Below are 288358 nucleotides of genomic sequence, written 5' to 3' on the forward strand. Positions count from 1 at the left end.
TGTCCAGGAGAGAACCCAAGACCAGGAATAGAAGACACAAAGCAACAAAAGCAAAGGAGAAAGCATGACATTTGGAGCCGGCCAGACAGTGTGGTCTATGCCAAAGCATAGCGTCCTGAGCGAAGGGAGAATCCTGGGGAAATAGGCAAGAACCACACCTCAGTGCAAGGCTCCATTTGTGGACAGTGCAGAGAGTTGTGACAATGAAACATGACAAATGAGAGCAGGCCACCTTGAGATTTGTTCTGAAAGACAGGGCTTTAGCATTAGTCTAGAGGGGACAACGAATGAGTCGGGGCCAGTTGAAAGGTGGTTTTCACATCCACCAAGACCACAGACTGAAGACAAGAACTCAGTCAGTGCTGGGAGTTGGCTTGGGATGCAGGAGACAGTGTCAGGGGTGTGTGTGTGTGTGTGTGTGTGTGTGTGTGTGTGTATGTCTACTAAGCATTTCTTGGGCACCCTTCCTAAGCTGAGAGCCAGGCCTTGCATATTTGGTGCTGCCAGGACTTTGGTTTGGAAGACAGGACTACGAAGAAGGAGATAGCTCACGAATCTGTCCTAGGGTGGTGATGGGTCACTGACAGCAGCAGTCCAGGCAGCTGGTTCCACCCCGGATCTGGCATGGATCTGGAGCAACAGCATGGTCTCCACTGGCCAGCCTGACTGCACAATATAGGCCATGTTTCTCAAACTCAGAGTTGATGATTCAATAGTCCCACTATCTCTGTGTCTCTGTCTCTGTATGCCTGTCTGTCTGTTTCTGTCTCTCTGTCTCTCTCTGTCTCTCTGTCTCTCTATCTCTCTGTCTCTGTCTCTCTGTCTCTGTCTCTGTCTCTGTCTCTCTCTCTCTCTCTCTCTCTCTCTCTCTCTCTCTGTGTGTGTGTGTGTGTATCTCTGTTGGTCTGTCTGTCTTTCTCTCTCCTAGAATACACTTTATTGTTTGCCACTCAGAAGAACCTAATCTGATATCCATGGACATGGCAGAATAATGATCAGCTATGGGTAAGGAGGACATTTGGAAGCAGCTCAGACACTATGTCCTGTGTGCTGAGTGAGTAATGGTGATGTCATCTAAGTTTGGAATGACTGGGACAGGACAGCTAGGAAGCCAGTGGAAGTAATAAAGAGTTCAGCTCTCTCCATGCTGAATTTGAGTGTCCTTTGGGACATACAGTCTAAGACAGTGAGAAATATGAATCTCAGTATCAGTAAAAAAGGATAAAAACCAATTTAGGGGTTGTCAGGATATATTTCCTTATTAAATTATTATTAATTCAGATCTAGCATTGTGCCAGACAGTCAGGGAACGTCTATGAAAAAGACAAGAGTCTGTTCTCATAATCCATTTAAGCTAATGGAATAAATCAGAAATAAGTAAACAAGTAATATAAAACTTGATTTGAGGAGTGATAAACAGCATAAGGAAAACGGGTCAGAATAAAGAGATGAAGGATAATACTTAAGGTTAGAATAGCAGTTTTCGACAGTATCCAGTCTCTTTCTGGAAGGGCATTTGGGTGAAATAGGAGAACAAAGCCTGTACAAGATTAGGGGCAAAGAAAGGCAGGCTAATCAAAGAGAAAAAGACATACAAGGAAAATAAATTTGGGACCTTGAGGGTCAGAGTAAAATGAACAGGAGGAGGAGGAGGAAGAAGAGGAGGAGAGGAGGAGGAGGAGGAAGAAGAGGAGGAGGAAGAAGAGGAGGAGATGATCCCAGAGAAGGGCCTGAGCAGAGGTTCCACAATGAGGACTTAAAATTTTTTTTAATTTTTTTTTATTTTTTACATATGCATTTATATTATTACACATATATACAATAAACTACCTATAGAAAGAACCACGAAACAATCAGGAATTATATAAATGTTACATTCTTAGTGTTTTGACTATTTATATTCGGCAGCCTTGAAGAAAACAGCTTTCCTATCTTGGTGAGTCTAAAATTCTGAATGTAAATCAATATCTATCATATCTCATCTTTATCAACTTAAAACATCTATCTAGAACTAAAAACATCTTAACCCCTAAACAACTAAGCTTAATTGTAAAAATAAACTATCTGGTCTTCAGCCCCATCAGAGACGTAAGAAGGAATAAAATTAATTACCTGAGTAGTCAGGAAGTGCAGGTTAACAGCTTCCCAAATGAGAAGATGACTGAGACTGTTTACTGCCTGAATAGTCACCCAAAACTCTCTATAATTTTGGAGCATCATCTTCAGCCTTCTGGCCCAGTATACCTGACAGACATATTTGTGAGTCAGGAACTATTGAGGATTTGCTTACCCTGTCTTGGCAGAGTTCGGCTGTCGGCAGTGCCTGCATCCAAGCTTGCCCTTTTTTAGGCAGAATTCTGTCTGTGGTAGAAATCAGGACATTGTGCCCAGTGTCTTGTTTGCCACATTTGAAGCTATCTCCATAAGGAGATTCTTTGATGCTCATCATCCTCCTTGAGGTGGCTGGGTGTTGCTAGGAGTTAACTTGTCTCATTGTCAATGAATCGTTAAAATAATAAAAAAAATTTAAATGCTATATTCTGTATGTCTCTAAGATTTTTGAAGACCTTATATAACTATCCTACCTTATCTTTCTATAGAATCATATCTACCTGCTGCACCTAAGATGTATTGTAATAGCAATAGACTAGCAATTGACATGACCATGATTTGAGCAACTATTAACTTGTGTAACTTACTTATCCTAAACAGCATGTAATAGCACTTTCAACATATTGGAAGTAAACCTTGCATTATAATTGAGTTACATGGGTATAATATCACATATTAGAGGAGGAAGAGGTATGTGAAAAATAATCTTAAATTTGAATTCTATACCACTGTATCTCAAATTAAACGTATTTTGCATTTACATACAAAATTCTATATCAGTGAATTAAAAATAACCTACTTTTTATAGATATATATCTTCCCCATATATTTCTATATTCCCCCTTCTTTAGTTTTAACCCCTATCTCCAAACCTATGAATGGAAGATAAAGGAAAAGAGAGACATACCTGAGCCAACCTGTTTTCTCTCTAAATAAGACCAATAATAACTTATAATCAACTCCCATTGAAAATAACCCTCTATAGCCCAAGAAAGCAACCAAAACCCCACCCGACCCCCTTAAAAGAAATGGGGTATTATTATCTTAAGGTTTCTTCTGGCTGATTTGGGACAAATAATACCTTTGTAGGGTTCCAAGTGAAATAGGGAGAAATGGTTAAACTAGCTAGAAATAGCATTTGTGGTAAAGTTTCTAAATGTTGAGAAATTACAGGCTTAATTAGAGTCTTGTGTAGGACAGTCTGAAATGCTGGACCAATTGGGATCAGAAGCTTTCTTCAAAGGTGTCCCAGGAGCTGTCCTGTTCTGATGAGGAACAGCAACTGAAGCACTTGGTGCTGGAACATGAAGGATGCAGGGTGTCAGTGTCCAGCATGCTGAGAGGAACAAATCCTGTCAGGTCTGATCCAATGTCAGTGTCCGGTTCTTTTGTTCTGAAAACATATAATTTCTCACAAGTATTATACAGTGCTAAAATTATAAATGGAGGATTTTTTTTTCTTAAGTCTCAGCTTAAGTTTGATGAGAGCCACTACAAGACTTTGGGCAAGTGTAAGAAATTAGTTGACATATTTTCAGGGATTTCAGGAGGTATCTTGAGGATGCAAAGAAAAAAAAAATTAAGAAGCGAGGGAAGTCTTAAGTTTTTGGGGTAGAAGGAGTCTGGCATGGATGTGGGCTGAGAGAAGAAGCCAGTGGATGGAGGATGTAAAGAGTAAGGGTCGCCGGGCGTGGTGGCGCACGCCTTTAATCCCAGCACTCGGGAGGCAGAGGCAGGCGGACCGCTGTGAGTTCGAGGCCAGCCTGGTCTACAAAGTGAGTCCAGGATGGCCAAGGCTACACAGAGAAACCCTGTCTCGAAAAACCTACCAAAAAAAAAAAAAAAAAGTAAGGGTTGGGGCTGGGGCTGGGATCTGAATCAGTGGGTAAAGATGCTTGCTACCAAGACTGACAACTTGAGTTTACTCCCCAGGACCCACATGGAGGACAGATAGAGGTGACTCCTGAAAGGTATCACCTAATTGCCACACTCAAGAAGTAGCACATGTTCCCCCCCCCCCCCGGGATCCCTTTATACACTAAGAAGTCAATCCATAAATAACTGTTAAGTTAATAAAACATGTTAATGGCTGAAAGGAGAGAACGAGGTTGAATGGATGAAGGAGACAGCTTTTCTTCTTGTTTGGGAAGGAGACAGGTTGGAGAGAGAGGCAAATAGTGTACACTTGAGGCAGGCAGGGAGCATTTATGAGTGACTTTTGTGTTTTCCCTGAAGTGGGAGTTGCGATTCAGTGGGGGTGGGAGTCTGTGGCAAATAGAAAATGACAAAGAGACCATCCAGGGTGCTGTCCCACTGTGCTCACAAAGACCTAACATTTGGTGATGTCTGTAGGTCCCAGTGAATCTCTCAACTCAGGTCCAACAGTCTCTCCCTCCTCTGTGCTCCCCCCTCCACATCCCTTCTTAAATCTCACCTGCAGCCATGGGAAGCTCTCTGTCCAGAGTGAATTATAGATGGAATCCTTATCTTTCCTCTCTGGCAGAAGTTTTCCCCAGGAGGTCTGTGCTGAAGCCCACCACAAGTAAAACATAGAACATGGGAGAAAGCAGAAAAACCATGGCAAGACTTGTAAAGGGGAGTGCTTTGCAAAGCATTGTAAATTTTTTTAAAAAATGATAAGCTGAGTGAATGGGTATAGATTATGTGCTCCACATTTTAGGATTTAAACTTCTGTGAGGCAACAGTAGGAAGCAGTTTAGAGAAATGGTTAGGGTCACCGGCCTTGGAAGCCGAGGGCTAGCTGCTAGATGTCTCAGGCAGCTGTCCTAATATGTAAAGTGGACATTGCAGTTGGCCTACCTTACCCATCCTGAGGTTGAGGTGGCTAATGGTTGAATGTACACGAAGCCCATATGGTGCTCTGATTGAGAGCAGTTGATGGCTGTTAGCCATTGGTGCTAGATGGAGACACAGGCACATTGTAAAATCCCCATAGGAAATGCTTAAGAGGAGACTGAAATGCTTCTGTAGGCATACTGTTGAGACCACCACATGGGGTCATAGCGCTTCCGCTAATCTTCTATTTCTTTTCTTTCTTGTGGGGGAAACTTCTTGGCTGTCTTGGAGCCTACAGTGGTACACTTGGGACAAAGTGTGAGTTTGCCAAATAGGGGAATTTCTTGGCTACCATCCCTTGCTGCTGTCTTCCTTGAGATGCTTATCCTGCCCCCAAAAGGACCCTATGACCTGCACACCAGGCAGCACGCCCCATGTCAGCTCGTTAAGTCACCCGAGTCCCCAGTCTTCAGATGAGACTAAGCAGAAACACTAACATATCGTTCTTCCTTCCAGGCGGTGTTGGCCTTAGTGGAGAGGCAGCAGGCTCTGAGCTGTGAGCAAGCACACTCCGAGAGAGGGGAGATAGGGGAGAGAGGGAAATGTGGAGCTTATACTGCACAGGTCCATGGGGACAGTCACAGGGGCCCATCTAAAGTGTTATAGTCCCTTCAGAGAGTTAGCCAATGTATCAGGTCCCCTTCTCAGTTGCTGTGATAGAGCCACGATCAAAATCAGCTTGGGAGTTTATTTCATCTTGTAGACTGGAGTCCATTCTCTTGAGAAGCCAAGGAAGGAGCTCAAATAGAAGACTGGAGGGAAGAGCTGGAGCAGAGGCTGTGGAGGAACACTACTTATGGGCTCACGTTCAGCTACCTTTCTTATAGCTCCCAAGACCACCTGGACAGGAGTGTGCACTGCCCACATTGGGATGGACCTTCCCTTATCAATCAGCAATCCAAAAATATAAATAAATAAATAAATAAAGCCTGACAGACAGTCCACAGGCATTCCCTCAGTTGAAGATACCTCCCGCGTGTGACTCAAGTTTGTGTCAAGCTGACAAAAAATAAATAAATAAATAAATAAACAAACAAGCAAACAAACAAACACACCAAAACCAATGAGCCAAGAAACAAAAGAGCAAGCAGTGTAAGCAAGAAAGAATTGAATCGATTTAAATTCTAAAACTACAAATGAAACGTTTTGCCACATCTCTTGTGCAACACCAGGCTCTGTTGTCTCTGCTGGGGAAAGAGCTCTTTACTTCTGGGTAAAGAACCCAAAACTCTGAGGCTGCTCTGGACTGCCATGTGGCTGCACGTCATGCGTCCCTGAGAGGTGTGTGCAGTTTGCATTAGAACAAAACAAAAAACTTCACAGTAGAGCTATCCACCAAATTTCTCTCAGCACTTTACCATGTTTCCTGGTGTTTCCCTCCGGAAGTAATGGGGCAACCCATCTCTCTCTCTCTTTCTCTCGCTCTCTCTTGTTTTGATGGTGAAGAGGCTGATTCTTTTTTTTTTCCCATACATATATTGTAATTTATTGTAGAAAAAGAGGGAGTGGGGAAAACAAATATGGAGCCAACAGCAGCTACTTGGTAAATGACAACATGTTGTCTTAGAGGAGGCTGATTCTTGTTCAAGTACTTAAAGGAGTTGGAAGGGTTATCTTGGAAGGAGAAATTTCAACACTATCACCAGGTCATTTCATAACCAAGAGAGAAACCAGTGAAAAATTCATGGCCTCTGTGTAAAGTATTGATTCTCAACCTTCCTAAAGCTGTGACCCTTTAATACAGTTCCTCATGTTGTGGTGACCACTGAATCATAAAATTATTTTTGTTGCTACTTCATAACAGCAATTTTGCTACTGTTATGAATTGTAATGCAAGTATTTGATATGTAGGATATCTAATATTTGACTGCCGTGAGAGGGTTGTTCCAACCCAAAGGTGTTAAGTCACAGGTTAAGAACTGCTGGTCTAGAGCCAGGTGTGGAGGCACATGCCCTTAATCCCAGCACTCGGGGAGGCAGAGGCAGGCAGATCACAGTGATTCGTGGCCAGCCCGGTCTACAAAGTGAGTCCAAGACAGCCAAGGTTACACAGAGAAACCCCTGTCTCAGAAAAACAAAACAAAACAAACCACCATACAAACAAAAAGAACCGATGCTCTAAAGAGACAGATAGTCCTGCACAATGCACAGCTTTCACCTGGCTCTTGAGTGTGGGTAGGGGGAAACAAGAAGTATAAAGATGATTTGGGAATAACTGAAGAAAGCTTAAGTAGATTGTACCTTTGGCCTCATTTCTCTGAGTTTGAGCTATTGAACAGGAGCAGTAGCGTTACGTGGAAACTTGGTGGGAGGACAGATTGGCAGACCCTAAACCAGTAATTGACACGCTGACCAAATACTGCACAGACAAAATTTACACGATAGGTTATATTTTGGGAGTTTTTTTTCCTAATCACCTGCTCTAGTTGCCAGATAAATGAGACAGAGACTCATAAGATTTATAAATAAGCTTTAGGCACTATAACTGGCCAGATAGATTTCCGTTTATACTCATCATCTATGTTACTCTTCCTCTTTCCCAGCCACACGCCCTGAGTTACTTGCTATACTGGTCCCGCCTGGGCTGTTCCTGCTCTGTCGGGTCAGTTCTTAATCACCACATCCTTCCTCTACATCTTCTTCCTTCTTCTTTTTCTCATGGTCCCTACTTGAGATCCCAAGACTGGGAATAGATCTGCCTACCTCACCTCTGCCCAGCTATCGGCAGTTCAGCTTTTTTTTTTTTTTAATTAACCAATCAGAGATAATTGGGGAGCAAAGTTTACACATCATTGATCAAGTTACATGACAGTGCCCTTGTCTGGACTGCAGCCAGATCTTGGAGCCCAGAATTCAACATCTGAACACACAGAGCACAAGACCAACCCCCAGCACAAAATTATCACATTAATGTTGTACTTATTGTATTCCAGAATGGTATAGCTGGAGGGGTGTGTGTGTGTGCGTGTGTGTGTGTGTGTGTGTGTGTGTGTACACACATGTGTACATGTGCTTTCTAAGAGGAAGAGTTCAGAAGCAAATCTCCAACTCATAGTGAAGGTCAGTTTTCTAAGGGAATGAGACCCCAGACTCTTGAGTGACACTATGAATTCTCTGGATGGAGCCAATAGCAACTTCCGGGTGAGACAGGCCAGGCAGGAAGACACGTGCTGCACTAGGAGGGCAGGTGTGGTGGAGTTAGACTAACCGTCACAGGCAGAGGGTCCTAAGACACATTGGAATTAATTCCCACTGCAGACCAGCCAGCAAGGTTAGAGGACAGTTTAAAATTCCTTCCTTCCACTGTTACAACTTTTAAAAACCCAAAAACCAAAACTCTTCAAACCTTTTATTACAGCTTCACCCCCACCCGTACTTGTGTGTGCTGGTGACAAGACAGAATGTCCAATGCCCGTTGTGTCCTGGATGTAGGCAGGGAGTGAGACCTGCCTCTTGGTGGAGGCTATTGCCGAGGTAGCAGAATTACTCCAAGGAGTGGCAGTCCCTGGGCTCCAGGGTGCACTGTGTAGGAGTTGCCTTGAGAGCTGGCCAACAGTCATGTGTCATGGAAAGTGTCATTGTCTCCTCATTCGATTTGAGAGCTGTGTTCAGGGTAGCTAACCTTTGCTGGGACCTTCCCTATAACTGTCAAATCACATAACAGGAAGTGGTGAGGATGAACCTTCCAGAACCTCAGATGTCTGTGGCCCTAGAGGATGTTGAGTCATGGCAGGGCATTTATTTCAAATAAAACCCAGCATGAAGCAAAGGCTGAAGGAAGGTTCTCCACCCAAATTCCACTCAGGTTTGGAACCGAGCTGAACAATTTTCATTTTGAAACATGAAAAGGTGGAAGAATTTGGCCTCTTTTTGCTAACAGTAGATGACTAAGATAAGAATCTCTTTCCAAAGGTAGAAGGACCGTGTTTGCTCCTCTGGAATCCTCGTCGCCAGCTCCAGTTGTTTTTGCAGGACAATTGCTACCCATGAGGCCTAAAAACCAAGAGAGCCAGACATTCCCGAGTGACTCAGACAATTCCGTCTTCTAAATGAAACGTCCTGGCACCTCCGCGGTTCCTATGTTTGTTCCAGTTTTTTCATCCCACCCCGTGATGCCGAGTGGCACGAAGGAACAAGAACCTTTCTTGCTGCCCGGCTGGCCACCTGCCTACCACAAGATTTCAGATGCAAGGGGCAGAGTGTGTGCGGTTAAACACAAATGTCATTCCAGGATTTCATTCTCTTCCACAAAGGGGAGGCGGAAATGGTTGTGTGGTATATTTGTATAATGGGGCATCTTAGAGAACCAGAGAACAACCAAAGGAAAGTTCCTAACGGCGATTACCAATCGTCAGTCGATGAACTTCTCATTTCTGTCTGATTAAGGGAGTCAATGACAATCCCACGTAAAAAGGTTAAAATATGTCTTGCCGTGTCTTCTCCAAGTAATTACTAAGGGAGAGACAAATGACGTTACTGATTGTTGCGTCACATGACTTTCGACTACAGAGTTGAACTTGGGCCTCTTCTGAAAGGACAGGTCATGATGTTTCTAGAAATCCCCAGACAGTAGTAGAACGGATCCTTCCTGTTTTCTTAGGTGGATGCAGACACATTCACAGCTGGGAGCTGGGATGCCTGTGCGCGGGCAGTGTAGCCTAACGGTGCTTTCTCTCTTTCTTAGTCTGGCGAGAGAGTGGTTCCTTAGCATGCCTGCTCCACTCAGGCCAGGCTTACTGGACTGTGATGCTCTGTCTTAATTACCCCCTCGCCAAACACAGTCCTCCGAATTATTCCATAAAACGCACTTGATAAATGGTTTTATCAAGGCCATTGTGTCTTGAAGAACTTAAATTAGTCCCAGATGACTTTCTTTTCCGTTAAAATAGATTTAAGTAAAATGTAAGCATAAAGCTGTTCCCATTTTAACGGCTGAAGCACATTCTGGCATTAAGTGCACCACCTTCTTCAGACATTTTATGGCTTTTGTGTTTGTTGGAAACGAAGGAGATCTCAGGTGGCTGCGTCTACTTCTTATATTTATGGCTTTTGTATTTGTTGGACGCAAACAAGTTCTCAGTTTTCTATCTGTAAAACAAAGCAAGAACAGCTGCTCCACGAGGCTCTTGCGTGATTAAAGGAGATACCAGGCACAGAGCACTGGGCACACAGGGGTGAGGGAGGAGGTGGGGAGAGTGGGGGTGTGTGGAGAGGAGCTGCAGGGGGGCGGGCTTCTGAACCATGCAGTTTAATCCCTTCGTCTCTGTGCAGATGCACATGGTAATGTAGAGCTGACTTAACTGCGTCTGTTTCTGTCTGTTTCGAAGTCACAGGCATTGTAAAACAATAGACTTTAACAGCAATTCAGAGGTCAGTGTGTGTGTGTGTGTGTGTGTGTGTGTGTGTGTGTGTGTGTGTGTGTATGTTACCTCGGGGGGTATAGCTCAGTGGTAAAGCACTTGTCTAATGTGCAAGACTTGATCTTGGCACTACAAAATAAAGTTTTAAAAAACCCTAAAATTTAAGATTCTTCTTTGTTTTCTCTGAGGTGCCTCTGCTTTCCCATTCTTACTCCATATTACTTCCTTATTGCTCAGTTGTGCAGTTTTGCAGAACTCTGCACTGTCCTCTTAGGACACTGTGGTCCCTTATGTTGTGTGCCCCCTCCTTGGTACCTGCCTTTCTGCTTCCTTTTCTAATGTTCCCCCTCTTCCTTTAAGGCTCTTTCCAAATGTCTTTTTTATCTGTAAAGTCACTTTCAATTCCCTTAATACAAAAATAATTTGTATCTCTTAGCTCATGGTCGTTTTCATGACATCTGAAAAACATAATTTTACATTTAAAATAGGGCTAATGAAGAAAAGCTGCAAAGGTTGCATGGGTGACTCACACACCCACACCTTAGGCCAGTTTCTTCCAACGTTCACACCTTAGCATGGTGTGTTTGCCAAAACTAAGGATTATTAATTCGGTATAAATGCTGAGCACGCAGGAAACATCACGGAAGAGAAGGAGAAAGGGATGTACGAGCTGGGTGGAGGAGCAGAGGGAGGTAGAATGCTGGTTTTAGAACAAGACATCCTTGGTCTCCAAACATTTAGGTTTCCTGACAGAAGAACCACATGAGAGCTGGCTGTCCAGATCCCGCTGAGAGCCGCGAGCATTCCCCCCTGGATCTCTCCCTTCTCTGAGTATCTACGGGCATTTATGGTTACTGAGAGAAGAAAAGGACATTTTCTTCAGTGGCATAGCCACTACCAGGGACCACACTTCAGCAAATGATCTTCAGGATATAATAAGAAACCCAAATAAAATACAAAGGGGTCACCAGAATGGAGGAAGGAGGAAGAGGAGGGGAGGAGGAGGAAGAGGGGGGAGGAGGAGGAGGAAGAGGAGGGGAAGGAAGAGGGGGAGGAGAGAGAAGAAAAAGAAGAGGAGGAGGAGGGAGAGGAGGAAAAGGAGGGAGAGGGAGGAGGAGGGGGAGGAGGAGGGAGAAGAAAAAGAAGAGGAGAAGGAAAAAGAAGTTGAAATGTGAAGCTATTTTCAAAAATTAAAAAATAAAGGGCTGTCTGGGAAGAGGGTTCTGCAGGAGTGGATGGGGGCGAGACAGGGCTGCGGGGACCAATGTGATCAAAACATGTTTACACACACATCAAAGTGTCCCAGTGAAAAATCATCATTCTGTATAATATATGAATGAAAAATAATTACCTCATTTTTTAAAAACTGCACACTTTTTGTTTATATTGTAACTGTCTATGGACTGTAAACTCCTTGAAGTCAGGCCTTATGGTCTCAAATTTATCCTCTCTGTAATATGTCCAAGCTTTTTTTTTTTTCTTCATGTACTTATTAAAGAAGGACAGATATGTAGAAAAATACGGCTATAAGTAAAGCCAGTGGATTGGGACAGAAGGAAAACTACCACCCAGTTCTTCAAATAGAATGCTTCCTGCACTCCAGCAGCCCCCCCCCACGAGCCCCTCCCTGTAACCGCTGCTCTTCATCTTGACTTCTTGTCCTGTCCTCACTTTCATTTTAATAACAGGACTCGGTTGTTGCGGCAATGGTTATAACGCAAACCACGTTTACACTGTAATTATATCCAGACAAAGTGGCATGAGTCTATTAAAAAAAAAAAAAAGTTACTGATTAAGGCAAGTGCGCGGCAGGAGATGTTCGGACAACCAGCCAATGCCCATTGTCCTCGTAGCTTATACAGCTTCTGCGTTGACGGTTAGCTTGTGGGTGGGTATGCCCGCTTTGGACTGAGGGCATCTCCGCGGCTGACAGCAGCAGGCCGGCGTAGGGAGCAGGACACAAACCATTTCTCGCTTCTGTTCCCTTAGAAACACGTGGAACAAACTAAAGTGTGGCAAATGGAAATACACAAAACCGCTGAGGAAATGAGTGTTATTTTTGAGTTTCCAAGAAGGGTATCGCAAATAACTGGGAGTAGAGTGGAAAGAATTCAAAAGCTGGGTGACCTTTACCAGGACAGCATAGCAGGGGTCAACAAGTGTCTAGAGGATGTTCTCACTTGAGGATGGGATGTGGAGAGCCCAGCCTGGAGAAGCTGACCTCACCGGACATGATGAGGATGGCGTTGGCTTTCCTCCAACCTTGTGTGGGTTAGATGGCAAAAAGAAAAGCATCCTTCATAAAAGGGAACAGTGAGAATCCTGTGGACGAAAAACCAGTGAGTGGCTTTGGAGATGGGGAGACCGGTAGGTTCGTTGGTGGTGGGTGTCAAAATTCTGGCTCTTCCCTCTCAGAGACTATGACTTTCCATCTAGGTGGAGGCTACACTGCCATGAAAGGGTGCTGTTTCAAAGAGACAGGGCAACTGTAGTCACTTCCTCTGGGGTGGGGAAAAGAGAGGCACCATGGCTGTCTCCTTTAGGACCTTATGTCATTGTTACACTCCTAGGTCTCAGGTGGCTCAGGAGTTGACAACTGCGTTGACTAGAACCTGCGACCTACTTTTATAAGTCTAGACAGAGAGTGTGGGCAATAGGTCAGCCTAGCCTTCCTCATAGATGACTATTGAGGCCGTTGGTTCAGTTGAAGACACAGTTCGTGACATAATGTCTCTCATAAAGAGAAAGTCAACCCCATGGCAAACAGAGAGCCATGCCAAGTCAGGCTCTTCCTGATGAGGAGGAAGTGGTCATAAACACCACTCTCAGACAGGCAGCGCCTGCAGCAGTGTCTCAAAACCAACACAGTGAGCAGGACCGTGTGGCTTTTACTACACATGGTTGTCACCAACAGCGTGCCTGAGACCTTCCTGAGGCCACAGGGGGAATTGATCCTCTAGTCACAGCCTTTTTGTCACCACCATTTTCTATCCAGTCAGTTTGCAGGAGACAGGAGCCCAGGCAGTGGCTCAGAGAGACATCTCAAGCAGCTCGTGACCTGGCATCTAGCAGAAACTCTATGCCACTGTTTCATGACATACACGCAACAAGGGCTTCAAAGAGGGCAGCAACTGCACTGAACGGGGCTAAGCTTTGCTCACTTAGGCTTAGCCTCTTGTGACCACAATTTTCAGTTCTTTTAGCAAAAGACACACACACATACACACACACACACACACACACACACACACACCTGTGTGGCTTGTAACTAGGAGACTACTGAATGTTTCTTGTTAATGTTCCATTTCTTTTCGTGTAGAGTTGCCCACTTAAGATTACATTTGGGCACTCTCGCCTGACCCCTCTCCCCGAGGCAAGGCGCTCCCTCCCATCCAGGCTACCTGAAAGCACCTGGCCTGTTCTGCTTCCCTTCCATAAGCGATATGGAAAAGCAGAGGGTTTTTTTTTTTTTTTTTTCAGGTTTCAGTAACTCCAGCACCAAACGGGTGAAAGTTTATTGGGTGGACATGCTCCGCGATCGATTGGTCAAACAGGCCAATGAGGAGAGAGTGAAGCTAAAAGGGCCGCCCTCCCAGTGTTGAGTATTACTATTAGAGCAAACTGAAGAATCATATCTTGGACTCTAGAGAAATGGCTCCGTGGTTAAGAGCACACACTGTTCTTGCAGAGGACCAGAGCCCAGTACTCAGCATTCAGATATATATTCTTTTTTAAAGATTTAAAGATTTTTTTTTTTTTTATGTATACAGCGCTCTGCCTGCATGTATGCCTGTCCACCAGAAGAGGGCACTAGATCTCATTATAGATGGCTATGAGTGTGGTAGCACTCGCCTTTATTCCCAGCACTCGGGAGGCAGAGGCAGGTGGATCGCTATGAGTTCGAGGCCGGCCTGGTCTACAAAGTGAGTCCAGGACAGCCAAGGCTACACAGAAAGACCCTGTCTCAAAAAAAAAAAAAAAAAAAAAAAAAAAAAAAAAAAAAAAAAAAAAGCAAACTGAAAACATCAGAACAGCGGATGCCTCCAAATAGAAATAACGTTTAAGTACTTGACAGCCCATCTGTTAGGATGACTCTAAACGCTTTAAAGCAACATTTCATAAAAAGTCATGTTTTTTTTTTTTTTTTTTTTTTTGCTAGGAAAAAAAAAAAAACCAAAAGCTTATAAAACATCCATAGGTGAGCAATATTTGCACAGGGAAAGAAAAAAGGCTGGAAAGGAAGACATCAGAGTGAAGAGATGGCAGTCTGGAGAGAGAAGGCTTTGGATGACGGCACACTGTTCCTCGCTTTGAAACTATTTTCTTTGAGGTGCTTCAGCCCAAACCCCGGCCTTTGCACCCCAAGGTAAGAACTACTGCTGAGACACCTCCCGGGCCCTGATAGTTGACTTTTAAAAAGCCTCCTGTTCTAATTTTACAACTATGACATAAACAAAGAGGGCATTTGAGCTTTCGTATTTAACTACTCAGCAGAAGCAAACAGGGGTTGTGTGGGTGGACCTGCCTGCGTGCCCCCATGTGGGCCTCGGGAGCCCAGGGCTCTAGCCGTGGAAGGCATCAAAACTCTGCCTGGTCTGTCTCTAGCAGAGATGACATCACCCTTAAGAAGTCCAGAAAGTACAGATGAGCCGGAAGTCAGAAGGAATCCCTCGAAAAGTAGGGCATGGTGAGATCCCAGGGTGTCCTAGAAAAGATGCCCCTCAGCCTCTGCACCTCTCCCAGCCCCCCCCCCACGCCACCCCTCCCCCGCCCCCTTTCCCAGGGATGCGCGAGCACAGCAAGTCCTTCCCTGAGCTGTACTGGTTCATTCCTTACTGGCTACAGTTCATCTACTAGCTGTGCTTTTAAAGATGGGTATCACCACCGTGGGGAGACAGTTGTTTGGCTGAGGCCTGCTCGCGTACCGGAGCCAAAATGGGTAAATCAGATCCTGGGTCCCTTGTAAGTCACTCGGAGGGGGTGGTGGGGGACACGCTTCTAAGGTATAGGGTTTTATAGCAGCGAGGTTTAACAAGATCTGTACCCATAGGTACTTGTCATTCGCGATTTTATTTTTATTAAAATCACTTTAACGATTTCATCTGGTTAGAACACAGCAATCCGTAGCTTTAGGGAGCAGAGGGAAGTTTTCTCGGCCTGCAGGCATGGGTCTCAGGCTCACCTTCCCGACCACCCTTGAGGCGAGGGATGAGGGTCCATGAAGAACGCAGGGACGAGAGAATGGGCTCGCTAGGGATTATGAAGCTAGGCTGTGAGTGGCCTCCTCTTGCATAAAGTTCAGGGATGGGATCTGCATAAAGGGCTTCCGAATGTCAGTGAAGAGACCCGTGTTCATATTTGGAGTGGCTTGGTGAACATCTACGGACTCTGGGTGAGGCTAGACCTTGTTTGCCGTTGAGAACACAGGAAGAAGCGCTTCAGCATGTGAAATGGGAAGTCACTGGGCTGCCTGGGAAGGCCGTGGAGGCAGCAGATGCGCGTGAGGGATTGCGCTCCCGCAGCAGCTCATGCTAACCCTATCTCAGCCTCCAGGCTCTCAGTCTTGAGATGTCTCAGGGTCAGTTTCAGCTGCTCAGGTGCCTCTCAGTCTCCAGGTGCCCATCCGTGTTGTCTGATTGGTCAGTTGGATGGTACTGTTAACTGGAGAAGCCGTTCTAACTTCCCCGGAGAGGTCAGGGTGTAGGAAAGGATATGGCCATCCCCAGGGTGTGGCCTGGGGATGAGTTTGGGTCCACGAAGGCAGAACAGACATCCCTCAAGAAGATGGCCCTCTGCCGCTGCTGCCCTGCTCGTTTATTTCAACCACATCAAGGCTTTCCCCACAATCTTCTTTTTCTATTTTCTTACCTTTTTCCTTTCTCTTATAAAGCAAAGGTTCCGCTAGGGTTAGCAGCACAGTAAGTACTGTGGCGTGTCAGATTGCCTTGGCAGAGAAAAGTTCTTTTATCTGCTTTTCCATCACTGTTGAGTCTCCGGCTTTTAAATCTTTTGAACTCATGCGCATTGTTCCAAACAAGCTGCCGCCATTCCACGGGTCCTGCTCGCTCTTGATTGTATCTCTTTGGCTCACAGGCGCTGTCCTTGTTCTCTCTCTCCCGGGCTACTGGTGCGAGGTGCGGAAAAAAGGGGGCTCGGGAGCCACAGTCGAGCACAACTGTTCTCAAGAACTCACCAGTTCCAAGACAGCCCAGCTCCAGAGGCTGAGCTAAGCAGGGAACCGTTTGAGAGCATCGTCGTCAGCTTGGGAGGCAGCCACTTTTTTTTTTTTTTGACAAAACTCCTGTGTGATTCTGCACTAGCCAAGGCAGAACCCCTGGCTTATGGCTTCAGTTACCTAATATCAGGCCCAGCATTTGGCTTAGGCAACAACATAGTGCCTCTCTCCTGGGACGGATTTGCTGATAAGAACTTCCCAGGTTCTGAGAAACACTTGGCCCAGTGTTCCAAAATGCTGGCTTCGCTGCCCTGGGTCACCTTACTATTGACTCAGGGTTGAAGGGATCTTCAGGCCCCTGATCTTCTGAGCCACCAGCAGGAAAAAAGGAACTGAAGCCTCAGGAAAGGATTTTGGCATAGGTCCATGAATGAGAGGAGCAAGGGATTCGAACCAGGAAACAACTGTACAACTCTTGATTCCAAGCTCAGCCAGCAGTGAGAGGGGCTGGAAAGCCCCCTCCCAGGAGTACAGAACCCAGCCTTAGCTAAGGCTTCTACAACAGTCTGACAGACAGGGAAAACCATAATAATCACCATTTCTGAACTCTAGTATCCGCGGCCAGCACTTGCAGAGCAACGGCTCACACGTGGGCAGAGTTAGTCTACACACCCTCCATCTTTTGGGAGCAAGAAAATACATCGAGCTTACAGAGGGGGGAACTCAGAGTTTAGGTAGGTCATTGAGGGAATCCAAGCCAGTTGGTGGCACAGACAGAACTTGCACTTTTAATTTTATTTTTATTTCCTTATGGTTTTTATTCAGTTATATTTCTGCTGGGCTGGCAATTGAACCAGGGGCATCAAGCATCCTTGACAAGCACTTCAGCCTTTACGCGCCTTTATTTTTAGAATTTACTTAACTGATTTTATTGTGTGTACAGAGCTCAGACTCTAGAATGTGGCCTTCTTTTATGTCTTCTTTTACAAGACCTTGGGGAATCTGTGAGATCCAGAAAGTAGTAGAATAGAAGTTGAAGAATTTGGGTGGTGGCAGTGACAGCAGCTAGGAGGAATGAGTGACAATAATGATTAAATGCAAAGAGCAATTAGTTCTAAACCCACATCTACCATACATGGGCCTGTTCATGGACTGAGATCTTTACAGGCCTATGACATTCTAATGTCACTCTGAGGGTTACGCAGGGGCATAATAAAACAAAGTGCTGGACTGAGGGCATGGCTATTAAAATCACATTTTAATAAACAACTATTCCTAATTCTCCAGAATGTTTAGAAGGAAGCCAGTGTTAACTGTCAGGACAACCTCTCACTTTAGCAGGGTCTGGGAAGTGTCTGCTGGTTGGGTTTGAGGAGACTGCTGATGATGACTGGAGGTCATTGTCATCCTTGTAACATGGACTTGAGAGTCCAGTCCGGTCAAGGGAGAGTACGGGGAATGACAAAGCACCCTCCTGGGGAATGATGGAAGAGCCCTACGCATGAAAATGATCACACCTTGGGGATCTTGGAGGATCTGTAAACACTACCCATTACTCACCAGTTGTAAGGTCTCCCAGCATTAATCCACCTTGGCAGAGGGAAGGACATTACCAAATGACTACATTGCTTGCTGGCTTCTCCCAGTCTCCTGGCTGGAAGAGCAAACAAGTGAGCATCCATTCTGGAAGACAGACTTGCTTCCCTTCCCGTAGGGTCTGTCTCACGGAGGTCCTGCAGGCAAATCAACTAGGATTTGAAATTTTATTTTTTTTACTTTTTCTGTTGATCCATTCCAACAAATCCTGGAGCATCTGAGTGCTGTCTTGGAAGCAGTTTTCTTAAGGTTTAACTGTATCCATGCTGGGCCTCGGACCATCAGAGTCATTTTTCTCACTCTAGAATCATCTTAAAAGGTGACGGGAATGCCGAGACTTGTCTCTGGTAGGTTTGCCCAGAAGAGTAAGAAGTTGCTGGACTCTTGAAAGTTTTTAGCATTTGTAGATTCAGTTCTTTATCCTCAGTACAGTAGGGTCGCTGGAGAAAAGTACAGTAGTGAACAGGAAAACAAACATTTCTTCCCCTATTGATGGGATAAGACCTTAGCTACCGATAACAGGAAAATACAGAATAAAAGGTAAAGAGGGCAGATGTCCAGAAGACTTCATTGGCCAGGACAAAAAAAATTTTTTTTTTAACGGCTGTCTCTTCTTCAGGTGGTTCTTGATGGAATTGGTGGGAAACAGAATACTCTGACGAAGGAATAAGCCAAGGAGATGTTCCCTAGCACTTGTTAGCACAGAGGGCATGTGCTTTGGAGAGGAGATGCTAAGTGCACAGCCCACACAGAGCATACGGAGAGAGCTTCCAGGTGCCACAGGCAGGTGATGGACCGGAGCAGAATGTTTCCAAGGAGACGGTGGTACCCTGACCAGTAGGTGTGGAGACCTGAGGCTGTTGCCAGCCTGGAGAAGAGGCATATTTACTGCTCATATTCCACAGTGCTCAATGTTTTGCGTGGCCATTGGTTGGCAAACTTGCTAAGGAATTATATTCCCCAGAACCCGCAAGGCAAGTGTCACCAGCAGCAGTAGGGATCCTGGTCACTGAAGGCTCTGGAGTTTCCGTCTAGTCTGAAGTCCCAGGACATCTATGTATCTATGTATGTATTCATGCATCCCTTTATCTACGATGTATGTATCCATCCAACCACCTATCTACCTATCCATGTATGTATGTATGTATGTATGTATGTATGTATGTATATGTGTATGTGTGTATCTATTTTTTATTTAAGAATACTGAGCCTCTGCTGGTAAGAGAGCGACAGACCAGACCAAGCAGGGTCCATCAGCTGAACATAAGCTCTAAGGCCATGTCTCTGGTTCCTCAGAGACCTAGAGTATAACAGAGGTCAAAGGAAACAGTGGGAGCAGGCAGTGTTAGACTACAGGTTCAGTAAAGAATTTTCTCAAACGATACATCTCATTCTTAGAACTTCTGACATGTGGGAATAAAGTGTCTTGGGGATGGTGTCTTTTTCCAATTTATATAAAAGTCATCCTATAGGGGGGGGAAGGGAGTTTCCCTCAGGAAGAATAGCAGTATACCATACTCAAAAGCCCCTCTGTGTGATCAGTCATACTGAGGTAGTAGAAGCAATTGAGGATCTGCAGACCCATCTGCTAAGGGCTTAGCCTCATCAATAACAGTGGTTCGGATCAAGACAGTGGGCATTAATGGATTCACCCAGAAGATAAGAAGAGCCCTGGAAACAAATCTCGCTGTTTTGCTTTGTTTCAGGACACAAGACCTTTATGTTGGGACATTCCCAAGGGTTTTCTTTCACAGCCCTATCTTGCCCTCGTCCCTCCCACAGGAGCATGATACTATTTGCTGTGGTTGTTAGAAGGAACTTGAAAAGGGGACTGAGGACGTGGGAAATAATCAGTGCTCAGATCAAAAGTAACTCTTGTGCTCGAGATGTCTGGGGTATTTAAAAAGCAACAAAGTGAGTTACATGCATATTTGACTTTTTGCTGGGCTACTCTACTGGCTTTTTAAATAAAAATCCCCCAGTGTCTACTCCATCTGGGGAAAAAGAGGCCCAGAAAAAAAAGTCGATACCAGAGCCAATGAAACCATACTACCAAGGAAAAAAACAATCCAGCCCTTTTTCTTGTGGGTATAGTTTGTTCTGCCAAAGGAAGGGCATTTAAAAGAACAAACATCCTAATGTTGGTGTTAGGGCGAGGACATTCCATTGATTAGCTTTTTAAAAAAAAAAAAAAAAAGTAGCTTCCTATCTGCTAAGTCTAGTTCTTAAAACAGAAGGGCCTGTGGGAAACACCTGAATCACTCATTGTTTTTAGCGAAACCAACTGGTGTTCTAGTCGATAAATATGTGACTGGTTCAGCCTTGGAGTAGTGGGAAAGGCTTATCAAGATCATTAATTACATCCTCCTCCCCTTCGCTAACCGCGTTTGGGAGAGGGGGTAGTAATGCTGGGAACTGAGAACAGGTAGGGGTGCTCCTCCTCCTCCTCCCTCACCTTGATTCTGGGGCCGACTGCACTGGATTTCATGCACTTTCTGTGAAACATTCTGCCATCAGAGAACACAGTGACTGTGCCTAAGGAGATCATTTCATAACGGTGTCTTTACGGTGATGTGACGCGCAGGTGGGAAAAGACATTCAATCAGTTTTTACAGTTTGAGAGACTCAAATCCCTTACGTGATTCTCATTCTTTCGTTTCGGCCTCCGGGCAGCATCTGTCTAGGTCTGATCTTTAGGAAAGTGAAAAACAAAACCAAGCATCGAAGTTAGTTGGGGGAGTTTAATAAAAAACCAAACCAAAACAACAACAACAAAAACCCAACAGGCCCTTGGACCCCTACCCAGACCAGTGTCCTTATCATTTTGGCATCTGGGAAACTGATGGTGACAGGACTCCTGACCCCTTCATCTCCCCAGGGTGGCTCTGCAACACACGAAGACATTTCTCCTCTGACATCCTGTGTTCTTCTAGGATGTGTGTGGGGAGTGGGGGCTGGGAAGATAGTGCAGAAGCCTTGAACAGAGAGCCTAGTGTCTCTGGAAGGCTTTTCCTGTTGCTATTTTGTTGTTTTATTTTTATTTTATCTTATTTTATTTTATTTTGGTACTGGGGCTTGTACCTAGGGCATTGCACACTTGAGGCCACTCTCTACCATAGAGCTGTGTTTCCAACCATGAAAAAACAAATGTTTTGCTTTGCTTTTTCTCCTCTGTTGAACAAGCCAGTATTTGGAGAAAAAAAATCTCAGTGTGTTTATAAAGGGCACCCAACTGGTTGTGTGGGCCGGTAGGCTTGGAGCTGAAAGTGCTGGCAACTGCACATGTGCAAAACCACGGATTCCATAAATACCCAGGGTGCTTTTTAGTAAGCAAGAGCACACACCCTGTTTGTTAGCTTTCTCTCACTGGGACAAATACCTGAGATGAATCCATTTGAGAGGGGGAGGGTTTATTTTGGCGGATGATTTTAGAAGTTTTGATCCCTTGGTCCCTTGGCTACATTGTTGAGAGGCACGGCAGCAAAGCACAGATTTGGGGGAGCATGGAGGCTGCTAACTCAGGCAGGAAGGTTAAAAAAAAAAGACAATATTTCCTCCAAGGGCATGCTTTCCATGTTATTCCTTCCTTCCAGTAGGTCTACACCCTAAACTTTGATTAGCATCCTAGGCTAGGAGCCAAGCTATAGACAGATGGCCCATGGGGGACATTTAAGTGTTAAACTGTAGCACCCTTTCATGGAACCATCATGGTGTTAACTTTAATAAATTGGGATCCATGTCTATGTCTGAAGATAAACTTGATTCCTGTCAAATGAGATTTGAAAAAAAAAAAAATTCTGTGAACTATCTAACTTAAGCCAAGGCTCAGATCTCCAAATGTCCATAAATAGGACCTTTAAATGACACAAGTAAATGCTTGTCCCCAGCCTTTAATGCTTGCCTATAAACAGGCTTTTCAAATGTTAATCTGTCAAATCGAATAGGCACTGTGCAGTTTCTCATAATCTTACTGCAGCTATTTATGCTTTATATTTCTCGGCTTGCACTCCATACTCCATGAAAGCAAATGCCATCAGCATGCTCTTTACAGTCTCACTGGTTATGTCCACCTGATAGTGTGAATCAATCATCGTTCGTGACCCTTTCACGAAGTTGAACTTAAAAGGGTAATCGATATCGGCAGCACCAGACCGATGGGGGATTCTGAAGACGAAGGATTTGTGTTCTCTGTACCTGCTAACTGTAGGTCTGTCAGTGACCTCTGAATGGAGGCTTTCGGGGAAGAGTCTTTTGGGGGATCCCTCCTGGTTTATTCCTGTGGTGAGACTGCCAGCAGCTGCTTTCCCAGGCTTTGCGGTCTCTCCCGCCTTGCCTAGCCCATCCACGACTTCCTGTTCCTTTTCGGTAATGTTCTTCAGATCCGCTTCTTCCTGTTGCCGCCTCAACATTCTGGTTCCGGCTTTAATTACCTCACATGCACCTGTGCTCTCCGAAGATCTCCTTCCCTGTCTACAGCTTTTCCTCTCGCTGTTATTTTTTTTTATTCTCTTCACACAGATTTCTCTTCCTGAAGCATCATTTCCTTCACAGACCCCTTGCAGCAGCTCCCAGTTGCGTCTAATCCAGGCCCCGGGTCTTCTGCTCCAAAGCTCCTTTCACTGCCCAGACAATCTCCTTTACAGCTGGACCCCGCTCCCGCCAAGTAAACGTCCTGACAGTGTCTATACAATGCTACAATATCTGGCTAATCCACTCAACTCTGTCAAATCTTCAGTTAATCATCTGGATGTTTTGTCTACAAGATGCCAAACATCTGGATTGACTGAAGAAATTCCCCACATCGATGGAGGTTGGCTTAAAAAAAAAAACCATGGGATTGACCAGATGTTTTGGCATTACAAAGACACATCATCATCCCTAACATCCTTCTTAATAGCTCGTCTGCACAACCTTCTCCCCACCTGGAAGATGACCTGTCTCCTCAATGTCATGTTTTCTTTCCTTTCAAATTATGGTCACAGTTCCCCCTGACATGAAGTGGTTTTGGTTAATCTCACTAACCTCATCTCTTGGTCTCTTCTGGCATTCACTTCATTTTTACATATGTAATTATTTTCAACTGAAGTCCTGTGATTTTGCTGGGCTATAAACTCTTCAGGTTAGTAGAATGTCTACCAGAAAGCCACCTTGGTTCGTGCCTTGAGAGGCTCAGTAAAAAAGTGGCCAGCAGTGGCAGAAGCTCTGGGGTGAGCCTGCTACTCTGGCTCCTCTGCTCACTGGGTGACAGTGATGATAAATTACCGAACTTCACTAAGGCCCAAATCCTTTCCTGTTTTGGAAAATAGAGGTAAGGATAGCACTTCCTATGGCTGTTTATAAAAGTCAAACGAGTTAACCAACAGTGATTTGAAGGGGGTCTGGCACAACGTGAGCACACGGTCTTCACCACTAACACGCCTCATCACAGGTCTTCACCACTAACACGCCTCATCACAGGTCTTCACCACTAACACGCCTCATCACAGGTCTTCACCATGAAAGCAGTTTTCCGGCCCCTGTTTCCTAGGCTGTGACGGGGCCTTGCTGGGAGGACTAGCTGGATCTTCTTGTTTCCATATGAGAGATGGGAAACCGGTATCTAGAGATTATTTTTACATTGTTGCAGTGGTCCCTGAGCTGAAGTTGTACCCTTTGGAATGTTTATCATAAATACAACTTCATTTCATGAAGATATTAAGCCAATAGCATGTAATAAACTCACACTGAACTTCAAAAGTTCTTCCTGGGATGTAGTGCTTTACCTGTTGATTTAACAAATATTTATTATGTATCTACTTTATTCTGAACACTCAGATATTAATTTTAAAAAGTTTACAAAAGTACTCTTTCCAATGGACTGAGTGCAAAGAATACCTCTTTTTTTTAATGTATTTGCCTGCATGCATGCATTTATGCTATGTGCTTGCCAGAAGAGGGTGTTGGATCTCCTAGAACTGGAGTTCCAGGCAGGTACGAGGCGCATGTGGGTCCTGAGACTGAACAGAGTCCTCAGGAAGAGCAGCAAAGGCTCTTGTAGGCTGTGCCATCATTCTAGCTTCAGTAAATTCCCTCGTCTGCAAGTAACACAGCATGTTCTGACCTCATGAGCCTGGGCAAGGTGCAGAGTGGTTAATGGTGTCGGCGATGACAAAGGGGACAGGCAGACTGAGAGTGGACATGTGGAACAGGGAGGGTTGCGTCTCTAGAGTGGTCACTGTGGAATTCTCTGAAGCATCATCTAAACACAGACCTGAAGGAGCCAAGGGATGCACAGTCAGGCTGCTGTGGGAAACAGTTTGAGGTAGCGGGAGCAGTGACTCCAACGCTCCTAAGATGGGATACGCATAGTTTACTTGGTGAGCAGCCAGGAAGGAGGGTGAGGGGGGAAGATGGTGAGAGAGGAGGCCAGCAAGGCTGAAGAGCAGGGTGGTGATTACCCAAAGCCTCACACCCCACTGGGCTTGAGCTTTTACTCTGAATCACATAATACATCACAGAATATATATTCTGAATCACAGAATATAACAATGTGACTCACACTTCAGAGACTTCACTGACTGTCATGATAATACTTAAGAGGGAAATGGGTGAAAAAAGTAGGGACACTAGACATGGCTCCCTTTCAGTAGCCCATGTGAAAACTGATGGCCTCTTTCATGTGGGTGGTAGCAGTGGGAAATAGTGACATTCTGGGTCTACTTTGAAGGTAGAACCAACAGAATATTGTAACAGCTTGACTGTGTGAGGTAAAGACAGGTACCCAGGTCATGTGGCCTGAGCAACTGGAAGGTTGGCATTGCCAATGCAGAGATGGGAAAGCTGTCATGAAGTAGGGCTGGCAGAGGCAAGGCTAGGAATGGTAGCTATGTTCATCTATGGGTGTGTCAGGTGTGACAGACATGAAATGTCCTATGTGATGGATTTAGATATTACAGGTCATGTATCCTTTTGTAAATTAAAGAACCACGTGTGGACTTCTTTGGCTGATTGGGAAATACTACCTACAACACAGTATTATAATAAGATTTTAGAATAGAGGAAAAATGGCCCATGCCTCTTACCCAAAATTGAAAATTAAATACTTCATAGGTATCACATGAAAAAGAGAAGGAAGCCCGCAGATTGTAAGTTCACTGTGACTGTTAGGAACTAACTATAAATCGTGCATTTTAGGCAGGCTGATATATTTTCTATGTGTGGGACCTTTCATTTCTAGTGTATTATTTACTAAAGTATTTGGAACCCAGATTAAGCACAGAAAATAGATGTAAAGGTCACTCAAGTGTTTCCTAATTTCAAAAGTATCTTGATTACTTAAAAAAATGCTAGTCATTTATCCATAATGATCACATTTGACATCATGAGGATGAGAAAATAATAATTTTCTAAGTGACAATATCTTTTTCTTAACTGGTGCTGTGATGAACGTCTCCTCCAGAGGATATTTTAGCTGGTCAAGTAACATGCATTAATACTATGATTTAATTGTCAGGGAGTAGTTTCCAGCAGATGTGGGAGAGGCCAGACTTCTTTCTGCCTGCATTTCACTTAGAATCCAGTTTTTTCTTTTCAGGTGGGACTCCCCATCCTCTACATCAATACTGTTCCTGTAAGTTAAAATGATGAATTTGTACCTTATCATTTAAAGGGGTAAATCAAAGACACATCCTGGTGTGTTTTACATCTTCTTTCCCTCTACAAGATTTGGTCCCCCCCCCCCCCCCCTTTGAGCTGAGCAGAAGATTAACTGGAATTAAGAAGAAGAAGAGAACCAAAAGTAAGGCTTTGGAAAACTTCATCAACAGAGAGTTTAAAGATAGGAATCAATCATGACACCGTTATCACATAGAAGAGAAGTGTCTGGAGACCATGGCAGAGTGTGCTCCGCAGTGCTGGTGTGATGGTCCCTGTCCAACTCCATTAGCTGGAAATGAAATCGAATGGCAGAAGGAAGTAACACTCCAGGGCTGTGTCAGCGCTTGGAATTGGCAATGGTGGCAGATGTCAAATGCTGCAAATCCTCTCTGAGCTCACATACCACCATGACACCTCTCCACAGAGAGATGTGGCCTGTGGGCTTGGTGAGGGGTGGTGGTAATGGTTCTGTTAATGAACTCTCTACATACCCAGCACTCCTAGTGCCAACCTAGAAGGTCTGATGTCTTACCTTTTTTTTTTTTTTTTTTTTTTGTTAGGATTCAAGTTTCACCTAGCAAGGATTTCTCTATAGTCTCGTTCCTGATTCGCATCTCTCCATTAAAAGCTAAGGAAGTGAAGATGAGACATGTACTGTGCTTCCCAGTAAACAGAAATGGGGCCGCCTGACAAACTGCCAGGCTGCTGGCTGTCATGCGACGGTGAGAGCAGACTTGCTCTTGTTTGTGAACGGGAGTGAAGAATGCAACCCCTCTTCCCTTCTCCACACCAACACTGTATATACAAATTGTTCACACTTGATAGGACCCTCAGTGGTAACTCACTTCACACCTCCCCTCTCTCATTATCAGTAAGATAAAACAGCATGTTTCAGCCATATTCTGCTTCTATCTAACCTTTTCCTTATAGGACAGAGTGACACAACATGACAGGGCCATGTACCTCACACATCTGATCTTATCAAGAACCTGGCAGGGGTAGTTGCAGAAGGATGCCTACCATCGGTTGGTCGCTGAATGTGCTCTAAAAACAGCAGCAAACCACTCATCTCCTCACACGTTTGAATGACCTGTTGTTTTTATGATGTCCCCACTTTTACATGTAGCAGACGTGAGGCTTCAGAGGAGACTGAGAGCTGAGGGCATGGGGCAATGGGCAATTTTATAAAATTAAAAATCACAGACAGATGTGCATCAACTTCAGTTACCCTTTGAGAAAGGAAGAGTCAAGGGCTGGTTTTAGTTCTTAACAAGAGCTCCGTCATGTTTGCTTTGTCTCAGGATAGTATCCCTGACCAAGACACGTACACAAAAAACAAACTCAAATATAAAAATGAAGTGAAATTAAAAATTTATTTTGCAGGCCGGGCGTGGTGGCAGATGCCTGTAATCCCTGCACTCGGGAGGCAGAGGCTGGTGGATCGCTGTGAGTTCGAGGCCAGCCTGGTCTACAAAGTGAGTCTAGGACAGCCAAAGCTACACAGAGAGACCCTGTCTCAAAAAACCAAAAAAAAAAAAAAAAAAAAAAAAAAAAAAAAAAAAATTTTGTAGTTAATTTACTTGGCCTAAACTTTTTCCAGTGAACACCAACATATTTAATAGTACCAAACTTAGTTTCTTATTCTTTTTAGAAATTGCTTATTAGTTAAATTTGTAATGGTGAAATCCCATTAATATTCTAATTACCACTGCATTCCAGAACCTTCTGCTTCTTGCAGTTAAAATAAGATGAACACTTAGCTAAACTAAGATCATAATTTTGTCATCCAACTAAATTTCTTTCATGGTATCAGAGGGTATCATGCCAACTTGTAAAGGAGGGAAGCAACCAACAGGCCTACCCAGCTCTGATACCTACAGCAGAATACTGTAACCCTTTGGGTGCTGTAGTGGAACACATACCTTTGTGGTAGCCAACCGCTCTCTAATTGGAATTAAGACCCACTCAACAGGAGGGAAGCCATGCCTGGTCCTGGAAACCTAGGCAACTACCCATGGCTAGTGAAGTCATGGGTCTTGGAGGAGAACCTACAACCACCAAGTTCCTCAACCTGCACAACCCCTAACTGCATTCTAAAGACTTGACCTCAGGGGCTGGAGAGATGGCTCAGTGGTTTAGAGCACCGCCTGCTCTTCCAGAGGTCCTGAGTTCAATTCCCAGCAACCACATGGTGGCTCACAACCATCTATAATGTGACCTGATGCCCTCTTCTGCAGATAAAGCACTCATATACAATAGATAATAAATAAATAAATCTTAAAAAAAAAAAAAGAAGACTTGACCTCAGCCCTCACTTCATGCAGGGGCAACTGACAGATCGTTATAGAGAGCCACGCCTAATCAAAACGCAGAATTGTGGGCCCAGTCCCAATGGACACATCTACAAAACAACTCCTACTCCTAAGGTTTGATGGATATCGCTGAAGAGGGGGCAGGAAGGTTTTAAGAGCTAGCGGAGCACGAGTTTGATATAAGGTGTGTCTCTTAGTAACGCCAGGAGCTACACTGATACAGTCATGCCAATGTGACTGCTTAAATAGGAGCTGAACAAGGACAACAAAAACAGACATGCTAATGTGGATGAGGGTGATGGTGGTGGTCAGCCCGAGGCGTCAGCCCTCCACAAAGAACTAAGAAATGCTGAGAGTGGGAGAAACTGTATTTTCCAGGGAAGAGCCCACCAACTGGTCATCCAAATGGCCAGCTCCCAAAACACATATACAAGTATTATTATACAAACCTAGCAGGATATGTTTAGAAATATATATATGTGTGCGTGTATTGTGTACATATATTATGTATTATATTGTACATTATGTATACATAGATGTATATATGTATATTATATATATTATATATTATATGTGTGTAGGTATGTAAATATATACATATGTGTGTATATACATATATTTACACATATATATGTAATAACTATTAATGAAGAAAGAGGCCCCATGAATTTGAAAAAGAGCAAGGAGGGGAGTATAGGAGGGCTTGGAGGGAAGAAAAGAGGAGGAAATGATATAATTAAATTATAATTTCAAAAATAAATGAAGAACAACTGTCTTTTAAAAACTGCAACTATCCTTGGCCTGGTCGCTGGGGCAGGGGAGCACCGGGGAGTTCTTCTGGGCCAGTACTGAGTAGGTAAAGTAGGACACTAAAGAAGAATGGCAGACCCGGCGTTTCAACACACACGGGCTCGGACACAACACATTTCATGTCTGCAAAGAAGCAAGAGTGAAGCCGTGAACTCGGCCCAGCTGACAGCGGGAGAATAAAGGAAATGGTGGGCGCATGGAGGGTGGGGTTCAATCGGCCACAAAGATGGAATTCATGCCCTTTGCAGGAAAACGGGCGTAGTAGCGGAGCGTATTAAATAAAGTAGGTCAGACCTGAGAAGAGAAACACTTTCTACTTTGTGGACCACGGATCTTATATAAACACATAGAACTGTACATGTATGTAAGATACAAAAGCACGGACAAAGCTGCTAGTGACGGAATGGGTGGGGAGGGGAGGGAGGGGTGGATACGGGCAAGGATTATGATATATCTGTATAAAAAGCTCTTTATGAACCTATCACCATGTACAATGACTACATGCCAATAAGAAATAACTTCAGGGCCCGGTGTGGTGGCGCACACCTTTAATCCCAGCACTCGGGAGGCAGAGGCAGGCGGATCTCTGTGAGTTCGAGACCAGACTGGTCTGCAGAGTGAGTCCAGGACAGCCAGGGCTTGTTAAACGGGGTCTTGAAACAAACAAACAAACAAACAAACAAACAAACAAACAAACACCCAAAACCCCAATCTCCTAAGCCTCCTCCCCCACCACACCCCCAAATAAAGAGAGAGAGAGAGAAAAAAAGGAAGTAACTACAGTGACATGTTTGCATAATCAACTCCTGCCTCAAGTGTCCACAGCTCCGAGTTGTCTGGCACCTTCCAGAGCACTCTATCAAACCCTTCTTTTCTCTGAAGTATTCCCCTTCCTCATTCAAAAAGAGAAGTCTGTGAACACCGGGAGTCGTGTCTTCTCACCTCAGGTTCCTTCATGATCACGAAGGACAAGGACTGCAGTGTGTTTGGTGTACAGCAGCCCGTTTAAGGCCTAGCCTCACGCACAGTCATCTATGAGCTGAAACTCCAGGGAACCCTGGGTACCCTTCCCATCCTCAGAGCTTTACATACTATGGCTTTACATAGTTTTACATATGTGCACAACTGTAACAACACAAATGGTTGTTACATGCTTTAGGTTTATGTATCTAGCTTTGCTTGTTCCTTTTAAGATTATGGTAATACAGTGCTGCTTACTTATCTTTTTCGATGCTGAAGACCCAGTTCAGGGCCTGGTACATGCGGCAAACACCTATCTTCAGACACATACCCAGAGTATGTGGTCTTTCCCTCTATAAACTAGCCCACCATGCACTAGGAAACAACATATTTATAGTCTGCTTTCTGATACTTCAATGTATGTTAGCACCTCCTCATTCTGAAGTGGCTGACTCTTCTGCGGTCATGGGACATGACAACATTAAGTTCTGTAGACACGGACAGTCTGGAGGAGGCGTGGTGGTGGTGGCGGCGGCAGCGGCGGCGGCGACTGGCAGCAAGGCAGGGCTAGCATTTCTCCACCCTTACATCTGCTGCCAGTGCTGCACCTGGGGTCGCATTTGAAGAATGGTGCTTTAGGAAGAGGAAATAGATTCCATTACTTCTCCTGAAAAGATGTGGCTGGTGAGGTTTTATTAGGTGACTGAAGTTAGTTGGCTGTACAATTCCAGCACACGGAGTTTAGAATTAAATATGGGTGACAGAAATACCCAGTGTGAGTGAGTGCGTCAATGGTGAAATTCTTGATGAGGTGTACTGGTGGTGTGGGTCCTGGGCACCTACCTATTCCTGGTGTTGCCCTGCTGACAAGGGCAGTGGCAGGTGGCCCTGCAGCAGGCTGTGGTGGTTGGTGAGCATGGCAGCAGACTGCTCTGTCTGGACGAATTCCTAACATCCAGGCAGTAGGCTGGACAGACTGAATATTAATTTGCCTGTGGGTTCCTCATGAATTCAAGCAAGAGTCCCACTGGTCTGGCTATATTTATATGCAAAAAAATCAGTGTTAATGTTTTTATTTTGAATTTTGATTTTATATTAAAGTGTCAGGGATTTTATATTAAAGTGCTCTTTCTGTGAGCACTTCTTATAAAATAATCTTGAAAAGACACCTTTATATATTTCAGGGTGAAAGGGGCACAAACAGGCTTATACAATCTGCAAATGGTTAACATTTAAACTGATTTTATTACAGATTTAGCAATATAAAAGGTCAATTAAGAAAAAAATGTGTCAGTAACCAAAAGCATTTGCTTACATCATTCGAAATTTACAAAATGAAATACTTTCAGAAAATAGGTTTAGATACACTTTTCACATCCTTCTGTGATGCTATGAAACACGTCTGTCACAAGGACATTCACTGCAGGCAAGCTTCCAGCTCTGGCTTCACCACTCTCCTCTCACCTTCTTTCTTTTTTCTCCCTCAACAGCTTTTTGCTTTCCTCCCTTCTTCTTTTGTTCACCGGATTCCGAGGATCATAGATTTCAAATGTGTCTGAGTCTTGCATGCTTGCATCTTTCACTTTTCTGGTTTTGTCTTCAAATTGGAGAACATGTGACATCCTAAAGAGGAGAAGAGATGGCTCAGTGAATTCAGGCTCAGAACCCAAAGTAGAAATTTTGTACCCCACTTTGCCTGGTCCGTGGAACCAGGCAGCCCAACTTTGTGTGTGTGTGTGTGTGTGTGTGTGTGTGTGTGTAGTGGAGGCTGAGGTGGAGTGCGGGGTGGGGTGGTGGTTTGCTGTTTAGGGGTACTCATCCCACCTGGAAAGCAGTTCTACAGAAAACCAAGCTGAGGAGTTTTGCTCTGTGGCTGACTGCTTGCATGCATGTGCAAAGCCTTGCCCCAGAATGGCAAACCAGAAGCAAAGCAAAACTGGGTGGAGAATGCCTGGAGTCCACTCCACTTCTCTGCATGTCTAGGAGTCTTTGCTCCCACGTTCACTGCAAGCTCTTCCACTCACAGGAGGCTTTGATGGCTGTCCTGGAATCTCCTGAAGCCATATCTGGACCTTTGTCCTTTCTCTGAAGAGTACACTCACAGAGAGCCAGCTGTGGGGAAAGATGCCAGCCACTAACCAGACCTATCTGATATCTGCGATTTGAGTGTTTCGAAGGGTCAAAAGCTAGGGTTAAAATAAAATAAAACAAAACAACACAAAAACCCAACCTTTAAACGTTAGAGCTGGTGTGTAACACAGTGGTACAGCATCTGCCTTGCACATATAAGGCCCTGGGTTCAATCCCCAGCACCACTAGCAAATTAACAAAAACCAGATAAGCAGTGACAAACAGAACAAAATGTGTGCATCCACACCAGAAAAGTTTAAAGAGTAACTGACAGTGATGTTCCAATGGTGTTGTGGCTGTCTTTTCTGGGAGGGGTTAAGTTTTTCTATGCAAAAGGGAATGAAATTTCTGGCCTAACTCCATGAACTAATTTTCTCCTCTTACTGTTGACTACAGCAAATCTCATGACCCTGCCTCCTACTTTAACAAATGCTCACTGGTCTTAAGGTATCAGCATGTGCTTGATTCCTAAGTGGTCATAAGCTGGCTATCGTCAGCAGCAGGGAGCTATGCCAGTGATTAGCGGTGCCCCACCTCGAGGTACCAGGGAGAAGCAGGGAGGACAAAAGACATCAGGGCAATTGGATGAATCAGCAAAGGGAAAAATTCAGTTTTTATATGAATAAACAAAAGTGATAAGAATTTTCTACTAGTTAGCTAATAAAAAAGTCCAATTAGTGTATCAGTTCATCTCAAATACGCATTTCCTTTATCACACCAGACAGAAGTGAGACCCTGCACACACTCCTTGCAGCTTTCAGATGACGCTGACTTCCTTGACTATGTGTAAGCAGAGATTTGGGCAGTCGGCACTATCAGGAGGCCTCATTCTTCTCCCTGCAGCACATAGATGATGAGTGACATTTATTTGTATGGAAAACTCCCATAGGTATGTTCAGATTTTGAAGATCTTGAAGAGATTTTTGGAGCAAAAGCAAATATTACAGCTACTGACATGTTGGGGACTCAGTAGCATATGGACTATCACCAGTTCCTTCTGTTCTGCTTAGAAGGTCATGGAGATGCAGTGAGTATCAGTGACATACAGATGACCTACAGTGTACCTAATGAGGTAAACTACAGCCACAGCACTATGCACTGTTATTAATAATGTGTTGCTTTTTCTTAAGTTCAATAACTAATCTCAACACAGGAATATGCCATGTCATGCAAGAACTGCTTACTCCGAACAGTTCCATTGCTTCAGTGAACACTGTCAATTAGAAACTGCGTCCTACACAACCACTGCACACATATGTGGATTCCTCTAGAGTCTAATTTTCTTTGGTCAGTCTTAAATTTCTTATGGTGTTTATTTGGGCATTAGCTTTTGAGAATACCCAGGTCATTGAAAAAGGCTGATTTTTCCATAGCCATAGAGATAAGAAACCAGTAGAACTATCTGGAAACACAAACTGGATTTAATCAATTAATGATGACTTACCTAGGTCTAAACAGTCAGTGACAGTTCATGTCACTTCTGAAAGCCCACTGCCAGCAACAACCTCATGCTTCTGAGAGATGGCCAATCAGTGGCAGACTCCCACTGCAGTACACTGAAAGCCAGTAAACTCCAACAGCCTCTAAGTCTGTAGCTGGTGTCAATCCCCCACCCCCAAGCAATTCTTCTTTCGGACACTACACAGCATCTGCGATTTGCTTCATTTGGTGTGCTGGACAGTCTATGTCAACAAGACACAGGTGAGAGCTCTATGAAGGGAGGGAATCTCAATTGAGAAAACACCTCCATAAGATCAGGCTGTAGGGCATTTTCTTGGTTGGTAGTTGATGGGGTAGAACCGGCCCATTGTGCCTCCCTAGGCTGGTGGTCCCAAGGTCTGCGAGAGAGCAGGCTGAGCAAGCCATGAGGAACAGGCCAGTAAGCAGCACGGCCTCTGCATCAGCTCCTGCCTCTGGGCTCCTGCCCTGTTTGAGTTCCTGTCCTGCCTTCATTTGATGACAAACAGTGACGCAGAAATGTAAGCCAAATAAACCCTTTCTCCCATAACTTGCTTTTTGGTCACAGTGTTTTGTCACAGCAATAGAAATCCTAACTACAACATTTGGAGACAGTGAAGAAAGTACAGCTCTTTATCACTTATTGTAGGGTGTGAAGAGCCTCCACTTCTACACTCCTGCAGTCTCACCTGTGCACTCTACAAGGTACTCCGAGTGTGTTACATGAAAGGGAGCAAGTGCATTAGAGTGGCAAGGCTGTCCTGCTGAAGGCCCTTTACACACCACAGGAGCTCAGCCCCACACTGTGAGCCCTTAACAGCCTCCCAAAGCTTACACCTAAGCTGGAATCAAATGCTTCTCAAAATAATTTCATTTAATACTTCTAGACCAACGCTTGCTTAGCCCACTACCTAGTTATATATATATTATTAAACTTTCCAAAAATTCATTATTCTATTCCATATTCTGCCATACTCTGCCTCCAATACATATATATATTTTTTTAAATAACACCTATTTCTGGTAGAAATGATTCAAGTTTCAAAAGGACTTTTCTAGACTTTGTCAATTAAAAACATAAAAGGTACCTTCCTCCTTTCAATGCCATGAGATAATCCTGCAACTACTGGACTTGGTTGGCTCTGTACAACAAATGAAATGTAGGCAGGTGAGCCACAGAACCAAGTCTACAGGAAGAGACCTTCTCTCACAAATCTGAAAAACACAGAAAGCCATAAATTTAAAAGGTGCTGTCTGCTTCGACTGTTTCATATGCACTGCACTACGCAGGTCCAACCATTTGATTAATAGCAATCTTAACCCCAGAGGAAAGAAGGGGCTCTCAGCTTACAAACAACTCCAGTTTTAATACCATAATTCTTAGGCTCTTCAACAATAATACTGAATCTTTAATAGGAAAAAAATGGTTCACCCACTTATCTTTCAACAGGCTTTGGTCACTTCATTTTTAAAAGGAAAACAAAATAGTTATTATGATTTTTGGTATAATAAACCGATGACCTCCGTGCCTCCGTAAATCATGGCTGTAGGAACTGAAAGCATGCCCACATGTCAGTGTCCTGTGAGGGCACACATGCAGACTGAGAACTTAGTTCACCCAGAAGGCGCTGGCACTTCAGTTTAGTACATCCCAATAAGTCAGCCTGTCCACTTGGTGACTGCTATAAAACCAATTAGAGCAGTGACTTCTTGTGGAATTAATTACACACTAATTATTTACATCTGAGCATTTCAGAACGTGTTTACTTGAAGGCAAAGACAGAAACTTAGTTTTGACTAACAGAGTCTTCAGCACACACTCAGGTCCCGAATAAAAGCATTGGTGGTATTCACGTAACTGGTGACGTAGTGCTAAACAGGGAATTTTACTTTGATGTGGGACTGTGCAAAAGCATAACAAAAGTAAACATGTGGTTCTTTGCTGATCTAACAGTCAGGATTGAAGTTCTCACCTAACTGGGAAGATGGATTATGGGATGGCGGTGACATCTGTGCAAAAACCAGAGGATACAATTCTCAGCTCAATACAGAATTCTACCATTAGCAATTCATTTCTGATTAAAATGCAGTGAAATGATTTATCCCGAGGGAATTCCTTCTCATTTCCAAGTCACCCTGATTTAAGAACTCTTCCCTCTTGAAATAAATCTGTTTCTTTTGCTTTCTGAGGTGGATTTGCTGTGTACGCCAGGCTGGTCTGGTACCTTTCTGAGCTCTAGATTGCAGGTATGTATGTGTCACCATGCCCCCCTCACAAAACACTTATTTAACCATTCTGCTATTCTACTTTGTTGTTTTAATTACTTAACTATTCTTCCTCCTTAAATTGCTCTGGATTCTGAAGCAGTGTTTCTTATTCATTTCTCTTATCATATGTCTCTACCCAGGAAGCGCTTACTATCGGACTAGACTAAAATAGTTCAGGCAGAAGAAGCATGTGACGGTCCAGTGTGTTGCTTCCTATCTCACCAACCTTACTTAGCTCCCCTCAACACCTCTCACTATTTTCTAACTGTCTCTTTACTGAATTCTGAGGAGACCCAGGTTTCGAGATAGTGTGTGCCTGGTTCACAGCTGTATGTCCAGTGCTGAGCATGGCCATTTTTTTTTTTTTAAACGAGAATGAAACCTTTAGACCCTTGGATCTGGACAAGCCCGGCCCTGGAAGGTTTGTTATGCAACCACTTGACCTAGTGTGGGCAGGGGCTGTGTTTTCTTTTAAGCATAAGCTCCCTGAAACACAGACCAGGCTGCAGAATTCCAGGTCTACTCTGCATGCCTTTCACAGCTCGGCACACGCTAACAGTTGCTCAGACATGGCATTCTATCAGTGATGCAGGCTTTACTCCTTGACAGACTTCAGCGGGCGGTGCCTCCCGCTCTTCATATCCCCCTCAGCTCCTAATGCAGAGCTCAAGGAGAGGAATTTTTTTTTTTTTTTGAAACAGCATTTCCTAAGTAGATTTAGAACTCTTACATCAGACACAGGCTGCATGAGAAAATCAGCTGGATATTTGAAAAAAGCATCCCTACCAGGCTCAGACCTTCAAAGGTGCCTAGGGTGAGGTGGGCGTCCCAGAAATAGTCATTAAAATTTCTCACTGGTTATTTTCAAATGTAAAGAGCATAGAGCCAAAAATTAAGAAACTTTATATTTTTACACTGACTGATTTCATTTATTTACCTTTGCATTTCCCTTTCAGAGACGGAGCAGTGGGTTCTTTAGGAAAAAAAAACCTTTTTGATTATTTTATTTTCATGTATGAGTGTTTTGCCTGCATGTATATCTGTGAACCATGTGTGTGCCTGGTGCCCATGGAGGTCAGGAGAGGGTGTCAGATCTCTGGGAACTGGAGGTATGGCTGGTTGTGATCCATTATGTGGGAGCTGGGAACCCAACCCGGGTCCTCTGCAAGAGCACCAGGTGTTCTGACCTGCTAAGCCACGTCTCCAGCTCCAAGGCCGGGTTCATAATGACAAGTCACTCACACTTGAGGAGGCTTAAGTGGCCCTGAATCTGTGCCTCACATTGAGTAAGGCAAGGGTTAGTCCAGCCCTTATGAAGGGTTTGAAAACAAGGTAAGGAGGTAGACCCAGTTATTCGCTCAACAAACATCTGGGGCTTTTTACGGGTGAGGCTAATGCTAGCTACCGATGACAAAAAAGTCAAACATGACCCAGGCTCTGCTTTCCTGAAGCAAATTGCTTATTTGGGAGAGCACAGAGACACCACAATGTGGCAAACATGTGTTTTGGAATGTTAACAGAGTGAGACAACACTCAGAACATCCACTGACAGAGCTCTCACAAAGTTTTCCCTTGCTGCCTGGCAGAATCTGCACTACGGACAGGCAGGAAAGAGACCATCAGGCTCTCTTTTCTTTGCAGAGCTAAAGGCTGAAGCCAGGCCTTGTGCATGCTGGGTAAGCACTCTTCCACTGAGCTATGGTCCTGGCCAATCAGTCTCCTCTCACAGGCAACTTCTGAGAAGGTAGAGGAAGCTCTCACAGAAGTAACAGGCTTTTATCTGCCGTGATGGATCATTAACCTTGGGAACCAGTCACACTTAAATGCTATGATAGGCCTAGTAAGAAAAAAATCAGAATGGGGTGTGCTTAGTCTGGAGCATAAGATATGACAATGTAGCCGTGAAGTGGGGGATCATGCCGGAACTCCAGATTGGCCTTTGAAACAGTTCCCAAAGTCCCACATAATGTGGACACATCTTTGGGGAAAAGATTGCTTAAAATCAGCATCAACTTTGACGGAGAATCCTGCTCATGTCTTAAACCCTATTTTCTGGAGTCTCAGGCCCAGCTTCTTTTTGTTTTACTTAAGATGAGGATGCCAGCTATGACCCCACTCAGCTGCAGGTCCATGAGGGAGGAAGCAGGGCCCTGGACCACCCCTGTGAGGATGGGGTCTGATCATGGCAGGAGTCAGACTACTAAGGTCTGCACTGTGGTCCACGATTCATTCCTATTCGCTATCTCCCTCCCTCCCTCCCTCCCTCTCTTCCTCCCTCCCTCCTTCCATATGTTATTTTTTCAGCAAATCTAGCTGTGCAAGCCCTTCTGTTTAAACCCTTTGGTCTATTGTCTACAGAAGGAAACCCAAACTTCTTATGTCCTTCTGTAACTTGGCGTCCTCGCTATGCTCTGCGTGAACCCCATCTTTCATTCCAGATAGGCCATATTCTTAGTAGCTTCCTGAAGAATCCCCACTCTCTCCAACCTCCTTGCTGTCTCTGTATTTCCAAGACTTCTCTCTCTCTCTCTCTCTCTCTCTCTCTCTCTCTCTCTCTCTCTCTCTCTCTCTCTCTCTCTCTCTCTCTCTCTCCCATTGGCTGTGCCACCACCCTGGCTCCTGCTTGGTCTGGCCCACTTTCTCCAGCAGCAGTGAGGTTCTCTCCTGGCCCCCGATACAGTACTGTCCACAGCTCTGGCCTGCTTCAGGGTGGTGCAGCCCTGCCTCTCTGGGTCACAGTGTTCTGAAGAACAGAGGCTCTGTTTCACTGGCCTCTGTACCTCATCGTGCAGCAATGCTTGGCCAGAGGAACGCCGTTGATAAGTGCTCACAAACAAGCCAATATTTCTGAGATTCCCATCACTGCTAAAAAAACCTTTGGCTAGAATATTGGTTTTCTTTACTTTTCTTCTTGATAGTTTTCATATACTATTCCAAATTATTTAACAATTACACACTGTATAAACTTGTTAGTTTTCAGGCACATAATGCCTTTCAAACTTTTTAACAAAGAAAAGGGGTGGTTAGTATTTAAAAAAGGGGAGGCAAGGTCTTTCTACCGAGAGCAATTTGTGCTATAGTAATCTAGTGCTGACCTGTCTCAAATGGCCGAGTTGAACAGCTTAAAGATTAACATCTGCTCCTGTTTGCTTAGCTCTGAACGGTGGGAAAATGCACTCACTATCCTCAGACAGCCTTCTGCTTCCTGGTTTGAATGACCTTGTCTCTTTGAGAACATACACATAATTTGTTATAACATAATTTGTTTGCATATTATGATGACTTTGCAGTTCCCTATTAGAATTCTTAAGAAACCAACTAAACAACAGCTCCTGGTTATTATTTAAGTTTGTCATTCTTTGGGTTACAGAACACAAACCTAAATGATTTGGGGAATGGTTTGAAAGGCAGAAGCAGCTTTTGTTTGTAAATACAAATTTCAGCAAGACGAAACAGTTTCCAAGTATTGCCTCCATCCGAGTCTTTGAAGGACCCGCACTGCTGTGTGTTAGAAACAGGCTGCAACACACTTATGTCCACGTCATTTGTCTGGAATGTTCTACCCCCTCCTTTCTGGTCCTTTCAAAGCCCAGTTTAATTTAATTTCTTTCTGAGCCCTTTTCTCGTTGCCTTGGCCCTCAGAACCTGCTCCTGCATCTGCATCTCTTCAGCACTTTCCAGGGAACCTGGGGATGACTTCAGACCCGAGTTTGGCTCACTGTGCTGTGGGGAAGTCACCCTGCTTCTCTGGCCTGCTTTCTTACCTGTGACAAGATGTTAAGGCAGCCTCCTCTCTTCCCATAGCACAGGAGAGCCTTGGACAGCATGCCCTCAGAGGGCATGCCAATGGCAAAGCCCAAACATCACCTTACCCATGTGATTCACGTATGACTTTTTCAGGTTGGACCATAACTAAATTCCACGGACATGGTGACTTACAAAGATTTGTTTTCTCACAACTGGAAGACAGAAGCCAACATTCACCTGACTAGGGCTCTCTCCTTGGGCTACAAAATGGCTCCCTCTCCCTGTGCCGTCATATCGTGTGTGTGAATGGACAGAGAACTTTGTTTACTCTTATAGGAACGGTAATCTCATCACGGGGGGGTCTCACCCTTATGATCTCATCGATCCCTAACTCCAAGTGATCTACTCCCAAATACTACCATATAGGGTATTAGGGCTCCAGCATAGGAATCTGTGTGTGAGAGACCAACTGTGTTACCTACAAACTATATGTATACAAAAATATTTGTCATTTTCTTAATTAGGAATTCTATAATACTGACATTCCTTGTTTTTATGCACATTATCATTTAATACAATTTACTTCTACTCACCCTTAGACACTTACATATATATTTCTAAATATGGTCTGCTTATATGGATCATCAACTAGTCAAGGACATTACTTATTGAGAAAATTAAAGTAGACTAATTCTGAGAGGCAAAAAGAAGGGTACGCTAATACCCTTTTAAGAAGACACGCTAGGAGTTTGTAGCCACAGTGGGCAGGCCAGTGGGCAGAGTAAAACTAGTTACCCATAAGCCTGAAATAGACGTTTTACTTGGACCAGCCTTACCACCATCTAATCTAGCTTCCAGTGCCCAGAAATGTCTGTTAAAGCCACCCAGCCCATGTTGCTATAGCAGATTGACTACATTAACACACCCAACATCTACCTGATGTCTTTTTTCCTTGTGAGGACTTCATCTGGGACATCTCATTATATGTCACAATCATGTCTCCTTAGGCTATATCTTGGCAGCAGCAACTGGCTGTGTGTGTGTGTTTAAGAGAGGGAGGGAGGGAGAGAGAGAGAGAGAGGGAGGGAGAGAGAGAGAGAGAGAGAGAGAGGCCAGAGGAGGATGTTGGATTGCCTTTTTGTACAGTGTATATGGAGTCTTGAGTACATATGAGTGTGAGTGTATATGCAAAGTCCAGAGGAGGACATTGCGTGTCTTCCATCACTTGAGTCTTATTCCCTTGATGTCTCTCACTGCATCTGGAGCTAGGCTAGTGGTGAGCCAGCTGCCGTGGTCCTCCTGTCTTCCCTTCCCTTCCCCCAGTACTGGGGATAACAGGTATGCTTGAGGCCATGTCTGGCTTGTGTGTGTGTGTGTGTGTGTGTGTGTGTGTGTGTGTGTGTGTGTGTGTGTTTTCTAGAGATTTCAACTCAGGTCCTCAACTTGTGCAGTCAGGGATTTACCCAGTGAACCATCTCCCTAGCTCAGAGTGTCCAAATATCCTTATTTTTGATCCCCCTGTGAATTTTGAGGAGTGCTGCTGGTCAAGTCTTTGCTGTGTGCCACACCACTACAATCTGATGCTTTTCTTAGGCTAAGACCTGGCTTAAAGGTTCTAAGCAGGTGACATTTCCATCACTTGGCAGCTACATACTAACAAATGACACAATGAGCACTACGGTGAGGCTGTACTTTTTAGGTTTCTCCTATGTATGGTGACTATTCCCCCCACCCTGAGTGTCCTGCTTTCTGTGTCACGTGGAGAGCCACACTGCAGGTGTGGAGTTCTGTTCTCTTCTTCTTTCTTTCTTTTTGCCCAGTGGGGCTAGAACCCATGCTTCAGCATACACTGGACAGTCCTTCACCACCACATCCTTAGCACTCCTTTTCCCCTTTTATCAGAATCTATGCTGGCAAGTTTTGTTTGGATTTTTCTTTCTCTCTTTCTACTGGTATTTATATTAGATTATATTAAGTTTATAGGATAATCCTGAGATAATTTGCCTTCTGATCCAGAGACAGACAGCTCTTGCCTATCTCCATAATAGTTTGCTGTTTGTCTTTTGCATAAAGATTCAGAGAATTATTGAGTCTGTTGCCACATAGTTGACATAGTTGAATCGGGTTTGTTTTAAGTGGCTATGTCAGCAGCTCACTGCCTTCTGTGTGTCTTGCTGTGCCTCATCACACACTCTCAGAACCCTGGGACAGTGCTGGACATTTCAGACACGGAGGCAAGCTGCATTTCTCTCTTCCATCTCACAAGTAAGCAGTGGAGCAGAAGCTATTGGCAGGGCGCAGAGTAAGTCTCCACTCCGGAGTCAGGTACCCAGCTCCCAGACCTAAGACCCTGGGAGCCTAATGCTGTTGGAGAAAATGTTCTGCTAATAAAAAGTGAAATAATAAAAGTGGTGTTATTAGGAGGCGTGGCCTTGTTGGAGTAGCTTGTCTTTGTTGGAGGAAGCACTTCACTAGTGGGTGGGCTTTTTGAATCTCAAACCAGGCCTAGTGGTACACAGTTGCTTCCTTCTGCAGATCCTAAATGTAGAACTCTCAGTTCCTTCTCCAGCTAGGTCTGTCTGTATGCTGCCAATTTTCCTGTTATGACAACAATGGACTGAGCCTCTCAGCTGTGAGCTAGCTCCAATTAAATGTTTTCCTTAAGAGCTGCCATGATCTGGGGGCTGGAGAGATGGCTCAGAGGTTAAGCGCACTGTCTGTTCTTCCAAAGGTCCTGAGCTCAATTCCCAGCAACCACATGGTAGCTCACAACCATCTATAATGAGATCTGGTGCCCTCTTCTGGTGTACAGGCAGAAAACAGTATAAATAATAAATGAATCTTAAAAAAAAAAAAAAAAAAAAAAAAAAAAAAGAGTTGCCATGATCATGGAGTTCTTCACAGCCATAAAACCCTATCTAAGACACATGTACTTCGCCTGCTGTTTAAAATACAAATGGCTGGCGCACGCCTTTAATCCCAGCACTCGGGAGGCAGAGGCAGGCGGATTGCTGTGAGTTCAAGGCCAGCTTGGTCTACAAAGCGAGTCTAGGACAGCCAAGGCTATGCAGGGAAACCCTGTCTTGAAAAACAAACAAACAAACACACAAACAAACAAACAAACAAATACAAATGGCTATTTGATTAAATTTCTGACATTTCTTATACCTCTTAATATATGTTTAAACATATTCTAAACATGACTTGGTCTTTTATTTCTGTTTTTAACTATCAGAGTTATTTTTAGGTTATAAAAGTAAGGATTTTAGATTTTTCTTCATTACTGACTACAAGCAACTTATTGAGGAATTAAGAGGTTATGATTTAAGTACCAGTATGTGTAGAGAAAAAAAAGATGTGTAAATCGCTTTCCAAGATGCAGTTGAGCTCACAGTAACACCTGTGAGAAGACAGGGGCAGATGGAGAAACTCAAATGAGTCCTGAGATGAAGGCAGGGCCACAACACTGCTTGTCTAGTGGAGCAGGCAGCACAGGACAGATGCTCCAGAAAGAGGCAGTGGGCTCAGCAAGGAGAATCACTATGTAAGAAGGCGTAAATGGGGAACAGAAACAGTGACCTAAGGAATATAGAGAGAAATGAAAACAGAAACAAAACAATGTTTAAGTTGACAACAGGAGACAAGTAGGAACAGAACTTTAAAATAGTAACGGAAATAAGTCTAGGAAAAGTGGAGATTTGGGGAGCCAGGCAAGGAGGAAAATAGGCACAGACTTTTGGAAAAAGAAAACAAAGATGGAAATCAGTGCACTGTCACTGTTCACCACTAACATGGAATATTTGCCTTTGTTCTGAGTTTTAAAGGAACACTGCCCTTCTGGGGTTTTGAAAAGCCAAGTTTAAGTAACATCTTTCATTTTCCTTAGTTAAAAAATATTAGCAAATATTGGGTACTGCTAGACTCAATGTGGAGGATATAATTTCCAAATCTCTCTGGCAGCAGGAGAATGTTCTTTCTCGGCCTTCTTGCCTATCTAACAGCTTACCACTGAAGTAAGCCAGGTGGAAGGATTTAAGAAGCTTTCCAGAACACATCTGTAGTGTGTGTCCTTACACCTGCTGGGAGCTCCAATCCACAGTTCAGCAGGAACACAACTCCGAGGCCAGCAGACTAAGAGCCCCACAGAGGGACGACGTAGCTCCCAACCAGAAGGCCTGCAAAGCAGCGAGGGCACAGGGCTGGCTGCTCATCTCACTCAAATTGTGCCCCACGAACACAGCTACCCTTGGGAGAGAAATGTATTTCGGAACAGACGGTATGCAAGAACAGAGTTAATGTTGAAAAGCTTTCTTTACTCAAAGAAAGAAACAGCAGCAGGGATGACTTTAGTGACTGGCTAGAGAGCTTAGAATTAAAATAATCACTATTCCAGGGTCAGCAACTCTGACGAGGACCTATTTATAATGAACCACACTGGCCCTTTGCAGGATTATTTATAGTTCTGTATAAAGTGAACACACTAGCCAGAGACCCTGGTCTATAATCATATTCCTTCTTGCTGCATTTGATCACCAGCTTAGAACCTGGCTCAGAGAGGGGAGGAACAAAACGTTTATGTTCCCTTAGGCTCACAGTTCTACGCTGTCCAAAGTTGAGCTACTTCTGCTGTGTCTTTAACCAGGTGCCCTCATGGAGAGAGCCACTATCTCACCAGTGCGGCCTTACCATCCACAAATAAGCACACCCCAAACACCCAAATGTAAGTCACTAGTCAGGACTACGATAGAAACGAGGCCAAAGCTAGCCACTGTGAGTGGTCACAGGTCAACGAAAGGTCTAGAAGCCATCAACCTTAACAGAAATGGCTCCAATCACGGTTCTGACAGACCCACTGACACCCATGGTTAATTCTTAAAAACAACGAACACTATCAAAGGTGAGAGCAACACATTTCCTGAGCACCAGCTACTCCTGACGTCTAGCCAGTCCCTATTTCTAAATAGACGTTACCTTGATTCACAAACCACGCCCCTCTCCCCAGAAATGTGCCAGTATTACATTGAATTACTTAATTTGTACTTGGAGAAACAACAATAGTAAGATTATATAATTTCTCCAAGATCACAGAGCTAGGAAATTTCCAAGCTGAGATTCAAGCTTAGGTCTAGCCTTAAACTCCCATGCTTATAACTGCTTACTGTTTATATTTCTATGAAAATTATAGGCAAACGCACAGGAAGTTCTAAGTCGAGCTATACAAGCTTTTAAATCCCTCTCTGAATTTTAATTCTTCAAATAATACAAATAATGTTAGGGATGTGAAATCTAAAAAGATGCTCGGCATTTTTTTAATTTAATTTTATTTTTTTTAATTTCAAGAGCTCCTAAGTCCTGGAGTTACATTTGGGGGCTTACTGCTACAGTTGAAAACAACAACACGACTATATTAGAAAATATGAAAAATATGTAGGCTAATTCAGAAAATTTGTTGCTTGGGTGGAAAAACCTCAGATGGCATTTGAGATAGAATGCCACAAAACACCAGTGCATTAGGTTTCATTATCTAAGGGCTGGGAGTGTGGCTAATTTGGTAAAATGCTTGCGTGGCAGGCAGAAGGCTCTGGGTTTGATCCCCTGCATTATATAAAACTGGACACGACAGAACACACCTATAATCCTAGGACTTGGGATTAGGCCAAAGCAGGGTAATCAGAAGTTCAAAGTCACTGAGTACTTGGAAAGTCTGAGGCCAGCCTTGGCCACAGGAAACCCTGTCACAAAACCCACCCACCCAACTAGTTTCATCAGAGTAATTACTTTGTGTAGCTTGCTACAATATCTTAACCATATTGATCTTTTGCCACCTGAAATCCTTCCAATTCTTCCCATAGAGTATACTAACAATATCTATCATGTAGGGTTAAATGGGTTTAATGATATATGAATATTCAGTATGAATTAGCATCTACATTTTTATTTTTCTAGTTAAGGTCTTTTTGTAGTTCAGGCTGGTCACAAGCTAACTACGCAGCCAAGGCTAGCCTTGAACTCCTGATCTACCAGCATCCGCCTCCTGACTGTTGAAATTACGGCATGTTAATCATGCTCAGTTAAAGCATTTCTTTTCTTTTTCTTTTGAGACAGGGCAGGGTCACACTCTAGCCCTGGTTAACCTAGAACTTGTTATACAGACCAGGCTGGCCTCAAACTCATGGAGACCCATCTGCCCCTGCCTCCGGCGTGCTGGGATAAAAGGTTTGTGCTATTCCCCTACCCTGTTTCCCCGCTCCCCTTTTATTTTTAGACAAGGCCTCACACATTGTAGTTCAGACTAGTCTCGAACTCATGGCAAGCTTCTTCAGCTTCCTCTCGGGTGCTAGAATTTTACAGATATATACCATGCATGCCAGGCACAATTTAAGTTTCTCGCTTGGAGGCACGAGGTTCAAGAGTTCAAAGTGCACCTCAGCTGCACAGGAAGGTTTGAAGCCAATCTGAATCACACGAGTGTTTGTCTCAAAGAAACCAACTAGTCAGACATGCGCCAATCAACCAAAATCCAAAGCAAAAGAGCTCAAGCTCAGCAGTTTATCAGTTTCAATAACTCATCTGAACTCAGGGAAAAAAAAAAAAACATTATTGTTACATTTAACTTAGTGGTTACCTGCAGTAGCAACAGAGAGGGAAGGGGTTATTTCTAATTCAAATGTCAAGTAGGGGAGAGATGAAGGGTCTTCAGGAGAGGGCTCTGTGGCGTGCATTTAGACTTGGCCCCCCTTACGGTGTTCTGCAGTCACAGCAGGTAAAGCAGGAGGAGCTGAGACATCTGCTCAGGGTACTAGCGAGATGGAAACACACCTGACCAAATGTCTCATTGAGCACATGTATATACATGGCAATTAAAACACTGCGCTCCACTCTTTCTTATTCTATATGCTAGTTATTTCCACATGTGATCTTTTCCATTTCTTTGAAAAGTTTGTCTAAAGACTAATTATTTCCTTCTTGGCACTAGGGCTGCAATTCAGGTAGAGGCCACCTGTTAAATAATGGGACTTTAAAAAAATTTTTTATTTTATTTTTTATTGTTTCCATGGTCTATTGTCTAAGTTTCTTCCAGGTGTGGATAACTTAGAGAAAATAAGAATGTAGCACATTCTCCACACAGGCTTTGAAAGTAAAAATAGAAAGGTGGGACACAAAGGTCCACCTTGCCCTCCCACATACTAGCCAACAATACGCTGCTAATAGCAATTAAAAATGGGGTACTGGCAGAAGAACAGACAAAAAAAATTAATGTAAAATAATGAAATGAACTTAAAAATACACACAAGGCATCACTCTGATAATATCAGAGGCAGAAATAGGACTCTTCACTCGGTAGTGCACGATTTAGAAACATTAGCCTAATGTACCAAATCAGTCCCAGGTGGGCTTTTGATGAAAATAATAGCACAAACACCAGTGAAATATATAAGCATATTTATATAATCTTGGAATTATGAAGACTTCAAGAATAACATCAGGCAGAAAACATGTAGGGAAATATTCCAGTGTTTAGGATTCAACAATTATCACTCAGCATTTAAAGACTAAGAAAATCTCTACTGTATAGAAACGCACAGTCAACAGACACTAACAACGAAATGACAGACACTGGAATTAATTGACAAAGATTAAAAAAAAAAAAATGCTTCAGGAAGTAAGGGAAAATAATCTTGGAACAGGCAGAAGAATAGAAGGAAGGTTTTAGAACTGGAAAACACAAAATTTAAGGCTGAAAACCTATTCGATGGGCCCAGTGTCAGGATGGCTGTGACCCAGAGAAAGGCCAGTGTGTCTGAAGATAGAGGCTCAGACAGTGTCTACTCTGAACAGCAAGAAAAGTGAAAAGAAACTTAACAGGGCCTAAGGACCTGTAGGAAAACACTAAAGTCCAAAATTCAACACCGGAAAGCCAACATGGCAAGGATACCAATTCTCCTAAGATTGATTAATAAACAATGGAATTCAAATAAAACCATAGCAGATTCATTTCACACTTAAGAGAAACTGATTCTAACACTTACACGGAAAGGCAACACAACTAGAATAGCCAAAGCAACTTGGAGAACATAAGAGTTTCAAGATCCCTATTAGCTGATCACTACTTGGTTTTAAAAGCTGCTCTGGGAAAGTCAGTGTGGCACTAAAGGAAGCCATGGGGACAGAACATGGAGCCTGAGAAAACAGTGAACCAAGCACTGACAGTGTCCAAGGCACTCAGGAGAGAAAAGCAGCTTTTGAAATGATTACATTGCAACATCCAGATACCCAATAGAAGAACATACAATTTAGCATAGCAGGGCGCTGCAATCCCAACACTAAGGATGCAGAGGCAAGTGGATCTCAGTGAGTTCGAACCCAGCATGGTCTACAAAGCAAGGCCAGGACAGCCAAGGTTGCACAGAGAAACCCTGTCTGGAAAAACCAACCAACCAACTAACCAAACAACCAAACAACCAACAAACTTAGCCTGAACCTCATACTTCAGATAGTCTCTTATAAAAAAGTGAGTAATAGACCTAAATGTAAAAGAATGAAACAGTTAATGAAAACTTAGAAAATTCTGTGAAAGAGGTCTTAAATATGACCACTCAAAGCACAATCCATAAAAGAAAAAGCAGTCAGACACTATAAGAACAGTTAAGCACTGTTAATGAAAAGTAAAAAACAAATAAAAAGTAAAAATTAAAAAAAAATTAAAAGCACGAGAGAAAAGTAGCAAATCTAATTTAGATCGTATAGGAAACTCTGAAATCTCAGCGGCCAGAAACAACCTAAAAGAAATGGCCAAAGTCAGAAGGCAAGCTCCCTTTCTGAGCAGCGAGTGAAATAGCGGAGAGGTATCAAGCAGGAGTCCGCACATCTTCGCACACATGGTTGTGCTTGCTGTACCTCAACTCTCAGGACCAAGGGGAACAATATGGCACAGATTCAAACATTCTCATCTTAGGAAAGATCCGTCAAATCAGCACAGCTATCTGAAAGGCTACCATAGGCCAGCTATCAGATAAATGACAAATTATGCTTTATTAAGTACTATGTAAGACCACACACCAGCTTGACTTAATTTGCCTTATTTGTATATCCCATAGAGTTACTGAGCTAAAACCCAGCTAAGAGAACATGAAGCTCTCAGAATCAATAGATGAAAGTCTACTGAGAGGCTAGGCACAAATAAGTAATATAAGAAATGGAAAATTTTTTAAGCATTACACAGAATTTTCAACATCCAACAGACTTAACTCAGAAAGTACCATGTTGGAACTACTTGAAATCAAAATGTTACCTGGAAAACAAAGCTTCCAGGACCAACACATTTTGTCATAACCTCTGATAAAAAGGGACGAAGATGACCACATAATTACAGCCTGAGTCCAGTAGTGCTTCAAGTATGGTATGGAAATCCTGTGTCTACAAGGCCAAGTCATCTGTGTGAACAAAGACATTTGCTGTTCTTATTCTCATTCATTCATGAGTATACAGTGACATCTTAAAATTACATTTATTTATTTGTCTGTATATGTGTCTGTGTCCATGTGTGTGCTACTTGCCCCTTGCCTGTGAAGGTCAGAGGACATCTTGTAGGAGTTGGTTTTCTTGCCATGGGGTCCCAGTGACCACTTTCAGGTTGTCAGGCTTGGTGGCATACACCTTTGTTTACTTGCTGAGCTTTCTCAAAGGGAAAAATGATGTGAAGATAACAACATTATGGAGTACACATGAGAATCTACCTGCTCCCAACATGCTAGACTTTGAAGATTTTAAAAGTGTAAAGCAATACCATTCTTCACAAAAATTTCTGTTTTATAGTTATAATTAGATCTACAACAATGACCAGGACAGCAAAATAACCCCAAGGGTACAAGAGTGGCACTCATATTTTGGCAGTCACCAATAGCTCCCTAGCTGGACTTAAGGTCTCCTCAACAGGAGGGGAATCATTCTTAGTACTGAAAACTTAGCCAACTAGCCATGGCAAATGGATGGATCTTAAAGGAGACTCTTCAACACTTTACTAAACTACCACGATTCCTAACTGCATTCTATATACTTATCCTTACACAGATAGATAAGAATAGCTCTCACTCCTACCTACAAGATGTGCAGAGAAAAGATAGAGACTGAGGGAATGGAGAACCAATGCCTGGCTCAACCTGAGACGCTCCCCATGGGAGAGAGCCAACCCCTGACACTATTAATGATACTCTGCTATGCTTACAGACAGGAGCCTAACTTAACCCTTCTGTGAGAGGCCCCACCCAGCCGCTGATTGACTCAGATGCTGAGACTCACAGCCAAGCATTTGGCAGAGCTTGGGGAGTCCTGGGGAAGTGTGGGAGTGAAGTATAAAAGGACCCAGAAAGGATAAGAACACTGCAAGAAGACCAACCGAGTCAACTAGCATAGACCTACAGGGCATGTAAATAGATTACATTACATATTATATAATACAACACATTACTATATTATAATTATTAACAACTAATAATTAATGAATAATTAATATATCATATAAATATACACATATATCAATCTATGTATGTGTTATATATACATATATGTGTGCTATAAAACACACACACACACACACACACACACACACACGAGTTCTAGGACAGCCTGGTCTACAGGGGTTCCAGGACAGCCAGGGCTACACAAAGAAACTCTGTCTTGAAAAACCAAAACCAAAAAAAAAAAAAAGCAAACCAAAACCAAAAATGCCCTCACAACTGGGAAAAATGCAGAGAACATCTGATCATGGGGTGCACAGCCACAGTGGATACATTTACAACATAACTCCTGAACATAAGGCTCAGGGAACATTGTGAAAGAGGTGCTAGAAAGTAAGAATCAGAGGACCAGAAAATCTGCAATGATAATGTATCTTCTAGAAATGACAGAGAAGCTTCAGCCATGATTCCTGAGCAATATGGCTACCCCACAAGACATGAAAGTGACACCAACAGACATGCTAATGAGGAAGGAGGAAATCTCATGGGGTGGTGACACCTCTAGACAAAAACAAAACAAAACAAAACAAAACAAAAGAACAGCAACCCTACAGGCAACTAAGGAATACCAAGAAAAGGAAAATTAGTCTTTCCCAAAGATGAGCCTTTAAATAGTTAACCAATACCAAGTGGTCAGCCATGCAATTATATAGAAACAACAACTCAGTGGGTTGTATTTGTGATAATAATAATGAAAGGAAAAGAGGCATGAATTTGAGGGAAGTGAGAGTGAGGGGACATGAGAGGGAGGAAAGCAAAGGGTGGGGATGATGTAATTACATGTAACAAAAACTTACTTATGTTAACATACTAGTTTTAAATTATCAAGGACATTTAAGCCTTCTTAGGTCTAACCTCTAAAAAGGCAAACTCTGGTAGTAACATGCAAACAAAGTTCTAAGGCTTGTCAATAAGTTTTAAAAAGCTCAAGGGTCAAAAATTAGAGACCTGCTGGCAAGCCAATACTAAAGGGTGATGAGAGTCTCTCACAGGGCTAACTTGGCTTCTCATCTCTCTCAGCTTGTGTTGTGGGTACCAAATGTCCTGCTTGTATGAGGTGAAGGCTGTTAGTAAAACATTTCCTTACTGCCACTAACCCCTTTGTTCACTACATGACAGAACTATCCACAATTAACTATGTAATGAATATAACATGCTTAAAGCTTTATCAGAATATAAAATAGAATATAAAACATGCTTAAAGCTTTATCAGAATAAGCAACAAGATTAAGTTAAGTTCAGAAATGGTATTTTATCATGCAAGCTGACCAAGTGGGTCTAAAAGTCAATAAAATATATTTTTTAACATTTGGCTATTAAAAATCCACTGTTCGTGACACTCAGACAACTGGTATTTCTTACTTCTGTACTGCTAACTCCAGAGGAAGGCTTTAAAACTTCTTCAAGTCAAATCAGGCTCACAAAACTCCGATCTCTAGCAGAAACAAACTACAACTGATGGATAAAGCTGATTTTTTAATGCAAGCCAAGGTGTAGCAATAAAGTAGAGATGGAAGAAATCCAAACCGTCACATCCTAACGTACAGGTTTATCCTAGAAGGACAGTTTTTCAGAATCAAGAATAAGATTGCGCAGGGATGAGGCTCCTGAGAAGAGGAGCTATGTTGAAACTTGCACAGTTTTATTAAAAACAGAAGCAAACCAGACCATATGTGCATTTTCATTTTTTTTTTTACACAAAAGCCAAACATTTCTTTTAAAATGTTATTCTCTTTCACTGAAGCCAGAAAAGAACCTTAATTAATTCTCGAGACGTAAACTGCCCTAAAGCCAAATCTGAACTGATGTTTGCCCGTGAGTATGCACTGGAAAGGCATTTTGGGATGGACATTTGAAACTATTTAGCAGAGGTCTAACACGTATCCTCACTGACTAAGCAATTCCAGCTCAGAAATTGAGAAGACGGGCAATAAATAGATACACAGCCATTTCTTACTGTTTATACCAAAATCTGAAAACTGGAAATAGCCTAAGTATGCAATAATACGGTCACATAAGTACATTTGTAACCACACAATGGAACATCACAACAGTATGAAATGTTAAAATTATATAAAAATATGACGAGCACAAGTAGTCACTATATATTTCTCAAGGAAAGAAATAAGAAAATTGATATACAATTTTATTTCTGTCTAAAACATGTGTGTACAAACATGTCTGGAAGGATACACACACACACATACACACACACACACACACACACACACACACACATATTCCATAGACCATACATATAAATTAGTTTGTTTAGTATTTATCTTTGAGTTTGCAACTGTAGATAATTTTTATTTTCTTTCCTGAAGGGTATACTACTTGCTTTTCTACGGTAAATATTCTTATTTCTGTAATAATCGTTAAAGTATTGACTTGAGGTAATCATGCAATGCTAGGCTATTTGAATTTTTATAACACGGAATGCTGTATATACTGAAGAGGAAAGTGGTACAGGAGAGAGATGAAGAGACAAACAGAAAGCAGTGGGCCACCATATTAGCTACTGCTTGATCATGTATCTTTGTTGTATGGTATTAAGATAATCTCCAGTTTAACAGCCTGGGAAGACATTTTCCAAAGAACCTGCAGGTACACAGTGAATCTCTTCAGGGCTTCAGCCAGCTCTCGCAGATTTAATACTATGTAGAAAAAGCAGGTGGCTTAAAAAAAAATCTGTCTCCACTGCCTTTGTAGCTACAGTTACCTTCTCTCTAACCTTGTTTGGAGCTAATCAAGCTTTATCCAGCCAAACTCAAACTGGCACACTGACTTCACGCACATGGTCTCTGAGTCCTCTGACTGATGCCTCCTGCCATGTGTCTAAACTGTTTTATGAAATCCACGCTTGAAGAAGGGTCCAACAGCGGTATGAGTCTGATGTGTGGGACTAAGACATGTAGTGCCAGAGAGACTGCTCCACCTGCTTAATTTGAACCTGGTACCATTACTGCCACCCAAAACTGGCACTGATGTCTGAACAAAGGAAAAAAATTCTAATAATTGCAAGTGAGAAATTTCTATCATGCACTTGAGCTTCTACCAATAACACACTTTAAGTGCTTTGCTAGACAGTGAAATCTGGTAATAATTATCAAACAGCATACACACTGTTTACAATAGAATCAATCATATTTCTTTTTTTCTTTTCCCCTCCTGCTTTTTCTTTTTTCTTTTCTGTCTTTTTTTTTTTCATGAAAAATAGAACAGTGCTGAAGGATACACAGATGCCTGCTGTATACCATGCCAACACAGCAGCTCAGCCAAAAATGTGAGCAGAATGGTTTGCCAAGTAAAAGAAAACACAACAAATTGGTAATGGTTTCTATCTTGACAGAAACTGAAAATGATCCCTCAATGTGTGGCCACTCATGTGGACACATAAAAATGTCTTAGAAGCAATCATTTTCCTCAGATAACAGACCCTGACAGTGCCATACAGCATACTGGCTGACTTTCACATCTCCAAAAACTGGCAACCATGACCTACAAAACCGTCTGGGAACCATGTAATTTATGCATAACACACAGGCACATGCCATGCACTCCCAAGGCTTGTTATAACTCATTTTGAATATGAGACTCCTTTCCTGCGTAGAATACACTTTTATGAGGGAGACTCTAAGTCATCAGAGACCCAGCGAAGCTGGCTTGGTTGGTCCATGTGCACAGCAAAGAAGTTCTTATAAAGCTACAAAGCTCCATGGTCTGCATGCACTGCAAAGGCCATGCATAAGGACAGCATGCACCCCAGAGGGTCCTGCATAATGATTTATCACTAAGGATACCCTTGCTAGGATGCTACATTAACAAACACAGAGACTTTTTGGAGGTACATAATACAGATTTGATTTCCTGCTTAGAAGGTTACTGGAAGGAATAACGAATCCCCAAGTCCTGCTGATAGCTGCTTTAACTTGTTTCCCTTCCTTAACATTTTTTCTTCTTTCCTTTACCACATTTTTTTTTCTTCAGATGGAGAATCAGCCAATATCACAGACCACTGTTCCCCCCAACCCCCATTTAAGGAAATTTTCTTATTTAACTTTCTAATGAGGAGATTAGATGGAACATTGATTATATGGTCAAATCCTTTACAAAATAAGAATGACCCTTTTGAAAACACTTAATTGGTATCTGAAGATAAAGAGGAATTTGGGATTAGAAAACAGTGAGCCAAGGGGCTAGGAAGGACCTTAGGAAGTTAACTGATCTTGCCAAGCTGAAAGTAAATCTGAATCCTGTGGGTTATGAGTTTCGAATGAAACTTCTGGGGTTTAAATTTGATGGTGACTTTCCTGTTCAATAAAAAGTGCTTAGATGGTTTATAACAGAGGTTAGGAAAACTTAATGGGCATTGAGCTGCTCTTACAAAACACCCATCTTGATGAGTTAAGTGTAAATGAATCAGAAACACATGGCTCGTATTTCCTCAAAAATGCATAGATTCAAAAATAAGGGAAAGAGGACTTGGCAAAATGTGTATGTGTGTGTGTGTGTGTGTATGTGCGTATGTATGTATATGTGTGTGTGTGTGCGCGCGCGCATGTCTGCGCATGCATGTGCATGTGTGGGCTAGCTGGCCCCCAAATAAATATTTGAAAGATATTTTCAGACACTGAAAGAATTCAAAATAAAACTAACCTTGTCGGGTTACATAAGTACAGAATGTTCTTCTATGCAATATGCACTTGTCTCTATGGGTCATGAACACTATGGAGCCTCTGTCTTTGGCACAGAACTATAGGAGTAGCCAGCCTTGCTGCCTTCAAGCAACAACACTATGTAAGCAGTAAAAAGTAGTTACAAGAGATCAAGGATTTTATACAGCCTGGCATTATAACCCAGGTCCCCCGGAAACTATAAATAATGGAGAAGTATGCAGATATTTCTCAGGGTCCAGGTAGGTACACTTTATTCCAGTCAAGTCATCGTCATGTGGCCTTCTTGGCTAAACTTACACACAGTTGCAGAGTCTTCCTGGTTTAAGTGTTTTCTTAATAAGTGTTTTTATGCCGTTTTGAGTGTGTGTCCAGCTCTCTCCTCCACCCACTAGATTTGCGAGCGCTCGACAAATCCTGCTGACTGCTTTTCTGGAGGACGGAGTGCTGGACAGTTTTGAAATAGGGGAGATGCTGTTGGCAGGGAGCATGGAGCCATGATTCTAGGTGGGGGAATGGCCCTTGTGACAGGTCAGAGGCTCCAGAGGGTGAGTCATGTGTGTGGGGGTGCTATACTGGCCGGTCTGTTTCAATCAGCCTGAGCCAGAGTACTGTGGGAGGTGGAGGCATTAGGTGTGGGGAGGCCTAATGAACTGCATGTGAAGTCAACTTGAGGACAGGGGTGTGATAAGGGAAAACATGGCTTGACCGTTGTTTCTGCTTGTACCTTCTTCCTCCGAATAAGATCAAGTTCTAAGCAGAGGAGACATACATACATACATACATACATACACACATACATACATACATACATACACACATTCCTTAAAAGCTGAAAAGCATCTGCAGATAACATAAAATTATTCATGCATGTATTCCTAGGATCCTGTAGATAAACCTGAGCAGGAAGCTGGTAGGGAATAAATTACTAAAATATATTACTAAAATGAGTGACTTCTAAAATCTTTACAGGAGAGTGTAAAATTATATTGATTTATATCTTTTAAGGTTGTTTCCTGGCTGCTTAACACAAATTGTACCTTTTTTATTATTTTAGAAATGACTTAGGGCATCAAATCTTTCTTATACTTTTTTTTCTCCTAGCTCACAAAATACTGGCATTAACGGAATGCTTGGTGAGTCCACTTATTTCACTTTATAACTGCAGTGGAGTGAAAGGGAGAGGAGGCCGGCAGTGCTGAGGTAAAGTCTGACGGGATGCTGCAGTGGGAATGTCTGCACAGTGCCTGCACTCTGAGACCCTGTGCATCTTCAATACAAAGGAATCACGCTGCTCACTTACCATCCTTCATCGTCTTCCACATCCACCTCAGGGACACTGCTCTCCGGCGTCTCAGTGATGGCTTGTGTGAGCTTAGACTTAAACTGGCTCAGCAGCGCCAGGGTCTGGAATGACAGTGAGACGCTAGGCTGTAGCAAAGGTCATCCCAAGAGACTCTGAATTCGGTAGAGAAGGAAATACCCTACTTGGAGGTAGGACACAGGCAAACATTGGTTGCCCCTTCCATTCTGTCTATTTTAAATTAATAAGACTGCTCTTCAGGCTACAGCAGCGACTTCAGCAAACCCTGACACTGCCCTGTTTGGATCTGCACTGGCATCTTTCTTTAGAGACGTTTCAGTATTTCCCATCCCAAGACTTAAGTGTGCTCACCAGCAGCATATGTGGCAACAAATCAAACACCAAGACTAAATGCTGTTCATTAATAAACTTCTAAGATGGGAAACGCGCACAGCAGGAAGGCAGCATGGGCGAACTCATCAACTGGTAGACTGTGAGTGACGTGAAATAGCATTTAAAGAGAACTCTTCAGTCTGAGAAACTGAAGTAAGCATTCCCTCTGATTCAACAACTCGGAACTGGGAACACACTTAAAAAACATAGTCCGAGGCCAGAAAATGGCTCTGCAGTGATAACACCCACACGGAAGATGAATGCTAGCATGTTAAATGCCTATCAAAAGGAGCTCAATAATTTTGGTAAAAAGCAATAAATGTTATTGTACGGCTGTCAGACATAGGAGTGAGTACTGCATTCTACTGAAAAATACTGAGAGAATGAGGCTCCGTGGATCTCCATGGCCAGGTTTTGAGGAAAAGAGAAGTACTCTGGATTCTTAGTTGTCTCTTAGCCTCTGTGGGCAAGAAGCAACAAGCAGTTAGAACTTTGGAATCCACAGCCTCTCCTGCTTACAGTTAACAGTCCATTGTGGAATCTGAGCAGAAAACACTGCAAGTACTGCTGCTCCATGTTGCAGTGTAGGAGGCACTACGCCCGGGCATTTCTGAGAACGCGGGACTTTACGCATGCAGCTCTTGTGCGTGACATGAGCTGACCAACTGAAGTGTCAGAGTTTCAAGGTTTTTCACATAAATGCCTCGGAAGAACTTTAGCATTGGGATCTCTGTGAGTAGCCAAGGTCACTGCATTGTCTTTTTCACTTTACGAGAGTGCGTCCCTGGACTCATAGTCGGCTCTACCTAGCAACGCTGGGAGAGAATAAAAAAAAGGCACCGAACTGCACAGGCTCCGGGGCTGACGTTACCTGATCTTCTCGGGAAGTTCCCTTCTTTGGCTGTTGCTTCCTCAAGGCTTCATACTTTTGCTTTTCTCGTCTGTACTCAGCAACAGCTCCGTCTGGGGCAGCTTCCTCCTCTGGGGAACAGGAGCATACACTTAGGGTGGCAACAAAAAGGCGCTGTGGGTTTTCATGTTCACACTCAGGTCACCAAAGAGGGAGCTCAAATTAGGGACCCCCCCCCAATTAATTAAAACAAAAGCAAAACGACAACAAACAAACCAAAAAAAAAAAAAAAAAAAAAAAAAAAAAAAAGAAACCAAAACCAAAACCCAAAAACAAAATAACACAGAGATCCACTAAAATCTACTATTTTCTCAGTTACAAAGTGATAGGCACTAAATTTGTCAGGCTTTGCAATTTTTTCTTTACTATACCATTTTATTTTTCTTTTATGTATCCTCTTAGGCCAATTGTAAAATAATTGATCTCACTTAAAAATTTAGATTTTTCTAAAATTTAGCAGTACTATTTATTTTATATTATTTGTGGCTTTATAATATATACTTTCAAATATTGATTGAAGTTTCAATTATTCACCTCCTTTGTCCTGACCCAAGTTAAAATAACAAAAGCAAACTTTAGCTTGATGGTAAACAAAAAATAAATGTACCTGCCAAATTAAGTCAAGACAGCAGAGGCAGAAAAAAATAGGTTTTACTAAGTCAGAATGTAGACAACGAATCTACAGAGCAGTGCAATGAACAGACAAAACAAGCAAACAACATAGTGATGACATCAGAAACATACATGCTTAGTAACCACTTGGAGGGGTCTGCTATATCTGCCACATAGAAATGATTCTTTTGAGACTTCTAACATCTTTGACCATCAGTCTTCTTATTATCCCCTAACAGTTGCGCTTGAACTACCCTGGGATCTAGCTCTTGGCTATGCCTTTAAGACCCTATACAGGCAGTCAAGCACCCTCACCGCCCCTTCCCTGGAAGCAGTGGTGCTGGAGCTCAAACACGGAGTCTCACGGCTGTTGAGCACATGCGCTACCAGTACCTATGCACATCCCATCCCTACAGCACTCCTAGTCTTCCTCCTCCTTGTTCTGCCCATCTCAAAGTGTCTTCCTTTCTTCTCGGAACTCACCCTGCTCTCTCAACATGACCTTTTTATGTTTTGTTTTGTGTTTGTTTCTTTGTTTATTTTTCCTGAGACAAGGTTTTTCTCTGTGTAGTCTTGGCAGTCCTGGACTCGCTTTGTAGACCAGGCTGGCCTCAAACTCGCAGCAACCGCCTGCCTTTGCCACCCGAGTGCTGGGATTAAAGGTGTGTGCCACCGTGCCTGGCTTCAACTCTACCTTTTGCTGTTTCCTCTTTAAGGAATACTAGAAACATTCTGTGTCCCCATTCCTTGCCTGATTCTGCTCACTGTGGGTTTCAGCCTGGCTGGCACTTGGTCCAGCGGTCTTTCTGCTTACAGTCATTGAGTCTGGTCTGGATACTCTCTGAGCTCCTAGACTGCCCCTTAGCAGTTACCACACTTTATGGTAATTTATTGTTTACTCTTCCTTTCCTACCAGGGGACATTACAATCCTCGGGAAAAGTCATAGTTCCAGCACTTAGAGCAGAGCTTGGCAGGTGATCCATGTTGATAAATAAGAAGAGGTGAAAGAAGGGGTAACGAAACTGGAGAAGGGGAAAATTAAAAGGTAGTAGGTGAGTGTGGCCCCAGATTTACACCGCTGTAGCAGAACCATCCTGGCATCTGGATCCTCGGCTTCATCACGTTAGGGAATCAGCTATATTCATTTTCTGCTGTTTTCTTATGGCAGAATTTTGTAAAATTCTAATGCTAACAAATATCCTCAGAAACAGCTAATGTTAAATAAAAAAGACAAATCCTTATATTTTCAGCTTCAAGTCACTGAAAGCCTTTATTTGTGGTGAGAACTTTAAAATAAATGGCAACACTGATAGATGTGCTGAACGACCATTGCCACAGCTAAGGCAACTTCCTATTCAGCCACGGTTGTTCTAATGACTTTCACATGCCATCCTTTTTGTATGATCTCCTTTAGCAAGGATTGATTTCTTGATATACAAAATTAAATGAAGAAGACAATGTAGCTCAGGTTGCCCTGAAATTTCAAGATCCTCCTGCTTCAGCCTCTGTTGGGACTAGAATTATAGAGGCTGGCTACCACATTCAGCTTCAGGAAATATGACTTTTAATTGTGCAGCAAAAAAGCCTTATGAATAAAAATTTAGAAAGGCAGCAGTAGATAACTTTAGGTATATAAAAAAGCATGGAAATTCTACAGCTGTGTTGTCTATAGTAAAAGCCTTCAAATAATTCAGAGAATAGTGCTAACCTCATTTTGGAATCTGGTAATGACAAAAAATTTTAAACAATCTATATTGAGGGATATTTTATATGCAGTGAGATTCATTTGGTGTATACCATAACTACACTGGTAGTTTTTGTAATATGCAATCAAGATGCATAATAACTCCATGGCCTTAAAAAGCCATCTAAACCTCTCTGACAGTAGCCCATTTCCCTTCTTCAGACACCAGTCATTTATCTACCACTATAGTTTTATATTCTAAAAGCTCACACAAGTGAAATCTTTCATGTCTGGCTTCTTTCACTTATCAAATACATCCATATTGTTGGGTAATTCTTTACACAAGTGGATGGCACTCATAGTATAACTATTTACTCTAATTTGTTAACTTTTACACTTGTTGAGTGCCACCTACATGGCTTCTATGATGCCTCTCCCTCCATCAGGACGCCAGTGATGCAGGAGACAGAGCTGCTGGCTTCCCTGCTGTGTCTGGGACTGTAGTTAACATTCTAGTGAACTGAATGCTTTCTTCTTAGGGTTCCGACTGAGACTTTGCTGCTGCCAACTGATAGACTTTACTGGTCATTCATATAGAGGCTTCTGAACTCCTTGTTCAAATCTTTTGTTCATATTTTTGTCTTAATAATGTATTAAAAGTGTAAAAGTATATTCCAGGTACAAGCCCTTTGTCAAGCATTTCTACTGCAAATGGCTTTTCTTAGTTTATAGTTTACATTTTAATTTTTTTGAATATGCCTTCCACAGAGGAGAAATTAATTTTAGTGGGTGGTGTTTTATTGGTTCTTAAAAATAATACATGAACTCTCTCTCTCTCTCTCTCCTGTGATCTATGAATTGTTCACTCACTCCAAGATCACAGAAGTTCTTTTCCCTAATCTTTTTTCTTTAAAGTATACATATTTAAAAGCTCTTTTTCATACTTCAAAGTAAGAAAGTTTTACTGTCATGATTGATTTTGATAAACATTCAAGGTATTATCACTCTTGCTGGGAGGGAGGTGACCTGTACCTACTCTGTACTTTCATTGTGAAAATAACTTATCATAAAGGTTACTTTGAGCAGACTCTAAAGCTACCTAGAGTCTGACTGTGCTAAGGATTCCTTAGGAGGTGTGTTTTTAGATGTGGAAATATTTTACTTTCACTCTTTCTCTGCATTTTCCACATTTTACATTACATAGAAAAGTTAAGATAACTTTCACAAATCACTTTATTCTCTCCATATTAACTAAGTTTATATTTATATATTTTATAGTCATGATAATGAAAATACAGGCATGTAATACAGATACAACTGCACACAATGCCCAATACTATCCCTATATTGTAATACTCAGTCATCCTTCCTAGAAGTATGTTCAGACCCAGTTTCCCAAGAACGTTGGATGGTGTGACTGACAGTCTTAACGGCAAGCATATACAAAGTGACAGGGTCACTCGTGAATTTTAGAATCTCTTTCATAGATTTATTCTCCTTGGTAATAGTAAGTCAAATTAAAATGACAGAGAATTACATCTCTAATCAGTAGGTTGCAGAATCAATTTTATTTTGAAAAATGTTAAGGAAATAGTTGAATAAAACTGTGGGAATTTTCACCACAGCCTAAATGACTCCAGATTGAACAATAACCAGCACGCTCCCCATTCTCTCTCTGGAGCAGTCTTGAGTACTTCTTGCACATATCCCACAGGTAGCCACAGTCAATTTCAGGAAACCTCCATTCAGCAAACACACTGCAACTAAGCAGAATGTTAGCCACCAACCTAGCCCTCAATACAAACCCAAGTGGCGTCCCACACAGTCTTAGACTGTAATGACTACAGCGTCCGGCTCCCACAGATGGGAACTGTAGACACTAGACTTTCAAGCCTCTAGTCACCAGTCAAAACACTTGGTGTTAATATAACTGACTGGATTTTGTAATGAAAACGAGGAATGTGAAAGTTGGGCATCTTAGGGTTAAATACTTAGTAAGTCACAGGCTGTAACCTAACACAGCTGGAAATGCTCCACTCACCCACCCCCAGTCCTCTAGAATGTTCTACAAGGACCCACAGATCCTTTGGTAGCACAGAAGCTACAGTTTTCAGCTGCACCTCCCTTTGGGTTTGACTACTTGACTGCATTCTGGAGCTTCTTGGTGCCTGACTGTGGTTATTGGTCATTTACTTCAATTTAATTTGTGTTTTAAATGATATGCTCAATAGAGGTAGGAAAGTGCCCCAGCGCTTACTATTTACAGGTGGACTAGTGAGAACTGAGAGACAATGAATCACCCAAATCTGAGGTTAGGGCAAAGCAGCTGGCTGGGCCATGCAGAAGCTCTAAGGGTGGTCTCACTAACTTGCTCATTTCCAGAACAGACAATCTTAGCAGGGAAACATGTTGCACTTTGCCTTAGTCTGATTTCTATCTTGTGATGGTTTTCTCACAGTTATAAAGTAAGAACAGATGTGCTTTACAGCACCTGGAAGGGCAACTGATGACTGCTGTGTCTGTCTGCCTGCATGTAGGGTTAGGGTTCCTGTTGTTTGGTTTGGTTCTGTTCTGTTCTGAGACAGGGCTTCTTTGTGTATCCCTGGCTGTCCTGGAATTCCGTCTATACACCAGGCTGGCCTCAGACTTAGAGATCTGCCTGCCTCTGCTGAGATTAAGGGTGTGTGCCACCACTGACTGGCAGTGCTTTGCTTTTTTATAAAATTTATTTTTACTTTTATTTTATGTGTATGGGCATCTTGCCTGCATAAGTATTTGTGTATCAATGCATGCCCCACATCCATGGAGGCCTGAGGAGGGTAGCAGATCCCCTGGAACTAGAATTCCAGATAGTTCTGAGCTACCATATGAGTGTGCTCGGAATAGAGCACAGGGCCTTTGGAAGAGCAGCCAGTGCTCTTGACCACAGAACAATCTCTGCAGACCTGCATTAGTTGTTTTGATATACCTCCAAGTAATAAAACACAATGTACCATTGAATATTCTTTAGAAAGATATGTTGAAGGATAAAAGAGACAGATTATATCTTACAGAAATGATATTTCCTTCTAAAAATTTAAAACATTTCAACTAAAGTTTGTTAACAAAATCATTTTAGTCACAGCTGAAAAATTACCTATATATCCCAGTAAAATACTATTTAAGCTCTTTATTTTATTTATTTATTTATTTTTAATTTTATTTTATTAATTTACTCATATTACATCTCAATTGTTATCCCATCCCTTGTATCCTCCCATTCCTCCCTCCCTCCCATTTTCCCCTTACTCCCCTCCCCTATGACTGTGACTGAGGGGGACTTCCTCCCCCTGTATATGCTCATAGGGTATCAAGTCTCTTCTTGGTAGCCTGCTATCCTTTCTCTGAGTGCCACCAGGCCTCCCTATCCAGGGGACGAGTAAACTCTTTAATTCTTATAAAATTAATTTTCTGTCCAAATCAATATTCACAAGTATTTCACAGTAAATTCTCTCTCTCTCTCTCTCTCTCTCTCTCTCTCTCTCTCTCTCTCTCTCTCTCAACCACAAGAAAGGATGACAATATTTGGTTGACTGTGTTCATAGAAAAGACCCATTACATAATTTATTTTACCTGTCTGCCAATGGAAAGAGAGGTTTAAAATGAAAGTCAGCTTTGGATTAAGAGTTGATATAATGGGGCAGGAGAGATGGTTCAGCATTTGAGAGCATCTTTGCTCTTCTAGAGGACCTAGGTTAGGGTCCTACACCCACACAGTTGCTTAAAAGCACCTGTGACTCCAGGTACAGATGACACAATACTCTCTTTTGGTCTCCATAGACATTAGGCATGCACATGGCACACATATATACTTGCAGGCAAGCACACATATACACAAAATAAAAATAGAAGAATTAAGCTGGTCACTGATTTTTATGCGGGAAGCATACTAGGTAAGATATCAAGACCTAATCAAATTCATGGCATATAATTTTCTTTTCTACAAATTAGTAGTTATAAACTGTTAAAGTCACAAGGGTCTAGTTAGGCATATTAACCCTCAAGATACACTCTCTGGCCATTCCAGTTCTTTGCTTAGTGAGGTGAGGTCCCTCCCCCCATGTAATTAATTACTTAACCTTAATATCACTTGGCTTAAGGATGTCTCTTCTTTCTGCTTTCATTTCTAGTTGTAAACACTAGGCAAAGGGCTCGAGATAGCTGCAGGGTCTGCCAAGGCATCACTAGGCAGGTCTATGGCACCAGGAACTAAGCCTAATCAGGTTGCATCTCAACTGAATGGAAAATATAGCTCAAACACCTTTACAAGGTATATTCAGCTAAAGGCAGAGGAATCTTCTATACAAACCCAACTATGTTAAAAAAAAAAAAAGGTTGTTAACTTGTCCATTTCCCAGGGTACGTGTGTGTTATATCCATATGAATACTCACATAGTTATGGAACATTTATTTTCCATGTTTTCAGTTTTCACCAGGAGACTGATTGGTTTCCTTAGTTTTTGATTTCAACTCATCGATTCTCTCTTTAGTTGAATCTAATCCATTTTCAAACTCCTACTCATCACTGAACTTAACAGATTATTATTATTTTTTTAATTTATAGAATTAAAGTTGAATTTGAATTTTATTTTTAAATTCATCTGCTTTTTTTGTAACCATATTCATTCCTCATGCTTCTTATCTTACAGTCTCTGCAGCTATTCGATGTCCTTGCATCTTTTAGACTCTTCTTGGGATCCTTCCGGTATGCTTCTGCTTTGTCTATAGAGACCATTGCTCACGTTCCCAATTTATTTCAGTCACATATGTATTTTCATCAGATTCCGCAGGAAATTTTTGGCACACAGATCATGTAAAGGTTCCCCTGCATTGTACCAGCCCAGAGCTGTCTTTCTTCAATTCTGACTTAGCATTCCTGCTCCACATAGGTGGTCAGACTTTATAATCATGCCTACTGGACACTTAGAGTCTTGCCTTTTTTAAAATAAGAAACTTTCTTTCTTTTTCCTTTCCTTCCTTTTATAGTTCTGAAAAAATGCCAAGGTTTTCTATTTTTGTGACCTCCATGGCAAGTTGAACAGTTTCTCTGTCTCTATCTAACCCAAGGATGCATATTCTGTTCAACCATGAGATTAAAACCGTAACTTCTAGCCATTAGAATTGACTATTAGACACACACATGGGTCCAATACCCTTGTGAGTGACCCAGCTTGTTCACTGAATATTCTGGCTACACTCCCCATTGTTTCTGCTGTCTAGTACTCAGTAAGCTGAGAACTGTCTGAATTTAAGTTATTAGCTTATAGATGAAGCTGTAAGTGAGTAAAGTTTCTTAGCTGGTGTTCCATGGCAGGCAGCAGTTACAATGTATAACACAACTACAGTAAGGGTACAAATACCTTTGTTCCTGCTTGTTATAAAATGGCCCTAACCCTTCCTCTACAAACTAGTGAGCAAATTTAATCTCTGTTTCAATGAACTGATAATGTCAACCCATAAACTTAAGTCTAGAGGTGAAAGAGTTTATGTTTTCTATGGTCTGGGACCACAACTCAAGGAACTAGCAGCTCTGTCCAAGAAGTAACAAACTTACTTATTAAAGCAAGCAAGCAAGCAAGCAAGCAAGCAAACTAGCTAGCTGTATTTAATAGCTTCTATATGCCAGGAGCCTACTTATACAATGATTTTAAGAGGCTCTGGATCTATCACATTAAAGAACATTTGTGAAATTTCCATAAGAAATAAAACTTTTTATATAAATGAAGGTAATGTGGTAGTAATAGTAAACATATTTGAATAACCAAAGGGACAGACTGCTGCCAATGTGCAGTTGCGTTAATAATATAGTCTGGAAATGACAAAACATTTTTTTCACCAAAATTTTAATTTACCAGAACTTAAATCCAGGAGAAGTGCCACACTTGAAAGTAAGTTCCACTGTAGTAAATATTTAAAGTAAATACTCACTAATGTTAAATACTAGAAAGTGAATTATGGTTTTAATACTTATATCCCAAAAACTCTATATGAAAAGTATGCTATGAATCCTTTTTTGATTGGTAAATTAAGGCACCAAAATAGTAAATCATGTATCTCATAAATACTAAACTGGAGGTTGGAGGTGGGAGTTGGGTGCAAACCCATGTACTCTAGTTGTAAAATAATAAATAAGCTTTTAGTTAGCTGAGTTTTGTGTGTGTGAATGAGAGAGAGAGAGAGACAGAGAGAGAGAGAGAGACAGAGAGACAGAGACACACACACAGAGACACACACACACACACAGAGAGAGAGAGAGAGAGAGAGAGAGAGAGAGAGAGAGAGAGAGAGAGAGAGAGAGAGAAGGCATCAGGTAGTAAAATTCTAGTAAATAAAATAGAAGTCCCATTCTCCTCTCTAGTTTCAAATACATTTCTCAATGGACAATGAGAGAGTATAATTGCAGTGTGCCACACAGTAGGTTTATTCAAGTGAGTTCTACTCCCAAACATTTTTTATGGCCTTTCTTACACCACCCCCTCACCCCACCCCCCCAACCACAGCTGCCCTCCATTCAAACCTTCAACACAGACCACACCTCCAAAGGGCACTGCAATGGTAACTGCCTTTGTCTGAGCACCTTTCAGTTGTAAATTCACAGCCTGTTCCTGTCCTTGCATAGGCCTTGTATTGTATTGTAGCAACAGGGACACATGATCATTTTAAGGTACTAAACTACAACAATGTTTACACTTATCTTTATTTTTACTGGGTGGAATGAGTCTTTGAGGGTTGTTCAAGGTCCTAGGGCCCCAGACTATAGACTTTTTCATAGGTAGTTGAATGATTAAATTGAGTTCAAAGGATAAATGGACTTTTTGACCCTTGTTAAATTGATGGAGTCAACTTGAAGCAGCTATCGCTGATGAAGGCCCATGGACACCAAGTCTTCTGGGTAGAAGCTCTGCAGGAGTTGCAAGCATTCACCCTCTTCACCTTCTCCCTTAAGAAACTACTGGGGAAAAGGACATATTTCTCCCATCCAGCCATATGCCCTTTCTTTCTTCCTTTTGAAAATCTTATTATGGCAATAATTATAATAGAAAGTGCCTGAGACAACAAATACGTAATTTACTATAATGTTTCATAATCATGACACATACTATTTATCACAGGACCACAATTTAAATCCTTTCTTCATCTCAAAGATTCATGTTAGTATTATAAGAATAAAAATAATTTAATAAGAAGTAGTGTCTTCTATATATATTCCAACATTCACAAAAACTAGACAGAGAAACCTAAAAGGTTTACTTTACTATGAGTAAAACTTTATTTTGGCAATTTCCGTAACCTGGGATTTTTTCTTCTTCATCTTTAAAGCATCATCCAATGTTTTTTCCTGCTACAATGAAATAATACTGGCTCCATCTGGTGGTCAATAAACCTCTGTAGTTTCATGACATTCAGTCAAAGTGGTTAAAGAATTTAGGAGTTGCTAGAAATATATCTGAACACACAGTGCTGAGATTAGCCAAGTTTAATCCTGTCAAATGTAGAAGGGAGGGCTGTTTTTTTTCCTCTATACGTAGCCTCACTGCTTCATATTATTGAAGGGTTCGCAGTAATTCTGAAATAATACAGAATGTTTTCCTTTGAGCTTTTCTTTCAGCTAATTTGAGAAATGTGCAGGTAACAAGTTTCTGAGGACAATACAGTTAAGATTTATCCAGATTCTCAGACTGGATTCCAGTTGGACTATAAAGTATAAAAATACTCACTGGCCGCCAGCTGTATTTTCCATTAGGCATTTGCAGAACAGTAGCCTGTGCAAGCTCAGATCTAGGAGTTCTGTACATTTGCATTATAGTCAAAGCCTCATCTTGATTTTTAAATTATGTGTCAGAGGACTGAGTCCAGAATCACAACATGAAACGTGAGCGTTAACAGTTCTTAGGCAGCTGCTAATTTTACAGATGGAGAAAATGAGGTTCAAAGAAGCTAAGTGTGCTAAACTGCGAATTCCAGAAATCAAGTTACTTAATTTTTTATTATATTTATTTATGTGTGCATGTGCCATGGTGCATATATAGAGGTTAGAGGACAACTTATAGGAGTTGGTTCTATTCTGCACACAAAAGTCACGGTCTGTGGTTTGGTAGCAAACACTCTGCCCACAAACCATCTTTCTATCCTACTGTAAATTTGAGACAGGGTCTGACTGAACCTACTGCTCCCTGATCAGCCTGTCTCTGCTCCTCAATGTACAACCATGCCTGGCTTTTGTGGTGGTGCTGGGGAGTTCAACTCAAGTCTTCTTGCTTTCACAGCAAGAATTTTTACCACTCAGTCATCTTCTCACCCCTGGAATGAAGTTTTCTAAAAAGCCAATGCCTCCATTTTTACACACTACCATGTTCATTTCCTCTTTGCAGTGAACATTTCCTATAGATATTTTCTTCTTTTGGCCTGATTTTCCGAGACAGGGTTTCTCTGTGTAGCCTTGGCTGTCCTGGACTCACTTTATAGACCAGGCTGGTCTCAAACTCACAGAGATCTGCCTGCCTCTGTCTCCTGAGTGCTGGGATTAGAGATTTTTGCTACCACTTCCAGCATTCACTGCAGACATTTTCAACAACACAAGTATGATCATTTATAAAATGGAGTGTATCATTAGCATTTACAAATTGTTTAGGCTTGGAGTGGAGAAATGGCTCAGTAGTTAAAAGTGCTTTCTGCTCCTCCAGAAGACCCAAGTTCAGGACCCATGCTGGGTGGCATAAAACCACCTATAACTTTAGCTTCATGGGATCAGAAGCTTACTTCTGGTGTGTGTGTGTGTGTGTGTGTGTGTGTGTGTGTGTGTTCGTTCCCTAGTACTGAAGAGAACTTAGGTCAGTACAGATGGGTTTTATCCATTACTGAATAGCGGAGTTAGCTGAGCTGATAAGTAGCCCTTTCCCACATTTCTCCTTTCTTAATGATTCCACAAAGGAGCTATCTTATAAAATGATTATGAAGGGTTACTGGCAATTACTGGGGGGTGTCTATCAATAGCTTTTCAGGGTTAGGGTATCCAGCTGTGTACTGAGGAGCTATGGTTTGTTGCTCATGTTCAATCCACATCTTCCATCACAGAGGCCGGCTGATGCTCCTACAGCTTCCTCTACAGATTACTCTGTACTTCTCTAGATGGCGTGACCCACAATCTTTATAGTTTGATAGACATTTTCACAGCATCCCCATGTTACCCTACTATTCTGAATGGGGAAATTACAAATTACGCATGTAGCATTGTAGCAATAAGGAAAAACAAAAACAAAAACAAAAAACAAAAAACAAACCCCCTCCAAAGACCCCACTTAAGTTCAAGATGAAAAGTTTTCTGAAGCCAACAAGGTAGACTAAAAAGAACGGCTAATTAAAATTGCCTAAAGCTATGATCTTATACCAGCAAATTGAACACTGCAGAATATAACATTCTCCAAATAGTTGCAAGAGTTTACATTAATCCTTAAAATACTTCCAAGCAGGGTGTGTCATGGCAGTCCTTATTTCTTCTGTGTGCCTGCAGAAACTGAAGCAGTGAGTGAGCTCTAAAGTACAAACCTAGCATGCACGCCAGCGCCACTTTCAGGACCTGAGGATGGAGGCCCATTGTGCCTCTCACTTCACCTCACTCGGGGCAACAGAAGGGGTATTCTCATCCCCATTTTACGCTTGAGGAAGCAGAGGTTCAGAGAGGTTAAGTCTCTTTCCTCAGGTTATAGGGCTAATAGATGCAAGGGCAAGAGGTTGAAGCCAGGGCTTTCAGACTTCAAAGCTCCTTTCTCTATCCTGTCACAAAGCAAAATAGTTAGGGTGGGTGGGGGAGGTGAGCCTGTGCATGGGAGGAAGGGAACAATGCTAGTTCCTGCCATTAAAACTTTGCTCACTGGACAAGGAATAAGACGTACATTACCAACTGAGGTGGCACAAATGACACATGCAATTTTGAGAAAGCATTTGGGAAATTCAAGTAGTTGGGTGAGAGTGAAAGCCAGATAGAGGCAGCAACAAGGACCTTTGTAGGGGAAATAAGATTTAGCCACAGCAGATACAAGAGACATCAGAATCATAGTTCGAGGCTAACGCACTGCAGGATGTGCATGAAGAAAAATGGATTAATAACATGAGGAATAGGGAAAATGAGACAAAAATGTGATCATGAAAATGCTAAATTGAAGGACTGAAACTTGGTAAGAGGTAGGTGGTCACACTTACCATCTTTGGGCTAACATTTCACAAAACTCTTCTCAAGTGTGTCTGAGTCTTAGGAAACTTCAGAATGTGTTAAAGGAATTTTGTTTTTTAATTCTACTACTAGTTGATGGGACTAAATTTCCAAGTTTCTGGTCCACAATTCTTTTAATCAATAGTTTAGTCCTAAGAGAGTGTAGAAAAAAGGAGTGGGGGCAGGAGAGGACTGGGGAGAAGGAGGGACAGGGAAAGTGGGGGAAGGGCGGGGGCAGAAAGGCAGGCTGGCTCAAATAAAAGTGCTTTCAAACTTTGGAATTTTCTTCTATTTTATATAAAGCTTCCCCCCCCCCCCCCAGCCTTTTCTGAATACTACAATCTAAGTAGGAAAACACATCTGACTTAAAACAGCATGGTGAGTTGCTTGTGGCTCTGCTTTGCTGTCTCAGAACAGGTCAGCCGCTTTGGCCATGTTTTCTACCTTTGAAATCAGTTTTTATGCACTGGTGTTCCTTGGTCTCCAGGGCTAGCAACAGCTCTAACAAACTGAATTGTGAGATGGAGTGAAGGTAGGAAACCGTCACCAAACGCTTGCTCTGTAAGTGACTGTGTCTGAATGGTCTTTCTGGACCCTGGGTTTGAGGGTGGGTGGAGCAGGGGGTCTTTGCTCAGCTTTAGTCTGATGCCTACCATTGCAAGCAAGTTCTCAGTTTGCTGAGAACAGTGTCCAGCAATAGGTCCTTTTTGTTTGTGGCTCATTTTATTTTTAAAGGAAACAGTGCTTTGCAGCTTTACAGCGGAAAGAGCACTGGAGCAGAGCTCTGATTCCTAAGATGCACAGAGTAAGTTAGGGCAGGCACTAAGCATCTTTAATGATTTGGACTCTTCATTGGAAAGTGGGAGCTCCTTGGTTAAATTGCTTCTCAGGATGGGTAAGAATTCACTGTAATGAAGCCTGTGGCAGGACTCTGCACAGTACTCATGTTATATAAATAGGAGGTATTATTATATGGCAGTGAGTAATAGGCACTGTATTTTACAACTATAAACGATTTTATAGTTATAACTCCTTTCAAATAATTAAATGTCACTTAAAGAAGCAAAGAGTAGATATAATTTTTCATTTCAGTAACATACATGTTTGAATATTTCTGTATATTCAGTTCTCTTGTCAAGGCACTAATAAAAGTCTGAGAGGGAGAACTGTTAAATTCTTTAGTGAAATGAGCAAAACTTAGTTTATATTGTCTATACACTTGGATGCTCAGGTGTAGAAGCTTACCATGGGTTAACCTGTACTGCTGAGCCTGCTTAAAAGGCAACAGTATTTGCTGGCATGCTGTATGGTGGACATGCTTCGCCATTCCCATTTTCTGTTTACAGGTGACACTTTCACAGACAGCCCTGAATGAAAGCTTCAGGCACAACACATTGAGACAAAACTGGGAAGTGGCTGCATTGGAAAGACTACGGTGTTCTACTTGGAAATCCATCCATTCAGTAAAAGCTGAAAACTGGGGAAGTGTATAATGCCTGAGTGACCATCATTCTGGGGGCACCATAAGTGAGAATCTTAAGGGAGAGACACTGTTTCTTTTTCACTAGTTTATGTTGAGAATCCAAACAGTGCTCATCTCTCTTACACTTGGTACAGTGCATCGGAGTAAATGGATGTTTAAAAAAGGAAAATGACTATTCAGTGGAAATGTATTGTAGGAAGGGCATTGCAAGAGACTGGAGAACCAGGTGTGGTAGTGAATGTTTATAGTCCCAGCTCTTTTGGAAACAGCAACAGGACAGCCTGAGTCCAGCAGTGTAAGGCCAGCCTGAGCGCAAGTGTGGACTTTGTCCAGGGCCACTAAAAAGGGAGGAGGGGAAGGAAAGAGGGGAGAGATGGTATAAGCTCCTGCTTTCCTGGTCCTGAATCTTTAAGAGCTGTGGGAGAGGAGCAGGCAAAATTAAGGACACGCTAAAAATATTAAAAACAATCCTGCCGGGAGTGGTGGTGCACGCTTTTAATCACAGCACTCAGGAGGCAGAGGCAGGTGGATTGCTGTGAGTTCGGGGTCAGCCTGGTCTACAAAGCAAGTCCAGGACAAGCAAAGCAACACAGAGAAACCCTGTTACTACTAATAATAAAAAAATAAACAAGTGCGTGCACAGCCCCCCTCACACTATACACCACTACCAGCACCACCACCACCACCACCAGCAGCAGCAGCAGCAGCAGCAAAACTTGCTGAAGTTTAAATGGAAGTACCCTGAATGGACGAATAAAACTGCTCCTAGACAAGATAAGCTACTAAGTGAAAATCCAACTACCAGATAGGCTACCTCCCTGTAAGTGGTTTGTTAGGGAGGTCTCTGAGTGCCCCCAAACAACACAGGCAATATAGGCATTTGACATGGCTGTTGGTTGCCTACCAAAATTAGATGGTAAGACCCTACTGCTGAAGACATCATATGCTTTGGTCACAGGACATGAAATCCAGCTGGGCTAAGATTTATTGGTTAGTTTTCAAAGTGTCAGAAGACACTATGAATGTTTTTAAGGTAGAATCGTCATCCAGGGTCTTACTCTGCTGAAGTGTCCACTGGCACCGTAGTGCCAGGTCACAGATGAGCATAAGCAACCATTCTGATCAGATTGAGGCCCACTTCACAGGAGGGCCACATCTTGTACTGTAAATTTGGTCAAAAGCCTGGGGTTGGGGAGTCCTTAGGCCCTAGTGTTGCTGCTGTTTTGCTCAGTGGGCAAGATGTGACCACCAAATTGACACCTAAGTAATCCCATTTATGCCTACAGATTAGTGCTGCTATCAGTCTGGGCAGCTCCTTTCATAGCGGCCAGCAGGAACTGCAGAGATGAATAACTGATAAAAGTGCTACGAAAAATGATTGTTGAATGTTCAGCCATAAACAGGACTTCCAGTGCTCTGGGAATTTCACAGCAGATGGGACGGAAAGAATGTAAGAGTTGAGGAAAGAGTACTGCCTTTGAAATGTGACATCTCTGTTTTGGTCCTGATGTCACACACTTGAGATTATAGGCACAAGCTATGCGCAAGACTGGGCCTGTCAACATCTTGTCATAAGGAAGGGGTAAGAAGGCCTAGAGGCATCCCTTTCTCAGTTCTTAGAGGTCCATAGTAAAAAATAGGGGGCTGGAGAAATGGCTCAGTGGTTAAGAGTGCTGCCTGCTCTTCCAGAGGTCCTGAGTTCAATTCCCAGCAACCACATGGTGGCTCACAACCATCTATAATGTGATCTGATGCCCTCTTCTGGCCTATAGGTGTACCTGTAGGCAGAGCACTGTATACATAATAATGAATAAATAAATCCCCTCCCTGCACATGTACTAAACGGTCAAGGGGGTGAGGGTATTTTCTTTAGTAGTGCAGTCACTGCTAATGAGCCCATGTTCCTGCCAATAATTCCTCACCTAGGACCTGTAATCATGATGAAACTTCCTGGATATTCAAAATACATACACACACATACATACATACATACATACATACATACATACATACATGAGAACAGAAGAGAGACTAGGTGGGAAGAGAAAGTGATCAGTGGGAACAGAGGGGAGCAGGAGAAGGTATGATAAAACACATTGGGCATACGCATCAAATGTCACAGTGAAAGCTACTATATACAGTCAGCATATACTAAATAAAAAGAAACCATAGAAATACATTGTTCTTCAAGGTGTCTTGTTAAGTTAAATTAAAGTCTCTAAATGTGATATTACAAAACATACTTTCTATGTAAAAAAAATTCAAAATGGTTTCTGTTTTCAAAAAGCACTAATTAATACTTTGGGTTTGTCTGGTAAGTTCCATAAACAGAACTGCCACAAAACAATCTTACACTCTTTCTTGGTGAAGTGAAATATTTCTCACTCTCTTATTTTGGATTAGAACATAATTAGAGCCACATTCTCACTGATTAGTAATTAAAAAAAACCCCAAATGTTGGCTTAGTCACTAAATAAAAGGGGTAAAATAAGTGGATGGGATTGAATATTTGGGGTTAGTAGCTTCCCAAGGTTGCAGGTTTGCCGTGCAAATGTTTTATTTCTTATTTTCAGATGAGAAACACACTACTAATTAATATTTTCTTTAAGGCATGTAGTAAATACACTGTTAAGTTACACAGATTAGTAACAGTGTGAATGACAGAGAAAATAAGTAAGGCAACCTTGAGAAATATTTCTGAGTAGCCAAGTTTATTCTAGTCTTTCCCAATACTCACTCAGCGTCCTTATGAAATACATGCCACAGACTAGCAAAATCTTTGGCAAAAGTAGAGTAAATTTTGAAATGATTTTCCCTCCAGCCACACCCAAATGAGTGAAAATAAACACAGTTATTCTTCTGTAGATGCCTCACATGGCAACTTAGTACACATGGAGTAACTTTGTGGATGTCTCTGTGCGTTCAGAGGCAGGCACAGTGTGAGGCACTCTGTCTACGCTGTTTTCCCATAGCTGACCCATGTCTCCTGAAGGCTCCAGTGATGCTGAACCATGATGTACAGAAATACACAGGAGTGGAAAAAAGGAAAGCAGTGCTGCTGGTTCTTGGCGTGGGCCATCTGAAAGGAGTCCACGCTGTAAGGAAAATGTACAGCAATACAGTGCCTAGAACGTACTGTCGACCAGCAACCCAGCTACAGAGCATATGGTGGAGCAGACTTCTATCAGTCTTTCCTAGGTACCCAAGAGCATGTAGGTGTCCTGTTACTGCTCCTTATACTATCCTAGCGAAGGACTACTAGAGATGATTGAAGAATCCATACCCTGTCTACCCTGTGTTCCAGACACACATTTTATGAAAACGTGTGTCTCATGCTTTCTCTCATCTGCATGTGTGTAAGTAAGGGTCTTCTAGTACAGAAGATGACCCACTGAGAAAGGAAAAGGAAAATGTTAAAATGCTACTTACTTTTTAGTGTATCTTATAACTTTTTTCACTGTCACCTTAAAGAGCTTTACAGTATCAGTAGCAGTTGGTTCTAGTTGAGTTACTCTATCTAGAAGCTGCACTAGATCTATGTAATTGTCTCCTTTTCCTCTTTCATGAGCTATTCCATGTTGATTTAACAGACACTTTGTCTCCTTCCCCTGTTAAACTATAACAGTTATTCATATGATGGATAAAATAATTTTCAGAGTGACTAAACAATTAAAAATAATCATAAAGTAATTAGAAGAAAATATTAATAAACATTCAAATGACTTTGCTTAGATATTCTGGTCATTGGGGACATATTTCTTGTAAAAATGATTAATATTGAATGATATTATAAGAGTGAAATCAAGATACTAAAAACGTAAACTGGAAAACAAAAGCTAGCAATCTACAGATTCAGTGCAATCCCCATAAAAATTTCAATACAATTTACAGACCTTAAAAGAGCAATCCTCACCTTCATATGAAAAAAACAAAAACAAAAACAAACTCAGGATAGCTAAAATAATCCTGTACAATAAAAGGAACTTCTGGAAGTATCACCATCCCAGATTTGAAGCTATACTACAGAGCAATAGTACTAAAAACCACATAGTATGGGCATTAAAACAGATAGGTTGGTCAATGGAATTGACTTGAAGACCCAGAAATAAACCCACACATCTACAGACACCTGATTTTTGACAAAGAAGCCAAAAACTATACAATGGGGGGAAAGGTATCTTCAACAAATGGTGCTGGTCTAACTGGATGCCTGCATGTAAAAGAATGCAAATAGATCCATATTTATCACCCTGCACAAAACTCAATTCCAAGTGGATCAAAGACTTCAACATAAAATTGAATAGACTAAACCTAATAAAAGAGAAAGTGGGGAAGAGGCTTGAGTTCATTGGTATAGGAGACAATTTTCTGAACAGAATACCAACAGCTCAGGCACTAAGATCAACAACTAATAAATGGGACCTCATGAAACTGAATGCTTCTGTTGGGCAAAGGACACTGTTAATAGGACAAAACAGTAGCCAACAAAATGGGAAATGATGTTCACCAACCCTACATCTGACAGAGGGTTAATATCCAAAATATATAAACAACTCAAGAAATTAAGTACCACCAAACCAAATAATCCAATTTAAAAAAATGGGGTATAGAGCAAACAAAGAATTGTCAACAGAGGAATCTTGAATGACCAAGAAGCATTTAAGGAAATGTTCAATGTTCTTAGTCATTAGGAAAATGAAAATCAAAACAACTCAGATTCCATTTTATACCTGTCAGAATGGGTAAGATCCAAAACTCAAACGACAGCACATGTGAAGAGGATGCGGAACAAGGGAAACATTCTTTCATTGTGGTGGGATTGCAAACTTGACCAACTACTGTGGAAATCAATCTGGAGGTTTCTCTGAAAATTGGGACTAGATCTACTTCAAGACCCAGCTATACCACTCCTGGGCATATTCCCAAAAGATGTTCCACTATTCACAAGGACACTTGCTCAACAGCCACTTTATTCATAATTGCCAGAAACTGGAAACAACCTAGATGTCCCTCAACTGAAGAATGGATAAGAAACTGTGGTACATTTACACAATGGAATACTATTCAGCTATTAAAAACAAAGACATCAGCTAGGTGTTGGTGGCACATGCCTTTAATCCCAGTACTCAGGAAAGCAGAGGCATGCAGGTCTCTGAGTTTGAGGTCAGCCAGGTCTACAGAGAGAGTTCCAGGACAGCCAAAGCTGTTATATAGAGAAATCCAGTCTCAAAAAACAAAAATAACAAAACCAAAACCAAAACCAAACCAAACCAAAAAAACCGAAGACGTTATACAATTTGCAGGAAAATGGGTGGAAGTAAAAAAGATCATCCTGAGTGAGGTCACTCAGCCCCAGAAAGACACATATGGCATGCGCTCACTCATGAGTGGATGCTAGCCATACAGTACAGGGTAACCACGCTACAATGCACAGACCCAAAGAAGGCAAGGATGTCCAAAGAAAAGATGCTTGAATCTCACTCAGAAGAGGAAATAAAATAGACAATAGACATCTGAAGCAAATGGAGAGAGGGTGGAAGAGGGGGTGGGGGTGGGATAGCTGGGGTGGGATCAGGGGTGGGGAGATCAGGGGTGGGGTTGGGAGGAGAGAGAGATAGATAGATAGATAGAGAGAGAGAGAGAGAGAGAGAGAGAGAGAGAGAGAGAGAGAGAGAGAGAGACAGACAGACACACAGACACACAGACAGACAGACTGACCCTAGCTCTCCCTAGAGGCATAAATACCCTCTCCCCATTAAACCAGCTGTCTCACTGAAGGTCTCCCGAGAAGGCTGTTTTTCCCACACTCAGCGCCCACTGAGATTCTGCATTGTACCCAGCCACCCTCTTCCTCTAGTCCAGCACGGTGCATGGCAAGCCTGGATACCTCCAGAGGACAAGCAGAAATGTGACAGCAGTGGAATACTTTCTAGAAACAAAAGGGAACAAACTACTGGCATGGGAACAAATAGCAGAGGTATGATGTAGATTAGAGGTCAGATACACACCGACTGTGCCATCAGTAGGTAAGCACAACTATAGAGAGGGTTTGAGGGTCTCTGGCTTCAGAGTGACTGCAATGGGATACTGGGAACCTTTGAAGGATAACAGAACTGTTCCATATCTTGATTATGCTGATAGATACATAACTGTATTTTTGTCCAATCTCATTCTGTTGCACACTAAACATTGTTGAACTTTTGCATAAAGTATATATTCATAAAATTGAAATTAAAGATACCGTACCATGCTTTTGCAAATTTCATCATTATGATAAAATAGGAATTATTTAAATGATACTGGCTATAATTCCTATACTTCTGAATTTTTTATTTATTAACATTTAATTTTGCCATACATAATTTTTTTCCTTTAAATTTTAATTTATTATAATTTATTCAGATTACATCCCAATTGTTATCCCCTTGCTTGTATCTTCCCATTCCCACCTTCCCTCCTTCTTCCACCCTATTCCCCTCCCCTAGACCTCTTTGGGATCTGCCCCTGATTTCATCACTTCCCCTTGGTGGGGAGGCCATTGCCATACATAATTATTTTGTCTAATTTCCTTGCCGTCTTAGGTTTTTTGAAATATTTAATACATTGTAGTATTTCAATTTTTGCTTAATTAAGGAATGAATAAATCAATATTTTATGGGGAAGACTCTAGTATAGTAAAAATTTCTACAGTTTTTACTTTCTCAATGAGGCATAAAAGAATCAGTAAAAGCTCTTCATATGCAGCCATTACAAAGCTCCCATACAGCAGTACTAGTAACAAGCTGCAGAGTCATGTGATGCTTAGTGATAGAGACATGCGGACAACTTACCAATATGAACTTCATAAGTGTTCACACCATGTAGCTACCACATAAAACTTCACGTGATCTTAGCCAAAAGGCCAAGAAATGGAGCGCACAGAAGTCTAGGTGGTACATGTGAATCATGGATGTATTTCTCTCTCTCTCTCTCTCTCTCTCTCTCTCTCTCTCTCTCTCTCTCTCTCTGTGTGTGTGTGTGTGTGTGTGTGTGTGTGAGTGTGTTAGAGGTTGACAGTGCTGCCTGCTTGATCACTCTCCACTTTACGTTTTGAGGCAGGGTCTGAACCCGGAGCTCACTGACTGGAAGACTGGCTGGCTAGTGAGCTATAAGGATCTGTCTGTTTTTGTTTCCACGCTGGGATTACAGACATGCTGACATGCTGGCTCTAAAAGGTGCCAGAGAGCAAACATAGGCTCTCATGCTTGTGCAGCAGTTGATTTACTGACTGAACAATCTCCCTGGCCCAAGAAGGCCTCTTGATGCAATCAATAGAGCACTAAGAATGAGATATATGGGTCTGCTGTCAAAATAGCATGGAATACTGCTTTACCAACACCTTACAAGTAGAAGAAATATATTCTAAAGTAACAATGAAGTATAGTCAATATGTAACGCGGTGACATAGTCACCAAGTCTCATGTACACAGTTGCAATACCACAAACCATGAACAGCTTGTTGTGCTGCCGTGTTTCTAAGTGGTTAAGAGTTTCTCAGCCCTCTAATTTTATGGGACCAGTGCTATATGTAGTTGTGATGGGTACTGGTTGTCAACTTGACTACATCTAGAGTGAACTATAATACAGAAATGGAGGGCAACCTGTGAAAAAATTTTTAAAAATTTGGTCTGAAGTGGATGAACCTACTTCTGGTCTGGACCTTTGAGGATAAAAAAATCTTTTTTAAAGATTTTATTTTATTATTTTTATTTTATGTATATGAGTGGTCTCTCTGCATGTACACCTGCATGCCAGAGAGGGCATTAGAGGGTATAGATAGATAGTTGTGAGGCACCATGTGGTTGCTGGGAATTGAACTAAAGACCTCTGGAAGAATAGATAGTGCTCCTAACCACTGATCCATCTCTCCAGCCCGGGGTCTGGTCCTTTGAAGTAGGAAGACACACATCTTTAACCTTGATCTTGAGGTAGAAAGATACACCTTTGATCTGAGCAATACCGTCTGGTGAAGTCTACATAAGGACACAGAAGATGGAAGCTTTTATTCTTTGCCTACTTGTCTTCTCCTTGCTGGCACATCTATTCCTTCACTGGCATTAGAGTCTACTTCTTAGGGATTCAAGCACACACTGAAGACCAGCTGAAACATCCAGCCTTTTAGACTGAGCAAGCACTAAATTCCTGGACTTTTCATTCATAGCCAGCCATTGTTGGTCTGGCTAGACTGCAGCCTGTAAGTAATTCCAGTATATATATATATATGTGTGTGTATGTGTGTGTGTGTGTGTGTGTGTGTGTGTGTGTGTGTATGAAGTTCTGTTACTCTAGAGAACTCTAATATAGCAGTCCTTTGCTGACCAAAGTATTATGTGATATATGACTGTAAATCAGTATGATTATGATTTATTCTCTATTAGCATTATCAAGGGAACTATAATGCAAGCCATAAGTGAGGTTTAAAATACTCTAGCAATTACATTAAAAATAAAATGAAGGTGAAATTAATTGTAATAATTAAAAATTATCTAATATTTAAAATACTTTATCAATTTATAATTAATATAGTTGGTAATGAGATAATTAGTAGGTTTCAATTTAAGACTTTAAAATCTGATTTAGAATACTTTATCAATGTGCAATTAATACAGTTACTAATGAGCTAATTAGCAGGCTTCAGTTATAAGACTTTAATATTCGGTATATATGGCACGTTTACAATACATCTTAGTTTAGAACAGGCACAGTTTGATTCTGATTAGATTCACTTATAAGGCTTCAAAAATTACTGATGCCTAGGTCTTACACCCTGGACTTTGGAAGCTCCAGGAGATTCTAAGGTGCAGAAAAGTCTGAGAACCAGCAGTCCAGAGAGTAGGAGGCATCAGGAAAGGCATCTTAGAGAAATGATCTTAAATAAAGCTTGAATACTGGCACTCATTAGATACAGAGAACTTTCTGAGAAGAGGGAGCCATGAGGCCATGGGTTACTATTGTGTGTTAAAGAATGTAGTCTGGATGGGGCATCCTGGATGAGTGATGAGATCCATGTAGAAGCCAAAGTCTAGATGACGTAAGGCCCATGTTCTATGCAAAGGATTTTATCCACTCGGAAAGGAGACACTGTTAACGGACTTTATGAAAGGGGTTGCCACATGATCATGTTTGTGTTTAAGAAAAGCCACACACAGATAACCAGGCAGGTTGTGTTGGCAGCCTGTTAGCAGGTTGTTAAAATAGCCCAACAGAGGTGGTGGCTGAAATGGTTATGGTGGGACGTAAGGCTCTGTCTGGCTGGGAGCTTACATGGAGGGCATGCAGAAGACCAACACACAGAGCACATAGTCCCAATATAAGCAAGAATTTCGCAGTCTAACTCTAATTCAGAAATCCAGTTCATTCCGAAAACGATGGACTTTGTAAGATATTTAAGTCTCACCATGAAAATCTCCCTGATACCAAATTAAAATTGGTTTTAAAATTATTTTCTGAGCCTATTTCATAAGAACTATTTCATAGCTGGGTGTGGTGGCGCTCACCTATAATCCCAGCCCTGGGGAGGAAGGGGCAGGTGATCTCTGTAAGTTTGAGGCCAGCCTGGTCTATGAGCCCAGGACAGCCAGGGCTCCACAGAGAAACTGTCTTTCTGGATGCTTGCTAGCTTCATATTCATTTCTCTAGCTCAGTGAGAATGATACTTGGCCTTCAATCCTTCTGATCTGAATGGGGCACATGCAGACAAAATCTTGTCTCTTAATATGACGCTCACTAAGAATGAATCACTAAGACATAGGTCACAAGATATTTATTTCATTTGATTTAGAATTGTTTTGCCTGGGTGAGGCTAGCTCCTTCGGCGATGAGAGGCAATGCCTTGTGGATTCTTCTGGGCTGACCACAGTGCTATTACACATTTATTCTAACTCAGTGGCATCTGCATTCTTTTGACTAGACACATATGACAAATACAGTTTTACACGGTTAGTATTTATATAAGTATATAAAGTTAGAATAAATAAGATTAAGTGCTATAAAAGCACAGACATACTATTTTCTATCAACAAAGATGTCAATTTCATATTGTTTACCAATAAAAATTGAAAATTCACAAACACTATTTACCTTTACCACATATGATATGCTCTAGCACTTTCTGGCCTATGCCTTTCCATTAAACAACAACAAAAACAACAACAACAAAAACAACAGAAAAGCTGAGAGAAATTTTCACATTCCACAAGTGAATTACTACCTGTAATTAAACTTTGTTCTACCCTCAAATTTACATTTTGTTAAAAGGTTAAAAGTATTTAAGATAATATATCTGTCTGGAAACTCTAAGTTTCTAGGAGAACTTGGCAGAACTGACGAGGACCATACCGAATGCAGATGATTCGAAGATTAAAGAATTTTTACTAAAGCTTTTCTGATGACATGGAACTAACGTGATCAAATAACACACAGAGTGATTCCGTGTGGTCGTCTGATGTTCAGAATGGAGATTCCTGAATCTGACAATGGTAATGACATTATATGTATCACCAAAGCCAGAGGGACTGTATTGTGCTTTCTGGAAGATGGTTGGTGAGCTGGGATTCAGCTATGGAGCATCTTCTGAAGGAGACATCCAGCTCTGTTAACAGCAGAGTAACTAGTACAGATGATAAGACTGTAGATACACGGCTGTGTTCTGATTCAGCTTTGTATCTTACTGAAATGATGTTTATGTAAAGACCTGGAACAGACGCTTATTAGCCATTTCTGGAAGAGATCTCATTTTTATCCAAATGACTCAACTGCTGTCAGCAGACGCTCATGCTTGTGTACGGGTAAGAAGCACCCTCGGCCCAAGGTACAGAAGAGTTTGACTGGACTCAGCCGAGCAACAAAATGCAGGCCGCCTTAACAGACTAGTAGGAACGCTGTTAGCTGCTCGTCGGTGTTGGTGTGCATGCACCGCCCTCATCCCCTGTGTTACCAACAGCTATTTATCTGATGGAATAGTGTTGACAGAACTTGGACTGGTGCCAAACCTCCTGATGAGAAACAAGGTGGAACAGGCTGGCTGGAGGGAACACTTCCTTTTTAGGAAGCAGCCGTAAGACGATACATGGAAACAAGGGTGGAACAGACTATCACGGGCTGCTGATACAAGAAACGTTTTTAAGTTTTAAAAAACAAAAAGTCTAGGAATTTTGTGTAAATGGCCAATGTGTACAAGAAGCCCCTCAGGTACTCACATGAAAGCCATGTCTTAAGGAAATAAATGGCCGCCTGGCAGTGTGTACCCACAGCTGAGATGGGCTCTAGTTGGTGCAAGGTGCTGCTTGGTCTTTTTGCATCAGGCAGATTAACCAACAGAAGAAAAAGAAATGAAGACAAAAATAGTAAGTCCTGGTCTGCGACAGGCCTGACTACTTAATGTGCCAATCAAAAACCACACTCAGCTTATGCTGCAAATATAAAAAGCAGATGGAAATCAAATTGCTTGCCTAATTGTAGAGAAGAAATAAAATCCAGGACAGTTTTATTAAGCTAACTAAGGGCAAGTAGAAACAGTTTCATCAATAAATCTCCTTCTTTTTCTACCCAGATGTCTTCATTCGGTCTCAGAGCAAAACCCATCACTTTCATCTGCTCCAACCTCTCACTTCATGTTTGTACAAGAGGGTGCCCACTGTGCTTTCTTCGCTGTATAGTGAGTGAGTCTGAGGGGCCATCATTGTTCTCCACAAACCCTGGGAATGAAACATCTGTTTGTTCATAGTGCAACATGGTCAGTGGGTCCCTGACAGACACTGAAAGGAGCCTTAAAAAACCCCAAATGCATGTTGAAGCATCAAAAAGGGAATTACTCTCTCTGTCTCTCTCTGTCTCTCTGTCTCTCTGTCTCTCTCTCTCTCTCTCTCTCCCTCTCTCTCTCTCTCTCTCTCTCTCTCTCTCTCTCTCTCTCTCTCTCACACACACACACACACACACACACATACACACACACAGTGAATGTACTGGAGTTCAGCATGCTTTAATTACTAGGAACAATTTCTTCTCAGTGAGTTTGCAGACATCTGTAGCCTTTCTATAAGCTAAACAAAAAAGGTAACAATCATATTGCTTTTATGTTAATTAGTCAACTTATGATCTTAAAAAATAATGACTTCAATCGGTCTGTTTTGAGTGTTTGAATGTGCCTCTTAGCTGCAGGAGTGCTGAAGGCAGTGACTGCTGGCCGAGGGGAGGGTGATGTGAGTGGAGTAAGGAGGGAGCAGGCCACAAAGGAACATAGTCTCCATTTCATTGCACAGTAAGGATATGCTGCTAGTCAACAACATTAGAAACTAACTTGTTTATCATACAAGAAATTAATTCACAATATAGAGAAAAACTAAAATCTCAAATACACAGTCCATTTCTTTTCAAATTACAGACATAAAACAATTATTTTTCTAGAGGAAAGGACTAGTTTCTTGACTCAAAAGGATTTTATTGTATTTTACAAAATGTTACTGCACTGGATATTGACTTTTAGTTGTATATATTCTTGGGCAACAGAGGTCCCATCAGCTACAGGGTGATACTGAGGAAATTCAATAGACGCCTGTGAGCCACAGCTCCTTTATGTAAACACCAGTTGTTCTAGCCTCCCCGTAGTTCTTTTTGTCACAGATAAATGAAAGAAAGGAACAAAGAAAAATATGTCAAATTTTTCTCAAGTATGGACATATGTTAAACACAGCGGACAGCCTAAGTAATAATTCTTCTACCTTCTCTTTTGCTAGCAAACTCTGGTTTGTTTTAGTCAATGGAATACTTAATATCAAATGACACATTGTAATTGCTTAGTCACTCTAGTTCAACATTCATTTATGCAACTTACTTTCCAAAGTTCTTGAGAGAAGGTAAGGTATTGTTCTTGGTGTTCAGAAAACAACAAAGAAGGAAGACAAAAAATTCTTGAGGGGAAGAAAAAAAATAATGTGATGCACATAACCCGGGAGAGTGAGAGATAATCCAGAGAAGAATGATTAGGGAAGGGCAAGTGAGAGCCGAGAGGGAGGGAATGAGCCTCCCCCAAGGCTCTGATCTGCAAAGAGGCTGCTGCGCCTACAACACAGTGGAGAGGCAAGTGTAAGGAAATGAGGTTAGAAAGGTAAGGCAGCGGCGTGCAGAGGATGTGCAACAGACACAGGGAGGGGCTTTGGATTTTAAGAAATCCACCAATGTTTGTTTGTTTGTTGTTGTTTTTTTTTAAAGCTCTGATAGGATCTGATAGATTTCAAGGGAGATTAAGAAGAGAAAGAACTGCTACAATGACATCTGCAAGTAGGTGATGGGGCAGATGCGAGGCGTAAGCAGAGGAGCTGGCCCAGCATCACAAGCTGTGCAGTTCAGTTGCCAGAGGCTAGGCCAGCAGATAGCATGGGTCAGGTGAGTCGGTAGCAGCAGCAGGAGTTGTTTAGAATTAGGAAACCCTACTCTTCCGCAGTCCAGTGACAGTCCAGATCATAATCATCTTAAACTGTGTTCTGAACAATTATATGCCAAAGACAGCCATGCAGAGCTGCAGCAGGTAGGCAGGAGCAGGAGAGGAGACGGACAACTTAGTCAACACAGGATCAAAGGTTCAGGAGAGCAGAGGGAAAGAGAGTAGAGGTGATAGGTACCAGAGATAAGAGCTGAGGGGGGCCTGTCTGCCTACTCTTGGCTTCGAAATATATCCTTAGGTATGCTCTAGCAACAAACAGCTTGCCACGCCATAAATGCTAATTACCAAGTGCTTTTCTCTATTAAGAATTCTGACAACTTCAATTCCTTTATAATGTTAAATTGAAAACAAAATCCTAAACTTTATAAACTTAAGGGTTTTTTAGTTTTGTTTTGTTTTGACTTAGTAACAGTTCTTTTATTCATTCATTTCACCTTTCCTTTTATCTGTCTTTTTTTTTTTTTTCTTTTAAACAAGTAGCACGATCATACTAAGGGAACATTTCCCCACAGTCATCACCAGTTTATCCTGAAAAGCATACGAGATAGCCTGCTGTAAACATTTAAGAGTTTTAGGCTCTGCTTTTTCCTTTAGAAGAGTGTAGTTCTACACCCCGTGCCAGCAGCCCCCCTTCAGATACCCTTATCTTTTTCTTCTAGAATTACTTCTAGCCCAATGGCTAATTCATCAGTTGATGGAAGATAAAAGATTTACAATTTTATTATGAAACACACATGAGCAGACATGAAATTAAGCCTGAGGTGACCAAAGTCTGGACCAAAACCATATTTATGCTGCTGAAGGCAAGAAAAGTTATTTAGTCTACAGTAATGAGTAAGTAGCAGCAAAACAAATATTTGGTTGGCTGTGGAGAGCCAATGTTTTCATTACACACGGCAAGCATGAAGGTTAAAAACAGGCTGAGCAAGCACATTCTGTGAGCAAACAGCACACGGATCCATCGTGCCTTTGTTGCATACAAAACAGGAGTCCTAATTTATAGATTTATATGCTTTACATGTATTACATATTATTTATTGTTATTACATATATTTAGATGTTGTACAAACATATATACATACATATGTCTTAAATGTTTTCATATCGCTCATTTCTTTAAAAAAGATTTATGGCAAATTCTTTACTTGTATAAAACATATCTTTCCTATCCTTGAAAGTGCTTAATGGTAGCATGTACCAGGCCCTGGTTTGATGCCCACTACCACTCAAAATACCAACAAAAATAATGAAGAAAAAGTGATTTAATCTTAAACAACGTAAACAATCTTAAACAAATCAGTAATGAGTTAACTGTCGACACATGCAAATAAGTGCTTTGATATTTACTTAATGGTTACAATTTTCTGACTGCCAGGCTAAGAATGTAGTAATTAGTGGTGATATATACACTCATAATTTAATAGATTGCAATAATCTTGTTTATCATCTTACAGGCAAGGAAACTAATGCTGAGAAATGACATACTCAAAATAGCTGAGTCACAAATCAGAGTAAGGGACGCCAAATCGAGATGTCTGTGGCAGCAGTACACTGTGAACACACTCCCGATAGTGAAGCAAAGGGCGGGTATGCCTCATCAGCAGTAATTAATGTGCTGCAGGACTTTTTGATTATTTTGAGACAGGGTTTCTCTGTGTAGCCTTGGAGGTCCTGGACTCGCTTTATAGAACAGGCTGGCCTTGAACTCCCAAAGATCCACTTGCCTGTGCCTCCTTGAGTGCTGGGATTACAGGCGTCTACCACCATGCCCAGCTGTGTTGCAGGATATTATTCCTATTGTAAACCCCGAGATTGTGAACTGTAAAAACCTGTTTCTAATTGTGGTGTGGCTCAGCCCTGGCAAACCCCTTTAATCCAAGAGCTTTCTGTAAACAGGATTAAATAAAATTAACTCTAGGTCAAGAGGCAGAGCAAACAACCAGTTTGACAGGATGTCAAATGGGGGGGCGGGAAACAAGAGTGAGAGTAAGTCTGGAGAATGGATAGAGAGACATACAGGAAGTAGAAAGGAGGAACATTGAGTTGAAGGGTTTTAAGACAGCATGGAGAAAGAATAATTTTTCCTTCTGAGAAGGAAGATCAGCTGAGTGCTTTCTCTGCCTCTCTGAGCTAGCAAATTTTCATGCTAGCATTTGGCTCCTGAGTCTTTATTGGTAAAATTGAATGATTGGGATTTTCCTTTTTTTTTTTTTTTTTTGTTGTTGTTGTTTTTTGAGACAGGGTCTTTCTGTGTTAGCCTTGGCTGTCCTGGACTTGCTTTGTAGACTAGGCTGGCCTTGAACTCACAGCCATCCGCCTGCCTCTGCCTCCCGAATGCTGGGATTAAAGGCCACCACGAATTTTCCTTTTTTAATAACAAAATTAATGTAATTTCAAACCTTATTAAAAATAAAATAGAAGAATCCTTTATTTCATTATTTGTGTACACATAACATCATAAAATAAAAAGGAGTGGATGTGTAATTATATTAGTGATACTAAGTAAGAACCAAAGTTCTTTCTCTTATGATAAAAGCTACAGTAACTATGTATTAACTTTTAAATGACACATTTGCCTATATTTTAAAAAGCAGCAAAGAACTGAAGATCCCTCTTGTTGGAGACCACAATGAGAAGGAACAGGAGGCGAGGACACGCCATGCGGGGTTGGCCTGTGTTAGATGACGAGGCCTCTCCTCCCTCTGTCAACTGTGAGGGGCTGGCAGCAAAATCTATAACCGCCCAGTGCCCAGACCTTGATGGCTAAACATTAATTCTTGGTGGTAAGCACAGCTACTTAGAAAACAGGATGATTTCAGGCCTTAGGAAGGCAAAGGACAATCTGCACCTAGAACAGCTTGTTAAAAAATATGCAAGTACTTAAACACGATCAGGAATATGTCAGAACAACACAGGGGTGGGTTGAGCTCCCTGACAAGGGAAAAGCCAACAGCCAGCAAACTAGAGTGCGCAAAATCAGATGCCACGAGTTTATCCTGACCTAGTAAGTAAGCAAGGAAGAAACGAAAGCTGTTGGTACAGTGGGATGAACCAGCAGACAATGGCACTAAAACTAACGGGTGAAAGTCTAATGAGAACTGAGACACATAATCTGAGACACAGTTTGGCATTCTCAGGGTTCAGATCCCAGCCAGGAAAACAAAGACAACTGCAAAACACATCAGAAAACAAAAGTGAAGTAAAAATTTTGACGATGAATGTCACTAATTTCTTCATTCTGTTAAGTCTACCAGTTACACAAGACACAGCCTGGAGAGCTGCACAGGGAACATGTGTGAGAATGCTCTCGGTAAGTGCCTGAAGCAGAGTAAAAATCAGGGCTGTTACCAGAGAAGCCCTGTCTCAAACCCCTCCCCCACACTTCATAAGATAAGGGAAAACTGAAAGAAAAAAGGACGGCTATTATTTTGAATAAAACTTAAAAACCTTATAATATTTTCCATCCAAAGTCACCAATTTTAATACTGTCACATTTTACTATTTTTCTTTTGCATATTACTATCACCTCGATCTATTTCATAATAGTGCCTTTTAATGGAAAAATTGAAAAGCACAAGGCAGCTTCTAAGGTTTGAATTAGTTTCCACTAATTCTCCCCAGCGTGATGTCACTCATCATTAGGTAGAATGAGGTTTACTGTTTCGGTTTCTTTATTCTTTACATTTCCAAAGTTAAACTGCTCTACAAGGTAAAGTCAGGGAGGTGCCGCTGCCTCCCAGTGCTGCTGCTTGCTCTCCAGGTCCTCATTCCTTTACAGATAGCCACTGCATTGTTTTCTTTCTGGCTTCCCTTTCTATGGCACTTTTGTGAGAGTAAGAGGAGGCAGATATGCACAGTAATTGTTTTGTACCTGGCTCGTTTTCACTTATTTTCAAAAAACAAACAAGCAGAGAACTCTTGAAAAGGCATTAAAAAAAAAAAAAAAAAAATCAAACAGTCCAAAAGTGAGGACTGAGAAGGGGCAGTGAGTGCCACTGACTTCATAAACAACCTCTGCACACTGGAGAAATGGATAATGTAGAAGCCAGGACATGTGTGGGGATTTAAACAAGGAGTTAAGAGCACTTCTTTCAGAAGTAAGTGATAGTAGAAGTCAGGATTAAGGAGGAAGCACAGAAAAGACACAAGGTTTGGAAATTATCTATGAGGTAATGGAAGAAATGAACAGGGTGAGAGAGGGAAAACCTTAGTGGATATGTGTTGGATACATGTCAATTGTTAATTCTATGCTAGCAGAGAGCTAAGTGAGGGCAGGATTTTGGTATTGTCACTTCTATGGCTCATCACCTGTTTTCTAGTTGTAAGTACTTGTCCTTCCTTACCTGACTAAGGGCAACTCATAAGAGATGGATCTGGCATTGTCTGGCTGCTGATTGGTTCAGACTGAAATGTGGCTTTTTGTATAATAAAGAATGGAAGGCCCAGAGAACGGGCAGGAAGTATGGGGGTGGGGTTTCCAGGCAAGTGGCTCTGGAGACTCAAAAAGCAGAGAAGAGACCTGAGAGAAAGGATGGGGCTGGAAGCAGACATGGAGATGAGATGGCAAGTAAGTTAGGATAAGTTAGTAGCTAGCTGAAAGACTTCCCCAGCATAAGGCCAACAGCTTTAAACTATACAGAACTCTTAGTTAAACTGTAAGCAGGATTTCCAAAAACCCTGCAATAGATGTGAAGAGACATGGAAGAGAAAGTTCCTGAAGACTGTGAGAAAGGATGTGGTGGCTACCCTTCAATTGGTGTCTTACCTGACGACAAAGGATATGCTGAAGAACTAACTGAGTGGGGAAACCGAAGCCCTGGAGTAGAGGATAGCCTGGTGCGGTGGCGCATGCCTGCAATCCCAAACTCGGGAGGCAGAGGCAGGCAGATCTTTGTGAGTTCCAGGCCAGCCTGGTCTACAAAGTGAGTTCAGGACATCCAACGTTACACAGAGAAACCCTGTCTCAAACAAACAAACAAACAAACAAACAAGCCAGTCAGCAGGCCTTCATGCCTGGAATCCCAGCACTCTGGGAGGCAGAGGCTGGCGGATCTTGTGAGTTCAAGGCCAGCCTCGTCTACAAAGTGAGTCCAGGACAGCCAAGGCGACACAGAGAAATCTTGTCTCGAAAAACCAAACCAAACCAAACCAAACCAACCAACCAACTAAAAACAAAAACAAAACAAAACAAACAAACAAACAAACAAAAAACAAAGGGGAGCATGCTAGACAGCATGGATATAAAACAAAGATGAGGTAACCTGGAAAGAACAGGTACAGCCTTTGTTGGAATTTCTTCAGCTGTGGGAGTTTTACAACAAAATGCACTTAGCCTATGTGAGCGTTGGTGTTGTCAATGACAAATGAGCCTTTTGATCTTCCTTATTTTGGTAAACACCAGCCAGATTTACAAAACAAGGAAATCATTCTTGAAACTGTTGCCATCCTTATATTAATGGACTAAAAAAACAAAACCAAAAACAAACCAAAATAAAAAAACCTTTCCCAGAAAGTCACAAGCAACACATCACCTCGACTGAAAGCTGAGTTTGAAAACTACAGTCCTAGTTCAATGTGACTTAGCAACATTTTATATATATGCATACTCACATGTTATGATAAACTAGAAACAATAATACAAGGAACAATATTTCTAATCTAGAAACAATAATAAAAGGAACAATATTTCTAATCTATGGACCTAAGAGAATGAATTGAAGTTTAATTTAAGAACACTGACATTCCGTAGTTACACACTTCTTTCTTTGGGAATAGTTTCCAGGAATTAATCTTGGTTTTGAGAGAAACATAAAGAGCCCCCAGAGCTCTCGCTATAACATCAGGGCTAAGTCCAGCTCCAAGCCTGAGAAGCCACATGGTATCAGGGAAAGGCTTTTTTTGCAGGTGAGTCTGAAATACTGCTTTTTCCTTTCCCTTTCATGAAATCTGTAGCCTTGTATTTCTCTTACAACACAGACATTTTGAAAATTGACTATTTTTCTGGCAACTAAAAACTAGTAGAATCACTAATACCTGACATTACACTGTGTACTTACTTCTTTACCAACAGTCCACATTCACTCAGTGTCTCATTGGAACGTAATCCCCAAAGACACTTGCACAGTGTGCTTGTTTTATGAATTATCTGGGAAAATGATTAGACTATAGAAAAGTCAAAATAAGGATTAATTAGTGGAGAATCAATTGTAGACTCCAAATGTGTATAACAACTATAGCAAGTCCGATATAAATGATTTTTTTATGATTAGAAATGAGTTTTTATCAATTATTTCTAAGAAATAACTATATTTGGTTTACTAGGTTAGTAAAATGAGATACAGTAGTGTGAAGAGTTTATTAAATTCTATGTAGGTTCAGCCAGGTATGATGGCATACACCTTTAAACCCAGCACTGGAGAGGAAGAAGCAAGCAGATCTTTGAGTTGAAGCCAGATTGGTCTACTGAGTGGATCCCAAGGTAGCCAGAGGTATGTATAGAGCTCTTGTGTTTTAAAAAAAAAAAAAAAAAAAGCCAAACCAAAAAACAACAGCACCAAATTGTTTTAAACAAAACAAACAGGTTCAAACTTTCTAAATAATGTACATTTGTTGAAATTAGGCTGACTGCAAGCCAGTTAATATTTTTGTGGACCTACAGAGTACAGTATGGCCCTATAGGATGCTGCTGAAGATTAATACAAGGCACATGAATGATAAGAACCTTAAGATGTGTACTGGGACTCATAGCAGATGCTTCTAAACCTTGTGTGTAGAGCTAGGCATACAGACTAGTGGGCAATCGCTGATAGCAGCAGCAACCACACACTTTGTGGGATTTTTTTGTTAGTCTAACATTAGTAGGGGAAAGGTTTATAGGATATGAAAGTGTTTGAGGTAAGACAAGAAAAATAAACATTTCATAGGCAAAAATGGTGGGAGATGTTTCAGTGAATAGAACTGCCCAGGAAACCTGACACCAGTAAGAAAGGCTGAGGGTATAATCAAGGAGTCATCAGGAGTTTGGTGAGAACACTGCATTTGTATGGGGAAGAAGGGGAGAAAGGATCTTTGGCCTGCATTATTGTAGATCTTGAAGAATCTGTAAATATTTTGGAAGGGACAGGATGGGACCACATTGAAGGGATTTTGTTAACTTGTCAGTAATCACACAAATTGGTATTCTGGCTGTGTACATACCTCTTCCTGAATGCCTGGTTCCATGCAACTCTTTTTTTTTTCCTTCAAAGATGTACTTATTTTTCTTTATATGGGAGTCTTTGCCTGTATGTATATATGTATGTACGCATGTATGTACGCATGTATGTATGTATGTATGTATGTATGTATGTATGTATGTATTGCACCATGTTACACAGTGCCTAGAGAAGCCAGAAGAGGAAGGGGATTCATGTGCTGGAACTGAAGTTATGGATGCTGCAAGCTTCCACGTGAGTCCTGGAAACTGAATCCATGCCCTGTGTGAGAGCAGCAAGTGCTCTTAACTGCTAGTCTGTTTCTCCAGTGTCCCCTGCAGAGTGTTATGACACACTTAATTCTGGTCACCCTTAGTTTTAAGCAATCATTTGGAAAGAGGTGACGATGTGAAGGTGAGCTCAGAGGTAGGAAGGTTAGGGCTAGGGAAATTATCTGTAAATAAGCAACCTCACTGGAAACTCTGGAATACTCTGAAATACATAATGACAACTTTGTTACAAAGATCCAGTCCTGACCAAAGTCAAAGCTTTAAAAATTAGAGATCCACTGTGTTTAATTCTCAGAGACTATTCTAGATTTCTAACCTTAAAAAATAATTTATTTATCTATTTACATTGGTGTTTCACCTGCATGCATGTCTGTGAGAGGGTGTCCGGTCCTCTGGAACTGGAGTTAAAGACAGTTGTGAGCTGCTACGTGGGTGCTGGGAATTGAACTCAGGACCTCTGAAAGAGCAGCCAGTGCTCTTAACTGCTAAGCCATCTCTCCAGCCCTAGATTTCTAACTTTATTTGTGAGCCCAAATGACAAAATGAAGTAATCAGACCTAGCTTTTAATTTGATACAGCAAGAACACACATGTGCATATACAAATACAGAAATGTAAGCATATTTATCTTTCATGGTTGTAATAATGTTTTAAATTATACAGGAAAATATATGAAAGTAACACAATAAAATAACTTATATTTATGCTCTGCATTTCTCTATGGAAATTAAAATCCTTCAACAGATATCTCACTGTTTTAAGAATTGCTATGAAATAATCGGACATTTAGCCTATGCCATTCATTTTCAATAATCTTGAAGGGCTTTATAAGCCCTGGAAGAATGCCTTCGTTCATGCTCAGGATACAGTTACTGGGAGGTGGTGAGTGGGGTAGGGAAGTGAACAGGATTGTGGCACATACTCAATAGGACATTGCTGTGACATGCAACCATTAAAGAAAAAAGCTGCTGGTGGTGGCGCATGCCTATTATCCCAGCTGGGAGACAGGCAGGTGGATCTCTGTGAGTTCGAGGGCAGCCTGGTCTACAGAGTGAGTTCCAGGACACCCAGGGATACACAAAGAAACCATTTTGAAAAACCACCAACAGAGGAACAATAACAACCACAAAAAAAAAAAAAAACATCATCTACCAAGAGTTCCATTTTTCTTTTGATCCCTTTTTGGAACTGATCATCAGAAGAAGTATGTATTTATAGAGTACAATATAATGTTGGAAATATGTGTACATCGTGGAATGACTAAAGCAGGCTAATTATTATCTTCCTCCTCCACGGCGAGAAGACTTAGTCTACTTTCCTTGAGATTTTCAAATACATTAACTATGTTGCTAATTATGGCCACTGTGCTGTATAATAGCTATTTTCTTCTTCATTTCTTTTAAGCGATTTCATTTATATGTCTATAGGTGTTTGCCTGCATATACATCTGGGCACCACACCTGTGCCTGTGCACATGGAAGCTAAAGGAGGGCACTGAATCCTTACAACTGGAGTTAGTGAGGTGTGAGCCGTGCATGCGGGGCTTCTGGGTAAGCAGCCTATGGGGCTTCTGGGTAAGCAGCCAGTGTTCTGAACCACATCTCTCCAGCCCCTTAGTCTTCCATTTTGATCAACAGCTTCTCAATTCCCGCTCACCACCCCCACCTGGCCCTGGTAACCACCATTTTCCTGTCTAAAGGTTTTCTATAGTGCTTTCTCTTGGGGGTAGTAGTGTATTTTCCATCTGCCATCCCATTTTGTATACCACACAATTACTGATATAATAATATATTTGGGAGACAGGGCCATACTGTGTATCCCTGGCTGGCCTGAAACTTGCTATGTAGACCAAATTGGCCTTAAACTGACAGTGCTCTGTTGCCTAAGTGCGGTGATTGGGTGAGGTAAACCTATTTTGACAACACCTCTTCCTCCTTCCCCCTCTACACTGAGAGTAGGATGCTAAAATAAAAGTTCATTTGCAAAACATTTCAAAGGTTTATAAATACACTTTATCTTATTATTTATCCATGTCTATATGTCTGAATGTGCACATTTGTGTAGGTGCCACAGAGACCAGAAGAGGACATCAGGTCCCTTGAAGTTAGTTACAGGCAGTTGTGAGCCACTGGTTGGGGACTGGGAACTGAACTCTGGTCCTCTGAAAGAGCAGCAAATACTCTTAAAGGCTGAGCCATCTCAAGGCCCTATTTTTTTTTTTTTTAACTTTCAATTATCAGTTAGTCAAGGTTTTCCAGAGAAATAGAATAAAGAATTGTATGCCCATATATGTAGCAAATCTATATGTTTGTTATAAGAAATTGGCTCACATGATTGCAAACTCACACTTGGGTTCCAGACTGAAAGCCAAAGTTTTGAGGCTCAAGAAAAGCCAATGCTTCAGTGTAAATGTGAAGGTAGGTAAAGACCCACAGCCCAGGGCAAGGCAACCACACAGGAAGACCTGCTTACATTCTGGGAGTCAGGCTCATTGAGTTATTGGGAGGACAATCTTCTTCACTCAGGCTAATTCACATGCCACTTTATTGCCAAATGCTGTCACAGACATATCCAGAAATGGTAGGTTCTGTTACTAATTTGCAGATTAGACTGGGTCATGTGACAGTGGGCGAAGCCAACAGAGGGCTGCTCAGAAGAGTGGGAAAGTGAGGCTGAAGTAGAAAAGACGAAGGCATCTCCTGCACAGGGATCTTTAAATCTCTGTGTTCTTGCTTAATCTTGAATGCACCCCATGAGTTCATATGTGCCTCTGTCCTGTTGTGTCTGGAAAACATTGTTTTCCTTAAAATCATCCACCACTTCTGCTCTTACAGTCTTTATGTCCCCTCGTCAACAAAAATCCCTGAGCCATGCTGGGAGGAGTGTGATAAAGCTATCCTATTCAGGCTGTATACTCCAAAGTCCCTTATATTTTGAGCGTACTGCAGTGTGGGTCTCTGTGTTAATTGCCATCTACAGCAAGAAGAGGCTTCCCTGATGAGGGTTGAGCACTACACTGATCTGAAGGTATACTAATATGCCATTAGGAGTCAGTTTATTGCTATGTTCATTTAGCAAGATAATAGTAGTAGGTGTTCCCCTGGGCCTACGGTTTATGTAGCCTTAGGTTCTTGTCAGATATGGCTTCTATCTCCATCAAAAAGTGCTTACACACACACACACACACACACACACACACACACACACACACACAAAGTGCTTCCACTTGTGCCACTACCAGCACAAGTGTACAGTATTTTTGTGTCACAAAAATCTAAATGATTTCCTAGTGTGTGGACATTAGTTCTTAAAATTTCATTATTATTTTTGTCTTTTCTAATATTTCAAGTCAACTGATGTAACTAATAAAACAATTTAGTGATTATCTTATTTTTAAGGAAAAAATACTCAGACTCAAGAGCTGCAATAGTAACATCTGCCAGAAGGTTTTGTGAGGAGACCTGAATAACTATTTAAAATTGTTAGCGTACTGTAGTAATCACGTAGGAAAGCCAGGCTAATACTGTGCTGGCTAAGCTGCCCCAAGTCAGTTCTAATGTAACAGAGGCACACTGAGGAGCTCTGGAAAAATCTCTTCCCAGTGTGACTGAGTGTCACAGGATGCTGAAGGTGCTCAGCATGCACATGGGTTGTTGTGAGAATTTGTCCCTCTTGGCAAAAATCTCACAAAATATCACATAAAAGAAAAACATCTTACTTAAAATAAGATCTTGACAGCAGACTGGAAAAGTTAAAAAGTTTCCAAATGGAAACCCTGTTAATAACCACACTTTTAATCGTATTAGTTCATACTCTGAGAGACTCTAAACACTAAAACAAAACAATCAAGCAACACAATTACGCACACATAACCCCCATCACTTCTTATACTTTCTAAGTGGAAAAATCTAATTATTCCAATGTAGGATCCAAATAGCAAACTGGCTCCAATGTTTCCTTGCTGAATTATCATAAGCCACTTGTGAAAGGAAGAGGAGGCATATTACCAAATCAAGTAAGGTTGATTTAAAAGTGAGCTTTTTTCCTTTGAGTGAGCAGTAGAGATAATTCTCAGGAACGGAGCCCTTGGCTGTTGATGTGTATTTTACACCCTAGAGCAGAGAGTCACAGGGAGTTTTTATCTTTATACATATGGTCTCCATATCCAACATGCTCTATGCTTTATGCTGGCTAAAAGAACTGAGAATAAATATTCCTAAAGCAAGCTGAGAATGAAAGAATTGTTGGTCAGTTTCAATAGAAGATTTTTTAAAAGCATGTTATTGATTATTTTAAAAATCACACTACTAGGGCAAAGATATGTTTCTGTTATGAAGACAAAGTCTCAGGAAAACAAGTATTAATATTATCCATGATTGTGTTGGTCAATAGTATTGTATCGGTGATCTTTTCTCTTTATGCTCTTCCACAATTCCAGTATTTTGTAAAGGATATATATGCACTCTCTCGCTACATCCATCTATATACTGTCTGTCTGTCTGTCTTTCTGTCTGTCTGTCTGTCTATCTATCTATCTATCTATCTATCCAAGACAAGGTCTCACTTTTAATCTTAGAATGGTTTTGAACTTCTGACCTTCTGTCTACATCATCCTGACTATTGGCATTACGGATACAAGTCACTACACTTGCTATGATGTTTTTTAAAAAAAGATTTATTAATTTATTTTATGTATATGAGTGCTCTATCTGCATGTATACCTGCATGCCAGAATAGGGCAACAGATCTTAGTATAGATGGTTGTGAGCCACCATGTGATTGCCAGGAATTGATCTCAGGGGCTCTTGAAGAGCCAACAGTGCTCTTAACCTCTGAGTCATCTCTCCAGCCCTTGCCATGATGTTTAAAATTTTTTGGTTACTTATGCATTTATTTACTCATTTCCTCTCCAGACTTCTTACTAAGAAAAAGTTACTGTCCAACTTTAAGAATCCAAAGGAAAATCATTCATTCTAGGAATATCAAGAAGTCTGCAACCAGTGATTTGCTGTGTGACATGACTGTCCCCAAGAACCATGGACTCCCAAGTTAAAGAGGGTTTCTCACTTGCGTTAACAAAAGAGTCAGCTCATTATATAAGCACTAAGGTATATACATCCTGACATCTGCTAAAGCCCTTTACTGAACATAGTACTTCTTCCCTGTACTAGAAGCAGGCTATATGTTTGAAGTATAGCTTTTAGTAACAGAATTAAAGACGGAAACAAACACAAGGCAATGGGGCCAGAAAGATACACAGAATAGGTCCTGCTTTGACTTTTCTTTTGTTAATTCATTCCTGAAAAAATAACTGAGTTAGACACCACACACTATGTTAGGGAGTTTTATGTCAACTTGACACACCTAGAATCATTTTAGAAGAGGAAACTTCAAGTAAGAAGACAACCCCCATGTGACTGGCCTGTGGGCAAGCCTGTGGGGGCATTTTCTTGACAAATGATTGGTGTGGGAGGGCCCAGCTCGCAGTGGGTGGTGCCACTGACCGGCTGGTGGTTCTGTGTGCTATAAGAAAGCAGGACGAACAAATCATGGGAGCAATGTTCCTCCACGGCCTCTGCTCCAGTTTCCTGCCTTCAGCTCCTGCCCTGCCCTTCTTTGATGATGGACTGAGCTATGGAAGTGTGAGATGAAATAAACTCTTTCCTTCTGAAGTTGCATTTGGCCATGGTGTTTTATCACAGCAACAGAAACCGTAGCTAAGGCATGCATTTTCACCCCTTCAGATATAACTGTCCATGTCTTCATTACTATTTAAACTGATCTGAAAGGGTTTTTGTGAATCAAACACAAATATCCTTCACCATTTATTCAAATAAAGTTAAAATTAAGCTTAAATTAGGAGTAGCCTTCTGGAACTTTTGCCCTCGAAAGGGATGGGAGAAACAACTCAGGAGTAAAGTTAAAAGCTTGGAATAAAGGACCAGTTTGCTCAATGAAAACTTATTTTATGTACTGTTAGGTTAGCAGAGAGCAAACATTCCATGTGAGTTTTTGTTTCCTGTAAAACCCAAGATTAAGCTACTTTAACATTATATATCAGATAGGTGGGAAGTAGTTATATATATATATATTTCATATTTCACAACTCAGTCAAGCCTGGGGCTCCTCATCTGATTAATGCAGTATTATGAGATAGAAGCAACTTGAAATGGCCTGGTGTACTCTGAGAGGTGCACTGCACCTTGAAGGTGTATTTCCTTAAGAGGCTTTGAAATTCTTACTTGATTTATAAGCTCAGATTGCCCCTCTCCTCCCACTTCTGGCAAGAATCACAGAGCAGGTATTGTCTGCTGAGAACTTTAAGGGGGATCTGACACCTTATCTCCTGAAGGCTTATTGAAGAATTTGTCCAAACCTGTGCCTCTGTGTGACTATGTTCAGTTTGTTACTACTTATCAGATGATGAAACTTAAAGAACCCGGAAAGAATTTAGACACAATTTAATGAAAAGGATTATATATTTTAGTAAAAACCCTGAAAGAGACAACACAGGAAACCAACTTTATCACCAATTAATTATAAATCTTACTTTAAATTTATTGCCTCTCACAACAATCCTTTGTACAAGCCAGGGTGGCTTACAGTGGGACTAACAAGGCTCCCCCAGGCTGTAAACAGAGCGTCCTGCAGAACATCTCTTTCGACATTGCTGGTATGTAAACCAAACACTATGTTCCTTGTTTACCTAAATTGGATTTTGCTCTCAGATTCAACTGCAGATTCTGTAATCAACTAAGGGAAGGAACTATTTTGTATCTTGCAAGGTCCAATCTCAAACTAATATGCAAACGTTAACTGGATGACTGTTCTGATGGTTTTTACTCCTTGACATATGATTTACTTTATTTGCTGAAACATTACTTTAGGTCTTGTCTGCCATCTTTCAAAAGTAAATAGGAGGCCAGGGAGATGGCTGCAACCAAGCCCAACAACATGGGTGTAATATCTATGGCACAGATAGAACAATGAGAGAACCAACTGCTGCAAGTTGTTCTCTGACCAACATGCATGATCTGTGGCATGTGTGTACGCATACGGATACATGTACACACACACACATGAATGCAATGAAGATTATAAGTAAATAGAAAATAAGTGACAAAATTGTGTGTTTCTCTTTTAGTGTACTTATTCCTATTAACTGATAATATTGCATGACTCAAGGAATGGCAAAATTTATCTCTATAAGTGAAGAATACCATAAAGCCAGATTTCAAACTAACTTGCCTAGTGTGATAGAACAGATTTAAAATGACTAAGGTCAAGTCACCAACTATGAATGTGAATCTTGCCCATGAAACTGGATACAGATTATAAACCCAGAGGAATATTAATCCCCCAATCAAAGGTTTCCTCAGTTGGCCAAATCCCTGAAGAAAACATCACACCTATCAGAGTACTTGGCTTAATGGAGACACAATTCACAGAAGACACAAACTAGGTATTTTAATGCACAAGTAATAGAATGCAAGGCTTTCTTGCTCTTTTAAGTTTCTTCTTGATTGTGTTTTAACCCAACTATCACATCCTAAATTTACAATGAAGTGTTTGTCATCAGCATGAGATCAGAACGCCAGATGAACTCATAAGAGCAGGAAGTTATGTCATCCGGCACTTAAGATAGTACATAAGCCCGCACATTAAAACAGAGTATCTTTATGAAAATATAACTGACAAACATGAAAAGGAAGTCTGTTTGAAGATATTTATAATGTGCTTACAAATGGCCATATCGACTTTGGACTTTACATAATACTAACAGTATTAAAACTCATATTTTCAATTTGTAGGTTTTTAGGTAGGAAACAAAGTGAAGGCAGGAACAACTGTTTTTCTTCTTGCAAATGTAGCATTATTATTTTTACATAGTAATGTAATTTTACTGAAAGTTTGTCAGTAATAAGAAGCCTGAAGGGTATATAAGGTGTTTTATCCCTACATTTATGATAAGAACACTGAGTAATTAAGGCTTAAATAACTTCCCTGCTAGTAACTAAAATTAAAAGTTTTACTATTTTGTTACTTATTTTGATAACATATTAATATTTCAAAATATTCTTTTTAAAATTAAAATACTGTGGTGTGTGTGTGTGTGTGTGTGTGTGTGGTCATTCAGGCCCCTTTGTGCTGCAGTGTGCATGTCGTCAGTAGGCAGCTCTGTAGAACTGGTTCATAACCTTCATCCACCCTTACAAGGATTCTGGGGATTGGGCTCAGATATTCATGCTGAGCTATCTTGCTAGCCCTCAAATATTCTTACACTATTATAACCAGTGCTACTATATAAAGGATGCACTATTAAAACCAGAATTACTATTAAATTAGAATCACCAAAGTTAATGTAGCTTTGATCTCTCCAGATCAGCAGGTATAGTACATGCAGTAGGTGAAAATTTATATGGAAGACAGATCTATTACATAAAAATTTACCATTCAAAATTATCTGAAGACTATTGTTTACCTGCTTCTAAGGTTACTACTGAGTTAAACTGCTATATATAGCTAACATGTTCAAAAGAACAAGTCATCTTGTTTCCAGAATACTCAGATAACTTAGTCTTGGACTGAAATAAAATGCTTTACAAAAGCCAGATATGCAGCTACACAACCCAATTGCAGCACGTTACTAAATAGGTTCATGAGGATATTCAGCTCAATTGATGTATAACTCTACAAAGCCAACGTCAAGTAACAGTTTCCAACTTCTTTTCATATGTGGACCTTAGTACTCAGGAACACACAGAAGAGCCTCTGGAATTGTTCCCAGAGTTAACCTTGGAATAGCTGTTGACTGGGAAGGCAGGCTGAGTTCTGACATTTACTGAATGATACTCAAGTTCTACATTTTTTCTATAACTTTGTGTTGTAAGATGGCATGTGGGATCATTTATAATCACAGGAAGAAGTTCCATTTTCTTAAACATTGCATAGCAACACTTTTTATTTCAAATATAAAGTGGTGTTTTCTGAAATTCACAAACCTTTTATAATAATCATTTTCTTTTACCATATCACCATACGTGCCAATTTTAAAAGTTCAAAAATAGGTTTAGAGGAAATACAATTGCAAGAAAAAGGTTATTCATAATGTCTATCATAAATAGCTTCTAGGAAAGGCTGCACCAAACTACACACACAGCACACAGTATGATAACAGAATAGGGTTTGTGGCTTGATGCTTTTGCATCACAAGAAGGTGTGTGTGTGTGTGTGTGTGTGTGTGTGTATTCCTATGGGATCAGATGTCTTCTTCTGCTGTGCAGATATACATACATACAAAACACTTACAGGGATAAAATACCTAAGTAAATCTTTAAAAAAGAAAAACATTGCCTACTTAACTATGTAAACACTAACAGCAAAGATATGTCAAAGTGATGCCCCCTGGCCCCGAAGAGCTGTCTCAGCAGTGCCACTGCCTTCCAGAGACGCCATTCGCTTCCCACAGCCACATCAGGTGCCTAACACCCACCTGTAACTTCAACTTCAAGGCACTTCATACCCCCTTTGGCTTCTGTGGGTACCTGTCCACATGGAGTTAGCACGTGTGCATGAGCATACACACACACACACACACACACACACACACACACACCATGCAAGTAACAATAAAATAAATATTTTTATAAAGCAATGGGTTCCTAACAATATCAGGATCAGCATGAAATGGCTCATTTAGTATTTAGCTTGTGGTTGTGAGGAACAAGCGAACAAGGATGAGGTTGAAGGAGAGGCTGCAGGTCTAGGGAGAGGCAAGGGGAAGAAGAGCTCAGGGTTAGGAAGTAGGAAAGTACCCAAGGATGGGCCAAGTTGAAAGGACACAGGAATGGTTCTGAAAGAGTTACCCATGGCTAACGCTGGAAAAATGTGAGGACAAATGATAATTTGTGATTCTGAAATGAAGAGTAACATGGATATACATAAGGAGATCTTTTTCTTCCTCTGTACTTCTGAAAGAAATTTTTCTTTTATTTCAAGTAATAAAAGTAGGAGAAGCAAAGGAAAACAGAATGTCACCATTAGAACATCACAATAAATAACTAGAGGAAAGCCTGTAATATACCAGTAGATGATGAATTAATGCGACAGGTTGAAGAGAAGTAGGATATTTGGATAGTTTAACAGTGTCTATCCTTAAATACTGCTAAACTGTAAAGGAATAAAGACTAACGGCACAGTGTGGCTCGGTAACACCCAAGGCCAGTGATACCCAGTGAGTCAGCAGACAGCACGGCACTGCTAATCGTGCGTGCACAAGGAATGCAATTTCTATGTCGATGTTTTTAAAACATGCTATGAGAAAACAAACCCGAACTGACAGGTCTTTTACAAAACATTCAGCCAGGACTCTTTAAAGCCGTGGTTCTCACCCTTCCTAATGCTGTGACACTTTAATACAGTTCCTCATGTTGTGCTGATAGCCCCAACCATAAAATTATTTCGTTGCTACTTTATAACTGTGATTTTGCTACTTTTATGAATCATAATGTGAAAATCTGATATGCGGCATATCTGATGTGTGAGCCCCAAAGGGGCTGTGGCCCACAGGTTGAGAACTGCTGTTTTAAACTATTAACATGATAAAAGACATGAAAGGACTAGGTAACAGAGTCTAGGACTTTGACTAAGGCAACATGGTGTCTTACACAGAAAAAGGATTCTAGTAGGAAAGGAAGTCAACTTCCAATAAGGGCTGCAGTTAGTTAACAGCATGGCCAAGCACTAATTGCTTGGCTTGGACCACTGTACTTGGATTACTAAAGATCTTAATGCTCTAAGTACATGGAAACTCAGACTTATGACTTGTGATAAGTATAAAAGTTTTTCAAACTTGGGTGTCAAGATGGCTCAGCAAGTAAAGGCGCTTGCTATGCAAGCCTGCTTAACTAAATTGCACCCTTATAATCCATGTATAATGCCAGACACAGTAGTACACGTTTGTGGCCCAGCCCTCCTACAGTGAAGGGAAGCAGAGAGAGGGCAGTCAGCTGGGAGGCCGGGGGCGGGGGGGTGGGCAGCTAACTTAGAACTCACAGAAAACAGCAAGAGAGACCTCGCTTCAAGCACAAGGTGACCTCTGACCTCCAAACACATCCTTGCACACCACACACAGACACAGACACACACACATACATATATGAATAAACAAGCTGAAAAAATGATCAATGTCATTAGTAATCAAGTGAATATGCTGTAAAATTATCTCAAAATAAAATAATTTTAAAAACCAAATCATCTGAAAGCCTAGAAAACAGAATGACATAAGCAAACAACTGACCGCACCTTTGGAAACTAGTTTTATCATTCAGATTTAGGACAAATGCAATTATTTCTACACGATGTACAGAAAATGAAAAGGAAGAAAATTACTAATACAAATATGTTTTTTAATTATTGCATAAAGGACTTCCACATGGTTTGTTTTCTTCTACATATAGGTTAACACAGGGTCTAGAGTCCTCTCTTTTGTAAGGGGTAAGCCCAGGGTTTCTCTCCACAGCTCTATCTCAATCTCAGTGCAGACAGATGCCCACCACACGTGTGGAGCAGGCCGTACAACAGCGCCAGCAGAGCAGGCATCTGCTCACTTCTCTTTCTAGGCCTTGAGCTACAGCAGAGCCCACCCTCTCGCCAACCCCAAACCCTGCTTTAGTGAATATGACATATGGGGGTTCTCATACTCACAAGCTCAAATACGAATAGCATACTTAAGTAAAAGACCTATCTAGTCCAGCAGAAACACTGCCATATGCTTACGACCTATCTAGTCCAGCAGAAACACTGCCATATGCTTAATATTCTTTTACTATAAGAAGCTATCCCTTGGGAAAATTACAAACACAACAATCCTTACTAAACTTACTTCAAATCTAGACTATCATTGCAGCCTTTTCTACTGAGTTATATTTCAACTACATGAGCGAGGCATGAATAAATTCATCTTCTCCTTTACAATTTGGCCATTATGGATGATTTAAAGTTTTAGCAACTTTCAAGCATTCCAGTGACTTGAATTTTTCAAGGACCTGCCTTCATTTTAAGTCAGTGGGAGATAAAGTGCAAATCTCTGAATTATTACTGCTTACAACAATATGTTTCACAATTAATATACTGCTGTTTGATATCAGTGCATATATATTTTTTAAGGCTAGATATGTGATGTATGTTATTTTCTTAAACAGAACTCCAATAACAGCTTCAAAATCTAACAGATGAGAACACTTTACATGAGCATGCAGGTGAAACTGTCTGGACAAAGTAACACGTTACACAAATTTACTACACACTTTAGAGGCAACTCTAAAATAACATTTATGATTATGCTAAAATGGGAACTTAGAGTATAATACATGGTAACAGAAAAAGAAAACAGATTTAAAGGTCCCAAGAAATAATACTGGAAACTGAACATTACATGCTTTACTGTGAAACAGTCACAAAGACTTTAGTGAAGTAGAGCACCTTTTTTTTTTTTTTTTTAGAAGAACAATCTTTTTAAGGTTTTTTATTTATTATTATGTATACAATGCTCTGCCTGCACATACACCTGCAGGCCAGAAGAGGGCATCAGATCATGTTGTAGATGGTTGTGAGCCACCATGTGGTTGCTGGGAATTGAACTCAGAGGAGGCATTGCTCTTAACCACTGAGCCACCTCTCCAGCCCAGTAGAGCAGCTTTTCCTGAAGCTGGTCTTTCTGTTTTTCACAACAGAATATAGAAACTCGTATAGCTGTTTTGATGAGCTCTCTCAATGCATAGACTTCCCATGTCTTATTGTGGAGGAAAGCTAAACATAAATGGGATGAGTGAGATGGCTCAGTCAGTAAAGTGCTTGTGACATACGTAACGAGGACCTGAGTCAGCATCCCCAGAGCCCACACACACTCAGATACGCTTATGCTCGTCTACGTTTCAGTGCTCCTGTGGTGGAATGGGGGAGGGGAATCCCTGGAAGCTCCGAGGCCCACTAGCCCAAGTACAGAGTGCTGAGCAACAAGAGACCATATCTCAAACAAGTTGCATAGCTGAACCGAAAGTCTGAATCCGTCCTTTGATCTCTACACCTCCCTCCATGTGCGCACCTCTGTGTATGTTCAGACATGCACAACTACACACATATGTATACACACAGGTTAAGACAACAAGAGCAACAACAAAAACTAATAGGTATTTAATACTATTCAAACCAACACACAAATGTTTGTATGAGTCGTATGGGTCTAAACACTGAAGTGTGCAGTATAAAAAATCAACAGCTTCTGTGCACTTTTAATCCAGTTACGTATTATAGCAACACTAAATCTTATCCAGTTTTAAGTGCTCAGTGAATTCTCAATAAGCTAACTTAAAAGCAATGAGCATGGTCCTGTTTGCATCAAATTTATTTCTCAAAAGTCTTGAGTGGAAACATTTATTTGTTTACTGCCTAGAGGAAGTTTGTAGGAAAAAAAAAAAAAACCCAAAACTGACAATCCTCAAGAAGGCAGAAGGAGAGAGAAGGAAGAAGAGGAAAACTAGGAGGCATGAAGACAGAAGAAAATAGTGTTATCAGGAGACGCTGGAAGGGGCTGAGGTGATGGCTAAGTTGTGGAAGTGCTTGATGCACAGTCTGAGTACCTGATTTTGGACTCCAAGAACCCAGGGAAAAGGCTGGGCACGTTGGATGCCCTTGTAGCCCAAGCGGCAGAGAGTGGAAGCAGAAGGAGCTCTGGGGCTTACTTAGACAACCAGTGAGATGCAGGCTCAGTAAAGGACACAGCCTCCAGGCAGGAAGTGGACAGCTCCTGATGTCATCAGAGGTTGACCTCCGATTTCCTCTGGCTCTCTCTCTCTTGCAGTGGATGTAAAGATGTTTCTGTTTTGATTCTCAGTGTGGGATGGGGAACAGACTTGTGAGAGAACAGGTGATGTTTATCCACTAGAAGACAAACCACCTTGTGCAGGGGCTTGATTTTTGCCAGCTGAAACACATCTTAGTGCATCTTAGTACAGACTCTGAGAGGATATATATATATCCAAAACAGGAGGCGGGGCTTTTTGGGTCTTGGTATTGTTTGGCTGTCGTGGCTCCACTTTCAGATGCTCCTAGTGAGAACAGCGCCAGAGGTTTCGGGCTCTGGGTTCCGGCTGCTGCTTCAGGTTCTAGCAACAACTTTGATGGAGTTGCTGATCTGCTAAACCCTACCGACTACACCAGGGGAATCGCTCCCAGGAATTGAGTCCAGAAAGGTCTACTTCTCCTGTTCCCATTAACCTCTTTTCTCTCTTATCTAGGGTAAGTGGGTTGGAAGGGAGGAATAAGAATTAAAGAAACCCAAATAGAGTAGATCTGGAAAAAGTCAAAGCCCCCGCCCCCGTCTCTCACACACACACACACACACACACACACACACACACACACACACACACACTAACACACCATTAAATCAAAGATCATATAACCCTGTCAAAGCCCTTACCTTCATTTCCTTTCTCCGCTTTTGCAGCAGTTTCTTTTTTCTGTTTTGCTGCTAAGAGTTCCCGCTTTAATTGCCTTGCTTCTTTTCTGAGCTCTTCACTATAAAGCAAAGTACATATATAAGTTTATAATACACTGGCAGAAAAGGTTGTTTAGCAACTGTTTTTTAGGTGCACTAAATCAGAGAAAAACAGTCATGAAAATAATTAATTTTCTGCTATGTACATGCATTTGTGAATAAGTAAATGATATTACATAAGTTGTCAGTTTTCACAATAACAGTATAAGCACCTATAAGTACTCTCCCACTTGAGTATATTAAATGTAAGGTAAGTGGCAGTTTGAATGAGATGTCCCCTATAGTCTCGGGCATTTGAACAATTGGTCTCAGGTTGGTTGTGCCGTTTCGCTTAGGAGGGATAGACTTGCTGGAGGAAGCATGTTGCTGGGGACAGGCTTTCAGACTTCAAAGGCTTAAGCTCTCTTGAGTTTGCTCTTTTGGCTCTTGTTTGCTGTTCTGAGATGTGAGCTTTCAGCAGGTCCTTCAGCCATGCTGCCTGCTGCCGCACTTCTCCAGAATGACGATGGTGGACTCTCACACCCTGCACCAAAGCAAACCCTTCTAGATGCTGCCTTGGTCATGATGATTTCTCATAACAACAACAACAAAAGTAATTAACAGTTAGGGTTTCTATTGCCGCAATGAAACACCAAGATTAAAAATCAAGTTGGGAGGAGCAGGTTTATTTGGCTTATCCTTGCTATATTGCTTTTCATCATTGAAGGAAGTGAGAAGAGGAAGTCAAACAGGGCAGGAATCTGAAGGCAAGAGCTGATGCAGAAGCCATGGAGGGGGGCTGTTTACTGGCTTGCTTCCCATGGCTTCCTCCCCATGGCTTCCTCAGCTTACTTTCTTATAGAACCCAGGGGCACCAGCCCAGGGATGGCGCCCACAATGGGCTGAGCCCTCCTCCATCAATAATTAAGAAAAGGCCTTCCAGCTGGATTATAAGGAGGCACTTCCTGCACTGAGGTTCCCTCCTTTCGGATAACTCTCGTTTGCATGTCAAGTTGACATAGACCAGCCAGCACATACAATAAGAACTGGCCTGCTGTTTTTCTAATTTACTAGAATTTAATGTTAGTCTCAACAAAGAGGGCTCTTGTGTCAAATCAAAATTTAAAAATATGTTTTTTCTGAGGATGGGGTCTTTGTAGGTATCCCAGGCTGACCTGGAACTGGCTACATAGCTCAGCGTGGCTTTGAACATAAAAGCCCCAACTTCTGCCTCCTGTCAATAGGCCCACCTATACATCTGGCACACAAAAAAGATTTTGAATAAGTACTATTCATCTAATCTGAACATATATAAAACAGTTTGACTTCAAACTTGCTTTATTACAGAAGTTTTGCCAGTAATCACCATTTATTAAGTAATTGGGTTTTTTTTTGTTTTGTTTTGTTTTTTGTTTGTTTTTTGAGACAGGGTCTCTCTGTGTAGCCCTGGCTGTCCTAGACTCGCTTTGTAGATCAAGCTGGCCTTGAACTCACAGCAATCCGCCTGCCTCTGCCTCCCAAGTGCTGGGATTAAAGGTGTGCGCCACCACGTCCGGTCCTTATTAAGTAATTATGACATGATAGTTGCATAGCCTGGGCTACAAAATGAGATACTGTTCTATCTCCTAATTCAACTCCCCCACGGCAGTTTTTTTTTTTTTTTTTTTTTTTTAATACATCTAATGCCACCTTTGGCATGTATTTCCCTCTTCTGTGAAACTTTCCAGGCCAAAGTATTCTGATAGTTAACGTGCTGTAAAAGCAAATGCTAATTCAGAAGTCAGTAGCTAAGTGACTTGTTTTGCAACACAGTTTTAGGGTAGAAGATTCAAATTTACTTCCTGACAACCACTATTAGCTATTCATGTCATGCACCCTAGCTTGGCTATGTTTTATTACTCTCCCAGGGCCCATGGGGAGGATGTTTGTCCTCAGTCATAGTGGAGGGAAGCATAGAACCTTTAAGACGTAGGAAGTCCTCAGGCCAATTTAGAAGGGATTGTGTTACTCCAATTTATCTTTGGCTTCCAGTTTCCAGACATAATCTATCTTTTAAACATGTTTCCAACACTGACATTTGCCATCAGGGAACACAGCTAAGGTGGGGGTCTTGCAAAAGCTGTTAGGCTGTTTTGGCCTTTTAGCATTGAAAACTACAAGCTGCATAAGAATATATACAGACACATATAGATATATTTAATATATAATATTTATTAACACATTATTTTATTATATCAATTATATTAATATTGTACCACCTACATTATATTATATTAATATATATGTATTAATAAATTAAAATTAAAAAAATAAAAATAAATAAATTAAAATTAATGTATATAATTTAAAAATATATAATTAAATATATAAGTAATAATTTATGTTTAAATGACTAATACAAATTCTAGCCAGGCATACTCTATACTTAAAAGACAAGTATTCACTCTATTACAAGAAAGCCGGGCTAGATCAATGATGCTCACAGAAGACTGGAAGCTCAAGTAGATGCCACACCCTGATTTCTAACATTATTCAAGCCAACCTTAAATCTAGATAGGTCTATACTGATCCAACCTGCATCCCACAGCCCCATGTGGCAAGGGCAGCTATAAATGCAGCCCAGCACAATATTGTAAAGCCACTTAAAACATTAGGAGATTTTTTTTTGCAATTTCTTCTTGTAACTTAATTTCTCAGTTCACAGAATATGAACTTTGCAGATGATCATGTGTCACATGAGAAAAGGCCGGACCCCTCTTTGTGTAAAGCTTCCTCCTGGTCCTGATCCCATTGTAGTACTTACTAATAAGTACTAGTGGTTTTTCAGACCAAAGGCCGTATAACATGCAAGCTTCAGTTCTTTTAGCCTTCTCTGCAAACAGATATAAATTGTGTCTACTTGGCCTTCAAGATCATAAATTCTGAAACTACTCTCTCTGACACAAGTTTACTACACCTTAGATGTTTTCAGTCTTTTATTTCTACTGAGCTTGCAGTCACTCTTAAAACCATCAAAGCCGCTTCCTTACCTACACTTCATGATCCACCCATGGTAATCCCAATCCCATCACATTAATTCTGGATACTCTACTGATAGTCATTTTACTACTGTCTTCATCAGGGCTCTTAGTCTTCTTGAAGCCATCTGACCCTGCGGATGTGACACAACTGCTTGGAATAAACTGTGAATATGGTTCCAGTTTCCCCCTCCTTTCAGGGCCTGTTCTAGGAGACAAACCTGCCCAGAGAGGGTAACCTCAGATGTGAGATGAGGAGATGACGCCTGGGGTTTGCCCTGCAGCAAGTGCCCCTCATAACTCCAGGGCGCACTGAGGTTTGGGAGCCAGTGTTTAGCATTCCACTATAGAAATTATCTTTCCACTCTTACAATTTCAAGCACTCTTATTCCCTAATCCTTTCATTCAGGAAACAAACAAACTCAAATTTCTCTACAGTCTGCTGGACCTGAGTGATTGCTATCTTTACAAATGGACTCCATCCTGGAAAGAACAGTTTATATACACAGTCTGCTTCACAATCTCTGGCAATCTACCCCCTTACAGTCTCCTGAACTGTTTCTATACCAACCAAGTTCAATGGCCCATGCTCAGATCGCCTCTTGCCAGATGGTCTCCCTGTCATTCAAAGATGTTAACTACTTCCTTCCTGAAAGTGTATCTGAATCAGTTTTCAGCATTGTGGAGTCAAGATTTTGCCAACTCTCCTTGTCTTAGTTACTCTTTCCCTTAACTTAAAATTGTTGTAGTTTCCCTCCTCTGTGCCCTCTATGCAGGCACCTTAGTCTCATGAAATCAACCATCACTCCCATGTAGGGTATGCTCAAATCTAGTATCTCCAAGTGCTCTGCCTTTTTAACTATTACACATCTCTATATAGAGTATGGAGAATGCTGCATGAAAGAAACTTAAGATAAAATATATTATAAGCAGTTAAAAAACTATAAAAATGAGCTGGGCAGTTGTGGTACATGCCTCTAATCCCAGCCCTTGAAAGGTAGAGGCAGGCAGATCTCTCTGAGTTTGGGGCCAACCTTTTCAACAGAGAGAGTTCCAGGACAGTCAGGGCTACACAAGGAAGCTCTGTCTCAAAATACAAAAACAAATTTATAAAAATTAAAAAGACAACCTTTAATTGTATTCATGATATTTTAATTCCAACATGTAAAAGCTATTAAATTATATTCAAGATATTTTTGCATCTTTCGTACTAAATCTTCCCAATGTGGTATGTATTTTACTCTTAAGGAGTCTTCCAATTCTGCCTAGCCATATTTCAAGGATTCTGATCTAGATGGACAGTAGGCCAGAGGTCTCAGCATAATCACACATTCTTACATACAAACCGGACATCATGTCTTTTTGGGCAAGTCTGTTTTTTCATGTACTTGATGGTGGAACCATTATCTGCCTCAGGAAAAGACTTCAGACTTTTCCAGGACTACTCTCTGCTTTCACTGCCTCAGTCTTAAAGCACATGGCACACACACACAGTACTTTCTCATGGCACTCACCATCAATGCCAACTTCAGGCTCTTATATACTTTGGATAATGCAATTACTTCCTTCTTGAAGAGTGTGGACACAATCCTAGAAGTCTCTAGTTCAGTCAGCACGAAGTAAAACTGACCTGTGTAGTCACTGCACAAGGAACATGAAATAAGGCTCTCCTCCACCCGCTAAGCCCACTTGTCTTTTGTTATGCTAGTTTTCAGTTGGGAAGTAATTCTATCATTTAGACGATGTTTCTAGAAGACTAAGATTTTTGAGGTACAGATTATTTTGCAGGTTGAAGAGCAAATGCTGCATGTCTAGGCCGGATAAATCAGCTCTGAGGATGATTGGAAGAATATAAAGAACGAGGATAAGAAACGTGATATAATGTCAGCAACTGCTGCACTAGAAAAGACCATAGTTAGTAAAGAAAATTAACTCAGGTTAAGCAGTCTGGAGTGCAAAGACAACTCCATCACTTCTCACCCGAGAAGTGACTTCAGAACAGTTTCTTAACTTCTTTGAGACTCAGTTCTCCCACCCCATAGTTAAGAAAGGTTGAAAGATATCGAACACGCAATAGATGTTCAATAAAAGTACTTATTCTGTAGGTCAGATAGTTAAAATAGCATATTTAAAATAAAAACATTTAAACACCTTAGGGCTGCTTATCATGTAGGAATGTTTTGTAATTATTTATTTTAAATGAATGCTACCCCTGGTACATACAGAGATTAGTTTTGTTTATAATTTGAAAGTGCAAAAAGCAAAAAATCTATCCCTAGTCACAGATTTAGATGCTCTGTTGCAGTAATGTAGCAAAAACTGAACAAAAATGACCGAAAACTCATAAAAGATTAACTGAGACAAAGGAGCATAGATCTACACAAATTATTAAAAATTTCGCACTATGCTGAAATTTTCAAGTGATTGAGGATTTTTGGTATTGTAACAATCTTTCTGACTAAGAAAATATCACACTTGCCAATGCTTATGAGATTCATAATTCCTGAAATGAAGCATAACTTTAAAAATTAATTTTTAATGCCAGGTGTGTCAGTCCACACCTATAATCCCAGCACTCGGGAGGCAGAGGCAGGCGGATCTCTGAGTTCAAGGCCAGCCTAGTCTGCAAAGTGAGTCTAGGATAGCCACAGCTACACAGAGAAACCCTGTCTCAGAAAAAAAAAAAGTCTTATTTTAGGGATCCCAATCTGACATTCACCAGAACACAATCTCCTACCCATTGGCACGAAAATATGTTCAAATCTGTTAAAACCAAAAGGAAAATAATAATCTTGGAGTATACATCAAAGCCACGGGCCTGCTTGAGGTTCCAAGAAAGGAACTCCTTAGCCTCCTCAACACCTAGTTTCTGTTTGAATAATAAGAGAAAATACCTTTATAAATGGCTTCTACTGTTACTAAGTCTAAGATAAAAAAATTTTAATGGGTATGTTTCTAATTATATGTTCATCTGAATTTTAATACAGTTTGAATACAAGACTTTTAACGAATAATTCTGTCTGCTCTCTGTATATTAATCTAGTAAATATACATTATCATTCCTTCTTACTAAAGATTAATTCAACAACTTCTATGTTTCCATGCTATATGTAGCGTTGTGGATACAGACACAGAATTCTAGGTGATGGGACCCTAACTTCACTAAATTCTTCAATTCAGCTACTTCACCCTGCAGGCTTCTTAACCTATAATACAGGACTGTGCAGGTCAGAGGCTGAGCATTATGCAGTGTACTTAGAAGCCGTGCTTGGAGCCACACCACCATTCACTGAAGGAACCAGACAGTAAAAACAGAAACCGGCAAATTCTCATCTATGTCCCTTCTCATACAGAGCACCAAGGACATAAGCATTGTCCACAATAACAAAAACAGTACACGATTTTTAAAAAGTAACAAAGAAGCACTTAGAAATCCAGTGAAAGAAAGATTTCTGCAGGTCGGCTAAGTAAGAGATGACTTCGCAGAAGGGCATGTGACCTGGACCCTAATCAATAGTTAGCAATGTGCCATGTGGAGCCAGCTTGAAGAGGCATCCAAAGAGGATGTTTAAATCTAGAAGGAAGTAGAGAGTAAAGGGGCATTGGAAATTCTAAAAGAAGGGAAAAAGTAAAAGAAAGAAAAAGGCGAGTTGACTCAGTAGTTAAGGGTGCTTGCTGTACACAATGCACTGTGAGTTCTGCACCTGAAGCATGTAAAAAAGCTGGATGTGAGCTGGCAAGGTGGCGTACACTTTCAATCCTAGCATTCAGGAGGCAAATGCAAGTGGATCTCTAGGAGCTTGAGTTCTAGGTCAGTCTGCTTTACATAGTGAGTTTCTAGGTTAGCCTAGGGTATTCAAAGAAATGCTGCCTCACAACAGACATAAAATCCTATTCCTCTCTTTCCTAGTTCTGAGAAAGCCACCAGCCCACTGGTGCCAGGCTCACTTTGGCATCACTTCCTGACTTACTACACTCTTCCTTTTTCATCCCAGTGTCTTTCTGTCTGCCTCCTTTGAGCTTATTAACTTCACATAGATGTCAAAAGCCTACTGAATGTGCACTAATTTCCAAACACCCTACTGAATCATGTGCCTACTTCTTTCTCAAGTATTTAAGTCTTCTCATAAGCAAGCTTCAAAACATACTTTCCTACTTTATCTTCCACATAGACTATACAGTTACTCTAAATTTCAGTCAAAACATACTAGTCATCATTATCTTGGCAAAATTTAAGCTTTGGCACACATACCCATTGTTCATGCCATCTCTGTTACTGAAAATAGTCCTTTTTTTACTATTGCTGTTTACTAAAATCTTCATCTTTCCAGGCTTCATGGAAAAAGTGGCACTCAAGCTGTGGCTCTATTCAGAACATACTATTAGAACAAGGTCAATGCAAAAACAGTTAAGGATTAACATGAAAAAGTACACTACCATGTATGAGGAATGAAATTATGTGCATAATCAAAATATGCCACAACCACATCATGACTGTTAAAGTGTAGCAGCAACTTAATGGAGTAAGATTTTTAAAAGAAATTGTAAAACGAAACTGAGTATCATACAAAGAACTACTTTGCCACTGATATTTTTTCTTTTCTTCTAAAACTAATGTGAGGGCTGAGGAGGTAGATCAATTAGTAAAGGGTGTATATGAAAAAGCAACTATGTTGTATGCTAACTTTAAAATATTATTAAAAATAAAGCTTGAAGGAGATACCTTGGGAGGGTAGATAATGCTCCTCTCAGAAGCCATAAGACATTAAACAAAAACTCTTGTGTCAAGTGTGAGATACCTTCCCATGAGTTATTGCTTAGAGATCTTCCAGAGGCCCCCAAAACACTGCAGGCTATAGCCATTGATGGTAGTATCCCACTGCTGACGCACCACATACTTTGGCTGTAGCTCACAGACAGATCAAGCTGGAACTGAGATGGAAGCTTCCTCCCTACTAGATAGCTTTCACAGAGAGAGACTATGCAGGCTGCCAGGGGAAAAATAAAATGAATGGATTTGCCCAGCTATGAATATAAACCTCCCAGGCAAGGTGGGCCCAATGGTATAATAGTGGCGTGACTCTTATGGGGTAATTAACTGCTCTCTGTTTGAATCTGAGGTTTGCTCACAGAAGGGAAGTTGTGCCTGATACGGTAAACCTGGTTAAAAACTCATGGGTAAATTGGAGATCTCCATCGGGTCCCTCTACTGGGATGGGGAACCTGCTGAAGAAAGTGAGAAAGGCTATAGGAGTCAGAGGAATGAAGGACACCATGAGAACATGGCCCCCCAAATCAACCAAGAAGGGCTCACAGGGAGTGAGGAATCAAGCTGCATGGGTTTGCACCAGGTCCTCTATATACAAAATGGCTTTTAGCTTGATGTTTTTGTGAGACCCCCTACCTGTGGGAGTGTGTGTATCTCTGACTCTTTTGCCTGCTCTTGACACTCCTTTCCTCCTTTTTGGTGTATGTGTGTGGGGACGGGGAGTAGAAGAAGTGGATGAGGGGAATGCATTATATGAGAGAAGAATCTAATTGTTTCAATTAAAAAACAAACAAACCTCATGGCTATAACGGCCCTAGGCCCTAGGACAGCAGTTCTCACCCTGGGTTGTCACCTAAGATCACTGGGAAACACAGATATCATAATAGTAGCAACATTATAGTTATGAAGTAGCAACAAAAATAATTTTATGGTTGGGAGTCACTACAACATGAAGGACTGTATTAAAGGGTCGTGGAATTAGGAAGGCTGAGACCACTGCCCTAGGAGGAACCTATTACTGTTCATTTGCTAAATGGTCACATTGTCCAGTTCTCCTTGAAATATTTATATGTATACTCATAGGTGAATGCTACTCTTAGTTTTAATCAGAGAAGCTTCTGTTTGTAGTAGACAGCAATTAAGCCGAGATTCGGAACTGTCAAGGTGCTGAGACCTCCAAGACCCAGGGAGATTGCAGAAGATGAAGTGGAAAGAATGTACAAGCTTGAGAATGGTTAAGAGTGCTTGGAAATGTCTTTTAGATAAGACTTAGTTGTTGCAACCATGTTATTGATATCAGTGATGGTTAACTGCACAGAGCTGGGCCATCAACACTCACCAAGGATGGGGGAGGAACCCACAAAGTCCCAACCTTTCGGCAAAGGTGACAGCCAGCTAAGGGTTATTGATAGGGAGAGGCAGGCATATTCTTCAGTGGTATAGCAACTGGTAAACTGTTCCTGCTCCAGCAAATTACGCATGTAAGTAACCGAAATTAGGTGCCATGGAACAGGAACAGAAAGATATGAAACAGGAGGAAACTATTGAAAAGAAGGGGTTCAGTATGAGACAGGGAGAAGACAAAGGAGGATATAGGATTCAAGTATTTGTGTGAGTATGTATGAAACTGAAAGAATAAACAAGTGTTTCAAAAGCCCAAGGAACTAACGTCAGGGACAGGCAGGTAATTCAGTTGTTACAGTACTTGTCTTACAACCATGATAGCCTGAGTTGATCCTAGGATATGCAAGAGAAACTGTGCGTGGTGGCACGTGTTTGAACCCTGGGGAGGCAGAAACAGGCAGCCCCCTGAAGCGCTCTGGCCTACGTGGGCAAGCTTCAGCTTCAGTGAGAGACCCTGTCTCAAAAAAACCAAGGTAGATGGTTCCTGAGGAAACAGCAAAAGCCACTGACTTCGATTCTTCACACACATGTGCACCCTGCAGCCTAATCCATGTTAGTACTCTAAATCTTAAACAAAACATTTGAACGTGTATAGGCAGGCTTGTTTATCAAAGATCTAGGCTAAACATCACTGTCTGGCCACTAGAAAGCAATTAACCTCTTGCTTTAGTTTTATCATCACAAGAACACTCTGAGTAAGATACACACTAATATTTCTGAGCTATATTATCAAAAATGTAAGTGTACATAAATATTATATGTATATCATTTTATTTAAAGTGTTTTGCCCTTAGGATATTATTAATTAAATTATTTCTTCTCAGTTCTCACATCTAAAATATAGTGAGATGTCAAATAATTTAATAGTCATCTTGGACACAGACCTGAGTTAGAAACAATCTGAGTCAGGGCAGAACTACACACTGACTCAGACACCCTAGTTCTTAGTGCATTTTCCCTCTGAACTGTGAGCTGCCCATACATGGAAAAGTTCTCGTAGACTTGCACAGTTTTAGCTGAAGACAATGAATAAGTAGCTACATAGGCACTTTTAAAATGAGACTATACCATAGCAAGTTTACATTTTTTTATCAGGCTGTTTGCATCATATTATGCAAGCAGTTTTTTAAAATCCTGTCATTTTCTTTAATCATGTAACTTTTGAATTTGAGACTGAGGAGTTTACAATGGTACAATTTTCCCTCAGTTTTAATTCCCCCCTGATACTTCTTTCATTTTCTTTAGGTACCATAAATGTTCCTTGAAGAAAAAAAAATAAATTTATATCTGTTCTTTTCTTGTGGAATGATAAATATCATAATAAAAGTTGCAGATTCAAACACTGACCATCACTACCTTTAGAGAACTGGTACAACAGTATCAAGCCCTGGTTTTTTTTATATTCCTTTAAGAGAATTTTAGTCAACAAAAAGAAATGCATGTGTTACTTAAGATAGTATATACATTTGCTTAAGACTTCATTAGGGAAGCTGATGGCTAAACTAACGTCCACTACAAACTGCTGTTTCTTGGATCATAGACTTAACACTTGAAGTTAGCTTAAGCCTGCTGTTTCCCAACATAGAATTCATAACCCATGGAAATGGCCAACAGCCAAACAGTACAGCTTTATGACTTTCAGTTTGCTGCTTAAACCACAATATAAATTTGTTCATAATGAGACAATAACTTGGCTGTTGATAAAATCATAGAATCACTACAATAAAAGCTCATCATAGGTATTAAGACTATATGTGTAATGGCACAGTTATTACACTTATGGTCGCATCAGCTAGAACAGAGATATAGATTTGTCATAATTCATAAACACCATAATATATGTCAACTTATGCATAAACTTTGAAAGCAAAATCAGGGACATCTCACAGTGACTCCAAACTCAGTGCTAAGTGTTGCTGGTGGCAAGGCATTAGACAACCACAGACCAAGTGAAGCGTCTGCCCCCCATCTTGAGAAGAGTAGACTGAGAGATAAAGATGCAATAGAAATGAGCAAGCCTCACAATTTAACACAAGTAGTTCCTGTGGTGATGATGGCTTTCATTTCTGTACAGACTCTACTATTATTAGTATTCACAGAGTCAAGAGCCAGTTACTGACAAAACGAGATTCCAGCCCAACCAACCAACCAACCAACCAACCAAACACCTCAAATCTTTGTAATTTTTTCATGGACATTCAGATTTAAAAAACCAAAAACAACAACAACAACAACAACAACAAAAAACTATTAAGTTTCTTTTGTTTGATTCAGTACTTGAATGAAGCATCATTTATTATGAAAATAAACTTATCAATTTTAGAAAGCTAATCATCAAAAGACTCCCATATTCTAACTCTTATCATTAAATACTTGGAGCCAAACTGCTTTTTCTTTTATTATAATCCTTTTAAAAATAAGAATATACACGGCAAGAAGAATTGTATATGCACTTACACATTTATGAAGGCATCTCACAAAGCATCGGGCAAAGTTATTCTGAAAAACTCTGTCAAAACCTAAATTCAGTATAAGCGACAGTGTTCTATGTGTTCTCTGTAACCTGCTATAGAGAAGGCTGTCCTTTTCCTAAGTATATTACAGTTCAGAAAAAAAGACAAGAGGGAATCTAAGTGCACTGGCATGTGGTCTCTATACTTCTTGCTATGAAAGATGACATGGGTTTTTAACAGAACCTGCACATTTGATATAAATGCCATCCGTCTTTGAGAGAACTCCTTCAACTCTTAGATTTCTTTCAAAACAAACTGAATAGGAGTCAATGTTGCAGTGAAAATGTAAAATGCCCAGAATAGTATTAGGTGTTGCTATTCTGTCTAAACAGTACATTTTAAGACACAAATATATCATTTAACTTTCTGGAAGTAAATTTGCTGTGGCTAAAAATTATCTTTAGTACTATGTCTCTTTCAGGACCCAGTTTTATAAATACTCACACATTATGAAACATAAATATGATTTCTTTTCCAGTATGACAGTGTATTAATCTGAACTCTCCCAGAAGAACACATCTAAATATACAGCTTAGCGGAGCTGGAAGGGGAGTGGACACTTAAACCAGAGCAAAATCATCTGGTCTCAGCAACCCAGGAACTCAGGATGATGAGCGCTGCCCACACACAGCACTCAGTGAGCAGGTAAGAACAAGCACACCTACGAACAGCCCAGGAGGAAGGCAGAGAGGCGAGCTGGCCTCAGATCAGGAAGGAAAGCTAATTAATTAATATGGGGAGGGCCCTGGAAGGATATTATAATTAAAACCAACAGTGTCTACAGTACTGCTATGCACCATTCAGGACCTCATGCACATCCTCTTGGAAGAAAGGCATCCTCAGTTGGCATTCCACAGACCTCTGAAAAGATGAGGTCTATGGATTAGGCCCTTAATTGTATTTTGACAGCAATTTATTAGTGTCTTACAGTATTTCACAAGTATGTCTTAAATTGAATGAAGCAGAAAAATATTCTAAAGAAACCCATGGATATTGTAATGGAGGAAGACATAATAGTTTTAAAGGATCCTAAAAAAACTTGGTTACTGAGATTTAATAGTACATTGAATACAAAGCAGAAGATGAGCCAATTATGAATACATGGTTGAGACCCAGAAGGAAGATATTTGGAGTACGGCAAACGCAAGTACGAAAAATGAGGGGCTTGTAATTAACACATCTGAGCTGCCACTGAGGGCAGTTATTTCTTCAGAAAATTTTCAGAGTATGTATCAAGCCCTCGAAAACTTTTGCAATTTATTCCAAGTAAGGACAGTTCTAAATGGCTAACACATTTTGCCTACTTATTTTACTACTTTTTTAAGGTTTTAAATTTTAAAACAGATGTTTGAGCTCATATAGTATTGAGTGGGCTTGGTAACCCAATAAATAAGTGATTAATAATTTCAGGGAGAAGATGGAAATTTTCTTATGTTGATCATTAAGATTTCTATAGTTGAAACATGATGATTTTACATGTCATTAGTCGGCTTAAATCCACACAGCAAGCATGTACTGTTTACTTGTTATTATTTTTACTTCAGGTTTTTGTAGGGCTTTCTTCAAAACCTCAACCAATTTATAGTAGATTAGAGTTAATTATTAGTGGAAGGACTGAGTGTGGTGCTGCAAGAACTTTTTAACAAATCATTATTATCTTAGCAGTGACTAAAGGCCCCTCTCTTTTCTCTCCTTTTCTGTTGTGCAGAGATTTTTTTAACTTGAATACTTTTGACACACATTCCCCATAGTCTCATTTCTCTTTTATTTTTCATTTTTTCTTTTCTTTTTTGTTTTTGTTTTTTTGTTTTGTTTTGTTTTGTTTTTTTACTTGTTTTGTTTTTCTGAGACAGTTTCTCTGTGTAGCCTTGGCTGTCCTGGGACTTGCTCTGTAGACCAGGCTGGCCTCCCATCTCAAGACCTGCCTCCCTCTGCCTCCCAAGTTCTGGGATCAGGCACCACCAGCTCCTCGCTTCTTCTTCCTCATCATCTTTTCTTCTCCAATAAACTTCCATTCAAATACTTCCTATGTTTTTTTTTTTTCACAAAATTAAATGTTCACATTACTACTATATTTCCTTGTAAAGAATATGCAGTTTGTATCTGTCATCCTTATTGAAATTTTATTATATAAAATATGGAAATTAAATTTTATACTTAGAAATCCTCTTCTGTGACCCTTTCTGTTTTCCAACAACTTACGATGGCTTTATTGGTCATTACACTTTAATGTTTGCATTAAGGAAGAAGCTGAAGTCGGGAGAGTAATCCTAGCACTCAGGGAGGCAAGGGCAGGTGGATCACTGTGAGTTCAAGGCCAGGCTGATTTACAAAGCAAGTCTAGGACAGCCACGTCTACACAGAGAAACCCTGTCTTGGGAAAAACAAACAAACACAAAACAAGAAAACAAAAAAGAAGCTGATTTATTTAGAAGTCTGATTTAGATTTAATATTTTTAATTCAAGAAATATTGTCAGCAGGCTGTGGTGCTTCATGCTTTTAATCCCAGCACTCAGGAGGCAGAGGCAGGCAGATGGCTGTGGGTTTGAGGACAGCCTGATCTACAAAAGTGAGTCCAGGACAGCCAAGGCTACACAGAGAAACCCTGTCTTGAAAAACCAAGACGAAAATAAATAAATAAATATTGTCAATTTGCACATTTAAAAGATTACAATACTTCCATTTCTGTTTATGATATGTAATTACATAATCCAGACCTCAGGAAAACTTTGGTCTTCTTCTGATTACCTTTGCAGTCCAAGGACAGCCGATTTCTCTTAGTGTGTTTAAATCAACGCCTTCAGGGCTGGAAGAATGGCCCAGTGCTTGTGGTATAAACACAAGAAACTGGGTAATAAAGAACTCATATAAAAAGTCAAGCATACCAGTGTCCATCTGGAATTTCAGCATTACAGTGCAGAGACAGGAAGATTCCTTGGGCTTGCGGGCCAGCCAATCTAGTCAAATGTTAGGCCCAGGCCTAGCATGAGACTCAAGAGACAATGGAGAAGGCTTGATGAAGACGTAAGACATGTCCCTCTAGGTTCCGCACACATGTCCCTCTTTTATATATATATACACACACACACACACACACACACACACACACACACACATACATACATACACACATGTACACACACACACACACACACAAACATACACACATTTTCAAGTAAGCAAACAACTCATTTTAATCAGTGTTTGCAGTAAGGCAGATATGTACAGAGTGTGATAGGGGCGGGCAAGTCCAGGAGGGGAGCTGACTTCCTTAACTAGTATGGGCACAAGCAGGAGACTGGGACGGCTGGCTTTATAATGAAGGGTTTAGAGTGTTGACCTGTGGTTAGACGACTTTGAGTCAAATTTTTGACTTAACAACTTTTGTAACACCAAACATCCCACAATTCCCTGTCTTCCCAAATTCCCTCAGATGTGAAATAGAATAATGTTTACCACTAGGTAAACTGTGCTCGATTTAAATTTCTGCACAGTGAATCTTTCTGTTGTGATTTCTTTGCTTTACTTGAAAGGTAGCTTATGGTTACTGCACCTTGGACGTGGGCTTAAGAAAGGACCCGTGAGAATGAAAAGCACGTAACAGTGTACGTTTGGGAAAGAAGTTTTGAGAAAGGACAATTTGGAAATCCTTTCTAAAAGGACATTCCTCGCCAAACATGGTGGTTCATATCTTTGAGCACAACACTTAGGAAGCTGAGGCAGGAGGATTACCATGAGGTCAAGGCCAGCCTGGACTACAGCATGAGATTGTCTACTGCTGCTAGCAACTACAAACAGTACAGTCACTGTTTCCGAGACAGGCACAACTCCATTTGGAATCTCAAGTGATTCATAGGGATATAGAAATTGCTACTCCGTAGGAATTTTGCACGAGGCCTGTCCATCCTGGAAATATATCCTGTGGGCTTCACCATGGACTCCACCGGGATGCAGCTTCTGTCCTTCAAGTTTATATTCTCTCTCTGTCTCTGTCTCTCTCTCAATTGCTCAGGCCATCCTCCTTTAACATGAACTAGTTGTGACAGAACCTGGGCCTTGACACATACTTAAGGCTCAAGAATAAGCAGGACCCTGTGTAATAACTAGAGATTCTGGCTCAGCCCACTTTTTCACAGTCTAGTTTAAGAATAATTTCTGCTGTAGCTTCCAGCTTTACACATGCCAGAGATGATGATGATGATGCCTCCTCCTCCTCTTCTTTTTCTTCTTTTTCTTTTTGGTGTGCAAAGGATAAAGGACAAAGGGGAGCGAGCATATAATAGAAAATGAAATATTTATTATTAATATTTACATAGCACTGTCAGAGCCCTTTTTAGCAAAGCTGAAATGATTACTTTCTTAACAACAAAAAAGATATATTAAAGCCAATGAATTTATCTTTACATATATGAAAAACTTATGCTTGTTAATATGTTCAGGAATCGCTAAGAACTTTCTTATAGGCCTATCACGGAGCCTTTTTATTTGCAGAATTATAATTGACAAATGGTTTTTTATATGTTTTTATGATGGGCCTCTCACAAGAATGTTTCTCTTGTGTGTGTGTGTGTGTGTGTGTGTGTGTGTGTGTGTGTGTGTGTGTGTATTTTAAAGAGTCTCCTTTCTGGGTTTGGCAGTTCCCCATTAACTAGAAGCTACAGTGGAGACTTGTATGTTCTTGAATGCACACCCCAGATAAAGGTTCCAAAATAAGACAAATGATCATCAGCAATAACTTGCAATTTTTCAAACTGTGAGATGTTCATTAGTGTAAATAATGTTCTTAAATGTTTTCTAAAGCCTTTTACTTGAATACTCAAAAGTTGTGAATTGTCTATACATTAGCATTTACTCTGGAAGAATAAACTTCCAATATATTTCAAGAAAAATTTGAAATAAGTGAACATCTAAGGGGTGGGATGCAATCTGACCAAAGTCCCTGCTTCAGAACTGTCATCAGTCAGTTTTCTGCAGATAATATGGACATAGAGAGAAGTTCATTTCTAGTTGTGCATATTCTAACCTGCCAGTTAGATTACTATGCACTACAAAAGCTAAGATAACATTACTTTACCATGATTTGGTCAGCATAGTTTATGATGCACCCATTCACTGACAGTGAAGTATTTTAGTGTGGTATGTTGCTAATTGTTAAATGAACTGTTCTCTGAAGGATGAAAGGCTGTTTGTGGATAGGACTTGTGAGACCATTTACATGTGTTATAAAACAGCCATATGTGGAGAAAAAGAAAGGAACTGTGGTTGATTAAAGGGAAAGGTGGACTCTAGGGAAATAAACAGATACAGACTGGAATTCCTAGTAAGGAAAAGCCAATATAAAACGAGGGGTACTATTCTTATCTTGAGTACATTAATGAGCTTCACTGACAAACAGTGAAACTCAAGAAATCTGGGAGTGAAATCAAAGTACTCTGGGCAGAAACACAAGAGAGTGGTGGCTGCAAATTTTGTCATAGTGAAAAACAAAACAAAGCAAAAACGGAAAACATATAGAACTTAATAATAAAAAGAAAATGGGACCCAAGAATTTAGAGCTAGAAAAGGATTGTACGGTTATAAAGAAAACACATCTCAAATAGCAAATTCTGTGAGATCTTTTTTTAAAAGAACATGTGATGGCAAGGTATGATATAATCAGAGTGTGAACTCCAAGGAAGAACCGCAGGTACTAGGGTAGGAGATGATGAAGGACCAATGCACTTACATACAGAACTGGAGCAACAACTGCCAACACTTCCCATGTAAACGCTATGCACATCAACAGCATGGACATTAACACAACTATGCTGAACTCAGGAACAGGATGGAAAAACTGAAGGACTGTTTAGTGTGTGTGTGTGTGTGTGTGTGTGTGTATGTGTGTGTGTGTGAGCCTGAAGCTGACAGTGAATACTATGCACAGACAGAATTAAAATATTTTCCATCTCTCTCTACTTTACTTACTCAGGCAGGCTGTCTCATGGAACATGGAGCTTGAGCGCATCACTTCTGCCTAGTCTACCTAGCTAATCTCCCGTCTCTGCCTCCTGGGTGCTGGGATTACAGACGGCTGCCACATCTGCCTACTTGTACATAGGACCTGGGTTTCCTCATCCTTGCATGGCACATGCTTCATACACTGAGCCATCTTTCCAGTCCACTAGGCATCATATTTACAGAAAAAGCTGAAGTCATTTGAAAAAAGGGTCTAACCAGCTATATTTATTACAGAATCTAAATTAAGTCGCTCAGTATGTAGTTGGTGCTCAATAAACACAGGCATAAACCAGGAACAGTATCAGGTACTCATCCTGGAAAATATAGGGGCTTAAGAACATGGAAATTTTGTGAGAGGAAAAAATATCCCAAATGTAGCACATATAATAAAACCACTGAGAACACAACATTAGACAAAACAATGTACACATAAAAAAGATGAGATCATATAATAAAGTCTATGTCCACTGAAAATAGTAACCCTTAGAAATGATTGAAGATTTTCCACTTCCAATAGAGTTCTTTACTGACACTAAAATGCCTTCCACATTATGTAAAGGAATGACTGTGTGGACAAACAATTTTAAACACAGTACACATGGTATGGACTAAGTAAGGAAAAAAGGATGAAGTGGACGTTTTTCTGGACGACCAGCTTGTCTTTCATCAGCATGGACTAAAATCAGACAAAATGGCTTGTAGAGGACCACAAAGCTCTACAGTTTCACAAAGTGACTAACTTGTGTGCCAGCAATTCTCTTGAATTACTAAGACTTCACGTCTTCAGTTTGGTGATGTTGGTCCTGCCCTTCCCTTCAGTAGAGGAGCAAACACTGAGCTGCTCCTTTATCTGAAGGCCAGTTTCACTGTGACAGGCTGAAAGGTACGAGTTTCTTCTGAGCACTCAAGAACATGGTCAAACTCCAGCCATTCTGCTTCAGATCTATCATCACAGGTAGCTGTGGGCAAGCCTTCCTGATAATAACTATGCAATGACAATGAGGAAACAGAGGATGCTGTTTCTTTGTTTTGTTCTTCTAATCCCAGACTCTCTGCCTTGGGTAGGTAGAGGTTTCCCAGTCAGTACCGTCCCTCTGTACTCTTCTTCATCAGATGGTGACAACTGTCTGAGTTGCCAACTTCTAGCTGGAAAGCTTCGTCTCTCTCAGTACAGCTGCCTATCTGAATTACAGGCACAACACAGATCTGTGACTTTGTATGCCTTCAAGTCCCTACAGAAAGTAGAGCCATGATCATTTTTTAAATCACATTTTTGAAATCAAATTTGATCTCATGCCTTTGCTCCAGTACCCCTTAGTTCTCAAAGTCCAAACTCATGAGTACAACCACAAGGCTCCTCACGACTCCACTTTATTCTCTTCTCTATTTCTTGACTCGTCCTTTACATGTAGCCCATGCATTTACTTTTTAATTTTATGTATGTATGTATCTTCTCTTTGTCCATATGTGCCTCATGTGTGTGCAGGGTCCTGGGAGGCCACAAGAAGGTGTTAGATGTGCCAAGTTGTGAGCCACCTGATGTGGCGCTGAGAACTGAACCCAGGTCTTCTGCAAGAGCTCTCTCTCTAGACCCTACTCCATATGTTTAAAAATCACACAACTGCTTGGAAGCTACCACAATCATTGTGCTAACCCCCTCTTCCCTCCCACTTCTCTTTTCCCCATAGCTCATATATGTCACTCTTTAAATCTTGTCTTCCCTGCCACTTTCTCCACAAAAAATGTCTCTTAACTCCAACACAGTGTTCAAATCCCTTCATTAATCCCTACTCTGTCATATTGTAATGTCCAGTCCACTTTTTTGTATGGGTTGCAGTCAAATAAAATTACTATTCCACTTTGCAACTCAAAGGACTAGCAGAAGAACCGACAGCATTCAGTGTGCGATGAATACTCCACACTGATTAAATTATTCAGTATTTTGTGCTAAGTACTAATTATTGCTTTAGATTATCCAGTGTTGTAAATTTCATTACTAAGTAGGTTTTCTAAAAAGTACACATAACACTAAAATAGTTCCCTTACCTTCTAGTAATATGTATCCATGATATATTTCAGATATTGATCCTAATAATCTAAAAGTGTTCAAACATCTGCACACTTTTGTGTACTGGATGTACACTACAATACTGTTTATAATGGGATGACTCCAGTGATTAGGTCATATCATAGGCACAATAAAAGAAAACCGGAGACATAACCATATATTCCAAGTTGTATATGCCTACACACAAAAACAAAAATAAAGACACCAAAATGCAACCAGTAGTTAGCCCTGAAGAATGCAACATCATATGACTTAATGATTTTATAAATTATAATGTGTGATTATAAAGATAAACTCAATTTTGTTTAGAACAGTAGTTTCTGTGGGGAAGTACTTTAGCTCTCACAAAGCATTCCTTTCTATATCCTTCTCTAGGATTAAAACACATGCCAAAACTAAGAAGTTAAATTTAATCAAATAAAATATTCTGGTGTTCAGGATACTTAATGACTAAATATTTGATTTTTACCATGGTTTTTCACTGACTATCACATATTTTTCAAATAAATCATTAAATCAAGAACAGCACAAAGGATGTAAAATGTCTCACTTGCGGAATAAATTTTATCACAGTGTATTCCAGTTTGTACTAAGTAACAAGTCCCTTGTTATACTGCATGTACAGAGGCTTTCTGTGTAGGTCCCTAACATTTTCATTGAGGACCATCACCTTAGAAACTGGCTACATAATTGATAAAACTACCCATCCACATCAGTTTAAAAAAGGAAAGAAAGAAAACAAACGAATGTTCCAGTTTAGTATGTCCCCTTAAAAATATTTTGAGAACTATACTAATACATATTATTGCTTGGCAATAAGTCAGCCTTTATATGAGTCTACTAAGCCACTAAGAGGGTGATTTTGGAGATTTAATACGAACTAGTACAAATCTCTTTAATTTTAAATTCTTTCCTATCCTGAAAGCCATGGCAAGGAGACAGGGGATAGGAGAGGTAGAAAGGGGAAGGGGGAGAAGAGGAGTTTATGTAATTATTTATTTCAACAATAAACAACAAAGCCCCAAACCTAGAAGAAACAAGGAGGAGGTGGAGGGCGAGGAGAGGGGAAAGAAGAGGAGGAACAGCAAGGAGGAGGAGAGGGAGGAGGAGGACAAGGAGGAGGAGGAGGAGAAGGAGGAGAAGGAAGAGGAGGATGAGGAGGAGAAGGAGGAGGAGGAGAAGGAGGAGAAGAAGAAGAAGGAAGAGGAGGATGAGGAGGAGGAGGAGAAGAAGGAGGAGGAGGAGGAGAAGGAGGAGGAGGAGGAAGAAACCAATTAAACCTGCTTTTGTTCTTTTCCGGAGCCACACAGCCACACAATGTAAATAATGTGGTAGAGCTTGTGGGCACAACAGGCTCTAGGCCACCTGCAGAGACCATCATTTTGAGCTGTCAGATTTTATAAAATCTCTCACCTACACTGTGGCTTTATGCTTTGCTCTAAATAGTTTTTCAGATTCTGTTTCCAAAAACCTGATGGTGTTTAGCTAAGACAAGCTGTAAGCTCAGAGTCTCCATGCCTTTACAGAGGAGCTGACTCATGCCCAGGTTGCTACAGGCCCTGGGTCTTTTCCATGATAGACAACATGGCTGTGGCCTTCCCACTCTTCTATTACCTGGCAAACAGGCAGCATCCAAACCTTGCTTGACCTGCTAGGCCAGCTCCCCCCTCCCTTGCACCCCCTAGGAAGAATGAGGACAAGAAGGGCCAGGAAAAGCACTTTGGAAACTACTTGCACCTAATAAAACATATTTTAATTAACTAATGTGAAATCCAAAGTGAATTCCATCAGTCCAAGAGGGAAAGATGCTTTATTTATGTTTATTTATATGAGCTCTTAATTTAGGCTTGATTCATGCTTCCTGACTAAAACTACCACTGTATAAAATACACCATGCACTGGTCTTCAGGAGCTCTTCCTAATCTTCAGCAAACCAGTAAGACTTGGCAAGAGTCAATATTTGCCTTTAATTCTGTGACTAAACAAAACTTTTCTTTTATAGAAAAAGGTCAATAAAGTTATAATCAACAAATAATATAATCAGGATTTCATGTCTCCTTTTTTTGTTACTAGTCCCAAACTTCTCCTGTGTTGAGCATACCAAATAATCTTATGGCATTGGATGGCTGGCCACGTCAAAATCTAAAAAGATGAGGCTGGGGAGATGGCTCACTGGGTAAGAGCACTTGGAGTAAAAGCAAGAGTTCAAATCCCTAGCACCCGCATAAAAGCCAGGCATGACCTTATAGACTCACCACTGGCGAGCAGATACAGGCAGATCCTGGGAGGTCCTTGGCCAGCTAGTCTTAGCTCAAACAGTGAACTTCAGGTTCAGTAGGAGAATAAAAATAGCAAATTAGTAAAGATGATGATGATGATGATGAGATGGACAGCGACTGATGAAAACACATGTGATGTCCTTCATATGCATGTGCACATCCAAGTGTGCATACAAAGCATATATCACAGGATCTGAAGAGATGATATTTTTACAGATGGAAACAGAACAGAAAAGGTGTGGATAATTAGAAAGAATGCTGTACAGAGGATAATGGTGTAAGAAATAGGCAATAAGTAACATAAAAGACAGTATACACAAAGGACAATCATACAGAGGAAGAAATTCGGGAAACTACACCCTTCACGATAGCCACAAGCAATATAAAATATCGAGGGATAACTCTAACCAAGCAATTAAAGGACTTATTTGAAAAAAACTTCAAATCCCTGAAGAAAGAGATTGAAGCTGACACCAGAAGATGGAAGGATCTCCCTTATTCATGGATTGGGAGAATTAACATAGTAAAAAATGGCCATCTTACCAAAAGAAATTTACAGATTCAATGCAATCCCTATCAAAATACTTACACAATTTTTAAAAGACATTGAAAGATCAATTCTCAACTTCATATGGAAAAACAAAAAACCCAGAATAGCTAAAACAATCCTATACAATAAAAGATCCTCCAGAGGAATCTCCATACCTGATCTCAAGCTGTACTATAGAGCAACAGTAATTAAAACAGCATAGTACTGGCACAGCAACAGGCTGGTTGATCAATGGAATAGAGTCAAAGACCCAGAAATGAATCCACACACATATGGTTACTTGATTTTTGACAAAGATGCCAAATCTATTCAATGGAAAAAGGACAGCATCTTCAACAAATGGTGCTGGTCTAACTGGCTGTCTACATGTAAAAAATGCAATTAGATCCATATTTATTACCAAGCACAAAACTCAAGTCTAGATGGATTAAAGACCTCAACAAAAAAACCAGAGACATTAAATCGGTTAGAAGAAAAAGTGGGGAAGAGCCTGGAACATACTGGCACAGGAGACAACTTCTTGAACAGTACACCAACAGCCCAAGCCTTAAGGTCAACAATTAATAAATGGGACCTCATGAGGCTGAGAAGCTTCTGTAAGGCAGGAGATACTGTCAAGAGAACAAAGTGACAGCCTACAGAATGGGAAAAGATCTTCACCAACTCTACAACTGACAAAGGGCTAATATCCAAAATATATAAAGAACTCAAGAAATTAAACACCACCAAACCCAATAGCTTAATTAAGAAATGGGGTTCAGAACTAAACAGAGAATTCTCAACAGAGGAATATCGAATGGCTGAGAAACACCTAAAGAAATGTTCAACATCTTTAGTCATTAAAGAGATGCAAATCAAAATGACTCTGAGATTCTATCTTATACCCATCAGAATGGCTAAAATCAAACATTCACGTGACAACACATGCTGGCAAGGATGTGGGGAGAGAGGAACACTCCTTCATTGCTGGTGGGAGTGCAAACTAGTACAGCCACTTTGGAAAGCTATCTGGTGCTATCTCAGAAACCTGGGAACAGGGCTTCCTCAAGACCACTAAAAACTCAGAGTCTCCAGGGTTCAGAGAAACGTTCCCTCATTGCTGCAATTCAGAACATTTTTTTTTCCGAATACATAGGTTAAAGGGGACAGAATGTTTTGGGTGAGGAGGGCAGCCTTCTAAATTTTCCATAGCTTCAGCACACCACAGCTGCTTTGGGGGTGGTACTTTACTCAGGATCTAGAATTCCTATGTGGAATATTTATTACTAGTTCAAAAAGGCACGATTGAGTAGCAAAACCAATGTAATAAACAGAGATCAACTAGTAGGTTCTGGAGACCTAGTAAGACACTCCCCTCCTCCTCTTCTTTTTTGGAGCCTGCACCACAGCTTTGCTGGGAGGAAGCCCATGTTACAAGGTTCTTAATATCCAAAGCAAGCCCAGCTCTGAGCGAGCTTCAGCACTGGAGGTGGATGCTGCTATGCCATACGGGGAAGCACAGGCCAAACTTCACACCCAAGGTGAAACCTACCAAAAGTGCTAGGTCAGTATGGCTGGGATTCATTTCTCATGTTCCACTGGCTGCAGGGTAATTTCTTATCTTCAGTGCTACCTATCTGTCCTACTGCTTACCAAGGCTTTCTTTGTTAGGACCACTGAGTTTGTGGATAAACTTTGACTCGTTTTCCATGTGGTTCAGATTTTGATTGGCTTTATTCCCTCAGCTGTTACGGGTAAATTAAAGATAAAACACTAACTGCTATTTAAAAGACTTTTAATCTTCTTTCAACAGCCGTATGAAAAATAAACCAATAATATAGGAAGGCAGGTCTCTTACAGTGTAAATTCACATTGCAAAAATGCTTGTGAATAAAAGCTGCAAAATGTGTCCATAACAACTACAGTAACAGTAGCAAAAGCAAACACCATATATGTTTTCTCATTTGTAAGCTCTGTACAAAGATCTCATGCTTTGCAATCACCAAGACAGAAGTTCACACTGTAGTTCAGATCTCACTAGCACAGACTTCCGGAGGGCTACTTCCTAGTATGTGGGAAGGAGGAATGACCACAGTGGAGGGGCTTTCTACATATCTTGACTTTAGTGTTATACATTTTTTTCCATCTAGTCTTTCCTATACCATGCAGTGGGCAAGCAAAGGTGTGGCTCTCTATAGAAGACGTCATCCAAGGGTAGAGTGCAACGTTTTCAATACATATGAAACAATCTCAAATAGAAGCCCTCAAAGAAGCCTCAACATACTTCAAAGGGCTTTTTAAAAAAAAAAATCAATGTAGGTTATTTGACAACAAGTAATGAGATTTGAAATTAAGAACAAAGAAATATTTGAGAAATTCACAAGTAGTGGAAAATAACATTCAGGAAACCAAGATACTTTAGCAGAATGGAATAAAAGCAAACATATTCCACTTTATTGGATAAATTTAAAATTAGGCTTTAGAGAGAGATTCTCAATCTTAAGCTGGTGCCTACATTAACAGACTTCATAATATAACGTTCTACCTGAAGAAACTGGAAAAGTATAATTTTGGTATAATATAAGCCTTAGGTAAACAAGTCATCAAATGATTATTTTCACAGCCTAATGCTCTTTTCTGATTTTTCCCCTGTTAAAGAGCATAGAACACATTAAAAAAATATATATATATCAGTGAGTGACCTTTCTCCTGGCAATGACTATCTGGAATCACTAAATGTTAATGTGATGACTTGAAGATAAAATTACTAAACATGGTCTGTAAATCACAACATTTTCTTATGATCAGGTAAGTTTATCCACACACACTTCGCACAGAGATGGCTTTATCATCTGTTTTATAGATGAGGAACCTGAGGCTCAAATGAAGAAACCTCTTGGACACACACCTGTCTTAAGTTCTGTAACTTTTGAAATCTGTTATGTACATTGTGATCATTTTCACTAAGACTTTCTCATATGCTTTGGTTATAATAAGGTAGTCTAGTCTGAGTTCTAAACATTTTAAATCTGGATCTGTTTTCTTATAGGCACAACATATAACAAACAGATGTGGCTGGAAGACTGTAAAATAAGTATAGCCTTTAAAAAATGAAAATTGCACCCAACATCCCAGCGTTTCTTACTTATTTGTCAGCTGTTAGGAACCAGAGTACTCAGCAAAAAGGCATAGTTTCACAAATAAAGAATTCAATGTTACAAAGTAAAATATCGACCTAAATAAAAATTATAATCCTAAGGCTGAAAGATGGCTCAGCCATTAAAGGCCAGGCTTACAACCAAAACAATAAAAGCTACAATCCTAAATAAAACCATTTTTTTCTCTAACTCAAGACAGTCAGGTTTACTCTCAAAGTAACTTCAAAAGCAAAATAACCACTAACCCAATCATTAACCTTCCCCTAGTTGACAGCATTTCCATGTAAATACTTCCTTAAAGTTCTTCTCTCTCTCTCTCTCTCTCTCTCTCTCTCTCTCTCTCTCTCTCTCTCTCTCTCTCTCTCTCTCTCTCTCTCTCTCTCTCTCACACACACACACACACACACACACACACACAAGACAAAGCTGCCTTGCAGGATAACGTCCTTTTCTCTTTTCTCACCAGAGGCTACATATGGTAATATTGTAATTTCCAACCCTTTCTATAGTAAAACACTCAATTCTTAGAAAGTGGTTGAGAACAGGGCGGTCTGGGTCCACTGCACAAGTGAACCATGTGAATTAAGTCACAGTCTCTTAAAGGTTAGTCTTTAAATATTAACAATGGCCACATTCATCCTGCTGTTAGTATTAAGTATAGTCTCCTTGACAATACTGTCCTACCCTTGATGATGCCTCTACATTGTAAAATATCTATGTTACATCATATTTTAGAACAGACATACTGTTGATACTTAAATAATGTTTGTGAAATAACTGTTTTATTTTTTTTTTAAACTATTTTTAAAACTATTTGCAAATATACTTCTCTTTGATCAACATCTCAGTCTGGAGAAAAAAAAATTGGGAACCAATGCATAGCATAGTGACTAGTTAATAATAATATGTTGTAGGTACTGAAGAGATAGCTCAGTGGGAAAAGTGAGGGCTTGAACCCTAGCATCCATGTAAAACTGGGCCTCAATGCAAACACCTGCAACCCCCAGCATCACTGATAGCAGAGATTGGAGGATTCTTGGAGATGGTTGCCAAACTGATGAGCTCTAGGTGCAAGGAAGAAACCCTTTCTCAAAAATATAGGTGGAGAGTGATAGAGAAAGATACTGATATTAATTTCTGGCATTTATACACATATTGTGTACACACCTGCATCTATATAAAAACATGCACAAAAATGGACAGACACACAACAAATAAACACATATAATAATGTAGTGAAAACTTCAAATTGGTAAACCAACAAATTTTAAAATTCAATACAAGAAGTACATATGTGAAGAATTGATATGTTAATTACTTCCATAACCACCTATATGGTTATATATATAATATATATAAAATCAAAATGTCATACTACTCCCTAAATATATATAGTAAGTCATTAACTGTTAATAACAAATTAAGAAACATATTGATCAATGATAAAAATGCATTGTGAGCCAAAGATTAGGATTTGTACCACTATCTGAGGCACACAGTCCTAATCATTTCATAAAATATATTAGCATAATAGTATATTAAACTAACCAAGGGACTCATTTGGCATTCCCAAACCAATTGAGGAATTCCCAATGCTCTCTTAGTTGCCTTGGTTGGCAACACCCAGTAGTCTCCATGCATTTTGGAAACATTCCAGGACAGGCAGAATGTAGAACCCTGCTGCTGCTACCTCAGAAGTCAATAACCTGGAAAGATCTTATTGACCTGACAATCAAAACATGCATTATTCTAGTTATACATGTCCATTTCAATAGATGACTATTTCAGTTTTGTGATAATATATCATAGCTTTATTTTACTAACATGTTTAAGTATCTTTAAAAAGATGGAGGACATTGTGAGACCTAGGCAACTAATATGAGATCCCTTCCTCTTGGTACTATTCTTATCCACTTTCCTGGACTCTTCCAAATTTTTGAATAATAAAAGATTTTTAAAAGATTGTTTGAACTGGCCATGATGAATGGAATCTAGCAACACCATGGAGAACAGCCATAAGGGCTATGGCAGCCACTGCAGAGGCAGACCGTGGTCATGATGCTGCCAGAAGGTGCAGTCTACACGAGGAACCCAGGCAAAGGTATGGACATCCTCTCTTGAGCTCCTCTTCAGCCTGCCTTTTTGTAAATTCAGTCACAAAAGTCTGATATATTCATTTGTAGTTAACCGAGTGAGTTTCTGCTAATATTAGGAATTTGAATAGACCAGACTGACTTGATATCTAGTACACTATGCATTTGTACACGAAAATTATCCTAAAATTATCAAAGCAAGAAAAGAGGGGCATTACCATATCAGAAGAATTATGGATTTCATATAGCTTGACACTGATTATTCCTTCTCAGGGGCTGGCAAGGTGGCTCAGTGGGACCCACATGGTGGAAGAAGACAAACCAACTCCTCAAGCTGTTCCTAGGACCCACACCTGGGTCACAGCACGGGTACAACTCCTCAAGCTGTTCCTAGGACCCACACCTGGGTCACAGCACGGGTACAACTCCTCAAGCTGTTCCTAGGACCCACACCTGGGTCACAGCACGGGCACAACTCCTCAAGCTGTTCCTAGGACCCACACCTGGGTCACAGCACGGGTACAACTCATTCCCCCACCACAAAATAAATAATAAAAATCAATGAATATTCTTTTATCCTTTAGAAGCAATTAAAATAATGACTTAATGAACTAACTTTTACTGAGATACAAACAATATATGGAAGTAAGAAAAGCCAGCATAATGGCAGGTGGGATCTGCAGTGCCTTGCCCTGGATTTGACCATGACATCCTAATAGAAGACTGGCTGTAAATAGCAGCTTTCGCCAATAAACACCAGTACGAAGAAAAAATATAAATGATGCAGAGGAGGCTTGGACATCCCTAAAACAGGTGTGCTTATAGGTTTGGAGTTTGTCCTCTTTGAACCAAAGATCACAGTGCAAAATCACCAAAACCAGTACACAGAAAGGCCACAAGAAGAGGAAGATGAAGGATGTTCCCACAGGCAGAAGGAAGGCCTGGGATGCAAGAGCCCACTTAAGATACCCCTGGGTTCCTAGCCACTTGAGTAACCTCAGCTGTGCCCCCATGCACTGCAAGAAGACTCAACTATCTCCTTGTATTCTAACCCAGTTCCTTAAACACAGAATTAAAAGCTTTCGTTTACTTCCTGAGCTCAGGGATTTTTTTTTTAATTGAATAGATAACTGAAACATGATCATATACTATGCTTTGGAATCCTTTACATTTTGATAATAGACTATATGCACTGAGACCTTATCAATGAATGACTACATGAAGAAATTATGATTGCAAATCACAAGAAGTTAGACTAAATTATCTGGAATTATGAGGAAAATATAGTGCTCATTTTACAACAGTTTAAAAATACTACTATATATGTAAAATTCCTACTCAAAAAATTGATGGAAAGTTTTACACCACAAAGATTGATGCTGTGGCAGACAAAACACCACAGCTGATCTTAAATGAGATCCTTATGTTGAACTGGCGCCCATCATGAAAGCAGTCAAAACAAAAAAGGTAAAACTGAAAACCTGGTGCGAGGCTAAGGCTCTACCCATATCTGATGACAACCCTGAAACAATGGTGGAGTGCTTTGACACCAAATCTATGAGGGCTCGTGTGCTCAGCCTCAACAGCACCACCCAACAGAACTTTCTTTAGACAAATGATGGCTTCCGGTGGAGTTTTGCTATAATAAATGTTAATGATTTTTGCATTTTTTCCACACTGAATTTTAAAATATATTTAAATGTTAGTACTGTTGTGTTAAATGCTGTATTTCAGTAATAATAATTCATTTAAGTATAACTAAATGAATAACGTGATTCAAATGTAATGACTTGTTAAGAGCATACTAGTGTGCTCAGTGGTATAGCCTCATGCTCTCAGATGACGTTACAGGACTGAAATTTGCCTCTGATTTTTTTTTTCTTATGACTACAACACCTCAACTCAAAAAGGAGTCTAGGAATAGTAACTGCGCTAAGCGTTGGGGAGAAGTTTAATGAGTTCACACAGAAGAGTGGACATAGACTCTCTTACCAAGAGTGAACACTTACTATTCAACAATGATAAAGTAATGATACAGGCTCAAAAAAGAAATAATATTTTATAAACTTTCACATGCACTAGAAAAGGTCTAAGAATGAGAAAATGAACATAAGGGACTTCATACAGGCTTGTAAAACATAGCAGTACCCATAATGGAATTCTAATCAAAACAGAATTGAAGACATCATCTGGTTTATATTCTATTATGTGCCTTCCTGTTGTTTATATGCACTTTTATTTTTGTGTTGTGTGTTGTGTATACACGTGCGTGCGTGCGTGCGTGCATGTGTGTGTGTGTGTGTGTGTACGCATGTATGCATGTGTACAAGTCTTCACTCTGTGGTGCAGGTTGACCTGGAACTCACTATATATAGCTCGCTGGCCTAAAGCTTGTGATGACCCTCCTGCTTTTGCCTTCCAAGTGCTGGGATTATAGGCATGAGAAACGGTGCCTGGATCTTCCATAAATATGGTTTAGACTTTTCTACACATGATCTGCTTGGGTCTTAACACTATGCGTAACCCCTCTAATAACTACCATTCTTGATCATATGTATTGTCTATGATTTTAGTTATTTTTGCCATTGTATTCTGAATTCTAATCAGATGTTGCTCTTTTAAAGTTAAATTGTCTTTTCTTTGAAGTATGCTTTAGCTATAATAAAATGAACAGTATCACAAATTTATAGAGTTGTGACAGATAGACACATAGACATAAGCACCCAGAACCGAATACTCTAGAATACAGTTCTCATTGCTGAGAGTTCCAGGTTAACATAATCTCTGTCAGTCCTCCTTGCCTATGCCCTATCCTGTCCCAGCAGCTGTTCTGCTATCAGCACAGCCTGGGTTTGATTATCCTAACAACCTATATGTCATACTATATGTTCTCATTAGACCACTCAACACAAAGTATTTTTGAAAGCCCAGAAATTGTTGTAGTACATATTACTACTAGTATATATTACTAGTCTGCTTCTTTTTATTGATAACTAGTATTCTGTATGTATGTTCTCCATACAACTTGTTACCCACAAAACTTGAGTTGCAAATTTGACTGGCTTTTAGTGTTTGTTCATTAAGAGTTCTTATAGCATACATGCACAAGTCTTCTTGGCCGGAGAATGATTTCACTGGACATAAAGGGTTATAGTGTACATGTATGCTTACTTTATAAAAAAACTATTCTACGTTTTGCCATGTTTACACTCACGCTGGAAACTTGTGTTTAACAGTTCTGCTTTTCTACATCTTGCTCACATTTTTCTCCTTCCTCCTCCTCTACTTTTTTTCTTCCTCTTTTAAAAGCTAATCTATAGGGTATTTGTCTTAAATAGGGTTTCTAGCCCTGTGATGAAACACCATGACCACAAACAATTTGACATGGAAAAGGCTTATTTTGCTTACACTTCCATATAACAGTCCATAGTTGAAGGAAACTGGGACAGGAACTCAGAAACAGGAACTGAATAGAGAACATGGGGAAGTGCTTCTTACTGGGTTTCTTCCATGGCTTGCTTAGTCTGTTTGTTGCTGTTGTTGTTTGTTTGTCTGTTTGTTTTTAATAGCACCCAGGACCATCAGCCCTACTAGCACCACCAAAAATAGGCTGGGCCCTCCCACACCAATCACTAATTAAGAAATGCCCTACAGACCTGCTTACAGTAAAATCTTATAGCAGCATTTTCTCAATTGATAGCCTGCTTTCCTAATGACTCTAGCTTGTGTCAAGTTGACATAAAACTCTCCGGGACAGTAACACAATGGCTGAATTTTGTTTGATTGAATATAATGAACATTTTTATGGATTATCAGCCACTTGTTTTCTTGCCATGAATGTTCAAATTTTTGCCAAATCTTAAAATAATCTACTTCATTTTGGACAGTAAATTTGTGGATCCAAAACTTTTGTAAATGTTTTTATTTCCTCAGATGAAGGGATGAGATGAGAGCAGTTCCTAAGCATTTTCTAACTCCCTCTGGCTGGTTCAAGTCAGCTGCTCTGGCCCTCTTCATGGTGACCCATTCAACTGTCTTCTCCTGGCTTCTGACTGAATTGCCCTGCCTGGTCTCAAGCTAGTTCCGACCATATGTTTTAATCTTCTAGCTCCTTCTCCTTCTCTGGCTCATTCAGTCTTTATGTGTTTAGCTTCTTCTCTCTGCAACCTGTCTCTGCAAAACTGTCCAAGTTAAAACAAACAAACAAACAAACAAAAACCCCTCGATCCTTTCTCCCTGCACTGCTCTTAAGTAGCCTTTTTCCTGCCCTGTTCTCGTGAAAGCTGGGAGTATGCTACCTCTGACTCATTTTGTCAAATCTTTCTCTGACTCAGCCTTTGTCCATCCCTAAATTAGACATCACTTTCAAATATGGCTGCTTCCGTCTACAAGCTCACCTTACATTCATTGTTTGGGATTAAACGTGTTCACTAAGGACCTGTCTGTATTTTAGTCAGATCATACTATAATCCAGAGGGTGTCTGCATTCCAGCTGGATCACATAGACCTAGAAGGTCTTTGGATGTGATCCCTTGCCAGAGCGGCCATGTTGCTGATCTAAAATTCTTCTACAGTATTTCATCAGATACATTTTGCAGATACTCCCTCCTAACGTATAGATACTTATTTTTTTTTTTTTTTTCCCATTTGGCTGGTCTTGCTACTTCTTTACAGTACTGATATAGCGTACAGTGCAAGTCAAGATCCAAACGCTCACCTAGCACATCCAGAAGAGAGGACAAGCCCAAGACACACTGTGAGGAAGAGACTGGCCCCTTCTAGGGTGTGCTTCACTCCTCTAATAGATCTGACCTGATAAAATTGATTTCTGGGTTTACGGCCCCACCCCCACCCTGCAATGCACCTGGCATCTAGTATTCTAGTGTAGTTACTATTTATGTACATATACAATATATTCTATCAGCCTGATTTTCAAAGTCATTAAATTGGGTATTATAAGGAAGGGGCACACAATATATGCCCCAGATTGTCAATAGCTACTAACAAGCCCCTTCTAGCCACTATTCTTAAACCATGCAGTCGAGGTCCCTGCCAGGGTCTTGCTTTATAGGCTGTGTATTGTTAGATTTGTAGACAGCACGTAGACATCCTGACTACTCCTATTCTACCCACACAAAGACATCTGTCTTTGTCTTGTTTGGACAGTGTTGAATACCAGTCAGTGAGCAAATGTGGTGAAAAGGAAGTGCAGTCTTTATTAGGCAGTGACGAATGGGCTGAATACTGAAATTTAAACTGGTAATAAATAGTGATGCCTACACTTAATTCTTCAAAACAATACACTGCCCAGCTGCTAACTCACTCAAACCTTAAATCACACACAAGCTTACATGTCTCCCATCTGGTACCTTTTTAGGGAGAACAGAATGGAAAACGCATTGTCATCTGACACTTTCCTCCTTGCTACTAAAGTATTACTGTTCCTTACAGGCTTTCCTATCTTACAAACGTTAATCACCATTATCACACTTTTAAGTTAGGCTAACCACATTAGCTAGGGACATCTGGTATCGCACTGGGCATTATTGTATGAAGAGCATTTGCAGAAATTATAAAATTGAAAGCAGATCTCACTTTCATTGCTATAGTAGACTTCCTTATTCTGAAAGGCTGTGAAAAGACACCTAAGAATAAGTTAATTTCTAATGCTCCTAAATATTCCTCAAAATGTTTACCATTATTTTACTGAATTTTTACCATTTGAAACTATCATCTACTAAATGACCCTTTCTTATAATAAACACAGTATCTGCAAATGATCTAATTCTCTAAATTCTTCCTGGAATTTTGCAACACGTCATCAAGTTCTTATCCCCAAATCCATAGTGGGGTATAGTGGCATACAACAACACAGATGGTGCAGGTTTAAAATCACACCAGCACAGCACAGCACAGCACAGCACAGCAAGCACAATATAATAACACAGATGGTACAGGCCTGGGATCAAAACAATACAGGATACCATACCGCATCACAACACACTATAACAACACAGCTAGTAAGGCCTGTAATCACAACATATCACACTATACCACAACATGACAACACCATGTTGAGATCACAACAACACTACACCACAATAACACAGATGGGCATGTATACAGGCCTGTAATCACACCACCACACTGCCACATCACAACACCGCACACTATACCACACTCCCATGGACTGGCATGTGGTGCAAGCCTCTAGTCACAGCACTTGCAAGTAGAAGGTAAGAGATCAATTTAAGGCCACAATGGGTTATCTGAGATCCTATTTCAAATAGCTACTTTAAAAAAAAAAAAAAAGACTATGAAAAGAACAGCAATAAAGCTTGTTTAAGGACCAACCAAGGGTTCAAATTAAAATTTAAGAACCTGTTACTTTTAAGAAACAAGTTTCTTAAAGAGAAGTATTCCAGAAGGGCTGAATAGTTCTCAGAACTATAGGAAGCTGTCTTAAGCAAACTTTAAAAAGAGAGCAGTTCATGACTACTGAAGGAGGAGAGTTGACTTACTACAGGAGTGTAGCCACTGGTAAGTTGTCTGTAATGCAGCTAGTAATGCTACACCTGTGCACATGTAAGCAATTCTAATTGAACTTAGGGTGTTATTTTTAAAATAGACATTGAAGTCAGAGAGGGACACATGTTCTGAGAAGAAAGGTTAAGATGGATGGGAGATAGGAAGAGAATTGAGAGTGAATATGATCAAATATGGCATAGACATGCACACAGTTATCAAAAAACAAATAAAACATTAAGTGCTTTAGAATATTTCCTTTAACCAGGAAACTGTTCAGATTTACTTTTAACAACATAGTCCTTGAGTGCTTTATTACAACAGAAGTTTACTAGCAATCTCAAATACTAAAACAATTTGATTAAATCAACTGTTTCCACTGGTAGTGATATTGGATAGTGAGGGCCTGAGATAAAACTGGCCCATCACAGAAGACCTGAGTTGCTTAAGAAAATGTGAGGTATCTGCTATAGAAAAACAAAAAAGAAAAAGCCAAATACTGTGATTAGTGTACAATGATCTAAAAGCGCCTTGCCTAGAAGGACAAAGAATGCTCTGTGACTTTCTGGCTTACAGGGGGTGGAGATGTCATAAACATGACCCGCAAGCCATGTACCCCCATATGCCTTTCACCTGTGCTTACTGGGAATGTCTTGGGAACAGCTGGGTCCCGCCCCAAGGTGACACCACACAACACCAGGACAGAACTGTCTCCTGCTCTGATATTGGTAGTTACTAAGACATCTATAGGCCCCTCTGTCTTGTTCTCTCAAGTAAAAAGAAAACCTAAAAAAATCTTTCTGAACAAACTGCCTGGGAATGTTGCTTATGGTATGGTTATGGTAATGTTATGCAAGTATGTACAGTGTTACCATGTTAGGCCCAACTGCTCACCATGGAGCCATGCTTTGGCCACCAAACAATAGTAAGCATGAACCTGGATAAGATGAAAAGATTTTCATCCTCCACTGAATCTCAAAGCCAAAAAGCATTTGGTCTTGACTCATAAGTATACCTGCACCTTAGACAGTTCTTATATCACTGTAAAAGGAAAAACCTTCCAAATTAATTGAAATGTCTCAACTTTAAAGAGAGCACTAGCTGGCCCTGCTCCATGTCAGGACTCTCAGCACAAGATGAAACAGCTCTGAAGCATACATACCACGCAGGAGATCTGGGGTCCAAACACAGATCCCCTAGTTGCAAACTCAACCGACTGTGAGAATGGTGGCACCACTAAGTGCTGCCTACAACATTTTTTTGGCGCGAAGACTTACTCCTCTTTTATTTACTTCAAAATCATCCCATCTAAACCTTTTGCAAAAGGCTTAGAATGGCTCATTGTTAGAACATTAATGTCGAGGTTACCAAATTTCATTCCAGATAGCAAAAGTTTAAACATGACCATACTAACTATAAACTTGGCTCATGCACTAATGATCTCACAACAGCCTGTAGACACTACAGGGGTGAAAAGAACAAAAGAAAGAGAGAAAGAAAAAAGGGAAGGAAGGAAGGAAGAAAGAAGACAACACAGTATTGAGCAATATAGGTTTCTCTTGGAAAGAGGCATTTCTAACAAAACCTTGACTTGGAGGTGTACTGAGTTGATTTCCTATAGAGGTATTAGCATGCTTATCCTTTATAAGTGTTACAGTAAATTTCTAGAATAAGGAGAGCAGACTACTAAAGTCAAAAATAGCTTATGATGCTAAGCAAAGGTGGCGATAAATCTCCATTAGAAGGACACCTATAAATAAACCGCTGTGCTAAAACTGAAATAAATAGTTGCAGACACGGCTATTTCTACTAAGTGTTTCCTTTATTTTATACTAAAGTACAGAACATTGACTCTATTAATAATCTTTGACAAAGACCAACTGTCTAAAGTAACACACCATGAAAATAAAAAGGCCTAGTACTTCTCATCGTAAGTTTCATAAAGCAGCTGCTATGTGAAGGGAATTGCCCAAGGCACTCAAGTCAAAGTTAGGACAGTACCTCTCACTGCCACCAGGATGGGTACTACTAAAAACAGAGAGTGCTACTTTTTGGAGAAACTAGTATACTGTATTACTAGTGAGGATATAAAATGGAATAGTTGCTATGGCAAACAGTATAACACTTTCTCAAAAAATTAAAAATAGACTTTCCATCTGAACCAGCAATCCCACTGAATATAGCCTGGCAAGGAGATATCTACATATTTGTGTTTGTGATAACAGTCACGGTGGCCAAGAGCTGGAAGCAACCTAAATCTATACAGATGGATAAAGAGAATGCAGCATATATACACAGTGGAATAACAGCCACAGTTGAAAGGGAAGGAAATTCTTATAACGCAACATGGATGAGCCTTGAGGAGCGTATGTTAAGTGAATGGGGCCAGTCACATGACTGTGGAAGGTTACATAAAAGATGCATCTGCTTGTAGAAAGTGAAATCATGGAAACAGAGAACAGTCTCCAGGGCCTACAATGATGAGGAAGTCTCGGTGCTGCCAGATGACGCAGCCTGGCATCTGGTTGTATGACAATGTGAATATTCAAGACTATCAGACTATACACATAAAATGGTTAAGGTGGTAGACTGTACATGATAAGGTCAACTCTGGGGTGAAGGAGAATAAGACTATGTCAATACTTGGCTCAGAGTGCTGATGACACGCAGAGGTGAGGTCCAGAAGTCTCGTGATGCTTCCTCAGAGGGATACGGAAGTTAAGGACTTTGGCGTGGACACTTTTTTATTGTAAAAAGCCTCACAGAAAATGCTGGGACACTGAAGACTCTAGTTTCTTTGCAGTGAGTCTATCAACCCAATTCTTTAAATTATACACAGTAGGGTAATGACACTTTAGTTTTTTTTTTTTTTTTTCTCTTACATTAGAGTTTAAAGGCTAAGGCTGGAGAGGAGGACTATCATGACAAAGACCAGCCAGGAGTAGTAAACAAGACCCTCATCAAACAAACCAACAAACCCCATCACAGTTCAGGATGAAATGAACAGACCCAAAGGCATGCCACATTATTTACAATTTAAGACTTTCTTCCAGAAAAAGCAAATATGAAAGGCTCTTGAGTGAATTAATTTCTTTTTAAGTTAACACATAAATAGGCCTCATTGCAGCCTCTCTGTGCATCACTCTGCTGTTGTTACTGCTGCTGCTCCTGCTCCACTCATCTCCCTTCCTGCTCCTGCTAACTCCTTGTGCCCTGCCATTTCCAGCAGCCCCTTTTGGAAAGCCCCTACTTTTTCAATCAGCTGAAATCAGCCCTTGAAGCACTGTACGGCTCTCTTGTTCTTCCTGAAATAACCCGCAGAAATGTACTAAACGCTGTGTAACAAAACACTTCGAGCTAAAGATTGGAACAGAAGCGTGACAGGGTCTAAGCAGCCATCAACTCATCTGTATTTGTGTTAGCGATGTCACCTTCTTAAGCACTTAAACAGCCTGAAGTGATTAGAGTATTTGCAGTCACTGTGATCTCTGGGTAATATGCACATATATAAACACAAAGTAACAGTAAGCACTAACTAGCATCAAATGCTGATTGGCTGTGGCACTCTAATCAATTGCTTACCTCTTCATCCCTAAGAAAACCTCTGTTGTAGCACTAGAACTTTACTTCAGGAAATAAGGAAAGCAATTTAGGTACTAGCATGCTGCTCTCTAAATTACACTGATAGGCTACATTATGTACTGAAATTGTTCTTAAAAGTTTCTCAAAAGTCTGGTTTTAAGCACTTATTAGAAGCTGTATTAGCTTTTTAAAGGGTTGAGATTAACCTGAAAAGGGGAAAAAGAAAACGAGTAAAATAAATTAAATGTCATTAAAATCTCAACAAAGTACTGAATAAATGAACATCCAGTGAACTTCTTTACACTTAGTATTTAACTAATAATAAATCTTCAACTGAAGTAAGTGAAGGTTTCTCTTTGTATCTTCTACTTAGTTATCATTTGAGTTTAACCACGTGAACACATTTATTATTTGTCATTTTTGTGGTACATTTTAATTTTAATAACCATGTTGGTTATTAAGTGAGAACAACTGTATTTCTACTTTGATTTTTTTTAAGTACTATACAAATTATGGCTGGATATGGTGATACACTTGTAATTCCAGCACAAGCTAGACAGGATAATGCAATGAGTTCAAGGCCAGCCATGAGTCCGTATCAAGATCCTGATTCTAAAGACAAACAAGCAAATTTCTGTTCATGTTTAGGAAAAGATAAGGATGCAGTTGTTTCTTAAAGTGTCTGCACTGTTCTGTTATATAGACAGTTCTTCCAAGACTGAAATTTGTCATGTTGGAAGGAAACTCCTTAAGAAACAGGATGTTCTAAGACATCCCTCAGGCAAGCTGGAAGCCTAGAAGAAACAGAGACCAGCCAAGCTGTCTAGGACACGCTCAGAGCAACGGAGCCACACGAACAGGACATGTTTTGACTTAAATAGCTGCCTGCTAGTTGTGTAGTGAACCCCAACTTTCCAGCTTGCATGAGCTGTACCCATGTTGGCTAGTTTTAGTGATGTAGCTAGCTGTCTCTGGGTCTCTTCTACTCCTGTAACATCTCACTCATCTTCCTGTAAGGAACCCCAGTAAAACTCATTGGCTCAACAAGCCAGACTGTGGTGGTATCTGTATTTTGGTTTGTTCTTGGTTCCTTATTTGGGGGATGTTCACATCGCCCCAGGAATAACGCTACACAACATCTTCCTCAAGTTAAACAAAACACCTTTCAGTTCTCTGCTTCATTTTCTTCTTAGAACATAATGTTCTTCCTGCCATTACAATCTTTTCAGTAGATGCAGATATATGAAAAAATGTACATACTTTTAAGTTCTATTGGGGTTGAAATTAAAAGGGACCACCAATATCTTTTGGGAATTAGGTCATTAATAGAGTTCAGATTAAACTTGAATGTGCAATCTGTTAACACTTTAAAAGATTCTAAACATATCATTAGAATTGAGATACTAAGCCTGTTATGGTGAGGAATACTCATAATCCTAATATTTGAGAGGTTGAAGCAGGAAGATCAGAAGTTCAAGACCAGCCTTGGCTACCTAGCAAGTTTCAGACAAGGCTGTCTCTAAAAACATTAACAATAAAAATTTAGATATCATAATTACTATATACATATGCATTAAATTCTTGATTGCATTTCTTGCATAGAAACTGCTGTTGGCTAGCTTTTTCTATGATGAATTTGGATAGCAGAGAAGAACTATCTGATTTTCCTGATTATAGTGTCACAGTGGTGTTTTCAGAATCTCAAAGTAAACACAAATAGCAAAAGTGTTAAAATCTTTCGAAACTCCCCAAGGTTCTTACTGAACAAGTAAAGCTAATGTTGGGCAAATAATTACTACCATCCTTCTGACATATACAAACTGATTACCAAGCAGCTAGAGTTTTTCAAGGACTTACTTTATAAAATTAAACAAAACCAAAAAAAAAAAAAAAAAATTATCAAGGAAGCTCTGTATTGGTCCTGCAGAGATTAAGGCTCAAAGCACTACGGAGACCTATTGTGTGTCAGCGACTCTTCTAGAAGGACTTGAAGACTACCATCAAAGATTTACTGATGAAAGAATTTTGAAGATGAGGTAAGAGTTTGAAAGCTGTAACAGACCCCTTTACCTATTGTGCTAAGAAACTATAGACCGGATTACGTTACTTGATGAAATCCACTAAAGAAATATGAGCAAAGACCTATGTGGCATGGCTAGAACACTGTTCTAGAAAAGTCAGATCAACAGCACAGGAAGACCACTGGAAGACTACGAAGGAAAACCAGAGATGTTACAATGCTGAAAGCCAGCAAACTTCTCTAGACGTGTTCTTTTTGTAGATAGATGAGGTCTTAGGGGCCACGTGGTTTTGGTCATAATTGCACAGGTCTGCCATCACAGCACAAAAGCAGCCGTAGGTCAGATATAGCCTAATTAATGTGATTTTTTTTCTATTTAATTTTATTCTTTTAATGGGGCAAGTTAGACTGGTTCACATAACTTAGATTAAAAAATAAATACTTGAATTTGGCAAAGATGGAGTGAAAATGTAAAGCTGGACAGGTTTTAGGGACTGACTAGATGTCTTAGCAGACAGAAAGAAGTGTTCGGGATGGCTTCTAAGGATATATTTACTGCAAGAGAGAATCTAGAACAGGGAGCAAATTGGTAAGAATAATTTTACTTCGTCTGTTTAACTTGAAGTCCTGGAAGACATCGTGTTGCAACTGACTTATGGAATACTCTCATGTCGCCATGGCTTATCAGTGAGCACGTTTCTCCAATTCTCTACAACTTTATCGGTTACTGGTCTGGTGGCTCTGAGGAAGTGCCTAACAACTGTAACTTTAGAAATAAGGGGCTCATTTTGGCTCCCAGTCCAAGGCACAGTCCATCATGCTGGGGAAGGCCAGGCAGCAGGCGTGCGGTTGCTGGTAATAGTATGCAGTCAGGAAAAAAGGAAAGGTGAATGCTGGAACTTTATCTTCTTTCTTCCTTTAATTTGGCCCAGGACCCCACTACATGGAAGGGTGCTGCCCATATATAGGATCTCCCTACTCAGTCAAACCTTGGAGACACTTGCAGAGATTAGTGTCTCAGGTGGCTCTAAATCTTGTCATGTCAGCTTCCAAGATTCACCATTGAATTGACAAAGCTCTCAAATCCCTCCTCACCGCTATTCCCAACCTCTTGCTCAGCTGTCTTTTGACATGGACTCAGAATTGGCTAGTAAGCTTTAGACCATCATCCTCTGTAATCCACTGTTCACATTAAGGCAAAATCCAAACAAAACTAGTCATGCCATGTCCCTGCTTAGCCTGCTCCAATGGCTTTATAACAATGCACAAGTTCTACCTTTGATGAGTGAATACGATCTACTTTCATAAACTGATGGTAACAGCAATCACCATTCTTTCTGGTGCATTTTCTTACCATCGCCTGAAACACTTCCTTCATAAAGACTTGCAGTTATTATGCTATAATCTTAACAGTTCTGTACAAATAATGAAAAAGCTCATGGGTCCCCCATAATCACCTCTGTTTTCTGCATGAATATGTATAACCCTTTTGGTGAAAAAGTTAAAAACACACAAAGATCTGCTTCCCTTTTCTGCCCGTTGCTCAGGACTTTGTTGTCAAAGACGACTTGGCTGCTGCTGGCCCTCCTTAGCATGGCAGCTCCTTTAGAACTAGGTTGTACACTTGGCAATCAACCACTGTTTTTGGACATACTGATATTTAGACTTCTGATTTCTATGCCACAGGTCAGAGCTCTGGCTCTAGCGGGGATAAGTCTGTAGAACTATATCCCTTGGCTGAGTTGGTTGAGAGGCCATTCATAAGCAGTAGGGTTCTCCAAAAGGAACTGTGAAGGACAAGACCTAAGGAATTTATAACTTGAAGTCTTTTGTCCACAGATGAGCCTGTCCAAGCAGTTGTCAGGTATTACAGGAAGCCTGGGTCACGAGCTTTCTTTCTTTTGCTTTGGATCAATCTGCCGCCATGTCTTCTTTCACAGCCAGCTCTTCTGTGTGTCTGCAAGTGCACTAACCTCTTACACGACTGCTTCTAGTTCCTCCCATAATCAGTCTCTCTTATCAAGGTGCTATTCAGTAATCTCAAACTCCCAAAGAAATTTGAAATCATCTGCCTCAATTCGCACTCCTGTTCCCAGGATTTGCCTAGTGACATAGGTGGGCCTGTCCCACTCCTTCTGCGGCCAGTCCCCATGCTCTCTTGCTTTGATACTTTCAAAAGCCCCTTCTAAAAGGACTGAGTTCCTGCCACCTACCTTTCTTCACGCTTAGCCTATTCTTTTCATCGTTCGCTGCTGACAGATGTCAACGATTCAGGCGTTCCATTCTCTTATTATTATTTACATCCATATGCGTACCCACCAACTTTGTGCTCAGCCCCACTGCATTCTTACTATATAGCTTTTATCCTCCTTGGCATCTTCACAGGCACCAACATAATTCAACAGATTGGAAATAAATACTAAAAATACGTTTGTTCATAACAAATATTTTAAGGACCAAGACTTTAATTTGACATATTTATATCTATATACCTAGTACATTTAAGGGCCTTGTGAATGTCCTCCTAAGATACAAGAGCTTCACTCATTCTCTCACTTAAAATACATTTCCTGAGCGCCTAGTCTATGACAGACACAGGGTAGGGATTCACGAAGGGGACTAAATTTAAGAACTGAAAATGATTCAATCTTGCCTTGTTTTGCAGCATCTTCTTTTGCTATCAGAAAGGAGGCAGAGCAGAGCGCTTCTCAGTTTCTCTGAGGTTAGGCTTTCATAGTGTGCCTCATAATTTTTTTTTTTAATAAATTCCCTAGACACATGGGATCACATTTAAACGAATACAAAAGCCATTCTCAGCCCAAACAGAAATTAATTTTATGAATTCAGTCAACTTAGACTGTCTTCTCTCCGTTCTTTTTCTCTTTGATGCAAAACACGCAGGAGCTCATGGGTTATTCTAAAGCTCAGAGTTATACAGGTCAGCTTTAGTACTTCTAGAAAACGGGCTTTCCAAAACAGTGTGTGTTGCAGGCAGGGGGCACCTGAGTAGTGATTCTGCCTTTTCCCTTTGCCTAAGAAAGCGTCCTTGCTGATGCTGAGTTTGGTTCAAGAACTAGGAAAGCCTGGCAATTATAAACATTCCCTTAAAAGGATATCCACAGATGGCTAGTTCAAGTTCTTCTGGAATTGTGATGAAAAGAAAGAGCCTACAAACCGTTAACTCTTTCAGAACAGTGAAAATAAACATCAGTGACAGAGAAGATGAACTTTCCTGACTCAGTAGCCCTGTTTTATGTCTATATGTCTATTAGCCACTTTATATGACGTGTGAGTGTGAAGGTCACTGAAGCCAAGGGAAATCTTGCTGAAATGGACTTCGTCTCTTTCTCCCTGACTTTATTCATGAGAAAACACTGGACCTTGATTAATTAAATTGGAAAAATAAAGCTATAGGCATACAAAATGTGCGTTCTCTTATTTATCCATAACCTACACAAAACACTATACTATGTTAAAACAAAACAAAACAAACAAAAAACCCAAGCCAGTAAAAACCAATCTAATCACTTTACTGAGTAAGTCTGCTTGTCATTGAGGAATGGACCAAGCATGAAAGCAATACTAATTGTCCAGGCACTCTTGCTTGGCTACATGAATAGATCTACAATTCTCTAGGGAGACTGCTGCATCAGTAAAGTTTTGTTGTTGGTGGTGGTGTTTTTTTTTTATTTTTAAAGGGATGGTTCAATTTTCTTGAGAAATGATACCCCCCAAATTGGAAAGAATATAATGGCTTCTTGGAAAAATACTATTAAAATTTTGATCTTAAGACTAATAAGATTTATTAAGACTAATAAAATTAAAATACTATTAAAAAACTTCCTAAGGGAAATGGTTTGTAAACTAACAACTACTCCTCCAGCTTTCAAAGCTGGAAGAAGTTTAATACAATTTCACACTAAAGCAAGTGATAAAATTCTACATAAGACTACTATGAGAGAGGTTTCCTTTTTCTTTTTAAAAATGGAAACTACAGGAACAACATATATTTCTTTAAGCCTGAACTGTTTTCTTATTGGCTCCTAATACCAGGGAGATTAACACCATGCGGTTTTATTAGGGTGTGTGTGGTGTGCATGCACACGTACAAGGATTACTTCTGTAATATAACGATGAAAAGTTTTTATTTGATAGGATTGAAAAATACGTGATCTGTACAGACATGGATTGCTCTCCAATTTTTATGTTGAGGCAGGGCTCTTGAGTCAACCCAGAACTCATCAATTCCACTTATCCCACTAGCCTACTTCTGGGGATCCCCTGTTTCTGCATCCCACGTACTGGGCTTACAGGTGAGTCATTACACCCATCATGTTTTTACATGGGTGCTGACAACCCAAGCTTTGGTGTTCATACTTGTCTGCAGGAGCTATCCTCTAACCCAAGATTAATTATTAAATACAGTGATTTCACTGATATTTTTCTATATTACCCACTAAAAAGAATTTAAATCTTATTAGTCTTAAGATCAAAATTGACACGTTAGTTGACAAAGTAAGTAATGAAGTCACAGTTTAAAATATATCAGTATTCAAAGATTCTATTTAAAAAGTAAGGCCGAAAAGATGGCTCAGCAGCTAAGACACTTGGCACCAAGCCTGACAACCTGAGTTCAAGCCCCAGATAATAGTGTAAGGAGAACTGAGTATGTCCATTGCATGCATGCGTGTGTGTGTGTGTGTGTGTGTGTGTGTGTGTGTGTACACAAATGTGCATATGTATAATAAAAACAAGAGGAGCTAAGTAGGCTATTCAAGAACATAACATTTCTAAATCCTAATCTCAAGGAACAAAAATGCAATTACACTTGATAGTGATCACAATATTGCCATATTATACAAAATATGCACCATTTGATGTATTTACTATTATCAAAACTACATTCATAGCCCTTAAAGGCTGTGCTCACTACATAAATACAGCGAGAGCGCTCATTTTTGAACAACCCTCACTTAGACCTGGAAGAGGCCTGAGCTTGAATGACTTGAACCACAACTGTGCACATCCACAAATGGCCTACTGTAGACAGGAATGTTTGTTTGCAACATTTGGTGGGGATGAAGTGGCAAGCACAAAGGCCATCCTTTCAAAAGTTTTCTCAGTATATGGAAAATCTTACTTTCTTATTTATATAAACTGGTCCTGTAACCCATATAAGTCTTCTGAACTAGAAACATCACAGCGGCCTTACTAAACTTAGCGTCATTCTCAGAGATGGGCATCCATTCTGAGTTCCACCTTCAGCAAACAAATTTAAAAGTATTGAAAAGCAAGCTCTCTCTCTCTCTCTCTCTCTCTCTCTCTCTCTCTCTCTCTCTCTCTCTCTCTCTCTCACACACACACACACACACACACGAGTTAGGAATGAAGACTGACGAGATGTTACTGACAATACTGTTTCTCTGTTGGCTAGCTTACACAATACGATGCATTGTCTCCCTCCAGTCTGAGTTGTGAACCAGGAACTTTTGTCAAAGGTTGTACTAACGCACATCAAATTAGATTTGATGTGAATGGGCCAACATACTCTAACCACATACTAAATTAGGAACACGATTTGCTTTTCTCTTTTTTAAAGGTCATACGCCTGGGACCTCTACAAACAGTAGTATTATTAAAGGGAAAATTCTACATGGTTCCAAGAATGGCAAAAACATCTCCACAGAGGAAACTGTTGATTAGCAATTGAATGAAAGTAAAAACATAACCATAAAGTAGAGCCTAAAAATAGGCATCCAGAGCTCTGCAGAAGCACAGGCAGGCAGGGCTATTTGTACTGAATGCCTTCAGAGTCACCTCTTCCCTTTTCCTTTCCATTATCTCCTAGAGCCTCTAAAGAACATCCATCAAGCAGCTTGAGAAAAGAGCATCCTCAGTAATAAACTTAATTGTAAGCAGTTAGCTGACGCTCACTAAGTGATGCACCAGCTATTTATAAACATGGTAAAAATAATACAGTGTCATCTTATGGCTTAAATGAACTAACTGCTTATTTGAATATGATATTTGCTTATTTGTAAAACTGAGTGTGTCACATAATTTATATGGTAATTTATAATTTATCTTTTCCTTAGCTGGGCACTGTGGGCTCATACCTGTAATGCCAGTAAGTTAGAGACTCAGGCAGGAGCAATGCCAAGACCAGAAGGCTAGACAGGGCTACTACATGGGAAGAGCAATCAAGGGAGAGCTTCTCTCCAAAGATCACCCCCAAAGGTCTTTCTTGGGCCATGCAAGTTAATGTTGACTTTATTACTCAATTTAACCAAATGAGTTTTAAATCTCATTTGGTTTTTACTACCCATGTATCAGTAGTGTCAAGAAACAAGTTGAAAAGACACACACAGCATATAGAGTACTAGAAGATCGACATGTGTTTTCCCTTGTTCAAGAATAAAATAGAGGCTAGAGAGATGGCTCAGTGGTTAAGAACCTTATATTATTATTGTGTTCTCGCTGGGATTAGAGTTCAGTTCCCCTCACCCAGATCAGGCAGTTAACAGCAAACTACACTTCTGTTCGAGGGGTAAGAAGCCTCTGACACCATACACTCAAAAAAAAAAAAAGAAAGAAAAGAAAAGAAAAAGAAAAAGAAATGGGTTTTCCCATAATAATTATAAAAATAGCTTATAAAGTCAGAGAGGTTGATCAATTTATAATGCTAAATTAGTTTAGATAAAAACAGAAATTACTGGAAGGTATGGAATATTCCAATAATGGATAATTTGTCATAACAAAACTTTGCCCATTAGTTGTGGCAAACTATTCCCTCTCACAGAAGTGAATTGCATTATCTATATTTAGTAAGATAACATCATAGAGCAATATAAGAGCCATTTCCACTGTTAATTACATCATGGAAAGTGGAAACGTTTGCTGTTTCCACACCCCAAGCCAAGGTATATAATTATCTTTGCCAAATGTTCAGCAATCTAGAGAGCTTGAGTGCAGGAGACATCAATGGCCAGGACCACATCTGTTTCAGGGGCATTTATGTAAGGAGAAGAGAGAACTCTGACCTAGTCTATAATCCTGTAGAAATGTGGTTTAGACTTTTATTTTAAAAAAATGGTAATTGGTTTAGTAATTTTTTGGAAACTAAAATTTGCCACTAGAATATTTAAAAACATACTATTTAAATATACTATATCAAAGAATAGTGAAAATTTTAGGGAGAAATATTCTATTGTTCACAGTTTTTTTAGTTCACCATGTGTGCCTTAAATGATAGCTATATATATCAAAACAAATGAAATTATACATGTAAATCTAACACTCATACATAAAAACAATCCCTGTTTTTTATAGTGCTCTCCATTTCCATTTGCTGATCTGGATCTTAAAAGATGTGTCTCTATGCTATTAAGAAGAGACCAATGCAGGATCCAGAAACTCTCAGCTTTGGCAGTGGGAGCCAGGGAGCTCCCAGAACTGCAAACCCTTTTCCTATTCTATAACTGGATCCAAGGACAGTCTTTAGAAACAATCCCTGCCTCATCAAATACAAGCCTTACCTTTGGAGATGATTCAGGGGAAAGGATTAAGAGCTTAGGTGTACACAAACTTGAAGAAACTACATGGCCTAAGCCTATGAAAAGGAAACTCTTGGCCCTTATGTATAGAACACATATGTGTCCTTGGTCTATGAAGGACTACTTTAGCTTGTTTCAGTTTAAAAAAAGGGGGGGGGAGGAAGGAGAGAAAGGGGGAACCTCAAAACTAACAGAAAATACAAGGAAGGGCAGACATCAGTACAAATAGAGATGAATGCTTGAAAGAACCTTAGAGGTCCTCTCTGAAGGTGCCTCTGCACTTTTGCAGTGACAATTGCAAAAATGCCGGATTACAAACACAGGAAAAGTAAAATATAAAATTACTCCACATCTCTTATGTGGACCTAAGCAACTGCATCCATCAAAGTACCCTTGGTTTAGAAAAGGAAAGTACTCATGACAAAGAATAGTGGCACAGCAGGAAGAGACAGTGTCAGTATTGCAGAAGAGCTCGGCTAACGTTTGAGTCAGAAAGGGCAGTTAGGTTGCAGGAGGACACGAAACTTATCACACTGCTATCCAGAGAGAGGTAGGTCAATAACTGTACAAAAATGTCAAGATCCTAAGTTGGCTTTAGTCTCTTTAGAAAGTAAAGTTTGGATACTAAAAAGAGATCATAAAAATAGAACTAATTCTCAAGTCATGTGTGTCCAACATTCACAGATGATCTCCTCTCCGTTTTGTTTAGGGATGCTGTACATATTCAAGCCACTGTTTATTGTCCTAATAGAGTAATTCTACACAGGGCGACTAACCAATAGCACAAAAGCTCCTCTAGGGCCCCAGTTTCAGTCAGAAGTCCTGACAAAGAGGTCTAAGAAAAAGACACAATGATTGGCCGTGTGTCCTGAGCAAATAATGAATTTAACTTAGGAGATACCAATTTCCATTATACTCAGAAGCTCGGCATTTTCCACCTACATTTTTCTGGCCAAGCTGATAACTACTTGCAGCACAGAGCTCTGAATGAAAGCCACAGGAAAGTGAGAACACAAACTGAGCATGCCATAGGAATCAGCTTGCAAAGGCTTCCAGATTGCAAGAACACAAAAACTAAAAGTACAGCCTACAGCAAATAATATAAATAGGTAACTTTAAGGATTAGCCAAGTTGTGCCATCAAGAAACCCTGACATATAAAATCATTTAACTATCCCACAGCACACTACACTTGGCTTTTATGGCTCCTTAAACTACAGAAAGAATGACCATGAAGGTCCAGTTATAGAGGACAGACAATGACGCTGATTCCTCCATCTCTGCTATCAAAGTGTGCCTTCCATTGCCTGAGGTAGTCTATGCGAGATAAAATGAGAAAGCTTAGCGCCTTCCAAGTACAATAGGTGTCATCAGTCTGGTCTGTAAGTATGATTTGAAAGCTTAACTTGAGTTTTTAAATATTCAGAAGTAGAAATACTACTAAATTGGTATGTATGTGTGACCATACTAATAATTTTTTATATTCCTACTGTGGTAGGTGCTTTTTATACGTTAACTCATTTCCTTCCATAACAATCCTTTTACAAGTTTCCCCCACCTTGATTCCAAGTTTAATCATGTTTCCCCATAGCACTTGTTTGTCAAGTTTCTATGTTGATTAATTTTATCCTTGCTGTGAACAAGCACTTGACAGATAAGACTTAAGAAAAGAAAGGTATGTTACTTAGGATTTTGGTGATTTCAGTCCATTATGGCAGGAAGGATGTAATGGGGAAGAAACTGAAAGAGGAAGGAGCTGGAGAAAGAGATAGCCCTCCTTAAAGCCCCAGAGAGCATGCTCTGTGTGACCTACTTCCTCTTTGAGACTACCTTCCATAGTCTCATCACCTCACACATTCTATGGAAAATCTAATCCAGAGTGGGGCATTTAGGAGGTAGCAGGAGGATTAGGGGCTCAAGGCTATCCCCTGCTACAAAGTGAACTTGAGGCTAGCCTGGGATATATAAGAACCTGTCTCAAAAAAGAAAAAAAAAAATCAATCCCTACACTAAACCTTTCATTAGGTAAGTGTCCTCATGGTTTAATTGTCTCAGGCAATGTACCCAGATACACTGAGATATACTTTTTATTAATCTCCAAAGGTTTCTCAGCCTAATCAGGTTGACAAGGCTAACCACCAGGGCTTCTTTAGTCTTCTCTTTCAATGTTCTTTCACCTTTCATTTTAGAGAAAGGGTCTCACTATGCTCAAACTCAGTCTCAAATATTCCTCCCGTCTCAGCCTTTAGACCAAACAAATGGGACCACAGGCCTGACCACTCTGTACAGTTGTTGCAGACCAGTCTTATTGTTTAATACTCTTGATGGTCACTTTAAAAATGAGGAAAGGCTGTCTCAAAAAACCTAAATAAATAAATAAATGAGGAAATGGAGGTAACTATTTCTGGACCTCTAAGAGTTGGGTGAAACCAGATTTCTTAGATCTAGGGTCTTTCATCTATGTTCACAAATCACAGATATGTATAAATAATAAATAAATATTTTTAAAAAGCTCTTATTTAAAAAAGAAAAGAAAAAAGAAGCAGTTCAAAAGCTCCACAAAACCTCAAAACTATTTCAAAAGAATCTGTCAGATCAAACAATTATAAGTATAACGTTATGCTGTGATTGCCATTTCAGTGTTTTGACATTTGCAGTGATAGTATAAAAGCAACAGCAGATGAACCCTGAACTGCCCCACGCACTCAGTCACTGACAGCACGCTATATAGAAAAGGCCTTTGACTTCTGCATCTTGTCAGGCACTCAGCAGTGATTAAAACTAAAGGCTTATTTCAACTAAGAATATTCTGACAAAAACAGTGAAATTAGTTTAACTTTTTGAAAATTCAAACTTTTACCACAATATTCTTTGGGATGGACCACTTATCTTGAATTCAAGAACATGACAGTTGTTTCAAGGAAAAACACTTTTGCAATTACTTCAATTGTAAGCTAAAACCGTCTAACATTAGAAAGAATAACGCACAAGTTTTGAAGTTTTGATTATTCTGACTAGGCAAACAAGTGACTTTCTCATTTTAAAAAAGAATAGAAATTTTTGTTAACAATGATAATGTGAATATTCAATAGAAAATTAGTTTTTAAAAAATTGGAACCTGCAGGTGGTGGCGCACACCTTCAATCCCAATACCCAGGAGGCAGAGGCAGGTGGATCTCTGTGAGGCCAGTCTGGTCTACAAAGTGAGTCCAGGACAGCCAAGGTTACACAGAGAAATTCTGTCTTAAACCTCCACCCCCTCAAAAAAGTGAGAGACCCCTGCTGTGAAACTCACCAGACACTGGAAGACTTCTCTGAAGAGCAGTGATAATTTTGAGCAAATGTGACTTTTGTATAACAAAATACACCAATGCTTGGAATCAATACTTTCCAAATGACCAATGCTTGTGAAGCCATGAATGGGCAAATTATTCATTCAATGTGTCAAATAAACAATGGCTTTAATGGAAAAGAGATTATGAAGAGTTTATTGACTTGGTTTTAGATTTCACACTACCTATAGCACCAGAAATTACCTATTGGATTTTGGTATAGCATCAAAGGATAATTAGAATAATTATCTATAGTGAGGGTACATATGTTTTGTTTTGATCCCAAGTGTGGGATAGCAGGTGCAAGTAAACATGTTTTTGTTTTGATCCGAGTGTGGGACAGGGAACAAACTTGTGAGAGAACAGGTGATGTACATTTCTCTTGGACTGACAATCCCTAGACCAATGTCTTCCCTTCCCACAGCAGCTACAATACCCTGGAAGTCTTGGCATATCATCACCATCACGGCCAGAAGCTCCTTGTGCTCTTCTGCGAGTACCATTTACTCCAAAGTGAGTGCACCTCTTATTTTGAGGTCTGGAACTTTTAACCTTACAGTTTCTTTGTAAATGGCCCACAACTAAAGCACCGGGTGTTTTATTATCTGAGACCTCTAGCTACAGCTTGTCCTATGATATGTTGTGATGCTCCTGAGAGCTAATACTAACTGTCTCTCTTACCCATCCATCTAATGGGGCTCCTCGTGCTTTTAATGGTCTAACTGCTCTCTTACACTCAGTATTCGCATTCTCATGTGCCATGATCAGTGTCAATGCCTGTCTGGTCTCAGGACCTGGTATGGCTCTATCTAGAGCTGAACCCAATCTCTGTAGGAATTCTGTGACGGCCTCTCCAGGGCCTTGAAATACCTTAGTAAATGAAGTGGTTGTTTTCCCAGGCTCCTCACCCATGTCCCAGGCTCTGAAGGCTGCAATGCGACACTGTTCAATTACTACATCTTCAGATCGGGTTTGTTCTCTTAAGTCAGCATAACGCCCTTCACTAAACAATTGGTCTTTAACCACATTTATCCCCCTTGTTATACTTTGTTGTTCTATTCTTGTAGATTCATTTCTCCACCATGATAACCACTGTAACTGTTGAGCAGCTTCTGACACAGTTGACACCAACGCCCTCCAATCTTGGGGAATAAGTCTATGCTGTGTAGCCTAGTTACATAACATTTGTTTAACAAAATATGAATGCATTCCATACCATACAACAGCCTCTTTAAAAATGCTTTAAATTTAGCATATCTACTGCATGCTATTTATGTAAAGATCTACAATGGAATTTTATTATTGTTATTACAAAAGCACTTAATATATGTTTAAAATTTTACTTTAATTCCTAATAAAGGAGTTGTTGATAAAATGACCCAATAATCAAAGCTCTTCGGAGTTTTTAATAACTTCCACAATTCTAAAGAATCTCAAGACCAAAAAGTTAGAGGGTGTTGAACCAAAGCCACAAAGTATCTGTTCTGCATAGAACAGTAAGCACATACCCACAGTTGACTTTAAGGACAGGAGACACCAGCCTGTGGCTTCTTTTCTATTCGGGAGCTTTGTGTATGACTTTTAAGTAGGTCACCCCTACCCACATACATATACCATTCTTCATTACTAAGAACACAGGGATTAGCAAATCTGGAAATTATCTTAGCAACTGTAATTCTACAATTCAGCAAAGTACTGGTAGTTTTAGAAGTGTGGTGTGTTTACTAATCTGAAATACCTAATTGGGACGCTAAAGAGATCAAATGGCCAGCAAACCTAGTTAAATAATCCTGTGCAGAAGACAAAAAAAAATCTAATGTGTGATTTGCAAATGAACCATATATCTGATTAAAAAAAAAAAAAACACCAGGATTGATATAAGCCCTGAATGATGTAATGGTCGCTGGGTTAAACCCCTCAGGGCACAGCTATAACATAAACATCTTAAAATGTGTTCTTGCCACACATCAGATGGTCAATATTTCCTTCCTTAGAACTGCTCTGAAATAGCACAATTATTTGCAGCCCTCAACGGTATATGTCCTCATACACAAACCTAATGACATTTCATAGACACTAAACATGCATGTATTTAGTACAGATCACAATATATGTCCTCATACAGAGCACTAATAGCATTTCATAGACATTGCACAGGCACATACTGTGTACAGATACAGATCACATGTTTAATTGTTGGCATCAGTGTTTTTTGTTTCACAGTTCTAAATTAAATTTTCCAAACTGGGGAAATGCAATTATTAATTACATTGACTATTTCTAGAGGAAAATTTTTCCTAAATTTTAAATAGCATACAAATAAAGTTGTAGTCATGAACCACTCACAATCCTGTCATTGAGCCAGTAACTCTAAAATTGGAAACTGACTGAATCTCTTGGACTTGACAATTAACCTCACAAGTAAAAGATTAAAACAATGAGTCACAAAGAGTTCAGGTAAAGATTGCTTACAGAAGACCTAGAGCTAGAAAAATCATTTTTATAGGAAATGACATTAGCAGCTTTATCTGCTGCAATAGAATAGTCTTCGATCTACTTTTATTTTGTGCAATCTTTGGTATTTTCATTTATATGATCAGAACCCTTACTCACCCCTGCACAGGGTAGAGGGATATTTAATACACCACAGAGCACTGCTGTTTTAATGGGTCTCTTTAAGGCCGCTTTCTTGGCCTGTAGTTTTAGATGTACCCCTTAAGTACTGGGTGCACAAGGGAAAAACTGTGGTGTTTGAGTCTGGTGAGTGGGAAATTTCAGAAGACACTACAGGAAAATAAATCAGATTTATATTCAGCAAACTGTCTATACTTCCAGTGACAAAATGATCTTCAATAAATGAATTAACACTCTAACACTATCTGCAAATCGAGTCTCATGCTCTGAACACTTATGTCCTCACATACAGAGCCCTTACAAATATTAGTGCCTTTATAACTAGGAAGGCCCTATATACGCCTCTTGGGTCCTCTGTTCCATGAAGAAATTGCCTAAAAATGGCTTTCTATGAACAAGAAAGTGGGCACTTAACGTGGACTTTCATACCCCCTAAATCTAAGACTCCCCAGGTTTCATAACTACAAGGAAAGAAAATTTCAGTTGTACATAAACCAGATTGCCTATGGTATTTTGCTATAGCATTCCAAATGAATTAGAGCATTAGGAGAAAATTAACATGGGTCTTCAAATTTTAAACTTCTTCAACTTTACAAACAGTGTGAGCATCTGGCATAGAGTGATTACATGGGGCAAAGGATAAAATACTATTTAATGAGGAAAACACTACTGGTATTAGTGATTCATCGTACCTACTTAAAAAAATACAATCTGCATTATTGTTCTTTACATTTAAAATGTCATACAGTAAAATGAACAAAAGTACTCAGAATCACTTGAATTTTTCAGAATATATATTAGAGAATATCTTTGCATGTAGTCCCTAGAAAACATAGGAAATAAAATTGATAGTATTTAAACAGCTACAATTTATCAAATGCCTATTAACGTGATATTACAGCAATCTAGTAAGATGGATACTGTTTTCTTTAATCTAAGAAACTGAGAGCAAGAGAGATTAAATAATTCATTCAAAAATATAAAGTTAAAAAACTATACCCCTGATCCTCTGACTTGGGTGTCTTTAACTCTAAAGCAATATCCCTTCCACTCCAGTACTCCCAATTCCTACAGATTAGCTCCTCTGTCAGGGCCAAGTTCTAATAACTAATAAGAATAGGAAAAGAGTGTAAGTCTTTTGATAAATCTTACATAGATGTAGCCTTAATGACTGAGGATATGGATAAATAAATAAAGTGAGTTCAGGTGAGGTGAGATATTAGACCAGACAGTTTCTAGTGCACCTGCCAAACATCAAACTTAAATGATACAATAAATTCACTGAAACTTAAGCAGGTTATCTAACCCACTTTCCTACATACAGCAAATTTTATAACTTCATGCTACATAAATTATAAGCTAACCACAAAGAACAAGTGCATCGTGTAAAGGGATACAGGAATTCCAAGGGAAGAACTCAGAGAGCCACACATTTTGAGAGTACCAAACTCAATACTCTATCTTCTTAAGAGGAGTGAGCTGCACTCTTTCACTTTGTCTATCCTTGAGATGAAGCAGTAAAAACTCTCCAACACACACACACACACACACACACACACACACACACACACACACACACAAATATTCAGAAGAAAATTGGTAAAATATAAATCTTATGTTTAATACTCTTTTTACTTAAAGTTCAACCATAGGTTAACATATAAGGCACCTTTTTGCCAATCAGAACCCTTTCCATTAAAATAACTACTAAAGACAATAAAAATAAACAAATTAAAACAAAACAAACAAATCAACAAACAGAACGAACTTCCTTCTGTAGGTTGAAGATAAGAAATGAGACATTCATTCTTCATGGCTGTTCCAGAGCAGAAGGCCTGAGTGGCGGATCCCAGTTTGATTTCAGCATCACACATCAAGTCAAAATCCCACTTCGCACTCTGTGCACCACCTCAGGGTCCTCTTTGCTAACCCGCATCATGTTGTCAATGCCAAACGTCAGGTAGTGTTGTCCAACACAAAAATCGCACAGGGGAAAACTTTAAACTACTTTTTAAAACTCTTGGTACATCAAACTTCAAAAATGGTAAGTATTCTAGCAAAATCACAAGAGCAGAATAGGAAAAACTTATTGCTAATATTGCATTCTTAAAAGTGACTTTTTATACTTATTTTCCTTAGTAAGATCTGAAATGTGTCTGTCAGCACTACGTTTTTAAAAAATGCATCAATCTTTTAAAAAGTGAAGTGATTTCCAAAGCAGTGAATGTCACCCCGTTCTAAACAAGGACATTCATCTCTCTAAAGTAAAACAGTTGCATATACTAGCTAGTTAAAGTTAGAATGTTATCTTTTAAATTTGTTTCCTTGAATGTTCACGAGCTATTTTTGTTTCATGAAGTTGTCATAAAATTTTTATTATAAACAGGATGTTCTCAAGAATAATACTTTTATTTTATAAGCATTCAAAGTTAAACAAACAAAATAAAAATAGTAAATACTAATTCAAATAAAATGTCATCTATTAGCAAATCCATCTTCAAATAAAAGGCTTTCCTTCTTTTTCTTAGCAAAATTATCCACACATTCTCTACTTATTCCAGTCTGGGTTCTGGCTGCTGGCATTACAACCCTCCTTTGAATATACCTTTAGAAAAATGAACCTCACCTAGCCTGAACTTTACTTGAGATTTCCTAGATATTTAGAGTATATAGTCTATATCATCTGATACTTTTTAGCATATTCATGTGAATGACTTAATCAATAAGTGCATCTGATACAACTACAAATTTCTGGAGCCAGCAGTGTGTAAGGGGAGACAATAGGATGCCTATGAAGGATGGTAGCCATTAATACAGTAGCTAGGCTCCCCCTGTCTCTTCACGGCAGGAACTGGGTCCACCTCTTCCCCTGCATTGTTATAATACATTTTTTGTATATATAAGCCCTTAAATACTCTGTTTACTAAATATTAGTCATTATTAGAAAACTTGGCAAATCAAGTTTTCAATTTGCTTTCAGTATGTGATGGTTAGAAAAAGTACCAAAAAGTGACCTGAGAGATCTGGAGTGTAGGGAATCAAAGGCCATTTAAATTTTATCAATATGTCATCAGTGGCATTTTTTCAAAGTACTTTTATATGTATATTGTATTTGACTTCACTAAAACCCTACTAAGACAAGAAGAGAAGATATTAATCTGACCTAAAGATAAGGACATAATCTGAAAAACATGATTTACTCTGCTCTCAATTATAGTTAACAACCCTGGGGGCTTCACGGGATCTCAGTTGTTACTAACCTGAATAATTCTCTATTCTAACGACATTTAAGACACTAAAACTGGAAAGAAATCTGTGCTCATGTGGTCAGTAGTAGATTCACACTTGTCCCTGGGCCACACTACTCGTTCACTAATGTGCTCAGTTACTAAGTTTCAAACTGTAGAAAGTGAAGAGCATAATATAGTAATTTTCTACTCCTGTCGAAAAAATGCGAAAAACAAAACAAAACAAAACAAAAAACAATGGTCTCCCAACTTTGAATCTTTCAAATGTATTTGTTCTATTTGAAAAAGACTGATCTACACTTGATGTAGCACATTTGATGAATATATAAAGTTAAGAAAGTTATATTTATACTTTATTACCCTAAATGTTCCCTTGTGATCTGGTCCCAGCCTACCTTTCCAGCTTTATTGCCAACCTCATCCACTCTTGTAGTCACCATCGATTATTCTCCAAGAACACCCTGTACTTTTCTTGATTCCCTCTGTTGGAAATTCCCTTCCCCACCCAATTCCTCTTATTCAAACCTTACATCTTCACCAGAATTAATATAGACTTTTTGATCCATGAAATTAAAATGAACGAATCTCTCCCTTCCATGTGAAGTTACCAGGCTCTCTCTGAACTTGCATTTCATATAGAGTTTGCTGTGCTCAGATAGCTAACTATGGGGCTCAACTGGGAGTTTTCTTGAGGACGAGGGTAGGAGTTCCCTTACATGGGGTGGGGGTTTTAAATGTAAAGCACAGGTCGCCATCATGCTTGTCTTCTTAACATCTTGGCTCCCTCCCTTGCACTACAAGAGTGATCATTCTAAAAGGAAACTTAGTTATGTCATTTTCATTTAGTCTTGAGGTTGTTCTCTTCCACCCAAAGAACAGAGCTCAGGTTCCAGTCTACAGTGCACGGCAGGCCCATCATGACCTGAAGACATGGAGATCTGCGTACACAAACTCCTTCAGCTATCATGGTACCAAATCTGCATCCTTGATGCACAGTCCAGCATCTCACTTGGTAAACCATATCCAGGGTTTATAACACAGTGGTTAAAGTCCTCTAGTTCAGGTATAATACTATATAAAAGAATTCCACTTCAGTCAGTAAAGAATGCTGAGCAGCAGATGTGCTACAGCTGCAGGAAGCACTATGTGGAGAGGCAACTGTTCTGTTGAAAAGCTGCACGTTTCCAACCTTTACAAAAGGCCAGGTGAGGTGACTCCTCGGTACAGTCTACTTACATGTCTGATTTATAGCTTTGTAAGGGTTTTCTGTGTTTGAATTTTGTTTTAGCCTGTTCAAATGGCAGGTATGCATTTACACTAATCTATAGCAATTTCAGTGTTCATAAAGAGTAAAGATCTATATGTTATGAATTATTAAACATTCTAGGATATTAACAAATGTGTTTGTTTTAAAACGCAGACTGAAATTGTTTTTCAAATGCAAATATGCCTTTTATGTTGTTTTTATTTATTTTTTAAACATTACAAAGCAGTGTTTATGAAAAAGACTTTGATTAGTGAGTTTTAGTTGTTTTTCAATCTATGGATTGAATCTGGGGTGTAATGTAAACTAGGCAAGTGTGCTCTCACTGAACTACATCCTCAGCCCAAGAAGATAAATAACAAGGAGGACCCTGGGAAGGATGCTTAATTCTCATTTAGAAGGGCAAATAGAATAGACACTGGAAGCAGTTGAAGAGAAGAAGCAGGATGGGAGCCTACCATAGAGGTCCTCTGAAAGACTCCAGCCAGCAGGGGATCAAAGCAGATGCTGAGACTCATAGCCAAACTTTGGGTGGAGCGCAGGGTGTTTTATGGAAGAGCTGGGGGATAGAAGGACCTGGAGGGGACAGGAGCTCCACAAGGACACCAGTGGAGCCAACAAATCCAGGCTGGGGGTGGGGGAGAGGTGCTGCAGAGAGACCCTCTGCTCAGATGTAGTCGATAGGCAGCACACTTCCCTTGTGGGTTCTGTAATACAGGGAGTAGTGGCTGCCTCTGACATGGACTCTGGTGCCCACTCGCTGATCACTACCCCCTGACAGGGCGGCTTTGCCAGACCACAGAGGAAGAGGATGCACGCAGTCCAGATGAGACTTGTAGGCTAAGGTCAGATGTCACGTAAGGGGCACATTTAAAGCATTATATGAAAGCTAAACACAGGAATCCTTATACTAAGCAAAAGGAAAGGAAGGAGATGGGCTAGCACCACAAACCTCGTGGCTTCCCACTTCCCTCTCACTGTCAATGCCAACAATGAGTGAACATCAGACCAAAGCCTGGCCAATTAGATTCTGTCACCTGGGTGATCGTATTTGGGACACAAATTAAGACTCTGATGTCAAAAGGGGACCAACTCCTTTCTTACAGAGAAACTGGTTTACAGAAGAGACCAAACATAACAGAGAAAGGCAGAGTCTGGCTGGAAAAGAAGAGAAGACAATTTTCTGACTGCTGCTTTCCAGGAAGAGCCATAGCAATATTTCTTTCAGGACTCTGTCTAACAGCCCCATTCTTTCATACAGAAATTCTTTTGTTTGAGCTCATTTGAATGTAATTCTAGTCCTTACAAGGAAGCTCACAAGGAAGTTATCCGTTCTTTGCCCATGAAGAGTTCCAGCATCTCTAAAAGCTATGGAAGACATCCAGGCTTATCTTCCCTGCCTTCTGCATAAAGACTGATAAAAAAGTGAAGTTCAAAACCACTAGCTTTGGGGAAAGTTTTCAATAACTAGAAATTGATACCTCTTTCCAAATTCTGGTAATGACTATATAGTCTTTGTTATGTCTCTTTGTTCTGGAGCAACACAAAAATGATGATCAAATTTATTACAGAATTGCAGGTATCTCTGGCAATGCCTGTCAAAATGGAATGCCATTCCAGCCATTTCCTGTTTCTGCCTGTGAGGGGTCTAAACTTCCTTCAATGGACAGCAGCTTAACTACAGCACCTGCTCTAGCCACTAAGATGATGCAGTGATAGGCAGGAAGTGATGTGCCTCCTCAAAGCAGAGGCCTTTACAAGCCAGCATGAGTCCAGCATCACCTGCCCCTCTGCCATGTTAAGTTATCTCAGAAAAAAGCTGCATTCCAGGCCCTACATGAAGATGATATGGAAATGACCCGGGCCTATTCACCGAAGCAAGATAAAAGCTGTTTCAAACTACTGAAAATTGTTTACATATTTATGAATACAAATATTTATTTATCTGAGGAGATTGCCCAAATTATCTCTTTGTTTCTCTCTACCCACCCACTCCACGTGTATATGCATGTGGCCGTGTGTGAATGAATATGTGGGCATGCGATGCATCTGGATGTGGGGCCTGGATGGGTGACCAGGGATTGATGTCCTGATACTCTCCGCTAGAAAAACTCCCATGCCAAACTCTCTTTTGATGCACACCTGTGACTGGGTCCTACTCTCTAGGCGCTGAAGAGGTGGTACAGAGCACTACTACAGCCTGAGCCCTAGCTCTGGCGCCATGCAGCCTTGGACAAAAGGCAAGGCACTTTACCCTCTAGAAATCTAGTGTTTTGAGTTTCGTTGTCTCACTTGTAAAAACAAGAATAATAACATAAAGTATACCTTGTAGTTTTGTTGTGGGAAAAAATGCTTGGCAAAGTGCCTATCCATACTGGAAAACTACAATTAGTACTTGTAGAAAACCAGAGCAACTCCTTGGCTAGAGAACCTGTAAGTATACTCAATGAACTTGCAAAACCCAAGAGATACCTGAAGGTGGCAAAAACGTCAAGAGTGGGGAGTATGGGAGAGAGAGCAGGCAGGCCTAGACAGAATCACTAGGCATAATTTCCCTCAGGCCCTTGTACAATGTTATGTGCTTTGTGCAAAAGAAAGACATCTGAATCACTGGTGATCCTTCCTTTCCTCCTGACTACAACGGTACGTGCATGTTTAATGAACAAGTGGATTCACAATGAGCAGCTGGGGATAACAGAAAAGCAACAATTGTTTCAAAGTTTTTCAGTGGAAATACATATTCCAGGGGAGAAAATACTTCATCAACTGTTGAATGACTTAAAGAATGTTTTCAATAATATATTCCAGAAGTACAAATCTATTCCCCATAAACAAAAGATGTTGCAAGGTCAATAGATTGCGACTCTCAAGGGTAATACAAATAAATATATTCTGAAGACATGCAAATGCCTCTCGTCTGTTTTGACAGGACACTCTTCCCCCAATGTGCATTTCACAGCTTCCTGTCTGCCATACAGAAAGTAATTGTTGAAACAGTAGAGCTGTCACATTTCTGGAACATTTGCTTGAGTTCAAGTATATGGGGAGGTGGATTGAAGGTGACCCCTTGCGTATGGATTAACCTGTTCTCAGTGAACTGACTTGGCATTTTAAAGTGGTATATTATTTCAAACTGCTCAAGAAACAGTTTTGTTAGAATATCCAAAATTCCTGCAAAAAAGATCCAAACAGAATGAAAAAGGAAACTTGCCAGAAATACTAAAGTATGATATGGTTTATATTACAACCAATACTATTCTAAAAATTTAACCATAACAGGTAAAGACAGTAAAACAAACAGTCTAGTCTGCTTGGGGAGACCAGCAGCATTAACTTAATGAAGTGAGCTTGAAGCACAAGTGTTAGTATTTAAACAGTGGTGCCAAAAGATGCTTCATCTTACCGAATTAGATTGACATGTATGAAAGCTATGGTATTTGTCTCGCTATGTAGCCCGGGCAGACCTCAGACTCATGAGTCTCCAACCTCAGCCTCCCAAATGCTGAGCTGTAGGCATGGGTCACTACCTCTGGCATTCTTGCTTTTCCTAAGTTGCTATTTGATGCAGTTCTGAAATACACACTGCTTATGCATTGCCTATCACACATGTGCAATACTTCCTACAATTCTTAATCTTTCATGAGTTATATTTGCTAAGAAAAAATATTTGAAACCAGACAGTTCTTAAGTCTGGAAGTCCAAGGTTAAGCAACGTGCAGCTGGTGAGGGACTTTTTTGTGTGTCTTGTGACTGAAGGCAGAAGAGAAGAGCACATTTGTGTGTGTGTGTGTGTGTGTGTGTGTGTGTGTGTGTGTGTGTGTGTGTGTGAGGGAGGGAGGTTGAGGTAGGCAAACTCTTGTTCATAATCCACTGCCAAGATAAGTCACTCTAGAGTACTCACATTAATTAGTGTGACTGCCCTTGGGACCTAATAATCACTCCTTTAAGAACCCATCTCTCCATGCTCTTGTACTTGAACTTTGGGGGATGCATGCAAACACCACCACACAGACAAGGGACATCTGCAGACAAACAGCATTTCTCCTCTATCTTCATGTTTCAAAGTAGCTTTTACACAGCTAGCGCTATTGGCTAGCAGTAAGAGTAACAAACGGTTGGGATTAAAGTAACGGCTAGTTAGGAGATACACACAACAAATCAGCATCAAGCTGATGTAAAAGCATGTAAATATTATTAAAAGCAGGACTGAGTTATACCTTCATATCTGCTGTCCAACCAAAATATTTGCAGAGAATACATTTAGACCACTATTACTCCAGACCATAACAATTACTGCAAGTTTTATATGTGGACCAATTATCCAGAATCTCAGCCATGTATTTCTATTTCCTTTTCTCGTTTTACTTCAGTCCACAGTATCAGATTAGACAGAGGGATGGGGAGCATCCTCCTCCCGCTGTTCGGTCCTGAGGATGGCGTGGGGGGGGGGGGGGCTGCAGACCCTGCTTCCCAGGCTCTAACTTCTTGCTGGATGGAACACCCGTGTGATCTCATCTTTTACATTTCACTACTCTTCAAAAATTGTACTGTCATTTTTGAAATGTGTTAATTGTACTTTTTTGAAATTTAACTACCACGCTACCTTTTTTAATTTGCTAAAGAAGAAAACAAAATTTATGTACCATGGAAAGCTTGTACTTCCTACGTGTGATTATAAATCAAGTGTATAACATGTGTGTGATAAGACTTGCACATTCTGTAAGTCTGAGACTTTTTTTTGAGAGGTCTAGAAATACTAGAAGGGAAATAATTCAAAATTCTGTGATACAACCTAGTTACCTATTGTAAATTCAACAGAAGAAGATGAGTGGGACTAAATTTAATGACAGCTCATTTTAAGTGTTCATCCGGCCCTCAGGAGTTACGAATATATCACTCCCGGCTTTATGTTAATATGTTTCATAATTTAAAATGAAGCTAACTCATAAGGTCTTCACCCTCAACTTTAATATCTATGTTTAACTTCTTGGTAGTATGATTGCATAGCAGAAATTATACAATAAAAGACAGTAATTTCACAGGGATTGTAATCATCACAACAAATGATATCTGACTAGCCTACTTATTCCATCTGGTTTTAATGTTTATCTATTTATTTTAAATCAGTACACAAAGGCTACAAATAAAAATCTAATTCGAGTTTACATGATTAACTTGTAGCCACTGAGTGCCATCTACAGGCAAAAGCGACTCATTACAGTTAAGCTTAAGCTAAGAAAATAAAAGGTACTTACTGCCTTAACTCCCAACCCTTAACTAACAGCGGGTTGCCATGAGTAAGTAGCATTTTAAACTTTTATCCAGCCTTGGGTACACATGAGAACAAATGAGAGCTGAAGCTTTTTATGAACCTGTAACAAGAATTCTGACTCGCTGATTCAGCAGTAGGGCCTTTTCTGAGATAGGGATAGTAAACATTTGAGTGGACAGAGAAGTAGTTACAAATGAATCTTTGCTTCATATTTTCTAGGAACATTTACCAATTACTTTACTTACAAGATCAAATCAACTAAGATTCATAACACTTATATTTATTTAAAGTGACCTCCACAAACAAGGAAGTCAGAGGACAACCTGTGGGCATCAGTTTTCTCCTTCTACCATGAGAAGTCCTTACCTGAAATTGTAAAGCCACTTTTAGAGGATCTAATTTTCCTAAATTTACTTTCCTTAGTAGACTTGCAAGTACTTTAATAAAAAGCTTTTTTTCCCCTAAAACAGTGCATGTACAAAGTACTCATAAAATTAACATTTTAGAATTTAAAGTATACAAATTAGACTAGTTCATTTAAAAAAAAAAACTTTTAACATAGCTAGATATTTTCTAGGATGTGACTATGTACGAAATCATCTTAAGCACTGAGCTTCGGAAGACAAGATCAACAGCACCTGATTCAAACATCACTCTCAGGCAAGGCACCCTTCAGGAGCAACAGCTCAGGGAGTCGGGACCTCTCACTCGCAGACATGGACAATGTCCTTTAGTCTCTTCTCTCCTTACCAAACATTAGTGACCGTCAGTGTCCTCTGCTGAATGTCTAAACCCAATATGATGCTGTATGGTGACAAAGCTTTAGGGAGGTAATTTAAACGCTATGATGAAATCAGCATCACTATGAGAAAGAGACATCATAGGTCTCCTCCACCATATGAAAAAAAAATCAAATTTGTTAGCACTCTGATCCTTGACTTTAGCTTCTAAAAACCATAACCAGTAGGCTTTTTTTTTTTTTTTTTTTGAGACAGGGTTTTTCTGTGTAGCCTTGGCTGTCGTGGACTTGATTTGTAGACCAGGCTGGCCTTGAACTCAGAGATCTACCTGCCTCTACCTCCTCGAGCACTGGGAATAAAGGTGCGCCACCATGCCCGGCTTAGTAGGCATTTTTTTAAGTCAGAACTTTCATCAGTTTTGTTAGCTGCCATGACTATCATCTATCAATCAGTCTTCTCATTAGCTATAATCTCAATACATTTTTACCTACTAAAACTTCAGCATCCTTATGATCAAGATCATATTCCTACAATACCCATCCATGCCATGTTTGCATATCGCAGCCGCAACATAGATGAGAGTCTCTGAAAAGTAATCCTTTAGGGTAGGATGAACACAGTATTGGAAAATTAAACTGAGGCAAACCAGTTTTAGTTACTAAAGAAAAAGTACATTAAAATAAGCTTTAATTAGTTCTTACAGAAAATTCAGTGGTATTAAATTATATTCTATGTTAATTATACAATATATATGTATTTTAAATTGTATTGAAGGCAACAAGTTAGAGTTCAAAATTTAAGAAACACATACATAACCATGCACTCAAACACGCACATACACACAAAGAAGCCCACATATTGGTGTTAGCTTCACCTACTAGAAATTTTTAAAAAGAAAAAAAGGTATTATAAGAATAATCTTTTTTAAAAAAAAATAGCAAAACAAAACAAAACAACAAAACCCCCTTTAATTCCTAAAATAAAAAATTCAAAAAGCATATCCCTTAAAGAGCAGGGGGAAGAAAAAAAGTATTCAACAGTAATCAGAAATTATTTGAATTTCCGAAAAAGTCTGCAAAAAAAGAGAAATAAAGTAACTTCTAAGTTCTATTTCTGATTATAAAAGTCAGCAGAAGAAATTTCTGGGGATTACTTCTATATTGGTTAAACAAAGCAAATATGAGGGACCTCTGCAAAGCAAACGCCTTGGTCTTAAAGCTTGCACACGGGCTGGGAGACACACACTCCCACAGAGTTATTTCTATGTACTTGTATTGCATAGATCAACTGAAGAAGAGACATCCCTGACCTTGTAATGCAATGATATTTACGATGTACACTCTAGATTTGTAATAAAGAGTCATATAGGAAGGAGGAGTATTTTTAATTGAGCTAAATTAAAGAAAAAAAAAGCAAACTGATAAGTCACAAAATCTAACAAACTTTTAACACAAGGCAGAACTTCCAGTGTTTACTGAAATTAATTTTATAGTGCCAATGATCAGGCATGCGTGCAGTTTTTAGTCAGTCAGAGACTTGAAAAGACATCTAAGAATGGTTTCAGGCCACTTTATTCACCAATTTGGACAAATTTTACTCACCTAAATTTTTTGAGGACGTCTTTCTTATACAAATCCCTGAATGTTCTGATTAGCATTAAGTAAACACAATTTCACACATACAGCTAACATACTGCTATGTGTATTTGATTCTGGTCTCCTTCAGGCCATGAAGGGGCAGCTTTTCACAACTGGAGCAGTTAAAAAGCATCATGCAATTGAGAGTTTACAATTTAGTGAATAAAGTCCTCAGTCCTAGTTGAAAAGAAGTGTGAGCAGACAAAGGTCCGATGTGCAAAGCATAAAGGTGGACTCACCTTCGGCTGACTGGCTTCTTCTCCACTTCTTCTCCGGCTGATTTCCCGTTTGCACTGGAGTCTTTCTTTAGCCTCTTTGCAATTCTTTCTCTCATCAGGTTCTTTTCATCGTCATCCATGTATTCATCGTGCTCTGCACTTCCATCCTCTCCATCCTGTGAGAACTGAAACTTGAGTAATATCCAGGCACTGTGCCCCCCCTTTCACTTCTAGAGACTAGTCTTAAACGCTTCCTCAGTTCTAGGCCAGGCTTGTTTCGGTTTGAACCAGTAAGGTCTCGAAGACTCTTCTCCCGTTGGGATATCACCCCTTCATTCTCCTCCAGGCTAATAAGATGCCAGGCCAAAAAGGATAACTAGCTCACTTTACTCCCAGCTCTTCTGTGTAGCTCTCCTCTGTCTCATCAGGCTTTTGTGTCTATACACAGTCCTGTCCTTATCCCAGTAGAAAAGTGGTCCTGGAGGCAGTCAAGCACCTCAATATCAACCAGAAACTGATTCAAGAAGAAGGGGTGCACTGAAGAAGCTGAGACATAAGCATTTGGAGTAGTAACTATCAGGGCACCCCCTCCCCCAGGCTCCTAAAATCTAAGACATCTCAGTCACTACTCTTCTGAAAGCTCGGCAGAGTCCCTAGCTCACTTGAGCTGTCTACCTTCTCCTGACATAACCTCCTTGAAGGTGTTCTCTTTAGCCTGAAACACTCTTCTTCCAGGTATCCGAATGTTTGCCCTTCTCCTGTTCTACCCCCTTAGTGACGTGTTTCTTGACCATACTATTAACACAGAAAAGAAAATTTTAAATAATTAAAAAAAAAGAAAACCCTTCCCACCTCATATTCCTCTTCTCTCCTTATTTCTATACCACTTACTATTTACATGGCTTTTGTTTCTCAGACAATTAAGGAGAATTCACCATGACAACTAAAGGTCTGGGCTGCTAGCTTACTATTTGATATTCACTTTTAGAACAGCTCCAAGCATTACTGGAGAGAAGAGAAGGGAGAGAGAGAGCCACACCAAAGATATTCTTTACCTCCTGCGGTTCTTAGGACTGCTGAGCCACAGCAGAAAAGAGTCCTGACTTAAGGATTAGGAACCCCAACAGCAGTAGTTTTCAAAGACTGGGTCTTAGCCTCTCCATTTCATTATTTGATAAAAACATAAAATCCACCCAGACAACAAAGGGCCTGCCTTTCATCCTAGCATTTGGGAAGCAGAGGTAGAGGCAGTCCTTTGTTTAAGAGTTGGAAGCCAGCCTGGTCTACAGAGCAAGTTCCAGGCCAGCAAGGACTATACAGTTGAGACCCTGTCTCAAAACAAAACACAACAACAACAACAAAACCCACATGTGAATATACATACATATGTTGATTTTCCTATGTAGGAAGCATCACTTCAGATTATTACTTGATTACATACACCCCCAAATCTTGTTGCAGACTTACTGAACCAACAATCTCTGTGAGTAAAAACTGTGCATGTGCACGTATTTGGCAGTATGTTTAACTTACTCATTCGTAAGCCTCAGCAGATAAAAAAACAAATCCCTTACAAAGTCCTAAGACTGTCTGTGTGATCATAGAACACTATCTGAAGAAAGGACCCATAGATTAAATCTTTCCTAAGGCTTTGGGATCTAAAACAGGTTAGAGACCAAACTCTATCCTTAAGTGACCTTACCCCACCCATAAACTTAGAAGCAAATCCGTATTTTCTAGCCCATACTATTGTAACCAGATGCTTCAAGATAACTCATTTCAAAATATACAAAGTGTTCATGAAGCTTCATTCTCTCTTCTGTACCTTGCTAATGAGACCACCAAGGCAGGAACCTGTGGTTACCTTAGACTCCTGCCTCGTCTCCCTCCTCAAAGTACTCCGCCCTCAGCAGCTTCCCCAGAGGTCTGCTTCCACTCATTTGTCCTCTGTAATGTTGTCAGTGAGGTATTTCTAAAATGCAGAGTTGACCAGACTCTTTCTTTTTAACCAAACTCTTCATCACCTTTAAGATGAGACCCACCTCCTTACCATGGCTATGACACTGCAGGTCCCTCCACCTATCCTTTCCCATCGCACTTTCCTTGTCACTACACTCATCCTATGGGGCTGCTGTCAGCTCCTGGAACATGTCAAACTGTCCCATTTAGAAGACGTTGGCACTGGTGGCACCATTACAGTCAGTCCTCTCACCTCTCCATACAGCAAGTTTCTGCAAACTTTCAAGCTTAGCTTGCATTTCCTGAGCAAGATCTGATCCCTGCTGAGCTTTAGAGGATGCTGGACTCTCCACATTTACACTTCCTCTTCCCCTGAGTTAACAGCTCGTCTCCTACAGGATAGAACGGTTTCTTCTCTTCCAGAAATGCTTTTCTCACAAAATCAAACTTTCATTCGTTCTGCTATAGCTAATTAGAAAACCCCCTCTTTGACTAAGGAAATAGGTAAACCTCTGTACATTCTCAATTACATACTTTCTTTTAAATTATGCTATGTATGCATAATAGATTTTATCATAGCGTAGTATTTATAAAATTTGAAAAGCTTTATCATTCACAAAATACAAGAAAATCTTCCTTGTGTTTTAATTGTTTTAATTTTTACTATGCACTAGTGTGTTTGTGTGTGTGTGTGTGTGTGTGTGTGTGTGTGTGTGTGTGTGTGTGTGTGTATGTTTAGATGCATACACGCCACAGCTTGAATGTAGAGGAATCAGTTCTTTCCTATTCTGTGAGTAAGGAAATTGAGCTCCTGTCCTTAGACTCCACACCAAGCACCTTTGTCCATAAGCCATTGTACTGCCCTTTCCTTCTGTTTTTAACACTGTTAGCTAGTAAATCAGGTACAATCTTAAAAGAGAGTCTTCTAAAATATGCATATAAAAAGCTCCTCTATGTACTTCCCATATAACAGAGTATACTCACTCATCACATTTATGGTTTTAATATAGTAAAAATTATAACACCTAAAAAGGCAGGGCAGAAATTCACATATAAGATTGCAATTCTATATGGAAATATACAAATCAATTTGGAAGTAAATAGTCTAATAGCAAAAGAAATTATTTTCATTTTAAAAATTGCATATATACTTATATATGATATGTTTTTAAAGAAAAAGTAATTTGATTATAAAACTTTGACCTATCTATAAACTGTTCAAGCTATATTTTGTACTAAAATGAATACTCACATCTTCTAAATCTCCTGCTGCATCATCTTTTTCACTACAAAAATAAGTAAAACAAATACATTTTAGCTTCAAAGTGAAACTAATAAAAGTAATTATCTAAAGTATAGACTAGTTTGCTGGAATTAATAATTCCTCTTCTTTTCTGTTTTTTTACTGTAGCACTCTCAGAATGGCACTATACAACAGATGAGACATACTCAGAATACTCAGCTTTAAAGATGCTGGCTAAAGAGACCAAATCCTACAAATTAAAGGATACAAAGAAAACAGTATTTTGAAATAAGATTTTTGAATATGAATTAGCCTTAGTACAATAGTATTTTATGTCTGTCTGAGACACAGGCCAATATTTCATGTGTAATTAATACATTTAGCACTAATTCATATACTAAGCAACAAAGACAATTAAGACAGATTTCTATCAACTCTGAACGTTATGAGAATTTACACACAGTAGATAGGCCCAGAATGCGGTAACTTCCTTTAGTAACACTGAAATCTCATGTTTACTCTTGACACCAAAACAAAAACACTCCAAAGACAGTTAGCAATACACTGGAATTCAACATGAAGTGTTACAGCAACAGTTTCTAGTAATCAGACTAGCCTAAAATTAATCACTTATCAAAATGTATTGCTTTGTCTGGGCTGAAGAAGTTAATCATGAGCTTGGCTTGCTAACAGAAAAAGCGAGAGAAAGGGATGAAGGCTGCGAGCAGGCACTTGGGGTCCCAGGACACAGCACTGACCTTTCCACCGCTGGGACAGAGCTTAGATGTGGGTCGTCCTTAAGCAGGTCATGGCTGCTTTTACTTCTCCCCTTCATGCTCTGGGGAGAAATACACAGTACAGTTGTGAGTAGGAAACAAAAGGTCTTCCAAAAAAGACACGTCAACAAATTTAAATGAACTTTAGTAAGGACGTGGTATGATTAGTAAAAGACACACTTCTGAAAGCTTCGTTATAAACAAAGCTTTAGAGATAAGGATGCGTCCATTAGCTGAAATGGGATTTGTATTTATTTAACTAGGTTTTATTTGTTTGTTGATTTTTTAAGGCACGGTCTCACCGTCTAGTTGCAGCCTAAGATGGCCCTGAGTTCTCTTTGCAGCCCAGATCCACCTAGAACTCCTTTCGTTCTGCCTCAGCATCTCTTGGGCTGGGGTTATAGGCATGCGCCACCGCTCAGGGCTCAAAAAATGCTTTTTTAAGATCATCTTTCCCAATAAAAAGTGACAGTGTTAAAAATAAGTCTGTGGCTTGCCATCTCTGAGTGTCTATGATTTTTATACAAGTGATTAATTTCTATAGCCCATAGATAAAAACTTACCAGAATAATTGAGATAAGAACACATGACTATCCTTTCATATATAGTCTACGCTGCACAAAAATGATTTTTAAAAAGCATCTCCAAGCAATCAGATAAAGTTAATAAATGGAAGACAGATACTCAGAAGAGCCTCTCAAGCACAAGAACAGTCATCAGGGAGCAAATATTCAAGCCAGTGCTTTAATCTCAAAGTTCACCTTCTCAATAACTTGACGTTTTTGTAGAGAAACAAACAGGAGTCACTATTACTACAAAAAGTTACTTCAGAAAGTAGATAGAACTGTAAGTATTACTGTTGTTGTTATTCTAATTTACTAAATGTGTGCTTGGGGCCAGGCACAGAGCTACACATTGCACCTCTGTGCGTTATTCTTCCTCTCAAATGACAATACACAATGTGGCCCATAGCCGCATTTTACAGACAGTTAGAGATGAAGCTATTAATTAGGGGTCACAAAGCTAGTCAGTGGAAGAAGATCAAGGACTTTAATACACCAAGAATATAAATAGGACCCTATAGACGCCAAGTACTCCAAGCCCTATCTCATATATTTTCCTGTTGCATGGTGGAAAGCTTCTAAATTGGCCTTCTGCTCCGTGGTTTATTTTTGTGAGCCAGCTCTTAAATTCGATGGTATTATTCTAGAACAGGTATATACCTTAAAAAATATACTTCCATGACAAATAACCAAGGATTAAACATTTCTGTATTAACGTAGGCTTCTCTATGCTTTAAAGAGCAAATCAAGTGAAATAAACAGTTTAGGGTGCTTCTTTTTTTTTTTTTTCATTCCCAGCCTATGCTTTGTTGGTAAAAATACATACATACAAGTACAGAGTTTCCAACTCACACAACTGTTCCTTTCTCAAAGTCAGATTTCTACAAAACTTCCAAAACTGCACAGATTCAAAGGCTGCCTTTTGTAATGCTTCAAGCACTGAATAGAGCTTTTCACAGCATCTTATACAGCAATGGTGTAACGAGAGTGCAAAGAAGAGCGAGTGGACATCTGCGGCTGAAGAAGAGCAAACCAACCACTCTCAAAGAGAACATGTAGACACTCCTGTTCTTTGGACTCTAGGGATGTAGGTTTGTGCTCAGATGACATGCTGACAGAATAGTCTTCTGACCCTTGGGGGAGAGATGTCAGTTCTGAGCATTAGACCCAGGTCCTTACACGTGCTTAGCCCAGTGCTCTCTGCAGCCTGAGCACAGAAGCCCATTTTAATTAAGGATATAACACACCATCACCAAAGGTGACAAAATGTTTTGAAAGTCATCAGGAACTATAACTACAATCTAACTTTAAGGAATTTAGAATTCTGAGTGCTTCAAACTATCATGGCCTTTTGTTTTTGCTGTACCATCTATTTTAACCTGCCTCACTAGACAACTAGAACAGAGTTTGAGATGAGCCCTGGTCTGTCATCTTCACTGGCTGGTAGATGTATCAGCATGAAGCAAAGAGAACATTTTTATTTAAGATACATCTTATTTGAGTGGAAACCAAATTTCACATTGGCAACTCAAGTCCAGTTCTGAAGTAACTGCAATAGTCTAGTTTTTATCACAAAACAGATTAACAAAAACAGTGAATTTAAATACACTGTCCTTAGTAGTTTTGAAAAGCAGACTCTAAATTATGCCATTAGTCTACACTTGCCTTTTTATAGCTTTTTTAAGAGCTCAGTAGTGATGAAAAGGCAAAATGTCAACTAATTACTCATTAATACCCTACTCTAACTATGAAGACAGGAAAAGCTGTTGACAAACAGAAGGGAACAGCATAGAGAACACGGGACAAAAGCACAGGTGCTGCTCAAACTGGTGCCTGGCTGTGCTTAGTCACAGCTACTCACAGGCTGAGCAGGAGGACCACTACAGCCCTGGAGGTAAAGACCTACTGAGGCCCATCCCAAAATAGTAACAGCAGCAAAAGATGGCAATCTGATCAAGTGAGTTACAAAATCTAATACCTCACAATCCTACAATTCTTAGCACAAAACTTTTATTTGCAGAAGCAAGAAACTTCTTAAGACCTCAAAGCACTTAGCTACAAAGTCAAATAGCAGCCTTAAATAGTTCACAGAAGAAAATTAAATGTGTGCACAAATGTTCAGTGAACATAAAATAACCTGAACTATGCTAAAATGTAAACATTTTTTATTCTGTTTTCTTAACACTCCTTCCTTCTGTATCTCCAGCCATTAGGTTATCTTTGAATAGACTAAGAAATATCCTTTCATGAATTTTTTTTCTACCCAATTCCTCCTTGGAGTTGTAATCATAAACATCACATCCACAGTTGGCCTGAGAGAGATTTTAAATTTCCATACCACAGCATGTATGTGGTATGTGAAATGAGCATATGTTAATTAGCTTACCTAAGACATTCTACAATTTACATATTTAAAAAACATGTTGTACACAAGATGTATAATTTTATATGCTAATCTTAACTTGTTACTCTTTTAAAAAGAAAGTTCTTCCCAGGTGCAGTGTTGCATGCTGTAATCCCAGCCTTCAAGACAATGAATCGGGAAGACTGCATATTTGAGGCTAACCAAGGCTACTTAGCAAGACCCTGTATCTGAAGAGTTAAAATAAAAAAGAACGAGAGAGAGAGAGAGAGAGAGAGAGAGAGAGAAGAGAGAGAAGAAATGAAGTTCTTGTTGCACTCTCAATGAAAACTCACTTTAAACAGCTTAATGAAAAAAGAATAAATTTGTTTCTGATGATTTAAAATAAGACTTGAAAACAGGAAGAACTCATGCATTTAGCTGAATAGTCATTACCACTCTAGCTTTTAGTTAACTTTTCAAATTGAGTTAGCATGTACATAGAAGATCAAAAGCAGATTTTAGACACACACCCCTTCCCACTAGGGTAAACTACCATAGCAGAGAAAGTAACTGGGAAAGAATGGAAAAAATTAGAATAGTCTCAGACTGAGACAAAAGTCTGACTCTCTCTTTAATGCTAATTCTTCCTGAATGACCTATTTTAAGGTCATTATTTAGCTAAAGGGTTAGATGTTAAAAAGAAGACTAAATATACTTAGTGAATTCCACTTAAGGAGCTTCACAAGAAAGTTAAAACTAACCAAGAGCATATTTAAAAAAGGAACACCAAGTGGGGTGGGCCTGGAACTTCATAAAAAATAAAGAGGCGCCGGGCATGGTGTCGCATGCCTTTAATCCCAGCGCTTGGGAGGCAGTGGTAGGCGGATCTCTGAGAGTTCGAGGCCAGCCTGGTCTACAAAGAGAGTCCAGACCAATCAAGGCTGCACAGAGAAATCCTGTCTTCAAAATAAATAAATAAATAAATAAATAGGCACCAAAAACAGCAGAAACTAGATATAGTACAAGAAGGAAGGAGGAAGGCAGACAGCGCTAAGAGGCATGCTGCAGAGAGGGGCAGCACTACTCAACTAGCCAGCGATTCCAGGCTCTGCCTCTGTCTGATGCGGTGACCTCCCCATGCCATGGTGCCCAGTGCTGTAGGCAACACTGGTCTTGATGTATTTTTTGTAGATATGATTAACTTAGATCAATGGTCTTTGGGATTATCTTCCGTAATGTGAATAGGCCTCATCTAAGCACCCAAAAGCCTTAAGAGCAAATGTGTGTAAGAATTCCCACAATGAGAATCACCACTAAGTGTCCAGAGTGCAGCTTAAGATATACATACTATATACTGTCTTGTCCTACATATTTTGGACTTACTGAACTAACGTACAGAACTTGCAAGTACTCTTATTGTGTTTCAACTTTTTAAAAAAGTTTAAAATAAAAAATTAGCCACAGATTGACAAAAAAACAAAAACAAAAACAAACAAACACACACACACACACACACACACACACACACACACACACACACACACACACACCAAGAACAAACCACCCTTAGGGCAAAAGTACTTAATTAGCTATGAATCCAGCTAACAGTGTAATCTCCCAGATTACATTGCTTCATGAGCCCATAAGAATATCATGAAAAAGTCAACAAAGTGCTTTTCTGAATGCAAGATAGGGTTATTATGGCATCCTTTTATCATGTAGTCCTATCTGAAAGGAAACACGTTAGTCTGGCAAGTCACTTAACCGAGTTCTCAGTTACCTCGGCTATAAAAAAAGGAAGTTGGACCAGATCCCTTGGAGCTATAAAATTCTATAATTTCAAAGACGTTTTCATCAGGTAGTACATAGATACTGAAACAAACAAAGAAAAGCTAATGCACGTGGGAGAGACACATTGTCATGCACAAAAGAGTGGGGTGAAAGAGTGTGTGTAACCTCACACTGATAATCCACAAACCAGAGAGGACTCAGATTTCTTCTCTCACATACAATAATGCCTCAGCTCAGACCTTAACTATTATTAACTTGCAATCTAGTTCTGGAATAACACTTACCACTGTGCAGTCATTGAGAAAAGAAACCCGATAAGCAAGTGAATAATGAAACAATTATTTTTAAGCCTTCTAGAAATATTTAATTTCATGCAGGCACTGAAACTTCAAATTGTTCTGTCATGAAAGAAGAACTCACTTGGGTCTGGCTCTAGTTATTTCATCACTTAGAAATAAGACTAGATTTTAAAATCATTTCTAATATTCAGCCTATTCTTTGTTCTTCTCAAGGTATCATCTTACCAAAAGGGGAGAATGCATTTGAGGTAAGTTATGGTACATGGATGAAATAAACACAAATAAAATAGATCTGGCTTTTCCCCAGGTCTTTGAGCAATTTCTGTCCTTTAAGCCAGTAAATTTCAAGCTGTTTTGGTTGCTCTGTTTTCTTGATTAACTGCCCACTTGTCTATTACACAGTAGACAGAACAGATAAAGGGGCTGGAATGAGCTGCAAATCACAAGGTGGAGGTGACACATGTTCTCCAAGCTTGCTGGGGCAGCCTCTTAGGAAAGGCACTGGCAAAGCCTCTCAGAAGCTCTCCATACTGCTTGGACAAGAGGGTGGCAGCTTCTATATAATAATTGTGGCCACGTTATAAATCACTGATGTTTTAGCTTCAAGAATAAAATACCAATTATAACATATAATATACTGTTCTATTTGGAGGCACAGCCTTCAACAGCATCTTTCAGGATTGTGGAATGTATCAAAATATCTTTAGTCACAATCCTAACAGGAACGTCATACTTTATGTAACACAAAGAAAACCTGAAAGTGAAAGCCATCATCCAGGATCACACAGTGTCCGTGGAAAGTGAGGTCTGAATCAGCTTGTCTATCAGTGACTGAATCTAAGTTGCTGCTACTTTGCTGTCAATACAGAGAGGAACAGAATCTACTTTCAAAGTGCCATTAAAGCAAAGCATATAGAGTAGAGTGCTAGAGTGATACAGTGATACAGTGAAAGTACAGTCACAGCCTTCATTTATAATATATTTTTAAAAACTGTTTTTAAAAGAAATGCAGGGTAACATGAACAGCAGACATTAGGTTACACCCAGAACAGAGCTACAAACACTGGAAAAGACATTTAGGAAAGATGGTATTTTGGATGTTGAAAATAAATACAGCTCTAGCATTTAGAGGTGGAACAGGACACTTTAAGCAGAAAAACTGCAAATGGTGAACCACATAGATCCCAACTGTGGTGATCCTGATATTTCTCTGCTATGAACTTCTGCTACGAACTCCAGGAGAATTCATTGATGATAGTTTTACCACGCCTCTTGGAAAAAAAAAAAAAAGAAAGAAAGAAAAGAAAAGAAATTCTGACTTTGTGGATGTGAGAGAGAGAGAGAAAAAAAAAAGTGATTTAATTTGAAAATTAAGTTTAGGGCGAAGTGGGTTGGTGGAGAGGCAAGGAAGGCACAGCTACAGCAACATGTAGGCTTCAGGAAGGGGACTCTGGTAGCCAGGTATAGAAGGAAGAGAAGAGGAGGGAGATAGGAGACCCATGGTTAGATCAGGGCAGCGGTGAAGGCCAAACATAAAGAGGTTCTGAACAAAGGTAATAGCAAATTACAACAAAAGAAAAAAAACTGATTAAAAAAAAAAAAACTTCTTCAATGAAAACTGACAACACAGAGAAAGGTCAGAATGAAGCTCAAGCACTTTGGCAGGCACTGATAGAAAGAAACACAAAAGTCACAAAAAGTAGCATGGCGAGAGAGAGAATGTTTCACCTTGAGATATTCAGAGACGTATATAGTAGACAACAGGAAAAATATAAGCAGGCCAGGAGATACACATGTGTGGCAAGCTTTTGTCACAGCACAAACCTGGGATAGTAATTACTTCTCATTGATAAAGAATGACGACTTGTAACTTCATTGGCAGAGTAAAAAGGTTTTAGTCTTTCTTAGCTGTGGGGAACTTCTTGGGTTTGAAAGAGAGGAAGCCAGGGTGGTATTGAAGGCATCCTTTCACATTCCAGTCTTATAGCAAACACAGATTAATTTGGGAATGTAAGCTCACGGCATTCAGCAGAATTTAAGCATATTAGTTTTCTCCTCTGGAAACAGAAAGCAGCAGAAGGAAGACAAGCTTTGGACATTTCATTTTAGCTAACAGAAAAAAATTCTAATTTCCTAGTCTATCAATGTAATTAAGAGCAAAACTTACTTTATTACCAGAAATACTATTTCAACAAAATATTCACAATACAGCTCTGTCGTCCCACCTTCTTTCTCCAGGTTACTGGAGCTGCCATACATGACCTCAGCAAGCAGGACAAGAGCACTGAGCACAAGCCTCCCCAGAACCAGTGCTCCCAGGGAACCTCCCCCAGAACCCATGCTCCAGGGAACCTCCCCCAGAACCCATGATCCCAGGGAACCTCCCCCAGAACCCATGATCCCAGGGAACCTCCCCCAGAACTCATGCTCCCAGGGAAGCTCCCCCAGAACCCATGATCCCAGGGAACCTTCGCAGCAGCAGCATGATGGCTTGGGCTTGGGCAGATTTCTGAAACACTTGCAGTCATCCCAGAGGCCTGCGTGGCCATAAAGCTTATAGCCCCAGTTCTCATTCCCTCGTCTCCTAATTAGAAGTCCCCCGAGTACTGACTTGGCTACAAAGTAGGAATGGTGTCTATAGAGCATAAATGTCAAAGGAATTACATGAAATAAACATTTCATAAGTAGGGGCTGGAGAGATGGCTCAGAGGTTAAGATCACTGCCTGTTCTTCCAAAGGTCCTGAGTTTAATTCCCAGCAACCACATGATGGCTTATAACCGTCTATAATGAGATCTAGTGCCCTCTTCTGGTGTACATGCAGGCAAAATACTGTGTATCTATGATAAATAAGTAAAATCTTAAAAAAAAAAAATCTCATAAGTAGAGGAAGAAGAAATGCATGGCTATACTGAAATTGACTTGTACTTTGATGACACAGACAAACAGTTGAGAATGAGGCAGTGAGGAGATGGCAAGTGAGGAGATGACAATGGGGCTAACTATTCAGCAAACAAGGAGAAAAACAGAAGAAATGTAGATAGAGTACATACCAGAAAAAAAGAAAAGGGGGCTTGTGGTACCACAAGAAGGCATAGTTAAATAGGGAGACTTGACATCTTGCTTTGTGACAGGATTATATAGCTCAGGTTGGCCTAGAACTTGAAATCCTCCTGCCTCTGCCTTTCATGAGCTAGGACCACAGATGTGCTCTGCAGGATTTGACACCTTTAGATAACATCTACAAGGGGAAACTGGTACTTCCCAGACCTCATTATGGTTCTGTCCATTCACAAACAGACTCCCAGCACAGCATCCTGTGCTTCTCATTCCAATGAAGCACAAACCTGAATTACCAACAATGCACCACTCACCACTGACGTCTCAGAAAGTAGCTCCTGCCACACTCAAGTAGCAGAGTAATACTGTTTGACTGTTTTTGAGACAGGGTTTCTCTGTGTAGCCTCGGCTGTCCTCGACTTTGTAGACCAGGCTAGCCTCAGATTCACAGAGATCCACCTGCCTCTGCTTCCCCCATTACAGGTGTGTGCCACCACACCTGGCAAGCAGAGTAATTTTTAATGCATGTAACAGGAACGTCTTCATTTTAAATGAATTTACTTTTGAAATCTAATATATAATATTTCCTGAAGTGGTTTAGAATGAAGACTAAAAAGCAAAAGAAATATTCATCGTATGTCTGAGAATTCAGTGTACTGGCTACGGGTGAGTAGTAACTGATCTCATCATATTAAAACTGATAACTACAGACAAGAAGAAAAAAATCAAGGACAAATGATCTCTTCCACAAGCCCATTTTAATTCAGTTTTAATGCAAGCCTATAAGGAAACTGATTGCAGTTTCCTCTGATATTGAAACACACCATCCTGCAGCAAACCTTCTTAATTAAAAAGGTGTACAACTCAAAATAGCTTCAGGAAGTTCCTGAAACTGGCCAGATTCACTAGGCCCCTAGCTCACAAGAGAAAACAGTAAAAACCTGAAAATCACTCTCAGATGAGTCAAGCTACTGGAACCAGATTAGCTGTCAAGAAGAAGAAAGAAGAAAGAGGAAGAAGTGGAGGAAGGAGAAAGAGAAAGAAGAAAGGGGGAAGGAGGAAGAGGAGGTGGCAAGGAAGAAGTAGCACTAGCTGTCTGGAAAAGCTTTAAATTAACTGAGCCGCTTGGCAGGGACACTCTGCTGAGCGCAGTGTGCTCCGTGTTCCCACTTTTGTGAGGGGGGACACCCATGCAGGGGTGGGCTTGGATGATACAGCTGTCAGCCATTTCTGCTCCTATAAGAACCCTCTCACCCATAGTCCTGTAGTAACTCCAGTGGGACTCCCTGGTTCACCAAGCTGGAGTTTGCTGGGATCCATGCTCTGGTCTGACATGAGCAGGTGTGTGTGTGTGTGTGTGTGTGTGTGTGTGTGTGAGAGAGAGAGAGAGGGAGAGAGAGAGAGAGAGAGAGAGAGAGAGAGAGAGAGAGAGAGAGAGAGAGAGAGACATCTCTCCTGGAAGTTTCCTTGCACAAGTGCTTGCTATGTTCAAAACCCCTCAGGATGGGCCTCCCTGACCCAGGCTCAGAACTGACGAGCGCACAAGGATAGAGAAAGCAAGGACAGCGGAGGTCTGCTTTCAGTCTCAGCCAGCACTGGCGAGAAACAGGAGCCCTTCATAAGCAAGTAAAGAAGAACTGAGTTATGCAGTTTAGTTACTAATAAAGATGCTGGATAAAATTCTCAGTCCTCAGTGATCACTCACTCCCAAGAAAGAAATGCAGAGCACAACATCTGGAACCAAACGACTCTAAAGGTGATTTTCTTTGGGTACAAGTATCATGATCTGTTCCAAATACAGGCAAATACTGTAGATGTTCCAGATGTTTTGTGATGAAACGAAAATTAAAGAAAACCACACTCAGAGTTCTATGGGAGAAACTGCTGAAATAAAAGGTCACGGGGCGAGATTCTACAGTCAGCCACAGGTTTGAGTCCCGCTGTAGCTTCCTTTGTGCATGTGACTTTGAACAATTATAACTGATAGGCACTATTGTAAACCTTACTTTACTTATGAATAGATTTAAGTATTTATATAAATAGGGTTCACAGCACCTATCTCAAAGGCTGTAATAGGAATTAATTGAGAATTAAGGAAGCAAACATAATATGTGGAAATAATATTAAAATGAAAAGTAATAGCCATTGACTATTATTATAATGATCATCATATAGCAAAATAAAAGGCAAATAATTACTAATTTCTGAATTATGAAGTTGAACCCCATTCAAAATACTTTAAGAATGGTTTCAACTGACAAAAAATATACAAAGATTAAAAATAAATAAATATAAACAATGCTTCTATAAGAGGAAATCAACTTAAGAGCCTGCACAAATGTCACTACACAGCAATATACTATGCATGTACTAACAGATGAAAAGTCAAACGTGCGGCTACAGGCAAAGCCAGAGAGAGAAAAATGCAAAGCAAAGGCAAATGAAAAGACTACCTGACTAACTCGGTTCACTTCCTCCTCCTCCTCCTCAGCTTCTTCTCCAAAAGAAAGTAAACTAAAATTTCTATCAAAAAAGAAAGAAAAGAAATTTCAGAAGAAAGGTTAGACAAAATTCATAAATGTGCCACTTTCAAGCAATAGCACAGGTTTCTGAGAAGGAATTCGTTGTTCACATAGTATTGCTTAGTCAACTGCTTAACTTTTCACCTAGAACCCTCAACCAATGACCCCAGATTCACCCCAGGTATACCATAGTGCAGTCAGTTACACATGACAGACATGAGCTGTTCATAGTTATCAAAGCTGGGAGAAACATGAAAATTAATAAGCATAGAACCCTGAGAACACTGCAGGTGAGTGATTAACCTATTTTAATACCTGACAGATATATCTTAATATTTTGAAACTAAGAAAAACAAAAAGTTGATGGGTAGAAAATATCTCAGACCTTTCAAACTAAACAACAAAAATTCAAGTAACATAAACTATAAGTTATTAAAACACTCTCTTGAGTTTTAGTAAAAGTAAAACATTTGGCAACAATAGAAGAATTTTAAAAGATTCATTTTTAGTGTAAGCCATATGTCATTAAATGTAAGAAATGTTTACTTTAAAACATAAACACATTCATAATTCTGTTAGCTTTCAGATTCACATGACATTTCCTCTAGTAAACAATCAGTACAAAAGCAAATTGACTAATTAAACTATTGTCACTACTAAAGTTTGAAAAAAATTCTTTCTATTATGATTACTTTGTGCCTTTGGGTTTCAATTTCTTAACTTCTTCCTCTGGTTTCTCTTTCTTAGGCTTTTTAATTTCCCTTGGAATGATGTCATCAAAAGGATTAAACAAAACCTATGAAAGAAGAATTTTGAAGATATTATTTCAGGCTTTTTTACTTTCCAGAGAAAATGATGTGCAAGGGTACTGACGTTAGCATCTAGTAATTCCTACATACACTTTATCAGTGCAGCAGCCCATGGGGCCAACAGCACACTTCCAGTCACATGGCCCCACTGATCATCCCAAGACATTATGTTCTTTTCAAGTAAAAGATCTCCTATCTGATACCTACTTTACAGAAGGAAAGCCATAAGGGACCAACACAGATATTTAGACTCCATATCAAGTGCTCTTAAGAATTACTTCACTTCCTCAATAAGGGAAAACTCTTAATTCACCTAAAACCCTTTAATTCACAACCTAAGTCATTCTGACTTGAGCTTTTCATTCTTTAGACGACCGTGTAAAACTTCATATTAGAATCCAAAGCTTTTAATTAAAAAAAAAATGCATCAGAAGCTGTGCATAAATAGATGTAAATGAGCCCCGGTGCTTTCACATAGTGCTTTAAATGTGCCCCTTAAGTAACACCAGACAGCCATCCTCCTACCTCACAACTTTTTATTCTGTGTGGATTGCGGGGTCTTTCTTCATTATCAATATCGACTTCTGTCAGGCGCAGCATGTTGTACACTGTGTCCCCTGTAACCTACCAAACAAAAACATGAAATGTGATCGCAAACATCTGAATTCATCTTGTAAATAAATAGAGAAATTTTGAAAAAATTTTAAATAAATAATGAACTTCTGGAAAATTGTTTTTAAATAATTAAAACTTTATATTTCACTAAGATTAAGCAATTGCCAGTGATGGTGAAGCACATTCACTTTAGGGCTGAAAGCACAGCTGGGCTCAATCTTTTAATATGTGTTTTTAGATGTTTCCAGTGTATATAACAGTTACTAAAAATAGACATACAATGCCAAACTTCTTGCTGAGTGACAGTTCATTCAAATATCACAAGCAAACTTAGGCTTAAAGCAGCTTAAGCATTAACAGTATAATAAACACTTTGCAGATTATTGCCTAATTTAATTTACATAAATACCCTAGAAGGGAGAATTTCGTTACCCTCCTTGTATAGATGTGAGGATAGAGGCTCAAAGAAGTTACAGACCCAACAATGGGAACGTCTCCACTTATGGCTGCTATGCTATATGTTGTCTCTCATGCCTAGGTTATATAACAGAAATTGTAAAACACAGTACACACTCGGAACTCAAGTCTTATCTTGTTTTAAAAAATAAGTCTATGATAACCAGATTCCTGAGTTAGGAATGCATCAAAAGAACATGAAAATACATATTTCCTGATCCATGTCTTTAAGAAATAAGTGACACTTTTATGGTGTGGGTATGACTTGAACTCAAAGGTTCAGCGGTCCAACCACACTGTTTCCCTCCTTTTATAGTCAAAACCCACTTTTGCTTATGATGTAAAGAAGCAATTCTCACTGAACCAGCAGAGGGGGCTAAAGCACTGTTAACGCCTACTACATCTAAGGAGTAAATACAGGGAGGAGTATTCAGTGAGAAGGAACAAGGATGAAAAAAAAAAAGATGCCCTCAGGATCCCTCTTTAAAGAGAACTGATGAAATTCTATGGGAAGATCATTTCCCTCATTTGTGTGAAATGTGGGCAGGGTTAAATGGATACTATGCAAAGTAGTATTTGCAGTAAACTTATAAATACTAATACAACTTCTACTTTAAACTTCAAGCATCATTGGTACACTTTAAACTTCAAATGTTACTGGTTAAATGTCTTTTTTAAAGTGTAAAAAAAACAGCTGGGCATGGTGGCACTTGCCTTTAATCCCAGGACTCAGGAGGCAGAGGCAGGAGGATCTCTGAGTTCGAGGCCAGCTTGGTCTACAGAGCGAGTTCCAGGACAGCCAGGGCTACACAGAGAAACCCTGTCCCCAAAAATGAAAAATAAATGAAAGAGAGAGAGAGAGAGAGAGAGAGAGAGAGAGAGAGAGAGAGAGAGAGAGACAGGGCAACAACAATGGCTAAACGTCCTTAAGTAGCTAATATCACTATGATGACTTAAAGAGCACATTTAGACCGTGAGAAATGACTGACTTGAAGCATCCAAAGTTCAGGGAGCGCTTTACAGTTCATCATAATAGGAACATACTCCATTTTTAAAAACAAGTAAGTAAACAATTATAACATTTTAAGGCAGCCATTATATACATTAATTATATGTATCATAAAGCTTAAAGAATAAATTATAACACCAAAGCCAAGCCATACACTTAAGATACGAGACTAACCTTTCCAAAGATAGTGTGCTTATTGTTAAGTTCATCTGCTCGACCCAGGGTAAAGAAAAACTGGCTGCCATTATCATGTGGACCAGCGTTTGCCATGGCAACCAGTCCTCGCCTATTAAAACGCAACCGTGAGTGAAATTCATCCTGCAAGAATAAAGGAGATTTAGAGACTGTTCTTAGTCATAAGACCCTTCATATTCAATCAGCTATGCAGCAGACCAGCAAGGCTCAGACAATTTCTAATCAGAAATGCTGAAGCTTTATTTTGAAGTACAATCAAACCCAAATTTACTATCTGTTCAATGTTTTTAACCCTGAATTCAGCAGCTTGTATCTTCTAAATATATTCAGTTATAACTGTCTAATGGAAGTCTACTTACAAACAGAGAAAGGCTCAAAGGGAGCCAGTCTGAGCGTCATTTCCCTACGCTCCATCAGAGTCCTCTAAACTCTTAAAACCATCTGTTGTTTTTCCAAGAAACCCATCTTTGAACCACCGTGAAGCCTCTAGCTATTGCTCCTTTTCATCTTGTTCCACATGTCATGAAGCAATGGCTTTCTTCTTGCTTTTCAATTCAGAGACTCTACCATAAGTATGTTAATGTGATTTCACTGTGCTTTTAAAAGTCCTAAATCTTCCTCAGTTGACTCTTCTTAGAGATCACATGAGTCTGATTTGGCAGGGCCACTGAATCTCAGGTGCTTTCCTTGTTCTGAGAGCTACTTAGACTTTCCCCTCAGACTTGACACTGGAATCATGTATGATTCATGTATGATGCACCCATGTTACATAGTCAGTGCCTTTCAAGCATCTCAGGCTATTTTTCTTTAATATATTATTAAAATCTCAACTCAGTATATCTCACCAGGAACTGGACAGGCAAATACCTTGACCTTTGGCTTCTCAGCCTTCAGAAGAACAGTGAGTAAAACACTCCCATTGTTAAAACAAAAAACAAAAAAAACCAACTGTGTTTGATACTTTTATATCCACTTGACACAAACTAAAGTCATCTGAGAGGAGGGAACCTTAATTAAGAAAGTGCCTCCATAAGATCAAGTTGTAGGATATTTTCTTGGTGGTATTTGATGGAGAAGGGCCCAGCCCACTGTGGGTGGTGCCAACCCTGGGCTCTTTAAGAAAGCAGGCTGAGCCAGCCAGTAAGCAACACCCTTCTATGGCCTCTGCATCAGCTCCTGCCTCCAGGTTCTTGCCCTGTGTGCATTGCTGCCCTCACTGCTATGAATGATGAACTGTCAAGTGAAACTGTGAAATAAACCCTTTCCTCAAGTTACCTCTGGCCATGATGTTTCATCGCAGCACTAGTAACCCTAACTAAGACATCATGTTTAAAATGGTCTAGTTGAAAGAAATTAGCAATGAGATTGTAGTATTTTAAAATAACAAAACATATATCTCAGAAAGGAAATGTCAAAAAAGAGACATTAGGGTAAATAACGGGATTAACAGGATAAAAGAATACTTCCTACAAAATGGAGGTCCTAAAATGCTCAGATCTGATTAACAGTGACACCTAAGATTTTAATATCATTTCCTACTTTTAGGGCCATTATCATCTGAAAAAGAGTTAAAAAAAAGATTAAAAAAAAAATTCCACTGTTTTTCTCAACAGCATAATCACACTGTGGTGAGGCACTGTGGTCCATGCCAGCAATCTGAGCACTCAGGAAAACTCAAGCAGGAAGATAGTCACAAGTTCAAGGCCAGTCTGTATTATGTTGAAATTCCAACTACAGCAACATAGCAGGAACCTCTTTGGAAACTGTTAAGTAATTAAAAATCACACTGACTCAGAAAAAGATGAGAGGAAACTCCAGACGTCCTTTCCCACTAGAATAAATAAGAAGTTTTCAAGTTTCCTGATTTTAAGGACCACTGACACTCACTCAAAGACCTTAGGACTCTTATAATTACACTGCTAAATACAACTTTTGCTGCAGCTGAGCCCATTATTGCTCCTAATGTCTTAACTAGACTAGCTCTTTTCCTTCTTAAGCTTAAGCTGGCAGTCAAGAAATCAGCGGCCAGGGCTGCAGAGATGGCTCAGCATATAAGAGCACTCGTTCTTACAAAGGACCTGGGTTCAATCCCCAGCTCCTACACCATGGTTCACAGCCCCAGTTCCAGAAGAACCCTCTTCCTTCAGCAAGCAGCACATGGTAAACAAATAACACACAGGCAAAACACTCATACATAAAGTGAATTAATCTAATAAAAATTTTAAATAAAAAATCATGGGCCCATTCTTGACTAATACATCTTTCCTGGAAATTTCTGGCTCTTCTTTCTGCGTATTTTATTACTGTCCTCCATGGATGTACTCTGTGCTACATAATTTTTTTGTGTACAGTAACTACATAGCGTAGTGTAAGTTCCACCAGGGAGACTGTGACTCCCTGACACAGCTAGCTGTATTTTTGGCTCTGCCAAGGTGGTGAAGGATGTAAACATGACGAAGGGAAATGAAGTCATTAGGGTTACAACTCTTATTCTAACCCAATGGGGCCCATGTGCTTACGGGAAGAGACCAAGAGACCAGAGCTGGCTTTCTCTTCCCATACCTCTTCAAGGCAGGGAGAGGGATGGTCAGACGTTACGACTTGGCCCGCCTAGCCTCCACAACTCCACAAGAAATAAATTCTTATTCAATGCCAGTCTGTTGGAGCAGCTCAAGAAGACTACTGAAAATTCCATATAGCATTGAAATTAAAGTGTTCTAATCTAAAATACCACATGCAATGTTCTAAAAATTGGCGGCTGAGATGAGGCACAACAAAACACCAGGAAATATGCCATATAGACTTCTTTCTGAATTCTGCTTCTCTCTCTTTTTATTACAACCTCTAGCTCTATCATAATTCAATCTAGCACAAAGGTTTGCCATAAAATAAATGAGAGAGACTGCTTGGTAGGGAGTATTTGTTCTTATCTCTGAATAATTCTAACTCTGCTGATTTTGTATACTACATGAGACATTCTTCTTGTGAGACACTGCCACTTATGCATATACATACATAGTTCTATGTATACATACTTACGTGTACATATATATGTGTATGTGTATATATATACATATATATATATATATATTCACTTTACATGCAATCATTGGACACTATCATATTCGAAGAAGCATTCCAAGTTGACCTAGAGTGTAGTAAATTGATCTGACCTTGAATGGGGCTCCATAGATAGACTCTCCCCCGGTCCCAGTGCCTGTGGGATCTCCACCTTGGACTATGAAACCAGGTACAACTCTATGAAAAATGGTGTTGTCGTAGTAGGCTGAAAAAGAATGTTGTTGTTGTTATTCTTTTTAATCTCCAGAATTCTCTCACATTTTGGATTACTGTTCTCAAATAAGAACAAGAAGTTTAATACACATCAACAGATCTCAACTGGGGCAAGAGAAGAACAGCAATTCTGCATCGCAGAGGACATTTCTCAACATCCTCAAATATTTTTGGTTCTCAAAACTGGGGAATCCTACTGGCATCTTGTAGAAGATGGCAGGTACACTGCTAAGCAACCTAAAGTCCAAGGGATTGTTTCTGCAACAAATAACCAATCCCAAGGCCAACAGTGCTGAGGCTGAGAAACCTAGGTAGAGATGAATAGCTCATTTCTTGCCTCTTCCTCTTCTCCTGACAGAAAATTAACTGACTAATGCACAAAAAAAAAAAAAAAAAAAAAAAAAAAAAAAAAAAAAGCAAGCCTGCAGATACTAAGGTTATTAACTGAGTATAGTTCTAGCACTGTCTGTGCAGTTTCCTTTTTTAAGAAAGTTCAAGAAGTGAAATAAAGACTATACATTAGTCCCATTAAACATGCATGCACTTTGCGAAGTGATTTTCAAAACTTATATATACAATATAATTTCTAGTCACAAATATGCAGCAGAAATTATATATGGTCTCCCATAGAATTTATTTTTTGAAACCAGAATCATTAAGGAAAACATTAGCTTACGTAAGAAAGAAACACAACATCCCATTAAGTTATAGGACATACCCTAAGGAAACTGAAAATTAGTGTCCTTTTCTTTGTTTCTTTTCCTTCTTTTGTAACTTGTTTTCTACTATGTTTTGGACTGACAACTTTCAAATTTTATAATTATTCTAAATGTTTTCCTAACTATATGGCAAAGACATTAAAGTCTAAGAGTAAATTTGTAACTACAGACCTTTGGGTTTCACTGAGGGCCACATCTGAGACTGAGTTAACTCCTTCTCTTGCTTTCAGTCATTTGCTTTTAATTCTATTGCTGTTGTTGTTATATTGAAAGGGGCATTACAAGACCCAGAAACACTGTAACTTCTTTAAATTGTACACCGAAGGATTGGATGGTGTTCTCTGTACTACTTTACTGATCTAAGGAATATTTATCTTTTTTATAAGTGTATGTGTGTTTTGCCTGCAGTATGCCTGTATACCACATTCATGTTTGGTGATCATGAAGGCTAGAAGAGCTGCCATGCAGGTGCTTGGAACTGAACCCAGGGCCTCTGGAAGAGCAGCCAGTGCTCTTAACTGTTGAGCCATCTCTCCAGCTAGGAGCATCTTATTTTTAAATCACTCTTCTCAAGGTTTTGTTTTCTCTGTGGATGGTGGTGTTTACTTGTTTGTTTTTCTTCTCAGGTTTTTAGTTAGCCTTCCCAACAATAATTTTATTAAATTCTTGCCTGTTCCATTAAAAAACTGCACTAGTTATTTCTATAAATTTTCCATTCTTTCCTTCTATCTCCTTACAGATGGGAGAGAAAAACTGGTCTTACAAATGGGAGAATAATTTTTTTTTTTTTTTTTGATGCAAGTGAGCTTTGTCAGCACCTAACTGAACCTCATGTTTATTTCATTGCCATATTCTATCCAGATTCTTTCTGTTTCTTCATTCACCTGGTCCATGGATTACAATTTACCATTCATTCTTTCTAGTGTTTTTGTAATTTCCCTCTCCTGTAAAATTTGAGCTTTTGACTTCTTTAAACTTATTACCAGAAGTCAGACTTTTCTTTGTCTCTTGTGTTTCTTAGCTTTGTTGACAGATATTTGAGGCCTCTCTAACTAAACTACCTGTCTGATTTTATTTCCTTCCTGCCTGCCATAGCAATTATTAATAATGGTCTTTGCAGACATGTTTTCTTTGTCTCATCTGAGGGATTGAATTCTTTTATTATTATTTCTTTAATCTTTCCCCTGCAGGGATATTTTTACCTAATTTCTATTTGGAGAGATTTGTCTATATCATATAACAAGATACTGTGGATTTTAATCCAAAATATTGTTTTCTGACACCATGAAAAACACTATCTGTAAAAATCAGATGTACCTGGAAGACACTGATTTGCACCCATCATTGGAGGCATTTAGAGACATAGGTAACACGTTCTAGGAGCTAACAAGAAATTGAACAAGGGGATGAAATGTGAAGCTGCATAAACAAATGTCCACGAACAAAAAAATACCCAAGTGAACATAACATCTGCAAAGCTTCTTATAAGGAAAAATCATGTTATGACTCAACTTGATAACAAATCAGTGAATGCCATGTGGTAAGCTTTATGGAAAAACAAACTTTGAACAAAATAATAAAAAATAGCTATACTTAAATAAAAGCAGGGTGAAAAACATACAAACAAACAAACAAAAAAAAAAAAAAAAGGAAAGCAAAGCTAGGAAGCCAAGCCCCTAAAGATTCAAATATCACGTGCACAGACAGAAGGCAAAGGAATGAGAGGAAAGACGAGGTAGGAGGCAATTACAGTCATGGAGATAAAGGCTCAGGCCATCTGGGGAAGAAGCTGGCTCAATCTTGGCTTAGAGGTAGCTAAGAGAAGAGACATCCATTAAACCATTAGATCAATTAGGCACCAGAAGGGAAGAAATAAACAGAGTGGAAAAGATAGCACAGATTGAGAGGCAAGCTTAGGGAATATCCATATTTAAAGAGTGAAAGATGGAGTGAGTGGCGATTAGCAGAGGAGACCAACATCGGGTTTGACTTGTCTCTGTTAAAACTGTAACAGTGTAGAGGTGACCTGGAGGAAAGCCGCTTTCCCTGCACTCTATCTCCCTATGCACTGCTCAGCACCACATTGCTGCTACCAACTGACCACCTGTTACCTCTGCTGAACAGCAGACCTCAACGCGATAAAAAACACTTTGTAGTTTATGCTTTTCACTTTTTAAATGAATGAGAAGCTCATCCAGACAGGGTTTTACTTAGAGAGTCTCACTGTGTTGCCCAGGCTAGTCTGAAACTCAAAATGTTTCTATATCAATCTCCCAAGTGCTGGAATGGCAGGGGCGGGCCAGTGTGCCCAACACACTGTGGTTATCTGTAAAGTCAGGCAAGTTTCTCCCCAGATTGTTAATGAAGGTAACACTGACCCTCCAAACAAAGCTGAATAAAATTTCTGCATGCTTTTGGAGCTTCTTTTGACCACAGCTCTATGTCAATATCTCCAGCTGTCGTTTTCAATAAAACCTGTGGAAAGAACATGACATCATAGTAAGTATTTATTTCGCTTGATCAGCTATTCAACTTGCAACACTAACTAATACAGTTTTCACTTTTAGAAGAAGTATTACAAACTCAACTTGGATTTTACTGTTATACTGAACAAATATCAAATACTCATTATAGCCCAATCATCATCAGATGATTCAATATACTATTTTCATAAGGAGCTAAGGACTTTAAAAAAAATAGCACCTACTTTATTTCCAGTAAAATTGGTTAGCAAGGTATGAAACTAAGAAGTTAATAAATCCACTAAATTATGACATTAGATAATGCTACAATCATTCAGTTGAAATTATCTTGAACTCTACTTTCACATTAAGATCATGCTACCCTAATTTAGAATAAATACTTATTCTGTGTATGCATATGTGCAGGTGTGTATATACATGAGTGCATACAGAGGCCAGAGGTCAACACTGGGTGTCTCACAATAGCTCTCATCTTACTTTTTGATACAGTTCTTCTGAACCTGGAGCTCACCAATTCAACTAGACTGGCTGGTGAGCATGCTCAGTAGTCCCCTGCTGCCTCTGCCACTCTCCAGCTCCCAGTCTAGGGTTTCAGGTTCATGCAACCACACCCAGCTTCTCATGAGGATATTGGGAACCCAGATTCAGGTCTTCCTGTTTACACACCAAGAACTTTATGGACTGAGCTCTTGATGTTTTGTTTTGTTTTGCTTTGTTTGGGGGAGGGTGGTGTTTGTTTTATCAGCCAAACCCTTATAGCCTTAAAATCCAGTCTGGCCTCAAACTCACCTTGGCTCCTGATCTTCCTGCCTCTACCTCCCAAAGTACTTGGATGACAGGCTTGTGTCACCATGCCTTGCTCATGCAGTGCTGGAGACTGAGCCCAGTGCTTTGTGCATGCTAGGCAAAGTATGTACCAACTTAGCTGGAGTCCCTGCCCATAGGAATATGGGCCTGCTAAAATGACTATGTCTTAAAAGTCACCATCTCTATAATAAGTGGGATCATTTAATAGTCTCCTTTTTACTGGTCATGACAGCAGTTACTCTTTGGTGGAATCAGCTACCTTATAACAACCAGAACCTCTGCTGAGCATGGAGGTTGCTTGGAGCATGGAGTTGTTGAACTGGCTTAATAACTACAAATAACCAAAGAAAATGTTAGTCACTAAGTTTGAACATTATGGCATAGCTGGAGTCTCCAATATCAATTTTTCTTTTCCATGCTTACTGTAGAAACATTGACTAGTACCAATAATCTGTGGCACCACACAGAACGTTCTTGCAAAGAAAGATCACAGAAGAACTAAAACCAAGCTGATCCTCACAGGGAGTCTTCATATAAGTCACACTTTCCCCCCCTAAAACTCCTTTACCTTATCACAAACACTATTTTGGAAAAGAGGAAAGTTTAAAAAGTTGGTTTTGTTCCTTTGCTTGTTTGTTTTGCTTTGTTTCTGAGACAGGGTTTCTCTGTGCAGCCCTGACTGTCCTGGAACTCACTCTGTAGACCAAGCTGGCTTTGAACTCAGAGATCCGCCTGCCTCTGCCTCCTGAGTGCTAGGATTAAAGTTGTGCACCACCACCACCCATCAGAATGCTTTTCAACAGCAAGGTGAGAAGAATGCCTCACTCTCCTCCCCGACCACCTAGTGCATTTTTGCTACCACTTTGTTTCAGAAGCCTAGGAAAGGCTAACACAAATTATGTAACACTGATCAACGTGTTAGATTTGGGGGGACCTTTTCTGACAACACACAGCTCTTTTACAACTACTCTTCAGGAACTCTAAAAATGAGAGAAGTGAAAATATCTATATTATGGTAGGTTTGTAATAGTTCCTTGATTCATAAAGAAAAAGGAAGCCAGACATGATAGCACTCAGATGGCAGAAGCAGGCAGATCTCTACGATTTCTAAGCTAGCCTGGTCTATGTAGCAAGCCCCAGGTCACCGAAGATTACATAGTGAGACCCTGTCTCAAAAATCTTTTCCCTTTATTAATCTTATTTCTTTGTTTTTATTTAGCTATTTTTGTGGGGGGAGACAGGGGGTAGATACAAACTGAAGCTGGGTAACTCCCTCCATCTCAGCACGAGCTTGAAATGACATGAAGCACTCTTCTGATTTTGCGTAAGTCCTGATGTACATCAGGTCCTGACCTACTTCACTGTCCCTTGTATATGTGAAAAGAAGCACCGTGCTTAGGGGGACCTGCAACCTTTTAAAGGATTTTGTGATATTACAAAGACAATATTTAAAAATAGTTCACATTTTAATTTTGTAAAAAACATGCCCAAAATTAACAATGCTTCTTGAGATATAATCTACATATCAGTAGTTTCACCCTAGCAAAGAGTTCACTGGTTTTCATATTCACAGAGTTTGGCAGCCAGAGCCACTATTTCCATAACATTGCATAATCCTAGAATAAAATCTTGCCCCTTCTCCAGTCCCCCTCTATTCCTCCTACCCTATCCCTTTGGCAACCACTAATTTATTTTCTGCCTGTACAGACATTGCCATCTGAACATCTCATATGAATGGAATCATATAAAATGTGCTCTTTTCTGTTGGATATCATTCAGCAAACGTTTCTTTGTAATTAAAGAGGTCTGTCTTCCTGTTCTATATATTTCCATTTAAAATATTTTTAAAAGCCCAGTAAAGCATAAACAATGGCTTTATAATCCTAGTGACAAATATTTAATACAAAGGTCATTTGTAACCATAAATGGAAACATATATTTCCAACAATTTTCATAACATCTAACTATCTGACAGATTTCCTGTGCTTCCTATGTTTCAAAACTACTATTTTATTATATTTTTCTTCTATTTTCTTTGTAGACCAGACTAGCCTTGAACACAGAGATCCGTCTGCCTCTGCCTCCTGAGTGCTGGTATTAAAGGCATGTACTACCATACGTAGCTAGTTTTTATATTTGTTTGTTTGTATGTTTTCAAACCAAGGTTTCTTTGTGTAGCCCTGACTGCCAGAAACTTGCTTTGTAGACCACAGTGGCCCTGTACTCAGAGATCCACTGCCTCTGCCTCCCAAGTGCTGGGATTAAGACATGTACCACTAATCCTGGCTAAATTTCTATATTATTAATGTTAAGTTTGTGAAGGCTGGCTTAGTTAATCTAGTACCGTGTGTGTGTGTGTGTGTGTGTGTGTGTGTGTGTGTGTGTGTGTGTATAAATAATTGTATTAAACAAATAAAACAATGGGAGATAATACAAATAGATACAGATTTTCTTCCAGTACCCCAGAAATAGTGGTCTAGACCTAAAGTATGCCCTTACTAGTTAAGTAACCCACCTCTGAAAATAAAGTAACATGCATTACCTTTCCCTCCACCTGCCCTGTGTCAATCTGCTCAACTTACCACTTAAGTCTTCCACGTACTAGCCTGTACAACCTGCACATAATATCTAATAATTCTGACCTAATTTCCTCATATAAAAACAGAGATACCAGCTCCACAGCTTTACTGTGCGGACAAAATGCGCTACTATAGAATATGTGGCTAAGAACAGGTTGACATGGATAAGTAATCAAGAAACACTAGTCAAAATTATTGGGCTGTTTTGTTTTGTTTTGTTACTGGGAACGTATCTGTGGTTGAGACACCCTGCACATCTTAAAACTTTCCCCTGGTAGGCCACTAAATTAATAATGGCATTTTCTTCCTCTAGCCATGATGCCATTCAGAGGTTGACTAGTGTCATGCATCTACTTCTTCCTGTGTGATACCATACTTACCGACAAGGGAAACATGTCCCATTGACTGAATACGTCTACCTCTTTCAGTGTCTAACGTGCCACTAGACAGTACGGGCTCTAAACAAGCTATAGACTATGCTTTCTGTTTTCCTCAGCCTGTTTCTGGCCAAAAGAAAAATAGTATTCATCACAACTTATATTTTTATTTACACAATAATTTATCATATACAGTTTACTTAACTAACTCGACAACAAAAGAGAAGATGGTGGATTTCCTTCTGCAGCATCCTTAAAGCCTGACATGGAACCTTGCAAGTGCTTCACGCAGGGGAAACTGTTCGGCTGACAAACTGCTTAGCACACAAGCCCGAGGACCTGAGTTCAAATGCCCAGAATGCACATAAAAGGCAAATGCTGGAACATGTGCCCTTAATCCCAGTGATCCTATGGTGAACTGAGGGGAGGAGACAGGAAGTTCTCCAGAAGGTCACAGGCCAGCTGGGCTAGCACATGCAGCATCAAACAACAGAAGATGCTGCCTCAAACCATCACCTAAAGATATACTCTGAGCCTTCACGTGAGTGTGGTATCATCAGCACGCAGCAATACACACACACACACACACACACACATACCTCACACATGCATATACACATGCAATTCTTAAAATACTTGTTAAACGAACTCTTGTTCAGAAGTACTTTTACACTAGGCTCATATCAAATCATTTCCAAGAGTAAACAATCAATTCCAAGACAGCCAAGGACTCATATGAGAACCTGTTTTATTTTTTTATTTAAAAAAAAAAAAAAAAGCCATTAGATAAAGCACCTACCTCTGTCCATGGGAAGTTTAACTTCACCCTCACCTATGCTAATAAATATCTCTCAGAAGCTAAAGGAAACTTAGTATTAGTTCATCTGCCTCAGCGTTCTCACAGGCTATGATTCCATCTACTATCTGTGCAGCACTGTTCTAAGTCAGTGGTTCTCAGCCTTCCTAATTCTGTGACCCTTTAATACAGTACCTCCTGTTATGGTGACCCCCACCCCCCAGCCATAAAATTATTTTCATTCCTACTTCATAACTGTAATTTTGCTACAGTTATGAACTGCAATGTACATATCTGATATGGGACCCCTGTGAAATGGTCACTCAACCCCAAAGGGGTCACCACCCACACAAGCTGAGAGCACTGCTCTGGATGTTTTAATCTCCACCCCATGGTTTTTTTTTTTTTTTTTTTTTTTCTATATAGGGAAGAAACAAAAATAAAGTACTATTAAATATTCAGAAATTGCAGAGACCCAAGGCATCATTGGGATTCACTACTTGATAGGTTTCTTTGTTAAGAGTGACATTTGAACAGATAAAAGAGCAAACTAGCGAAAGGGAAGCAAGTGTGAAGGTCCTGCATAGCAGAATGGTCAGCCTATTTCATCTCTCCAAGCATTTGTTAATTAAAATTAACACTGTCCTCTAGAAAGACAGCTTGGTCACAAAACCTATCAGCGAATCCTTTCCCATTTCGATGTGCTAATATTTATTCCCCACTCCCTCACGGCTTCTGACAATTATCTCAAAAGATGTTTCCTCCAAGATGTTTTTCCATCGTTTCCAGTGTTCCCACTCCATCGGATTATCATGGCAGTACAATCTCCTCTTCCAAAAGCCTACCAAAAGCCAGGCATGGAGATGCATGTCGCATCCAAGACAGGGAGCTAACAACTAGCCTTGACTGTATAAGACCTTGTCTCCTGGAGATTTTCCTTAGCACTCTAAATCCCAAAACATGCTACCGGCACCTAGTACCAATGATATTACATATCATAAGCACCTAGTATAGTGCACGGTGCCTAGCAAGCTTTCAATAAATGATTATAGACAACATGGTCTCCAAGTTAAACAACAATGAAAAATTTTAGCATAAGTCCTTTAAAAACGACACACACTAGAAGGCGCTCGCACAAGTTGGATGAAGGAAGTTAAGGGGCCAGAAAACTAGCGAATAGAGAAGTTGATCGACGACCTCTAAAATATATGCTGAGACTCGCCAACGTAAACAAAATAGATGCAACACTGGCCATAAGGAGGGTGTGGACAACAGTTCTTTTGGTCTTTCCAACTCTTAAGATTCCCCGGCACTTGCCTCTCCCGCCCCTCCCCAAATCAAGGAGTTGTCAATGGGGGTGTCCAGGTGGTGAGGCTCTCACCTTCCCATTCGTGGGCGGCTCTTGAATGTAGATGTTACTCATCTCGCTCAAGGCTCAGGACGCCGCTCTTTAGTGTGGCCGCGAACGACTAGCGAGTCTCTGACGGTGTCAGCCTGCTAGAACACAATTCTTTACCCTGGGTATTTGAGGGAAACTTCACCTGATCGGAGTCGGGCAAGACAGCCCTACTCAACACAACTTCATCCGCCCCCCCCCTTCCAAACTAGCCCATCATGGGCGCCGCCATGTTGCTCCAGGACCCGAGCACCGGTAACTTCGGTGGGGGGGCGAGGAAGGAAACTTCCCTGTTCTCAAGGAACTAGAAAAGACGATCAGACCTCTGAAACTTTAGAGAATTTGTAGTGTCATTTGTTATAACAGTTAAAGTACCAATCTGTAAATCCCAGTGCTGCGCCCAGGTCGGGTGTTCTCAGACAGTACTCACCTCCCGAAGCTGGAAGAAATGGTTCCGACCACGTGTGCTCCTTAGTTGGACTCTCCCCCTTGGAAACTGCATCCGCAGCGACTTAGTTCCGCCAACCCCTGGAAGTGGATCTGGCCTTCCCCAGCCCTATGAAGTTGTAGTGGCTCGGTGGGAGAGATCTCTCTGATAGAGCGTTGTCCTCGCAACGGATCTGAAACCTAACACGATCTCGAAAGCCCAGGACTCCGGCGACCCCACTCACCGGCGTCATGGCAGTCCCAGGTGAAGATCAACCGCAGGGCCCTCTCACTCCAGAGGAATGAGGGCGAGCTGGGAAGCCTAGGGCGTAGTGGGTTCGGGGAGCCCTTTGGGATTCAGGCGAAAGCCTGAAAATTTAGAGTTGGTTGGTTTACACGAAAAAGTTTACACTACAAGTTCGAAGAGGGGAGGGGAAAAGAGGGAGAGATCATCTCCGTCGTTCTCAGGCAAGCCCAAACTGCACAGGATTACAGGGAAAGTGTCTTATTGTGAGAGTGTGAGAGCGAGAGAGGACTTGGGAGCAGTGGATTGCGGGCCTAAAGGAACGAGTTGCCCAGAAGACTGACACTAACTTTCATGGGGCTTCAAAATAAAATTCGAACTGGGAACATTTGGCGAACCCAGGTAGCCGTACTGAAAGTCAAGTCGAGAAGCGCATGTGGGGTTTGTTCAAGCTCTTCCTTAGTTACGGTGTGATTGTAGACCCGTTGCTGTGCCCTTCTGGGCCTCAGTTTCCCTATCGGTAAAAGAAGGCGTTTCTTGAACTATGTCTAGGATTCTTTCTAGACTTCACTTTTGTATTCAGAGGTTTCTAAACCTTGCAACGGCAAACTGCTCTGGGGGTGTTTTTGTCTGGTACTCCAGCTTGCTGGGGAGTGCTTGGAGCTCCAAGAACGTAAACCCCAAGCCGGTTTTGTCAGGATGTGTTTCTGTAGAACCCTATTGTCTGGCAGGAGTTTTTGTCCGTTTGTCTGTTTGCTTGTTTTTTGTTTGTTTGTTTTGGTTGGTTTTGGTTTTTCGAGACAGGGTTTCTCTGTGGAGCCTTGGCTGTCCAGGACTCACTTTGTTGACCAGGCTGGCCTTGACTCACAGAGATCCCCCTACCTCTGCCTCCTAAGTGCTGGGATTAAAGGCGTCTCAGAAAGGAGTTTTTAAATATATATGCACCTCGCTTTTTGGAGACTCACAATGCACGGTACTGAAGGAACGCCCCCCCCCAATATGTTTCTGAAGCCCCGACTTTGCCTAAAATTGCCCTTCCCGCTACTGTTTGATCCCAGTCTTTGCTCTGTGGCAGCCTTTTCTGCATCTCATTCTAGAGCTAGCTGTTGCAGGGTCCGGGTGGGGGCCGCTTTTCTAACGTGTGCCGCTTGCAGAGGAGCGCTTGTGGAGCGGCTGTACGCTCTTACACAGTGTGTTGCAGTGAGCATCATGGACACCCTTGCTCCCTTAGGACTCAGCAGGAAACGGAAGGGACTTACAGAAAGTGGAACTCATGCTGTGGCAAGCAAAATAATAAGGCCACCTAACAGGCTACAGGGAGTACAAAAAGATGTTCGAGATGACAAGCAAAGAAACTGTGAGAGCGCCGGGGGTGGTGGCGCACGCCTTTAATCCCAGCACTTCGGGAGGCAGAGGCAGGCGGGTCGCTGTGAGTTCGAGGCCAGCGTGATCTACAAAGTGAGTCCTGGACAGCCAAGGCTACACACAGAGAAACCCTGTCTCAAAAAGCCAAAAAAAGGAAAGAAAAGAAAAGAAAAAAGAAAGAAAGAAACATAAGAGGGAAGGGAGCATTACAGGGAGACAGACTGGATATGGAAAGGAAGAGGAAGTAGAAGAGGAAATGAAAGATGCCCACTATGGCTAAGGTTCAGGATGCTAATGTGAGAGAAGTGAGAATTTAACTGAAGTAGTAATCAGTATCTAACATTTACTATGTAACCCATGTATCTGATACTATGTATCAGATTGTATTTTTTCTTCCTTTAATAACCACTGCTGTGAGATAGCTGTTGATAGATTGTTACAGTAAAAAATGTGTCAGTTTGGCCTACAGTGTTAAATAAAGACAGAGTCTGAAGCACACTTTAAAGCTGCTAGCACAACGCTCCGGGCAGAAACTATACTAATACAAATCTATTCCTAAACTATGGTAAACAAACGACTCTAAACTGATATATAATACTTATCCCCAAGCTCTTATCACTATAATGATCAACAGGCCATAAACTCCCCTTCCTCCATCTCCTCGATCAACCGACTTTCCTTCAACTCCCAAACTTGCTCTACCTGCCCCCAGCAAGTCCCGCCTTCCACTTCCTATCCTTCTGCCCAGCTGATTGGCTAAACAGCGTTTTATTGATAGATGTTACATCCACTCAGCATTCCTCCACAGCTTTCACAGACTGAGCAATCAAGTACCTTTCCTTTCACAAGCACTAATGCTGGTTCCTAGCTCTTCCCCACCATGCACGTGTGCACGTCTCGGTGGCATAATAAGGATATGGCCTGTGGTTGAAGGACCTTACAAGCAAAAACAAAGTATTAGGATGTTAATAGACGGGGTGGTAGGGGGTAGGGGGTTAGGGAAGGTGGGCGGGCTGGGATGAGACGAGTCGGGATGGGACTGGACCGGTCAGGTTCAGACTGGAGGGGACCTCCAGGCAGTGATGGCGCACGCCTTTAATCCCAGGACTTGGGAGGCAGAGGCAGGTGGATCACTGTGAGTTCGAAGGCAGCCTGGTCTACAAAGTGAGTCCAGGACAGTCAAGGCTACACAGAGAAACCCTGTCTCGAAAGCGGAGGAGGAAGAGGAAGAAGAAGAAGAAGAAGAAGAAGAAGAAGAAGAAGAAGAAGAAGAAGAAGAAGAAGAAGAAGAAGAAGAAGAAGAAGAACGAAGAAGAAGAAGAAGAAGAAGACGAAAGAAAGAAGAAGAAGAAGAGAAGAAAGAAGAAGAAGAAGAAGAAGAAGAAAGAAGAGAAGAAGAAGAAGAAGAAGAAGAAGAAGAAGAAGAAGAAGAAGAAGAAGAAGAAGAAGAAGAAGAAGAAGAGGAAGAAGAAGAAGAAGAAAGAATGAACGAACTGTGTGTCAGGATGCAGTAACCTAGAGGAGAGTTAGTTTGGAGGCTCAGTTGGTGATGAAGGGTGATTCCGGTGAGTTTCGACACCACTGAGCACGTCTTATTGACAGAAAAGCAGCTACGTTGGGGGTGTGGTTTTGGTGGTAGGACCAGTAAGAATTGAGGATTGCTTTGATGTAGGTGAGAAACGCGATACACCTGGTCCTTGATGTTAGCTCCCTGGAGAGCCCTCATATCTGGGAAGGCGCCTCTAGAGAGCAGACTTTACAGAGATGCAGAGCACGAGGTCAGCTTGGAGCTTGGGTTGATGTTACTCTGCCACAGGAATATAAATGACTAACAGACTAATAGACAGCATGAGAATAAATGGCTATTAGGCAAGAAGTCAGAGTCAGAAACAACACATATTATGGGAATTAAGGGGTAAAGCGTGAGAGGCTGTTTGGACACCGTGTGTGCTGTGGGAAGGCAAGATCTGACTGGAGCCTTGGGAACAATAGCATTTAAGGGGATCGCAGAGAAAGATGAGCATCCACAGTAGTCTGCTTAGGCATTTTGAGAGACGCTGGTGACCTCCGCATCACACTGCTGCACCCAGAGTTGGCCCGCTGTCACTGGTCATTGTCTGAGCAGGCATTCTGAGTGCCTGTGTGGTATGAGCACACCAGGAGACACCCTGTAAAACTTTAGGAATGAAAATGCGCTACTTAAGAAAAGGGACCAACGTGCCTTTTCTTCTAGCTTTGTTTGAGATGCTCTTAAAGTTGAGGCCAGCGTTAAAAAAAATATGTTAACCTTTTGGTTCAAAATAATGCTTCGAATATAATAATAAATTGTGTCATTACGCTAGATGGAACGCCTTACATAAACTGCTTAAACCCACCAAAAATCAAGATAATAGGCCTGACAGGTGGCATGACTGCACAAAGCAAGTGCTTTAGAAAATGCAGACACAGAAGGTGTTAAGATAATTTCTTGGATGATCGATCCAGACACTGCACAGAAGGAAAATGGGGTTCCATTGAGGCGATCATCAAGGAGAAGAAGCATTGTGTCACACTCCTTTATTTTAAGTGTGATGGATTCAGCTTGGGGTGATTGTGCGCCTGGTTATTATAAGGTACAACTATAGAGTAATGAGGCTGCTTTTCACAAGGCAGCAGCCTTGTCTGTTTCAATGGTCACGTGCTTCCACTGCTGTTCCTCAGCATTGTATGCCAGCTTAAACCATTATGTAGGCAACAATGAGATACTGAAGACCTTGGGGGGGGGGGGGGGAATCTTAGACACTTAGTCATTTGACAAATTGTGTTGAGCATAGGATTCAGCCAAGTTTACTTTCTTTGAAACATTTCTTTGCTCCTTCACAGTTGTTCCAATTCTCTCGGTTGCTGAGGTTGTGTGGGTAAGTCACTATTCCCCATCAGGAGTTGTTGACAAGTGGCAATGTGTGTTGCCAATATGGATGGTCCCAAAGCTGGCCTTTTTATGTCTCTCTGTGAAGTCTGTCTAGCCAGGGTAGATGATGACAATGGCTAAGTTAACATCTGTCTCACGGCCCTTCAGCATATTGCTGAAGCATCTACGTAAGTCATAGAAACATGAAATCACACCAGAGTCAACTTGCCTCATTCCTCAGCCATACTATAGGTAACTTCTTTTCTATCATACTTGTGGATTTTGTAATTCTTTTTTGTTGTTGTTGTTGTTTTGTTTTCTTTTGTTTTTTTTTTTTTTTTTTTTTGTTTTTTTTTTTTTGAGACAGGGTTTCTCTGTGTAGCCTTGGCTGTCCTGGACTCACTTTGTAGACCAGGCTGGCCTCGAACTCACAGAGATCCGCCTGCCTCTGCCTCCCGAATGCTGGGATTAAAGGCGTGCGCCACCACCACCTGGCTGTAATTCTTTTTAAGCCGCTTAACTTCTCCTCTGCTGTTTCCCTGTCTCCAGAACTAAAGGGACAGTATTTTGAATATTGTCCATGACCAATTCTTTTCTACCTTTTCCTGCCTTTCTTATGTACTCTCCAATGATGAAAAACAAAACAAAACAAAACTGACCTGGCTCTTTTCTCCCCTCTCATGTTTTTCTACTTGTGCTGTGTGTGCCTTTGTCACTGTTGTCCCTTCATTATAGTCCGTCCACCCTGCCTTAGATTTGCTGCTGCCTGCACTTTTTTATGCTTATGAGCAAAACTGTCTGTTGTTTTTGTGTGTGTGTGTGTTGCCCAGCAGCCTGTCATGCAATACAACCATGGGTACACTACCCTAGGGAACCTATAGGCTGTAGCTTCTTGTAGTGAAGGGCTATATTCATTTTTATAACTTTTCTAATACCAGTCCATAGTTACCCCCCCCCCCCGCCCCGCCATTTACAGGGCTTATAATTCACTATGACAAGCACAATCCAGTGCTGGCGGTCTTGACTCTGTTTCATTAGACAACAGATTAAACTTATGATCCCATGACAATAGCTTTCGGTTATATACCCAGGACTGTGGGTACCTGGGCTCCCCAGCTAAGAACCCCTTGATTTGGGGCAGAGTGATGAGGGAAGTCAGGGATCTTAAAGTTGGGAAAGACTACAGGCTGTTGTTCTTGTCTTATTTAGATGTAAAATGAACTTTATTTGCCTGTTTTGATTATTGTCTCAGTGTATTACTGCCTCTGTCTGCTAACCTAGACATAGTGCTGGAAGCTTCTAGCGTCTGTACAATCTAACCTAGGCCTAGAATGTTTTCAGCCTCTGAGACTTACTGCTTAATAAGCTCACCCAAGTGCTGGGATTAAAGGCGTGCACCACCACACCCGGCTCCTTTCTTCTTTCTGAGCTCATAGCTGGCTGGTTCAATGCAGCTATTCTGGTTCAGACTTCTCTCCCACTGACACATTTAATCTGGCTTTTCTCTAGGCCTCTGAATTCCTCTGCTTGGCCTCAAACTAACTCCAGCAATCTGCTCTAATCTCCTTCTCCTTCTCCGGCTCATTTGATCTTCACCTGAGTTCTCTCTGCAACTTGTCTCTCTATGACTGTCCCAGTAAAACTGTCCCCTCTCTCTCTCTCTCTCTCTCTCTCTCTCTCTCTCTCTCTCTCTCTATCTATCTATCTCTCTACTCTCTATCTCTCTTTCTCTCTCTCTCTGCATTGCACCTTAAATAGCTTCCCTTTCCTCTGCTTTCTCACAAGAATTCAGTTTATACTATTCTGTCAAATCTTTCTCTGATTCTTCACTTAATTAGACACCACTTTCCTTCCTTCTGTAGAGGGCTTTTCCTTCTACAAACTAACTTTACCTTTGTTCGGGATTAAAGGCATGTACCACCATGCCTGCACCTAAGCTTTTCTATACCTGATACTGGCTCTATACCAGGCTGGCCTTGAACTCAGATCTGCTTGCCTCTGTCTCCTGTATTAAAAGTGTGTTTTGTTTTCCAGCCGGATCACACAGACCTAGAAGGTCTTTGAATGTGATCGCTTGCCAGAGCAGCCATGTTCTGAATTAAAATTCCTCTACAGTTGGAGACAGTTGCAATGTGTCTTTGAAGAAGACCTTGAGATTTCTCTTACCTGTCCCTCTAACTCTGCTAAGTATAGCTCAGATCTACCCAAAACTCATAATACAGAAGGTTGGCCTCAAGCTAAAGGCCACGCTCCAGCTGCAGTCGCTGTGATTGCTGGTGGGTGTCACCATACTCAGCTCAGCTTTTTCTTCATAGATTTAGGGGTTTTTTGTTTGTTTGTTTTGTTTTTTGTTTTTGTTTTTGTTTTTTTTTGATTCAGGGTTTCTTGTAGCCTTGGCTATCCTGGACTCGATTTGTAGACCAGACTGGCCTTGAAATCACAGAGCTCTGCCTCCCTCTGCCTCCTAAGTGCTGAAATTAATTAAAGGCATGTGCCACTGGGCCCGGCTTGATTATTTTATGAGGCAAATAGAAGGAAGAGTTTTATGCATTTACTTAAGCTGGCTATTTCATATCAGTAGTTTAAGGGACTCTAACTGGATCACTTTTATTCCTCTTTTAGGGATCAAATGATAAAGATGTTTTAAACTAAACGATAGGACCTCTGCTCTATCAAGAAATTCATTTAGCCTACTTTTTAAATTCATAAGGAATTTCTAATTTCTGTTTTGTTTTTTGTTTGTTTTTTTTTTCTATTTCAGTTTCATTACTCTATGTGAGCTCTCAAAGGAGAATTTATCTCCAACTAGTAATATAAGCCATTGAGAAGGCTTATAACACTTGGAGTTATTCTAGTGAAGGCCCAAAATGTGTTAACCTAAAAGTTAATAAGATGACCAAATGGAAAACTTGCAGCAAAAACAAAAGAAATCCAACCCACCTTTACTGAATCTAATCAAATTAAAAGTGAAAAGATGTCACCCTGTGGTAGAGGCGACGCAGTTGCTAAGTGACACGGAAACAGCTTAATGGCTTCCATGCTGACTTTTGAAGTCAAATGATTATGTCTTCAAAGTACAAGGCAGACCATAAAAATAGGAAGCTAAGTTCTACTCACTGCTGCGACGGTATGCAAGGGGCTCAGAAAGAACCGCCTAAATGGCTGCCCCATCGTTAAGGGAAGGTTCTTATTTACGATAAGAGAGGGGAAACCCAGAGGCATCTCGGGGAGAAGGAGAAAAAGGTGGGGAGAGAAGCAGACTGGCGATTGGAAGCAGCGAAGGCAGCAGAGATGGGCAGAAAGTCCTGCCAGTTATCAGGGGTTATGTTGCCGGGGGAGGCCTGCAGGTTAGCTGTAGCCTGGGAACTTTTATCTACCCGTTCTAAATGTCCTCTTGGAGGTTTACTGCCTCATCTGCTAACCTAGGCCGAGTCCTGGAAGCTTCTAGCCTCCATGTAGTCTTCTCGAGGTCTAGTCTAGCCTCTGAGATTTACTGGTGAATAAGCTCACCCTTTCTAGCTCTTTCTGAACTCTGGCTGGCTGGTTCAACTCAGCCGTTCTGGCTCAAGCTCCAACCTCTGGCTTCTCTCAGTTTTCTCACTGAATTGCTCTGTTTGGCCTCAAACTAACTTTAGCAATCCGTTCTAATCTTCTGGCTCCTTCTCATTCTCTGGCTCATTCTGTCTTCACCCGTGTCTAGGTTGTTGTCTCTTCAGCGTCTCTCTCTAAAACTGCCCTCTCTCCTCTCTCATTCTCTGTGCTGCTCCCTTAAGTAGTTTCCCTTTCCTCTCTCTTCTTGTGAGTGTTGGACAAACACAATTCTGTCAAATCTTCTCTGATTCTTCACTCAATTAGACATCATTTTCAAACATGGGTGCTTCCTTCTAGAAACTAACTTTAGCCTCATTGTTTGGGATTAAAGGCATGGATGTATCACCATGCCTGGACCTAAGCTTTTCTTTACCTGAAACTTGCTCTATACCAGGCTGCCCTTGAACTCAGATTTACTTGCCTCTGTCTCCCAGATTAAAGGAATGTGCCACCATGACCCAGCATGTCTGCATTCCAGCCAGAGCACACAGATCTATAAGGTCTTAGGATGTGATCTCTTGCCAGTGCAGCCATGTTCTGAATTAAAATTCCTGATCTTTTGGAGGCATGTTGGAGTTAATAGAGAACTAGATGCCCTTTTCGGTGACTAGGGTGGGCTGTAGGAGTAGATAAGAAAGTGGGGAGTATTCCCTTTGTCCTTCCCGCAAGTTACAAATATTGTTTCACAACCTTTCAAGTGTATTCTGAGTTAGATTCTGTGGGTTCTCATCACTTGAAGTGCAGCCCTCTACCCACTCCCATCCCACGCCCCCCCCAACCCCACTCCCACACACACACCATGGCCCTATTATATACTTCTATGGTGACCTTTAGGTGGCAGGTCCTGATTACAAAGGAGAACTTTGAGGGGTGGGCGGTGGGGGCAGGCATCACTGACCAACCTAAGCCAGCTTAGCATCCAAAGCTACAGATGGGAGAATGGATCTCTGTTCTGGGAAGGGGCCTCACCAAGTGGCTTTGCTGCTCAGTTTCACAAGGATTTTTTAGTACCACTGTACCAGCCAGAGTTACCTTCCGGACATCAGAAACCAAGTATTACATTGCAAAGGAAGAATGCCAAGGAGTTAGTTGAATCTAAGGAAATCCTTGCTAGCAATGCTCAGAAAACAGCAAAGGTGAAACAATCCAAATGGAGCACCCTGCCACTGCCATCAGTGCCGAGGAAAATGGACTCCCCAACCCCAACTCCCAATAGGGTCTCGTGTAGCCCAAACTGGCCTCAAGCTCACTAGGTAGCCCAGACTGGACTTGAACTCGTGATCCTCCTGCCTCAGCCTCCAAATATTGAGATTACAGATACTTAGCTAGAAGCTAGATCTTGACAACGGAAAGTGAACTTGTTTTTTCCAGGTCTTAGTGTCATTTGCCTTGGTCTTGAAGGCCCATATAGAAACTTCTCATTGGCCATGGTCAATCACAAATGAAGCAGGGATCTTAATTCAGCCAAAGGCTAGTGAGGGGAATAGCTTGTAGGGAGATCTGGTCATCTCTTTGTCATAAAAAGTTTTGTCTTTGTTAAAGAAGATAGCCTGAGAGAAATGTCATGTTCTGTTCATTCTAAAAATAGGAAGCACTTGACAAGTGAGTTCCCATCAGCATCTCCTGCTGTATAAATGAGTTCAGTTCTAGCACAGGCTGAGGTGAGATGGTTTCACACCTGCCTGTTACTGTTGGTCTGTTGCAGAATTAATAATGGTGCATGGGGCAGTTTATTCAACATCTGTGGTTTCTATGGAAACAAACTTAACACTGACCCATATTCTCTGAGCTTTTTTGTCAACATACAATTATTTTCGTAATGCACATGCCTTAGATTAGATTAATCCAGTTTTATTCCACAGTGAGTCGTGCTAACTGTGGCATGTGGGTTCTCACAGGACAAAGTAGAGACATAAAGTCTTAAGCGGAAGGGACCAGTGCACAGCAGAAAGTTCAGCAGTGATGTCTTTGTTGATTTAAATATGTGGATGCCATAAAGCGACAGCAGAGTCTGAGGTGACGGTGGGCATCAGAAGACCTGCAGCTAGGGAGTTTTTAGGAAGCTGCAATGATGAATGATGTTAGAAAAGTTCTAGCTGCCACTCAGGCCAGCTGAGGGCTGGAAAAGGACAAACCACTGTGCTGTGGGCCTTCCTAGAAGGGTCAGATATCAGGGAAGCTTAGACGCTTTCTCCCCATACTGCTCTCAAGGTTATCAGCAGCAGTAGAGCAACACTTGCTGTGTGAACACGTGTTATTGCAGGATGTGTCCACAACAGCAGCTTTATGGAATGCTTTTTCTTCAAACTAGGAGTAGGAGGAAATAACTAGGGTTTCAATTTTATAACGTTGAAGAAGTAGTTCTAGCTGTTATTTTCATTGACACTTTACTACTGTTTTCTCTCTGCTGTCTGTATTTCCTCTAGTCTTACATTGGGATGATAACTGCATTTCTAGGATTTAGAAAGTGAAGTCCTTCATCAGAGAAATGGAATGATGCTCCGTGGGGCTTCTCACTGCTTCACAGAAGCCACTGGTAGAGGTTAAATCCGTATTTAGTGGAATATGGAGCCATAAAAAGACTACATTTCTGGTACATACAACAGTGTGGCCGCTTCTTGAAAACATTGCATCAAGACTTCTTGAAAGGGCAAATATTGTATGGTTTCTTCAAATAGCTAATAGTTAGAAACTAGACTAACATAGCTGAGAGTAGAAAAGCATGCATATGTTTAAGTGAGTACAGATACTGCCTTGATAAAAATCATTTGGAGAAGGACAGTAGTTGAGAGCTGTGCACCATTGTGACCAGTCACCGTGCTATTGAATTGTACATTTGAAGTGATTAAAATCCTCTCATTGCTGTACATTTTATCACAATTTTTAAAACTAGTTTCTTTTATTTCTAGTATTTATATCTTCAACACCATCTGTACGTACTGACTATACAGAAATATTGTGAACATTTGTAAACTTTTTATCAGAATTGGATATGGGACTACTTTGTTTTTACTTCTCAAAGTTCAAGTGGTGAATTTAAGTGATTTTTAAAAATTATACCTAGCAATTATAGTGAATTTTATATATGGAATTTCATCAATTTCTTTGAGAAAGGTGGAATTATTTTTCTTCTACTAAAAGACAGAAAAATAGTTGTTAGTCTACACACACACACACACACACACACACACACACACACGGTAATAAGGTAGCTACGTTTCAACATTAGGCCATCTCCTCCTAGAATTTCTTCCCCATATTGTGAGGCAGAATTGTCTAAGCTTTCAACTATAATGCTGTATTCCTATTGAATTAAAAAATATGTTCTTGAAATATTGGTTAAATGATTTGAGTACATTCATTTTCAATTGATTGTCCATCAAAATATTTAAGTAGTGTTGCTAAGTTTAGAGATTTTTTTTTTCAGGAAATTTTAGTACAAAAGGTTATCTTAGGTTTTTTATCATATGACAAAGTCTTTATTTTTGCTTACATGTTGTAATATTTGATTATGCCTCGTAACATATTTGGTATAAGGAAGTTTATGTGGGGGAAGGGAAGGAGAGAGGAGTTAAGGCCTCCAGGAGGAGGGGTAGAGGTGAATATTTGGACATTTAGACAGACAGACAGACAGAGCCATAAGGACAGAAGCGGGGGAGGGCGCGGGGAGAGAGACAGGGAGGGAGGAAGGGAGGGAGGGAAAGAAAGGGAGAGAGAGAGAAAGAGGCAGGCCAGTGGGTCCTTTTTATCTGGCACACACTTAGCATACCTGGCAGTGGTGACAGGTGACAACATAAGAGGTTGCCAGGACCCCAGAGTCGGGCTAGTATAATTGCCTGTACACTAACAAATGTATTTCCCGGAATAGTCTCTAATCGCACTTCAGGTTGCAAATCAGACAAAGTCTTTATTGTTACTCACATGTATCTCCCCATTTGTTCTCCAACTCTCTCTCAGGTTGTAACAAGGACAATGTCAGAGCAGGATGCAGAAAATGTGGCTACCGTAAGTGTGCTGAAAAGCAACATTCTGTCTACTGGGATTGCTTTCTTGGTTCTTGCTTCATGGGGGATAGGTGGCCTAGGATCATAGGGAGCAGCTCTGTGGGTGGTCCCTGGGCCCTTCCCAAAGTTGCGGATGGCTCCATAGATGATGGCTGGATAAGAAACCATGAAATATAGGGGTTGGCAGCAGACTTATAAGTTTGGAGAAAATAGAACTAAACTAATTGAAAATTTAGAAGCAAAAACTATGTATTTAAAAGTCCAGGTGGTGCCAGAGAGATGGCTAGGCAGTTTAGAGCACCCTTGAGGTAATCCGTAACCATCTGAAACACCAGTCCCAGGGGTCTAGTGTCCTTTTCTGGCCTCTACAGGTACTAGGCATGCATATGGTGTACATATACATACATGCAGGCAAAACACCCACACATGAAAAATAAAATAAGTAAATATTTTTTTTTAAATTTAAATGTGTGTATCAATGTATGTATGTTGTTGGTATGTTTGTATATGCTATATATACCTACATATTTCTTTCTTTCTAGATACCAGGTGAAGAAGTAAAGGCCCTGAAAATGATTTTTGAATGTTTTCTGAATTTTTCCCTTTGTGTAAGGACTTGATTGTTCCCAGAATTTCTGCTCATGTGCACAAACGTTTGAGTTCAACAACAAGTTCAATGTGATTAATATAGTACAATTAGAAGGTACACCAAAAGCTAGGTACAATACCAGCACTCTAGGAGGCAGAGGCAGGTGGATCGCTGTGAGTTTGAGGATAGCCTGGTCTACAAAGTGAGTCCAGAACAGCCAAGGCTAGATAGAGAAACTTGTCTCAAAAACAAACAACCAAACAACAACAATAATAATGTACACCCAAGCCTGTATAATTACATACAGTGTCACAAATATGATTTTATTCTGTAAACAGCATTCCAAGAGGTTAAGTCCAGCAGCTCCCCAGGCCTTACCAATAGGCACACCTTGATGCAGGTGCATGCCCCGCCCCACCTCCATACAATAAGAACAAATAAAATTCAGAAATGAATTTGCTTGTATGATACCCAGTCAGTATTCAGAGACGGAAGAACTGGTTTGGGGTGTGGAAAGCAAGTTCTATGTTTGCTGTAGGAAGTGTTGTGAGTAGAGGTTAGATCATTCCACTAGATGGGAAATTGTATTTCATTGTCATTGTGATTTGCTTTTTGCTAATAATTTGGAAATAGTGCTCATATGCTTTTCGGCCATTTGTATTTCTTTTCTGATGATATTTGTTTTCTGATGATGATCTGATGTCTTTTTTTTAAAGACTAGGTCATATTTTCATTGAGTTTTAGTTGATCCTTATGTACAGTGAGCAAACATCAAACTCATATATGCCTTAAAATATTTTTCTCATTAAGTTTTTCCCTTTCCTGGTAATATTCTTTATAGTTTTTTTTTAAGTTTAATAAAGTAAAATTATATATATATATTCCTCCTTTTGGTGCTTTGTGCTTTTGGTGTCACATCTAAGAGTCTAGTGCCAAATCCAAAATGGCAAAGACTTACTCTTACATTTTCTTCTAAAAGTTTGGTGGTTTGGGTTTTTATGTTTCATGTGTATTGATCCTCTTTGAGTGTGACTTTGCATACGATGCAAGGTGAAGGTCTGTGATCTTATTTAACGTGTGGGAAGGCCCTTGTCTCAGCTGACCCTGTCCTCCCCCTAAGTGACAAGCACTCTTGGTAGAACTCAGCCGTTGTATCTTTCTTTTCTGGTCACTGTGACAGAATGCCTGATGTAATGTCAGAATGGGAGGAATAACATCCCTTTAGCTCACAGTTTCCTAGGTTCTCAGCTATCACGGTCTGCTCTGTTGTCTCTGCACTTGTGGTAAGGCAGAACATGGTGGCAAATGCAGTGCGCCTCATTGCAGACAGGAAGTGGAGAGAGTAGTCCTGCACTGCTCGCATCCTTTCCCCCTATTATTCCATCTGGGCCTCCAGCTCACGAGAAGGTCCAACCCACATTTGGAGCGTGTCATACTGGACTGGGTGTCTCACTGAACCCAGAGCTTGATGATTTGGCTGTTGTACTTAGCCAGCTTGTCCCAGGATCTGCTGTCTCTGCCTGCCAGCTAGGGACTATGGGTGGCCACCGTGCCCACCTGACTCCTTTTACAGGGCCCATGGGGACCCAAACACTGATCCTCACACTTGCTTGCTGTGTTCATTGAGCCAATTCCCCAGCCCCTTACATTCTGGTAACTCTTTACCCTTCATCCTCTGAGAGTCTATTTACAAAAGAAGCCACGAGAAGACAAATGTGTGGTGACACAGTGATATCCTAAGTGTCTTTCACTTATACCCAATAAGAAAAACAGCAGCAACAGACAAAAACCCAAACTTTCATTTGCAGATTCACAAGTGATTTACCATGTCGCTTTCATTAAAGTGAAGCTAACTGTCATGGGACTCCTAAGCATTTCTCTTGCATGTTCACTTCAGTACGAGGCATTTTTGATATAAAACTAACTTGAGTAAAGTAAGATTGCGTCAGGAGGAGTTCTGGTCACAATGGCATGCTGGAATGGCATGGAAAGCCTTCTTTTCTGTGCCAAGTGCATAGCACTGAGGGAAACAGTGTGATAATAGCAGAACCAAACCAGGAAACCTAGCTCAAAAGAAGGAAAGACAACCCACCTACGTGCTGGGATGCAAAGGGTCTTAAAGTGAAAGCAGAGAGAGTCACACACTAATGGCCTTCAGAGCTGCATGCAGTTAAGCTTTAGGCCCCTGACAGTGGCAGGACAGCTACAGTGGAGCCTATCACATAAAGCCATTATTCCTACCCTACCTGTGAGGCAAAGATTAGGACGATTTCACTTACGCATCTAGGGAAGGTAGCAAGAACTCTCATGTCATATTTGAGAACCTATAAAATAGCAATCACAAGGAAGAGAACAGTAAGGATTTGGCAACCAAATCTTTACCTTGTAGGTATAGGGATGGACTGTACAGTTTACACTGAGGTAGAAACTATTTTTCCAGTGCTAAGAAATTACTGTTTAAAAAAATGGTCTGATAGGGGCTGATGATACAGCTCAGTTAGTAGAGCGTTTGTGTAGTTTGCACCAAGTTGTGAGTTCAGTCCCTAGGACCACATAAATAGGACAGATGCAGAACTTCAAAAAGGCTTAACAGAACCACTAAAACTCCCCCCCCCCCCTCTCTCTCTCTCTCTCGTGTGTGTGTGTTGTGTGTGTGTTCACTCATGTACCATAGCAATAGCTGAACATCAGAGGAAAACCTGGAGAGTTTGTTTTCTCCTTGTTCTCTTCCACCGTGTGGGTCCTAGGGATGGAACTTGGGTCCTCAGGCCCAGTAGGAGCGAATGGCTTTACCCCCTGAGCCATCTGGCTGGGCCCCACTTTGTCCTTTTTGTTCAGGCTAGGACCCAGTGCAAGGAATGCTGTGTTGGGTGAGTCCTCCCATTTCCACTAGCCTAAACCCTCAAAGCATGCCAGAGGCTTGTCTTCAGGTGAGCCTCAAGCCTACCAACGTCAAGTTAGCGATAACCATCACAGTGGACAACTATGGAAGCTTGCTTCCTGCAAGAGTTTTAGGAAAAATTATATCAGAATGTAAATATTTACTTTTGTGAAGCCTTTGGAGAAGTATTTTTAATTTTAATGATACTTAGGCATTATGACCACTTTAATTAGATAAAAGATGTAACCACAAGACCCTAGTGGCCAAGCCAGGAGGAAACACTGTAGGGAGGGAGCGAAATACAAAGTTTTCATGTATGAGAATATATTTCTAGCTACCCTAATCCAGATAATGTAAAATAACCTATGTTTATAGAAAGAGAAAAACAGCTATTCAGTATTCTGAAATGCATAACAAGTGCCCCCCCCCCCCATTGATTCTTGAATTAGAAGTTCCAATGAATAAGGGGCAGTTCTGTTGGAAAACTATGTTCAAGCAAAAATGTAGGGATTATTTCTAAACCTCCAGCAACAGAGTACAAGCTACGGCTTTGGTGGTGCTAGTGGACTTTTACTCGGTTGCCTCCTGTGAAGCCCCAAAACAAAGAACACAGACGTGCACGTAGTTTTATCCACCTTGCTTCTTGTTTTCTTTTATTTAGCTGGTCATCTGACTTTTGAGTGCCGCAATTTCCTCCGGGTAGACCCCAAAAGGGACATCGTGTTGGACGTCAGCAGTACAAGCAGTGAGGACAGTGATGAGGAGAACGAAGAACTGAACAAGCTGCAGGCCCTGCAGGAGAAAAGTAAGCAATGCTTTCCCCCTGTTTCTTCTTCTGGGTCCTGTACGCTTACATAATTGTGCTCATCATGACGCTGTCTCTCCTAGTCCATGCAAGGGTTGCAGCATAGGTATGTGTAGGCTTTGGTGGAAGACATTGGCTTAAGATTAGTGATCAGTTCTGAGACTAGGAGGCAAGTCAGCTTCTGAGTCCATAGTTGGTGTCTTGCCGTTTCCTCATTTATTGCCTGCTATTTTTGTATAAGACAAACCTTAGATTGTCAGGTCCCATGGACCAATACCAGGGATTTTAGACAATCAGAAGCTGACTAGCAATGTTAAAAACACACAGAGCCCTAGGCCTAGGCAAGCAAGACTTCTAACACTGCCAGTATAAACCCTAGGAAGCCAGGCAGTGGTGGCGCACGCCTTTAATCCCAGCACTTGGGAGGCAGAGGCAGGCGGATCGCTGTGAGTTCGAGGCCAGCCTGGTTTACAAAGTGAGTCCAGGACAGCCAAGGCTACACAAAGAAACCCTATCTCAAAAAGCCAAAAATAAAAATAAAAAATAAATAAAACCCTAGGAATTTACTTCCTGCTTTTGGACATGCTTTCACTAAGATTTGCCTAAGTGGGGGTTGGAGAGCTGACTCAGCAGTTGAGAGAGCTTGGTGTGGTTCCAGGAGAACTGAGTTCAGCTCCCACCTCAGGAAACTCACAAATGCTTGTAAGCCCAGCTCCAGGGGATCCCACACCCTCTTCTGGCTTTCACAACACTTGCACATATGAGGCATACAAGAACACTAATGCAGAAAATTTAGTACTTTGGTAGGTGTTTTTCTAACCCGGCTAGCTCCCAAATAGTTGAAACAGAGGCCTACTGATTTATTTAACAAGCTTAAGCACAATGACTGGTCAGGTACAATTGATAATGATTTTCTAAGCTACTCTAGCTACTTCCCCAACCACTTTCCTCACATTAGTAGCCAATATTCGTATGGTCTAGGCTGGCTCCGCTTCATCAGGCCACACCCTTTTTCTTCAGCTTCCTTTCTCCTGGCCTCGTGGTCCCTACCTGAGACCTCAAGCCCGGGAACCGAAGCCCGCCTGCTTCTCCTCTGCCCCATTACAGGCTGTCCAACCTTTTTTATTAACCAATCAGAGATAATTGGGAGCGAAGTTTACACAACATTGTTTGGTATATGTGTGAGAATGCAGCCGTGTAGACCGCAACCAGATCTTGGGGTCCAGAATTTCGCATCTGAATCTGAATACATATAACACCAAGTCAACCCCCAACAGGAACACAGTCACATAAATAAAAATAACTTTTAAAATCATTAAAAGATTAATATAAGAAGTTTTATATTACCTAAGAAAACAAACAAACAGACAACAAAAGCCAGCTGCAGTTGACTGTAGAAGAAACGTCTCTCAATTTATACTGCATCTTGTATATAAAAGCCTTGTTACTGTAATTGGATAAACATGAAGTTGCAAGTTTGTAAACTTCACTTTCTCTGTGTAGCTATTAAAATGTAACTTGTTTAAAAATGTGAGAATTAGAAAGGTTAAACTTTTTGTGGTTTAGATTTTCAGAGAGCTTTAAACAGTAATTTCTGTACTGTTCCCACTTGAGGTGAGAGAAGCAGCTGGGTGGGAGGCGCCCGGCTGGGCTGTGTCAGTCTTAGCTTATCTTATTCTTAACTTTCATCCGCCCTTGCTCAGGCCCACTGCATGCTGTGTTCGCATTCTCACTTTTCTTCGACTGCTCTTCTTTGACACAGAAGTTGGGTCAGGATGTGTTGTTTTGATGACACATATTTCTAAGTTTTCCAGTTTTCCTCTTAATACTAATTTCCAGTTTTGTATCATTACTGTCGGCAAGGTGCTCAGTGTGATTTCATTTTTAAACTCCTTAAGAGCTAACATCATCTTCTGGGGTTTCCTAGCTGAAGATATTACCATCGAAGTGTCATTATTATCTATGAAAGAAATCATCTTTGAGGCCCTTGCTTGCTTTTACTTCTTATTCCTGTTTTTCTTGTCTTCATCTTTCTAACTATAAAGTACACACATATGTTCATACACACAAACACAGGGTATAATGACATAGACTCATGGCGACTTGATTTTTTTTCTCCTCCACCTTCTTCCTTTCTTACAGGAATAAATGAAGAAGAGGAGAAGAAAAAGGAAAAAGGCAAGGAGAAAATTAAATTGAAAAAAAAGAGGAAAAGGTACATTTTAATGGGTTATTCATGTGTAGCAAAAGCAAAACCATAAGCTATTAGCCCAGGAAGGATTACAGATTTTATTTTCTTATAGTTCAGTTCATTTACTGTTAGCATTTTCTTTGTAAGAATAAAATGTTTAGTTTAGTAAAATAGCAAAGCCATGTACATTAAAAATTAGAATCAAAGATGAAGTTATCACACCTTACCTGTCTTATTGGCGCAAATGAAGGTCCTGATGAGGACCAGCATCCCCTCCCTTGCATATATTTGTTTTCTGGATTTTACATTTATAACAAGAGCTGATTTTAATTGGATACACCTAAATTATTCATATATATCTTGTGTTCATTTTGAAATTGAATTCTAAGTGTCTGTATTCTCCTATTATTATCATGACTAAGGAATTAATTTATTCGCAGAATTTAATAGACTTTAATAAGCCCAAGCTTCTGATCTTTCACAACCTTCACTAGCTATTTTTGAATTTTTTGCTGGTAAGAGTTTTGATGCCTGATTAAAGAAATTGATCAAATGCTATAAAAGGCAGACCCTCCCGTGATTATCAAGTACAGTCTTAGTCATACTAAAATAAGTAGACATGGGGGCTGGAGAGATGGCTCAGCGGTTAAGAGCACTGACTGCTCTTCCAGAGGCCATGAGTTCAATTCCCAGCAACCACATGGTGGCCCACAACCATCTCTAATGTGATCTGTGCCCTCCTCTGGCCTGCAGGTGTACATGTAGGCAGAGCACTGTATATACAATAAATAAATAAATCTTTAAAAAAATAAAAAAATAAAAAAAATAAGTAGACATGTTTTATGCATTTGAGCGCAGTTAGGTCTGGCCTTTATTCTCTCAGAATGTTGTTGTTGATGATGATGATGATGTTGTTTTAATCTGGTGTTACCGCCCTATAATTCTGTAATGCACTTGGTTATGTATATTTTAAATACTTAGAAAACTTGTGAATTGCAAATGTTAGCTCACTTTCAGGCATTGGAAATTAGATTATCTTTAGCAGCAGAAGCTTCTAGGAGCTGAGAGCGCACACTCCTGACTGGTGGCTTATTATCTGTGCTCAGGCAGTGGGCAGGATTGCTTGCAGGAAGCAGGAAGCTATATAGTCTTCCATGTTCTGATGTATTTGGGTGTGTGTGTGTGTGTGTGTGTGTGTGTGTGCATTTATTTTACATATATATGTATATGTACACATTTATTTATATGTATGTTATATTTATTATATCCAGACCTGTGTGTGTCAAGCCTCACAGACCTTAGACCCTGAATCCCAAACCTCTTCATGCATGTTCAGATGACCACCTAATAGTGTGCTATGGCCAAACCTAGTTTTGTCTTAAAGATGAGAATCCAGGACCAAAAAGCTGAAAAAGAATGTGCAGGCATATAAGAAGCTGTGTGTATGCAAATAAATAGGCCAGCCAGGAGAAAAGGAAGGAGCTGAGGGGAAGGTTGAGTCAGGGGCTCACCAAGGCCTGAGCCCTGCAGGCTTATGGATTCACTTTTGCCCCTGTGTCTGGCCTGAGTTTCTTAGTTTGGGGTTTAGTCCTAATATCTAGATTTCTGAGCTAACTTTAAAAAATTTTTAAAATGAAGATGTAATTACAAAGTTTCCCCCTTCCCTTTTTTCCTCCAACCTTCCCATATACTAACCCATACTCTTTCTTAAATTCATGACTTCTTTTTTAAAAAAAAAGCTTTCAAATATTATTTATATTTCTATGTAGATAGATCAGTAGATAGATAGATAGATAGACTCCTAAATATACAAATATAACCTGCTCAGTCCACATAATTTTACTTGCATGAACTAACTTTTAAGACACCTGTTGCATTTTAAATTAATTCAGTTTCTCTGTTCTCACATATATTTTTGGTTTGTGCATCCCTGAAAATGTGTATTGTTTGTTTGTTTGTTTACTCCCCACCCCACCCCCAGCCCACATGCCTATGTCAGGAAAGGAAATTCTATGGGTGTTCCCTCTCAATTTCGTGTTAAAATATTAGGGAAAAAATGATAATCATCTTCACTCATCTACGTGCAGTATTCATTTAAAAGCATCCTTTTTGTAACTAATAAAAATTGCTTGGAAATACAAGTGTTTATCTCTATCACTCTGCAAGCAGAAGGATCGAGTTCATTACCAAGAAAGATCACAGGAATTACAAAAGTGCTTTTATTTTGTTAATTTTCAGCTCTTATCCATTCACACTGAGGAATAATTAGGACCCCTTTTCTATTGAGCTATAATTGCCTCCTTTTGTGACTTAAGAGAATATGCTAACAAGTTATTACATCGGCGAGTGGGTTGTGTGCATGAGGTCAGCGAGCTCTGCTTCAGCGTCCCCTGTGCATTCTGAAGGGCAGCCAGCCCAGCACGCAGACCTGTGACAGCCCCGTAAAAATCCTGTCATTCTCCCTGACCCCAAAGCCCATGGAGTTTGTAGCTTCCTCAGCCCCGGTGGCCAAGCAGCTGGTCACAATTCGAATTCTGCATTCAAAAAGACTAAGAAGTGGCTTTTCAGTATCTGTGCTTAAGCGTCCTCTTCCGGGCAGCTCAGACCCTACTCAGTTCCTGTCCCCAGTGTAACCACAGTGTCAGTCACAGTGTGTTCTTGCCCATAGGTCTTACTCCAGCTCCTCTGAAGAGGATTCCTCAAAACAGAAGAAACAAAAGTATCAGAAAAAAGAAAAGAAAAAGGAAAAAAAGAACAAATCAAAAAAGAGCAAACATCACAAAAAGGAGAAGAAGAAGAGAAAAAAGGAAAAGCGCTCTTCCCCTAGCCGGTCTGAACTCGCCAAGAAGTAGCTGAGTCTTTCGCCTAACTCAGGAAATTGAAGAATTCAATTTTGTTTTGTTTTTTCTGATTACTGTACCATCCTTGGAATTGCTCTATAATTAAGCTCACAGCAGATCCCAGCCTCCTCTATAAAGACAAGTTTTCACATGTTGGGCCCTTCTCTCTCTGCCCTGCCTCTCTGTCTGTATTAAACCCATCTTGTTTCTTGACAGCTGAGCCTCCAGTATAGCTATGTGAACCTACAAAGCACATCGTCCTGGCCATTTGTGTTTCTGTGTGTTAGGCTAGTGCTGTCGCCTGGTGAGTTACTTAGCACATGGCTTTACCACCATCACACAATCTACACAGCAGCTCCTGCGTCATGTCCACCTTCCGATGAGGAAGTTACGTTGGTGGTAGTGACTTGCTCTCAATTCTCACTAGCTTTATGTACTAAATGAAGATGGTGAGGTTCTTCACTGCTGGGTTTGTTTTTTTTTTTTTTTAATCTCTAGACTTTTTAAATATTATTGAGGATAAAACTGCTTTGCTGATCTTAAGTAGTAAGTTTTTAAATGAGCGGTAACTACAGGAACATAATAATGAAATTATTTATAACAAAGTATCATTGTTTTATGAAATACATGTTTCTAGCACTTGTCTCCCATGTCTTTATAACATCTAAAATATCTTTTTAAAAGAGAATCACTTACGCTACTAGAAAGTCTGGCAGGGAGATTCTGTGCTGGTCAGGATTATTAGGGTAGATCCTGGGTTGATTTACAAGTGTGCCACATTGGCATGTCTTACGATGATACCTCAAACTCAACTTTTTGTGTGGAAACAGCAAGATCCTCATTAAACCTGATTTTTATTATACCTAATGTATATGATGCTTGCATATGTGAGTATTATGGAAGTTTTATGAATGTTTGCATATATATTTATTTTTCTCTGAAATGGTTTTGGAGTGAGTTTCACACTGAATTTCTGGCTTCACAGATAATCAATGTTGATATTTCCTCTTTCACTTCAGTCACAGATCTTAGCCCTGTGAAATTTTTTTAATTAAGATTTTCATTTTGTACTTTTTAAAATTGAAGACTTAGAGGTACCACCATGAAATCCTTTGTATAATCATGAAATTTGTATATCAATAAGCATCTTCAATGATGTTAGGAGATTGAAATGTTTCTCACATTTGTAACTTCATGGTCATCGGTGTAGGGTAGTTTAGCATCTAGTATTCCCTGATCCCGACAATTGACTCGTAGAGCGACACAAGCATTGGAAACCAACCTGTCATCCTGGAACACCACCCAAGCATCTCAGTATCCTGCTATGGTGCACTCAGACATCTCAACATTGGCAAGTACAAATGTGGCTGCGGACAAAGTTAAGGCCATAAAATCAGATGCGTGTGCTTGGCCTTGCAGTCTAGAGAGCTTTAGCAAGTCTTCCCTTGCCCACCGCCCAGACTCAAAAGTCCCTGGATGTACCCTGCCTCTGCTCAGATGCCACACCTTCACCCTTCCCGAGCACTGCTTCCATGAAGCGCACCCATCTTCAGCCGTTCCACAAACTGGTTACTCTCTTAGCCCATAAAAAAGAAATTTTTTTATTTAGAGTTTATTCAGTTGTTATGACTAAAGCACAGAACTTTTAATTTTTAAGGATTTGTTTTGTCTATGCTAATTTTGTGAAAGTTCAGTTCTTTGATTCTCTGGACTAATAAAAGTGAATATTGTTTTAAAATGTTTTTAATCCTTTTTAAAAAAAAAAATAGCTGGAAAGGTGGCTTCACAATTAAACTCTCTTGTTGCTCTCAGAGTGAACCTCAATTCCGTTCCCAGCATCCTCACTGGGAGGTTCATAACCACCTGGAACACTGTTACTCTAACTCTGATGGACCAGAGGCCTTCATCTGACCTCTGTGGTACCCATGAGCACCTAGCAGATGCTCACACAGACACATGTGTGCATGTAAAAATAAGGTTTTTACATTTTAAACTTAAAAACAAATAGCAACTACTACATTTTAAAACGAGGCCCCTTGCCATTGTGTGTGTGTAACACTGTCAGCAATGAAGAGTCCGTCATATTTGTAAGCTTTATTCCTGTGAATTGTAAGGAATACAAGTTGACTTATAAGGGTCTCTCCCTCTTGGGATGTGGCACAGCTGGTGATTCAGAAGTGCTTTATATATAGCCAGCCCCCTTACTCAGTAGTCTGCTATAGATAAAAGAAGATTTTTAATGGACCAGTTATTTCCCCCAGAAATAATCTTCACAGCATTAATACATTTCCCTAGAACATTAACATACCTTACGAGATATCTGAGTAAAAGTCATTTCTTTCTACTAAAGTTAAGAAGCTGTTCTAGGAATGTTCATGAAATTCCTTTTTGAGCAATGTAAAGCAGAAAGAAAACTTCCTTTAGCAGTGGCAGCCCAGAAGTGTCCATGTGGGAGCTAACTCCGCAGCCTGAGCCTGTGCCACCTTGGCCACACCTCCATCTCCTCTCATCCTCTGTGCAGCCTTTGGCACCACCACCCTGAGCACTTTCTATCTCATACTCCCGTGTAACCCAGCAAAGTCATGTAGCTTCTCGGGCCCTTGGTGTCTCTTGCCTGTGAAATATTGTAGCATGTTTGCTCAGATCCCCTCCAGCCCTTAATGTATCTTAGTATCAATAATTCAGTGAAATTCAAATAATATTCTTTTTAGCAAGTGTTATAGATACAGCCAGCATCCTGTAAAGGGTGCGTTTATTGTGAGTGTTAAATACATCAACTTCGTAGATAAATGGTACTTGATTCCTTTTGCTATGACCCAATTATGTGTCATTTTCACCAAATACAGACAGAATGTACATGTACGTTTCTGTCTGTAGCCAAATTATCTGAGCACTTTGAAGCGGCTGTTTTGAAGCTGACAAGCCTGCTCTTGGGCATCCCCATTCTTTTTCTCGTATCTGTTGTCTAGAAGCTCTCGGCTTTTTGTTTATTTTGGGGTTATTTTGTTTGTTTGTTTGCTTGCTTTGTTTTGTTTTTTAGTTTCTCACGTTTAGTACACCTCTTAACCCTTTAGTTCTTGGAGGCCAGCGCATTGATAAAGGACAACTTGGGCTTGTGTGTGTGTGTGTGTGTGTGTGTGTGTGTGTGTGTGTGTGTGTGTGTGTGTATGTGTGTGTGTGTGGTTGTAACTGTCTAAAGTGGCAACGTCCTAGGTCAGCATCAGCCTTGAAGCAGGTGGCGGATTTCTTACTGGTAGCTGTTGTCTGCTTCCCTGAAGAGTGCACAAAGCCGCTGTTGGCAATCCAGCTGTTGGGAGTGCGGCTGCTGGAACCGCATCCATGCAAGCACAGTGGTGGACAGCACGAAGACTCGTGCAGAGAAACACCAATGCCGCCTAACTTAGTTTGCGGCACTTAGAAGAAGTAACATCCGAGTTGTGTGTTATCAAAGTTGCTGAGAGGAGTCCGGCCATCTCTTGGCAAGTGAATGTGGGGAGGAAAGCTGTTAATGACCTCGAAATGAGCGGTGTCCCTGAAAGAATGGAAGCACAGTGTGGCTGGCATGTCCGTGTAAGACAGAGTGTGAAGACTGAGACACCATTCCAGGCTGCGGCTCCATGTTTGAGAGCTTACCTTTTACTCTCTAAGCCATGAGACATTACTGTTTGAAGGAAGGAACGGCTTTTACTTGGGTTTGGGCTCATCTGTTTTTAAAAGATGAAATTGTTGTCATTAAAAGTTCACATAGCAGCTAATTTTTGCATTGTATGCTCTGCTTATAAATCATGCAATAGCTTATATTTCCTAAAACCAAAATAAAATTTTTAAAAAGCTTTACTGTACTGCCGGATAAATCTCAGAATTTATATGCATGTTCATTTTTTTCACAATGTGATTTCTTATTTCACTTTGTTCTTGACAGGCTTAAAACTCACTACCTTGGTATTGGTGAAGCGCAAATAAATAATTTTAAATATATTTTTCAATGTATAGACTTTGTCATAATTAAAGAAGGCTGCTTGCTCTTAATATTTTGATCAATTTTGAAGCACCCCCGCTTCAAAGTTACAGAGAGACACATAATTTGGGCCACTTGGGTGACCTCGGAGTGAGCTACCTCTGCATGTGATGTCTTAAAAGTGCCAGCTGGTCACTGTACTAGGTTTCAAAATTTTTGGACAGTTGGTGTCTAAAACAAAAGCGACAGTAACCTCAGTTCTAAGGCCAGGGCCTTCCGCCCTCACTCAGTCCCCATGGCAGAGGTCCAGGTTCCCTCTTTTTGGACAGTGTTTATGGTATACACAGCCATGCACAGCTCTATTTTGCCTTTCCCACAAATAGGGAGGGTATAGGCTCCAGTCTTTTTCTGTATAACAGCCCTAGCTTTCCTGGAACTCACTCTGTAGACCAGGCTGGCCTCAAATTCAGAGGCAGAGATCCATCTGCTTCTGCTTCCTGAGTGCTGAGATTAAAGGTGTGGGTCACCACTGCTCAGCTAAATTTCCTCTTCTTTGTGTCTTTATGGCCCCTTTCTCTTGCCTTTCAGCAACCAAAGGAAAGCTGTGCCTGTGCCACCACTAAATGCTCTCTACCTAGCCGTCCACCTGTATATATCTAGGAATATACTGACTCCTGTATGTCAAAGCAGCATGTTTTCTGGTCCTTTCCCACGCACCCACCCCCACTCTCTCCACCCTTTGTGTAGCCCTGGCTGTCCTAGGACTCTGTAGACCAAGCTGGTCTCAAACTCACAAAGATCTGTCTGCCTCTGCCTCAAGAGTACTGGGATTAAAGGCATGTACCACCATATACCCTGGCCCAAATAGTATCTTATTAGATATATTTATGAAAAAAAAATTTGAGATATAAGCTCCAGAAACAATTTCTTTTTGATCTGTTAGATGATGGTTCTCAACCTTCCTATTGCTGCAACCCTTTAGTGACCCTGACTATAAAATTATTTTTGTTACTACTTTATAACTGTAAGTTTGCTCCAGTAGTGAATCGTGTCTGTGTTTTCCGATGGTTAGTCATAGGCGACCCCTGGGAAAGGGTCCTTTGACCCTCAAAGTGGTCACAGCCCATAGGTTGAGACCCAGTATGTAATTGTGAGATGTTGGTAATGAAGCAAGGCCACCTATTGTGTTTCTCTGAGATTGGTCTCAGACATTGCTAAACTCTTTATTTTGAGGAAATAGCATAGTTTCGTGTCATACAGAAGCCTGGCAAAGAAAACTTATGCATATGAGCACTTAGCAGAGCTTTTAAATATATATTTATTTATTTTATGTATATGAATGGTTTGTCTTTGTGTACACCTGCAGGCCATAAGAGGGGATCAGATCCCAGGATAGATGGTTGTGAGCCACCATGTGGTTGCTGGGAATTGAACTTAGGACCTCTGGAAGGGCAGACAGTGCTCTTAACTGCTGAGCTCTTTCTCTCTCTCCAGCCCCATTTATCAGAACTTTAGTGAGTGTTTAATTAATGAATTAATTAAAACTGCTGCTGGTCTTGCTTTGTGAGTAGCAAACTTTGGGGAAATGATGTTGGACGCTGACTTAAAATGCATTCTTGCTCTGACATGAACTCTGGTACCCTGGTTTGATCACTTCCCCTTGGTGGGGAGGCCCAGTGGGCACACAGAGGAAGGGGATCCGGGCTATCCGGATGAGACCTGATATGCTGTGGTCATGTGGCGGAGGAGGAGGTTGCCCTCTGTCAGAGGGCTAGAGGAGGGGAACAGGGCAGAAGAGGAAGAGGGTGGGAATGGGAAGATACAAGCAAAGGAATAACAATTAGGATGTAATCTGAATAAATTATAATAAATTTTTTAAAAGAAGAAGAAAAAACACATTGTTGCCTGGTGTGGTGACACATGCCTTCAATCCCAGTCCCAACACTTGAGAAACAGAGGCAGGAGGGTTTCTGTGAGCTGGCCAGCCTGGTCTACATAGTGAGTCCCAGGATGGCCAAGGCTATGTAGATAGACTTTGTCTTAAAACAAAACAAGACAACAACAACAAAACACAAATAAAATGCATTCTTTGTTCTTTTCCCTTTTTTATTCATTCTTTATTTGTAATGCTCTCTCTGTCCAGTAAGCCTTCAAAACAGAGATTTTTGGCTAATAGGCAATGTTGATTTGGGTTGTGTCCATTATTTTTTCTTGAGTTGCATCGTCTGCTTCATAGAATGTCTCATTTGTTGAATGGGACGCTGCACTTGAAATGAGGCCTTTGGTTTTTCTGTTTAAGTTGCCTGCAAATACACAAAACTGAATTAATAATCAGTCAAACTCGTGACGTCAAATTTGTCTTTTCAAAGTCTGTGCTTGAGTTGTTAGAATAGTATTGGAAATAGGAAGTTCTGAAGACACGATATTGATGAGTGAGAACCAAGGCTGTTCAGGATGATTTGAGCCCTTCATTCGGGAAGTGAAAGGAGCTGTTCCATCTACAGGAATGAGAAAGCCATTTCCATGTTTCCTCTCCACACCCTGTGAGGAAGCACACATTTCGGAAGGAGGTAACAATTTTAGGTTCACTTAATAAAAGTGTGACTGTCCCTAGCCTACATACAAACAGAATAAACGGCCTTAAAGCTAGTTATGAGAATTTCAAGAATCTAAAGACTTTGACACCATAAGCACATTGGTTGTGAGGTTTTGTTTTTGTTTGTTTAAAAAGAGCACATTTATTGCACAGTCCAATTCACACACTGCATATAAATCCATAATAAGCCAGGCAGGGGGAGTGGCCCTCACTCACCAGCACTTGAGCTAACAAAGGAAGAAGTGGACTGTCCTTCTGTGGCTTGTAACTGTCTTTGTATCTTATAGAAGTATTTATTTTAAAAATAAAGGTTTTAATTTCGGGGGAGAGTTCCAAAAACTAACCTAATGTTGGTCTTTTGACTCCTACATGTTTCCTACGTGATGCTCACATTCTTAAATTTATAATATTTGAATTAGGTTGTCAAGACCTTCTCCCTACTTCATGGTTTTCATTTTGTTTTGTTTTTTAATAGGAAAAAGGGGGTCTGGGGGTGTTATTTTCTAACCCACTCATTTGGATGCTCTGAGTTGTCTCTGTCCTGGCAGCTTTGGTTTTCATTATGTATATCCGTGGCAAAAGCTAGCAGAAATCTCGAAACTGCCTACTGGGTCTCTGAGTAGTACAGTGTATCAAAATTCATTCCAGTGTTTAAAATTGTTCCTCTATCCTTCCGCATTTATCAAAGCCCTTATTTCCCAGCCCTGAGTCGATATTTACTTGGCTTCCAGATCCTTCTAAATATGTTAGCTTATTGAAACAATTTCCTAGGTTGGCTTCTAAAACCAAAGCGGCTACCCCTAACAAAGCAATTTCCTATTCGAATAAGAAAAGATTGGTTGTGAACACCCGATAACACCAGAATTTACTCGGGTAGAAGTCAAAAAGCACGTTCAGTGGATTTCCTGTCAGCGGTTTAAAGTCATTGGAGATAGGGGGAAACGGCAGATAGAGAGCCCAGGGACGACTGAGTCCCCTAAATCTCTTGGAGACCGTTATAAGAGAAGGGCCCACCTCAGCAACCTGCTTTTCCTGGTTTCCCTTTCACAGAAGCTAAACTCTTATCCAGCCAAGGAGGGATAAAGCCTTCTGGTGCAAAGATACAACACGGACTTGAATTTAAGTAAGAAATCTGTACTGCCGTTGAACCACCGAGGATTTGTTACGCACGGAGAGGTTTTTCTTATTTAATCCCTACTCTCTTGAGTTGAGTACAAATTGCCAAGACCCTCCGTCACAGCTCTTCCCTTCCGTTCCCTGTACCGAGCTTTCAAGTTTCCATCCTTATCTCATTTCAGTCTGCCCATTATATGTAAATCTTGGCCTTCCTTCAATCCTGTACATCACAGGCTGGCTCTTAAAGCTTTGGCCTTTGGCAAAATCTAAATCCTGTTCATCAAAAGAAATCACTCCACCTGCTCTTAGCGCAGCTATGCCACCATACTCGGCTGACAACAGTTAAACTTGTCTTTACTTCAGAGCTGATCCTCGGGGACCAACTTCTCATGTACTTGTGGACTTGGGTCTTGCCGGCTATTTCAAAACTGGAAAAGAATACTGGGGACCCCTGCAGGTCTTCGTCTCCTGGCCACCTACCTGGCGTGTGATGGAAGTTTCCTGCCATTATCCATCCTGCTAAACCTAGCCTCAGTGCTGCCTCCCTGGAGCCCAAAGCAGCTTTCACCTGGATAGCTTTGGGAAACAATCAAATCCACACCCCAAGTCAGTTTGTTGCTGTTTTCCATTTTCATTTTCTTTTTTTTCTTTTTTTCTTTTTTTCTTTTTCTTTCTTCTTCTTCTTCTTCTTTTTTTTTTTTTTTTTTTTTTTTTTTTTTTTTTTTTTTGCTTGTTTTTGTTTGTTTTGTTTCGTTTTTCGAGACAAGGTTTTTGTGTAGCCCTGGCTGGCCTGGAACTCACCCTGTAGACAAGACTGGCCTTGAACTCAAAGGTCCTGCCAGTGCACCACCACTGCCTGGCTCATTCTGTTGTTTTGCCATGGTGTTTGTTTTTATTTTATTTCTTATTAGCATCACCATGGCCCAGGCTGTGGGAACTCAGGATCCTCCTGCCTCAGTTTCCAAAATACTGGGATTACAGATGTGTACCACCACAACTGGTTAATATTTTCTAAATTTTTAAGTAAATATTTGCGAATATCTCACAATGAAAGGCTGACTTCTGTTTTGCTTCTGGTTTCCAGCATGGACTTTGGCTCCTTGACCCTGTAGTCTAAAAAAGTGCATATAGCATAGCACTCATATGCTGTGTGGTACTGACTTTTGAGTAACTTGGTTTTCTACATTCTAACTAAAACAGTCTTAGGAATTCTCTGATTGCTGTTTTAAATGGAAAGATCCTTTTTAGGATCCATGAGAGGCTTAAACAGTTTTTAAAATTTACATTTGTGCATGCGTGCGCGTGTGTGCGTGTGCGCGCGTGCGTGCGTGCGTGTGTGTGTGTGTCACAGGGATGCATGTGGAAATCAGAGGGAAAACGTGTGGGAGTTCTTTCTCCTTCCACTGTTGGATTCTGGGATCCAGCTCAGGTTCAGCAGGAAGTGCCTTTCCCGGCTGTTCTGCTTCGCCTTCTGTTGCTGTGCCCTGACCAAAAGCAACTTGGGAATAAGAGCATTTATTTGGTCCGTACTTGCAGATTATGGTTCCACCATCGAGGGGACTCAGTGTAGGGACTCAAGGCAGAATGCATGGAGGAGGGCTGTTTGCTGCCTCACTGCCTAGCTCATGCTCAACTGTCTTACACAAGCCAGGGTCACTGCCTAGGGGTGGTGCTACCCACAGTGGACTGGGCCCTCACACATCAATCATTAACCAAGTCAGTTTCTCACAGACATATCTGCAAGCCAACCTGATCGAGGAAGTATGTCAACTGAGTCTCTTTCCAAGAGACTCCATGAGTGGCTATTTATGACGGTAAGTCCAAATTATTCCATTTTCTACTAATATCACAATGAATTCTTTAAAAGCATTTGTGAAATAAAATATTACTAAGTAGAGTCAACAGTCCAATTTAGTGACTTTTCAGCATTTTTTTTTTTATGAGTATAATGTAAATTTTTAGGCAAGTGGCTCCCAAACCTATCTATCTATAAACTTCCTATAAAAAAAAAAAACCTCCAAATATCACTTGACTGTTTCAAAACTTTAGAGTGTGATTCAAAAGTTCATTTGGGAACTTAAGCATTACATACAAAAAGCCAAGATGTTTTTAAAAGAAGCTTAATGGAAGGAAGGAGATGGGTTCTTGATGTTAAAGTAGTGTAGCAGCAGTAATTTTGAAGTCTATCAAAGCCTAAGACTAATCGGAATGACAAATTTAACAGAACGCAGTCTAAAAACAGACCTCAGCACATATAACCATTTTTGACAAGTGACCATTTAGGTTGACAATAGAAAGATAGGTTGACTAATAGATAGCTGGAGAACTGACTCATTTGGAAAATAAAAGAGACAGATTTCCTACTTCACTTCTGCAAAGTTATTTAAGTTTTAAATACACATATGTATGTAAGTACAGTAGAAGAAAACTTGCAATGTCTATGAAAGAATGAATACTCTCATAGGAAAAAAAATGGTTTAAAAAGAAGCAATGTGCCACAAAAGAAAAGACAAACATAAAAATTTCTGATTAGATAAACCTGAAAAATACTACTTTTATGAAATTACTGTAATAGATATCTTTAAATAACAATCCCCCAAGGCCACAGAGATTGTGGAAAAGCAAGTAAATGTGAAGTAGTAATTTTCTGGAAGAAAGGTGGAAACTCTACCCACAGCTTTTGATATGTGTGAACACTCGGATTAGGAATTCTGCTGCTAAAGGTTTATGCTAAGAAAATACTTAGATGTTCAACGTATCTGTAAGAGAATGGTGGAAATAAAAGTCAGTAAGTTAACTAAATATGCTATATCCACGCTTGGTACTATTTATTTATTTAGGGTTTTTTATTTTTGTTGTTGTTGTTGTTGTTTTGAGACAGGGTTTCTCTGTGTTACCTTGGCTGTCCTGGACTTGGTTGGTAGACTAGGCTGGCCTTGAACACACAAAGATCCACTTGCCTCTGCCTCCCCAAATGCTAGAACTACAGGCAGGCACCACTGCCCTGGGCTTGAGTTTTAAAAACTGTTACCAACGGAAATAAACCAGGCATCTTAAAGAAATGGTAGGTTCCCAGGTTGCACAGGGAAAGTACCAAAGGTCCTGGAAAACAACAACAAGAACAAAGTGCTCCCAAATTTCAAACGGGCATAGAATACAGTTTAAAAGGGTTTCCTCAATGGCAGGAGAGATGGTTCAGGGGTTAGGAGGGCTTTCTGTGCAGTCACGAGGGTGAAGTTTGGATCCCAGCATCCACATAAAAAGCCAAGGTCCTGTGTGTACCTGTAATCCCAGCATGATAGAGGGCGGAGTTGGAGAATCAGTTGGGCTTGCTGCCCAGCAGCCTAGCTCCAGCATCTTCTAAGGAAGCAAGTCACAACCTAATATAGTAGGGACACTAGATGCCTATGTGTGGCTTCTGCATGTAATGTGCATATACTGCATGCATATGTGCATACACACACACAAGTAAATTAAAAAGTGTCCACTGACCAAACATAAGATCGTTCATGGGTCAGAATGAACAGCAATAATAAAAATATCTTAAAATCCATGAGTCCATACTACTATTAAAATGAATAGGCAATCCTAAGGTTAGAATGCATGTGTTCCTCCAAAAGGTATATGAAACCAAACCAGCGAGTCATGAAGAGTTGATGAACTCGGGAGGTGATTAGACCATGAGAGTTCTGCGCTTCTGGGTGGAGCTAGCCATCCTTCAGAAGGGCTGGGCGGAGCCAGCTGACTTCTTTGTGCCCACTCTCTCCTTGTTTCATGAAAAGACTCAGCATCATGGCACATGGCACTCACCAACTCAGAAGCAGAGAGCAGCTCTCACCCAGTGCTGAGTTCACTGCCTCCATCTGACAGTAGACTTCCAGCCTCGGGGATTGTAAAGAGTAATGTTTTTTCTTTATAAACTATACAGTCTAAACTATTTCGTTTCAGTGGCACAAAGGACTAAGATAATGAAACGAGACCAGTGAAATAGTGAAATTTAAAGCTGTAAGCGAGTAGAAAATTGTCATTTACAAATACCACAATTTTTTTGTGATCACAGTTGTCAAAAAATTCAGTGATTGAGAGCCAGGTGTGGTGGCACACGCCTTTAATCCCAGCCCTCAGGAGGCAGAGGCAACCTGGTTTACAAAGGAAGTCCAGGACAGCCAGGACTATTATACAGAGAAACTGTCTCAAAACAAAACAACAGTAGCAACAACAACAACAAGAAAATAGTGATTGAGTAAAAATGTAGAGGAACCAAATATTTTCATAGTTTCAAATACTTCACTGCAATCAAATTAATATCACGAATAATCAGGACAATTCAGATTGTGTGCTGCCTGGGGCACTTGGAGACTATAACTTCTGTGTGTTCCTTTAAAAAAAAAAAAGAAAAAAAGTTCTCTCTCCAGTCCTGAGAAAACAGACAAACAGAAACGGAGGGACACTGTACAAAAATATCTGGATTTTTCTCTTTAAAACTGCTAAGGGCACAAAACCGAAAGAAAGACAGAAAGGCAGGCTGAGGATTGAAGGATTAAGGAAACAAGAAATAAATCCATAAAATGTAATCCTGGGCCAGATCCAAGATAAGAAAAATTAGCTATTGAGATTGGAAAATCTTTATTAATATAAAACACCCGAGTGGATGTCGCCGCATCAGTGTTGCGGTTGCTGCAAGTATCTTTGTGCTTAGGATCGCTGTAGATGTGATAGTTCAAAAGTCATATAGCTCAGAAAATATGCAGACATTGCCAATAATAGGAAGAATGAAGCAAAATAATAACAGTAAATCTGCAGAGGGAAATCCTTGGAGCTCCTCTCTACGAGCGAGCTTATATCACCAGCAAAAGACACGACACTTTGTGAAGTACTAAATGGGTTAAATGACAGAGCACTCGTTTATTGGCAAAGAAAAATGCAACCAGGGGCTGGAGAGATAGCTCAGTGGTTAAGAGCGCCACTTGCTCTTCCAGAGGTCCTGAGTTCAATTCCCAGCAACCACATGTTGCCTCACAACCACCTATAACGCAATCTGATACCCTCTTCTGCAGATAAAGCACTCATATGCAATAAATAAAATAAATAAATCTTTAAAAAAAAAAAAAGAAAGAAAGAAAAATGCAACCATTAGGTTTTTTTTGTTTTGTTTTGTTTTTTGTTTTTTGTTTTTGTTTTGTTTTGTTTTGTTTTTTTAAGGAGGGGTAAGGAAGGAGAGGGAGAGGGAGACACGTGCTATGCAGATACATAGGAAATTCTCCCTTAAGGATATTCACCTCTGCGCTGAGAGCATTTGTTTGTTTCTCAGTAGTTCCAATGTTCCTACAATGAACTCAGAAGAAACAAAGTTTCCTTTCTGAGGAAAGAAGAGAATCTTCTAAGAAACACAGGAGCATTTCATTCAAGTTATTCTGCTCACAGGCACGGTAAACAATTATGTGATTTTTTCCCCCCAATTCACTCTCTGTATTCTATATGCAGGGTTTCCGTTTTTGTTGTTGTTTTGTGGGGTTTTGTCTGTCTATTTGTTTTTCCTGTGTAACTGTGTCTTACTGCTAATTTACCTAGCCCCCTTTTCATTTCTATCTTTCCAAGGCAACTTCCAAATACCAGCTTGAGGGTGTTTATTACTTCTATTCAATTGTATTATCTCTTCCTAGCAGTTGTCCTAACACTGCCTTTCTCATTTTTATCAGAAACACCACTTCTCAGAGTCCCTGTCACTGATCATTTCCCGTCACCTCCACAGGGCCCACTCAAAGCCTCAGGGTGCATGGCTTTATCTTCCTGAAGTAGCAAGTTGACTTAAATGTGGGTCACAGATGTCGATATTAGAATAGAGCAAGCACTACACTATGTGGTCAGTTGAAAAATCCCCATAAAATTTAAAAGCAAAATACGAAACAGTTAAGCCCTGAAGCTCACGAGGCTGAAGGTAGACCGTTCCCACTCTAACCCTAAGAATGCCGGGGGGGGGGGGGGGGGGGGGGCTTGGCCTCAGGTCTGATATGCCTGTAAGAACTTCACTATGGAAACACTCGAGAAGTGGAGATCTATGGCGTGGCCTCTCTATCTGCCATGACTATTCTTCTGACAGCCTTGAATGAGCCCTCGCCTCTAGGACTGTCTGCACACAGCCATCTTTTGCTTGGGAACTTCGTGTCCGAGGCAAAGCAATACAGGTCACAGTATTTGAAATGTGCATAACCCAAAACACAAAAGTTTAAAAAGGAGAGAACAGTTACAGGACAATTTAAAAGCCCACCAATTGCTCAGCGAGAGGTGCTCTGTACAGCGTGGGAAGCAAAGGTTATGCCGTTAACGTCCGCTGCCATGGCCAGAAGACACCTGCCTGCCTTTTCAAGTTCAGTTCAAAGACAGTAAAGCCTTAAACTGTGTACGTTTAGAAGTGAAATATAATGAAACAAAAATAGGCTAAAGAAAAAATCCTGGCAGTGTAATCTATGATTGGCCTATTTTACATGTACGCTGTTGTCATTTATAGGAAAAGAACAGATTCAGGATTCTATGTCCATTGTAATATGTGCAAGAACACACTTCATTTTAGGCCGTTCAAATTGCCTGTAATGAAAACAGTCTCCATTACGAAAATTAATCTAAATAGTCTTCCCCAGGGAAAAGCATATCAATTGGTTTTCTAAGGCTAAATGGTCAGCCTTGAAAACGTGCGTACATGTAACATTACACAGAAAAAGCAGGTAGTACTTAACAATTTTAGGTGTGTGTGTGTGTGTGTGTGTGTGTGTGTGTGTGTGTGTGTAGCAACAATTAACGGAAAAAGGACATGCATTTGAAAGGGAACAAGGAAGAGGATGTAGAAGGGATTTGAGGGAGGAAACGGAAGAGAAAAATTATGCAATTTTATTATAATCTCAGAAAAATAAAAGCGATAATTTTAAGAAATTAAAATAATGTGAGGTGCATTTTTTGTTTTGTTTTTCGAGACAGGGTTTCTATATGTAGCTTTGGCTGTCCTGGACTGGCTTTGTAAACCAGGCTGACATCAAACTCACAGCTATCTGCTTGCCTCTGCCTCCCTGAGTGCTGGGATTACAGGCATGTGTCACCATACTTGGCTTGTGAGATGCATTTTTAAGAAGAGATAATGTTGAAACAAAAAGTTTCCTTTTTTTTTCTTTCTTTCTTTCTTTCTTTCTTTTGTTTTTGTTTTTTGTTTTGTTTTGTTTCTCTGTGTAGCCTTGGCTGTCCTGGACTCCCTTTGTAGACCAAGTTGGCCTCAAACTCACAGCGATCAACCTGCCTCTGCCTCCCTGAGTGCTGAGATTAAAGGCATGTGCCACCATGCCCAGCCAAAAAGTTTCTAATGGATGAAATCAGCTTTCCTCAGATGTACTATTTATATGCCTAATTAATTATGCAAACATTTCCTATGTTTCCAACTTTTAATATTTTCTTTAAATGCAATAATACTCTTAGTTTGTCTTCCCATAACTTGAATAATGGCATCTCTTGCTAGGTGTTTGAAACACTGGGATGGAACATACATATTTAATAAAGTGTACAATGTTTAATTATCATTTCAAAGGGTTACAGAGATACCCATTTTTCTATTCCAACGGCATATGGGTTACCTATTTTGTTTTGTGCTCTGCACAATGATTTTTTAAAAAACAAGCAAGCAAGCAAACAAACAAACAAAAAACCTTCATAGAACTAAAGTCACCTCCTTTGAAAGCAAGGGGAAGTCACTGGTTACCCTCCATTTTGTATGCTATTTTCTAATAGCCAGACTCAGGAAAGGTCTACTAAATTAATTTTCTACCTTGGTACAAATACTCTTGTGAAGGACAAAGTAAGGATGTTTTATTGCAAGAAAGCAGTCTCATCTAACTGTATAAGAATTGCATTAACAGGCTTTATCCACTAAATAGCAAAAGAAAACATGCTAAATCTGAATTGACATACCAATAATTCTGCTTCTGGGTTCACAGAGCTAAGATGAAACAGAATTTTGCAACAGTCCTTGAACTAAACTGGAAAAGGTAACCACTTTTATTTTTCATAGTGCATTATATAAAAGACACTCAGTGCATGTTTTCTGACTGCAGCAATGACTCTACTTGGTCAGTGTTTCACAAAACACATTCCTTAGATCAGTAAAGATACAGGACCTAGTCAAGTCAAGTCATTCAAGAAATGTTTGAATATTGTAAGCATCGGGGACATCACAGTGAACAAACACTGCACAAAAGCTTGCTTTGCTACAACCTAGTTTCTAGTCAGAGTGTAGAAAATTTATAGATAAGAAATAGATGAGTAGATAGAGTCTAGTTAAGTCAACTGTAGAGGATGTTAGTGGTAAGTGCTTGGGGGGAGGGAGGGGAATTGACTAGGAAGAGCAGAAGGAGACTATGCAGGGAAGGAGGGACTCCCGGGAAGAGGCCTTCTCAGGAAAGAGTTAAAAAAAAGAGAGAAAAATTAAGTCACACAGCTGTCTGAGGAAATGGTGGCAGCAGGTGCCCACAGTCCTGACTGAGAATCTCAGGGAATGGCAAAGGGCCCAATGTGGCTCGGCAAAGGAGATTAGAAAAAGAAAGACCTCGAGAGAGCCAACCACCAAAGGTCACAAGTACAGAGTACCAAAGGTCACAGTGCAGAGGTGTTGTGCCCACCGAGAGGGTTAGGGAGATATTTGAGTTTGAAGGGTGACTTGGATTTTAGCAGTCTCTGTGTGGCTGCTCTGTGGAAAAGTAGACAAGAGCAGAGGGAGAGAGGGAGAGCAAGAAGAAGAGGTGCTTATTTGAAAAGCTGGGGGGTTGAGATGCTATATTTTTTTTAACAAGATCCCGAAGTGATTCTTGGGCACAGAAAACAACCCAGAACCAGAATCATCTAAGCAAATGAGACAATAATTAGTGCTGCAGCCGGATTCTGTGGTAACTGCCAATCAATGGCACGGCTGTGATCCTGGAGAAACTAGGTCAAAGTCACGTGGATTCAATTCAGCTCTGAGCCTCTCCATTTGACCCCTAGTTACCAGGGCTTTGGGAATAGAACTCCAGAGGGACCTCTCCCACTCTCTCACTGTGCTGTGACAAGAAGATGCTGGGGGCAGGGCAGGGGGGTCAGGGGGGTCAGGTGAAGTTCTCCCTAAAGGAAGCAGGCACATGGTGTTGGTGACGTATTTGATGAGGTCACAGGGCAGGTACTTCATAAGCATGACAGATTCCATCATTCAGCTAAAATACAGCCAGTGAGCAGAGAATTCCTTCCAAATTAAAAATATATATATTTCCCTTTTATTTTCAAATGGGAGGCAACAAACACCTGTGTGCCATTCTAAATATGGCAGCATAGACCCTAAACTTATATATTGTTACTTACATAATCTTTAATATAGATGTTTTGAATACAAACATGTCAAAATTTGTGATTAGTGTTTCCTAATACCCAAATAGAAATCAGTTTTCACAAAAATTTCCATAGTTTTATAACGATTACAATTGACATCTATATACTACCTTATAAATGAGATGATAAGGAGGCACAGAGTCTATAAATGGTGCATAAAATGTCTTTCTATGGGGCCTAGAGAGGTGGCTCAGAGGTTGAGAGCGCTGACTGCTCTTCCAGAGGACCCGGGTTCAATTCCCAGCACCCACATGACAGCTCACAACTGTCTGTGACTCCAAGATCTGACACCCTCAGACATACATGCAGGCAAAACACCAATGCACATAAATAAAAATAAATTATATTTTAAAAAAATGTCTTTCTACTTTACAGGTGCACTGTGCTCATATACATATCCCAATGGAGTTAATTAGTTTGTGGGCTATCGGACAACAGAGAATAATCCATTTGTTTTTCAGGGGTTTTGTGAACCTCTGAATACTCTTTGACTCTCCCTTGATTCCTCACACCAGGTGCCACTCCGATCACTGACTGACCAGTCTAGAACACAGCACCAAGAGAGCCCTATCGGGCATTTTTGCTGTCTTATGTATTTGACTTCCTTGGCTCCACAAGAAAAACAAAATGTAAGATTTTCAAGAGGAGTAAGTATTGACAAGTAGAGGATAATTAAATACACCAAACTGGATGTACTGGTCCACTGGCTTGCTTTTCACGAGGACATTCACAGTCTGACGATTTTCCTTGAACACAGTTTCCCCAAACTCTCGTCACTTAAGGCCAAATCAACATCAGCTCTTGCAAGGATGCATCGTCATAAACTGAGTCTTTAAAAGAACATTCATTTCTAACAGTGTTCTCCGTCACCCAGCTACGGGTTACTCTTTTCGAAGTGGTACGAGTAATTGATTACAAAGAATAGATTCAGGTTACCTTCTAGAGCAGAAGACGCCTCTAGGTGCTGAAGTTTAAGGCCGTTGTCTAACCTTTGAGGTTTTGTGTACAGAAATAAATAGCAAAGGACACAGACGCTGATGACGAAGGCAAGCAGAACAAGGGCAGCGATTCCCAATCCAATCAGAGCACCAATACTGAGAAAACAGAAACAGGTCACGTCATCCAAACCGCTGTGCGCTCAGGCTGGACTGAAGACCCCAGTGCTCATTCTTGCTCTCATTCACATAACTAAATTCTGTTTCACCATAAACGTAAATGATCGAAATCGTCACCTTGAATTCTTGTCATATTTTGTCTACTGCATTGAAGGATCCTTAAAACATGTATGTTAATATTAGTGTGACATCTCTGAGACAAGTCAATGGTCACACGATTCTTTTAGGAACTTCGTAAATATCTCAGCCCAGTAAATCAAGTTAACCAAATTAATACCACACCTTTGAAAGCTCAGCTTCACAAATAAAAGATAAACAGGGAGATACTTGCTTCTGTAAGTCAGGAAAAATTTATAGAGATATAAAATTTTTCTTTGTAAACATACATACATATATATATATATATATATATATCAAAGATACCATTTATTAATATACAAAGCCACAACCATTGCAAAGGAGAACGGAATTTAATTAAAAGAAAACTGTTTACAGAATGCATAAGAAATTCACATTCAGGAGTGAGATTTTTCTGTCTAGAAGGGCATAAGACCAACGGTCTGTAGCACTGGGAAAGAAACCCATGGCCCTTTCTCCAAAAGTCAAACAAACACCTAGTTGTCATTTTCTCCGCATCACATTCGTAGCAATTCATTTACGTGGTTACACATATGGTTAGACACTGAAGTAGCAGTTTTCAAAACCGGTGCACTTAGTACTGTTAAATAAGAGAGGGAATTTGAAAAAGCAGCATTATACCAAACTCAACGCAGACATGTGTCTCTTGAGTCATGTGCAAACAGCCCTAATTAGGTGTTAGGCTATTCAAGAGCAGGCTTCAGCGGGCTGTGAACACTTTAAGTATTTACATGTGTCTAGTTTGTAGAAAATATTCAACGGGTGAAAGTAAATACTAATTAACTTATGATTGATCTGCCTGTAGCAATTTGGAGTGCCCATCACTGAAAAATAATGATCTCAGTCTTCATTATCTTCCCGGCTCGTCTTCAGGCTTCTGCTTTCTTGCAGGGATTAGGCTCCTGGCAATCTTGACTTTTACCAAAAGGAAGGAAAGGGGGGAATTTGATCAGGGATGCTCGGAGCATCACTGCTTTGAGAGGAAGGACAGTATTGAAGGTGACAGGTTGTTTACTGCACCTTTCCTTGATTTGGTGAGATAAAACACCCTTGCACTCAAGAGATTGTCTTCCGAGCTACTGACAAGATGGAGTCAAAGTTCCAAATTCTTGTGCTTGATTTTTTTTTTTTTTTTAGCATGGACCCTGTCCCAACCAGCTCTGCAATATAGTGAAGACTAGAAAGTGTTACGCCAGGGACCAGAGTTATGTATTTGGACTTGGAGGTTGCCATACTGGTTGCCTGTTTCTTTAATAGGATTAGGAAAAACAAAAGCAAAAGAAAATAATCCTTTCCCCTTGTGTTCTGCAGACTGTGTCAGGGAGGGTTAGGTTCAGTTTCCTAAACACAGACACATAAGAATGTCATTCATTTAGTATTATTTTGTGCAGAAAGCAGATAGGTGAGGTATGTGGACAGATTCCTGAAATGAGAGACCCAGTTGTTGAAAATAACTTTTGAAGTAAGAAGTGATTTAGTAAACTGAAATGTGTCAATCTAGTGAAACCGAACATACGCAGCATGAATGTTCGATGCCCAGGGTTTTGAAAGACTACATTGTTTGGAGGAAACCCCCCAAAGCGTGTTAGCTCTGTTTCAATGCATGGCTCCACATTACAGAAGCATTGCTTTGTGGCTGCAGAGAGAGGTACAGGGACCTCCCAAAATGGTCTTTTTGGACACGTGCTTATTCAGCATCCATCCATGAATGGTCCTGTCAAATAAGCCTCGTGAGTTAAGTCCTGGAAAAGGTTACTGAAGCCCCTTTGAATTTAGGGGCTTATATCTGCATACTAGCCCAAGGGGCGTGTCCCATGAAAGCCTTCACTTACAGGAAACTGGGAAGGAGAGGAGGACATCCTATTGGGACTCTAGATGAGAGAAGCATGGGAGAATGGCAAAGTAGAAGGATCCAGAGGGTCCTAGAAACCTACAAGTAGAACATTATGATAGGCAGATTTGGGCCCAGGGGTCCCGCTCAAACTAAGGCACCAGCCAAGGACAATACAGGCGGTAAACTTTAAACCCCTACTCAGATCTAGCCAATGGTCAGAACATTCTCCACAGTTGAGTGGAGAGTGGGATATGACTTTCTCACGTACTCTGGTGCCTCACATTTGACCATGTCCCCTGGAGAGGGAGACCTGGTGGCACTCAGAGGAAGGACAGCAGGTTACCAAGAAGAGACTTGATACCCTATGAGCATATACAGGGGGAGGTAATCCCCCTCAGGAACAGTCATAGGGGAGGGGAATAATGGGAAAATGGGAGGGAGGGAAGAATGGGAGGATACAAGGGATGGGATAACCATTGAGATGTAACAAGAATGAATTAATTAAAAAAAAAAAAAAAAGAAGAGGAGGAGAGAGAAGGGAACAGAGGCACTGGAAAGGGAGCACCATGCTTCCTCCTACCATCCCACCACAGTTGCTTTCCTAACTGTTACAAAGTGTCTGATGCTGCCATGACAACCAGGCAACCCAGCTGGGCGTGGTGGCGAATCCCAGCACTAGGGAGGCAGAGGCAGGCGGATCTCTGTGAGTTCGAGTCCAAGCTGGCCTGGTCTACAAAGTGAGTCCAAGACAGCCAAGACTATACAGAGAAACCTTGTCTCGAAAAACAAAAACAACAACAGCAACAACAACAACAAAAACCAACCAGGCAACCTTTCTCCTACTTAGCACACTCCCTCTCTCACGGTAGCTATGGCTGCCTTCCTTCAGCAGCTGTGGAATCTCCGCTCCAAAGCTAGTGACTTCTGTGATTATTTTTTTCGCAGTTGGAGTATTTTAAATTAGGATCGAAGAGCAAAGAATAGGAGAGAAATGGAGCTCTGATAAAATTACCTCCCCGTGGTGCTGTCAGAGCTCAGTAATTCCCAGGAACCCCTGGTTCGATGTTGCCAACCGATGCCCTTAGTTAAAGTCACTTTTCTATTTCCCTGATGCTGAGCTAACTGTCCATTTGTCCCCAGCAGGTTGCTCCCTCCTTTGTGCTCTCACAAACCTTGGGAAGGTTGTATAGTCTCTTCTGCTTGTCACTGTGGGACTATTTAGAGTTATCAAGATCTTGGGCAATTTCCAGTTGAGTCTGACTTAAGCATTGCCAGTCTCTGTTAGAGGTGCGTCTGCCATTGCTAACTCTGCCAAACACCCACAGAGGGATTCCTGAGCTTGTCTGGGAAAGCTCAAATAACAGGGCGGTACATCACTCCCCCTCCCCCTGCCCAGATAATCTATGGAGGATGAATTGGCATCGTTTCTGCCATGTTTGTCTTACTGGAGCACAACTTGGGCAGTTGAGTTCCTGGAAGGAAGCTTTGCCTTTTGGAGACTTTATTGAAGTTTGCAATACAGAAGAATAACACTGGTTTTATTGCCTCAGGAAATAAGTTTGCTGTTGATCTGACATGTGTACCAAACTCTGGATTATCATGAGGGAGTGGAAATTCTTTCCTATAATCTTAGTATTCCACTCGTTCTCTAGAGAAAAAAAGAATCAAGTTTAAAGTTTCAAAGTTTGCAGTCTTTGAGCAGGAGCATTTTTTATCATGAAAATACCTGCATAAAAACTAACAGAATTAAGGTGGCTGCGGGGAGTTGGGGGGGGGGGCGGAAACGGAGGGACATTGTAGGAAAAAGAAGCAAGAAAGCCTTGTCTTTGAAAGTAAAGCCTCCTGACTTCTAGCAATGGTCAAACGGTTCTGGTGTAGGGGAAGGGTGTCTAGAGAGGCCACATTGCGTGTGTGTAATCAGAGCAACTCAACCTTTCCTACCATGCTTGACCCTTCAGTCTGGTTGGGCAGTGCCAGTGTCCAAACCTCCAAGAAGAGCAAGTTGTAAAGCCCAGTTGTATGCATGCACCTGCGCAAGCCAACACACACGCGCACACGCTTATACACACACACACACACACACACACACACACATACACACACACACACACACAGAGACACACACACACACTTTAAAGATTCTAGTTGCTCAGTGACACTGACTGCTCCTCTGGTCCTTAATACCTTACCCTGAGTTCCAAAGAAGCCTCTCCTTTCCATTCAAATGTACCAAACACCTAAAAAAGAATTTAAACCTCCAGTCTGTCATTAGAGCCTCCAGCTCATGGTGCAAGCAGTGATCCCTGGGGAAGGCTGAGATGCACAGGGTGCCCACTGGTCTCCAGGGTCTGCTGCAGAGTTACCATTCAGAAACCTGGTGCCTTGGCACAAGGAGCTGATCACAGCGGGTACTGGGAGACTTCCCTGATTCCTGTTTTGTGTCTTCCACTGGTCATTTTCCTAGATCCAGGAGGAGGTTGCCTTGCCCTGCCTAGTCCAGTCGCGCCCTGCCCTGCCCCATCCCACCCTGCCCAGCCTTGCCATGCTTATCCTGCCCTGCCCACCTGAGGCTCCACATGTAGCTGTGCTTGTAGGGGAAGTAGCTGCCCGGCTCGCTGCAGCAGTACTTGAGGTCTGCGAAGCCACAGCAGTAGAGCAACGCGGCCCCTTCTCCGCGCCGCGGGCACTGGAAAGGCTCCACGAAGCTGTGGTTGAGGCTGTAGTAGCCCGAACACAGGCGGCTGCTCTCGCTCATCGCGGGTGGCCGTGCGCAGGACCTCCTAGGCGCCTGCGACGTGCGCTCAAACTGCGCTCCTCCTAAGCACTGGTGACTCTGGGCGCCTCCTGCAATCTGGGGTCCGGGTGTTGGGCTCTCAGCCTCCGCGCCCCCCTCGGCTCCGCTCCCTCTGGCTGTCCACGCGGTACTGGAGAGCTCTGTTCTTGCTGCTGGGTCTCTTCTCTGAGTGGTCCCTTTCTCTGTGTGGCCCGGCCCTCTGCCTCTTATCCCTCTCCCTCCGACTGTTTTCCTTGCTCTCCGCGGACTCTCTTCCACTTTCTTTCACGTCATCCATAACCTGTTACTATAGGTTTTCCACTCCACATCAGAAGAGTCTCTTCAGAGGGAACAGGAGAGGTGGACATGGGTGCAGTTTATACAGGTGTAGGCAAAGTGTCATCTTTGTTTGCCCAGTGACATGGCAAACAGAGCATGGCTCTCAGCGGCTTTAGGCTTGAATCTAAGCTGGGGAGCAAGCTGAGTAAAAAGGCCTTCAACTAGCTTTAGTGAGAGCAGTTCAAAGTCAAGTAACAACATTCTGTCAAGTAAAACTAAGTGTAGGTGCTTTTTGAAACATACAGCGGCACCCCCCCCCGAAATGCACCTAAACTACATGGAAAAGGGAGGAAAGGCAAGAGATGGCAGAAAAGAAAGTGAGAGCCTTCTAGAGGGCGAGGCAGAAAGGGGAGGACTTTCAGTCACTTCCGAAGTGCAGAAGCCATACGCTTCTCATTTTTCCTAAGTGATTTGTTCAATCTTCTGGAAAAACAAAACAAAACAAAATGAACAGTAGTGATGCATGCTTGTTGTAGCAAAGCAAACAATACAGGGGGTGGGGGGTGGGGGATAAGGACAAAAATAACAATAGCCTTAGCACGAGACTAGTGCTTGCAGAATTCCCAGCACCTTTGGTTTGGCCGGGGGCTTGATTGGAAGATAGACGTGATGAACGTGTGGGCTGGATATTTTTGTATTCTTATAAATACTCCTGATCTCTGCTCTGGGGTGCAGTTATTTGGAGATGGCTTGATTCTTCCTAGGCTGTTTTAAAGCTTTGTTAGGCTGGACCAGCATGGGCTTGAGGACTAAACTTTTCCCTACTGAGACCAGTACCTTCTGAGTTTGCAAAGCTTACTACTGGTGGCAACCTCCCCCGCCCCCAATATCTCCAGATCTGTAGGAACCCTGAGGATTTCCCCCTCCACTTCTTTCAGGGATTCCCGCCCCCCTCACCCCCAGCCTCAGATAGCTTCCGCCCAGATATATACAGATCAGTACTAAGCTGAAGACTTTTGTGACCTTCAAAGTTAGACTACAGGCTCTTTCCTGTCACCCCAATTTTCTCCTCACTGGAGCCATGTTCTGAAACCACCCATGGCTTCCCTGGATTCTCAGCTTCACAATGTCAATTCAGAACCCATTGAGCTCCACCAGAATTCTCCCTGCCTACACTGTAGCTATGCTTTCCCCAGGTGGGTGGGTTGGGGTGGAGGGGGGCTTCCTTCACCTGTTTCCCCTTTCAGACCCCACCATCCTGCAGTATGCCATAGCTATGGCCAGAACCCACTGTGTTGTAATTTTGTTTGTTTTGTTCTCAAAAGAAGGGAATTAAATCTGGTTCCTATAGCATGTCACAGATTCGGCCAGAGACTTGGACCTGAGTTAGTAATGGCTGGGGTTGGTCTCTTCCATAGAACTGCAATTCCATCATGTGTACAGGAAGGCACCAAAAAAAAAAAAAAAAAAAGTAATGAACATTAAAGAGTAAAACGAGGCCAGAGCAAGTTACAGACAAGGGTTTGACAAAGTGTGGATGGTTTCATGATTTTTGTTTGTTTTTCCTGCACCATGTCAATCCCTTCCTATTCCCAAGTCCCAAGAGACCCCTGTAACTCAACAGCACATGCCCCATTCTGGTAAATGTGCCTTCAAGTTATTTTACTTTTGAGACTGGTTTCAGTGGCCTTTGAACTTGCTATGTAGTCAAGGGTAATCTTGACCTCCTGATATTCCTGTCTTCACCTCCCCGGTGTTGGGATTACAGCCATGCACTGCTGTGACCCAGGGATCTAAAGCTGGGGATTGAACACAGAGCTTCCTGAGTGCTAGGCAAACACTCTCCCAACCGAGCTGCTCCCACAGCCCTCAAGTTGGTTCCTACTACACACAGGCACCATACCACAACGTGTCAATCAATGACGGACCACATATATCAGAGATGGGGGGAGTCCCGTGCAATTTTACTGCCTAGTGACATTATAGCAATCTTAGTTTGTGTAAATACACTCTGTCATGTTTACACAGCAAAATCAATTAATAAGAACTCCAAGGACGTGCTACTGGTGAGTGGTGACTGTTGATTCATCAGAAAGTTTCTGCATCTCATAGGATTATTTTCAAAGGAAAGCCAGAGCAGGGGGAGCTGAAATAATGAAATAATGCTCCTTCATCACTGGGCACACTCCCTTATAAGAGGGAAAGTCAGACTGCACAGACTGACATGTGGGTTGGTAAGCCTGGGAAAGTTGGACAATGAACACTGTGAGGAATGTTGGAGGCAGGCAGGATGGAAGGAGGAGAGAGTAGACTGCCAGAGCTCAACCTTAGATGACACAGCTTTCTGGCAGACTCTCTTTCTGGCAACGAACGTTCAGTCATTCAGTACAGAAGCAGATGAAAGAGCAGTAGATTTGATCAAGAGATTTTGGGGGGGGTGGTTAACACAAGCATCACAGGAGCATCTTAGCCCTCATGTCCCTCAGAGACAGACAAAATACAAAACACAGCAGCCAGACTCCACCCAGCAGAAACTAGCCAAAGTTCAAGCCAAAGCAAGAGCCCTTTAACACATAGAATTCAGTGGAAGTGCCAAGACCATGCCTTCAAGCCATCTTAGAAAATGCCAGCTGGACATAGTGGCATAAGCCTGTACTCCCAGCACTAAGTGTCACAATTTCAAGGCTAGCCTGAGATGTGAGTCCTCAGCTGCCCCTGTAACCATTCCTTTGCTCTGCCACTGTGGCCTCTAAGACTCAAAACTATAATGCCAATTAAATGCTTTCTTTCATGACCTTGGTCATGGTCACTGCAACATAAAAGTATCTAACAATAACAATAATGATAATGATATGTAACTAAGAAAAATTTTTAAAGGAAATACTACCTTATGTTCCAAGTCTGTAATCCCAGCCACTCTGTGGCCAAGGTAGAAAGACTGAAAGCTCATGACTTGTCTCAACAATTTATCAAGACTCTGTCTCAAAATAAAAAGTTACTTTTTTTTTAAGGTGGGAGAAGGGTTGGAAGATGGCTCAGAGGGTAAAAGCACTTGCTGTATGAACCCAGTTACCTAAATTCAATGCCCAGAACCCTTGAAAAAGTGGGAAGAAAAAAACTGGTTCTACAAAGTTGTCCTATGACCTCCAGAAATGCACCCTGGCACACCATGTCATTCAGAAACACACACACACACACACACACACACACACACACACACTGAATGAATAAATACTGTCTTTTTCTTTTTCTTCCTTTATTTTGATTTTTTCAAGAAAAGGTGTCTCTTGGTAGTTTTGGCTGTCCTGGACTCATTTTGTAGACCAGACTGGCCTGGAATTCACAGAGATTCACCTGCCTCTGCTTCCTGAGTGCTGAGATTAAAGGTGTGTTGCACCACACTCGGCCAACAATGTATTTTTTAAAGGGCCTGGGGTAGAAGTCAATGGTGAAGTGTTTGTCTAACACAATGCAGTGCTTTACGCTCAGCCGCAGGTATCACTAAAAACACCAACAGAACAACCAGCTATTGGTTTGACATTGCCTGCTTTGTGGTCCCAGCCCTGAGGCTCCCCTGGCAGAAGTTCTGACAGGCAGTGCAATATGGCTGGCCAAAGACCCAAAAGTCATAGGCAACATTCTTTTTCTCCTGGAGTCTCGGTGATTCTCAGTAAGAAGGGCATTCCCCCATTAAGGAGGACTTTGGAAATCAGATGCTTGAGGTGTTATGACAACAAGGTATCCTACTAAACTTAGTGAAGTGGGCCAGAAACGCAAGATGGCTTCACACTGTGCAGAGCTGCAGGATGATGAGCGCTGGCTGTGACCACCAAATGTTCCATAAGGCATCATTCAGGTGAAAAGCCCATTTACAAGGATCTGTGCCTCGACCCCAAAGCCCTGGCTTACAAACAAACACAATGCAGCTTTGAATTTTCCCGGAATGCAACTACATTGTAAATTCAGGGAAGATGGTTCTTTGTTTGGTTTGGGACTTTGCCAAGAGCTGTTCACTCTTTCAGGAAAACCATATGCCAGAAGTAATACTGTTCAAGGTTCTGTGTTTGCCAGTGCTGCCTACATTCCAGGCTGTAGTCACTCTGTCACTCAACCATGGTTACAGCTGTTGCACACAGAGCACTAGACCAAATACTTTTGGTATAGCTGTACTTGGACATTTTCATACAAAATGTGTATTTTACTGTAAATGACATTTATTTCGTCTTGATATTACAATAAAATAGTTATATATAAAATGAATGTACTTGTGTGCTAGATTGGCTATAATAAAGTACAATACATTCAGTATTCTGAACAAATGATTATTTTGTTATGATCATAAAAGGTCAAGGAGTTGGTGGAGTTGCTTCCTCTGCTAGCTTCGAGGCTAGATCTATGCCAGGCTGGGAGGCCCAGCTTATAGGTGATCTTCTACCATGACTGATCTACAGCATCTACATTTCCAATTTTAAATAAATAGACCTATTTCATTGGCTTAAAGTTCATTTAAGTGGCATCACTTTAGCTGAATGGCCTCGTTAAGGGTCCATCTCCAGAAACATTCTGAGGTAGTAGCAGTTAGGACTTTAACACATACATTTCGGAGGGTGTGAGGGGGCACAAGTCAGTCTGTAACACTTTCAGGTAGATACAGCATTACTACAAGTGAATTTTCTTCTAAGACAGCAAAGGAAGACATTGGAAATATTTATCACAAGGCAAAGACACTGAGCCTGAGAGTGTTGAGGGCTGTTAGTGTAATTTCTCACGAGGACACAGGGAATAGTATGCCATAGAGGCAAGACCTGCTTCTGACTGACAACTTCTAGTGTAACAAGGTTTACCCAAGCTATCCATGCTAGAACAAATGGGGCGGGGCAGGGGGTGGGGAGACTAGAAATAGTTGGCTAGTAGACTGAGGAAGACAAGGGTGCAACAAAGCCAACTTGGCTGGACAAACTGTGGAGAACTCATGACTACTTTGCTCAACCCCTTTAATGAGTCCTTCCGTCCAAGGCTTGGGTAGTCAGTGGCGGGGGGGTGGGGGGGTGGGCAGACAACAGCAGCAACAACAACAAAACCAGCCAGACAAAACCAGAAGGAAGCTTCCCAGTTCAAAAAGTCAGTGGTGGAGATCAAACTTCATGGTCAAGGTTCACAAGATGAAGACCAGGGAAGGATCTGCTCTCCCCAGCTGCCTTCCACTTGCACTGGAGGTCCACGCAGCTCAACACCACAAGAGGAAGATGCAAGACATCATCTTGCCTTGAAAGAAGGAAGTAAAGCTGTCTCCACTCATGAGAACGTGAGCATCTACAGAAGAGCTGCTAAAAGGAGTAACTCAGCAAATCTGAAAGATATGAAGTCAACACACTTAATCAATTACATTGGAAGAGATCATTAGAAGTAAAATTAATACTACTTACTTTCACTGTGGAGCAGCCCGAAATAAGTGGAACTAGGACTAGCAATATTCCTGTGCAGGTGAACATTGTCAAAATTATACAAGGCTCATCCATTGAGAAGTGCAAGGTGTTAAGTAAATGGAGCTGTATCCCATGTTCATTAATCAGAAAACTCAAAATTGTCAATTTTTCAACTTAATTTAGAGATTTTGTGGAATTAAATAAAAATCACATCAGTGTTTTGGTTTTTTCGTTTTTAAATAAAGTAAGGAACTGTATACATCACTCTAGAGAGAAGAGGCAGTAGACCCCCCCCCCACAAGTCTGAGTTCAGTCTGGATTACACAGCATATTTGGGGGTCATCAGGGTGGGTCTAATGTTCATATGGAAATGGAAAGACCAAGCATAGCTGGCAGAGCCAGAAAACTAAGAGCAAAGTTGAGTGGCTCTACCCTAATTCAGGACACACTGCATGACACCCATGACCAGGCTGTGGTTTCCTTCAGTCCAGACAGAAAAATTAGCCACGGAAAGAATGGGAAATCTTGAAACAAGGTGTTCAACAAGGCGCTGCCAAGGAGGGGAAAATCTTTTCAGCAATGATTGCTTCAACCACTGTATAGTTGCACCATCAACAAACCATCAACTTTCATCTTGTCCAATATACACATATTAACTCTAAACAGCTTATTAAGCTAAACATAAGAGCTCTTTGAGAAAACAAACAAACAAACGGTTTCAGGTGTTCTGTCACAGCGACAAATATTCCTGCATTCCTATGAGTGTCTTGTCAATAAAACAGTTCCCTTTAATGTCCACATTACAGCTCCCATTTACTCTTCAGAATCAAAGAGCCTCAAAATACACATCCATTAATTTTATGTTTGTTGGGTGACTTTTTCTGGGAAGATGTGAACGAATTTTTATTTGCCTCAGATAGGACACTAAAAGTAAACCAAAAAGGGAGGTGAGAAGGAACTAGGAAGGGCAGAAGGAGGAAAAGCTATAACCAGGATATATTGTATGAGAAAATAATCTGCCTTTAATAAAAGAGAAAAAATAAATAGCTGAGTAAAAAAGAAATAGAGCCTCCCCCCCCCAAAAAAAACCAATAACATCCAAATTTATCTTGGTATCAGGGTTAGTTATCCCAGCATGAGTGACAAGTTCCTTGCATGAGTAAGTACCTACATCATTAGAAAACCCACTCCAACATCCATGACACACAACATATGTGACAACTTTTCCGCTATCACTGGAAATCCTGTACAACTTAAGGGTGGCACCACCAAGCTCTTCTCCCTGCTCCCCAGGAAATCACATATTTCCTCACATAACCTTAGAAACAGATATCGTAAGTCTTATGATTTTATGAGCTTCCTGCATTGCGTATGTTTTGCTTTGTTTGGTTTTGTTTCCCTCTGGGTATCCCTGGCTGCCCTGGAACTACTCTGTGGACCAAGCTGACTGTGAGCTCAGAGATCTGCTTGCCTCTACCTCCTAAGTGCTAGTTGGAAGAAATAAAGCTGTTGGAGGCTGTCTTCTCCCTGGTGCCTTTCTGTCACCCTCTGCTCCCTGGCTGTCATGAGGTGAGCAGAGTGCACACATTGCCTGCATGACTATCTGTCTTATCTTGGGCCAAAAACCTGACCACAGAGTAAAGTCCCTGAACCTACATGGCAAATAAACCCTTCTTCCCTTGAGTCATTTTTCTCAGGTGTTAACCACAATGACAAATGGTATTTGTTACTATAGTCTACCAACATCGATCCTGTCCTTTTTTTCCTGAGATTTATAATATATTGTTTTCTCTATATAGACCAGAACTGGCTGGTCCTACCACAGTGCCAGAGATGGCCTTATGAATGTGGTCAGTGGCTCAAGGATTAAACAAATAACCTGAGAATTTTGAATTAGGACCCACATTCAAATTATTGCTTCAAATACCAGGACAAAAACTATCTTTGTTCTACTGGATATGCTGAATGGAGCTGGCAGTCAAGCATCCTAGACAGCTGATGGGACCCTGCTTTGCCATTGCAGTGACTGAGGTAGAGAAAAAAATGTATCCTTTCCCAACATGGAGCCACTGGATCAGCCTGAGGCTTGTGCTGTGTGAACCAACTTGACTTTATAGCTTTAACTCTTTTGAATCTGTGTTTTCTGTTACAACGGGAAGATTTTCTTTTGCCTCCCATCATCAATATTTATTGAGCATTTACAGTGTAAATTCTAACACAGAAAACATTCCCCCTGCTCTTGAGGAGCTTACATTCTAGAAAAAAAAACACCACACCTTTTAAAAAAAATGACATATTTATTTGTTGTGTTCTGTAAAGTACTGAGGAAATGCTCTGTAGGGTGGGAGCCTTGGGTCTGACTTAACCTCATTATTATTTGAGGAGAAGAAGAAGGCGTTTAAAGAGAGAGGGTCGCAGACCATTCAGGGTAGGATTCACAGGGAGATAAAAACAGACTCAACAGAGGAGTGCTCTACTGCAGGGAAGAGGGTGAGGGGGGCTGAGGGGTGCAAGCAGAGGAAGTGTGGATCTCAGACTGAGAGTGTTGCCAGGAAGATCCTGCGGCCTTTTCTGAAATGCATGGCCACCAAGTCAGAATGGTTGGTGGCAAGACAAAGTAAAAAGGAAGTGCCCCTGTGCCCTGACAAACAGAAACAAAGGACTGAAATCAAACGCAGGCTGTACGAGCATCAGGAAATTCTTCAAACCAACAGTGATTTGTAAGCACAGAACTCAATAGTTAATGCTGCCTGCTGTCAGGATGGGCCAGGATCCTTGTGGCTTCCTGACTTAGAAAACACCATAGACCAGGAATTTAAATGGAACATGTCACATTTTGCCAACTAATCTCATCCTCCACCTAGAAAAAAATAAAAGTCTACTTCAGTTTTTGAGGGGGGCCATGAAGGGGGAAATGGTTAAAGCAGGGACATGGTTGAGAATGGTAGTTATGTTAGATTTTTTTTGTTGTTGTTATTATGATAAACTTTGCACTCCAAACTGGTAAAAGCCCATTAGCTGCCAAGAGGGAGTAAGGAGACAGTTTCCTTTAGAGAAGTTTTTAAACTGAAACCAAAAGACCCATTTACATGAAAAGTTGTAGAGAAAGGTAGCTGAAAAGTCCATCCGTAACACTTTAATTCTACTTACATGAACTTTAATACACTTGTTCCTAACAACTCTGCTTGAACTGTTCATGGAAATGTTATAAGATATTAAAAGATAGCTAGTCATTATCTCAAATAACTAGAAGATTCTAACAAACACAACAAGCTACAAGAAGAAGAGAAATATTTCACCATGTGGGCCAATGTAAGGGATGACTTTACACTCTGGTCATTTGGAAGTTGGAGCAGAAAGCACTGTGCTGAGGCTACTAACTCCTGTTCTCTTTTCTTTTTTAGATTTATTTCTTATTTATACAATGTTCTGCCTGCATGTACACTGCACACCAGAAGAGGGCACCAGATCTCATTATAGATGGTTGTGAGCCACCATGTGGTTGCTGAGAATTGAACTCAGGACCTTTGGAAGAGCAGGCGGTGCTCTTAACCGCTGAGCCATCTCTCCAACCGCCCCCCCCCCCCCCAACTCCCGTTCTCCAAAGCCTGGTTTGGAAACTTTAACTTAGAGACTTAGATCTCAGGTTCCATCACACGTAACTACAGTGAGAGTGACATCGTTCATCTATCGCACATTAAGCTAAAACCACGTGACCAAGTTTTATAGCTGATGTGTAGAAGTCAGGCACAATGGACCCATCAGCTACCAGGCCATAGAGCGCTGCTAGTACAGTATACATAGGTGGGCAAAAGAAACCTGCAGACCTCGAACACACTGGGGGAAATCAGCCACATGTTTCAGAAATTATCCATCACCGATTCCCCTTCTTCCCATGTGTGGACTTACAATATTCCCTCATTACCAAAGGACAGCAGAGCGGCTCTCTGTTGCTTCTGACTCATACCACATTCTGACAAGAATGGTACTAATGATTGCCACCTATGGCTCACTCAGCATGCCAGGTGCTGTCGTGAACATGTCACACGAACTGCCTCACTTAAATTTTATAATGTTAGCTGAGGTAGGAACTGATCATTTCCTTTTCAAAGATAAGCAAGTTGAGACACAGAGAGTTTTTTAAGTTCACAGACCAGTAAGGGTCCGTAACTGGGAATGGGAGGAATAAAGCTTTAATCTCTCTACCTGGCTTCCACTTTTGGCCTGAATATAACATTATCTTAACTCCATTTTCTGCTCCTTGGCACCTCCATTGATTTGTGAGAGATCCATATTTATGATTTTAAATTTATATCTCTATATTTTATGTATGCATTTGCAATGTATGTAGATTTTTTCTTTAAAAGTTTTTTTTTTCATATAGTGCATTTTGATTATATTCTCTCCTTTCCTCGGCTCCTCCAAGATCCTCTATATCTTCCTACACACCCAACTTTATGTTTCTCTCTCTCTCAACAAAACAAAAAAAAAAAAAAAAAAAAAAAAAAAAAAAAACTCTCTCAACAAAACATTAAAAAACAATAAAAGAAACAAAAGTTAAAACAAAAAAAAAATGACAAAAATACTGAACCAAAACAAAAAGCACACATACAAAATAAAAACAAAACAAAACAAAAACCAGACTCTGTTTTGTGTTGACCAACTACTCCTAGGCACGACGCCTGTACTGGAGTGTGGTTGATACAACCAGTGACACTTCATCGAAGAAAACTGATTTTTCCTCTTCCCTACAGGTATCAGTTATGAATAGTCCCTTGGGTAGGGGTAGGACCGTATGTCCATTTCCTCTCCTCGGTGCTGGGATTTTGTCTGGTTTAAGCCTGTGCAGGTCTTGGCTGTGTAATTACAGTCCTGAGAGTTTCTATGTGTACCAATCCTGTTGTATCCAGAAGACACTGCTTCCTTGGACATACACACAACCTTGGGCTCCAAGGATCTTTCTGCTTCCTTTTGTGCATAGATCCCTGCTCCTTGAGGGGAGGAGTTTGATGAGGCATCCCATTTAGGACTGAGTGCTCCAAAGTCTCTCACTGTCTACATAGTGTCCAGTTATGGGTCTCTCTATAGCATCATTAAAAGCCATTTTCAATATATGGTTTATGTCCATAAATTATATATAAAAATATTTGCATTCTTATTCTGTTCTTCAAGACAGGGTTTCTCTGTGTAGCCTTGGCTGTCCTGGACTCACTTTGTAGACCAGGCTAGCCTCGAACTCACAGAGATCTGCCTGTCTCTGCCTCCTGAGTCCTGGGATTAAAGGTTTGCGCCACCACCACCCAGCTTACATTCTTATTCTCATTATTAAAAGTAAAAATTGTTCCCTCAGTATCACGATACCCCAGGTAATTGGTTTTTAACCTTCCTAATGCTGCCATCCTTTAATACAGTTCCCCATTTTGGGGCGAACTCCAATCATAAAATTACTTCATTGCTACTTCATAACTGCAATTTTGCTACTATTCTGAATCATAATGTAAACATCAGTGTTTTCCAACAGTCTTGGGGGACCTCTGCGAAAGGGTCATTCAAACCCTGAAGCAGTCATGACCCACAGGTTGAGAATCGTGGCTCTAAATGGACTTGTTAACATGGGACTCTGGAACTCAGCTTCAGTGCTTGTCCCTGCCCTAAGGATAGATGTCCCTCCTGAAGAAGACGTGGTGTATCATCTCAATCACGCTTTGAATTCACCATCCAGTGAGTTCACAAACCAGTGTCAGATTTCATGCCAGCCCCAAATATACTCAACAGAGGATCTGGTCCAGGACTAAGCTAAGGAGGCACGTGATGCAGTAGGCACAGGTGATTTACAGGTGTCCTCTTTGGGACCAAACGTCACCACATGCTGATACTCCACAGTTGGTGGCCCTCATATGCAGAGTACATGACTATGGAGACAGATGGCACTTCATTGGGAAGTTGTTGCTGTCACCAGCAAGTGGTACAAAGCCGCCTATGTCACACCACCAAATACTTATGACTTAGGCAGACACAGTATGCTTTCACATCTCTTTAAGAAGGTCACAAAGTCAGACACCCACTTCCATGCCCACCCATCCCCCAAACAAAGCAAAACACCAAGAATAATAAAATAAAACCAAAAATGGGGTGCAGTTGGGAGATAGAGCAACAGTTAAGAGAACTGGCTGCTCTTGCAAAGACCTGGGTCCAGTTCCCAAAACACACATGGCAGCTCACTACAGTGTGTACCACTAGTTTCAGGGGGGATCTCTGATGGTCTCCTCTGGCCTCAGGGAGCACTAGACAAGTACATTGTGCACATACATACAGGCAAGAAAACAGCCATGCACATAACTTCAATTAATCTTTCTCAAAAATTGGTTCCTGGAAAAGTTAACTATATTAGAACCCAATGGCTGGATTTTTGTTATTTACTGCACTGCCTTTAAGTACATTATTAACCTTACTTATTTAATAACCTTTAGGCTGACTTGGCCTCAATCTAGCACTGGCTTTATATTCTTTCTACCAGATGCTAAGAACAAAAATTAAATCTGGGTAAAAGAAGGGTGAATTACTTTTTATACCAACACCTAAATCATAGTCATTGTTAATACGAGAGTAGGTTAGGCAGTGATTATTTTCCACTAGTAACTGAGGTTGGTTGTGATAAAGTTTACAGGACCCAGTTGCAAAGGACAAAATGTATAGTCGATCTACCAATGTATGTGATGCATGGACAGAGAAAAGCTGATCTTAGCTGGTATCTAGTCAAAGGTACATGCCTCTACTTCTGCAAGGTTGTGGGTCTGAAAACCGGATGGAGTTGGGTTTCACTGGTCTAAAAGTTTGAGTGTTAAAGGGAAGGGTCATGGTTTCTATATTCCAGGCCTCAGAATACCCCGCGGCCTTTTCAGATTCCTCATGCACCCTGGGAAAGCTTCCTTCCTGCGCTCCTCAGGAAATAACGATATGTATGGTCTTAATTTTGGTAGCAGTCTCGAGCACTGTTACCAATAGTCAAAGGTCTATAGAGGTTTCTCAGCTCAAGGCAACTGTGAAACCGGTAACTGTCCCAGGGCTGATGAAAACAATGATGGCAACATTGGTGTGCGGGTGACATCGTGTCTTCCATAGACTCAAAGGTGGTGGCCTAGGTGGTCATGCTGGACTCTGTGAGCTCAGAGCAGGAAGAGCTCCCTCAACTCATGGAGGCTTAGTGGGTTTCTTTGTTTGCCCAAGTTAGCTGTCCCTCTGAATTCACTATAAATAAACACGGTAATTAGGTATGTGGAAAGTGACCTGTATACTGAAATAGCAGATGGAGCCCAACCAAGAACAGTTTTTAATTACCATTTATGTAACACCATTTTATTCTTAGGATGCTGTATCCTGGGGAAGTATAAACAGAGTAATTTTCAAGCCTAAAACACATTTGGCGACTACCCAGCTGATAAAGGAAAACAACGTTTATCATATATGTATAAGGTCTTACTTTTTCTGGAAAAAGAGTTTTTTTTATAGGCTCAGTGGTTAAGAGCACTGCCTGCTCTTCCAAAGGACCCAGGTTCAATCCCCAGCACCCACATGGCAGCTCACAACTGTCTGTAACTCCAAGATCTGACACCCTCACACCAATGCACACAAATTAAAATTAAATAAAATGTTAAAAGAGTTTTTTAATAAAAAATATCTCAAAGTTCTATTATTTACTAATTTTATAAATTTTCAAATTTTGATAACTTTTTCTGTACCTTATATTTAAGAATCTAGGAATGCTTAGCCTTTTTTACATTTAAAAATTCAAACATTTAAGCATGTGATATATTAATTACTTCAGCTAGCGAAGGCCATTACATTATTATGACTAACACAAATTTACCTTACAACGTTCAGATGCAGAAAATAAAAGTAACCATCTCTTAAAATTCAAATGCAGTTATGGCCTGTGAGATGGGTCAGTGGGTAAAAGCTCTTGCTGTCAAGCCTGGAGACCTAAATTCAACCCCTAGAGGCCGTGGGAAGGTGGGAGGACAAAGCCAGCTAGCTGCACAGTGGTATCATACAACTTGAAAAGTTCAAAACGGAATCTCATGCTAAATACCAATCTGAGGGGTAGGAAATTTAATTCCAGCTATACCTGGGGAGCAAATATGTCTTGGGAAAATTACGCAATTCAAAAATAATTTTGGAATAACCGACACTGTCTGATGGGAACAGCTTGCCTCAGATATAGGAATAAGAGGGCATATTTTTGTAATTAAAACAATCATATGTTGATTTTAAAAAGGACTTATGTGATATGTATGTATGTATGTATGTGTACACATGCACCACTGTTCTCCTCTGTTACTCTTTTCTCATTCCTTTGAGACAGGGTCTCCCCTAAACCTAAGACTTCTATTTTCTCAGTTAGGCTGAAACCCAGCAAGCCCCACCCATCTTCCCATATGCATCCCTCTCGGAGCTGGGTTATAATCCTGACTAGTTACATGAGTGCTGGTGTCCCAACTCCAGTCCTCCTGGTTATGCAGTAAGCTCTCTTCACCGCTGAGTGATCCTTCTAGCACCTTACTCTACTCTGCTTTCTTATTATAACCACGTGTGGTGATTGGGTTTAATGGTTAACTCACCACAGTCTAGAACCGCTTGGGAAGAGACGCTCCATGAGGAATTGTCTTGGTGGAGCTTCTCTGTGAGCATGTCTGTGGGAAACTATCTTGATTTACGGTAACTGATGTGTGAAGACCCAGTCAACTGAGGGTGGTTCCATCCCCTAGGTTTTGGTCCTGGACTATATCAGAGAAGGTGATCTGAGTTGTAGGCATGCATGAGCTCATTTCTCTCTGTTCTTGACAGTGGATGTGATGTAATGTGACCGGCTGCTTTTAAGTTCCTGCCACTTTGATTTCTCTGCAGTGGTTGTCTATAACTTGGAACTGTGAGCTAAAGTAAGCCCTTTCCCCTAAGTTGCTTTAATGTCAGGATATTTTATCACAATAACAGAAATGAAGGTAAGACACCACGTTTTGCAGTTTTTAACAGTGTCAATGAAATGTATTTTGTCCACAAAAATCTTTCTATTTCTGGATTCCAACACAAGTGTGAGCCAAAATTAGCACAGGTATCATTTATTATTTAATAATTTTTATTCTTCCTAGGCTGTAATTATAAAAACATCAGTTATTTTATTATTTTCTTCACCCTTCCCCATCCCACACCCCTCACAGATCCACTGTTGGGGGATGGTCTAATGTATTTTGATGCTGATTAATAAAAAGCCATCCCACCTGGCAGGGCGGATAAAATAAGTGTGGCTAAGGTTCCTCCCAGGCTTAGAAAGACAGAGGAATCCTGGGAAGAAGAGGAAGGAAGAAGAAAAAGACTGAGGAGAGAGAAGGGAGAAAGGCCACCATGGGCTAGATGGGAGAGAAGCACGTGGCCTGCATGGATGGAGATCTGACCCAGATGAAGAACACTAGCAAGTATTTGGGATTATGGATGGGAGGTAGCGTAATAGAAATTATTAGAAGCAGATGGCATGGGATTGAGGCAGGTATCACATACCTGCCCCACTATGGGAAGTAGTTTATAGGATTTATATCTGCCCTGCCCCAGGTTAATTAAGGCTATTTTAAAATATAACAAGTGTCTGCATCTTGATTGATTGCTAGCCGGGCATACTAAAGTAATAATACTAATAATACAGACAATTTAAAAGCAAAACTCCATCATATGTATCTGTTTGGCAATAAACTATTAAATACTGGAAATTATTTGAATGCCGTTCTGTTATTACATATACCTTCATCATTTAGACAGTGTACATCAAAGAATGAGTGATGGTACGGTGATTCATTACATAGGCATAAGAAGGCCTTTAGTTACCTTAGTTTATCAATTCTAGGTGGCAGTTTGAAGTCTTAGCCTTGCTTAAAATTCAAAACTGTGCACCAGAGTGCAAACTGCAATGTATCACATTCTTGTTGAGTCTGTGCATTTTAGTGCATAGATGAAATAGTTGACTTTATTTATGTATTGTATTTTATATTAAACATTTGTACTTGTACTTGGAAATTGTTTTAAGCCTAAGGAATACATGAAGAAAGCAACCGCTATTATATAATTAATTCAAAGGACAGCTTATCTCAAAAGGTAAAGGAGTGGACCAAAAAAAAAAAAAAAAAAAAAAAAAAAAAAAAAAAAAAAAAAAGATTGGCTCCTGGTGTCAAGTATGCTGGCTGTGGCCTTAGCTCTGGCTCCCTGGTTTTAAACAGGGACTTTCATAATCATGGGGACAACTCCTGTTGCTCCTTAATAACTGAACACTGTCCTTCAGTGAGATGGCCTAATTCCGACATGCTGGACACCTTCTGCTCTGTGCTTGCATGCTTGGTTTGATAAAAGTTTCTCTTTTAGTTGGGATTTTACTGTGACCATGGTAAGAGACACCATGAGCAAGGCAACTCTTACAAAGGAAAGCATTTCATTGGGGCTGGCTTACAGTCTCAGAGGTTCAGTTCATTATTTTCATGGTGGGAAACATGGCAGAGTACAGGCAGGCAGGGTGTTGTGGAAGGAACAGGGAGTTCTACACCTTGATCTACAGGCCACAGAAGGACACTGTGTGGCACACTGGGCATAGCTTGAGCACAGGAGACTTCAAAGCTGGCTGCCAGAGCGACACCTTTCCTCCAACAAGACCACACCTACTCCTACAAGGCCAAACCTCCTATAGCGCCACTCCCAATGGGCTAAGCATTCAAACACACGAGTCTGTGGGGCCATAGCTATTCAAAGCACCACAATTTCTAAACAGAGCTCTAGTGCCAGGGAAAGCTTACCTTTCCAGTGTTCTTTATGGGTTGTTAAAAAAAAAAATGACTTGAGCGGGGACGGCAATTTGGAGTAACCATCTCTTAGCTTGTTTGTTTGAGATGATAAATGTAAAACATACTGTGATAATTAACTTTAATTAGCTGGGCTAGCTGATGTGTGGAGTGCTGATAAGAAAGCATTTGTTGGTGTGTCTCTATGATTACTTGAAGAAGAGATTAGTGTTTGAATCTGTGGGGTGAATATAGAACACTGTTGTCCGTAGCCCTCAGAACACCAGTATAGGAAGCATCCCCCAGCCTTCACTGAAGACCTGGATAAAGAACATGGATGAGGCCAGAAGGCTGAAGAAGATGCTCCAGCATTATAGACAGTTTTGGGTGAGTATGCAGGTAGAAAACTGTCTCTGTCATTTTCTCATTTGGAAAACTACTAACCTGCACTCCCAGCACACTCAGATAATCAAGTTTACTCCTTCTCAAGTCTCTGAGGGAGTTGAAGACCAGGTAGCTTAGTTTTAAAATGAAGCTTAATTGTTTAGGGGTTAAGATGTTTTTAGGTCTAGATAGGTGTTCTAAGTTGATAATGACAAAATATGATGGAGAATAATTCAAAAATAAAAAGATATATTGAGCAAATATGGCATCCATCAGAATAAAATAGTGTTTTTAAAAATGAATATGGAGGAAGGCAGACTTCCCATTCCCCTCCTTCAACCATCACTGTTCCTGGTACTTGAACCTTTGGATGTGGGCTAGGATTTAAACACTGTGTTAGCTGGGTTCTCTGGCTCAGCTTTCCTGCAAGTTTAGCTTTACAGTCGCCTTGGTGAGGTCCATTCATAACCCTGTTAGCACCCACAAAGCCTTCATGATAAATCTCTTTCTACATTGCTTCCTCTCTGTGTCTGTGTCTGTGTCTGTCTGTCTGTCTGTCTGTCTGTCTCTCTCTCTCTCTCTCTCTCTCTTTCTCTCTGTCTCTCTCTCTCTCTGGAAAGAGTTCTCTGGAAAACCCTTACTGACACACAGAGTTAGTTTCCCCCCTCTTCCCACCCCAACATTAGTCAAGTACTGTAGACATTTATTTTGACAGCAATTCTTGTAAGCACAGAGTTATCAAGCTAGAGAAGTAAAAATGATTGCATCTGTGGTGCGTTGAAAGCACACAAGCATAGCAATATTACACTTCACTTGAGTCACCACTTGTTAATTATAGTTTACCTTTATTTTTGTGAGAAATAACAGTATTCATCTTGATTATATTATTGTTCTGTTGGCTTGTCAGTAAAATGTGTTTTTGTGAATAATGTGGGTGATAGTGTGTCCTTTAAGATAACAAGAGATCACAATTTTATAAGATAGAACACATCAATTAAATCGCAAAGTTTGTCCATGGATGCTTTAACGACTACCCACCCAACTGTGCAAATCTTAACCCACCTTACAGGGCACAGATATTTGTCTCAGGATGTTTTCTTTCTTTTTGTTTTTCTTTTTTCCTTTTTCTCTTTGTTTTGTTTGTTTGTTTGTTTGTTTGTTTTTTAGATGGAGATTCTCTGTGTAACCTCAGCTGTCCTGGAACTCGCTCTGTAGACCAGGCTGGGCTTGAACTCAGAGATCCAGACTGCCTCTGCCTCCCGAGTGCTGCGATTAAAGGCACACCCCAGTACCCTAGCTTCGGATGTTTTTGTATCAGCACTACTTTTAGTCCTTCATTCAGAACAAGTTGGGTAATCAAACAGGATAGCCAAAGTTTTCCATATACACATAGAACAAGCTGTTGTTTCTCAGAAGCGACCCCCAGAGATTCTCGTAGGTCTGCATTGTTCAGCAAAGACAAAGAACCTTCTTATCAGTACAACTGCAAACCCGGGGTGGATAGCCCAAATGCCAAAATAGCCTTTGTGTCCGACTTCACATTGTGACATATTAATCATCACAGCCAAGTAGCTCCTCACGGACTGCATCACCTCTCTTGAGTCACACTCAGCAGCGTCTGTGCTGTCCAAGGCAGGACATGTAAGCACTCAGCATTAGCTCCCTTGCGCCCCACAACTCACTTTCCAAATAAATGAATAAACAAATGAGCCGATTCCTTTCTGCTTCAAGCCGGATTTCTGTTCTATGGCCAACTCTGGAATCCTAACTTTTGTGTCAGTTGTTCCAGTCCTGGAATTCAGTGCCTAGGCAGGAAATGTCCATCCCTTGCTCAGTCCACTTAGTTCAGGCAGAGGCACTGACTTACCTTGGTGGCCTCAGACTGCAATGGCATAACCACGCATGCAAGTGAAAACTAGGAAATTTCTAGGCAGAAAAATCCCACAGGTTTTCTCATTCCTTATACCTGTGTTGTTTATACTCAGTACTTTCTTGGGTTTGGTGTGTCCTGGCTTTGATACAGCAAGCTCTCCTACAGCTAAAGTAGGTGATGTTACTGTGTGTGTGTGTGTGTGTGTGTGTGTGTGTGTGTGTGTGTGTTTGTGTATATGTGTGTGTGTTTACTTCCTTGTTTACTCACACTACGAAGGATTAAACCCAAGACCTTGTACATGCTAGTCAACCACTTTTCCACTGAGCTCCCCATGTGGAGCCCCACCACTCTTTAGAAACCACAGTGGCAGCCCAGGTATGACGCTCCTCTACAGCGGTGGCAGCCCTGGTATGACACCCCTCCAAAGTGGTGGCAGCCCAGATATGACACCCCTCCACAGTGGTGGCAGCCCAGGTATGACTCTCCTTTACAATGGTGGCAGCCCAGGTATGACACCCCTTTAAAGTGGTGGCAGCCCTGGTATGACACCCCTCCACAGTGGTGGCAGCCCAGGTATGACACTCCTCTACAGCGGTGGCAGTCCAGGTATGACACCCCTCCACAGTGGTGGCAGCCCTGGTATGACACCCCTCCACAGCAGTGGCAACTCAGGTATGACACCCCTCCAAAGTGGTGGCAGCCCAGGTATGACACCACTCCACAGCAGTGGCAGCCCTGGTATGACACCCCTCCACAGCGGTGGCAACCCTGGTATAACACCCCTCCACAGCGGTGGCAGCCCTGGTATGACACCCCTCCACAGCGGTGGCAATTCAGGTATGACACCCCTCCACAGCAGTGGAAGTCCAGGTATGACACCCCTCCACAGCAGTGGCAGCCCAGGTATGACACCACTCCAAAGTGGTGGCAGCCCAGGTATGACACCACTCCACAGCAGTGGCAGCCCTGGTATGACACCCCTCCACAGCGGTGGCAGCCCTGGTATGACACCCCTCCACAGTGGTGGCAGCCCTGGTATGACACCCCTCCACAGCAGTGGCAGCCCTGGTATGACACCCCTCCACAGCGGTGGCAGCCCTGGTATGACACCCCTCCACAGCGGTGGCAGCCCTGGTATGACACCCCTCCACAGTGGTGGCAGCCCTGGTATGACACCCCTTCACAGCGGTGGCAGCCCTGGTATGATACCCGTCCACAGCGGTGGCAGCCCTGGTATGACACCCCTCTACAGTGTCTTCTCTGCTTTCCATTCTTCACCAGCTGAGTTTCCCACCCTTAAGCTCCAAATAGCAACAACTGAGGTGTCTAACCTTGCAACTCTTCCACTCAACCCAGTTCGAGTTAACTCTTTGTATTCAGGACCCTTCTTCTCAGACACTGACTAAGTCCCCTATTCAACTGATAAAATGGATATTTCATTTGTTCCTGGGATTACTAATTACAACTCAAATTTCATTTCCTCCCAGAGTCGGAAGAGCTAAAGCCGGAGAAAGACAAGTGACACTTCTGATGTGTTTGTACTGTGTGGGCTTTGTGTAGGCTGACACGAGGGCCAGGAGGGCCCAGTTACAATTTATAACATCAATGCTGGGCAGCATGTTTGTGCAGACTCCATTATTGCCTCAGAAAAGATTTTTCTTAGCAATTTAACTAGGCCTCTCTATATTTGTAATTGGCTGCCTTAGTGAATGTATATTAATTAATACATTTCAATAGGTTTTCTTTTAGTAATTTTAAGGAGTTATACTGCCATCTGATAATAATGATAATTTTATTCCCTTTCACATACGCATGCATTATTTTTATTTTTTGTGTTATTTCATTAAATAGAACATTGAAATAGTTTTAAGCAGTTGTGATAAAATGAGAAAGGATAGATTTTTTTCTTAAAGATTCCACTTTTAAAAATTCTGTGTGTGTGTGTGTGTGTGTGTGTGTGTGTGTGTGTGTGTATGCATGCACGTGCACGCAAGCACACAGGCACGTGAGTGTCTATTCAAAGCAGCCAGGAGCAGGTGTGTCAGGTAGCCATGAGCCACTGAGGTGGATGCTGGGAATTGAACTCAGGTCTGCTGGAAGAGCACAGCCATCACGCTTTCCCACTGCGCCGTCTCTTCAGGCCCACCATCAGATTCTTGGTTGAAAGCCCACTTGTAAGTCAGAAGGCCTCTGACTGTTCCCATGGACCCCGTACCCCATTCTGAGCTATGCTGCCAGCACTGGCCAAGGCTCCTGGCTTAGAACAAAGGACCAAGCAAGGACAGCAAAGCATGGAATACATAGATAATGCTCTGTAGTTGAAGATGTTGAGACTCATATTCCAGGCCTTTTCAGAGCACCACAACTATGAAGACAGTGGCATATGTGAAGAAAGGATAGCAGGAAGAAAGAAGACGGAGGGGTGGACCCCCATTAGTCCTTCAGTTCCCAGCATCCACATCAGTGGCTGGGACTCAGGAAGAAGACGGGAACTGGTACTGTCCATCCAGACCAGGGAGCCTATAGGACCCCCTGAGCTTCTGGTGCTCAGTGAGGGAAACAGCTGGAGATACAACACCAAGACTCTTGGCCATGGTGGAGGTTAAGTTTAGGATCCCTAAGCAGAGTAAAGCGGGACATCTGATTGGCCACATAAGAAGCTGGGGGCCTAGGAGGGAAACTGTGCCAGTAAGGAGGATCCCAGGAATAAGATGTTTGCTCAGGCACAAGCAGTCTTTTCTCAGAACAAAGCACCAAGGGAAGGGATGTCGGTGAGCTGCAAACTGGGCCTTGAGGTAGGAGAAGCCAGATCAGGAGCTACCCTGCACCTGCACGTTGAACTGATTCCCTGAGGACAAGGGATGACTGGCAGGTCTTCTTTATTTGTAGCACACTGCCAAACCCAAGCGCAAGGCACCTGGTTTCCTCTGTTGCTTAGCAACAGCCACCTCCTTGATTACTGAAGTTATCATAGGTTTTTTTTTTCTTCTTTCCCCTGTAGCTATCTACTCTGAAACCAGGTACAGAAGGCCTATAAGGAACAAGACATAGGCCTGGTTGTTCAACCAATTACAAGCTGACTTGCCATGACAAGCGAGTGCATGCTCGGCACAGGGAGCTCTAAGCACCAGGGCAACAGGAATGGCAGCATGCTAGCCCCAAATGTGCAATAAAAGTGAAGAGGGAGACGCTACTGATATTATAAACGGTAAAGTGGGGCAGGGGGTGGGGCAGGGAGTGGGGCAGGGGGTGGGGCAGGAGATGGTAAGGCGGGGGGAGGAGGGGAAGCGGAGGGGGGAAATGAAAATCTGATAAAGTTATTTTAACTATTGGAAACTTCGCTTCCGTATGAAATAGCGTGTCCACATCATCCCTGTTCCACTCTTGTCATTGGAAGCCGAAAACATAAATTATTGAGGCCCAATGTTTTTCAAGACTTACAGTAGTACCTAATCAAATGGTGGTACTTCAACCCGGGGCAATTTGTTTTTTGCAAAGCAGAATTAGAACCTAGTCATGGGTGAAAGAAAACATGATACAGAAAGTCCAAAAACCCACTTTGTAAAACTGAGGGTAGCTAGCGATCTCAAATCTTTGTTCCCACTTAGAAGAACAGGTAGAAAATGTGCCTTTTAGCCCTGTCCCCCACCCCCACCCCACCCCCCATTTGGTGGCCTGGGCTTAGGAGAAAAGCAATCAGAGGAGCAGATCCATGTGTCCCTTCAGGACTTGATCACACCCTGCAGCCCCAGCACATGGGAAAGCCTGCCTGCGCACCCCTCCATGAGCCCTGGTTGTAGAATTTTCTTTTACCAGTAGATTTTACTCAGGCTCAGATCAATCAAAGTCAACAAAGGAAGGGAACTACATAATCCTTTTGTTCTTTGTGTCTTTAATTACATTTGCTCATTAAATGGAGAATTTCTTTCTTTCTTTTCTTTTTTGTTTTGTTTTTCGAGACAAGGCCTCTCTGTGTAGCCTTGACTGTCCTGGACTTGCTTTGTAGACCAGGCTGGCCTCGAACTCACAGCGATCTGCCTGCCTCTGCCTCCCGAGTGCTGGGATTAAAGGTGAGTGCCACCATGCCCTGTAAACGGAGAATTTTTTTAAAAAAATTTCACTCATCACCTACTTATTCGATGACTTAGAGCTAACAAACGAAGCCTTTTTGAATCAGAGAGGTGACTCAGTGGGTACTGGTCCCTGTCGCCAAGCCCTGACAAGGTGAGTCTACTTCCTGGGGGCCCACATGGTGGAAGGAGAGAACTGATTCCCCAAAGTTGGCCTCTGACTTCTGCACATGTACCATGGCATACATGAGCAATTCGTCCCTACACACACACACACGCACACATACACAGGCACACACACTCACACACATGCACACACGACCGAATTAATAAATTCAGTACCTTTTTTTTAAAGAATGAAGGAGGAAAGGAAAGATGAAAGTGAGAATGGAAGAAAGCAAGGGAGGAAGAAGACAGGCAGGGCAGGAGGGAAAAACATGTGAAGATAGGAAGGGAGGGAGGGAGGCGAACTGGAAAGGAGTGGGGAAGGAGAGTGAGAAGGAGCCATTCCTCCAAAATGCATCAAGAGCTGTCACTCTACTGTCCCCAAAGCTTTGAGTTTGTCTCTGCACACAGGCTGAGAACATGATTGCCATCACCCACCATCCTGTCCTCCTAGTAGTGGGAATGTTACCTGTTTGGTTTTTTGTTTTTTTTTTAAACTCCAAAGTTTATTTTTTCAGAAGTTGCCATGTTTCCATCTCCTCCCTCTCATAAGGGCTATCTAAGAGTGTAACAGGTTCACTTAAGACTTGCACAAGATTGGTCACTTTGCACAGCTGCGAGCTTCATAGCCCTTGCTCACTCCCTTTGAACAGAAGGTTTTAGAAAACAAGCCGAGTGATGCTAGCTAAAACTCTATTCCCGGATTTTACTCTTTTAAATTAATTCTTATTCCTTATCAAAGTAATAGGCATGGCTAATTAAAAATTTAAACAGCCTTAGAAGACCGTGAAAAGCAGCAGCCTTTTCACCAGTTTCTTTCCCGATGATGCTCTGGCACCCATCCAAACACAATCCCTCTTTTTACTGTGGCCATGGTCCCCATTAGTTCTGCACATCCGCTCTAGGTATTTTGTGAATCTTGGTGAGTTGTGTTGTCTTCAGTGAAACAGCTTCTTTTTACACACAGGTTCAATTATTTTGCTCTCCTATTTAAAAGAGGGTAGCTAGTTACGGGACATGCCTGCCTGGGGAGGGAACTACTTCTTACGATTCACCTTTGTAGACTTCACCCTTTAGTTTTGTTTTCTTGATCAATCACATTGACTTGGCCTTACTGGCAACAGCGTCAGTGTGTCGGTGTGTGCTTTGTTTGCTTTGGGGCTATGTAGATAAGCAAGGTCAGTGTGATGTTGGATGAAGCACAAGAGAAAAATTATAGGATCAAGAGACAATGGTAGGCAAAGAGAAGTGTGGCTGCTACTAGCACAACTCTGCCTATCATTTTGCAGTAAACACTTGTTTTAGTAACTGCAAGCACTAGCATCTAAGACGATGATAGAAAAGACACGAACCAGTGACATATCCATTTATAATCACCACCAAGTATTAGCAGCCATGTCTAACTGTATGTGCCACGCTTTTGTACAACAGGACATCCATTTACACCAGCATCACCACAAACAAGGGAGACGTGTGTTGCGCTGCCACACTATGACAGCTATGGCAATGCTAGGTGATAGTTTTCCCAGCTCCATTAGGATCTTCTGGGATCAGGGCAGGAATCCATCACTGACAAGAACGTCCCTGGGCTGTGGACATCTGCACTCCAGTGTGTTACTGATTTATTGACTTTAGATATTGCCAGTGGGCTTACTTATTATGCATATGACGTATCGCTTACATTTTTTCTTCACCCTTTCCATCCCCACATATTTGTATGTTACTTAGCTTACGTTTACATTGTATAGCAATGATGCTTAGTTCTACTGTAGTTGACAATAACTTACACTCATCAGTTATGATCACCAATAATGCAAGTCACCTAATGGGATTATTTTTCTGCTGTAATATTCTATTCTTAGTGAGGTTTGGTTTTTTTGCTCTTTGTTGCATGTTACTATCTATTCTACTTCTCCTATGTTTTGTGTATTTTAGCCTCTGTGTTTCACATTAGAACCATCCTCAAATGTTTGACAGTACTTGATTGTATCCAAACTGAAACTTGAAGTGCTAAGATTCTGAACTGAATCTGTGCATTGGGTGGACTTCTACTGTATGCCAAATTTCTATTAGAAAGCCTTTAAATGTAATTTAGAGAGGTCTTTGTTTCTGTATAATTCAGCTTTTCCAGAACAGAGCATTCCGATTTCCTGCTCATGCACGGGCATATGTATATAAACACATGTGTATGCATTATCCTGCTCCTTGGAATTTGGGGCATGGACTAGGTGAAGAAATCTATTGATATAAAATCAGTGTGCTGACTGTCACCTACCCTGGCTCCAGCCCATGTCTCTTCTTGAAGTTAAGGCTGAGTCCTGCCTATAGTCCCATGGTTCTCAACCTTCCTAATGCTGTGACCCTTTGATACAGTTCCTTAGGTTGTGGTGATCCTACCCGTGAAATTATCTTTGTTGCTGCTTCACAACTATAATTTTGCTGCTGTTATAAGTTATAATGTGAATGTGTGACATGCGGGATATCCGATAGGCAATCCTTAAAGGGGTCGCGACCCTCAGACTGAGAACCACTGCTGTAGTTGTTCCACCAAGCTCCTGAGTGAACTCTAACTTTTGATGAGATACAGGTGTCTGTGTGTTCACCGAGAGCCTTGCATCCTGGAGGTAGCATGTTTGTAGACTGTAGGCCATAGCTGTTTATGTTACCATGCCACAATTCCTGATTTTCCCTGCACTCACTAGCCATTGAAATGGCCACATTTAATGGTGCTACTATATTGGGATTAAAGATGAGTTAAAAACATGATGCAGAAAACTCTGAAATTTCATTTTAATTAGGTAAATTGCATGGCAGGTACATCACTTTTCAATAAAGTTGTTAAAATTATTCTTACATTACAATTATAAAAACAGGTAAATACTACTAATACATTTAGTTGGGAAGGTCTATATGTATGTATATATGTATGAAATCATGAAAATTTCCCTTTCATATGGCAAATGAAAATATAAAATAGTAAAAAGGCAATAGCAGAGTCATTAACTTGGGAATAATATGTAAAATAAACACTGGAAACTTCCTAATTTGAACTTACTTCCTAAATTGATGTGTAAAAATGCATAAGAATGGAAGAAATGGTATCGAGCAAGCAGCAGTTCAAATCACTTTAAAATCTAGTTTCAATTTGTACGGAAGTTACTCTAATGAAAGGTTTCCCAAAGAACATACCTGTTAAACCAAAACAACCCCCTTCCCACATACACACAAATAGAAAAATACAAACAGCGCAAACGAGGCTGAGGAAGTAGCTCAGATGGTAGAGTGCTGCAACTTTTATAATAAACTGGCTTGGTGGCATACACACACACACACACACACACACACACACACACACACACACACACACTGTAAATAAGAGACAGCCACTTTTTAATTCCTGATCTAATAAACGGAACCACTAAGTAGTTGTAGAAAGTACAGCGTAATGAGAAACCATGCACATAAGCATGTAATAAGTTATGAAATCTTGGGTGCAGCATAATGAAAACACCAAGCTGCTAAAATGGTGTGAAAAACAACTCATCTCCTATAAACACTTGACTTGAATGATGTTTCCGTTTCCAGCACCCACACCAGTGGCTCGCATCCACCGGTGACGCGTGTATCCTGATGCCCTCTGCATTCCATAGAAACCCATAATATGTTTATGCAGCCATACACACAGACACATACACATAAATAGAAATAAAAATAAGCTCCGGGGTCTTCTATCTCCATCTGTAAAGAGAACTAGAGAATCAACAACTCAAATTTTTATATCATCAAAAAGCGGGGGAAAAAAAACAGAGATAAAAGATGGGTGAGAGAAATGGCTTGCTGCGGAAAGGTGCTTACCACCAAGCCTGACAACTCAAGTTCGATTTCTAGGATCCCCTAATAGATGAGAACAGAGTCCCACACATTGTTCTCTGGCTTCCACACACATGTTACACATGTACACACATGCACATGTTCATGCATGACTTTGCGTGCATGCACACACACTGTTAACAAATACAACTTATTTAAAATTGATAACTGGTGAAAATATATTAAAACAATCAGAATATACATCTTAAAGGGCAAAACCATAGCATTTTTTTTCATGGAATAGCATCAATTTTTATACACTTGGGATATTTTAGTGGTAGATTAGTTATAGCCAATGAGATAGAAATAGTTACTCCTATAATTTTAAGAATGTGCATAGGGAAACCTCTGGTTTTTTCTTCGCTTTACTTTTTAAGAGTTGGTGGCTCTGCATCTTCCCACGTCCCTTAAATATATCATCTTCACATAAGCCAGGCTGGATTTCCCAACCAGGGATGCTCACAACTGCCCCGGTTTTGAGACCATAGTAGAGTTTCCTGCAGTTGTTGTAACAAGAATTAAAACACAAAGCCACTCAATCAGAATAATACCACAGGCCAAGAGCTCCACAGATATGGCATCTGAAAGGCCACACACCAGAAGCTGTAATGGGGGAATTTGTTCTTTTGCCTTATGAAAGGTAGAATGCCTAGAAATGAGACTCCATTTTACATACTGCCCTGACATCGATTAGATAGAAGCAAACGAGCTTTCCGTGGTCTAACTGCAATTCCCTTCTAATCTTTGTCAGCAGTGATGCTCTGTACACAGGTCTGTAGAGCGTACCAGACACAGAGAGCCCTTCTTTTGCTGGGACCATGCCAGGCACAGAGAGCCAGTCACATTCTTTTGCTGGGACCATGGTGCAGTTGGCTCCATCCTCTCCATAGCCCAATGTGTCCCCAGTCTCTGCTTGTTCGTTTTCTTACCAAGTACAATCCCTAGGTGACCTTGCATGTCACATGATATCTTTTTTCCCCCAGGCTAGGAATATATATATGACACCTAGCCTGCCGTTGGTCTCATCTGTTGGTGTTAAGTATTGTGTGTTCAGCCTCCTCTATAATCCCCGAGGAATGCCTCCTTTCCCCAGGAGACAAATAGGAGATAAAACCCAGGCATTCCTTGACACTACAGTCACATTGACTTCTCTTCTCTCTTGTTCTTTTCTTTTCTTTCCTATCTCAAGTCTCTCTGTGTCTTTATTTTTTTATGGATACTGCCACTACATAGATCTAGGACCAACCTGGATAACCCAGCTGATCTCCTCATCTCATGTTTCTTAACTCAGTTGGAACTCAGAAGGTGCCTCTTATCAAAATAAGGTGACATTCCCAGGGTATGGAGGTTAGCTGCCTCAGGGAGGGGAGTGACATGGCCTACAAGAACCAAGGTAGGTGGGCTAAAATTAATTGTGCTTTTTCTTTTCACATTTCTTTCACATTTTCACATTTCTAGTGAATTGTAAAAGCTCATCATTATGGAGGAAATTCATTATGGTGATTCCCATAAAGACCTTGATCTTTGATCAAAGTCAGATCTTGAATCTGATACTAGAAATTGAGGGCTTTTAAAATAAAATGTGAATATGTGAGTCCATTGTGTTTACTACCAAGCAACAGATTTAAACTAAGGTGCTAAACATAATAAAAATTTGAACACCACCCAGAGCACTACAAAGAGAAACATTCTGAGGTATTTCTTGTTCAATGGGAAAGAATATGAAGGCTAACTACCAGTGGCTCCTCAGGTGCCGGAGCAGGAATGACAAAACACATACTACGGATTTCTGGCCCCTCGGTTTAATAATCTCTAGTCATTTTGTGCAGCCGTTCCTGGCAAGCGGCAGGTTGGTTATCCAGCCCTGTCTTCGGGATCTTCAGTGTTGGCACAGAAAGCACGGCCACTAGGTTATACTTGGTGATGGGGGATTGAGGGGGGTGGAGGGCGGGTGGGGGTTGCGGAAGGATTGGGATTTCACAGTAGTGGGGTCTGGCTCAACAGCTTGTGGCAGTAGAATCCTTTCTCTGGAGCTCGAGCCTGAACACAGCAGGGATGTGAAGCTGTAGAGGCTGTGGGATGAACCGGAACTGTAGAGAATGTGCGGAGCACTCGGGATCAGACTAGAACCTGGGCCTGTCTGTCACTCACCGATGCTACGTTTCCAGCCTTCGTGGTAAGACTCTCCTGTAGTTAGTGCTGCCAATAGCTAACTTGCTGTTCCAAGGGGAAAGGTGCTAAGGATTCAGCCCAGGGTCTTGCCTATGCGAGGCTTGCACTCTGCACCTGAGCTGTGTCTCCAACCCTAGTGGTTAACTTTACATGTAAACCTGAAATGCGTCGTGAGGATCCCAGATACTTGATTAAGCATTGTTTTCGTACGCGCCTGTGGGGAGGGGTTTCTGAATGACATGAGTAGTTGAATATGTAGATGGTATAAAATGTCCCTCCGGAGTGTCATCTAGTCCACTGAGGGTTTGGATAAAAATGGGAAAGGGGAAGAAGGGAGAATTAGTTCTCAGCTTAGCTGCTTGATGTAGTCTACCTGTCTCTCCTACCAAGGACTATAACTCGAACCACTGAGTCTTAGGGTTCTCAGGTGTTCAGCCTTACACTGGAAGGTCAACACAAGTGCCTCGGCCTCCAGCTTTAAATACAAGAGTATGAGATTTAGCCTTCATAACCACATGCTCTAGCATCTATCTATCTATCTAGCTAGCTAGCTAGCTAGCATCTATTTATCTATCTGTCACCCAGCACCTATATATTCATCTATCCTATTGTTTCTGTTTCTGTGAAGAAAAATGCCTAATACAAAGCCCATAGGCAGAGAGTTATATAGACACCTAAATCAAGGTCTGAACAAGGTGGTGACACGAGAGACCTCATGTTCTGAATATAAAGCAGGACCAGCAGCACCCTGGTGATTAACACAAGAGGCCAAACAAACAGATGAAATGCATGTGAGCTACAGCAGTGCGTCATGCCTTGTCCTGGCATCAAGAACATAGACAGAAGGCGGTGCCTCCTTTACTTCTTCCTTCCAAATCCCATGTAAAACATTTCTGGTGGTTCACAACAACCCGGAACTGTGCAGAAAAAAAAAAATGAGTTCCCAGAAATGCTCCTTACATTAACTGGGCTGTCTCCGTGCAAACCCACTACATGCTTTATTACCATGAGTTATAACATGAGCAAAATTAATTTTTGTTGGCAAAAGGCCGAATGCTGTTTCATCTTCACTTGCCCATTGCCTCTGCTTCACTCCTTACAGGTGTGGCAGCTGGTTGGTGTGCTGCTTCATCTAGTTTTCGAGAAAGAACTTGGCATTTAGCTATGAAGAGAGCTTTCAGCCCCGAGATGGCAAGACTCTAACTAAAGGGTCTTCCGCATGCACATCAGCTTTCAAGTTGCAGTCACGTTCTTTGTAGGCAGTCCTGTCCAATGATTGAAGCCAGTGGATCTTAAGCCTGGTCACTTCTGTCTTAGTTTATTAGGAGCGCCACAACAAATGTTATGGAGCAGGTAGCTTGACTAACTGAAATATTTTTCTCTCTGGTCATGGAGGCTATGAGTCCAAGTTCAAGGTACCAGCTGTGTCTATTTCATTGTGACCCATCTTGTGAATCTCGTCTTTCCTTGTCTGGTGTCTTCTCTTCACATTTTCTTGTCTCTCCAAATTTTCTCCTCCTTATAAAAATAATAGTCATGTTAGACTAGGTTCTACCCTCTTGATCTCATCATATCTCATTCCCTCTTCAGAGAACCTGTTTACAAGTACAGCCACATTAAAATGTACTAGTCATTTGGAGATTTAATATATGGATGTTTAGCCTGCATATAGTACTCTGTTCTCTGCCAGCACAAAAATGCCACTTTTACTTGCAAATTGCATTAGCCCATCCCCAAGATGACATTTTAGCCTTACCTAATCTCATCCATCATGTAAATATCACTGAACTCAGGTGTGGGTGAAAGCAAAGTATTCATGCTGAGGTAAAAATTATTTTCCAGCTATGAACCTATAAAATGAAACAAGTTATCTCCTCCTAAGATGCAGTCGTGGGACTGACACAGAATTCCAAAAGGGAGAGAAGAAATCGAGCCGGAACTGGTCTGGAAGCTGCCTCTCTGAGGATTAGCGCTCAGGGTGCCTGAAGATGCTATGCCAGCTGCCAAGAGAGAAGAGTAATCAACAGTCCTCCCCAGCTTTAAAGCCTACAAGCCATAACAAGGACCAGCCCAGAATGAGAGCACCAGGGATACATTAGTGGTACTTTCATCATGGAGGCAACCAACAGCTCTTTAATTGGGCTTCAGGCCATTCAATAGGAGAGAATTTGTGCCTGCTACTGTAAACCTGTCCAACTACCTGTCGCTGGTAAGATCATGGATGCTGGGGGAGAGTCTACTACTGCCATCCAGACCAGCATAATCTCTAACCTTATGCTAAATTCTTATACTCATAAATAAGTGCAGCTCTCACTCTCATTAATTTTTTTTTTCAGCAGACAGATACCAGTACAAAAACCCACAACTGGTCAAAATGCAGAAAGCAACCAAGCATGGAGTGCCCAACTCTAATTGATACACACACAACACAACTCCTACACCTAAGGCTCAGGGATCGTAAGAGATAGAGGGCCAGATTGTCTGATGTGAGATGGCATCTTCTGTATATGACAAGGAAGCTACCCCACCCGAGAGATGTCAAAAACTATGGTCAATCTAAACATGACCTGCATAATGACAACAGCACTTAACCTGACAGCAGTTTTGATGAGGGAAATCTCACATGGCCTTAGTTGTAGATGAAGAGCTACAGGTAATTGATGAAAGAGGGAGAGTCACTCTTTTCTTGGGACAGGCTCCCTGATAGGTTATCCAGTCTAGCCAGTCACATACATGAGCAATGCTAAATAGGCTCAGTAAGAGAATATATACATACATACATACATGTACATATGTAGGTATGTGTGTATGTATGTATATCTATATATATGACAATGTGACAATAATTAAAGAGGAAGTCATGGCTTCGAGAGGGAATCAGGACAGCATTAGAGGAGTTAGAAAGAAGAAAGGGTCAGATTGGAAATTATGTAAATGCAGTACTTATGTATAAAATTCCCAAAAATGTAATTAATAAAAAAAGAATTTGGTTCATACAACTGCAGAATCTTGGGAAATTTAAAACCTCTAGAGTAGGTTGGCAGGCCAGGGGTGCTGAAGGGACCCGTCTTTATTGAGGAGAGATGAGTCTTCTGGGTAGGCTTTCAGCTCTTGTGTGAAGATGACCAACATCACAGAGTTTAATTTGTTTCACTTAAAATCTGCTGATTCACAGGACCACTACAGCAATGTGCGCTTAAAACCTTCGGGAAAGCATTAATGGGTATGTGTGACGTCTCAGGCGTGCCCTAATGACTAGGATGATGTTTTACCACAGCCTAGCTGAGGACGATGCATGGAATTAGCCCTCACCATGCTATTTGCTTCAGTGTCCTGATTACTTGGCTGAGACTGCTGATGTAAACTGTAGTCTCCGGGACTTTTGGAACAGTGCTTCCTTTGGCTTTATGTAAGATGAGCCTTAAAAGAGAAGTGACTTCTGCAAGTAGCTGGGGGTTGGTGGGGGAGTACCTTAAGCAGAGGGGAATCTATTTTGCTTGCAGAATGGCTGCAGCTGATGGATTAGCACACAGAAAATGGAGAGCGACTTAATGGAAAAAACAAGGGGATAAATTCACGAGTCATCTGAAACGACACACTTTCTTTTTTTAAAAAAATATATTTTATTAATTTATTCATATTACATCTAAATTGTTATCCCATCCCTTGTATCCTCCCATTCCTCCCTCCCTCCCATTTTCCCCTTACTCCCCTCCCTTATGACTGTGACTGAGGGGGACCTCCTCCCCCTGTATATGCTCATAGGGTATCAAGTCTCTTCTTGGTAGCCTGCTATCCTTCCTCTGAGTGCCACCCGGTCTCCCCATCCAGGGGATGTGGTCAAATATGGGGCACCAGAGTTCGTGTGAAAGTCGGACCCCACTCTCCACTCAACTGTGAAGAACGCACTTTCTACAAGATGCCAGCTACAGCAATGGTGGATGCTGTCTAAGATTCTACTGCTGCGAGTTTAACGTGTATACTTCATATAGGAGTTCCCTCCTCTACCACTTTTTAAAAAAATTGGTCTATTGGTCTCGAAAAACAACAGCATCAAAATCGGTCTTTTGATGGCTGAGAACACCAACTCTTTTCTTAAAAACAAACTAACGTTTTCACAAACACAACTTTCATGTGAGTTGTAAGTAAGGACTCACTAGCAGCCAGGAAGGAGAGGAGCATTAACCATGGAGAGAATTACCACAGGCTGAGTGAAATGAAGCTCATTGTGCACACGTGGTCTTCAGAACAGCCAGGGGGCAGGCTAAGACCTCCCATGCACCCTGGGGAGAGCCTCACAGTCATAGTTCAGTTTTTTACAGTCTACACACCAAGGGACCCGAGGGAAATGTCTACAAGTGATGATTACCACCTGGCTGGCCACATTGGTTTCCAGCCCCAGCCTTTTCATTCATTCCCCCACAAACTCAAACCAATGAGCACTTACAAACATGGACAGTGTGTCAGCACGCACACTCTGTGGGCAACAGAAGATGAAGGAAAACACACAGCAGTGTACCAGATGGTGAAGTCGAAGAGATCTTTTAGTGATGCGAGGGACTGAACCTACAACGATACAGAATCAGGAGAAACAACAAAGCCAAGGCGTTGACCCGTCCACTGAGGGCACCAGATGTACGATTGCTAACTGAAAAATGACTTAGAAATACTTGCAAGCAGTGTGTGCCCAATTCAGGTAATTTTACTCAATTTTATATAAAAAGAAGTGAAATACTAAAAAAAAGATTTCATAAATGATAGAATCAAGCTACATTGTAAGAATAGGGGCAATTTTCTGAGCGCTGGCTTGTCATTTGTCACTTGCGCACTCTCTTTCTGATGCTGGGGAGTGAAGACAGTGCTTCCTCCCACACACAAAGCAAGCTCCAGCCCTAGCCTGCATTGTCTTTAATAATCCCCTCTCCTAAATCATTATAAAACACAATTTCTTGTAGGTGGAACAGAAATATATTATTCTTAGTAACTAAACTGAGGTACACATATTTTAGATATTTGGTTTTGTTTTTTTCCCTTAGACTCGGGTGTTATTTCTTAGTAATAGTTTTTATCTCAGTAAGTCAGAAAATTATCAACAAGACTAGCCAACTATATTACCTATTTGCACATAATGAATTATCCTAATACTCGGCTTATGGCAAAAAATATTTATTATCTCACCATTTCTGGGGGTGAGAGTCTGTCTCTACAAGGCCTGGTTGGGTACCTCTAGCTTGGAGGTGTGTCTAAAAGCTGCAATCAAGGTCTTGGGCAGGACTGTGGCCATCTCAGAGCTGCAGTCACATGGCTATCGGTGGGTTTCATCAGCAACAGATATTAATCCTTTGCCATACTGGTCTCTCACAACACAGGAAACTTGCTCTCCCTGAGGTTATGTGTGTGGGAGGCAGGGAAGGATGGAAAAACACAGAGACTTAGAGAAAAAGGATGCCAGGAAGACAGAGAGACGGAGTACTGTAACCGTCATTTTTCATATTTTCACCTCAGAAGTGATGCTCATTACTTTAGCATCATCTGTTTTTCAGTAGGAGATCATCACACCTGGTCCACAGTCAAGAGAGGAGAACGCGCAGGGTATCAGCACCAGCAGTCAGGGACCACAGAGGGTCATTTTTGAGGAAGTATGCCAAATATAAGGTTAGGTATGCTTTACCAGGCACACTTTCAAATGGCAGCACACCGTTTTACGATTGGACTAACAGGTTCTTTTTTATTTGAAAGTTTAAAAACTCACGTTTATTTATTTTGTGTGTACGCATTATGCACGGGCATCTGCCACAGTGCCGAAGTAAAAAAGGGTCAGAGGACAACTTGCAGCAATGTGTTTCTCACAAACAATTAACAATTCCCTGTGAGATGATACAGCCATCAAAACTGGGGACATTAGTACATTCCTGCTGCAGTGGTGTGGATGAAACTGGTCCCCATAGACTCAGTGGAGTAGCACTGTTAGAGATGTGGCTTTGTTGGAGGAAGTGTGTCACTGTAGGTGGGGCTTTGAGATTTCAGATGCTCAAGCCAGGCCCAGGGGCTCTTAGTCTCTTCTGGGTGCCTGCCGATGCAGATGCAGAACTCTTGGCTCTTTCTCCAGCGCTGTATCTACCTGCATGCTGCGATGCTTCCTGCCACGATGACAGTAGACTAAACTTCTGAACTGTGAGCCAGCCCCTTTCTCTTTTTAAAAACGTATTCACTTTACATCTCAACTGTAGTCCCTCCCTTGCCTCCTCCCATTTTCGCCTCCCTCCCTCTCCCCCTCTTCCCCCTCCTCTAGTCCTCAAAAGGGGGAGCCTTCTTTCCTTCCATCTTACCCCAGCCTATCAAGTCTCATCAGGACAGCCTGCATCCTCTTCCTCTTTGGCCCGGTAAGGTCACCTCACCACGGGGAAGTGACTAATGAGCGGGCCACAGGGTCCATGTCAGAGACAGCCCCTGCTCCCCATATTAGGAGACACACAGGGAGACTGGGCTCCCCATCATCTTTATCTGTGCAGGAGGGATCTAGGTCCTCACTGTGCATGGTCCTTGGTTGCTGCATCAGTCTCTGCAGCCCACCCCCACCCCCCACCCCACCCCGGGCCTAGATTTGTTGGCTCTGTTGGTCTTCTTGTGACACTCCTGTCTTCTATAGGTTCTTCAGTTCTCTATCTCTCCCATTAGACTCCGTGCTCTCTTCCCAAAGTTTGACTGTGAGTCTCAGGTTCTGCATTGACCCCCTACTGGATGGAGTCTTTCAGAGGACCTCTATGATATGCCCTGCCCTGTTTCCTCTCTTCAGCCATTTCCAGTGTCTGTTCTATATGCCCTTCCGAGTGAGAATTAACCATCCTCCCTAGAGTTCCCTTCGTTATTTAGCTTCTTTAGGTCTGTGGAATGTAATTGCCCTGTATTATATGACTAATATCTGCTTATTAAGTGGAGTATATACCATGTGTGTGTTTCTGGCTCTGGCTTACCTCACTCAGGATGACCCATTTGCCTGCAAATTTCATGATTTCCTTGTTTTTAATAGCAGAGTAGTATTCCTTTGTGTAAACGTACCCTGGTTTCTTTGTCCGTTCTTTGGTTAAGGGACATCTAGGTTGTTTCCAGGTTTTTTAGGTGAGGGTTTCATGTCTCGCTAGCCCTGTGAACACTTAGGCCAAAACCCTACACGTGGGGCGGGAGAGGGGGGGCGGCGGCAGGGGGATGGGGAGTTGTGTGCATGGAAATGGAATGGGAGATTGCACTGGGTTTCACACTCTGTCCTCCCCTCTGCACCCTAGCTGTTGCTTGTGGAAAATGTTCTGCTGATAATTGTCTTAGTCCGCTTTCTGGCACTGTAACAAACAGCTGAGAAAATTAATTTGTAGAGAGAAAAAAAGTTATTTTGGCTCACAGTTTTGAAGGGTTCGGCCCCATTGTTTATCATCTGTGGTGAAGCTGCACATCCTAAAGAAGTGTGAGGAGGAGCCAAAACATCTCACCTTATGGCTGGAAAGCAAAAGACAAGACAGAGGAGCTGGGAGTCGCATCCCTACAGAGGTCTGCTCTCAGCCACTGGAAGAGGATATGCTGTCACTGGGCCTCTTCTCTTTTAGTTGCCAACAGCTCCGAGTAGCAGCAAACCTTGAACACGTTGGCCTTTGAGGGGTGCAGCCACATCAAGTAACCAACTTCAGACCGGCATGGAATGATGAGATGTGAGGGGCGGTTCTGAATAGGATGTCTCAGACACATGTGACAAGCACCCCTGTTTACCCTCTGTACGTTGTCTTTGAGAAAATGAGACAGAGATAGAGACAGAGGCAGAGAGGGAAAAAGGAGAGAGAGAGAGAGAGAGAGAGAGAGAGAGAGAGAGAGAGAGAGAGAGCGCATCTGTCAGGCCTTACCTTCCTGAGCCACAACGAAACTGGTATCTGTTGTTGTAAACCCATGAGATTCAGGGGAAGTGCTTTCTTTAACACTGCAGCAGAAATTGACTGTGGCTAATGGAGAGACAAGGACACAGTAAGCGCCACAGTGTCTATTTCTTTGAGGGTTCTGTCTCCAGATGGACTCCCTTGAGACTGGTTAAATCCAGTCCCTGCAGGTTTACGTGCATCGCACACCGTGTTTCAAGAGCCTTCAGTCCCTGAAGGCCAACTGTGCCACTTTAGCCAAATCCCCAAGGCCCCCAGAAAACAGATTTTTCCCCCAAAGATAAACTCAGCAATGTAAAGTTGTTGCGTTAAAGGCTTGTCAGATGTTCAGTTCTCTGAGACTTTTAGACAGTTGTAATTCACCTCTTAAAAACTTGTCAATTTGGTTTACATCAGTTTAGACAGTTGCCATTAAGTCTAAAGAGTAAAAATAAATAAATAAATAAATAAATAAATAAATAAATAAATAAATAAATAAGATTTGAAACTGGAGCAGTATGCGTTCTGACTGTTATGAGTCCAATAGGATGGTCATTTAGATAGTGAGTGGTCGGATGTGCCATACTTCTGCACACAGGAAATCAAACGGAAGGGATCTCACAGGCAGTGTGTCACCTCCATCTCTAGGCCCACTTACACCAACTGAGGTATTGTGCTTCCTTGCTGAAAACAAAGCTGAACAGTTCAGCGATGCTCTTTTCGATAGTTACTTTTAAAGTTTTCGTTCCATTCCTTTGTTTTCCATCTCCCTGCCCATACACACAAAGGAAAGCATCGACCGCAGAACTATTTACTGCCACCTAGTAGACGTCATCTTGACTTTGAGTGATTCGAAAATACTGTGGTGTGTGTGTGTGTGTGTGTGTGTGTGACACACGTGTGTCGTCTGCTTGCTTGCTTGCTTGTAATCTACACCTACATTATGCGAGGGCTTAAATATCGATTCCAAAATTCATTTACTGGCAGCTGAGTTTTCTGTTCTGTCTCATGTCATAATGCTCTAATTGAGATCTCTCTCTCTTTCTCTCTCTCTCTCTCTCTCTCTCTCTCTCTCTCTCTCTCTCTCTCTCTCACACACACACACACACACACACACAAACACACACACACACACACACATACACACGATTTTTCAGTAATACCAAAAGATGATACAGTCAAAGTTACGTAGAAAAAAAAATCACATACAATTAGGTCATAAATGAAAAAGCCGTGATTCAATTGCCAGAGAATCAACATAATAAAGATAATTTCCTATATACTTTTCTAAGGTGTGATACTTTATGAATTTCTGCCTTCTACCCCAACAGTTTCATGTTTTTCCTCTCTGTAAAATCCTTTTAGAGAATAATTTAGAGGAATGCCATAATTTCAACCTCCTGTTGCCTGGCTTCTCCTCTGTCACATTCTGACGCACTGTCCTCATGCTGGTTACATAGATTCCAACTGGCCTTTCCCTGTTACTTGGGTTCACTCATCTGCCCAGGGAGACAGCTTCTTCATCCCTAGAACTTGGAAAGGAGAGCTACTTCATCCTTTGAGAAAAGCCATGGGCGACCTTTATGAGAAAGAGCTTTCAGGCAACAGGGCTTAAAAGCACCACTTGGCCAGGGTTACAGGAAATCTCCCTCTAGTGCGGTCCCAGATCCAAACAGGGAGTGCTGCTACTGCTGCGTGGCACTGTCTGTGGTTGCCTCAGGCTTATCACCCCCAGTCTTCCTAGTCTGCGTGCTGCCTCTATTTCTCCCCGTAAATAAGTGAGTTGAAATTCCTGGGTTCATTCGACTCCTGTGAATTTTAATGACCAAGATTTTGTCTTTCGTCCCTTTGTAAAAACAAGGTCTGGGGCCTTCTAAGTCAGGGATTGACCTCAGCAGAAATCTTTGCTACTGTGCCGTTGTTCTTGGAGTCCACGTGGCACAGCTAAATGAGACGGTACAACTCTGCAGAAAAGCTTCCCGGACTTCCTCATTAGGTCGGTTCCAACTACGTTTCCTCTCTCAGCACTCCCGGTAGGAGCTCAACCATGTGCTCCAGGCAAACTGAGTCACCTAAGCTACACATTTCCCTTCCCTTAGATTTCAGCTTAAATTGGCCTCTTTCCCTGAGTCACTCTCTCTCTCTCTCTTGCCCTCTTATCACTCCCTACCACCTGACCTGCTTAATTCAGTTTGCTTTAAATGCCATCTCACCCTGTTTTCTTCTTTTCTTTCCCAGCCACTAGTGTACATGCTTGGTTGATGCCACCCCTGCCTGATCTCTCAGTCCTTCCCGCTTCAATTTATATTTTATTATGGGTTTAACTTTTTCTCACTTCCGGTTATATTTTATTCTGGTTTTAACCTCTTCTCACTTCCATTTATATTTTATTCTGGTTTTAACCTCTTCCCGCTTTCATTTATATTTTATTATGGTTTTAACTTAAACTGTTTCCTTAGGGAGGTGCTCTCTTTCTTTTTTTATTTAAATTTAAAAAATTTTAATTTATTCACATTACATCCCAATTGTATCCCCCTCCCTCATCTCCTCCCGGTCCCACGCTCCCTCTCTCATACCCCTCCTGCCTCCCCTAGTCCTCAGAAAGGCGGAGACTTCTTTCCCTTAATCTCAGCCTATCAAGTCTCATCTGGACTGCCTGCATCCTCTTCCTCTGTGGCCTGGCAAGGCCCCCCTGCCAGGAGGAAGTGATCAATGAGTGGGCAACAGAGTCCATGTCAGAGGCAACCCCTACTCCCCATATTATGGGACCCGCAAGGATACTGTGCTGCCTATGGACTACATCTGAGCAGGGGCCTAGGTCCTCACTACATATGGTCCTTGGCTCATGCATCAGTCTCTGTAGGTCCCCCTGGGCCCAGATTTGTCGACTCCATTGGTGTCCTTATGGAACTCCTGACCCTTCCAGGTCCTTCTATCCCCCAGCTCTTCCACAAGACTCCCTGTGCTCCACCCCAAAGTTTGACTCTGAGTCTCAGCACCTGCTTTGATCCCCCGCTGGGTGGAGTCTTTCAGAGGACCTCTATGGTAGGCTCCCATCCTGTTCTTCTCTTCACCTGCTTCTGGTGTCTATTCTATTTGCCCTTCTGAATGAGAATTAAGCGTCGTTAAGGAGGTCTTTTCTCGGTCCCAAGCCTCAGTGTGATTGTAATATGTATTTTTCAGCAACACTCTTACTGCTATGAGAGGAGTCATCACAATTCCTCGCATGGAGTCATCTCTCCAGGGTCTTTTGTTTGCGCCCCATGGATGTGAATATGGGCCTTGTTTATTTATTTACTTATTTTGTTTTGGAAGACAGGATTCCCCTGTGTAGCCCTGGCTGTCCTGGACTCACTTTGTAGACTAGGCTGGCCTCGAACTCACAGATATCTGCCTGCCTCTGCCTCCCGAGTGCTGGGGTTAAAGGTGTGTGCCACCACCACCACTACCCAGCCTCTTTATTTACTTCTTAGTATTTAGCCTCTGCATTCCAGCCTGGTGCAAAGCAGATGCAAAAATATCTTTCTTTCAAGTGGCATTGAAGGAATCCAGTTTCAATCAAACTGTTCTTATGTTCCTACCGTGTGCCAAGCAGGAAATATCAGTGCATAAAGAAGATAGAGATCCCAGGGCTGGCAGGGTAGCTCAGTTGGTAGAGTACTTCTCCGGCATGCAGGAAGCACTGGGTTCAGTTCTCAGAACTAGGTGTGGAAGTGTACAGTGCGGTCTCAGTGCTTAGGGGTGAAGACAAGAAGAGCAGATGTTTAAAGTTGTCCTCAGCTGCACAGTAGGTTCAAGGATGCAAGAGAAAAGTCCTAAACACAAACTCAGAACCTTAAGTCCAAAGTAGGTGGGAGGATAGAGTTTCTAAAAGCTGAGAGGGAAAAAAAATCACACATTGAGCAGGTTTTTAAAGTTTTGAACTCTTTGCCTCTAAGATGTTGATTAGACAGACATTCAGGAGG

At 41.0% G+C, this 288358-nt stretch overlaps 3 protein-coding genes across 3 annotated transcripts; 1 reads left to right on the forward strand and 2 right to left on the reverse strand.

The window, feature by feature from the left end:
* Positions 1 to 31232: 31232 nt before the first annotated feature.
* On the reverse strand, positions 31233 to 202771 carry Cwc27 (CWC27 spliceosome associated cyclophilin). Its single transcript, XM_051172608.1, has 14 exons — positions 202676 to 202771; positions 196631 to 196727; positions 193413 to 193525; positions 190219 to 190362; positions 188490 to 188588; positions 187848 to 187951; positions 187087 to 187156; positions 176560 to 176639; positions 175811 to 175844; positions 172621 to 172775; positions 106692 to 106789; positions 57180 to 57289; positions 55916 to 56019; positions 31233 to 31439 (listed from the first exon to the last, which is right to left on the reverse strand). The coding sequence occupies exons 1-14, from the start codon at positions 202715 to 202717 to the stop codon at positions 31277 to 31279; spliced, it is 1413 nt and encodes a 470-aa protein (XP_051028565.1). The 5' UTR covers positions 202718 to 202771; the 3' UTR covers positions 31233 to 31276.
* A 408-nt stretch (positions 202772 to 203179) lies between these two features.
* Positions 203180 to 224615, forward strand: Srek1ip1 (SREK1 interacting protein 1). The gene is made up of 5 exons (XM_051172481.1): positions 203180 to 203381; positions 215164 to 215211; positions 219342 to 219485; positions 221628 to 221700; positions 224345 to 224615. The coding sequence occupies exons 1-5, from the start codon at positions 203369 to 203371 to the stop codon at positions 224526 to 224528; spliced, it is 462 nt and encodes a 153-aa protein (XP_051028438.1). The 5' UTR covers positions 203180 to 203368; the 3' UTR covers positions 224529 to 224615.
* A 5873-nt stretch (positions 224616 to 230488) lies between these two features.
* Shisal2b (shisa like 2B) lies at positions 230489 to 247424 on the reverse strand. Its single transcript, XM_051172521.1, has 3 exons — positions 247234 to 247424; positions 242519 to 242676; positions 230489 to 230777 (listed from the first exon to the last, which is right to left on the reverse strand). The coding sequence occupies exons 1-3, from the start codon at positions 247422 to 247424 to the stop codon at positions 230644 to 230646; spliced, it is 483 nt and encodes a 160-aa protein (XP_051028478.1). The 3' UTR covers positions 230489 to 230643.
* Positions 247425 to 288358: the final 40934 nt, after the last annotated feature.

This window comes from Acomys russatus, chromosome 30, assembly GCF_903995435.1.
Source record: "Acomys russatus chromosome 30, mAcoRus1.1, whole genome shotgun sequence".
NCBI classification, from domain to species: domain Eukaryota; kingdom Metazoa; phylum Chordata; class Mammalia; order Rodentia; family Muridae; genus Acomys; species Acomys russatus.

Excerpts from the sequence above, each read along its gene's own strand:
- Cwc27 (XM_051172608.1), bottom strand. The coding sequence starts at position 202,717 with ATGAGTAACATCTACATTCAAGAGCCGCCCACGAATGGGAAG. Across the intron at positions 187,157-187,847 it reads TTGAAACCCAAAGGCACAAA|AAATTTTAGTTTACTTTCTT; the intron begins GTAATCATAATA and ends CTTTTTTGATAG. Across the intron at positions 176,640-187,086 it reads AAGTGAACCGAGTTAGTCAG|AGCATGAAGGGGAGAAGTAA; the intron begins GTAGTCTTTTCA and ends ATTTCTCCCCAG.
- Srek1ip1 (XM_051172481.1), top strand. Across the intron at positions 215,212-219,341 it reads ATGCAGAAAATGTGGCTACC|CTGGTCATCTGACTTTTGAG; the intron begins GTAAGTGTGCTG and ends TCTTTTATTTAG. Across the intron at positions 221,701-224,344 it reads TTGAAAAAAAAGAGGAAAAG|GTCTTACTCCAGCTCCTCTG; the intron begins GTACATTTTAAT and ends TCTTGCCCATAG.
- Shisal2b (XM_051172521.1), bottom strand. The coding sequence starts at position 247,424 with ATGAGCGAGAGCAGCCGCCTGTGTTCGGGCTACTACAGCCTCAACCAC. Across the intron at positions 242,677-247,233 it reads AGCTACATGTGGAGCCTCAG|TATTGGTGCTCTGATTGGAT; the intron begins GTGGGCAGGGCA and ends CTGTTTTCTCAG. Across the intron at positions 230,778-242,518 it reads GGCGTCTTCTGCTCTAGAAG|GCAACTTAAACAGAAAAACC; the intron begins GTAACCTGAATC and ends GTGTATTTGCAG.